This window comes from Leiobunum rupestre, chromosome 4, assembly GCF_980474605.1.
Source record: "Leiobunum rupestre chromosome 4, qqLeiRupe1.1.hap1, whole genome shotgun sequence".
NCBI lineage: Eukaryota > Metazoa > Arthropoda > Arachnida > Opiliones > Sclerosomatidae > Leiobunum > Leiobunum rupestre.
In genome coordinates, this window is record NC_143387.1 from 26,551,738 (window position 1) to 26,773,139 (window position 221,402).

The window sequence follows — 221,402 nt, forward strand, 5'->3', positions numbered from 1 at the left end:
GTTTTTTTTGTTCAAGGCAATCCAAAGACCGAAACAAGAATTTCCAAACAGACTTCCGACTTCCTTTCGACAACTAATCAAATTGATTGTAAATCATTGCCAATCCCACAAAGAAAGGCCTGGGACGTTACCAGATTTCTGAGCAAAATACCACACAAAAACGTCACTCAACCCAACTAGTAATCCATCAAATTTTAGTCAGTGGGCTATAAATCGATTCGGGCTTACCCATTTGACATGGATCGATTAGGTTTACCTGTATATCCTTCAACTGGTAGGTGGTTTTTAAAATACCCTAAAAGCATTAACAGTAGTTTCGAGGGAGTAGTTTAAGCTTAAGCCCCATTTTACATAATGCATTCTTTGGAAAAAAAAAGGATTACAAAATGTTTTAAGTTACAGAGTACTTTCGTTTATCTTTGTGTATATAGGTGGTTTTTCTTCGAGCTAAAGATATTTTTTTGGTATATTTAGATTAAATTAATTTTAATTCCTATGTAATAATTTATACATCAGATGGAATGAAAAAATAGTTATAATTGTTTAATTTTCTGGCCAATTCCGAAATTACTCATTAATTTAAATCAAATAATATTTTGCTTAATTAAGTGAACGAGAACATGGAAAATTATATTTCGAAATTAATTTATCCAATTAACATTCGTTCTTTACAATTAGCAAAATTAATTTTGCTCAATTAACTATTTAGAAGTCACAGGAATTGAAACCGAAAATATAAATTAAAATTAATGTTTCCCCGGATTAAATTACGCGAATTATCTTAATCGCCACATTAAACCATTAAAATCTCCAAGAAAAAGGTCAGAAAGAAATAATTAAACGCGCCGAACCAAGCGAGAAAACATTAAATGTGACTAGAAAGACATTTCTTACGTTTATTCGGGAATATGTAAAAGCGACTCTAGTTTTTTGTCTTCAGTTGGCAAAACGAAATGAAGTTGACAAAATTAATATTTTGAAATATTTTTTTATTAGGCCAAGTTACTTTGAAAAAAAGGGAATTGAGTTGTCATATAAAAAATGATTACCATTTAATAATTCATCAATATCTTTAAATACGGCAGGTGAGTTCGGTAAATGATGGATACCTAAATAAGTAAAAAAAAAAATTATTAATTAATAATCTTAGACACAAATAATTTTCTTATAATTTTAGAATAGTTTTTGTAATTTTCCCAATTACGGTTAGAAAACTGTAGTTAAATTCTCCAACTAGATGGCGATAGCTTCGCGAACGTTACAGCTGTTGAAATGTTGCCGCGTACCTTAAATATCAAACATCGCTAGTCTGTTATAGTACTCCGTTTTGAACGTTTTTTTTGGGGGTTTTTAGATATTCATAATATAATTTTTTAGTGAATTTCATTTTTAATTGAATTAAGCGAGTTAAAATATAAAGTTAAAATAGTTTAAGTGTAGTTTTGTAACTAGATAAAGTTTAAAGCACGGTGAAGTTATAATTAAAATAATATTTAAATAAATAAAATATAAATTTTAATTAAACATTTTACTAAAGATAGATGAAGTTCTGGTAGCTTTTAGGTCGATAGTGAGCAGAATTTACACGCATAAGTGAATAATATTTTCCGTAAGTGTGACAATTTATCTTCTTATGACGTGATATATCTATTGAGGGCATCGTTGGCCAGAGGCGTACCGAAGAGAGTACGTTGGGGGGGGGGGGGAGGTAAGTGAAATTTGCCAAGTAAAAACCAAAGTTTGTCAAGTCGTCTAAGTTTGGATTGTTACGGTAGATTTCAATTTAAATTAGGGTTGGCTGATATCGTAATTTAACCGATTCCGATACCGATACCGATTTCATGTTTCAATGGCGTCTCTTCCTCTCCACCGCCATTTCTCCATGCCGCAACTGAAGTTTGAACTTCAAATGGTCAAGGTTAGTGGCGCCATAAATAATCGGAAAAAAATCGGGTAAAATCGGTATCGGAAGGTTTTTTTTATAATCGGGTAAAATCGGTATTTTAGACGCGAACCGATTAATCGGGAAATCGCGATATCGGTGACCGATACCGATTTCATATCGGTTTGGGCCCAACACTGATTTAAATGTTTCATTAAAATTATAATCGGTGGCGCCATCCGCTGTTAGCGGCGGGAACTATATACCATACAATTGAATTAATGGTACTAATGTACTTTGAAAGTTATAGATGGCGCCACCCTAATAATTATAGAGTTGACGGCTGAGTGCGCCGACTGGAAATTTCAGAATTTGTTTCGCGAAACCACGACTACCGAACGCGCCTATGTCATTCTAGCGGGACTATTCCCAATTCAATAAGCATTTGCGTACTCTCTTTATATATAAAGTGAGATACACGAAGAAGAAAACAGAGATTGAACGATGTTACAGCAATTTAAAAATCCCATCAAACCCGCTTACTATTTTCTCGTCATGTATCCCGCTGTACTAAAAAATAGATACATATCATCCTGACGAATACTAGTTGTTGTTTAACTGAACTGCTTTTGAATAACTGGAATTATTCATACCGAAATATAACATAAACAATTCAAACACTTATTACTGAAATATTAACGTAAGAACAACCGACACTGTATCACACCATATGATCACACGTTATCTTTATCCAACGCAACTTTGGGAATATTGGCTTGTGAAATTTTCACTTTCCTAAAGAATATCACTATAATATTCACGACTTACCTAATTTTCCCTAAGTAAAAAAAACTGTAACATATCCTATAGAAATTAAAACTATTTTTATAAATTTTATACAGATTGCCAAAATTAACGTAGAAAATGAACACTGAAATAATAACGAACAACCGATATTCTCTATCACCTGTCTATCTGCCTTTCAATTTTATTAGGTGCTGTAGGAAAAATGACTATTTAAAAAGCTTTTACCACAAGGCTGAACTAAAGTTCCGACACACTAGCTGCCTAGCGTAGAAATCAGGTCTTGTAAGTTATACATAAGGAGAAGCAACTACATAGAAATCTCAAACATAGTTAATGACTTTAGAGAAGTAAATTGCTGGGATATTCTAAATGATTTGTTTACTATCGATTTAGGAGTTTTTTTAATTAACTAACATGTTTCATAATTTTCATTTTGCCAAGTCCACCTCGATTTGCCAACTCTACAAAACTTTGGGGGGGGGGAGCCCCCCCCGTCCCCCCCTCCAAAGGTACGTCCCTGTCGTTGGCGTTTGTTAGCTCTCGCGTCTCAGATCACGGATGTAACCTTTTCAACCTGATGATTTATGTAATACTATTGCAAACAGCTCCCAGTAAAATATTTCTCAAAGACACACTTACGGAACAAAATAATAATCCAACATCCTAGTAAATGAAGAATCTTCTTCTAGGGATTGTTCCCCTGTAGCAATTCAGGGTCGGGCCGACGTCGACAAAAAGTGTCGAGCCGCATGGTCGGTCGACCGTTGGCCGACCCTCCTTTTTCACGACAGCTATTTAAGGTCGGCGTTCGGACTCTAAATAGTTCCAATGATAAGACTTATTGAGTCTTCAAGTGGTCCAAAATGTTTTGTCGCCATACCAACTTTAACAAGTCGGCCAAGGCCGTAATATTAGTTCCACATGGATGAATGAATTAATTATTCTCTAAGCCTTGGCGCGTGTCAAAAGTTTAAGCATTACGTCAGACGTAAGCTTCTTTATCTGTATTGTAAGTTTGAGCTCCGTATCTCAAATCCACTAGGAACTACGAAGAAAATTCGCATACGCTCACTAACCCTTGGCGCGCGTTAAAAGAGTTAAACATAGGGTCAGACTTCAGCTTCTTAAATGTATAAAAAGTTTGAGCCCCGTATCTCAAATCCAGTCAAGACTGCGTAAAAATGCTAAGCCTTCGTTAATTTAAAATTAAGTCTGGTAAAATATCCGCAATACCTATCCTAATACCTACATCAAGTTTCAAAGTGATATCTCAAATCGCACTCGAATAGCGTTAAAATTAGGCCAAAACAAGCTAAGCCTTGGTTAAATTAAAATTAAGTCTATTAAAATATCCGCAATGACCATCCTAATAACTACATCCAGTTTCAAAGTTATATCTCAAATCGCACCCGAATAGCGTTAAAATTAGGCCAAAACAAGCTAAGCCTTAGTTAAATTAAAATTAAGTCTAGTAAAATATCCGCAATACCCATCCTAATAACTACATCCAGTTTCAAAGTGATATCTCAAATCGCACTCGAATAGCGTTAAAATTAGGCCAAAACAAGCTAAGCCTTGGTTAAATTAAAATTAAGTCTATTAAAATATCCGCAATGACCATCCTAATAACTACATCCAGTTTCAAAGTTATATCTCAAATCGCACCCGAATAGCGTTAAAATTAGTCCAAAACAAGCTAAGCCTTGGTTAAATTAAAATTAAGTCTAGTAAAATATCCGCAATGACCATCCTAATAACTACATCCAGTTTCAAAGTTATATCTCAAATCGCACCCGAATAGCGTTGTCCATACACGGCTCCGTTAAGTAAGTGCCAAACTTATTTGTTATTTGAGGCCATACGCGGCTTCGATAAGTAAGTGTCACACTTATTTGTTACTTGAGGCCATACGTGGCTTCGATAAGTAAGTGTCACACTTATTTGTTACTTGAGGCCATACGCAGCTTCGATAAGTAAGTGTCACACTTATTTGTTACTTGAGGCCATACGCAGCTTCGATAAGTAAGTGTCACACTTATTTGTTACTTGAGGCCATACGCGGCTTCGATAAGCAAGTGTCACACTTATTTCTTACTTCTGGCCATACGCGGCTTCGATACGTAAATCACGCACTCTGCGTAAGGCAAAAACGAACGTCAGCGGGAATGTGGTTTATGCGGCGCCCAAGGGCCCCTAATTTTTCTAGGGCACCGAAACCTGGCAAACCGTTAGAGCTAAAGTAAATACGTAATTTAAAAAAGAAATTAAATTTTTAAGTTACTCAGTTGGGTAATAATCAGCGTGCGTAAATCAACGGCCACAATCGGAAAAGTGGGGCTTTTGCGCCCCCTATTTCCACGAAAGAGCTGAAACGTGCGCACATTGTAGAGGTATAGCGGTTATATAGATTAAAACTTAAACGGAATTTAAAAGTCAATCGTATCCAAAATTACAAGACTGCGTATTTTTAAAATAAGACTGCTAAGGGGGGTCGGATAGAAGGGGCTGGCAAAGCGCCGCTAACTAAATTTAACCCGTGAAACTTGGTTGTGCAGATAGTGGCAGCCATATTAAGCATTCTTAGAAAAAACGGTGGGGTTATGTCACCCCGTTCAAAAGATATGGAAGATGTTGCAAATGTGGACGACGACGACGACGACACTTCACAACATTCTAACGAAATCAATAGTCCCACTCTATATATACATATAGATGTGGAACTAAAAACAACCAAAAACATACTAACGCGGAATTATCTCAAAAACGTTTAAGACTTATTGAGTCGGCAAGTGGTACAAAATGTTGGGTCGCCATACCGACTTTAAAAACGACCTAAAACATACGCGGAATTATCTCAAAAACGTTTAAGACTTATTGAGTCGGCAAGTGGTACAAAATGTTGGGTTGCCATACCGACTTTAAAAGTGATCAAAAACATACTAACGCGTAATTATCTCAAAAACGTTTAAGACTTATTGAGTCGGCAAGTGGTACAAAATGTTGGGTCGCCATACCGACTTTAACAAGATGTCACGGACATTTGAGTACACACAATCCCACTGATGTATTAACTTAATAAACCCAAGAGGAATGTTATCGGAAAAGAATTATTCGAGTTACCTGGTTTTGGAAATAAGGTGGCGGAACGCGAACAAGTTCATTTAAATTAATTTGTATAAAAACCAAGCGTTTCGAGTTAACTGGTTTTGGAAATAAGGTGGCGAAACCCGAACACGTTAATTTAAATTAATTTTTATAAAAAGCAAGTTTTCCAAGTTACCTGGTTTTGGAAATAAGGTGGCGAAACGCGAACACGTTCATTTAAATTTATTTTTATAAAAACCAAGTTTTTCAAGTTACCTGGTTTTGGGAATAAGGTGGCGAAACGCGAACACGTTCATTTAAATTAATTTTTATAAAAACCAAGTTTTCCGAGTTACCTGGTTTTGGAAATAAGGTGGCGAAACGCGAACACGTTCATTTAAATTAATTTGTATAAAAACCAAGCGTTTCGAGTTAACTGGTTTTGGAAATAAGGTGGCGGAATGCGAACAAGTTCATTTAAATTAATTTGTATAAAAACCAAGCGTTTCGAGTTACCTGGTTCTGGAAATAAGGTGGCGAAACGCGAACACGTTCATTTAAATTAATTTTTATAAAAACCAAGTTTTTCGAGTTACCTGGTTTTGGAAATAAGGTAGCGAAACGCGAACGAGTTAGATGACACCTGTATCAATTGGCACGAAATTAAAATATGACAATCGACCAAAAACACTAAAGGGGGCAAATGCCCCACTTCTAGGGCTCCGACTCCAAAAATTACGAAAATCCCGTCCCAGGTTTTTCGAGTTACCTGGTTTTGGAAATAAGGTGGCGAAACGCGAACACGTTCATTTAAATGAATTTGTATAAAAACCAAGCGTTTCGAGTTAACTGGTTTTGGAAATAAGGTGGCGAAACGCGAACGAGTTAGATGACACCTGTATCAATTGGCACGAAATTCAAATATGACAATCGACCAAAAACACTAAAGGGGGCAAATCCCGTCGAGGCTATAATAGTGCCTACCGATTGAGATATCAATCGCCTTTGTACCACTAACGTACCGCGAGCAATCGTGTGTACGGCAGCTGGTCAAAAAAAATATTTAGTGGCACACTTATGCTTAACTTCTGGGCATAACAAATATTTAGGGTCACACTTATATTTTACGCGCCTGTTCATACGTTATTGTTATTGCAGGCAGGCTTTCAATGGAATGCGAATATAGCTTCAGCGCGTAAAGAATTCAGGTATGACGCGAAATGGCTAATTAACTCACTTAAAATTAACTTTTTCCAACGCGGCTGCAACCTAAGCTGGAATAGGCCTAGAAGTAACAAAACTGGTGATTTTTGATCAAATCTTACTTACCTACTTCCTGTCGTACGACGTGCGTAAAAAGGGCGTTAAACGTGCGTAAAACGTTGGGGGTCACACTTATTGTTACTTCTGGGAACACGTTGAAAGCTCGGCGCGAACGGCCTTGAAAAATGCGAGAGGGAAACTGGCGTTTAGAACTCTATAGACACGCGGATTTACCATGTCGGAAGTTGCGGGGGTCCGCATACGCTGTCGAAAAAACCTCACTTAGAATTAAAATTAAGCAACGTAATTGCAAATCTAGGGTTAAGGGAAACCCCAGCTATTCAAAAATATAACTCTCATGAAAATCGGACTTAAATTAAAGAACGTTATGTAGACTTTTAGGCGAAAATATAAAACCGCGAAAATTGGGGTCCCGTAAATTAACCAGGAAACTATACTTAAATTTAATATTTACTGATATAACTGAAGTTGTATATCCGCTGAATCCTAACCTTACCAAAAATATTTTTTTTAACGTTATCGGACTTAATTTTAAATAAAATATCAACCACACAAAGCGAAACCACAAAAAATAGTAAATTGGGCATTTGCCCAACTTCTCGGGCTCCGATCCCAAAATTACGAAAATCCCGTCGAGGCTATAATAGTGCCTATCGATTGAGATATCAATCGCCTTTGTACCACTAACGTACCGCGAGCAATCGTGTGTACGGCAGCGGCGGCGGCGGCGGTTACACAGTACGTGATCGTAATACACACAAATCCCTAAGGATTGTGTGTAAAAACGACCAAAAACATACTAACGCGGAATTATCTAAAAAACGATTAAGACTTATTGAGTCGGCAAGTGGTACAAAATGATGGGTCGCCATACCGACTTTAAAAGTGATCAAAAACATACTAACGCGGAATTATCTCAAAAACGTTTAAGACTTATTGAGTCGGCAAGTGGTACAAAATGTTGGGTCGCCATACCGACTTTAAAAGTGATCAAAAACATACTAACGCGGAATTATCTCAAAAACGTTTAGGATTTTTAGAGTCGGTATTTGGACCAGGACCCAAAAGCGACTCTTTGTGCTACAGGGAAAGTTGGTCGTTGGTCGGGCTATAAATGTGTCATGTCTTTTACAAGTAACGACAACTATTACAATGTAAGGTCGGCGTTCGGATGCTAAATAGTTCCAATGATAAGACTTATTGACTCGATAAGTGGTCCAAAATGTTAGGTCGCCATACCGACTTTAATAGCGACCGAAACCGTACTTACGAAGAATTATCTCAAAAACGTTTAGGACTTTTACAGTCGGTATTTGGACCAGTACCCAAAAGCGACTTTTCGACCAAAGCCCGACCCTAAATCGACTCTTTGTGCTACAGGGGTTTTTATTTTATTATTATTAATTTAAGGTTGTAAAATCGTTGGTTTCATTTCCACCGTCGGCTAAAATAATACTAATAATAATAATAATAATCAGCTAGGCTAATACCCAAGGCACCACCTTAGGCCTAAGTCATCGAGAGACTTTTAAAGCCTTTAATTCAGGTGGCCGGGTTACAATGCGTCGGAAGGTGGTGGCTCAGAATTGAGCTCTACATCACACTTGCTCGCTAGACCTAAATACGTTCTTTCTATAGGTGTCATTTCTGTCGATTCTCCAAAGAGTCCAAAATATATATAAAGGTCTTATTTCTTCTGGCCAAACTGCCATAACTGAGCAGCGCGTTTCCCAGATTATCCGAGAAAATCGGAACTATTGGAAAAAGGGGGCTTAATACCGGGAAAAATCGGCAGGGGGCGTCCGTAACGCTACAATGAGTATGGATCCTTTCTCCCACCTCCGACCCTTCTCTCTAGCTTCGGGGATGCTATTGGCCAGAGGGGGGCGGCCGGATAGCGCGAGGGAGGGGGATCGTAAGAGGCAGGACCCGATTCTGTCTCCGAGAATCCCTCATTTGACTCCCGAGTCTAAGGAGAGGCTGCCGCTCGCGTCACTTTCTCTCGCTGCCCTCGAACTCGGTGGTCTCGTGTTCCTGTCCCGCATTCGGACTTTTATTTCGACGCCTTATTTCTGCACGAAAAGTAGCTACACCTTCATTTTTGACCACCTCTGCAAAATGGATTTAAACACGCTTTAAACGTGAGTGTTTCTTTATTTTCAATGAAAAGTATAGTTTACTAAACTTGCATGTACTATATCAAAATTTAAAAATTCGTAGAGTTTGCTTTTAAATTTACAAATTTCATTTGTATACAGGGTGTTTCAAAAGGTTATGCAAATATTTTAAGGAGTCGTAGGGGCTAAGTTTAGAAGTATGCCCGTTTTTTCCCCATTTTCCTCTGATGAGTTAAAAGAGCGCCAGAGAGCTTCAAAGTGTGGCCTATTAGCCCCTGGAAGTAGGCTGCTACAAGCGCAAAACCAAGCAGCAGGGAAATTTGCGCATTAAGGTTTGGGTTCTTGTGATAGGGTAAAAAAGGACTTTGTAAACAAATCAAGGTAACCAGCGTAAAAAATTAAACTTAAGCAGTATTTAAAGTCCCTGCTGCTTGGTTTAGTGCTTGTTGCAGCCTATTTCCAGGGGCTAGTAGGCCACACTTTGAAGCTCAGGCATACTTCTCAACTCACCCTTTACAATCACCTTTTACAACTCCTTAACATATTTCCATAACCTTTTGAAACACAATGTATATCGGCTAGAACATAAGTTAGTATTTTTTATTTTAAGCTGTATACAATGCATAAAGGATAATTTGAAAATTTTCAATTCCGATCAATGCATTTAAAAAAAGACATTTTTAATAAATACGAAATCAGTACATCAATTTGACAATTTAAAATCAACGATTTTTATTTCGCAGATTCTGCATTAAAATGGTTCAAAACTGACTAGAGTTTCGATTTATTCAGACAATATTCAACGCAATAAATATCGTTATTTAATTTTAAACTGTCGATTTAAAATTCACTCTCAATGGCAAATTAGATTTACACGTGGCTTAAGGACTGTCAAAACGATTTTTAGCAAACCGAAAATTACTATTCAAATGAAAATTGGATTAGGCCTAGTGTTTATTTAAGAAAGCGTACGATTTTATATGAGACTCAATATTGAAAATGAATAGAATTAATTCTATGATGCTTTGACGCCAGTTGCGATTGCTAAGGTTCTTTGTAGTGCCTTAGGGAACACCGCGCAGTTAGAAAGTTTGGATCTAAAAGGAATTAGGTCCAAATTAATATCATTAGATCATGAAATATTTCAGTCATTAAGAAAACATTGGGCTCTTTCAATCTGAATAGGTTTCCTTAATTTTACCTTAATAATATTTATATTTGCTACTTTAGTGGTGCCAATGCTAGTATTCAATTAAACTATTCAGAACAAACCTCAAAGCATGATGGCAGTCCAATTAACTTTTCATAATTAAAATGAAGAGGGAATTGATAATATTTTGGGAATTTGAATGTCAATAATTTATGCGTAAAGCCATACTGGTTATTTAACATTATTTTGCGGTATTACCAGCCGAAATTGGATTGAAACCTTTTGAAAGAGCTGCATCTTAATAAATGGCATTTGGTTCACAAAAGCGTCCGTTATATAAATTCTTATATTTAAATAAATTTATTATGTAAATAAGGAAATATTTTCGAAAAAACTAAAAAACAGACATTTGAGTCTACCCAATCCCTCTGGTGTGTTAAGTAGATCATAACTTGCATATTATAAAGTTAAATTTGGATTTTTTTTCGATGAACCTGTACACTACACAACAGTTATTTTGCAATAAAGGTTATCTATTTCAACCACGCTGTCGTACTGCCTATTAACAAACTTCGGGATTTAGTAGACCTTCATGTAACTTGAAAATTCCCCCAAGGAAACCGTTTTGCCATGGCCTTCGAAATTGTTTTGGACAACTCAATTTTCTTTACGGGATTAACATGGGAAAATCACGGGATAAAACATGGGAAAATCACGGTTTTAAGCGTCCCTCCTGTAAATTTTTTTAAAAATTTGGTTTTTACAATAAATCATTAAAATGTACTAAATTATGAATTATGGGTCAAATTTGGGTCACTTTGGGTAAAGTATTTTTGAATAAATATTAAATACGACTACCATTGAGTAAAAACGAAAATGTTAAGGAAAGTTTTGATAAATGTGATGCATACTAATAAAATAAGGCCAGGAAAAATGTATTTGGAAAATTTTGGTGTAATTAAAAAATTGGGCTAATTGAAACGAAATTGGGTAAATGTAAAAAGTAATTGGGTGAATGTAGGGAAGTTTTAGTAAATACAATTAAAATTGACTAAATGCGAATAGAATTGTGTAAATGCGAATAAATTTGGGTAAATGTAGGGGAATTTGAGCTAAGTGCGATAGAATTGGTAAGTTTAGCGAATAATTTGGGAAATGCGAATAAATTTGGGAAAATTAGAATAAATTTTAGTAAATTCGAATAAATTTTAGTAAATTCGAATAAATTTTAGTAAATTCGAATAAATTTTAGTAAATTCGAATAAATTTTAGTAAATTCGAATAAATTTTAGTAAATTCGAATAAATTTTAGTAAATTCGAATAAATTTTAGTAAATTCGAATAAATTTTAGTAAATTCGAATAAATTTGGGAAAATGAGAATAAATTTTAGTAATTTCGAATACATTTAAGAAATTGCGAATAAATTTGGGAAAATTGTAATACATTTTAGTAATTTCGAATATATTTAAGAAAATGCGAATAAATTTGGGTAAATGCAAATAAATTTTTGAAATGCGAAAAAAATTGAGTAAATTCGAATACATTTTAGTAAATTTGAATAAAGTTTAGTAAATTCGAATAAATTTGGGAAAATAAGAATAATTTTTAGTAAATTCCAATAAATTTTAGTAAATTCGAATAAATTTTAGTAAATTCGAATAAATTTGGGAAAATTCGAATAAATTTGGGAAAATGAGAATAAATTTTAGTAAATTCGAATAAATTTTAGTAAATTCGAATAAATTTTAGTAAATTCGAATAAATTTTAGTAAATTCGAATAAATTTTAGTAAATTCGAATAAATTTTAGTAAATTCGAATAAATTTTAGTAAATTCGAATAAATTTTAGTAAATTCGAATAAATTTTAGTAAATTCGAATAAATTTGGGAAAATGAGAATAAATTTTAGTAATTTCGAATACATTTAAGAAATTGCGAATAAATTTGGGAAAATTGTAATACATTTTAGTAATTTCGAATATATTTAAGAAAATGCGAATAAATTTGGGTAAATGCAAATAAATTTTTGAAATGCGAAAAAAATTGAGTAAATTCGAATACATTTTAGTAAATTTGAATAAAGTTTAGTAAATTCGAATAAATTTGGGAAAATAAGAATAATTTTTAGTAAATTCCAATAAATTTTAGTAAATTCGAATAAATTTTAGTAAATTCGAATAAATTTGGGAAAATTCGAATAAATTTGGGAAAATGAGAATAAATTTTAGTAAATTCGAATAAATTTTAGTAAATTCGAATAAATTTCAGTAAATTCGAATAAATTTTAGTAAATTCGAATAAATTTTAGTAAATTCGAATAAATTTGGGAAAATGAGAATAAATTTTAGTAATTTCGAATACATTTAAGAAATTGCGAATAAATTTGGGAAAATGAGAATACATTTTAGTAATTTCGAATACATTTAAGAAATTGCGAATAAATTTGGGTAAATGCGAATAAATTTGGGTAAATGCGAATAAATTTGGGAAAATGAAAATAAATTTTAGTAAATTCGATTACAATTAAGCCAACTGCCTACTTTTAATGCCATTAATTAAGGTGGCCGGGTTAAATTTCGTTGGAGGATGCCACGCGAGCCAACAGCTCCCGATACTTTCTTCTTTAACTTCTAAAAGGTTTAATAGAAAGGGGTAATGGAAGAACTCGTAGGGGGGGGGCTTTTTAACGAGTAAGGAGATAACTCAACACAAAAGGAGTTAGTCCAAGTTCTCCCCCAGTGCCACAAGTGAACCCAGCCTCTCTTATCCTATTTGATTCTTTGGCTCGAGGTAAACTATTGGACGAGTTTAACTGTACATGGCGGACTCAAATTCTGGATTTGAATAACAAAAGAGTGGAAATTAAAATTTGTTTTAAAACGAAGAAATTTTGGAGCTTTGTTAGGAAGAAAGAGTTCCTAAGTTCATGGTGCTGTTTATCACATCCTCTTATTACAAAAACATTCCAAAAACCTCATTACCAATATACTAAAAATTTAGGTTTCATCTGGTCGGACCTTCGACGTTTCAACTGGAACATTTACGCTTTCATAGTGCTCTTGCAGACAATTCCTTGAGCTAACTTTGTATTCTGAAGTTCACGTTTCAAACAAAGACTCTAAATAGAACTGCTAAATGATTTAATACAATAATGACCTCAAATAAATTTCTAAAAATTGTAATTTAATTTAATTTGCTTGGGCCTAATTTACTTAAATATAGTGTGTTTTAAATTGTAAATTTTCCATTTTTATAAATAAGTATAACCTAGAACAGTGGTTTTCAACCTACGTACCGCGGAAAAATTTCAAAAAAATATATAAAAAATTTAAAATAAATAAAAAATTATGATCTAGCTAATCTAGTCTATTCTACTTCATAAATCGATGTTTTGATTAATAAATTGATAATTATACAGTTTTGTTTATAAATAATTATAAATATTATTATTATTATTATTATAAATAATAACTTATTTCTTTATATTAAAAGAAATCATATGATTGAAATCTGGGGTTCTTTGGATTTCAAAAATTGTTTTTTTAAACGTGGGAGTTTTTCCCTCTGACCCCCGGGATATTATTGAATTCCTAAAATTTCAAGGGTTCCGCTCATTTTGATTCTGATAGCGAAGGCTTCCGCGGAAAATAAAGGCTGAAAACCATTGACGATTTTACATAATACCATATCTCTATAATATTTTTCCATAAGTTTGTCACTTTGGAATATTTTACTGAGAGCTATTAACGAAGTGACGTCATCACAAGAAGAAAATCTCCCCCTACCGAGGTTCTATCAAAGGCTAAGCAGGCGCGAAACGGCGACGAAGCCTGTAATGCAGTCTGTCTTGTGAATAGCTCTCAGTAAAACCTTTGCATGTGAAGAATAAGAAGTTTCACACTTATGTAACAATATTATACACTTATGATGATACATTACGTTTGTTTTTAGTAAGAATTTATTTATTTAGACTTTTATGATGAGACAATCCCCGGGCATCGTGGCAGGGCCGTTTTAACCTTTCCGCATGCCTTAGGCCAAAATCTCTCATTCACCGACTTTTCGGACCTTCGTAGGCACTAATGTCTCCTAAAATTTTCGTAGGCCCTAGGCACTTTGCCTAGTCTGCCTTATGGATAAGGCGGCCCTGTATTTTAGTGGGTAGTCCTGCCGTATTGGGTAGTTCTAAAATTCAGAACTACCAAAAACGTTTCATTCGTGAAGTCATTAATTTGGTAGTTCCAAAAATTAAGTTTTGAAAATTAAGTTATTGTTCTAAAAAACTCTCTCTGACAACCCAAAGTTTAACTCTCGCTACAGCCCTATCGTAGCTGTAAAAGGTAATAATGAAATTAGCTCGTATCTTCAGTGACCTGTGTCGATTTGCTAGTGTACCTCCGTCCCAACAGAGTAGTTTTCCCTACAGTAGCGCCATCTGTAGAGGTCGGGGACGGTTAATCATTATCCATGTTTAAATTGATTTTTTTCGGGAAAAAAATGTAAACAAAGAAATTTACCGGAAAACGATTAAAAAACATGTATTATTCGTCAAATTTGAGCTTTTTATCGAAAAAAACGTCGTTTTCCGTTTAATTTTACAAATTTATTTAAAAATTAATCGGATATTACAGAAATATAAATTACTTGATCAAAACGTTTTACGAATAATTTTGGGAGCTTTATCTATTGAATAAAAGTTAACCATCCCCGACCTCTAGAAACCGGCGCGTAGGAACGTTTTGGATTAAGGGGATACATCTTGGATTTTGAATTTGGCGCCTTCATCTTCAACAGACTTTCGGACCAATTTAACAACCTTTCCAATTTTAAGGGGGGAGGGGGGGGACATTGTACCCATGTACCACCCTGTTCCTACGCCACTGACAAGAAGACATCCCGAAGTGTAACCTACCGATTTTGTCTAAACTCGGTGGATTTTATTCCATGGGCAACCGTTTTACCATGGCAACGTACAATATTTTTGACAACAAAAATAAAAATTTACCCATTGAAAATAACATCGGATTCTGACCGATAGTCACCGATTCCTAGGGCCACCCCTATGAAAAATTTGAAGAAATTTGAAAATTTGAAAATGCCAAAATAGAAAAACATTTTTTTTCAAAATTTATAAAATTGAATAAATTTATACCAATTTGATCAAAAGCAGTAGTTTCGATCAAAAATGAAAAAGCACAATATATTTATATATATTGAAAAAAATTATTTATTTTGATCAATTTGGTCAATAAAATATTTTATTTAAATCTATAATGAGATTTTTTGTAAAATTTGGTCATTGCCTTTTAAAAATTAAAATTTTACCCATTTTTATCTATTAATTTTAGCCATTTTGGTTCATTTTCGCCCATTTTTATCAAATATATCAAAAGTTGATCAATTTAGATTTTCCTAGGGGGAGGGGGCTAGTAATCGTTCAGAATCCTATGTTATTTTCAATGGGTAAAATTTAATTTTTTGTTGTCAAAAACATTTTTTATTCCCATGGCAAAACGGCTGCCCATGGAATAAATTCCCCTTAGGATTTTTCAAGTTACACGAAGGTCTACCAATCCCCCGAGTTTGAACAAAATCGGTAGGTTACACTTCGGGTTGTCTCCTTGTGAGTAGAAATAAATCCCCACTTGTATATACTACAGGTACGCATCGGGAGCAAATCCTATAGAGCCTATACATTTTTAAAAACAACCCAAAACAATAATATTCTTTCTAAATTATCTAAACCAAAACACTGAACTAATATATCAACAGTCATTCCATTTAATCCCTTATAATGGCACCCAAAAATACTACAAAAAAGCGCGCGTATCCATTCTCGAGTCTTGACAAGTCCCGCGCCTGGTATTTGCGAGGCCATGTTTTCCCGCAGCCAAATTCTGGCCGGTGCGACATCAAAGCTCAAGAGAAGCTGCCACCCTTCTCTCCGGCTCTTTCCACGCTTGTATTCTTCTTAATTACGGAGTTTATCTCGGGTTAAACGTGTCATTTGCGCGGAGCTGGCGACATTTTTGGCAAGAGCTCATCCCGTCTGTTATTTCAGAATGATTAACAAGTTTTTAAAGCCGCTTGTTTGTCTTTTATTTGAGAGCAAACCCGGGATGATAAAAAGGAGAGCTTATTTCCTTTGAGTTACACCATAAGTGTATAACATTGTTTTGTAAGTGTGACACTTCCTATTCTTCACACGCAAAAATTTTACTGAGAGCTATTCGCAAGACAGATTGCATTACGGGCTTCGTCGCAGTTTTGCGTCCGCTTGCGAACGCGTCACGAGTAGCCTTTGACATCGCCTCGCTAGGGGGATATTTTCTTCTGGTTATGACGTCACTTCATTACTAGCTCTCACAAAGGGGAGTACTGGAGGTGTTTATTGCCGATTTTGTTCAAAGTCGGGCGTAATGTAGACCTATATGAGATATGAAATTTCCCAAAAGGAGACGTTGCACTACCCATTCGATTTGCCATGGCAACCGAAAATGTTTTTGACTACTTAAAACAAAAATAAGATTTATTCCTTATTTTACCTAAACATTGTTACAATTTTACCCCAAAAATGTTCCAATTTACGCAAACTTGATGAAATTTACCTAAATGTGGTCCAAATTACCCATTTCGTGATTTTAAATTTTGTAAAACAATTTCATAGCCGAGAAAATCCCGTGCTTTTTTAAATGGAGATTTTTTGGTTTTAGGTGGTCGAAAACATTTTCGGTTGCCATGACAAATCGAATGGGTAATGCAACGTCTACTTTTGGGAAATTTCATATCCCATATAGGTCTACATTACGCCCGACTTTGAACATAATCGGCAATAAACACCTCCAGTACTCTCCTTGTCAGTAGAATATTCCCCAAAGTGACAGACTTATGGAACAATATTATAAACTTATGGTTACACCTATATTCTGATGTATCTTTTCACACTCTGATGTTCTTACTGGCTGTATAATTAATGAAGCCGTGGGGAAAATTTAAAGTGTTGACGTTGTGTAAAAGTCAACAAAACGAATTATTTTAGTTGTTCAAAAACAATTTCACGCCATTTTAACACTTCTTTAGTTACAAAATAATTTACGCAACAGGAAAGTTATTTGTTGCGGTTTTAACCCATTTATACTACTTACAGTGTTTCACGGATAACGTTTTTTGACAAAATATTTATGCTGCGTAGTCACGCAAGTTTTTAACTGGTGTTCGATAACCCTTAGTAATGTTAGCACGTGGGAAAAATTAGTTTTAGGGTCCAAAACGTTCAACACAAAAAATTAGTGGATATCCAGAATTTTTTGAACATTTACTAGAAATAATTCCTGTAAGTCCATTTAAAACTTCCCTTCGCAACTCGAGTTTTAAAATTAAAACATTAGCTCTTTGAAACACGGTGCTACGATTTATATAATAGTGCACACTTAAACACGCTATCATATCTTAGTAAATAATAACAATTATCTTTAGCCTTAAAACCCACTTTAAGTCAGTTTGATTGCGAGTTGGGACCAATGAAATTTAGAGAAACTTGCCATGGAATCTACAATTACGAAAATCACTTGATAAAATTTTGGAGATTGGATCAAGCCATATAAAATATTTTTGGATAAAATAATTTTGATCAAGATTGGATCAAATCATATCCAGAAAGGATAAAATAATTTTGATCAAGATTGGATCAAATCATATCCAGAAAGGATAAAAAATTATGATCAAAGAAGACATGAACATTTTTTATTACATTATTTATTTTTAATTATAAATACACTTAAGTTAATAAGGATTTTACGAACTTTCGATACAAAATATTTAATTTCAATTAAATCCTAATGAACAAAAAAATTTCAATAATTTTTGAATAAAACCTGGCGTGGCTCAATATTAAATTTATTAATAAAGTAATTATAATCCTAGGCCTTAATATACGTACTTTTGTTCTACTTATTTTTTATTAGAGTTTTCATAATTTGTCCTTGTTGGATCAAAACCTAATCAAAACTTTATCCTTCTCCTGAAACTTATTTAAAACACTGCCAATTTTACAAGAATCCACGAAATACTCCCAACTTTTTTATCATTCGATTAGAAGTTTCATTTAAACCAAGGAATACCTCCGCGTATGGTTACATACCAGTGTGACTGAGAATAATCATATCACCATTGGGGCTATTCAATAACACAAAACAAATTTTCAATTTCGAATATTTGTCAGATAATGAAAAAAAAAAGTTTTTGTAAAATTAAGAATTTTGCCTTAATTTGGCTTGTTTGATATAATTTCCACCAATTTATCAAAATTGGATCAAAGTTTGATCCTTATTTGATCCAATTAGCGGAAGTTGAGTTGTAAATCATACACCTAATCTTGATAATTCAGATTCAAATAAATTCAAAAATCTTATTAATAGTGATTTCTGTAAGCAATACCCGTGACAAAGGTTAACGTGCGAATCAGTTAAAGATTGTTTCTAAACTTAAAAATTATAAAATTAATATAACCAGCCTTTTACCTTATCAATGCCTTGGATTTACTATTCCATAATTTCAGTTCATCTTACGTATTTTTATTACTTTACTCAAATGTTTATAGACATTGGATTAAAACTTGATCAAGTGATTACTGGATCCCTATTTCATCCATTGTGGATCAAATAATTTACATCAACATGGGATCAAAACTTAATCAAGTTAATATTGGATCCCTATTTCATCCATTGTGGATCAAATAATTTACATCAACATGGGATCAAAACTTGATCAAGTGATTACTGGATCCCTATTTCATCCATTGTGGATCAAATATTTTACATCAACATGGGATCAAAACTTTATCAAGTGATTACTGGATCCCTATTTCATCCATTGTGGATCAAATAATTTACATCAACATTGGATCAAAACTTGATTAAGTGATTACTGGATCCCTATTTCATCCATTGTGGATCAAATAATTTACATCAACATTGGATCAAAACTTGATCAAGTGATTACTGGATCCCTATTTCATCCATTGTGGATCAAATAATTTACATCAACATGGGATCAAAACTTAATCAAGTTAATATTGGATCCCTATTTCATCCATTGTGGATCAAATAATTTACATCAACATGGGATCAAAACTTGATCAAGTGATTACTGGATCCCTATTTCATCCATTGTGGATCAAATATTTTACATCAACATGGGATCAAAACTTTATCAAGTGATTACTGGATCCCTATTTCATCCATTGTGGATCAAATAATTTACATCAACATTGGATCAAAACTTGATTAAGTGATTACTGGATCCCTATTTCATCCATTGTGGATCAAATAATTTACATCAACATTGGATCAAAACTTGATCAAGTGATTACTGGATCCCTATTTCATCCATTGTGGATCAAATAATTTACATCAACATGGGATCAAAACTTAATCAAGTTAATATTGGATCCCTATTTCATCCATTGTGGATCAAATAATTTACATCAACATTGGATCAAAACTTGATCAAGTGATTACTGGATCCCTATTTCATCCATTGTGGATCAAATATTTTACATCAACATGGGATCAAAACTTTATCAAGTGATTACTGGATCCCTATTTCATCCATTGTGGATCAAATATTTTACATCAACATGGGATCAAAACTTTATCAAGTGATTACTGGATCCCTATTTCATCCATTGTGGATCAAATAATTTACATCAACATTGGATCAAAACTTGATCAAGTGATTACTGGATCCCTATTTCATCCATTGTGGATCAAATAATTTACATCAACATTGGATCAAAACTTGATCAAGTGATTACTGGATCCCTATTTCATCCATTGTGGACCAAATAATTTACATCAACATGGGATCAAAACTTAATCAAGTTAATATTGGATCCCTATTTCATCAATTGTGGATCAAATAATTTACATCAACATTGGATCAAAACTTGATCAAGTGATTACTGGATCCCTATTTCATCAATTGTGGATCAAATAATTTACATCAACATGGGATCAAAACTTAATCAAGTTAATATTGGATCCCTATTTCATCCATTGTGGATCAAATAATTTACATCAACAAGGGATCAAAACTTGATCAAGTGATTACTGGATCCCTATTTCATCCATTGTGGATCAAATTATTTACATCAACATTGGATCAAAACTTGATCAAGTGATTACTGGATCCCTATTTCATCCATTGTGGATCAAATAATTTACATCAACATGGGATAAAAACTTGATCAAGTGATTACTGGATCTCTATTTCATCCAATGTGGATCAAATAATATATTTCAACATTGGATCAAGTAATAATATGATCCCCGTAGGGCCCGTTAAATCAAATGTAGCTCAAATAATTTATATCAACATTGGATCCAATTTGGATCAAATCATAATTGGAGCTCCGTTTGATTTGTAAAACTTTTTATCCAATTTCTCTCAATTAAGATATATCAACATTTGATACAAATTTTGATACCACATTTTCGTTAAGGTAGTTTAACTTTAGTTCCCTTTGACATGGCGCTGTAACCCAAAAGAAAAGTGGAGAACGGTGAAAAATCTATTCTCGACCGAAACGAGTCTAGGTGGCGCTGCGGCGCCAGGTTCGGCCGATGTAGCGTCTGCTATTGTCAAATAGAGAAAAATACTTAACTCTGAACGTCATAATAGTTCTGTGTAACCCAGGAAGAAACGAAAAACTCTAAAAATATAGCTTCTAATGCATCCATCATAACCGGCTAACACGTGTAATTATGTACCATAAAAGCTACTTATTGAATTTTCGACCAAAAGAGGGCGGAGCGATAGGTTTCGGTCGTGAATTAGACCGTAAAATCAAACCAAAACGAACACACTACCCCAATCTGTTAAATTTACATAAACCAAACAAATTAAAATTAAAAATATTATCATTAACTACAGAGAAGAACTCCAATAATTGATTTTCATTTCATTATTTAAATTAAGGATTTTTTTAGAAGGCTTAAAGGTCTAGGTTTTCTTCTGCCTGTCCCCCTTTAAATTAGGCCAACATGTTCAGCGGTTGGCCTACCACCAGGGTATTTGTGCTCCACCGAGTTAATTTAAAGGGGGACAGGCAGAAAAAAACCTAGACCTTTAAAATGACTTGAATCAAATTGATCAAATCAGCCAATCTTGCTACTTATTAAAATATTATTAAATTTGATTTGAGATCAAATCTGTTACTTTGGCTTTCATGAAGATTAAAAATGATAAAATCGTGAATAAAGATTAAAAGTGATTAAATCACGATTAAATATTGAAAATGATAAAATCACGATTAAAGATTAAAAAGGATTACATCACGATTAAAGATTAAAAATGATTAAATCACGATTAAAGATAAAAATTATTACATCCAGATTAAAGATTAAAAATGATTAAACCACGATAACCGATTAAAAATAATTAAATCACGATTACCGATTAAAAAGGATTAAATCACGATTAACGATTAAAAATGATTAAACCATGATTAAATTTTCAATCTTTCTAATTAGGACATCCTCTAACAGTGTTTATTATTAAGTTAAAACACTAATCTTGACCGAATTAAAATTGTTTAATGAAATTTCACGTTTAAAATAAAAGATGTAAATATTAGTTGGAATAACAATAATCAATAATAATAATCAGCTAGGCTAAAACCCAATGTTTAGGCTTAGTTTTTCTTTTCGGTGCAATCACGGACTGTAAATTTTAGAGGACGAGTAAAGCGTTGCCTTCCCCTGTAGAATTTTGGTTTCCCCGTGCATCAATCACTTCGAAATAGAGAGAGAGAGTCCGTCAAGGTCATTTGTACCAGGCATAGAGCTAGTCCCCCCCCCCCCCCCCGCATGTTATCTGGAAATCTGGCCGACCGAAAGGCAAGCGCTTTAGTTAATGACCTTGAGCAATAGTCGCTAGCCATATTTCCCGCACGGTACTGACGAGTCCCAAATAGGACGAAACCCGTCTACCGTTGGAATTTATGGCTATTTGATTTGATTTAATTCAGTTTTTCACTCTATCTATACGAGCTATTTGTAAGGTTTTAAATTTCTTCAAATTTGTTTAGAGTTTAGCTTTTATATCCCTTTTCATAATGGACTTTTTCGCTAATTTTATCATCCTTTGCAATGCAGTCCATAGCCGTGGTTCCATTTAACTTAATACCCAAGGCACCACCTTAGGCCCAAGTCATCTAGCGACTTTGAATGCCTTTATTAAAGTGGCTAAATTTTATATTGTTTTATATAAAAATAGACAAGAGAGAAAAAGGCTTCTGAAAATGACAATAATAAATAGCTCGGGGGCCATATCCGAAAGAACGCAAACCAGACAGAGCGCATTCGGACGAAAAACGGCGCTTTTCAAAGAACTTGTTTTTTGAGATTTCGGGCCCAAACAGATCAACGAGAGAGCGACCTATGCGAGCGTGCACATCCGTCCCGCTCCGATAAACACACGTTCCCAAATTTTGCGAAAGCTATTTGGGCCCCCTCAACTTAGATAAAAAACCATAAGTCTTTAATATATTATAAAGCCGTCAAAGCAAGAAAATAAAGAGACCGATTTGCCGAGAGAGATTCGAAGTTGAAAAATGAAAACCGATTAAAAAAGTTTCAACGATTTGGCTAACTTACGACCATTGATTTGGGAATAGTATAACTGGCAGTGCTGTATTATCCATAAGGTTGACTAGGCTGAAGCCTAGGGGCCCACCAACCAAAAGCAGGGACCTATGAGTCAAAAGGGGGAGAGGGATGTTGAGAGGCCCAAAAGAAGCTGGAAGCCTCGGGGTCCATCAATTGCAGGGGCCCATTCATCAAAAGGGGGAGGGGATGTCGAGGGGCCCAAAAGAAGCTGGAAGCTTCGGGGTCCATCAATTGCAGGGGCCCATTCATCAAAAGGGGGGGATGTCGAAGGGCCCAAAAGAAGCTGGAAGCTTTGGGGTCCATCAATTGCAGGGGCCCATTCATCAAAAGGGGGAGGGGATGTCGAGGGGCCCAAAAGAAGCTGGAAGCCTCGGGGTCCATCAATTGCAGGGGCCCATTCATCAAAAGGGGGAGGGGATGTCGAGGGGCCCAAAAGAAGCTGGAAGCCTCGGGGTCCATCAATTGCAGGGGCCCATTCATCAAAAGGGGGGGGGATGTCGAGGGGCCCAAAAGAAGCTGGAAGCCTCGGGGTCCATCAATTGCAGGGGCCCATTCATCAAAAGGGGGAGGGGATGTCGAGGGGCCCAAAAGAAGCTAGAAGCCTCGGGGTCCATCAATTGCAGGGGCCCATTCATCAAAAGGGGGAGGGGATGTCGAGGGGCCCAAAAGAAGCTGGAAGCCTCGGGGTCCATCAATTGCAGGGGCCCATTCATCAAAAGGGGGAGGGGATGTCGAGGGGCCCAAAAGAAGCTGGAAGCCTCGGGGTCCATCAATTGCAGGGGCCCATTCATCAAAAGGGGGGGGGGATGTCGAGGGGCCCAAAAGAAGCTGGAAGCTTCGGGGTCCATCAATTGCAGGGGCCCATTCATCAAAAGGGGGGGATGTCGAAGGGCCCAAAAGAAGCTGGAAGCTTTGGGGTCCATCAATTGCAGGGGCCCATTCATCAAAAGGGGGAGGGGATGTCGAGGGGCCCAAAAGAAGCTGGAAGCCTCGGGGTCCATCAATTGCAGGGGCCCATTCATCAAAAGGGGGAGGGGATGTCGAGGGGCCCAAAAGAAGCTGGAAGCCTCGGGGTCCATCAATTGCAGGGGCCCATTCATCAAAAGGGGGGGGATGTCGAGGGGCCCAAAAGAAGCTGGAAGCTTCGGGGTCCATCAATTGCAGGGGCCCATTCATCAAAAGGGGGGGATGTCGAAGGGCTCAAAAGAAGCTGGAAGCTTTGGGGTCCATCAATTGCAGGGGCCCATTCATCAAAAGGGGGAGGGGATGTCGAGGGGCCCAAAAGAAGCTGGAAGCCTCGGGGTCCATCAATTGCAGGGGCCCATTCATCAAAAGGGGGGGGGGGATGTCGAGTGGCCCAAAAGAAGCTGGAAGCCTCGGGGTCCATCAATTGCAGGGGCCCATTCATCAAAAGGGGGAGGGGATGTCGAGGGGCCCAAAAGAAGCTGGAAGCCTCGGGGTCCATCAATTGCAGGGGCCCATTCATCAAAAGGGGGAGGGGATGTCGAGGGGCCCAAAAGAAGCTGGAAGCCTCGGGGTCCATCAATTGCAGGGGCCCATTCATCAAAAGGGGGAGGGGATGTCGAGGGGCCCAAAAGAAGCTGGAAGCCTCGGGGTCCATCAATTGCAGGGGCCCATTCATCAAAAGGGGGGGATGTCGAAGGGCCCAAAAGAAGCTGGAAGCTTTGGGGTCCATCAATTGCAGGGGCCCATTCATCAAAAGGGGGAGGGGATGTCGAGGGGCCCAAAAGAAGCTGGAAGCCTCGGGGTCCATCAATTGCAGGGGCCCATTCATCAAAAGGGGGAGGGGATGTCGAGGGGCCCAAAAGAAGCTGGAAGCCTCGGGGTCCATCAATTGCAGGGGCCCATTCATCAAAAGGGGGGGGGATGTCGAGGGGCCCAAAAGAAGCTGGAAGCTTCGGGGTCCATCAATTGCAGGGGCCCATTCATCAAAAGGGGGGGATGTCGAAGGGCCCAAAAGAAGCTGGAAGCTTTGGGGTCCATCAATTGCAGGGGCCCATTCATCAAAAGGGGGAGGGGATGTCGAGGGGCCCAAAAGAAGCTGGAAGCCTCGGGGTCCATCAATAGCAGGGGCCCATTCATCAAAAGGGGGGGGATGTCGAAGGGCCCAAAAGAAGCTGGAAGCCCTGGGGCCATCAATAGCGGAGGCCCATTCATCTCAAGAGGGAGAGGGATGTCGAAAAGCCCAAAGAAGCTCAAAGCTTAGGGGTTCATCAATTGCAGGGGCCCATTCATCAAAAGGGGGGGGGATGTCGAAGGGCCCAAAAGAAGCTGGAAGCTTTGGGGTCCATCAATTGCAGGGGCCCATTCATCAAAAGGGGGGGATGTCGAAGGGCCCTAAAGATGCTGGAAGCTTTGGGGTCCATCAATTGCAGGGGCCCATTCATCAAAAGGGGGAGGGGATGTAGAGGGGCCCAAAAGAAGCCGTAAGCCCTGGGGCCATCAATAGCGGGGGCCCATTCATCTCAAGAGGGAGAGGGATGTCGAAAAGCCCAAAGAAGCTCAAAGCTTAGGGGTTCATCAATTGCAGGGGCCCATTCATCAAAAGGGGGGGGGGATGTCGAAGGGCCCAAAAGAAGCTGGAAGCTTTGGGGTCCATCAATTGCAGGGGCCCATTCATCAAAAGGGGGGGGATGTCGAAGGGCCCAAAAGAAGCTGGAAGCTTTGGGGTCCATCAATTGCAGGGGCCCATTCATCAAAAGGGGGAGTGGATGTAGAGGGGCCCAAAAGAAGCCGTAAGCCCTGGGGCCATCAATAGCGGGGGCCCATTCATCTCAAGAGGGAGAGGGATGTCGAAAAGCCCAAAGAAGCTCGGAGCTTAGGGGTTCATCAATAGCAGGGGCCCTAATTACCAGGGGAGTGGGATTTCGATAGGCCCAAAGAAGCTGAAATCCTAGATGCCCATCAATGGCAGGGACCTATGCATCTCAAGGGGAAGGGGGATGTCGAGGGGCCAAAGGAAGCTCGAATCCTAGAGATTCTGCTATGGGTCAATAATGCACTAATAACTAAAGGAGTTGATCGAATCTGATGATCGCGGTACAAAAATATTTGCTAAAATCTCGCCTTCCACAGTAAACTCGAAAAAATCTTACCTGGTATCATTACCAAATCCTATATGACTTTGTTATTTCATTAATTTTACACTCATGTAAAAGTTATTTTGATAATAGCTGTGGTACGGTTCTTCACGCGTTCGGTGTTTATCAAATCATAGAGTAGGAATTATATTTAAAAACAAATCAGAACACGGACCACGTGGAACTGCCGTAATAATATAAATAGATGGCGCCACTGTCTAATGATAAAAGTTACGAATAGTTGATTTTATAAAATAAAAAGTGGTCTTGCCCAACTTGTTAAAATGTTGCTCTTACGTCACAAGACGCGGCTTTATTAGTGTATTCCTCGCACGAGCGATTTGCACGCGCTCTAGAAAAAGCTATATTCCTCGCGACTGTAGCGCGCGCTCGTAGGCTTGTCAAAGTAAGAGACTGTGACGTAAGAGCAACATTTCAACAAGAAGGCCACGTTAGTTTATAAAAAGAACTATTCGTTCCGTCAAACCTCGGTCTCCATACCCCGACATGTAACTCTATATAGTTCTACTATTCCCAAATCAATGCTTACGTCCAAGCATAAATTGTTTTGGTCTTAGCTAACTTGATAAAATGTTCCAGGAAATTCATCATTGATCAAGACGTTCAATATACTAACACGTACCTTTTTTGTCTTGAAAAAATAGCTTTTGGCCCAAAAAGTTGAAACGAAAAATAACGCCAGGTGTTTGGGTTTGAATTTTCGCCGCCATCTTAGGGGCTGCCACCAGCGCCCCTAACCCCGTACGAGCGATTTGCGAACTATCCTAACTTTTAAAATCGCGCAATTTAGGCTTAGGTCTCATATAACTGGAACGCGCCACGCGTTCAAAACAATTTTTTTGCGTCTTCAGCAGCGCTCGTTTTTACGTTGTTTTTCTGTCTCACCGACTTCTCACCAGGTGTCACGGCGGACGCGCGCTTTTCGATTTCCCGAAATTTCTTTATTTTATTAAAAATTAACCACTTAGTATTTTTTGAAGCGGTTTTCGCCATTAATTTTAGTTTTTAATGGGCTATAAGGCTATCTAACTGGTTAAAGCTTGACCGTTTCCCTTTAAAAACATGTTTTAGTCTAAGTATTTCATTTTGTTATCATTTTCTAGTCAAAGACTTAATAGAATAACGTTAAAAATTAATAATAATAATAATAATAATAATAAATCGGTTAGCAGGTGAAAAATAGGAAATACCATACTTTAAATTATAGACTTTTGACAGTACGTACTTTCGCGGATCGTATAAGCTACTTTGAATTCTGACCCATTGATATTAAAAATTTTCTTACGTAGAATACCCGCTTACATTGCTTATATTGATTCGGCAATTTTTTTTCGAGAATCTGTTATACAAAGACATTGTTTTACGGTAGAGATATTTTGAAAGCGTTCTTAGCTGCAGGGGTGGGTGAAAGGAAGGCATTGTAAAATCTGAGAGGCAGAAATTCGCAAACAACAGGGGCCGGCCGAACTTAGGCTATGTCAACCCAGTTTTGTTTGACGAAAAAAAAACCTATAGTCAACATCGCTGTCAGAAATAAAAGCGGGAAATCGTACATACCTGCGGCGTTGACATTCCCAGAGACACCCACGAGTGAGAAGGAAAAAAACGTGGTTAGTTGGGCTCTAATTTTAGCAACGAGTCATTAACCTAGCGCTTTTTTCAAAAAGGAAGACATTGTCTTCGCCAAGAGTTCATCTTCAGACAAACGCCGCTTTGAGATTGTAGCGTTTTAAATCGGAGTGAAACTAGGGTTCTTTCGGCGCTGGCGTAACTTTATCGCCGAGTCTTCGGGATTGGCGAATCTAAGAAAAAGCTGAATTGACAAATAGACGGAATCTCTATTGGAACGTAGCTTGGAAATAGTCCAAGTGACACGAGCTCTTCTCGCGAGCGTGATAGACTCGGCACGCAAAATGTAGACCAGCCGGATCACGTTACTTTCGATGTCTTTATTAGAAGACAGTCGCCGACGTCTCGAATAAGTAGCTTCATCCGTATCAATGGCGTACGAAGAGAGAGAATATTCGGAAGACTAGGAAATAGATTCGGAAGAGGTCTAGTTAGTTTTATCGGGATGCAAACACCAGGAGTCTTTCCTTTTGCTCCGAAGAAGTGCTAGCTGTCGGCATTAACCAGAATCACGAGACGTTACTTCCAAAATAGAGACTTTAGATTGATTAAGCCAGCCAAAAACGCTTACATGGACGGTGCCCGATAAAGGGATCAAGTCTACCCGAAATATTTATAGAGAGAAAGTATACTTTTTATACGGGACATACGAGGCTACGTCTACACAGTGCACATTCTTCTTTTAGATTTTAAGGGCCTGCTTAATAATCTAATTCCACCTAAAGATATACAATGTATACATTTATCCTTAAAGGAGAACTGTCACCACCCTAAAATTGGTTAAAAACCATTTAAATGGATAGAGGACGTCCGAAAATGGTTATACAAAAAAATTTCATGTTAATATTTCCAGTATTTGATTTATTATAAGCAACCAAATTTCGTGTTTTATCCCCCCCCCCCCTCCCGACTCGAGAATCTCAGAACCGCTTTGGTTGAACCTACCTGCAGCGCCATCTCGTGAACGAAATATTTTTTCCCCGGTTTTATCGTTTTTTGGCCGGAACTGTCGTCTGCTACGACATTCTCCTTGGCTTTTTAACCGAGTTATATTCGTAGATTTTAGTTTATCGTGTTTTTAATATGCCTTACACGCCGCCCTTTCTGAAATTTTTACCGCTTCATTCTTTTGGCGCTGCAAGTAGGTTCAACCGTGATTTCTGAAATTTTTGGAGCCGTTTGATGTAGGTTGCGGAAAAAGTAGCGTAACTTTTTAAATACTTTCCAATAATTATAAAATTTTAGGAACATAATTATTAATATATTTTCTATCTTTCTGTAAAAAAACCTCGTAAATCTTGGTTTTGGTGACAGTTCTCCTTTAAACTAAATATTATCAATGCTTTAAGAAAACTTAAATATTTTTTGGGTCGAAACGTATTTCTAAATTTAACGCCTACTTATCTCTAAGAGTTACATTATGACGTATTAATAATAAATAATCAGCTAGGCTACTCACCCAAGGCACCACCTAAAGCCCCATTTTCATGCTCGCTGGTAGCGGGTAAAAATCGTCAAAATCCGCTTCAGCTATACACTTTTTCACTTTCCGCGTCGATCTGTTTCAAACAGATATTTTAGCTTTATTTTCACGCTTGCGAGTGGCGGATGCGAATTTTGACGATTTTTATCCGCTACCAGCGAGCATGAAAATGGGGCTTTAGGCCTAAGTCACCAATTCAGGTGGCCGGGTTACAATGCGTAGGAGGGTGGTGGAAAGCCCTTCAAGCCACGCGAGCCAACAGCTCCCTACACTAACTATTACCGTTAACCTCAACAAGTTTTTATGGAAGGGGAAACCGAAGAGCTCGAGGGAAAACCCCTTAAACCAGCGGAGAGAGAACTTGCCAACTCAACGCGGAAGGAGTTGTTCCGCGTTTACACTCATGTCTTTAGTTATTTGAAGTATTTGGTAATTATAATTATAATAATAATTCCCTAATGATGAAAATTTTTCAAAAACGTATAATTAGACAACATTTGTTTATTTAGAGTACCGCACGAAAAATCCAAAGAAAAAAGAACCAAGAAGGAACAATCGAATCTTAAAAAGCCAAGATATATATCCAGTTTAAAAACAAATTCGGGATAATAAAAATTCAAGAATAAAAATCATTATTAAAATTTCAAGTTTATTAATCATAAAAATATACACGTTAAAAAGATTAATTATTTGGTTTATCGTAGTCTAATTGAGTAAGAAATAGCTTTTAAGAATATAATAATAAATAAAGGCATTAGGTTTTTTGTAGGTCTACTAACGTCATAAAGTAAATAATAATAGTTTTTACAGTGGATTTTTGGGAGTGGATTTTAAATAAAAAAGTTGATTTTTCTTCTAGGCTTTTTTAATTACGAATTTTTTATTTGGAAATTTGGTTAAATTCTGTATTGAGCCCGTTATCGAAAATAATTGATCATCCTTAATCCCATTAAAAAATATTACAGGTCTGGGATTTATTTGAAATTGCGATTTCCTTGACTTCTGGTTTCTTCGGCTGGATCAAGAACGTTTTTAGATTTATTGAGCACATGTGAAACATACGTTTTTAAAAATTGGAATGAGTTTAATACTTAAATTAAAGATTACGGATAAGCTATCGCTATCTATTTTGTCAATTTCGAATTAAGTAATAAAATAGTACAAAAACATCCCGTAGCGAGGCGCTAACAAAGTTTAATAATAGCGTAAAAAGCGCACCCTGGGGAGCCGGTGTCCACTGTCCAGACAAAGCGTCAATGAAATATTTCCATGATAATATTTTAAAAATGCCATATCTAAAGCTCTATTCGACGGCATTTTCGCAGCTGAAAAATAAAATCTCATTATCTTGAGCCTGCTTTTCTTCTCACAATTCTTTAATTTACTCTAAAGTATATAGTTACACGTGGCAACGGGTTTATTTGAACCGGTGATTAACCTCTGCGGAGACCAAGCCTCTGCCTCTCTCCTTTCTTGGTCTGTTTGCCAGATGAAGAAAAAAAACTCGAAAAAGGCAAACTATCTTTTCGAGATAGAGGCTTCCTTTCAAATAAAAGCCCCTGTATTGGTTTCTTTACCGCAAAAGTCCAAGCGCCTGTACAATCGGCTTTTGGAAAAGTCGTTGGTCCCCGTTGTATACGATAGATAGATATTTTTATTCTTATTTATAGTGTCAATAGGCTTTCAACTCTCGTTTCCGCCGCGGTAACCTTGAAACGAAATGGCTCCGAGTTGCGCGCCATCTACGCCATAACCTTTCAATATATAACTCGCGAGGCGCACTCTGTAGCCAAGTTACGGCGTACGTAAAGGTCACTGCGTCGAAGATTCCGAGAAAAGGGTTTCCTGAAAGATGAAAAATATATTTTAAGGATCAGTACCGCCATGAATCTATTTAACCCATGAATATTCAACTGGAGTACCCTACGTCAGGTCACCTATTTATAAGTAGTCGGAAATATGGTTTCCTTTTTGCAGTATATCATGAATCTATTTAACCCATGAATATTCAACTGGAGTACCCTACGTCAGGTCACCTATTTATAAGTAGTCGGAAATATGGTTTCCTTTTTGCAGTATATCATGAATCTATTTAACCCATGAATATTCAACTGGAGTACCCTACGTCAGGTCACCTATTTATAAGTAGTCGGAAATATGGTTTCCTTTTTGCAGTATATCATGAATCTATTTAATTCAATAGATTCATGTATTTATTTAATATTATTATTAGAATAGTTATTATTATAACAGAGCATTTATTATTTAATAATAATAATATGGCAAACAGTGACTCAGGTTTTCTTCCAAAGTATAACCGAGGCTTAGCCAGTACCGGATTTCCTGAAGGTGGGGCCCTAGGCAGATTTTGGTGGGGGCCTATCTATGGAAAGCGTAAAAACTCAAAACTCAACAAAATGATTTTTCAAATAATAAAGCAAGCAACAAGCCTGATATGTTTTTATCTTAAACCGAATCAGTGAAAATTCCAATGATTTCATCAGTGGTGGGAGCCTTCTGTTGGTGGGGGCCCATAGGCCTGTGCCTAGTAGGCCTAGTCCTTAATCCGGCACTGATAGTTTTTATGTTGAAATTGTTAAAAACCTCACAGGCACTCGATAGAATCGCTTTCAGAAGATCAGAGTTACATTCCTTCATTTTTTATTTTAATTCTAGAAATATTTACAACTGTAAACCTTATTTTTAACCAAATAACGCGAACCATCCGTGATAAATCATTTCGCGGTAATTCTGCTCTCGTAAACTATCTTTCCCTAAATTGACATCATTTTCGAATTCGTTCTTATTGGCTTAAAACAGTAAATAACTTGTAAGGCGCGAATATAGATAGAGTGGAATATTCATGGATAAATAAATTCATGGTACCGCGTGACCTCCACTCTAGAGTTTGAATTTATATCCATTTGGATTCACTTTGAGAATTTATGGAAATATGCAAGGTGAGTTATAACATCCAAGGCTTAGCTATGGTATGGACCAGAGGTACCCCAATGATTCTTATTTGGTAAATTTCGATTGAAAATGGTGGTCTCTATACCTCCAAAATGTTTGTTCCAAAAATGTACAAAAATTTTATAATAAAAAATAATTACAATTTACTAGGTATTTGATTTTTTAAATACTTTACAAGAAGTGTGAGATTTTTTTCCTCAAAGAAAATATATTTTAATATTTCTCAATATGACAAAGGTCTTCACACCATACACTCCAAGGTACATTGGCAACAGAACAGTCTTAAAAACAAAATTCAAGATTCAAAAACACAAATCAAGTCAGCGCCTGATCACCGAAAACAAAACAAAGCAAGTAAATGAGTATCGTAGTACTTGATGGGAAAGTTAAGTTAGAAAAGCTTGACCGCACGGATAATATCACAAACATCGGATGTAATTGGCATGTCTACCTCGATGCCATCTGCCCGTAACTATATAAAGAATCAATGAGCCTTGGTCTAACCATAGATATAATAGATCCACAATTCTACGATACGGAAGCGACGTGTAGCAGATAACGTGTATTTTTCATTTTGCTGGATGCGCTAAGTTCAATAAAATATGGGTCTTCTGCTAGCAGTCTCTTCCGTGTTATTCCTACGGGCCCATGAGAGCAGCAGTGGCGTAGACAAGGGGGGTTCCGGGTCCAGACCCACCCCCTTGGGCCTACCTTTGACTATTCTAAATATCCACCCCTTCTCAACCCCCCTCTTAACATTCACGTACTTCGAACCCCCCTTGACGAATTTCTGGTTACGCCACTGATGAGCAGCGTAAGGTATCTATGCTATTTCATATATCTATGGGTCTAGCACGTTGGCCACTATCACAAAAGAACATGAGACCATACCATTTTAGAGGTACAACTGGTACAAATATTAGATTGTCTCAAATTTATATGAAATAGTCTTTCATTTGTAAGTACGCTATCACAGTTGAGGCTGGCTATGAGAGTCCTTCCAACGAGGAAGCTTTGAAGTGGGTAATACTTCGCTTGTGGGATCTGATTTATAATATCCCAGATCTCTTTTTTTACACGAACATTCGCCACTCATATATCCAGATGGCGCTACGCAACACTGGGTGCTTTCTCGAGGCCATTATTAAAGCATTGAGTTGGGAATATTAATCTAGAGGTCCAATCCAAACGTTGGATTTCAGTATTTCGCGAAACAAGTTTTTTTAAAATAAGAATACTGCCGTCTGCTCCCAAATGACGAGAAAACTTTATCATTCTACCCGTGGCGCCGTCTATCTCTCAATGGTTCGTTCAAAGAAGACGCGTTTTCCGATCAAAATATTTTTTTTCAAAAATAATGGATGGCGCCACGGGTCACATGATAACGTTTTCTCGTCATTTTAGAGGAGACGGCACATTCGTAATTTTCAAAAACTACGTATGTTTGTACGCGCGAGCTAACGCCATCATGTCCTTTAGGAAATCTTTTGTCGGTCCATGCATGGGCCAATGGTCCATGTAGCGACTAAAAGAGGGGGGGTGGCATATCACGTCTAAGACCAGTTCTCGCCACTCTTTCTGACCTGACGAATCTGTAACTTTTAAAATACTAATATCAAGGGGCAGGTCACTTCCATTTTGGGTGCGTCTTAATCATAGTAAAATGATTAAATCAGGGTAATCAAGATTAAAAAATCTAATCGAGATTAGAAAATTTAATCAAGATTAGAAAATCTAATCAAGATTAGAAAAATCTAATCAAGATTAGAAAATCTAATCAAGATTAGAAAATCTAATCAAGATTAGAAAATCTAATCAAGATTAGAAAATCTAATCACGATTTAAACGAGATTTAATCATTATAATCACGATCTAATCTTTTTAATCAGGATTTAATCATTGTAATCAAATTTAATCATTTAAATCAGATTTAATTATTTTAATCAGATTTAATCATTTTAATTATATTTAATCATTTTAATCACGATGTAATCAATATAATCGGTCGAATAGAGACTTTATAATTAAAATCATCCGCTAGTTCTAATCACGCACAATTATAATCATTCCAATCACAAATATAATCATTCTGATTCTCGTTCTAATTTTTAATTGTGATTTAATCATACTTATCACTATTTAATCGTTTCAATCAGGATTTAATTATTTTAATCATTTAATCATTATTAAATAAGATTTAAACATTCTAATCATGATTAAACGTGATTTTATCAACATAATCGTGATTAAATTGAATATAATCAAAATAATCACGATTAAATCAGATTAAATATTTCGAGGGGTGCGTCGTTAATCAAGGAAGTGACCTGCCCCTCGACTAATATTAGATCGTGACGGATTTGATGGGTATCAGCAAACCTATGTGGGTCAATACAATTTATAGAAGTAAGAACTAAATAAATGGTAACCCATTTTAGATCGACGTAAGAAAGTTCTCCGATTGCCGTCAAAGTAATACTAAGCCTCGTCCACGAACGAAATCTGAAGAACGCAATTTTTCTCTTCTATTTTTGGCAGGTCTCGTTCTTCGTGCCAATCTGACACCTCCCGTAAGTGTTTTCTCCGTAAGAAGCGGAAATCAGCCAAGAAAGAACTCCGATTCCAATATCGTACTTCCGGTCATTCCCAAGATGGTGCTCTTAACATCCTGCTGTTGTTGGAAATCGGTTCGCAACGGAAGCTTAGCCTGCGGTATCTACGCCTTGGTAAGTGTGTCTATCTAACATTTTCTACGCCTCTCCTCGACACCGAATACCAGGTCGCGCGAGGCAAACCTTACCTAGCACTTAGCTTCGGATACCGAGGTCGGATATAAGACTAGGTTTGCTTTTAGTTGCCTTTTATTATATCGGCGGGCGATCTCACCTCTTCGTCGGCGCGTCCAAAGATAAGGTCGCCAACAGCCCGGAAATGCATCCAGCGGCGCGGTTCTGTATAAGCCTTCTTTTCCTTCCATTATCTCTAGTTGTTCGTCTTCGTAATGAAATTTGTGACAGATTACGCATTCGGGTTATTTAAAGAGCAAAAAGTGAAGGGGTTGATTTAAAACAATGAGGAAGACAGTGTATTTCCAAGGAAGGGAGCGGATTTTAAAATGGGGCTTGGAGAAGAGAAAATATCGCGCTCTGTTCTTAGGCTAAGAGGAAAGCTAGATCATATTTTAATAAACGGAAGGTCAAGGCGTTCAGCCGATTCCCGCGTGTTCGAGAGCTTCAATTAATTAAGACGTCCCGTCATGGATTAACAATAACTCACAGGGATAGTTATCCTACATAGAACTATCATTGCCAGCCAAAAATACGTTTGCTACAAACTCTTCCCCCTTACAATCCTACACTCCCCACTTTACGCCCCCAAAAACGATTCAAATCCGGAAATAGTAACGCCATCTCGTGTCTGAAATCTACACTATGGGTTTTTAATATGGTTTTTAAAAATGGCGATTGTCAGTGAAATTGGTCCGCAGATTATTTTATTCAGAATTTAATAGGATTTGTCATTGTTTATTGTTTAAGCCATAATTTTATTTAATATCACATAGGTAAATAGCAATTAGCTTTACGTCAATAAAAATTTAATAGTTATTGGATTCTATTATTATTATTATTATTATTATTATTATATAAAAAAATTTACCCGATGAAAACATTTTACTAAAAACAGAAACTCGATGCAAAAAATTCATTAGATTTCGCCGCGCCAAAATAACTGCCCGTCTGCTCGCCGATTTGAATCGTTTCCGCTTAGGCCTAGTTCTGATTTCACCCGCTAGGACCGATGGCGTTTGAATTAAACTTATTTTCGAAGAGAACTATCCCTGTGAGTTATCGTTAATCCATGGTCCCGTTTACCAAAATAACTACTCAAACTATAGACGATGTGTTCGTGACTAAATATTTAATTTTGGATAGGATAAATTATTTTTGGAACAGTCGGGGTACCGTCGAAAGTTGAAATCATTTGAGCCGTTCTGAAATTCTCGTAAATAATTTCTTCAGTCACATTTTAATCCGCGCTTCAATAAAAGACCGTGAATGAAGTATTTCCGGTTGGTCGGTTACCAGATTCTGCTGGCTAGCTAAAAAGCCAATTTCAATCCATACTCAAACCAAAGCAAGTCAATAGGCTCTTTAATAAATCATCCTCCCAAGAAATCGCCAAGAAGTAATATTTCCGAGAGCCAGGACCCGCAAGATATTGTTTATATAATGCTTGTTGAAATAATGAAAACTTTTCACAGAACGTCGTGTTTTTTCCAAGCCTTAATATGTCAAAAAAGCTACCTGGTTAAAAGGGAACGCTTGTTGCTGCGGTAAAGGTGAACAATTTCCATTATTTTAACAAGTACTATATAAACAGTGCCTTGCAGGTCCTGGCTCTCGGAAATATTAATTCTTGGCGATTTCCTGGAAGGATGATTTATTGAAGCGTCTATTAGGTTGGACTTTATAAACACAATTATTTTTACTTAATGCTGTTTTTAATTTTTCAAAATTCAAAAACGGTGAGCGTTGGCATAAAAACATGTTTAGGCCTAAAATAATTTTTCACATCGACGCAAAAATATCCGTTAGGCCACAGGTCTTTCACGTCGATACTCTTATTACACTACTTACAATGACCATATAAATAGTAGCTTGCACGTCCAGATTCAATATCTGAACGGGTTTTATTGAAGCGTCTATAGGAACTATTTCGCGGAGTATCCTTCGCGGCCATGGTCAAGAGCGACTGAAAGGTACGTTAGCAAGCCAGTATTTTCATCAACACCCGGAAAGCCAAGGGGTGAAACATTGGTTAATTAATTAGGTAATTAATCAAACCGTGGCGGAAGTTTACCTGAACGTAGAAGCAACGCCTCGTGGGAAAGGTAATGACTAGTCACTACCAACTGCCCTTGGCGTCGAGTAAGTGCGTTACATCTCTGGCAACTTACTCGAGAAAATCTTTCCCCCAAAGTTTCTCGTATTGAAAAAGTAAATTATTTTTCGAAAATAAAAAGACGAAGTTGGGCTACCTTTTCTAATTAGTTAATAAAAAGCCCATTAGCGTTTTACAAAATCAATTATCACGAAACAAAAGGTTACGCGGAAAGACAAAAAAAATAGAAATAATACGCTAGACAACACGGAACTGCGGGGCGGAAAATATTCCGTCCAATAATTACGAAAATGTTCCGCAAAATGACAGCTCATTGTTTTCCACCGAATATCATAAAGAACGAAAGTTTTAGATTCGCTTTTCGCTCCGAAACTCTGAGCATTTTTCATTGAATGGCGCGTGAAATTTTATACTTATCCCATCGCGCGGCATGTCGCCCGGAATTTAGGCAGTGTACCGGTAACCAACCCTCCGGGTTTCTCGAGTTAACCGGACAGCGCGGCCCAAAGTCGAGATGAGGGTAAAGTGACGCCCGTTGTTCCGCTTCGTTTAGAAGAGGTGGATGGCGGGATTGGCAAGGCGACGAAAGAGGCGAAACAAAAGGGTCGGGCTGGCTCATCAATTAAGCGCTCTTACTAAATGGCTCAGGTTGAAAACCGCGGGACACCGCTGTTCCTGATGCACGAAGGAGGGCTCTTCGGCGAACCTTCACAATGGAAACGAGCTCCTTGTCTCCCGAAATAGGGGACACCCACGCCTACCTTCGTCCGATTAAAGGCCGCTCGGTGGCGCGCGTTTCCTTTCTTAGCACGAGACAATGCCAGATCTCTCTAATTAAGGAAAATGAGGATGAACTGGACCCTTACAAGGTGCCGCGGATAGGAACAACCACGGCTCTCTCTATCATCTTTCAACAGCGCCCGTCTACGCATTGCCATTACAAAACTCGAACTGCTAAAAGGTTTTTTTGTCTCGTTTAGCGACGTGTTTGCTACTTTTCAATTGCCTTCGTTTTTGACGCTCTTTTATTTTCCCTAAAATGGCCGAGGTGAGACGCCAAGTGTCGTGGCTTTTTATAAATAAGCCAATTGTTTCTACTGTCATTGTGGACCAAAGCCCACTACCGCCATCTCTCGAAACGTTGTTGAACCACTAAGAAGCTACGAGGTACTTCTTAAAGTGAATCTAACATTTCAGCTAGGAGCTGTGTTTGTTGCTCCAAGACTTCAGCAGTAATCTTTAAAACAAGCAACTTGGAAATAAACCATTCAGGCCATAGAGTAAGAGGACGGTTGGTTGAAAGTAGAAGGAAAGATTATTTTCATAGGCAAAATCTTACTGGAAGTTTTTACGATACCGCAGTTTGAACTTTTTTTCTTTCCACTCCTTCAATTAATTTCCGTTGGATACACTCTCCCACAACCGTACGACATCTGTCGGCGGCCTTCTAAGCGGGAACCACGCCTGATTTAATCGCTTAGGCAAATAAACAGCCCATCTAGTAAATTATTGAGAATGAAAAAAGGGCCGATATAAAATCTCCATGGAATATTATGGACTGCAAACGACGGCCGCGCCACCTCGTGGAAAAGAGAGAGAGAGAGAGAGGGCAGCAACCCCATTAAGCGAAGCAACTGCACCCTCGTCAACGTCACTCTACTCCGGATATATATCTCCACTGCCCCAAATCAAACTTTCCTTTTTTCTCCAGTCGCTAAGAGAGTGAAATAGTTCCCACGGAAAGGCATTTTTCCACCTGCTAGGAACGGGGAGTCTTTTTAATGGCTCTTGACAGCACCTCCTCCGCCAACCCCAATATACTGTTATGTATATCCGCCGGAGTCGATGAGCTGATCCGAATTTCCTAATAGTCGCAGTCCTAAAAGCTCTTCCCAGTATGTGTTCGAAGGGCATAAAGAGGTTAAGCGCCCCAAGTTTGGAACGGGTAGGTCTAGCTGTCCACTGTGTTTCGAGCGGGTTTCATCGACTTAACTTGGAAGTACTGGCGAGACATTCTGAAATTTCCGGTGAAACTTCTGCAGCGGTCGGAGTAACTCAATTCCGGTCCCGCGCGAGCTTTCTCGAAGGCAAATTGCTATTTCGAGGGAATATTTTTCCAATGGATCCATAATTCTTTATGTTGTTCACGTTGACAGTTTCTGGTTGGGAGATGTCCGGAAGCTTTTAACTTCTAATTATAGTTAGAATGGAATTATTGCGTACCGGAATATTGACGTTGATTTCGCGGAGGTATTTCACCCTGAAATACCCTGATTAACGTACGTCAAGGGGCCCAATAAAGAACTTAAGTAGTTGACGTTTTTAAACGAGAACGTCTAGACGGTTCTGTCGTAATATATAGTGTCCGCGTTGCTTTTACGTTCCTTGTGGACTGTAAATTAATTTCCAACACCTTCTTTGTCTCGGAAGTATTTTTTTTTGTTGCAGAAAAAGTGGCCACGATACCATTGTCAACACTTCGCCAATTAAAACGACATTTCTTAAGCTTTAACAAAAATGAATCTTTTGAAACGTAACAATTAAAAGCGTTTTCAGTCCTTAAATAGGCATACAAGATTAAACTCTGTACACTTATTAAGTCCAAAATTAAATTAAATACGGAACGTTTGGCTATAAGCATAAGTAACATAATAACAATAAGTATGACAATTAACGAGATTTACAACCAAACTGATTTTCATAGTTATTGCGTAATCAAGATGTTTTCTCAGCACAGAGCCCTCTAGTGTCTAAAATACGCGAGACTTCCGCTAAGCCGAAATATCTGGTTTCCGAAAGATAGGCGGAATATTAGGCTAAAATGATAAAAATTAAAAAGTTTTTATCGGCGCCACGAGCTCATGTTTTTTATCACGCGTGATTCGCACGCGGGCTTCGAAACAAAGCCAAAGCCCCTGGCGACTCCAGAACGTGCTCTGCGATATTAGGCTTAAATTTGTATCAAAAAGTAGTCATCCTAAACGGTAAGTCGCGAGTCCAAGTCACAGCTTGAAGAGAGTATCAGTGCCGAAAAAAGGTTCGGTTAGAAAATTAGCATTAAAGCAATAGGAAGTCATAGAGAGAGGGTACATAATAATACGCCTACGCCAGTAGAGGCTTCTGTGGCACCCTCTAAAAAAAACACAGAAAGACATAACACATAATACATATAAGATAAAGAACATGAAAAATTTAGTTAATTGTTCTTGACCCAATCAATTAGCTTAACACGAAAAGAACCCTTTGATTGACTGTCGATGAGGTCTTGAGGCAATAAGTTCCAGTCACTTAGGGCTCGAAAAGTGAAGTGTCATACTTATTGTTATTGTGTTACTTATGTTAGGGTTTATAGAATAAAATGGTTCGTCAGCTTCAACTAATCCAAGGCTTAAAGGAGGCAAACTAGATCATTCCCGCGTTTTTTAAAAAATATTATAATGGTTACCGATGCCAGCCTTCTAAATACTAGACCTGGAAATGCAGACCATGCGGTTTTTTTTTAATGAAATTTTGAATCTGCACCTATTCTCCGTTAGGTGTCTCTCTTGCGGTTTTCCTTGGTGATCACGTGGTTAAAATCATATCGCGCTGTAGTATTTTTGTTGTATAATGTTAAGTTGTGAACAGCAGGATTAGTTATTATTAGCTATCCACTGAAATTTTCTTAAGAATTGCAGTCTAGACAATTTTTTTAATTAAGCATTGGCAGGAATCCATACCTCTACTTGGAAGGCTTATCCTCCCGTATCGCGTTTGGTGAGCTTAATCACTCCGACTGCTTTGTCCCCGCCTACGAGAGAAAAAATCCCTTCTGCGCGCTCCCCTTTCACGTAGTTGTTTGTTAAGTTAACATAGTAACGTCCAAAAAACCGTCAGCCACATCGAGACGAAAATCTGCCGCAATAAGCATTCGAAGTAGATGTATTGATTCCTGGAATTGGCAATAGATGGTATGGATCTAATTCTACTTTGCTGTACACTACCATATCCCTTTACCCAGAAATTTGAAATTTACGCGTTCGTTTACCACAGGAGAGCGACATCTAGGGAATGTTTGTATCTCCAGGCCTATTATTTAGAAGGTAGTGAGCTGGTGAAACAGCCTATTCTATAAACCCTGCTATTATTAAAGCCTTCCATGACTGATTTCAGTTTATAATTGATTTTAATTATGAAATATGGCAACGAGGCAGTGGGGAAACTAGAGCCTTTGCAGCTCAGGACGGTCCATTAGTGTGGGTGACTGCTTTCTACACCTCTTTGTTAGCAATACCACACCCCTCAAAAGTGTCACCCGGGGGTCCCGCCTTCCCCCCTAGCTACGTCACTGCATAAATACTCAATTTCGTGATTGCCCCTCTCGTGAAATTAAAGAGCATTCAATTCAATTTTATTGAACGGTTTTGCAATAAGATGCTATCTCGCCTCGCAAGGACAGCGAGGCAAAGAGCCCCTATTAGGCCTAATGACTTAGTCTGAATCTCACTAAAACCCTCTGGTCGTTCTGGAAATGGCTCTTAGCATAAATGTAACACGAGGAAAGGTAGCCACAATTATAGCTAACACGGACGCCACTAACGAATTCGCCAAAGTATCTAATTCGTTTTACCTTGAGGATTATTGAAAATTAAAACGCTCTCAAATTTAAAAACAATACTTACCTCGGCGAAATGACAAATTTCTGAACAGGAACAAAATAAATTACTATAAACGCTGTCTTTGTTTCTGTAGATATTGTTAAATTTGGGATAAAAAACTAGGGCCAATGTACCCAATGTGGTGCATTGGGGTTCACCTTTTTTGCAGGGGCCCACGAGCTCAAACGTCTCAACTGAGTAAATTGTTAGTGTCGAAGGTACAGAAGGGGCCCATATTCCCATTTTACATTTGGAACCTAATGTTTCCGCTGAGTATTTATCGCCATCCAGTAGTGTCATTGTTCGTCTTCAGCTAGCTCAGCTTGAGCGATTTTCGTCAATTTGAGTGAAATTGAGTGGTAGGTTTTAGTTTCCATTAAGAGCGAAACGAAAATAAGAGGTTCAGATGATTCCGTTGCTCAAAATTAGGATAACCAATCTCGTTTCTCAAACGAGCTCAAAAAGACTGTAGTACCCATTTAGTTTCTCAAATTAAAAACTTGTTGAGGTTAACGGTTAACCCTCCTACGCATTGTAACCCGGCCACCTGTTTAAAGGCATTAAACGTCGCTCGATGACTTGGGCCTAAGGTGGTGCCTTGGGTATTAGCCTAGCTGATTATTAATGAGCTCAAAATGACCGGGGAAGCCATTTCGTTTTTGAAATGAGCTCAAAAAGACCGATGTAGCCATTTTGATTTCGAAATGAACGCCAAAGGATCCGAGTACCCAAATCAGCGCTAGGTGGGCTGAGCATCTCTTTTACAAAAATGTCCATCACAACATCTGACAAAATGCCAGTCGCTCCCCGAAAATTTCAGCCTGGTATTTCAGCTTGGTTGCGTGGCTTCTTTTATCTATTTAAGTCTTGTAAAAGCCATTAGATGTATTTCCAAGTATTTCTTTAAACCGCGTTTGTAAAATGGAAATCCCTTTTGGCTTTTAGAAGTTGTAGGACACGTATTTCGCTGGCTAGCTGTGGCAGGAACAAAACTAACCGTTGCTCGGAACTCGGCTTTATTCTCGTTCGACCCCGAACATGGCCATCTGCGTCCACCAGCGGAGGAAAACCATTAGGAATTCGCGAGGCAGCTCGCCGCGCCACCTCGAGGTCCTGTTAAAAAGCTAAATTAGAATTCAGTCCACGTTGCCTTTTCTCAAATCCCGATGCTACGAAACACAATCACCTCCGCTTTTCTTATTTGTACCGCGTTGGTCTGTTCGCGGACTAGCCGGCATTCAGCCCGAAATACGGGAGTGCTGATCAGTCCGCGTTGGGAGATGCTACTCCGTTTTGATCCGACTGTTTCACTGACAATGGTATCGTTCGTCAACGACCGATCCAATCATTGAGTTAATGCTGGACGTAGCACTTTCACCCCGGTTTCCGTACTCCAATCAGCTTCTACAGAGTTGGATTAAAAAGAAGAATGTTTGGAATTTTTTCCAGAGAATGAATAGAAAAGAAAATATTCTTTAAAATTCCCACTCCGGCAAAATTTGCATTTTCGTGTTTTAGGAAGAAATGATATTTTTTCCCTTTTCTGATTTGTTAGGAGAGATAAATACAAAGTGATTCTTTTTCGAGGAGAATATATATCAAAGGAGTTCTGGTACTTGTAAGAAATGTCGCGTGATGCGCTTATCTCTTTTTATTCCCACATTTTCGTCCCAAAAATGGAGCCGGGGTTTGTTTGAAAAGGTTTTATTAGCTTTTAATTCGTTTGTTTGGAAAGTGAAAAATGAGTGTGGACGACGATTTTTCTGCTCATTTACATATTTTAATGGGAAAATTTCGACTAGAAAGGCCGTTTTAATTACCACTTTTTATACACACACGATATTTTTCCTTCGTTGGTTTTAATATCAACCATTAACGGGCCTTTTAGAAGATTTATAGTAAAACCAAATTGGGTAAAAGAGATATTTTTACAGTTTTTACTTAATGCATTAGGCCATGCTTGAAAAAATATTAATATTTTAAATTTAAATTAATTTTAAGACTTTGTTTTCAAAGCGTGAGATAAACACATTATGCAAATATTGTCGTTAATCAAAATCCAATATTATCATTATACTATAGAATAATATAATGGTATCCAGGAAAATTATTAATTATAGGGAATTTTTCAGTTATATAGGTGACTAGCTTTAATACCCGGCTTCGCCCGGGGTCTTAGTTTTAATGAATTAGATCTGATTTGTACGTAATAAAGGTAAACGCTGTAGCAAAAACGCAACACGCGTAGCAAAAAGTCCCGAACTACTTAAAAATCCCAACTAAACCTCCCCTTCTACGAATTTCACACTAACCCGTTAAAAAAAATTTAAAGGTTGGGACGGGTGCAAGGAACTCAAGAGGAGATAAGGGAAGCAAAGGGTTGGAAGTAAATTAAAATTGAATTATGAGTAAAATTTAATTAGATTAATAACCATGTCAGGTATTTTGAACTTAGATTAGTTGGAAATCAGGCCCTGAACATTGAGTTAAAATTTCAAAGCTCGAGAGCTAACCGTTCTCGAGTTTTTAGGAACATGACATACAAATAAATAAATAAAAGGACCAACTTTAAGACTTATAGTTATAGATTGTATTTGCTTTAGCCTTGCTAAGGCCACAGTATTTTTAAGACTGGCCAGCGACTATAACTTGAAATGGGTTCTGTAACTTCACAGCGTACCACTCAATTTTCTCAGTGATATGCTCTCTATATACCGGAATCCTTTACGAAAATGATAGATCAAATTTGATTCCAAAATTGCATAAAAAATTCTAATCCGATCGACAATTGCAATCTAAAGTCCTATTAACGTGAGCTCACATTTTTAATCACGAAATGTAGAAATTTCGCGCGTTAACTGGCAAAGGAAATTACTCATTATTCTTTAAAATAAAATACCTTTTTGGCAAGTGGAGCTCGATTCCTCAACTGACCGAAAATATTCGCGATGATATCCTGTTACCACGCAAAGAATTTTGTCGCGGTTTTTTAATTTTACGAATAATTTCCAGTACAGCGATTACAAATATAGCGAGTATGTATACCAAAAGAAATCCAATTTTCTGAAATGTGACGCAAGCTCTCCTGATCATATTGAATCTTTTATCTTTCCGTCAAGAGAGACTTTTCGATTGGTTGCGAAAGAGCTCAGAGGGACAAGAAATATTTTCTATTTATAGAACTTAATAATAAAACTTCTGAAAGCGTTATTTAAGCGTCGGAAAGATTGAACTTGATTACCCTAGTTTTAATATTTACGAACTGATGGGTTGTCAAAAATTTCAACCGTAAGCAAATAAAGGCAGAACCCATTTTTGTGTTCGGTTTTTGGAATGCGGGTTTTTTAGATCTTTAACTTATATAAATGATTTTAATGACTTCGTGCTTCGATGGTGGAGAAAAAAAATTAAAAAATTAATGATTAGGCACGTTAGGCCAATTGCAGACTGGATATATTTTTTTCCACCGTTGTTTTTTATCTCGATATTGTTGCCATGACTACCGGTTTGCCATCACCCCAATTATTTCGGTGAACGTACCCAAAAATAATCAAATACGTTCTCTTCTCAAAACACGCCACTCGGAATTTTGGCCAATTAAAAATATCAGACTCGCAAAAATATGGAAATTAAAACAAAGTTTTCTTAGAATTATTAAAAAGGATCGAAGAAAGATTTTTCTGACGAAACCTCTCCAAGCGGCGCCCGAAACCAAAAACCAACTCGTCTGTCGCGAGTTGGTTTAGGGACTCCTTAGCCCGTTACTAAGTCTCGAATAGGGGCAGCGTGTCTATAGCAACCATTTGAATGTAAGGCGCATTTCGCCTTTAGCGGAGCTGCTAGGTTACGGTTGGCGCTCGTTATTGTGAAAGTAATTAGGGGAAACCCCGTCGAAATCACCTTCCCTTATCAAATCTGCGGGGGCTCTAGCCTCATTACTAAGACCAACTAAGTCAAGAAAGTGTAAGACCCGCGCGTTTAAACTAATAGCGTAGTTTTATTCGATCGAGGAAGGTCGCGACCTCAGTTCTATAACAGCGGAATTAAGCCCTTTACGATAATAGGCTGACCATCGATTTTCTCGGTCTATTTCAGAGGCCCCCTATTCCCATTAGCCTAAGCCTTCCAAATTTCAAAATGTTAGAGCGTCTAATTTACTTATAGCATAAGTAACGAACCATTTTATTCTATAAACCCTAACACAAGTAACATAATAACAATAAGTATGACACTTCCTATTGCTTTAATGCTAATTTTTTAACCGAACCTTTTTTCGGCACTGATACTCACTTCAAGCTGTGACTTGGACTCGCGACTTACCGTTTTAGATGATAGTGAGAGCGCATGGTGATAAATTGTTCGAAATTGGTATACAGCTCTGAAAATTAATATACACGTGCCTTGAACTATACTCTCGACTACCTAAATTTTATTTTTCAAAAAAACCGACTGGAAAACTTTTATACGCAAAAAACGCCCTTGTTGAATCATTTTTCAAAGATAATTGTTAATTTTAAGTAGTGTTGTAAGTCGGAAAATTTTCCGGAAAATGACCGGGGCCTTTTTTCCGGAAATTTTCCGTATTTTTCAGAAAAAAAGGAAAAAAGTTTTCACTCCACGATTAGTCTAATATATTATTTGCAAATTTAAAAAAAAGTTGCATTTTCGCCTCATTTTTTCGAATCTATAAGTAAAACTAAACCTATAGACTAGTATAATCTTTAAACTGATTAACAATGTAACACTATTAATGTTTTGTAGTACGTTTACTGATATTAGACAATTTATATCGATAAAAAGTTAAAAAAACATTAAAAACCTTTAAAAAGTAATTTAAGTTTCAATTTTTAATTTTTACGATTTGCGGAAAAGTTTCGGCATTTTATTTTTCCGGAAAATTAGCAACACTAATTTTAAGTTTTAAAGCGATAAAATTGCGAATAAGCTTAAACGTTCGCGCACGGTTTGCGCGCATTCATAATGCATTTCGTGAAATTTATTTCAGAAATGCATAGTTGAGGACGTAGCCACTAGGAGGTGCAGATTTTGAATACCTACCTCTTAATAACGGGTATGTGATCGTCAAAAATTTGGCCTAGACCTTATGATAGGCTTATGTTATTATCTTTCATCTATCAAATTTAAAATAACCGAAATTATTCGAAGCACTTGATAAAGAGTGAAAATTAGCATTCCCACCCTTTAAACGCTCCATTGGAAACATCTCATATTTTAACTTTCCCCACGGCCAACTTTGATCACGCGCTGTTCGCGCTACAGCGGCCAACACATTCGTCGAAATTCCGCGAGCAAGGATTTTCCCCCTATAAACTGTACTATAACGTGTAGGAGTTCAGCGCCACGCTCGGTTGTTATATTGACTTCAATGTAAAAACTATTCTAAAACTAATAATCCGCTAGGGGCGCTCACGTCATACACATCTTTTGCTCATAGGTTAACACAGAAACGTCCACGAATGAGATGGCCGCTGTAGCGCGAGAGATCAAAGTTGGCCGTGCTTTCCCCAAATTTAGCGCGTGTAATCGCGTTATTTTTAACCTTTTGCGACGCGTTCATTAGCCTTAAACGGGTAATCTCGGCTCCTAACATTAAAGATAAGTTAATAACGAACAGTGTAATGATTTTCTTGGAAAGATAATTTTTTTCCAGATGACTTCTTGATAACGGCAATTTGTATGGAGTTCGGCTATTTACGAGAAATGGCGGAGCAAACTTCGCGAGTTCCTTAATTCGGCCAATAAATACGAGGCAAGTCTTCAGTCTCACTTTCTCGCGGGAACGCCCCTAAATGGCGTCATTAAAAATATTAAATTTCAGTGCGCCGTATAAGAAACGTCGCGCGAAACCTATCTTCGTCTCCTCTCTACACTGGCATCCGAACTAAAGAGCGTTGCCGCGCGGTGATGGACGCTGGAGAAGGGGTGGTGGCTGAAAGACCATATTTCACCAAGTCATTACATTTAACGGCGGAGCGTCGTAAAAAGCACGTACTACTTTCTTTTTCTTCTTTTTAACTACTTTCCGCCTCTTTAGGGGTGTTTAAACAAGATGAGCGGCACCCCCATAAAGACGCTCTTCCGTACCATTCATAGATATAGGAAATGTATATAAAGGTCTAGATAAAATATTTCAAAGGGAGTGAATACGGAGGTGACAGCTAGCAGAAACGCGTAATTTCTGCAGGCTATCCTTATAACGCGCTATCTATCGGTAAGAAAGCTCGTGCTATCGTCGCGAGAGCCATTGTATCCGGCTTAAAAACTATACTAAAAGTCACCAACAGAGGGTGTCTAAAGAATACGGCCTGCGGAAAGGTCAAGCGCTTAGTACTAAAATGCTAAGAGAGCTCGCGCTCTTGGTCACTTGCCTTCCTCGGTGTCTGCTAGGTGTCAATTCCGTATTTTATGTTAGGCTTAGACGCCCCGAAATTTATCTAGACCTTTATATACATTTCTTATATCTATGGTACCATTATACAGGGTTGCCACACGTCAGCGAAAACAGGAAAGTCACGGAAAAGTCGGGGAATTTTAAAATGGGGCCTAAAAAGTCAGGAAAAGTCAGGGAATTTTATTTTATTTTGACACTTTGTGAATGTAATTTTACTCTAGATCTACAGGATGTTCACTAAAAAACGAAAAATGATAAATAACTGAAAAACTTTGTTTTTGAAAAATTTCAAATTTCTATGGAACATTCCTCGTGCAGGGGGACATTTACTAGTGTAAAATTGAATGACCTTGAACCATGTCTTCAAGGTCATTCAAAAACTATCTCGAGAACCGTTGGGTTTACGGATTTGGTTCCAATTAGAAAGTTGTTGTTCACCATATTATTAGTTTAAATTACTTGGATTTTATTAAATTTGACGAATCAGGAGCCGATAAATTGAAGTCCATTTAAATTTATTAACTTCTGTAACAATATAAAAAAATTGGCCTGTAAAAGTCAGGGAAAATCTCTTAAAATGGCCAGGGAAAACCGGGAATAGCATTATCATCTTTCCACGTATATGTTTTCCAAACCGATAGAAATATTTTTAGTCCCCCAACTGAAGAGCCCCCAATTAAAAATAATAATAATAATCAGCTAGGCTAATACCCAAGGCACCACCTTAGGCCTAAGTCATCAAGCGGACTTTTAAAGCCATTAACTCGGGTGGGCGGGTTACAATGCGTAGGAGGATGGTGGCATGCGAGCCAATAGCTCCCTACACTAACTATTACCGTTAACCTCATCAAGTTTTTCAAGTCACCTCTCCTCATTTTAGCAGATGCGACAAATCAAATTCTGGAGACTATCGCGGAAAAAATTTACTATAGCATTCAAAGAATAATGTGTCCCCTTTAAGTCAATAAAAACCCATACAAAGAGGGAGCAAACCAAATGACGACGTGAAATCTGCAAATTATTTAGCGTTGTTTGGTTAGCTACTTGCACAAAATTACTAGTTAGACAAGGAATAAAGACAACGACGTTTAAAAGTGCGCAAGAAATGGTTTTATTTAAAAATTAAAATATTAAAACCCGAAACTATAGTCGGGTTTTAATATTTTAATTTGAAAGCTATTCGTTTTTGTTCTTTTCGAAAAACATAAAAAAGTATAAAAAATAATATTCTCAACAAGTCACGTCGTTCCAAAGAAGGGAATACCAACAAACTTGACTAATTGAACCATAATTTAGTGGTGGAGAATAATATGTACGAAATGTTTAGTTAATAAGAACCACCATAAGTGTGTAATATTGTAACATAAGTGTGACACTTCCTATTCTTCACATGCAAAGGTTTTACTGAGAGCTATTCGCAAGACAGACTGCATTACGGGCTTCGTCGCAGTTTTGTGTCCGCTTGCTAACGCGTCACAGAGAGCCTCGCTAGGGGGAGATTTTCTTCTTGTGATGACGTCACTCCATTAATAGCTCTCAGTAAAATATTCCCCAAAGTGACAAACTTATGAACAATATTATAGACTTATGGAACCACCTATGGGCTGCATTGAAAAGAGTGTAAATACGCGAATAGGTAGAAGCAACGGCACCCAATTTTCATAGGTCAAAATTCATCTCGCTAGTCGCTACTAAAAGCAAAAGACAAACGATATTAGTATTATCAGGAAAGTATATAGGTATACACTTGGAATGTCTAAGGAAGACTTTTACGGCCGTGATGAAGCTCGTAGAAACGGGCGTGTCTTAAAGCGGGAAAACTCACGAGAAAAACTCTGGCGCCTCGCTGCCCTCATTCGACGAAAACTCGTCATTAAGCCTAGTCATGGTTATTATATTATTAGCTTACCTGATTAATGATTATCTTTTTTATAACCATACAAATACCCGAAATTAGGTATCACTACACTTCTTTCGCGAAGAACATTATAATTACTTTAAAATATTAAGTACGATAACAAATTGAGGTTTTTAAATCCATCGTTTTAATAAGTCTTTTTTTGCGCGGGAAGATCGGATATTTCTTACCATGACGACGAATTCTTTTGGCGTCAAACCTCGAGCCAATGAATTAGAAATGTCGTGTTACGTCTAATGCTTGTTTTCCACTAGCGCGCGTCATAATGTTATTTTCTTTACGCGCGTAAAAACGTTTGAGCGTTTCAAAGCTGAGAAACGCGTCGTTCCGCGCGATAGTGGAAAACAAGCATTAAGCCCCATTTTCATGCTCGCTGGTAGCGGATAAAAATCGTCAAAATTCGCTTCCGCCACTCGCAGGCGTGAAAATAAAGCTAAAATATCTGTTTGAAACAGATCGACGCGGAAAGTGAAAAAGTGTATAGCTGAAGCGGATTTTGACGACTTTTACCCGCTACCAGCGAGCATGAAAATGGGGCTTTAGTCTTGGTTTCCACTAGCGCGCGTAACGGCACAACACTCAACTTTAGGACGTACACATGTTTTGACGCGCGTAAAGAAAAATGCATTATGACGCGCGCTAATGGAAACCAAGCTTTACACTTGACGTAGTTAAGCCCCGCCTTTTTCTCGACGCGCTTTCGTATCACCGTCCCAATGGAACCTTAGACATTCCAAGTGTATACCTCTATAGTTTCCTGATAATAGTCACAACATACTTTAAAACGCATCTTAACGCTTAGTTTCCTGAATCGCAACTTTGGCACGTACAAGTGTTTTTACACGCGTAAATGTTTCTCAGCATTGATACCAATTTTGTCCGCGTGTGAAAAACTTTTATTTTTTCGGGCGCTAATGGAAAGCTAGGAGCAACAAACACAAGGAGAACGCAGCTAGCCTTTAAACACGCTAACGCAGTGTTGTGTACAAATTTCATTGGACGAACCTTTATGCTGAACGTTTTACGGGCGGGTGGGGAGACAATTTCGGAATTTTCCCCTTCCGACGGCAGCAGGCGCTAAAGCGTCTAACCAATGAAAAATGTACACAAGAAAATGCACGACTTTTGACGGGTTGCGTTCTCCTTGTGTGGGGTGCTGTGTGTGTTGCTCCTAGATGGAAAGTAAGCTTAAAATGGTTTGATTGAAAGTTTTGACCAGTAAAATTGAGATAAACTGTCCATGAAAACTGGTGAACTCAAGTTCACATCCACTTTTGGTAGTATCGTTCGATATTGGAAAGTTTATGTGCTGGAAACGTCTTAGACACAAGAAACGTTTCGTCAAAATAAATTGACATTGTAGTACGGGGCTTTTCTTTCCGCGTCTCGGCTACTAATCGCGCCACCGTATTCCATCCGACAACAATCAGATTGGTCCTGGTCGTCCACCCATCGTGGCTAAGTCGACAGAGATGGATAGTTTCGGTATTGGCGATGAACCAACCGTAGCTGCAGGTAAGGAGAACGCGATGAGGCGTACGGCTGAAATCGTTATGAGGTATGAGGATCTACTGGCCAGTCGATATTGTATGGCGAAGACCAACAGCGGCAGCGAGGGTTGAGACTAAGACGGTGTCCGCCATTAGCCACCCCCCCCCCCCCCCCAAACATCTTAACGCTCTGACGCATCCGAACAAGAAATGGCCGACGTGCGCCCGGGGTGCCAAAAATTATGCCCCCCACCCTCGTTCCTTTATTATATTTTCTCTCTCGGGAGGCAGACCGACCACGGTAAGCGCGTCTGTTCCGTGACAAAACATTATAAACGCCAAAAGCGAAATATTTCAGTTATTTGAGTTTGTTTATGAAATAACAGACAGGCTATGCTAAGAATGGGGAACTTATTTAAGTTGCTGGCTGTACGTTACAAATTTACGTCTACAAGTTCCCTCTACACGTTTTCGGGCGCTGGTTTACCATGTCTATTGCTAGCAGTACACAACAAAGTTACGTCTACACACCTACAAGTTAACTCTACACGTAAATACTATTTGATAAAACTTTATCACGGTGTATAGTAAGATATCTATTTTTCTGGCGTGAAAATTGTATCGTATTACCACAGAAAAAAAACCATTATTAAATTCCAGTAGTAATTACTAAATCTATTACCAAAACCAAAACTTCAATTCCCAAATGATAAAACCAAATAAGTTTAAATAATATATATTATTATTATTTTATATTAAAATAAACCGCTCATCGTTTTGCATTTAGAAGGGTTATATCGTAGGAATGGAATTTTTTAAATGGATTTTTCCGACTACCATATTTTACACGTACAAACATGATACTAAATTTTCAAATATTATTATTATACTTATAACTAAAAGCGTAATTGTTTTTTAAGGTTCATATTTTTCGCAACAAATGTATAATTAGAACTAAACCATGAAATCCGAAAAATGGCGTTTAGTGGGTTTAGCCATTCGGGAAGCTCTCTCACCTCCTTCTCTTCGACGGCGCGACTGCCAGCGAGATTGTGGGAAAATCACTAGAGATAGGAAAGATTCTCTTTTTTACGGCCCTGACCAGTCTCTGATCTCCTTTTTAGGCCACTTCCTCAGCTTCCCCGTGCAGCGAGCCGCGGTCGGTAGCGCTGGTCATTTTCTTCAGTCGGCCAGTGGCCCTCGGGCGAAAATCGACCCCTTCTCTCCATTCTCCTCTCCATCGGCTAAATAGTGGCGCGTGATAAGGGAAGCCCTCCGTTCCGAAATGAGACCTCCCCGCCAAAGGGGAAATCCAAGCTCTCCGCCTGATTTAGAACTTTATTCCAAAGTCTTCCGGGAACTGGGTTGGGAGGATAGCGAATTTTGGAACCCCCCGCCCCCCCCCCTCACACCATCCACTTTTTTCCGCCGCTCTCCATCGTTATTAAAGTTTGCTAAGAAAAATTTGTCCCGTGAAGAAATACTTCGATATGTATTATTGGATTTGTATATAGTATATCTGTCTGTTGGAATCCTTTGACAAGAATGTATTTATAGCATGTATCACTATGTGGAGACTATAGAGTAGTATCACCTCGTATCTTTGGCCATGGCCGCCATTTTAGGCGCGTTTTTTTCTCTGTAGGAAAAAGCATGGGTGACGTTGCGTGATGTAGCACTGATACTACTCTATTTTTAGGGGGTTTTCCTGGAATCCACCTCGCCATCTGTTAGTATCGCTTCACCCCTTCAAAGTCAAGCAAATAGGCGAAACAATAAAGTAAATTTGGTCTTAACCAACTTTTTAAAATGGGAAAACAAAATCTCGTGACTACCATTTCACAGCCAACTTCGATTCGGTATTTCGTGTCAATAGTGTGTATTCTTGTGACGTATTAGTCTAAGCCACGCCTTATACGAATGACGTTTGATGACGATGAACGACCGAATTTTTTTATCGCGAGTTGTGCCGGTGGCCATTTTGTCTAACACAATTTTGGAAGTTTAGCTGTGTTTCTAAGCCTTAGCAGATAACTGTTGAAAATGTCTAAATGTGCAATACAAGGTTGTGGTAATAGAAATATTTTTCGCATATACCTAATTTTATCATTCCCAGAAATGCCTTCGGCATATCCAGCACAAAATTTATCCTTCTCGTTATTTAAATTCATTTTAACATTAATAGCACCACGATTAGCGACAAGGAGATATCACAGACAATATGGCCGCCCGACGTTTTTTTAAAACCGTTCCGATCCGAGATGGCGGTTTGGTCTTTACGCGGGAAATTCGAAATTGGGTCTAAGCCCCACCCCGTGAATACACACTATAGTTGACCGTGGCACGGTAAAGAAAAAAATATTCCTTACATATACTGCAGACAGCAAATTAACTTACACCTTTCTATTACAAATTTTTTCAATTAATAATAATAATTAAATAATTTAGATGAATCGATCAAAATTTAAACCGCCATTAGAAAAATAAAATGAATAATAGTTCGTATTTCTTAGGATAGATGGCGCTGTACTTCTCCACAAAATCACGGGACTATCATCTTTTCAGCCCCCCTGGACTTCATAGTTTCGCCTATTGACACTGTATTCCATTGCCATTGGTTCCGAGGGATCGGACTTTTGCTAATTGGGCGTACGGAATTTTGAATTTCAGAGTTATGACAGAAATCAGAAACGGATTTTGAGATTTCATAGTACGATTTTCGTCTTGATTTCTAGTTTTTACGCACAATAACTAAGGGATTTGTGCCATCGTATTTGACATAACTCTCCAAGACTCATGCTTAGAAGGGCCAATTATTTCTTAATCGAAAGGAAATATCATGCCCTCGGTGGCCCGTTATGAATTTTGGAGATCGGGGGTTCACAATTTGGACATTTGCCCATTTTAGTGCTTTTTAGCGATATTCGACTTTAAATCTACACACTTTTTTAAATGAAGACCGACTTGGTTGAAAATTATATTTTTAGTTGGTACTGATAACTAAGTTTTTGGTCGCCTTAGGAAATTTTTATTTTGAGTGAGATTTTTAGCCAATTCGCGGGACCTCATTACCGGCGTTCGCACTATTGTTATATTTGAATTTCGTGCCGATTGATACAGGCGCCATCTAACTCGTTCGCGCTTCGCTACATTATTAAAAACAGGTAACTCTAAAAATTCGGTTTGTCTAAAAAATAATTTAAAATAACATGTTCGCGTTTCGAAATTTTTTTCCAAAACCGGGTAACTCGAAAAATTCATTTTCCGTCAAATTCATCTTGGATTTATTAAGTTAATGATAATGATTGAAAATTTGTTCAAATAGTAGATTTTATAAAATATCTTTATACTTACCCAACTTGTTGAAATGTTGCCCTGGAATAGTTCAGCCAATGCCTAAGAATGAGTTCATAAGCTCTTTAGTGGGAGAGAAAACGGATCCACAGCTGAAGCGGGGAGGCAACATTTCAACAAGATGGCCAAGGTTATTTTATAAAAAGAACTATTGAAATTTAATATTTAAAATATATTTAATAAATCGGTGAGATTGTGTGTACATAAATGTACGTGACATCTTGTTTTAATTATTTCGATATTTTGGAACTGTCTTTCACCCAAATTTTAGGATTTTCAAGTGGATTTCAAGATTTCTAAAATCATATTTCTCCAGAGTGTACCTAATTTTTACGAATGTCGGACCACTCGTCCGGATGACGTTTTTCTTTGCACCTCTCGTGACGGGTTAAAACTAGACCATTGTATTGTAAATAAATACATTATCGTTATGATTTATCGTTATCGTTCCTATTGTTTTAAATTTGGTTGACAAGGGCTGTCTTTTATACCGTCCGCGTTTTCTCAGAAAGCAAAACAAGTAATGTGAAATGCGATAAAACGCCGAAATTTCCTGGCCACGTCAAGCAGGCTTTAAAGGTTCCGCCCTGTAAGACCCGGGAGAGGGTAATGAGAATTAAAAATCGAGGAGAACATCGCAAAATTCCAATATTCCTTTCGAGTTCCCTCGGCAACCGTGTTTTCATAAGGGAAATGTTTTTCTAACGAGAGGTCACATCCCTCTTATGGTTTAATTAGAATGCCATTCGCGACATTTTTACGTAGATACCCTAATAAGATTTCTTTTTCTACTAAGAAAGAAAAGAACTTGGATATTTCTCGTTACGTTTCTACGTTTGGGACGGACCGCGGTAGATTCGCAATTATGGCGGAAATGTAAAGCAAGTAACGAAAACAAAGAAAGTAGAACGACTCGTGATAGAGTCGTCCGGTAATTGGCTCCGTTGCCATAGTTACGGCGAAGATATTAAATAAAAGTGACACTCCAATTCCCCGCGAGCTCTAGAACTCCGTTATTATTAAGGGGGCAGCGAGACGGACCGCCGGGTTACGGGTCCAGTTTGCCCTTGACTTCACTTTGAGGGCTCGCTACTTGGTCGGCTGATCTGGAGGATCTAGCCGGAGCGTGTCCGAAAATATAGATATAATCCAACCATTACTTCATCGGCGAGAGCCCCCGTGGGCAAGCGCTTGTCAAAATCTCAATGTATACGGTGTATATTTGAAGTTATCGGCGCGCGGATCTAGAGGGAGCTCTGTTTTTGGGAAAAGGAAAAAAGCGTGGAAAGTCTAGAAATCGAGTGAGAGTAGTGCCAAATGAGAGGCGCACCCGCTGCCAGCCTCGACTTCGTTTTGGGGGCGCCGCCACCAGGGGGAGATCTGTCACGGGAGATTGAACGAAGTTCCCCGCTTGACAACTCTCCGATAAAACTTCATCATTCCTATACGCGCAAAGACGTTCCCGCCATTTTCGTTTCGCATTTTAACGTCACTCCTCGCGGTGGCCCCGCGAAAGCTATTACATTCCATTTACGAACCTCGTCGCGAAATGGCACTGTTGATTAATTTGCCGCGTGGTCGTCTCACCTTCACCGCGAATGTAGAGTCGCTTCATGTTCAACCTTTCGCGAGGCAAAATTTTGTCTCTAAGCGTTTCATTTACAAACCTGTGGCTTAATAATCAGTGGTGGGTTAACCGTCAGGCTCAGTAGCCTACGCCATTGAGGCCCGGAACTTCCCAAAAGGAACGGCGTCCGAGACGAGGTTAGAGCGAGGTCAAGGGCCCTAATTAGGCTTAATCCAAGGGACATCGTGGCACACTTGAGGAGAACGCAACCCGTCAAAAGTCGTGGATTTTCTTGTGTACATTTTTCATTGGCTATACGCTTTAGCACCTGCTGCCGTCGGAAGGGGAAAATTCGGAAATTGTCTTCCCCCCGCCCGTAAAACGTTCAGCGTAAAGGCTCGTGACGCTCGTCCAATGAAATTCGTACACAACCCTTAGCGTGTTTAAAGGCTAGCTGCGTTCTCCTTGTGTTTGTTGCTCCTAGCTCCCCACATGCGTAGTTCACCTCTACGGGTGGTAATAATCAGCTAGGCTAATACCCAAGCTACCACCTTAGGCCCAAGTCAGCTAGTGGCATTTAATAACATTAATTTAGGTGGCCGGGTTACAATGCGTAGGAGGGAGGTGGCTAGCCCTTCATTCCAGTTCTTACCGTTAAAGATATTATTCTCAAAGTAGAAATTTAGAAAAAATTGATAACAAGGTATTGTTTATAAATTTTATCATTATTTCTTATACGTAGTCATTATAACAATATTTATATTCTACGGAAAGATGCCACCGAAAGCATCGAAGACCGCGGGCGCCACAGTGTATTGTTCAGTTCCTTTCTGCAGTAATAATAACAACAAAAGTGGCTCATCTTTCCATTATTTTCCATCGAATGAGGGTCTTAAAGCGTGCGAAAGCGGGAAACTCGGATCAAAAGAAAGCGATGGGAGTCAAATTTCCTCCTGTAATCCCCTAAAAATTATATTTCCAGCTCGCTCTAGTAGTAGCCAATAAACATCAACCTATCTATGACGTAGACAGTATGTGATAAAAAAAAGTTACGCTATCTTTCTATTTTAAAATTTGAAATTAATCGTGAATATTTATATTTATACCAAATGTTTTATAACTATATTTTTCTTTAATATATTTTTCAATAGTTGATGAAAAAACTTCATATACGTAGAAAATTCTGACACTATCTCTTTAAACTCAACAAGTTTTCATGAACAAGAGAAACCGAAGAACCCGGGGTTAAAGCTATTTAACCAGTGGGGGAGAGAACTTGCAAACTCTATACGAGGAAATAGTTGTTCAGAGTTTTCACAAGCTGGAATCGAACCAGGCTCCTGTTGAACCACCCCTCAGTACTTTTTCCCACTTTACCTAACAACCTTTTGTATGAACCGTAATCTTCGCAGTACGGTTTGCATTTTACTCGCCTCCACCTTTAGGACATCTCGGCAAAGACGTTCTAATGCTGAGATTTTATTGGTCAGATCGGATTTTCTAACCCGCACCATAGTCACAATGGCTGGTGCTAAGCGTAACTGGATCGGATTTTGCTTTCCGGGGGAATTTAGGAGCTGGTGAAACTGAAAGTAAATTCCGGCCGTATTGTTTCGTTCCTTTTTCTTTAGGACTGCGGGACTCGAAGTCTTCAATTTATTTCTGGCTCCGGGGCGTTTGACGCAAAAACACTTTATAATAAGAGTTTGCCTCCGGCGAATAATGAGGAAATACTCGTTCCTCCTACAACAAGCAAAAACCAGGACTAGGACTCCCTTTTCTTTGGGGGCGCTCGGCTCTAGTTCCTGTCGTCTTTAAAAAAGGAAATTGGTGGACCGCTTTTCTTCTTGGCCAGAAGGGAGTCGTTGTTTACCTGTTTACGCAAATTACATGTCTAAAACGGAAGTTTCCAAACAAATGTCTCTTTGAAATGGAATTCTAATGCTGTTCTTCTCTTACTTCCTAACTTAGTCTTGGCGGAAGTACACGGCGAAACAAGAAGTAGGCCTATAGAGTAATGGCAATGTGATGTCACAAGACGTAAACCCGTGCTTTTTCTTTTAAATAGAAAGTTTGCGACCAAAATGGCGGACAAGGCCAAAGCTATAGAATGCTACTGCTCAATAGGTGAAGTAGACGGCCCGTACTGGCGAACGTGGTCACAGCTATAGAATGCTACTGCTCGATAGGTGAAGTAGACGGCCCGTACTGGCGAACGTGGTCACAGCTATAGAATGCTACTGCTCAATAGGTGAAGTAGACGGCCCGTACTGGCGAACGTGGTCACAGCTATAGAATGCTACTGCTCGATAGGTGAAGTAGACGGTCGGTGAATGTAATTCCGATACACACAAGAGGTCACGGACATTTAAGTACACACAATCTCCCCGATGTTATAACTATATTTTAAATATTTAATTTAAATTTGAACAAATTTTCAATCACTGAATTTTTCGAGTTACCTGGTTTTAGAAATAAGTTAGCGAAACACGAAAACGTACATTTAAATAAATTTTTAGACAAACCGAATATCTAGAGTTACCTGGTTTTAGAAATAAGGTAATGAAACACGAAAACGTTCATTTCAATTAAATTTTAGACAAACCGAGTATTCCGAGTTACCTGGTTTCGGAAATAAGGTTTTGTAAGATGGCTTCTGTATCAATTGGTACGAATTTCAAATATGACAATAGTGCGTACGCGGGCTATGAGGTTCCGCGAATTGGCCAGAAATCTCACTTAAAATTAACATTTATTAATGCGACCGAAAACGTAATTCAGAAATGATCAGTAATAACTAAAAATATAATATTCAACAAAGTCGCTCTTAATTTAAAAAAAAATATGGATTTTGGCATAAAGGTGTGCTCGTTTTTTTTGGCACCCAGAATTGACGGGCCTAAAGCGACGTAGAGAGCGAGGAAGCCGAAAAAAGGGAACGAATATGTACGGTGTAATATAAAGAAGAAGTCAAAAAAACAGCATCGACATTTTTGAAAAGTGACATCTAATGGATGCGCGCAAAAATAAAATATGGCTGACAACGAGGACGTTTTTCCAAATCGATGAGCGAGGGGAATGAGCGTGCACCCTGCCAAACAGGCTGATGACGATTAAAGAAGTCGCTCCAGCACTGCCTCCGCCCCCCTTTTCCCCCCGGCTGCAAAAATTCCCCTTTTTCCACAGTCATCATTCGAAAACCGTATCTTTAACCCTCGCCATTAAAGGCGGTTTTGACGCGTCCTAAGAGCTAATTTAAGATAGATTTCTGCACTTTGATTGACCAAATCGGGAAATGATTGGAGCGTCAATGCGTTTGAAAATGGCGTCGGCGCTGATTGAGGAACGATTCATTTAACGCGGTAAATTGGGGAGTAGAAACCTCCCTTTGGGGTATCGGCCCCGCGTCCATTTATTGGCTAATGTCTGACGCTTAATCTTACGAATTAGGGTTTGGTCTGTGTACAGGGACGTCGCTTTGAGATGATATATTCCCCGTGTGTTTTGGCGGGTTCATTTTCGAATGATTTCACTCGCCAGTTAAACTCGCGATCAGAGCCTGGATTTTTTAATTCGGCCTTGTTTAGCCAATTCCAATTATCGCAGCTTTGAGCGACTGTTTGAATTAGTCATTCGTCTAAAGTCGTATACGCGTATTTCGAGTTGATCTATTTGAATAGAGTTGTACCCTATAGAGGGAATTCGCGTCAACTATTGTAATATCGACCATAATCCATTTACGTCGTGGCACCTATAAATTAACGTTATGGAATTTGACAGGCGCGTCGACTCGGTCCCGGAACATGCAAATTTGGTGACAACGAAACGATAGATCGCGTTACTGTCTAAATATGTCAATAATGCGTTGAATTGGACGCCATAGCAGACACGGCGGCTGCAGACATTTTGTTGTGGCAAGAAACCTTTACGATAAAAATTAAGTCATTGAGTTATCGGTGGGGATCTAAGAGTTCATAATCTTCTTGGCTTATCAAAATTAATTAAAAGAAATTATCTTTTTCTGAAATTGTGCTTACTGATAAACGAGTATCAATACTAGGTTGTAAGGACGTTTGCTAAAATTAAATCAAAGATTAAAAAAATATGTTCATTGTTTCGAAAGATTTTCCTTAAACGTAATAAATGGTGTTTGATATTCCATCTGAAATATCTCTGTCCACAGCTCATAAATACGACTTTCTATCCCAATTGAGATTTGTGTGTATTAGTTTCACGTATTGTGTAGGCGATGCCGCCGCCGTTGTGGTAAAATGGTAATTGATATTTCAATCGACAGCCAGAATCACACCCTGGGTGGCCCATAGGAAATCTTCGAAATTGGAGCGCAAGTATTCGTCCATTTTAGTGCTTTTTAAGCGATTCACGTTTGAAATCTACATACATATAACAAAAGTAGCGTAAGACCCAAAAGTGTGTCAGCTGTACCTTCGCGCCTATTAAAATTTCTAGTGAGACCTAGTCACACTATAGACTACATAACCTACTAGTTGGAATAGTACTAGCAAAAGTCACATAATTACCAAAAGTGTGACAATCCCTGTACTTTCGTATGCTAAAGGTTTAATGAATGCTCGACTCGAGATCGACCACATAAAAGACTATTTATTGTCGCCTTTCTGGATCTTTTTTAAGTCTATGGTATTATATCTTAGGTAGATGGCGATAGCATCTCCATAGAACGACGAAAAATAACAAAATACACTAACTTTGCCCAGTGCTATTTAGTTCCTCCGTTGAAGGAGGCGTTATTTGTTGGTTTTAACTTCCTTCCCTCCCCAAGGCATACTTTCCCTTCTCCCCTCCCAACTTGTATTTCGCTGGTAACATTCATTCAGAAATAGGTCCGATTGACACACTTTTGGTAATTATGTAACTTTTGGTACTATAGCAACATTATATTTAGTCTATAGTCTGGCTCGATTATCTCTCTTCGATTTACTCGCCCGTTGACATACGTTCTAAAACGCCTCACTCGGCGGCGCTGGAGTACCTCGATATTGATGACGTATTTTCCGACCCCCCTCGTTTCCCCTTTTTACTTTGCGACAAACGCTCATTAACCACTATACCGTTCTGACACACTTTTGGTTCTTATGCTACTTTTGATATAAGGATAGGAGGAAAAAGATGCATCAATTAAGGTGATATCGTGCCCTCACTGTCTCTGTCTCAATTTTAGGTGTTGGGGCCCAATATTGGGCATGAGCTGTAATTTGCATCTTTTGAGGTTGGCCATTTGCCATGTGCATTATTTTATAGATATTCCCAACACATTAGGGGATTAATCAGATACTTATACATATATATTGTGCCGGAATATAATATATATATATATATATGTGTGTGTGTGTTTATATAATTACCTCATTAATATGGCTACAGGCTACCAAGGGCCTGTTATAAAAAAGTTGACTTTAAATGCTACGGCACCGTCAACAACGGGTTAAATGTAACCCGTCAATAATGTGAACCCGATCGAGTTATTCATAAATTGGGTGTCCGAGGCCAGATTATTCGTGGCCTCGGTAGTCCAATGGTAGTGGCGTTGGGACGGTAACCCAAATGTTGGAGGTTCAAGTCCTGCCCGAAGTTATATGATTTTTCTCAGTCACTCTGGTATGGAATCATGCGCTGAAGTATTCCTGGGTTTAAAAGAAACTTCAACAATTAAATTATGGGATTTTGTGAACCCAAATGTCCCTGACGTTGGTCAAAGTGCTTAACCACGACTTGGTAATCCGACATTCTTCAAGATGTGCCAAATTTCGAATACACATAATATTACGTAACACATGATTTTTAATATCTCACATCATGAGTCAAATACCAAAACCCGAGATTCGTCACAAAAAGTAGAACTAGTTAAGAAAAGCGTTCTTAAAACAATTGTCATTTTCGATTAGGCCTATATGTTATTTAAAAATAAATAAATAAAATTAATCTTTTGAAAGGTTTTCATGTATTTCATTCGAGAAATAATAATAATAATAATAATAATCAGCTAGGCTAACACCCAAGGCATCACCTTAGGCCTAAGTCATCAAGCTACTTTTGAAGAATTTAATTCAGGTGGCCGGGTTACAATGCGTAGGAGGGTGGTGGCAGGCCCTGCATGTCACGCGAGCCAACAGCTCCCTACACTAACTATTACCGTTAACCTCATCATGTCAAATAGAGTCATTGCTAGCAGATTCTTTTAACCTTAAATCTGTGAGCTTCGTTAACACTCGGACTAACTGGTTATCCATAAAGGGTTAAATCTCTGTACCGGTAGCCGTTAAAAAGGGTTTAATGTCAAACCCTTAATTAGTAGATAGGAACTATAAACGTAGTGTTATTACGCACCAACTGTTTTCCTTAGACGTTCTTTTTTCGCTTTTCTCAGTTAGGACTTAACTTGTCTATTGTCTCAATAAAAATACGTTAAACGTATTTCCTATAAATAAAAAAAAATAATACCGTTACAACAACAGGTGATCACCTTTCTCTGGAAATCAGGATGGTCCCAGTGACTCTTCTTACAGTTTGTAACAACCCCCGAAAGACTCCATTTCAAATACGCAATTCCCTACTTACGTGCGGAACCGATACTCTTAAATAATAGCGGTATTTTCCCAAAAGACGTAAAATCAAGTCCCGGTTCTCCCTTCAAATAGGTTTTCTCCGCGGTGCCCAATCGTGTATATAAAATAAAATTCCTCTATTCTTTATCGTTTCAAGTACTCTTTCTTGAAATTGTATTATCCCAAAACCAATAATGTTCTTTTTCTTCCGTGGCTTCAGCCGTGAGTTTCGGAATTTCGTCAACAAAAGAAAAAAATACTTATAAACTTCTATCCAATTCTATCTTTCGTAGAAAAAAAACCTCGTTTTTATTTAACTTCGTGCTCCGGAATTTAAAGCAACGAAAATATGGAAAACAAAAATCTTTACGTGTACGCACGTATTTCTTACTTTGGGGCATCTCTCGCTCTCCGATGCCTAGTCTTTGTTCTTTCCGGTTTATTTTTTATCCGGAGCGCGTTACGTTGTTGTTTTGGAGAAACAAATCGGGACCAACGAAAAAAGCAATCGTTTCGCGAAAACAGTGATAAAATATGGTATCTCTGATTTTTGAAAAACTCATATCGGCACGACGATTCTGCGTTTAATCGAGGTGTTAAACGATTAGCTTTTTCGTACAAATATTACTTAATTGGTGAACGCCTACAGTGATTACTGTTCGATTACAGTGATTTTTAAAATAATTATGGATCGATTACTGTGATTAAAAATGACTACGAAGTGATTACACGTTGATTACAAAATTATGACAGTGATTACGGAGTAATTACAGAATGATTACGGAGAAATTACAGAATGATTACGGAGTAATTACAGAATGATTACGGAGTAATTACAGAATGATTACGGATCGAATACCGTGATTACAAAATGATTAAGGAGTAATTATACGGGGTAATGACAGGGTGAAAACTAAGTGATTACACGTTGATTACAAAATGATTACGGTTTAACTACAAGGTGATTACGGTATGATTACAGACTGACGTCGTGAGTACTGTAATCATTTCAGTGATATAGTTCACCAATTAAGGCCCTGGATTGGTATTAATGAAGACCTACCTAGCAGTATAGTCGACTCTGAGACTAAACAGTCATGTTTCACTATCACTACCTATTAGAAATAACGTGGTACAGTCATAATATTAGTTTCACATTAAATGTGTTCGAGCAGCTACCCTAAATCGTCGTTGGTAACCCGGAACCAAGAAAAACGGACTTAAGAGCAAACTACTAAAGAGCAGGCCCAACAAGAGAGGGGGAAAGCCGGTACAAATTACCGGGGCCCGTTCAGTCTAGGGGCCCGTGCGTGTTTGAGCGAACGAGGTATTCTTCTCCCGGGTTTCAAATCTCCTAAAAAGTATAGTAATGGCTCTCTTGGGGCCCTAAACTTATATTTTAGTGGGGCCCGGGCCCGCTCACGGCCTCCCTGCTTAAGAGAAAACCACCCTAACAATCTCGGATATGTCAAATGTCCAAATTCGTATTGCGGCTTTAAGGGCATGATATTTCTTTTCTTTTGGTGTATTTTTAAATTTCTTGCCGTTACGATATCACAGATGTCAAGTGAACAATTTCTATGTTACCGATTTCTCACATATTGATATTGCAACCACGACGGCTTGATATTTCCAATCGATTTATGTATCATTTAGATTTCCTAACATAAGAAGTAGCAAGTGCCCAATTTCGGGGCCCACAATGTACCACTGCAGCCCGGGCCACGGTAAAATATAAATCCCGGGCACCAAAGAGACACATTAATACTAGATATAAATATATTTTTTGGGAGAGTAACCCGCGATAAGTATAACTCGTTGGTTTAAACCTGGTCCCTGTAACCGACTGATACCAACCATTACAACAGAATGAAGCATCTTATCCAAAGTTTAAGCGAACAGGATTTAGTGCTGTAACTTATGCGGTAGCAAAAATAGAGACAATAATTCACCTTTCATAGAAAAACAGGTACCAAAATCCTCCAGCCAGAAGATAAACCATTTCTTAACGCAATTTCACGGAGTCACATACGTAGAGGTGACAACAACGACGACGGCATACAACTAGGCTTCGGGTAAAACAGTGTTACGCTCGCAATATTATTCCATTTGAAACTAAAAACCAGCGCAAAATTATATTCATTTTAAGTTTCTATATTCTCGCTTTTAAAGTGACTGTTTGAGATTCAAGATATTTGATATTTTCGCAAATAACTTTTCTTTTTAGTAAAACCAAGAATGTATTTATTTATACTCAGGGAGAATGAATATGTCGAAATTATTTTTAGCGTTTCTCCAATTCCACCCGTTGGAGCCCCCGTTATGCTCCTCCGCTTTAATAAAATCAAATAATACTGCAATCTCATTGGTTCTTAAAAATTACGTTTTTCAACGCGATTAACGCAAAAAATAAGACCGCCTCCTTCTTCGTAAAACATTGCCACTGAAACCTACCATCTTTTGCATGCTCGTTTGAGTTTCAATCTGTGGTTTTTCTATTTTTTTTTTATTAATAAAAGCCATTTGTAACGACGAGTTAAAATCATAAAACCCAAACACTGATCTTGCAGTATATGTAGATTGTTTAAAGTATTATGTTTAAAATAGATTTTTCGGAAAACTGATATATTTAACTTAGCATATTTTTGCACCGAATCTGGTATTTATTCCCGGCTTTAGAAGGAGGGGTGGGGGGACCTCACGGTTTTATAGATAGTGTTTTTCTTCATTTCTTCCAGTAGATTACTCTCTATGTAGCTACCTACACACTTTCCTAATAACTTCGACAGAAATAAAAGCTTTCCATAGTGCACTTACCTTTCTTTTCTGTTAGAATAAACTGTCTGCCTCCCCCCACCAATCTTTCAGTGTATATCATATATACACATAAACATATATACCTGAGGTTATATTCCCTTTAATCAACCGCTGCAAAGTACGGGTACTAGTCAAGTACAAATCACCCAGAGCCTATGCGGCTCAAACTAATTTTATCAACCTTTGGGTGGTTCCAAAGATGTAGCAAAATTAATAATAACCTACATCGTTGTAAGTGACCAAAATTTCTACTCTCTAGTTTTGGTTTTTGTATTTTATCTTTAATTTTTTTTTTGGAATTGTGTAATTTCGCCGCCAATAAAGGCCCTTTAAAAAACAAAGCTCTCAATAAATTTGGAGGACTGGCTGCATTTAAGTTGAAATAATAATAATAATAATAGTGTTGTAAGTCGGAAAATTTTCCGCGGAAAATTTTCCGGAAAATTACCGAGGCCTTTTTTCCGGAAACTTTTCTAGAAATTTTTCCGCATTTTATTTTTCCGGAAAATTAACAACCCTAAATAATAATAATAATAATAATAATAATCAGCTAGACTAACACCCAAGGCACCACCATAAGCCCAAGTCATCTAGCGACTTTTAATGCCTTTAATTCGGGAGAAAACCCCTTTAACCAGTGGAAAGAGAACTTGCAAACTCAACACAGTAGGAGTGATTCGAGTTTTCACCCAGTGCCACAAGCTGGGATCGGACCCGGCTTAAAAGATTAGTGGTTTCCGGAAAATTACCGATGCCTTTATTTTCCGGTAAATTTCCGTATTTTTCCTAAAAAAAGAAAAAACGTTTTAATTCCATGATTAGCCTACTATTATTCGCAAATTTAAATTTGGCGGCAGCGTCGCCTCATTGTGCCGAATTCAAAAGTAAAAATAAACCTCTAGACTAATCTAGAATGAAATCCCTTAAAATATAGTATATTTTTAAATTTTTTATTTTTCTAATTTGCGGAAACTTTACCGTATTTAATTTTTCCAGAAATTTTTAATTTAATATCCATTTTGTTCCGTTACCATAGATCCCTACATAGCAGTCTTTTATAATCAGACTATAGGAATATTATCTTCAAATTTATATTTGAAGTTACAAAAAAAGTTATTTGGTTTATTTTAAAACCAAATAGATCTTAAAAGAAATTGATTTGAAAATCTTCATCGGTTCATTGTGTAAATTGGCGCGTGCTTGCTCGGAAGGGATAATCTTATTGGCTAAGACAAATGCGGATAAATATTGCTAAGCCCACGTGATTCTATTTTATTATCAGAATAAATAATTACACGTGCGACGAAAAAATGGGCGATATCATCGAGATTCACGCGTTTTTAATTTAAAAACCCTTCCTTTTGACGGTTTTTATTTTGGAGCGAATAATTTCTTTTAGCGTCTATTCTGAAACTTTCCGCATATGTAATTTATCGATATATACGGTTCCATTTCACGCTTCGGCCTTTGGGTATTTTTACGTATAGTTTGATTATCAAAAAAGCTTTTGGAAAACTGTGCATTCAGCGGAATGTAAAACGGTGTTTCAGCCCAATGTTTTGGTTTTGCTTACTTCTTTTCAAAACGCGTTCGTTCGCTTTGATTATGCGGGTATAAGCAGACGTTATCGTAAACGAAGTTTAACAACGCTGATGGTATCTGCTGCAAGGTGATTTAGCCGAAGCTATCTTCTAACAGGGGCCGTTCACAGGACCTCTTTCATTTGTAATAGCACTATCAATCTGAACATTAAAAAATTATACTCATAACTAAGCCTATTAATTGTTTTCACTGTAGACTTTTTCCCTCTTTATAAAGTTGAGTTGTAAATATGTTTTATGTAAATATGTAGTTAATTGAAAATTATATTTGTAGCTCACGAACTTTCCTCCCTGATTTAAAAGGGATTCTTGTGAGAGTTAATGAAAGTTCATTAATTCATACTATAATCAAAACTAACGAAATTCTCGTAATTTTGTTATTATGCTGTTTACTTTCCGTAATCATGTGTCAAAGTTAATTATTCACGTGATGGTGCGTCGCCATATTAGGGTAAAAAACCACGCTAGCCCTCATATTGTAGCGGTAGTAATTTTCAAATGGGTCAATTTGTGTAGCTTATAGACTAGATACTGTCTATGTAAGTGATTACACCTTTAGCATTACCAAAATCTGTAGAGTCGATACACGGGCTTAGTGGAAGTGTATGTTTAGGCTCTCGGCTTTAGTAGAGCGTCACGAAATTTGTGATAGGTCCCTTACCGCGTCGATACCAGTTTCGAGTAAGATTGTACACGACAATAGAGAGGCTAAGCCAGCACCAGAGAATGTCCAGGAAACGTGTAGAGGGAACTTATAGGTGGTGCAGGCTGCGCACACACAGGTACGTCTACAATGCTACAAGTTTCCCCTACAGGTTTTCGGGCGGTGGCTTAACCTGCCTAATAACGGATCGCGAGTATAGGCTTAAAATCGGGGGCGTGGCACTTTGACCTGTGGCTGGAAACTGAGGCAAGTTTTGAAAGATAACTTGAGGGTGTTTTTACCTTTCTCGCGTTGAGTTAAAAGGAGCACGCAATATCGCGAGCACCACCAGGGATCTTACGTTTTTGAACGTTCATCGGTGGCGTGTACAGCAGGTACTTGTTGAGTAATGGGACACTACATACGAAAGAATTTGAGTAACTCTCTGCAATTTAATCAATTTTAAAATTCCGTCGAGTTTTTTGTTGTAAAAAACACGAAAGTTTGGCTGGTTTACGATGTTTAATATCTTGATAGTTTGATGTACTCCGTTCACGCGATAAATAGATTATCGGTTTTTGGCTATACTACAAAATCAGACTATGAGTGTTCAGTAAATATCGAGTGGTCCGGAATTTGCCAATTTGGTGGACAGGATTTTGAATCTCAAAGTTAATTCAGAAATCAGAAACTGATTTTGAGATTAGAAAGCGCAATTTTCGTGTTGATTTCTGGTTTTTTAGTCCGATTTTCGCTCAGATTTCGGGATTTTCAAGCTGATTTCGAGATTTTTGAATGTCGGATCCCTCGGTAAATATATCTAAATAACTTTCAGATACATCTTTTTATATAATCGAAAATGTATTAAATTGTAGTAAAAAAATAGTGTATAAAAACTCAAACAGGTTTTAAACAAATTCGAGGGAGTAGCATTGTTTAAATATTAAGTTGAAATAATGAAGTTTTTTTATTTTTTTTTTTTTTGGTTTTTGTTACTTTTGTTCCATTTTTATTAAAAATATTTAAGTACCTACTTAATCCGGGCTTAACGTTTTCGAATATTTTGCATAACACTGGTAAATAACGGTATTTCGGTAAATAATGGTATTCGCCGCCTTTTTAAGCGTTGTGTTTTCTATTGGAAAAAGCATGGGTGGCGTTACTATAATGTTTAAAGTTATTTACACTAGAAATACAGTACGTGATGCCACATGAGTAGCTAATATTAACGAATTAAATTCTAGCTCTATCCAATTAAGAATCTAACTTTGTATTTAATTTTATATTATATATTTTTCAAAAATACAATTATAACAAGTACCGCCATCTATTATTTAATGTTAATATTGAAAAATTTAAATGATTTAAATTAAATTTTCTCTTGCCCCGGTAAATTAGAATACATAAACGGTGGGGTGGCGAAGTGGTTAGCACTTTCGCCTCGCAGCAAGAGGAGCCGGGTTCGATCCCAGCCTGTGTTACTGGGTGAAAACTCGGAGCAACTCCTTCCGCGTTGAGTTTGTAAGTTCGTTCCCCAGTTGTTTAAGGGGTTTTCCCCCGAGCTCTTCGGTTTCCTCTTCCATCAAAAACTTGTTGAGGTTAACGGTAATAGTTAGTGTAGGGAGCTGTTGGCTCGCTAGGCATTTCGGCTGCCCCATGGCAAAACCTTCTAACCAACAAATTTGTGAAAAATTAGATTTTTACGCATCAGTATTACTAAGGCATGTACAAAAGTACTGTACAAGTTTCAGGTAAAAGTCATAAATATTTAACTATTTATGACTTAAAAAATGGTTTTGGATTTTATAATTGTCGCATTAAAAACCACGTTAAAATCTTATAACTTAGGTTTTGAAAAAGTCAAATATCTCAATTTTACGATCGTGTTAGTTAAAAGGTTTTGCCATGGGACAGCCGATTTAGGGCCTGGCCACCACCCTCGATAATAATCAGCTAGGCTAATACCCAAGGCACCACCTTAGGCCTAAGTCATCAAGCGACTTTTGAAGTCATTAATACAGGTGGCCGGGTTACAATGCGTAGGAGGGTGGTGGCAAGCCCCGCATGCCACGCGAGCCAACAGCTCCCTACACTCACTATTACCGTTAACCTCAACAAGTTTTTATGGAAGGGGAAACTGAAGAGCTCGGGGGAACACCCCTTAACCAGTGGGGAGAGAACTTGCAAACTCAACGCAGAAGGAGTTGTTCCGAGTTTTCACCCAGTGTAGTGCTCCGCACGGCTCCGGCTCCGATCAAAACGGCTCCGGCTCCGGCTCCCTTAGTTTTAGACCGGCTCCAGGAGCCGGCTCAATTTCTATAGAGCCGGCTTTTTCCCTTTTTGCATCAAATAGTGGAAATGTTTTGTAGTAGTCGTCTACTATTAGCGGTATGCTTTCACAATTATTGTATACCAAACTGACGTTCATTTGTCTAAAATTTCAGTATGGACTGGTAAACGGTTTCAATCTCAAATTTCTGTAGTGTGTTCCTATTTGGTTTATATTTACTACATTTAGTCAGGACATGAAATAAGTACAGGACACTGGACATTGTCCGATAAATTTTGCATATGTTCGATAATTTTTCAAAATCTTAGGGGGGTCATTGGACATTTGTCCGACAACTTTTTCAATAAACTTGGAATGTTCTTTTCTACAAAATAAAAATATAAACAATTTTGCCAAAAATATGAGGCAGTACCGAGTTACTGAAGTTGATACTTGATGGTCTATTATGTAACTGTGAATCTGTGCTGTGGCTGTGCTAAAGAGAGAGGGATGGCCGCCTGGTGGGTAGTGGCGATCCGGGGACGCTGTGTTGGAGCCTCAAGTGCAGAAGCAGAAAGAGGCTTCAGTATTATGAATAATATAAAAACCAATAAGCGCGCTATAGTATTTAAGTATTTTGCATGGTCCTTCCATGACAGATTTTCAGTCAGAAAAACCTATTACACAGTGTTACAAAGAAAAGGGAAGATGACTTGCCTGTAAAAATTAGTTCCTATAGTTATAGAAACTAACTTTGCATAGATCTCATTTTAAATTGATCAAAAGTTAATCAATTTTGATGTTTTTTTGTATACTTTTATCTATTTTTGGCATTTTCGAAATTTTTAAATTTGTTAAAAAAAATTCACAGTGGGGGAAGGGAGGGGGGGGGGGACTAGGAATCGGTCAGAATGTTATTTTCAATGGGAATATTTCAATTTGTTGTTGTCAAAAACATTTTTCGTTGCCATGGGAAAACGGTTGCCCATTGAATAAAATCCCTACCAATCCGCCGAGTTTGAACAAAATCGGTGGGTTACACTTCGGGATGTCTCCTGTCAGTGACTGCATCCAATTTATAACTGATTTAACCAACTTCGGATTATTATGGAGCGCGATAGGTCGGTCATTAATATTGATATTGATAACGAATTAAAGACGAAGAAAATGATAATGGCACGTCTTCCTCCGATCAAAAGCAAGCGCAGTGTAGAGTTTAAAAAGTTTGTTATGGAAAGTTGAAAAGACAAAATGTTTGGTGTTTCTGCGTAATTTCATTTTTAAAAATGAGTTTTGTATTTCCTTATATTAAAATACCCATAATAAAATGTTTATGGAGTATTCGTTCATTTGTTAATTTATTGTTTCAATTGTTTTTTTAAGAGAATAGAGCCGGCTCCTGAGCCGGCTCTTCGGCTCCGGCTCCGGCTGATACGGTTGGCTCCGGCTCCGGCTCCTTAAAAATCTGGGAGCCGACGTTTGGCTCCGGCTCCGGCTCTGGGTTTTTTAGGAGCCAACGTCGGCTCAAGAGCCAGAGCCGGCTCGGCTCTTTCCAAAGAGCCGGATCTGCGGAGCACTAACCCAGTGCCACAAGCTGGGATCGAACCCGACTCCTCTTGCCGCGAGATACTTCGTTTATATACTTACCAAAGATCTTTATTTTAGGATTAAAAGCTTTGCAGTTTCAAAATTTTCACTATTTATATTTGTAATTTTAAACGAAAATGATTGATCCATGTGGTTATAATTTTCAACTAAAAGAGCAGATGAAAATCACGAAGTTCCAAAAACCCGCGAAATTATTTAAAAAAAAACGAGATGGCGCAACAAAATAATATCCGGTGCCCCTAGGGGAGTTAAGCTCGGGGGGAGGAAACACGTTACGACCGAGCCAACGCGAACTCTGCATTGAAATCTTAGCTCGTGGAACATCCTTTAGTGTTTAACTTAACTGAGGTACACGTTTTATTATTAAACCAAAGGCTCCCTTTTCGGCAATAGGAATAAAAGTGGGCGCATTTCGTATGAATCGCGGAGAAAGAAATATCCCCAATTAGGTAATTGCTCGGAAAGGATTTTTTGACAGCCGCGTCGTCTGGCTATAATTCTGTAGCAGCTCGTGTGAAATGTAGCGGCGGAAATTCGTTCCAAAAGGTATCTTACGCCGATAAATAAAAAACGGGACGGCCAGGGAGTGCCCGGACAAAAATGATATCCGCTTTCTTTCTTTCGTTTTTGTTTCGCCACAAATCTGGGTCATCCTCACTCGCCACTTTCTTCCTTCCCTTTTCACGCTACTTTTTCACACTGCACTGCTACCACTAAAAAATGGTTACGCGGGACAAATCAAAACCCGCTCGTCACATTTCTCACGCCTATATTTGGGAAGCTCTATTTTTGAATGCAAAGAATCGATCGAAGATTTATTTCGAATCTATAAATATTTGAAGTTGTGTCGGCGTCAACTTTGCTTTAAAATTTACTTGTTTCTATTGTCCCCTTATTTGCTTTATAAGAGGATTTATGTTCGATGCTGATACCAAATAAAAAATGCAATAGAGGCCTGTAACGCCACCAAGCGTTCAAAACTGATAGGCCTATATAACCCCCGCATTGAACATAGGGATGTATTAGGATAAATAAAGATACGTAACTATAGAAAATACGATAATACAACGATCGTTGTATTATCGTCAGCTGGTAAGTAAATAAAGTTTTCGCTTTGGTAACTGAGATATTTTATAATTAAGTTATTACGGGAACTCAGATAATTTTAGCTCTGTCATGAATTAAACACTAGCTAGCTTCCTAAGGCAAAGTCCTCGTTAGCTAGGTGTTATTTTTTGTTTTCACAGGATATGAGTTTGTACCGCCATCTGTTATTTTTTGGAACTTTTATACCGTGATTTTTAGAATTCGTCTGCAATTTTTTCCATACCATTAATTATTTAAAAGCACGTGGGTTGGTTTGCCCTTGGATAGAGCGGGGAAAAAATAAATTTCCGGTGTTTCGGACTCACTCCGCTAGGTGGGGACGTGACAGGGCATTTGTGTGTTTTTTCGCCCGTGGAAAATCCTTTAGTGTTTAATCGTTCGTCGTTCGCATGAAGATATTGACCGAGATGGTTATTTAAGGTACAAATATTTGAGATAGCATAAAGCTTAGTATTCATTAGACGTGACTCATTGCAAAGTGTTAAGGCTGGTTTTCACTAGGGTAGAAACGAAGCGACGGCGAGCATCGACGCAAAAAAAGGCCTAACACTTAATTTCCATTAGCGCGCGTAATAAAAAAAGGTTTGTACGTGCCAAAGTTGAGTGAGGTGCCGTTGTGCGCGGTAGTAGAAACTAAGCGAGGGAACGGTTTTTGCGTCGCCGCTCACAGTCGTGACGTTTTTCCACTGATGCGCCTCATAATGTATTTTTCTTTACGCACCTAAAATCGTTGGTACTTGCCAAAGCTGATATTCACGGCGTCACGAGTTTTTTTGGGTTGGGCCCACCCAGCGGGAGGAAAACACTTAAAACGACTACAGCATTACTTTTAGATTTGAAATTCCCGCCAAACTAGCTAAAAACGTCATAAATAGGAGGTGCAATAATTTTGCGAAGAATTCAATAATTTTTTATCGTCGATACCATAATTTCCGTTTTAAAATCTGACAGCGCTGGGCCCACCTTAAAAAACCCACAATAAAGCCCACTTTAAAAGGTTCAAACATGACGAAAAAAGTGTAAATTTATAGTTTAATAATTAAACTATATTAAAGAATTTGAAGAATTACACTTTAATTCTTTAATATTACAAAAATATGGCTTTTTAATAAAACGTAAAATACATTAACAGTGTTTTGGTAAACACTAACCTAACAGTAACAAGTTAACAGTGCTAACTAAACAGTAAGTCTTAAACTTCTGCAACTTTCAATCAATATTTAGCAGAACATGGAGCAGACGTTTCTTTACGTCTACGAAAGATAAAGAATAAGGGCGAGAAATAAGTAGTGTTAAATTGAAAATAAAAAATAAAAATGAAGTAAATCATCGATTTAGGGTATCATTATAGGTTAAAAAAAAACAATAAAACCCAAAAAATCAAAAAAACGCAATAAAACCCAAAAAAGCCCCATGGGGTGGGTTGCCAACACCCTTCTAAGCGTAACCCAGCCACTGGTAATTACCTTCACAAGTCACTATAGTTGACTTAAGCCTATGTGGTTTCTTGGCTGATTATTATTATAATTATTATTATTTTTATTAATAAAACGCGTATTTATATTTTAATAAAAATGGTAGAGTTTGTTTGTGATTGGATAAATTTAGTTTTATCTCCGCCGGATGGTTGGAAGAATAAGCGCGAGCGCCATCTTTTGACAAAACCGAGAAAGTTTTGAACGTGACAAAAACCTTCGCCTATTCATCATCCGTTAATACGAGCACGCGCCCCCGAGTCGACAGTGCTTCGGAAGGCGCCATCTATTGTCGGAAGCGGCCCCAATGAGCGCGCCTTGCTCAACGCCGTCAAATAAAGTTAGCCCGCTTGTCTAATAATCGTCCCAATTTTATTCCTTTATCCGTCCTCCACTACGCAACCCTGGAGATAAAAAAATGTCTTTGATGCTCCATAAAGGGTCATCCCGTTTTCTTCGTCTCTTTTTTCCCTGGCCCATTGTGTAAGTCTGTCTTGCGGCGTTGTTCCATTTGTCTGTCAAATTGCTTAAGTATGAATATCGAGCTTAGTGACGGTGGCCCTGTCCGTTGTAAGTTTAAAGAATGCTCGCTAGACCATGCTTGTGATAGATAAGGCGTCGTCGAGGTGTTGTTGTGAAAGTGACGGAAAGTGTATCGCTGGTAGCAGGAATCCATACCTCTACTTGGAATGCTAATCCTGCTGTATCGGGTATAGTAAGATTACTCTGACGGCTTTGGCCCCGCCTCCGAGACAAAAAATCCCCTTTGCAAGCGCTCCTCTCTCGCGTTGTTGTTTGTTACGTTAACATAGTGACGTCAAAAAAACCGTCAGCCACATCGAGACGAAAATCTGCCGCGATAAGCATTCCAAGTAGAGGTATGGATTCCTGTGGTAGTACTATGTTCGCCTTGTGAATCAAATAAAATTAAATGGCCGTTAGGTTAGGTTAGGTTGCGATTTTCTTGTATATTATTGTACTATTAACTTAATTTAATTTTTCATATAATGGCTTATGGGAAAACCGCCGGTCGAATGGGACTGTTCGGTCGAATAGACTACAATCCCTGAATACATCCTTGGTCTCGTTCTCAATGAATGTCCGCCGTTAGAATTATTAGATAGGTTTTATTTCGTTTTAGTATATAAAAATGGGGCTAAGAAGTCGACTTTCAGCGTCTCATAAAGGCGACTTCGGTCTGGGGAGCGTCTCCTGGCGACAGACGATTTCGCTTAAGATCGGCCCTCGCCAAACCGTATAAAATAATCATGGCTCAAAGCCAACCGTGTCGGTCGAAAAGGGAAAAGGCATCAGCCCTTCCACATACAGACAATCACGTCGCGTTAAACCTACAAAGACGTAAATTACGCTGTTTACACATAATCACGACGAAGATTCTACACGTAAATTACGTTCAGTTAAGCAGTGTTCCGAAGTGGAGAAATCCAGGTGGCTAATAGTGTGGAAAAATTCCAGCCTGGACAAAGTTAATTTAGCGGCTAATTTGGTCAAAAGTGGCCAATATTTTCTTTCCATAGATTCTGATTAGTCTGTTAGATGAGAAGTGTGTGGTCTATATATTTAATTGCAGTTGTAAAAACCCATATATTGTTGAAAAGAAACGCCCCTAAACAAACATATTTACGAACATAAGAATTGTATAAAAATGGGTAACCCTAAAAATGGTATGGCAGATCATATTTGGAAATCTGGAAAAAATGAGCACCACACGATCAATTTTAATGAACCAAAAATTTTATATAGGGAATCTAATTATTTAAAAGAAAATTTATTGAAGGTGTTTACATAAACGATATTGGTAGACTTAATCTAGATGAGGGGAGTATAACAGCGAAACTGTGGGGGGTGTTTGATAAAAAATCTTGTATCCGACCTGTAGAAATTAATTTGTTGTATTTGTTTTAATTTTTTAACTTGTATGTGTTTATTTTGTTTCGAAACGTTACATATATTAGTAACGTTGCATTGTTTTATTTAGTTTGACAAAGACCAGCGGGTCGAAAGCTCACGATAGTTTTAATTAAACTGCTAATTTTTAATATCCATGTGTTTCCTCCGTAAAAATTTTTAGTCTGTTTTTTCTTTGGAAAATATAAATACTAACCCAAAAAGTGTTACCATTTTACCCAAAATATGTTCCAATTTACCTAAATGTGGTCCAAATGACCCATTTCATTATTTTCAAATTTGAAAACGAGAAAATCCCATGCTCTTTTAAATAGAGATTTTTTTGTTGTAAGTGGTCAAAAACATTTTCAGTTGCCATGCGAATGGGTAGTGCAACCCTGGGCAAACTACTACAGGACTCGTAATGTAAGCCTATAAAACTTTGTCTTCCAAATGTCGCGTTGAAATTTTACGTGACGGGCAGTGCCACCTAATGAAGGTCTTCGAATTTAAAAAATTGGGACAAGATGGCAGCGTTCATGGTGTTGGAGATTAGATATTGAAAGGTAAAATTAACGCCGAATTTTCATGTTAAGTTATACTAATCTATTTTATTAACTAATATTATACGTATTTTTGAATATCAGATATTCTTGAGAATAGATTTCAATCTATTCTTTGCGAAACGGTAGAAAAACTAGAGGATGCGCAAAATAGCCCTCGAAATGGATTTTTCCAAAAGGCTGTTAAATTACATAATATCGAATGGATATTCAATAGAAATAGAACAGCTCAAGACGTAATTTTAACTTCATTAATTACTGGTAAAGCTAAATTTTCTATGAAAAAGGGCATTATTCTTCAAAATCATAATCTTCAAATAACATTTTTTCGGAGCCATAGCTAAAAAATTATTTATTAACTCGTAAATCAGGTTAGGGAGATACTCGCCATTTTGTACCAGATTTTTAACTCTCGCGAATTACGCACGGTAGCGCTATAGTCGAATAGCGCGACAGTTCGAAGATAAATACTCTATAGGAGCTTAGTATAGAATTGCGAGTCCTGTAGTAGTTTGCCCATGGTGCAACTACTCCTTTTCGGAAATTTAATTTCTAATATAGGTCTACATTACGCCCGACTTTGAACAAAATCGGAAGTAAACAACTCAGGTACTCTCCTTGTAAGTTATATTAAAATTTTCCATTAGCCACAATTTGCCATTGGCCTGGACTTTTCTATATAAAAAAGTGTTGTTTAGAAACACTGTAGATCTATCTCCCATATCACTAAAGTTGCGTGCTGCTTTATCATTTATAAAAATTCGTTTCGAGAAATAAATATAGCGATTTCCAAAATATATTCCTCCCAAACCATTTACAGCGTGGAAAACTTGTATTTGACTCGGCGAAATCGAAATTTCAACGACTTTTTTGTCCGTCGTTTCCACCAGTACCGTTTCGCTTGAGTTTTTAACCCTGAAAAGCTTTCTTGGGTTTAGAACTCCAAATAGTTCTATCAGCTTCACTTTCATGATTTATTATTAAAAAATTACCCAAACCTGTATAATTTTTATGTTACATCGTCGATCCGAATAATTCTTCTCTCTATATCGTCTTATATCAGTCGCTACTTGATCGTAAAAGTCAATCAAGTCTAGAAACCAGGCCAGTAGAGTCTAGGTAGTTTAATTAAAAAACTGGCCACTGGCCACTTACCATTTTTAACCTTCAAAATAGACCCGACCCGAACAAGCCTATACTGAGAGAGAGAGATTTTTTATATTTCTTTTTGCTAACTGCTAAATTCGCTTCTTCTATACTGTGTGTAGAGTGTAGAGTAGACAGACCCACGACACCCAGTCACCCACCCATACACGCAATTGACACAAGGCCAAGCACACAGCATAGAAACAAAGACCAAACAATTTTAGGGATTAATATATAATTTTTTTAATGAACTAAAATCTTGAAGGCAAAAAACTTTGAATTAATTAAGTGCTCACCAGGGCCACTAACACCCCAAGCATTTAATTTTTAAACTGGCGATGGGCTTGTGATAGTGCCTTATTTCTCACACTGCTAGAAACCCCATTACACAAACTACTTTATTGTTTTATATTTTAATCACTTCTTTAAATTCTGAACACCGGAACAGAGAGTACGGCGTTTGTAAGTACAGAGTACGCGTACTCTTTTTGTACAGTCAAAGCTACAGGGTTGTATTTAGAATATTTGCAATGATAATCTAATAATTCATATATACTAAAAAAAGGTTAAAACAAACGCGCAAATTAAAGCAATGAGTCAGCCATATGTAGAAAAACTTGAGGATTATTATCTCAAATTTCTTTCAAAAATCACGTATCTCGACTTGCTTGACTTTTGCTCTCAGGTATTAACAGCCGGTATCCAATTGTATTTAAATTCACAAGATAAAAACTGGTAACATATTATACTGGCGCTATATTTTAGCAAGCAGGTGACAGTCAGTTTTGCTTGCTTGGAAATATTAGTGGTTAAATGCTTAGGTATTCCATCTGTTTAGATAATTTATAATTTGATAAGAATTAAGAACCAACGACCAAGTGTATTATTGGGAAACTAAATCATATAAGATTTGATAATATTTTCCTTAATTCAATAGAAGAAATTTGTAACGCACCTTAATTTCAAAATATTGAATTATCGCGGAAATTTATTTCATAAAGTAGTAAATTAGTATTTGTCTGGTATTTGAATAAATGCGTGTGAAGATTAATGTAGTTACCAACAATTCAGCAGAGCGCAAAGCTATTAGAGAATCGATTGTTCTCGTTACGTTTTTGCCAAAGCTAAATTCCCCGTTTCATTGATAATTTCGAAGGCGCAATATGTCTTATACGCAACCAATTGGTCCGGCGACACAACGGCATTCATTGACGGGGCGCGTGCTTCGCGGTAATCCATATACGATAATCAGCGTTGCGAATCCGAGCATCAAGAGGACACGACACTCCCGAGACAACGGTGAAAATAATCATCTAATGACGTAATTTGATTTGAGACGAACGACTACTAAATGGGAGGTCCGGAGTCCGCGACATCTTGTCGCTGGCGTGGGCGAGATATTGGGCTCCTTAGCTATCCAACATTTTTGGCCCATTGCCCCTTCAACCCCTCCCCCCCCCCCCCGCGAGGCTCTCTACTCTATATGCGCGTGTCCCGATAGTAATAGTAGTTCGTCCCAGTCATCCATCACTCTATTGCTAGCTACCGGTTTGCCGAATAAAAAGCCCCAGCCGTATAAGTAGTAGTCGTGATAAAGAAAATTTATTCAAAATGGAGATTGCCCTAAAACATTATTGATTCCACCCCTTCTACGACCCCCCTTACCCCCTGACCCCCGCAGCGCCGTTCCCTGGTGTCTCGTTCGAGCAATGACTCCATTGAATCTTCTCCATTCTCTTCGTTTTCCTCTTCACCGATTTCGCTCTTTTTTAAATCGTTACATCGCCCATCGATTTCCCCAAGAATTTTCCCAATGTTTCTTCCTCCGTTCCCCTCTTCAAATCAAAACGAGCATCCCGTCCACCGCCTCCTCCGGACTTTGGGAGTTGATTTTCAGTTGCCTCCTACCAAATATTTCCGCCTTCTTTATTGGGTATCGCGATTCCTAGTTTAGGCGGATATCTGCTCCCTGGAGAATTTTGAGGAAAATTGTTTTCGCTTTTATCATTGATTTGGCATAAAAATCAATATTTATTGGTTAATAATGTTTCGATTTATCTTCCCGAAAACGGTTTAAAATTTATCCGATTACTTTTTATTTATTTTGTATCGGATATTTTTCGCTATTAGAGAGGTGAAGTTATATAAGTCCCTTAGAAACTCCGGAATGCTTTGAAAGCGTTACCAATTTAACTTGACGAAAGGTTCACGAAGAAACTGTTTCGCCGTGGACGTTCCCGTTAGCAACGTCGGGTGCTTACACTCTCTATTAAATTGAAAATCTGGCGTGACCAAACTGGCGATTGGAATTTCATATCGTTCAATATCACACGACCTGTTGTTTCCATTGAAACGGCGTTGCTCTAAAGATGGATTTCATTGCGTTTTCATTTTATTGACCTTTTTGTTTTAAAGGTAACCGCGCGTACCTTCGAATAACGGATCTATGACTCGGAGTGTATTAGCTTCCATATAAATTTCATTTCCTATTGAAGAATCGGTTAATTTAATCTCGGGAGTTATAAAGCGAATTCGATAACTTTATTCGGAAATTCGAGGAAAAAACTAAAAGTTCCAAAACATGTCAGCCATAAAAATAGAAAAGTTTTAAATTGATTTCGACAACTTAAATCTTTTCGGTGACCATCCCCGAGAGAGTATAAGGATAAGAAGTTTTACGTTGTGATTCTATTGGAGGAAAAAATTATCAATTAAGTAGATATAATTTAATTCAGTATCTTACTTTCGCACCTAAATCAATTTACTAACTGTATCTGACAAAGGAGACTACCCGAGGTGGTTATCTCCGATTAGGTTCAAACTCGGGTGGTAAGTAGACCTTCATGTAACTTGAAAATCCCTAAAAGGGTGGACAGGAATGGGCTTTCGTTTTGCCATGGCAACCAAAAAGGTTTTTCGCAACTTAAAAACTGATTTTCTCTATGAAAATTAACAAGGGAAAATCGAAGATTTTAAGGGTCCCCCCTAACAATATTTTTCTAAAAATTAAAAAAGGTTCATCAATTCGATGCATAATTCAGATCATGGCTAAATCTGGTACCTTTGGACCAATATACGTCAATTTTGGTAAATATGAGAAAATATACATATATACACATATTTTAAGTTGTGAAAAACATTTATGGTTGTCATGGCAAAACGAAAGCCCATTCTTGTCCACCATTTTAGGGATTTGCAAGTTACATGAAGGTCTACTTACCACCCGAGTTTGAACCAAATCGGAGATAACCACCTCGGGTAGTCTCCTTGTGAGTGCAGTGAGTCCCAAACTTGTGATTTTTTTATTTGTATTGAAACTAAAACGTAGAATTTGCGTGAATAATGCTTCCATACACTTTTAAATGATGATTTCACAACGACTCAACTATACTTCATATACTCCCAAACAAAGATCTTAGTGAGACCAAAATCCAACTGGTACATTTGAGTAGTTACGTATGGTTCTATTTTAAGGAAAGCGATTAAGGTCAACCGTCATCCCAGTATGGATTGGGTCATTTAGACATCATATTTTTCCCGCTAAATCGAATGCGGAAACGTAAAGTTTAGATCAAGCAACGCTTTATTTCGAATAAAATATTGGTAACAATTGAAAACTAGCCAATAATTTCTTTTTTTTTTGTGTGTGTCCAGGTTTTCTACATGGTCCTTCTAACAGCGAGTTCCGTTCACATCCAAACGATCTACCAGGATCCCATCATGCTCCTGTTCACCGTCCTAATGGTCGTGTTCTCCAGCTCTTGCGTCGTCTCTTCCGTCATTCTCATCATCGGAATCTGCTCCGTAAGCGCTTCCTTCGCATTTGCATTGAAAATTCTCATTTTCTGATAGAAATTACACTTTCCTCCAGTGTGTTAACTAGGAGCAACAAACGCAAGGAAAACGCAGCTAGCCTTTAAACACGCTAACGTAGTGTTGCGTACAAATTCCATTGGTCTAGCCTTTACGCTGATCGTTTTACAGAAAGGTGGAAGACATAATTTCAGAATTTCCCCCCTTCCTTACAATGAAAAATGTATGCAAGAAAATGCACCTCTTTTGACGGGTTGCGTTTTCCTTGTGTGGGGTGCTGTGTTTGTTGCTCCTAGGTTTAAAATAGTTTAGATAATTTTAAATTGAGTAACTAATTACAAAACGAATCACCCGGATCAAACCAAACCTTAAACGACTCTAAATTACCGAAACTGTTTTAAGCTCTAGAGGATAAATATAAGTTTCCAAAAGCTCTTAAAATAAGGAAAATAGCGCAGTTATCTCGGCGATCACATCAAGCCCAAATTTTCACCAATTTTGAAACGACTTTTTCAAATCTAGATTAGGTTTGATCTCGAAAATCTTTTTGGGAGTAAATTGAAGGTCTGAGATATTGGAGCTAGAACGTATTCATTTTTTGATAGATCTTAACAGCCCTTATGTCACTCACTAAAGTGACCAAAAGGACTTTTATAAAACGACGTTTTCACTGGCACATAATAAACTGTCTCCCGTCCAATCGCCATAGACACTCACTATATCCACCATTATCACTCACCTAGCAGTGGAAATTCTACGAAAGGGCGAAATGAACCAATTTTAAATATGCAGATACCAGAATTTCCCGAAACTGTATTCATTTAACGGTTTCATTTTTAAATAACTCATTGTATTTAGTGAAATAACGATATCTCATTAATTACGTTAATATTAACTTAACAATATTACTCTATTTCGAAAAATATTATATTAATTTAGTGCACCTTAGCTATTCAGGCTGGCTGTTTAGAAAATACCGAATTATCAAAATAACGACGTCCGCATTTTGTTCCTTAATAATGTTTATTCACTAGTGGGATTCGTATTTCGAGAATCTAAAAATAACAAGACGTTGAACGCTGGGCGTTTGGAAAAACTAACAAATTATAATGAGAAAGCGCGCGTGCCTAAGGTAACGAAAACAAGATTTTTGGCGGATTTTAGGATAAATATGTATGAAAATGTCCATTCAGGCGCGTGTCTTCGTGACACCGTCCTCTAAGTATGATATCTGGCTTTTATGGCCTAATAAAATCCCTTAGAACACTTCACATTATTTAGCTACAGATTCGAGGGGATAATATTTTCTTTTTTTCGAGGTGTTCCGTATCAAAGCATCTGCCGATTTAATTAAGAGGCCGGTCGAAATGAAAATATTGCCGCCCCTTTCGGGATGATTAAAAAGCCTTCGCCACACGCATTATTCACCAGATGCCCCGAACAAAGGAGCCGAGCGACGCCGGGATAAAAACGCTTAATTAATATGGCGTAATTGACGGCTCATTAAACCCACCCGTTGATTAGTTTTTGAGCCCTTTTGACCGCTATACCTCTCGCAAAGACGCTCGGCTTAGCTCGCCGTGTTGCCCATGAAAGTATTATAAGCAGACGCTTTTGTCTTATTCTGACAATTGTTTTTGCAGAATAATCGTATGTTGCTCATTCCTTGGCTGTGTTCTTTGTCCTTCACGACCATCTTCGATCTGCTCTTGTCCTTATTTCTCATTTTCGACGGGGTAAGTACACGAATGCCATTACCGTAACGACCAGCGGAAGTACATAAGAGTTCTTTTAGGAGACGTATCCGTACTACCATAAGTAACGTAATAAAAATAAGTATGCCAATTAAAAAAATTATCACCGAACTGATTTTCAGAGCTATTGCTCAAACCTGGGGTGGCGGAGTGGTTAGCACTTTCGCCTCGCAGCAAGAGGAGATGGGTTCGATCCTAGCTTGGGACACTGTGTGAAAACTCGGAACAACTCCTTTCACGTTGAGTTTGCAAGTTCTCTCCCCACTGGTTTAAGGGGTTTTCCCCCGAGCTCTTCGGTTTCCCCTTCTATAAAAACTTGTTGAGGTTAACGGTAATAGTTAGTATAAGTATAGGGAGCTATAGGTTCGTGTGGCATGCAGGGCTTGCCACCACCCTCTTACGCATTGTAACCCGGCCACCTGAATTAATAGCTTTAAAAGTCGCTGGATGACTTAGGCCTAAGATGGTGCCTTGGGTATTAGCCTAAATGATTATTATTCTCAGCACAGCGCCCCCAAGTGTCTAAATATGCTTAAGGCGAAATATACTACTAGCAAGAAAAATAACACCCTACTAAGTACAAGTCCAAGTGTCAGTGTCGAAAAAGGGTTTTTTCAGAAAATTAGCATTAAAAAAAATAGTGTCATACTTATTTTATTATGTTACTTATGGTACTACTAATTCAATTTACTTAAATCGTTCTTCTTAATTGCGGCGGTTTTTTAAAATTGTGCTTTTTTCAAATTCTAGTTGGTTATATTTATTAATTTATTTTTTATTAATTTATATCAAGAATGTATTTATTTATACTCAGGGAGAATGAACATGTCGAGATTATTTTTAGCGTTTCTCCAATTCCACCCGTTGGGCCCCCCCGGTATGCTCCTCCGCTTTAATAAAATCAAATAATACTGCAATCTCATTGGTTCTTAAAAATTACGTTTTTCGACGCGATTAACGCTCCAGCGAGGACGCAAAAAATAAGACCGCCTCCTTTTTCCTTCCCCCCCCCCTTAGCTTGACGGGGTTAGGGGCTCAACGTGTCCGTCGATAGTCTCGACATATTCATTCTCCCTGAGTATAAATAAATACATTCTTGTTTATATTAATACATATTATATTAAAATATTCATAATCAGGTTTGCGAAATAAAATGCGGTTTCAAGCTCTTTTAAGAGTCATATTTTAGTTTACGCATTTGATGGATACTTCTCTACTAGGATCTTTATTATACACTTCTGCCGCTACTTATAGCTACTATTTTCCGTTTTGTTTGTTTCTCATTTGGCTATTTGTGTTTTAATGTTATAGGATTACGACGAATTCGTTATTATAATATTTATCGTTGATTTGCTGATATGCGCCCTTAACGTAAGTTGTAATTTTTATTTTTTCAGTGTTTGGTCATTTTGGTGGTAGTAAAATCTTAAGGATTTCGATACAAATTGCGGAGTGTAACTTTCGATGGACACTATCCATTATTATTGTTCATATTTCGAGTTTCTAATGCTGCTAGTATGAATAGGAAATTTTACCACTTTTCTACAAAGGTTACCATTGATTATGACAACGTGAATGAATTATTGTAAAGGTGGTTCATATTTTAATGAAATTTACACTTAGTTTCTTATAGTGCACTTATTAATTAAATGTACTGGGTATAGTGCACTTATTAATTAAATGTACTGGGTATAGTGCACTTATTAATTAAATGTACTGGGTATAGTGCACTTATTAATTAAATGTACTGGGCATAGTGCACTTATTATTTAAATGTACTGGGTATAGTGCACTTATTAATTAAATGTACTGGGTATAGTGCACTTATTAATTAAATTTACTGGGTATAGTGCACTTATTAATTAAATGTTCTGTGTGATTGAAATATTATTCATAATTAATAGACAGGGTGATGAATAAAGCGTGGTCATGGAATTTTCTTTAAGTTAAAATTACTCCTTGGTTGTTAATGCTTAATGCTTTAGTTATGTTAAACGACAGGGTGATTGAAATCATGTTTTTAATCAACAAGATGGATGAGAAAACGCTCATTTTCAACAAAATTCCCCGGGGTTATTATAGTACATTTATTTAGTCAATGTACAAGATGATTGAAAATTGTTTCAAATATAAATTTAATATTCAAAATATATTTCATGTATCGGGGGGATTGTGTGTGTACTCAAATGTCCGTGACATCTTGTTAGCTCTGCTCCCAATTTCCCTCATGCTCCAGTTTAAGCCCCTTCCCCCCTAAAAAATCAAAAACGACCTATCATTGGTTCTCTAAACCGAGTGAAGTGCACGCTGGTGACGTTTTTACTTCCCCCCTCAATGTTTCGCCTCTCTACCATTGCCATAAGCCCGAGTCAAGTTAAGTATTTGGCATTCGGACGAAGATTCGGTCGTGGAAATTATTATTCCTTTAATCGCTGGAAGATGAGATAGAAGGTAATACAGGAAAAGTAATTATAATTTGTGTCAATTTAAAATATGTTCCAATTATATATTTATTGGCATTTTGTATCGAATGTCTCGAGTACAAGTATCTTAATTTGAAACGAGTGGAGGCTCTAGTGTAAGTACTTGGATGGCTTCTTAGATGTCATTGTCTGCATTGACTTCAACCTCGAGTATTATCCGCGATTATTTGAGATTTCCAAAGCTTACGGAAAGACACTAAATAACCGGCGTATATGTCTCGCGTAGTCGTTTCTAAGTTGTAGACTACTGCTCTCATATTTAACACGTTCAGCCTCTTATGATCGAGGCGTAGCTATTTAAACCTTTCTTTTCGTAAACTAATCCGCTTTTCAGCTAGTTGGGGAAGAAATATTTAAATTCAAACAAGATTAAGCTCAAATATGCTATACATGTGCAAAAAATTAGTCACACTTGACAAATTATCTCATAAGATTCGGAACGGTGTGTCGACGTAGGTTTTAGATGTTATAACACAACATCACAGCTTAATTCAATTTCAATTTCAATTTCAATATCAATTTCAATTTCAATTTTATTTATATGCAAAAGGGTTTTTTTAATTAATTGCAATGCTTTTAAATAATTAATTAAAATAAAATTAAACAAATCATGAGTTTTACGTAAATTTATTTAAGCCTGTAACAACTATTAGTGTGCCTAATAAAATAATTACAAATAGTGCACCAAATATAAGTAAACATTTATTAACAATTAGGATTGTAGGTTCAACTAAAGATCAATGATTTTTACAGTTAGAAAATATTGTTTTTGGTGTCGATGACTGCATTTATAGATGATAATTTTCTAAATCTGATTAAAATGTACTTACATAAAAAACATAGTTTCCAAATAATGATTAAAAATGAGTCAAGTGCGAATAAACATCAATTTCCTTTATAACGACCAAAAATATTAAACAAAAACATTTATCATTTTTAAAAGATTGTATTCACGGAATAACACTCGGCAACAGGGATTTCAACCTTTAACATTATGAATTCCAATAACGCACTCTACGATTACCATCTGTGGAGGATGGAGCGATTTTTATCGCTTATTGGTTGATTTCCGGAGAAGCGGGATTATTTAAGTAATTAAATTAAATTAAGATTAGCTTAAGTTTTACTGTGTTTAGCTTAGCGATAATGAAAAAGAATCAATAAAATAAACACGAAAAACTATTAAAAGCCTAAATGTAAAATAAAACAACGTAAATAGAGTTTTTAATTTTCCGGAAAATTTAAATGCGGAAAATTTTCCACAAATCGTAAAAAATAAAATTACTTTTTAAGGGTTTTTATTCTATAGACTAGTCTAAAGGTTTAGTTTTACCTTTGGATGCGTAAAACAATGTGCCGAAAATTCCGCGAAATTTACATTTGCGAACAATATTAGGCTATTATTGGAATAAAAACCTTTTTTTCGGAAAAATACGGGACATTTTCCAATTAAATGCAAAATTTAGGTTCTTAGAATATTTTAAAATTTCAACCCTGTTAATTATGACTTTAATCGACTAAAAAGGTAAATTTTCAAAATAATTTTTAGTTTACAAATCGATAGACAGTAAAGTTAATTTTTCCTTTAAAATATCACTTTTGCAAACGACGTGGAATTCTTCATTTCAATTCGAGAGTCACTTTAGAAATATACAAACTCAATTTTGAGTGATTCCGGCATGACCTAATCAAAATCTAACCTGATTCGCTTAGTAGTCCAAAATAGATCAAAACGCCTGTAGAAGTGTTCCACACGCATTACGCTCGTGTACAGGGTGAAGATATCTACCAGGAAGTTACGCTTTACAAAGGCTATATCGTTTGTAGGTAATTTTCGGCATCGGCAATTAAGCTCTTTCCAGTAAATTATAATACGTTAATTCGAGCCATTAGAAGCGTCTCGGCCACTTCACTTTTAAGTGGAATTAATGCGCGAGCGGATTATACGAGCAGGCTTCGATCAACCTTCGCGGGCGTTCCTAAAACACGAAACCAGTATGTACTAACTTTCTAAGTTTATATTAACATCGAGGATCTTTTATTAAGCCTGGCTATAACGGGCCAGCAGCGTCGTCCGATCGAAAATTCGATACCAGAATCGATTAGAAATCGATACTGTAAAGCGAAGCTCGAGCGCGTAATCTTGTTTTCGGTGGAATTTAATGTGATTAGTAAATAAAGCTCCTCATCGCGGCTCGCCATTTTCCTTGTCATGTTCGCTCTCCCCCTTATCGCCACTCCACAGCGTCACACGCGCTGCGCCTGGAATTACACCCAAGCTCGACTTACCACTATAAAAAGGTTTCCCCGGAAAATTGTCAGACGTGTCTCGAAGGCTGATGGGGTACAGTTAGGATCAAGCTAGTCTTTCGCTATAGCGATGTTGACGTCATTTGAAACCTTTCTACGGGATAGGATGTAAATAACTAACCCTCTAGCAGCGTCAGATTTAATGTCAGAATAGCGGTCTCGATAACCAAAATGGATTTAGTCTGATCCAATCAATATTTTCCGCGTACGCGAGAGGACGGAGCAAAATACAAAGGCTTCCCTTAACGATGGTCTAAAGAATTATAATTTTGATAGGAGTTTGAAACCCTCATCAACTCTTTGAGTATACCAATACTCACGGTAATGTTCCTTACAGATAAACCACAGCTGGAACACATTTTGCAGAAGGGATGTCACTCTATAGACTCTTTTATGGCGCCTTTCCTCGCCCTTCTTGTTGGACCCCATTACCTCGTTCCCTCGACGGAGGCTATCGAGAATGGCCAGTTAAACGGCGAAAACTAAACATGGAGCTAAATTTCCCATAATTTCTTTCGGTAACTGCCCAACTGGAAGTTGTGTCAAGAAATTATTTATGTTAACTGAGCGCTTGGTAACAAACGGATGAGATTAAATGCCCTTTTAGCATCATATGCTTCCCTGCAACACGCGGTTTTATTGTAAGTTTTGGGTATAATTTAATATGCCAAACGAATTAGAAGCTCTTTAGGAGGATAAATATTTAGACGCCTAGAATGGGAGGACTGATACGTGGAGCCAGTGGCTAGGTTTAGCCCTTCTTTCGTTTTCCCAAAACTTTTAATACAACCGAGTGCTGCAGGGAAGAGGCACAAAGTATCTGGTCATTGTCGAACTTTACTTTGAAAATATTGGTCATACAAAGATATAATAATAAGGGAAATAAGACAGCAAACCCAACACAATATAGGAAATAATGCTAAATTATGAAATTGTAATTGAATATTTATGCTAAACTTAGTTCTTTTTATAAAATAACCTTGGCCACTTTGTTGAAATGTTGCCTCCCCGCTTCAGCTGTGAATCCGTTTTCTCACCCACTAAAGAGTTTATGAACTATCCCAGGGTAACATTTCCACAAGTTGGGCAATCGTAAAGACATTTTATAAAATCAACAATTAAAGCCTATATAATAGGCCTATGATGTGGCCTTTCTCCAATGCACTGTCCAAAATCAAATTCCAGCATATAGGTACTAAGATCTCAAAATTACGATTTCCGCAACTGAACTTATTGATTCTTCCGATTTCAACCAGGCTTCAAAGTAAATTTTCAGTTTGTCTAGTAAATTTCCAAAGTTCGTTTGATTAAATAAGCGCTGATATATCGGGCATATGGACCGCTCCAAACACGACGGCGCACCTCCCTCTCTTTGTTTGGACCTCCGGAATCGATAAACTTCGGTACTAGGGAAGTCCAGAGGTAAAGGCGCGCGAAATACGTCTAGATAACGCGCGGAGAATTTCGGTCTTTCCAGAGCATTCCCCAGCCCTAACTCGCGTTTAGATAGAAATGGTTAGTCTTAGGAGGACCCTCGAACAAGCCTTATATCCTCGACGTTCTCCTAGACGCTCTAGCTATCTCTAATATATAGTAAACGGGGCCAAAATCCGCGAGAGCGTTCAAAATTTATTACCCGAACGTCCCGAATTTAAATTGCGATAAACAGAGTTAGCAAAGCTCTTTCCGATTGTTGTATACTGCCATTGTTTCAAAAAGAAACGATTAAACCCTTAAGATGAATGGATTTACAGTCTTTGCTACGAAGTTCTCTTCGCGCGCTAGAAGTGTCCGCTCGTCTCTCTCTCTGTTAGAGAGGACATTCGCGCCCAATTGAACTAAAGTTTTAATTAGTTTTGTCTGTATTTTCTGGAAATTTCTGGTAAGATCCATATTTATGAGGTTTGCCCTACACCAAAAGCGACATGAGACCTCAAAGTGTGACAACTCTACCTCCGAGCTAGTCTCACAATAGACTACATAGAGTACTGGTTGGAATATTACTAGCAAATATACAATTTCTCGGCTTCTGATTTGTTAATTTTTTCAAATCAAAAGCAACAACTTTTTAATTTAAACCAAATCCGTAAACCCAACTGTTCTCGGGATATTTCTGAATGACCTTTAAGACATTGTTCAAGGTCATTCAATTTTACAACTATAAATGTCCCCCTGCACGACGAATGTTCCATAGAAATTTGAAATTAAAAAAAAACGTTTTTCAGTTATTTATCATTTTTCGTTTTTTATTGGACAGCCTGTATATTTTCTTTCTTCGACTTACTCGCCCATAGACATACGTTCTAAAACGCCTCACACGATGGCGCTGGGGTGTAGAAAATTTCTAATTTTGAGGACGTATTTTTAACCCCCTCTCCCACTCGCGACAAGCTCTAATTAAACATTTTTCCGCACTGACAGAATTTTGGCTAACACTGCTAGAGCAAGGTTTCCCATTTAACCCTTCTCAGCCTATATTAAATATTAATATCAGACTACTTTATCACTCTTCAGATATAAAGGGAAGAGTAAACACACCGCTGAAAATATTTACAATTTTTACAAGTGCCCCAATTTTCCCCAGAAACGAGCTTTTCCCATTATTAAATATAATAATAATTATTATTATTATTATAGTGAGAGCGCATGGTGATAAATTATTCGAAGTTGGTATACAGCTCTGAAAATTAATATTCACGTGCCTTGAACTATACTCTCGACTACCTAAATTTTATTTTTCAAAAAAACCGAATGGAAAAACTTTTATAAGCAAAAAACGCCCTTGTTGCCGAGGACGCGCGCATCTTAGTTTACGCGTGTTTTTAAAATATATTGGTTTTAAGTAGTACTGTGTCACGTATCACCATAAAAAATTTCATAACTTTTCCACCTTTACCACCCAAGATACACGCGATTTACCATTTTTCCCTATGGAGAAAAATGAAAAATGGTAAAAAACGTCAAGTAAAAAAAATACCTCGATGTGGTTCCATATCAGGTTTTAAGTAGCACTGTGACACGTATTACCATAAAAAAATTCATAACTTTACCACCTTTACCACGCGAGCTACAAAATTATTTATTCCTAAAGTTGTGGAGATGCGGTGTACCTTAGAACAAATAATTGTAAAACATTTATAAACTAAGATCCGTGCGTCCTCGGCAACAAGGGCGTTTTTGCTTATAAAAGTTTTTCCAGTCGGTTTTTTTGAAAAATAAAATTTAGGTAGTCGAGAGTATAGCTCAAGGCACGTGTATATCAATTTTCAGAGCTGTATACCAATTTCGAACAATTCGGGTATATTTTGTAACCATGCGCTCTCACTATTATAATAATTTGAGATATTTCCACATATGTTTAAATTTAACGTAGTTTTCAATATATTTGAAAGGTTAAAGGGAAATAACCCTAGGTATTTAGTGTGCAACACCAACGTTTGCAGCTATGGCCGCTCTTGGCGCCACTGTATAGGCTAATTTGAAAAATTGAAGAGGTCTTCCGTAAAGATTGCTTTGCGGGTTATATCTACGTTATTCAGAGTCGTAACCTGATAATCTAAATTCTTTATTGTCATGTTCAAAATCAATATTATAAAAGGTTATCTCACTGACGTCAACATTTAGCTCAATTAACGAAATAAAGGATAAATAAGGATTCGTCTATTTTCACTGAATTTTCTTTACGTGGAATTTATTTTATTTAAGAAAGATTTTCAATTTGCAAATTGAATGGGAATTTCGTTGATTTCCCCCATGGATCAGAGAGAAAATATGGAAAAGGAATAGCAACTTAATATTCTATCTAGAGAGAAAATATAGAAGGGGAATAGCAACTTAATATTCTATCAGAGATTTTTTACCTTTATATACATTTAAGCATATTTGTTAAGACAAAGTAATTACTTTTTTAGCGTTATTTTATTTATGAATAACCCCTGTAGGGTAGGGCTGTGCGAGTACTCAACTCGACCTCAATTAAGTACTTGGAAAATACTCGTCTATTACCGAGTACCGAAACATTGCATATTCGGGGACTCGATTACTCGAAAAAGCTTCTCTCTAAACTCGTCGAACATTGGTTTTGTTTTTCTATCCTCGTTGCTTCAAAGTTCAAAGAGGGGTTTTTACAACTTTTTTTTTGGGGGGGGGGGGGCAATAAACGGTACCTACAAAGTTGTAGAAAATGTTTTTCATTTAAATTACAAAATGAAAAAAAGGGGGGAGTATCATGTCTTTAAAACATGCTAAACATTACAAAAGTTAACAATTATTTAATTAAAAATTTAAAAATTTTAGACATGCTAAACATTACAAAAGTTAACAATTATTTAATTAAAAATTTAAAAATTTTAAACATGCTATTAAGGATAATATACAAATTTTTATTATGGAAAAGTGCCGGTTATACCGAGTTCGTGTAAAAAAGGGGACGGATTTGGGGCACGTTCGCGATAAACGTTAACACGGCCGATTACAATATGCTTAAGTTTTTGGAAAATTTTGGTAATTTCAGTAGTGGGAGGAAACTTTACAATATTTGTCAAGTTACATTAGATATAAAAATTGATGAGAGAAAGTTACCCCTTAATCAAATACTCGATTACTCGACTCAACTTCAATATTACTCGAGGTTTTTTTTAAGTTACTCGACTCGAATAAGATAAAGTTTCCCCTTAATCAAGTACTCGATTACTCGACTCGAATATTCAATGAAAAAAAATTGATACTCGATAACTGACTCGATTGCCTAAAACCACTAATCGCACACTGCACGCACAGCCCTACTTTAAGGGCAACGTTTCTAACTTGGTATTTTTTAGATGATTGTTTATTAATTATTATAACTCGAGTTTTGGGTTTTATTTCTCAACGGACTACATAAAGCTTTAATTAAAGGAATGAAAAAAAATATCCTATATTTGAGGTAAATATTTCTTAAGAATGAATCCGGGAACACTTAATTACAAAAGGAATAATTACTTTCAAAGGTCAAACTGAAATTCCTTCGTGTTATAGTTTGATTTTGCGGAATGTTTTCCCTTTAACTAACAAGGAGACCTACCCGAGATGTAACTCACCGATTTGGTTTAAACTCTGGAGTTAAGTAGACCTTTATGTAACTTAAAAAACTCTAAAGGGAAAAGGGTTGGTTGGCTAAGAGTCCAAGTCGGATTATGCGCGTTGTTTCCCATTTTCCGCGCGCAGCTGGGCCGACGATATTTTAAGCGGCTGTATGCAATTTTTATAAATTGTAAATTTTCTAGCAGTTAGCGAACTTTATATTTTTAACTGTACTTCAATTTTCTAAGATTCGTCGGCCCAACAAAACTCGTAGTTGGGCCATCTACGATTGAGGTTGGCTCTACCAGTCTCTGACTGATATACCCCAGTAGCAAACATTGTTCGGGCCGTCGTCGTCAAGAATGAGTCGGCCGACTCGGGCGGGTTGTAGTCGGCAAACTATCTGAGTCGGCCGTGAGTCGCAATGTTGATGCCTGCCCGACTAATTGTGGAACTGATCTTCCACCCCATACAAATGCTTTCCTGTCAACACTTGGATTCCGGCTTCTTGTAGGCGGCCCTACCGTTATGTAGCCCCTTTCTCGCCCAATAAATAGTTGTCTTACCGACTAAAAATATTCGCCATTCCGACCGATGCCACGCTGACCTATATATAGTTGCATTACCGACAGATATATAGTCACCATGCCGACCCATAAATAACCCGGCAACGTAAAATCGTCGGGAATATGACCCATTAGGAGGGTGAGTTACGCCTCGGGTAGTCCGACTTAGTTCCTTAAGATGGTTATTTATTAATTATTATAAGTCCAGGATTTATCTTCCTAATTACTACGTTTCCTCGAGGAACTATGAATATTTAAAAAATGCATAAATAAGAACTCGTAGCTGCTTTGGGGTAAAATTCCGCCTTAAATTTCAACCGAAATACCTAATTAGAAATGAAATAATTACTCGCGAAAGTTAATCTGAATCCTTTTAAATTACAGTATCCTTCAGTGACGGAGGAATAAATATTTTCCAAAGTTAATCCGAAATCCTTTTACATTTAGAGTTTCAGCTTTTAGAGGTTTTTCTAAAATTTATATGTATATTTCTATAGGGCTTAAAATAAATGATCCAATTCCACCAACGCCCGTAAATTTCGCCAAGTAATTTCATTTAAAAATGCTCCATCCGAGAGAGCTACGCGGCGTTTCGTCGTAGCGCCACCAGCCCACAATCCGTTTTGCCGGCCTTAGAAGCTTAAATATACATACGCGGACCTCTCGGGCTAGACTACCCCGCTGCCGTGTTGATATAATCTCTCGATGCTACGCTTACAAAAATAATATCCCCCCGTTCTAATTAAATAAAAATAAGGCCCTTTACCTTTTGGAGTAGGCCCTAGACTTCACTTTGGACTTCTTCATCAGGGCTGCCCTTAGGGCGCTTGTCAATATCGACTTCGGTAATACGTAGGCCGACCGAACTCAACGAAAATAAGTCTTCGGAAAATATCTAGCTTTCTTCCTACGAGTCGTATCGAATAAATTGCCTAATTAATTTACTGACCCAAATAAACAGCCCCACTCTGGCGTTTACGAGAGCCGAACGAGCGTAGTTATCGCATCGCGCGACGAAAATGATATCTAAGCCTAATGTAACCCTCGGCTAATTAGTACTTTCTGGGGGACTTTCGTACGAGTTGATTTCGCAATCTTCCGTCGCTGACCCTTGGCAATCTCAGCTGGTTGGGCGGTTTATAAAGACAACAGCTGTCGCTACTTGTTACGTAAGTGAGGCTTATTGTAAATCTTTAACTCGACTTTGGCTAATCCACCGTGAAACGAATGCATTTGTGGCTTTCCCACATTTACTAGCTTGCGCCGCGCCGTAGCCCGCAATTATTCCGCTAACACCGGGTGCCATCAGACTTTGAACGAACGTGTTTGCACGAGATTAATCAAATATTTAGTAGCGCTCCTGCTAACACTGCCTTTTTTATACCTTGGTAGAAATTAAGACGTCTGGCAACCACTCGTCCTAATGAATATCTCTAGTTTCTCGATCAGGTCCTTTTTCACAAAACTATTTTTCCATCAAAATAAGTGGCCCGAATTATTTAACGCTCTTTTATTTGTCCAAACATCACTCGGCGGTTTCACAAAATTCGGTGTTTGATAATTCACATCCAGAAAAACCAATTTAATTAAAGTGTATTAGAATTCTTGGAGCACCAGAAACATTAAACAAAGAACTTAATTTAAGCCTTAAAAAGGGCCGAAACCTTTAAAAGATTAATTTCGGAGCGAAGACTTTCAAATGAATATTTTTCCTTATTAGTATAGGCATAAGCCTATAATATTATTCCATAAGTTTGTCACTTTGGGGAATATTCTACTGAGAGCTAGTAACGGAGTGACGTCATCACAAGAAGAAAATCACCCCCTAGCGAGGCGCTGTCAATGGCTTCGTGTGACGCGTTAGCAAGCGGACGCAAAACTGCGACGAAGCCCGTAATGCGGTCTGTCTTGTGACTAGCTCTTAGTAAAACTTTTTCGTGTGAAGAATAGGAAGTGTCACACTTATAAATTAATTTTATATACTTATGGTATAGGTAATATGAATGATGTTTAACTTTAAAATGAACCTCAAAGTCAATATTAGCCTCAACTCGGGGTCTCGGCAAAAATTCCGAAGAGAGCTCCTTCTGCTATTTACATTAGTCACATTTAGCTGAGTTCTCTTACCGGATGAATGTCGGCATGACATAAAAGGGGAAATAAGACAGTACGGCAAATATTTTGTGAAGTATAAATTCGGCTTAGTTTTGTTTCGCCTTTCAATAGTTATTTTTCAATAATTGGAGCCCTCGAACCCCACTTTTTCATAAACCAGGTTGGGCTAACTGAAATCGAACCTAGTGACATCGTACCTACTACGCCAATTTTGGGGCACAAAACTACTTCAATTTTGTTATTCGCTAGCGAAACGGCTATAGGCAGCGCCACTGCAGCTTGGTTTGTCTGCGTACTTTGTTGATCAAAACAAACAATTAATATGGCGGATTGTAGGCGCAGAGGTGGCATAAATTGCCTTTTTGTAGTAATACTGCCGTAAAAATATTACAATTCGAGTAAATGGTGAGAAAAGAACGTTGGAGTTATCGTTTCACAATTTTCCGAAATGCAAAAATCTTTTTAATGTGTGGTTAACTAATATAAAATCAGGGAAGATGCCTAGTTAGTGGGCACAAATTTGCAGCGCCCATTTTAAAGATAAAGACTTTTTAGAAAGAGATGGTGAGACACAAATTTTACTTGTTATTACTGATTTTAAAGTTAATATTATTAAATATATATCATAATAACTGTCATTTAGATGAAGATAATTCAAGAGACGCATGAAATGCAGTGCCATTCCAAGCAATAATTTACCATGTAGACTTATTACAAATCCACTGTAAATAAATGAAAAGAGAGGACCCTACGTTTTGTGAATCGTTTTAAAGGTGATCTGTTTTATTATATACTGCAAAATAAGGAAATGCTAATGAATTAAATTAATTTTAGGTCAAGCCGTTCGATTGTCATTATCGCTGGAAAATATTACATTGAGGCCCACAAAATTATGCGTTAAAAGGGCAAATTTTTCTATTTTGTATTGGACGCCAATTTTCCTATCTTTGCCACCCTGATGGTTCGGTATGAGTTTTCGAGTTGATTAATAACATTTCGAGCTATTGCCGCAGATCCCAATATGATTAAAAATAATACTGTAAATTCAAATGGTTTTATTTTTAATACTTATTTGCATATCTTAACATTTTCTAATTAAGTGGTTTCTTCAATGAATTTAATTGCATTTAACTTTGAATTCATTCTATAATACATTTGTTTTTGCCTTTTTAGTTAACATGGCTTTGAGTAGAAAATTCATAACATAAATAGTTGAGTTCATTTGTTATCTACAAATACTAATTGACCAAAATTTAAAATAGGAATTAATTTAACATATTAAAAATATAACTTTCCTTGACTAGAAGTGAAAATTTAATTATAACTTTTCTTTAACTAAAACTAAAATAAAAATTATATATTTGGACAACGTTTTTCTTCAAATATTGTCAGTCTCTCTTAGGGTACGTTCAGTAACGCGAATCTGGGAAAAATTGGTTTTTACTTGATGTTTGCCTGATGACCGCTCATCGTCATAGTGACGTAGGAAGTTACTGAACGGTGTTATTTTAGTCAGCGCTGTTTTTAAAGATGGCGGCTATAAATGTTAACACCGACGCGTTTGACGTCAAGTCATCAAAAAAACCTTCTCGCCGAGATGGTTTTTTTGATGAGCATCGGATGCCTATCGTGACGTCAAATCGGAAACGTGAAAATTCGTACAGTAACAAAATGTTGGCATCGATTACTCAGCGATGTTTTTGATGAGCGTTACTGAACGTACCCTTAATATCAATTAAAAATAGCCCTTGAGAGAATAGACAAAAAAATGAAAAGGCCTAGCTGAATTTTTCCATAGTAGCCTCTACAGTCGTTAGCCAGTAGATTCCTTCCTTTCCAACTTAGTTATTTTGTGCCACTGCCTCTTCAATTGATATTATCTTCGCTACAAATGGACTCTCCACAAATATTTCATCCCGACTAAAAGCTAGAAATAAATTTTTGAGACTAAGTAAGTGACCAAATAAGAGTACATAAACCTTTTTGAGCCAGGCAAATTTGACCCTCGCAACTCTAACCATTTTATTACCGTACAATACCGAAGGCACAGTTAGTTCTTTTCCTTCATTTTACCCCACTTCTAATGTCAGAAAGTTGGGATAGCTCTCAGTATTTTTATATATAAAATAGACCAGCAATTTACTGCATGTTTGCAAAAGCCTGAATTTCTAGAAAAATAAGTAAAACAGGTTACATTAAAGAATTGGGTTTTAATAAAAAATATATTTACCCACTATTGCATGAACAATGGACACTTTCAATGCTGTGTTTTCCATCACCAATTTCAAATTTTAACTTTTGTTTTAAGCATCCTCACACCTTATTCTATGGACCCGTGAGGACCCGTGTATGAATTCTCCAAGGCCTACTCATAGTGTTATTAAACTCGAATATTTATACTTATATTTACGAATTCAATACCTATTGACAGTTCAAAATTAATAAATAAATGTCGTAAATACACCCTTGTTAATACAAAACACGCTTTAAAAAATATGCTAATATCGTTAGTAAAATGTTTTAATTGATGTTATAAAACGCGCATTTTCGCATTACCCGTATCACCCAAATATAGTTCTAGGCAGTGTGACTAGGTGGCGCAGCTGTAGTTTTCGGTGGCGAATAGAAAAATGATTATAGGCAGAACATTTTAGTAAATTGTTTAACAACTTTCTCTCAAAGTACGTATCACCATAAGTGTATAATATTCTTAAGTAGGTTTGGCACCTCCTATTCTTCACATGCCAAAACTTTACTGAGAGCTATTCACAAGACAGTCTGCATTACGGGCTTCGTCGCCGTTTGGCGTCCGCTTGCTAACGCGTCACACGTAGGCTCTGACAGTGGCTCGCTAGGGGGAGATTTTCTTCATGTGACGACGTCACTCCGTTACTAGCTCTCAGTAAAATATTCCGCAAAGTGACAAACGTATGGAACAATATTATAGACTTATGGTATCACTCAATCTGGAGTTCAAAAAATCATATTTAAATTTACATAGAGAATTCCATTGTATTCAATCAAATTTAAATGTCGGTGTTATACATACTGATGAGTGATGAAAAGTATTTTCAATCTAAATCGACGCTTCAATAAAACGCATTCAGCGATTCGCCAGGAAGTAATAATACGTAGAGCCTGGATGTGAAAGCTACCTTTTATATGGTCCTTGTAAGGGCGGGTTTTCAAAAGGGCAAAAATGCTGCAATGGTAAGATACTCAAAATACTTGTGTTAAGCCTAACGGAGATTTTTTGCGTTGGCAAGAAAGATATTTTAGACCATACTGATATTTTTGGCTACGGCGCAAAGCCGTAACTATATAGGCAGGGCGGTCATTTTCTAGTATTATTCTTTTATATTGGGGGCGCCAAATTTTAACTCGTCCCTGGTGCAATTTTTTCTAGCTACGGCCGTGCTACGACAAAAGAAAATTGGCCTAAGCGGGATATTTTGCGTTGACAAGAAAAGTTTTTTAGACCTAACTGATATTTTTTGCTATGACGATAAAAAAAATTAGGCCTAAACGGGATTTTGGGCGTCGACAAGAAAGGTTTCTTAGGCCCATCTGATATATTTTGCTAAGACGATAAAAAAAGAAATTTTAGGCCTAACCGAGATTTTTGCCTACGACATTATTTATAGTCAAATTTACGAATAACGATAAGGAAAAACTAATATTGTCTGCTTTCTAGGTTTCAATGGTGAACCAAAGGAGGCGTAGCGATAGTTTTCGGTCGCGAATAAAGTCATTAAAGTAAAAATCGAAACTAGTTGACTTTGTTTGCAGGCACGGTTCTAGGGGGTGGCGCAATGGGCCCGTGCCCACCCAAAAATTTAATAAACTTCCCTTTGATTCCCTCCCCCAAACCCTATTATTTCCTGAAGTAGGGGCCACCTAAGAATAATTTTCTAGAACGTTTGACTTTAGTATGGATTGTAGTTGTCTTCTTTGGCTAACCAGGCGAATCCAGTAGCCGACCTGGTGAATCTGGTAACCGACCAACCGTAAATATGTCACTCGCCTATCCGCTTTTCGTCATATCCATAGAAATAAGAAATGCATGTACGATTTACGAACCTTGTAAGAAATGTATATAAAGGTCTAGATAAATTATGGGGCGTCAGCCTAACATAAAATACGGAATTGACACCTAGCAGACACCGAGGAAGGCACGTGACCAAGAGCGCGAGCTCTCTTAGCATTTTAGTACTAAGTGCTTGACCTTTCCGCAGGCCGTAGTCTTTAGACACCCTCTGTTGGTGACTTTTAGTATAATTTTTAAGCAGGAGACAATGGCTCTCGCGACGATAGCGCGAGCTTTCTTACCGATAGATAGCGCCTTATAAGGATAGCCTGCAGAAATTACGCGTTTCTGCTAGCTGTCACCTCCGTATTCACTCCCTTTGAAATCTTTTATCTAGACCTTTATATACGTTTCCTATATCTATCGTCATATCGGTTAGAAATAGTAAAAAGATAGGGTCTTTTATTGAAGGGCCTATTATGCCTATAGCTACTTCCTAAATACTCTTAACCGAAAATGGGAGTTGCTTCAAATGGTTTCCAAACAAATTGAGTTCATTTTTCAAATTTGGAAACCGTAAAGCACCCATAAGTCTATTTAATTATTAGATCTGGTTCCAGATAGTCTGAAATTTGCTTACATAAAATAAAATAAAGTAAAATAAAATATAACCACAAACGTAGAAATTTAAAAGTCTTTCAATTAGAGTGAATTGACAGATTATTTGCAAAGATTTTTAATGGCTCAAAATACACTTACGGGTGTTCCCGTTTCACTAACTCCATTTAGGAGATTTCATTTTCACGAATCGCCGATTTCCTACATCAAATATTGACGTCCTACCCATAACATTTTGTTTTCGAAATCTGGATGTCAGTCGTCAAATATTCTAAACACGCTGCATTATTTTTCTTTTAAGTTAATTTACAACATTACGTTGAAATCTGTCTTCGATACTTTTAGATTTAAACCTTTGCAAAGTTTGCGTAAGAGATTTTAAAAATCAAAGTTATTTCGAAAACCAGAAACTGATTTTGGATAATTCAGAGCGCAATTTTCGTTTTGATCTCTAATTTTGTTGGCTGATTTCGGGATTTTGAAACAGATTTTCGCCCAAATTTCGAGATTTTCAAATTAATTTCAAGATTTCTAAAATCATTTTTCTCTAGAGTGAACGGGTTTGTACGAATGTCGGACCAATCGACTCAAACTCATTAAATTTCATTTGTACACGTATTTTTTCCAAAGCTCGCAATATCAATTATACCGCAAAAATCCTGATTGCTTTAACCGTCAAAGCGAAAAACCAGCTGATTGTTTATAAGTTTATCTCCTGCGTAGTTCAAACAGTTTTCAAATCAATAGATTTAGAATAAGGTCACTAGTGCTGCTGTTAAAGGGGAACGGTCAAGCTTTAACCAGTTAGATAGCCCTATAGCCCATTAAAAAAAACCGCATAAAAAATATTGAGTGGTTAATTTTTAATAAAATAAAAAAATTTCGGAAAATTGAAAAGTGCGCATCCGTCGCGACCCCTGGTGAGAAGTCGGTGAGTCAGAAAAACAACGTAAAAGCACGCGCTGCTGAAGACGCAAAAAAATTGTTTCGCACGCGCGTCGCCTTCCAGTTATAAGAGACCTAAGCCTAAATTGCGCGATTTTAAAAGTTAGGATAGTTCGAAAATCGCTCATACGGGGTTAGGGGCGCTGGCGGCAGCCCCTAAGATGGCGGCGAAAATTCAAACTCAAACACCTGGCGTTATTTTTCGTTTCATTTTTTTGGGCCAAAAGCTATTTTTTCAAGACAAAAAAAGGTACGTGTTAGTATATTGAACGTCTTGTTAATCTTTTGATACGGAAATAAGGCCATATTCGGAAAAGCTTGGCTAAGGTGTAAAGCCTTTTTAACGCATCACCGTGACGCTATCATAAGAATGAAAGTTGACAAAAAAGCGGTGTAAGCTTTACGATTCCAGTTGGGGAATTGATAGCTTTGACGTCATCACATGCCAAAAGTGAAACGTTGTCGACCCCTATTTTCACACTGGTATCATGATGACGCTTTAAAATTGTTGTACAAAACGTTTCCTAATTTTTTCTCCACGATTAGAAGTAGAAAAATAGAGGTTAAACCAGGTCAACAATCGCGAGGAGTTAACGCGTAGAGCAGTCACAGAATCTCATTCTTCTACACAATTGGTTTTTTTATGATTATTTAAATTATTTGACCGAAATTTTACGTTTTTACGTTATATTGAATGTGCCAGGAATCCATACCTCTACTTGGAATGTTTATCCTGCCGTATCGCGTATGGTAAGATCACTCTGACGGCTTTGGCCCCGCCTACGAGAGAAAAAATCCTCTCTGCGCGCGCTCCCCTCTCACGTAGTGGTTTGTTAAGTTAATATAGTGACGTCAAAAAAACCGTCAGCCACATCGAGACGAAAATCTGCCGCGATAAGCATTCCAAGTAGAGCAAGGACAGTAGATACAGGGACGAGAAAGCAGGGAAAAAAATTCCGATTTTAAACGTCTTCATATTCACGGGGAGTTAGATGTAAACAAACCGCGGCCATTGTTAAGACGTGGTTCACCATGGACAGTATTATTGTAATTAGTTTTTACAATTTGGATGTTAAATTAAAAATAAAACTACGAGCGTAAATAAAAAAATGTCCATTTGTTTTGAACACTTAAGCCTCGTCACGAACCGCTAAAATTAGGTGACCGACATTTTTTTTGTTTACAACTAACTCTCCTCGCGTTTAGGTCGTTTTAGGTGATATATTCCAACAGAGGCCGCCAATACACTTTCTCGTCCCTGTATCTACTGTCCTTGAGTAGAGGTATGGATTCCTGTATGTGCTGATAAGAAATATAAGATGAAATGCGTAAATTTCACTACCCGAATGAATTCCACTCATCATTAAATGATTAAAAACTGAAATGTTACGCTCTGTACCCGTTCAAAAAAGCTTTGTTCTAAGAAATGCGAGGAAAGGAATCACCCTTAGATCCGGCTTCGCATCGGAGGTCAGCATTCCCCTTTAAATACGACCGAAGAGTCGTATAAACAGAAAAATAAGCTCTGAATTGGGAAATATGAGCGAATAGAATCGGAGGAAAATTGTTATTTACGGGCGTATGAATGTAAAGAAATCGAAATAAAAACTGCTCGGTGAGGTTTGTATTTCTCCGAGTCGTCATTTCCGCTTCTTTCTTTGTTTTATTTTCATTACTATTACTTTTTCTGTCTCCGTAAAGATGGCCTTTTCGCGTTTCACGTCAAATTGCCTTGTTGTGTTTCCCCGAGGAAGGTTTTTTGCCAAAAATGCTACGTTTTTCTGAGCGTTATTTCAAAGGCATTTGGTCTTACGTACCTCGACGTACCCATCCCATATTTATTTATATTATAGAAATTTACTATTATTTCGGGCTATTTCGCTGATATTTATTTACGTATACATAAATTTCGAACGAAAAATGTCTCCTTCATAAATCAAATCCATTCGTTCTAAATATAAAATAAGGGTTAAATCGTGTATTTCAAAATATTTCAATAAGTTTTTGTAATAAATCCAATATTTGTTCTGGCCCCTTAAATTCTTCGAAGATAAAATACTTTTCGACCTATAAATTGAGTCATTTGAGTTTGAAACGATATTCCTAAATAAAATGTAAAGCGTATCAACAAAAAATATTAATATAATAATGTTTAGCTTACAAATTTTGAGCACTAATGTAAATAATATCGTATGTATTACAGAGTTTATAAGTTCTAGAAAACTGATTAAGAAAATTTATAAATTGAATGGATTTTAAAATTCACATTGTTAGGTCCAATAGACGATAACTGAATTGTCCGGAATTGAAAACTGATCCACACATTCTTGAACTTTTAAGTACTAGAGACGTTTAATTCATTAAACTTATTTTTGTAAGGATCTAGAAAGTACTAGAATCAACAGAAAATTTAAATGATAATTATTATGTAATAATAGCGTATCTCCTTATGAATTTGCTGAAAACAAAACGCTAAACCTATATACGGAATTCCCTGATTAAAATGGAAATATATCTGTGGATATATCTATGATTTAAATGTAAATACATCAAGGGGCAAGTCACTACCTTGATTAACGACGCACCCCCAAAGATTAAATCCGATTTAATCGTGATTATTTTGATAAAATTTAATTTAATCACGATTATGTTGATTAAATCGCGTTGAATCATGATTAGAATGTTTAAATCTGATTTAATCATGATTAGAATGTTTAAATCTGATTTAATCATGATTTAACGATTAAATCTAATTAAAATGATTAAATCTAATTAAAATGATTAAATCTAATTAAAATGATTTAATCTAATTAAAATGATTTAATCTAATTAAAATGATTAAATCTAATTAAAATGATTAAATATAATTAAAATGATTAAATCCTGATTAAAAAGATTAAGTTATGATTATAATGATTAAATGTCATTTAAATCGTGATTTGATTGATAAAATCGTGATTAGATAGATTAAATCATGATTAGATAGATTAAATCATGATTAGATTTTTTAATCTTGATTACCCTGATTTAATCACGATTACCCTGATTTAATCATTTTACTATGATTAAGACGCACCCAAAATGGAAGTGACCTGCCCCCTGGAAATACATACATGAATTTTATACGTGTTCACGAAGTAAAAATTACCAGCGTTTTATGGGATACTAAGCTTTATTAGGGAAATTAAAATATTTTAATTAAAATTAATGTTTTTTGCTGTGTAAGACATGTTTTGTATATTTTGCTTACCTACAGTTCAAACCTTTTATATGACACTTTTCATTTTACGCTCGGCTGTCCCATGGAAAAGACCTAAATGCTAAATTACCGTCAATTGCACTACCAAGAATGAATTCAAGTTAATAAAAAACTAAAATAATAAAATCAGTTAGGCTAATACCCAATTATGAAATATGGCAACGAGGCAGTGGAGAAACTAGAGTCTTTGCAGCTCAGGGCGGTCCATGAGTTTTGGTGACTGCTTTCTACACCGGGCCCTAAATGGGTTAGAGTGTGCAATAACTGGTGGCTTTACGGGGAGTCGTGGTCCGGCTCTTGTAACCCATAAGGGCGGTGGCGCACTTGGAGATGTTAGCTCTGATCAAATGGTCCTATCTCCACCTCCGACTTCCGTCAGGTATGGGCTGGAAACTGGGCTTCGGCTCAGGGTAACGGAGATAGTCCGGGCATACTGGCCACCTCGGCGGATTGGGTAGCCTACTGTGGGGTGGCGGGTCTCCGTAGGAGGCGCAGTGGTCCTGTTTCCCAGCCTATTGGAGCCCACCAGGATCTCCGGTGCCAGTTGTGCCGGGTTATGTGGACCGCTGCGTGCCCGTCATTCCCATTTAGGAGCTCTCTCCAAAGGGTTTGACTCTTTACCTACGTAGGTAGGGTGTCGGCTGGAGTTGCTATAGCATCCGCTCTTATTCCCACTGCTGTGTGCGAAGTGGGAAATGGGCTACCCATTGCTGTACCTTCTGCTGGGTTGAGTGGCTTGCGTCAAAGGTGCGACCATCAGTAGTAGGGCACCACCTGAGGCCCAAGTCATCTAGCGACTTTTAATGGCCGGGTTACAATGCGTAGGAGGGTGGTGGCAAGCCCTTAATGCCACGCGAGCCAACAGCTCCCTACACTAACTAACCGAGAATGCGCCGGCCAAATGATCCCCCGGAGGAAAAACCACGCCCCATCTGTTTTAATCTTTGTCCTTTCTACGGAAAAGGGGAAGACACAGGCTCTATCTCCGTGTAGGCGGAGAATATCTTCCGGAAATCATGAAAACAGAGGCTATAGTTGAGGCGTCGTATTATCACAAGTTTATAACATATCTCACGTGAGAAAAGTATTTATCAAGGCCTTAAAAATGAAACACGTAAGATATGGAGCTAAATACTTCCCTCGTAAGAGATATATTATACGCTTCTGGTATTGGTTATTAATCCTTGTAAGTTTCTCTAATTTCATGTAAATTTGATTTCCAGCGAAATGGGACAGCCGCTCTTTGTTCGGTGTTAAGCTATTTAACATAAATCAATATATCACCCAATTGAATACGATTATTTATTCCGTTGCAGGTGTATTGCGTATTTTGCGTATACTCTCTCTACCAAACGTACTGCAGCGCAGCTAACCAGAATATAGACACGACACAGCAGGTAAGCACCAAATAAAAATATATTATTTGCCACAAAACAAACGGAAAGTTTCAAAAGAAACGCGATACATTTATATCGCGGAAACGAAATATTTCACACGAAAACCCAACTAGCTTGTACGTTCTTCGCGAACGTTTGTAGGCCACGAGAAAGTTAAAAACAAAGACGCGGTTTATCATAGAATGGATCCTCTCTTAAGGAAAAAGCTCGCGCCCGATAGAAAAGCAATCTCCTTGCTCAATTTTACACTTTTTTACTTTTTCCCTCGTTTTTTCAGTCGATACCTATAGATATTTGGCCGAGGCTTAGCGAAACAAAGCCTCTATGGAAGCCGGGAACGCGGTTAAGTCTGCCGTAAACGGGGTCTGACTGATCCTCCGTACGGATATATATAGTTTCTATATCGCTTCTTCGATCCAGCTGTGAAGGCTATGTAGCCCTCGCTTTTTGCCATTTCATTTCTCGAGGAGGCGAAAAAAACGAGTGTGAAATAGAGCTAAAGAAAATAGATAAAAGAGAAAATATAATAGTGAGGGCTTTAAGCCTGCCGTACCTGGCTATTGTCTCTTATGATGAAAAAATAATCCCTCTTTTTGGGATTTTCGAAATATACACCTGGGAATCGCGGGCTATGATTAATATTTTCGCGGAAATAGTGCCTTTTCCGACCGGTCCCAGCCCAGGAGGAAAGACAGTAAAAGGGGGTTAACACCCTGCCGATTGGGGAAGATAGTAAAAGGGGAGTTGACACTGCCGATAAGGGGGAAGATTCTAAAAGGGGGGTTGACACTGCCGATTAGGGGGAATATAGTAGAAAAGGGGCTGACACTGCCGATTAGGGGGAAGATAGTAGAAGAGGGGCTGACACTGCCGATTAGAGGAAGATAGTAGAAGGGGGGTTGCACTGCCGATTAGGGGGAAGATAGTAAAAGGGGGGTTAACACTGCCAATTAGGGGGAAGATAGTAGAAGGGGGTTGACACTGCCGATTAGGGGGAAGATAGTAGAAGAGGGGCTGACACTGCCGATTAGGGGGAAGATAGTAGAAGAGGGGCTGACACTGCCGATTAGGGGGAAGATGGTAGAAGGGGGGTTGACACTGTCAATTAGGGGGAAGATAGTAGAAGGGGGTTGACACTGCCGATTAGGGGGAAGTTAGTAAAAGGGGGGTTGACACTGCCGATTAGGGGGAAGATAGTAGAAGGGGGTTGACACTGCCGATTAGGGGGAAGATAGTAGAAGGGGGGTTGACACTGCCGATTAGGGGGAAGATAGTAGAAGAGGGGCTGACACTGCTGATTAGGGGGAAGATGGTAGAAGGGGGGTTGACACTGCCGATTAGGGGGAATATAGTAGAAGGGGGTTGACACTGCCGATTAGGGGGAAGCTGGTAAAAGGGGGACTGACACTGCCGATTAGAGGAAGATAGTAGAAGGGGGGTTGCACTGCCGATTAGGGGGAAGATAGTAAAAGGGGGGTTGACACTGCCAATTAGGGGGAAGATAGTAGAAGGGGGTTGACACTGCCGATTAGGGGGAAGATAGTAGAAGGGGGTTGACACTGCCGATTAGGGGGAAGATAGTAGAAGAGGGGCTGACACTGCCGATTAGGGGGAAGATGGTAGAAGGGGGGTTGACACTGTCAATTAGGGGGAAGATAGTAGAAGGGGGTTGACACTGCCGATTAGGGGGAAGTTAGTAAAAGGGGGGTTGACACTGCCGATTAGGGGGAAGATAGTAGAAGGGGGTTGACACTGCCGATTAGGGGGAAGATAGTAGAAGGGGGGTTGACACTGCCGATTAGGGGGAAGATAGTAGAAGAGGGGCTGACACTGCTGATTAGGGGGAAGATAGTAAAAGGGGGGTTGACACTGCCGATTAGGGGGAATATAGTAGAAGGGGGTTGACACTGCCGATTAGGGGGAAGCTGGTAAAAGGGGGACTGACACTGCCGATTAGGGGGAAGCTGGTAAAAGGGGGACTGACACTGCCGATTAGGGGGAAGATAGTAGAAGAGGGGCTGACACTGCCGATTAGGGGGAAGATAGTAGAAGGGGGGTTGACACTGCCGATTAGGGGGGAAGATAGTAGAAAAGGGGCTGACACTGCCGATTAGGGGAAGATAGTAGAAGGGGGACTGACACTGCCGATTAGGGGGAAGATAGTAGAAGGGGGGTTGACACTGCCGATTAGGGGGAAGCTGGTAAAAGGGGGACTGACACTGCCGATTAGGGGGAAGCTCTAAAAAGGGGGACTGACACTGCTGATTAGGGGGAAGCTGGTAAAAGGGGGACTGACACTGCCGATTAGGGGGAAGATAGTAGAAAGGGGGACTGACACTGCCGATTAGGGGGAAGATAGTAGAAAGGGGGCTGACAATGCCGATTAGGGGAAGATAGTAGAAAGGGGGCTGACAATGCCGATTAGGGGAAGATAATAAAAGGGGGTTGACACTACCGATTAAAGGACTCTTTTTTATCGTCTACCCTAGACGGATAGAACTAGAAGATTATTCATGTACCTCTGGTAGAACAAAACTTTAAAGAAGGCTTCGTTTATTTCATCTCAGTTTCTTTTCTTTCTATGGTTAGGATGGAAGGGTCAGTTAAGTTGATCGCCCTCTAAGGCGATTTGGGAAATTCGTTTCGCATTTTATTCTATTACCCACTTTTGTTGGGGAGGGAGGGGGGTGGAGATTCCTTTGAGAAATATTCCTTCTCACAATGCTTCAGTTTTTAATCTGAACTTTTTTTGCGGGATCGTAATTCTTTTAAATTGAAATTTAATCCGTTCTTTAAAACCGCGAGATTGATCAAAGCTTTTTTGATGGTTTGTTTTAGACTTTTTAAATTCTATTCTAGTGTACGATTTAATTTCTGAAATGCTCTTTTGATATGAAATTTCTCGCATTATTGAAAACTAATACGCGTTCTCTGACAATGTCTCTTACGTTACGAACATTTTCAAAGAAAATGCTAATGAAAATATGTCTATATTATCATTTTCAATTTCATTATAAAATATTTTCTTTCATCTAACAAGGTGAAATCTTGAATTTAAAATATTTATTTTAACACAGGTTTTCCCCGTCTAGTTCTCGCTAAAAGCCCTTTTCCTATTAGTCCCGTTCATTTAAAATTTAATAGCTAGAATACTTCATACGCTAGCTAGTCAATTTAATAATAATCACGGGTAAATTAGTATTAGCGTATGCCTCTAAGACTCGATACTAAGACCAATTTGGCGGTAGCATTTGAATAACTAGAACGTGTTTAGGATTACTGCCAACTTTGGACTCAACCTTTTAGCCCTACATTATAAGTATAAGTAAACGCCCTTTATTAGTATTAGTAGTAAGAACATTTATTTCAATCTGCTTCTACTGTTGGCCGACTATTATTTAGTTAATGCAATTTTAATTAAAGCTGCATTTAACTATTTGAATATGGTATTAATCGTAATTAGATAAATAGTGTGTAGCGTCTCAGTTAATTTAATTATATATTATTAAGAGTATAAGCGTTTTCAAAAGCAATTTTAACATTCCCATAGATTACGATATTAATACTGATATTAATATGGTTTAGTATTTATGATGTTAATAGCTTCTGACTCAAACAAGGAGAGTAGCCGAGGTGTTTATTGCCGATTTTGTTCAAAGTCGGCCGTAATGTAGACCTATATGAAATATGAAATTTCCCAAACGGAGACGTTGCACTACCCATTCGATTTGCCATGGAAACCGAAAATGTTTTAGACCACTTAAAACAAAAAAAAATCTCCTTTAAAAAAGCATGGGATTTTTTTAACTAAGAAATTTTTTTAAATTTGAAAATCACGAAATGGCTAATTTGGACCACATTTATTTAACTTTCATCAAGTTTGGGTAAATTGGAACATTTTGGGGTAGAATTGTAACAATCTTTAGGTACAATAAGGAAAAAATATTAATTTTGTGTTAAGTGGTCAAAAACATTTTCGGTTGCCATGGCAAATCGAATGGGTAGTGCAGCGTCTCCTTTTGGGAATTTTATATTTCATATAGGTCTACATTACGCCCGACGTTGAACAAAATCGTCCATAAACATCTCGGGTACTCTCCTTGTAAGTTATATAATATCGAAGTTACGCCATCGACCCATCGTTGTTGTCTTTGACCTACGATATCAATAATACTTAACTAAGATGAAGGGTTAAAAGGGGCGTTGTCGGATTTAGCTAAGGGCGGAGGGATATATATTTTGTCGTGTTTATATTGTATAGTGCAGTTGCCATGACGACGAGTATAGGTCCTACAATCAGATTTTCCGCGTATATGAAAATCCCATTTCCTTCTAAAACTTTCTAAAGGGGATTCCGAACAAAATCCGCGAAATTAGGTTTAAAAAATGCGCCGGCGCTAGTAGGAGGTCAGAGTTTTTTGGCCGAAAAGTTAAGTACTCCATTAGTATTCGTCTTTGGAAAGTTGAATCTTCTTTTTTGTGCCGCGCAAATCCCCCTTCATAAAACTTGGAACTACTTTCATAAGAACGCGTCGGCTATGCTTGGAAAAAGTTGAATTCGCCATATACGAAGCTCTGTTTAATTTATTGGCCTGTATTTCAGGGTGGCTGCATCGGCAAAGGCTGCCATATGCCGTGGACCAATCACAGCGGGGCAGTATCTTCGACATTCGGTCCTGCCTTATAGATTCCCTGTTTTTCTTTTTATTTGCATATACATCGAGTTTGTGCGTGTCAATCTATTGGCCAGAAAGTATGTTTTATATTTTCTTTCTTTCATTTGATTTTTTTGTTTATTTTTTGTTTTAGTTTTATATATTTTTTTGTTTCTTTTATATTGTTTTATATTTTGTTTCTTTTTATTGTTCTAAAACCTTATTTTTTTAATATTTTTAAATGGGGTTCCAATCTTTGAGTTGCTAGGAGCTAGGAGTAGTAAAAACATCCCCCCTAAATCGAACTATTTCCTAGTTCTAGTAGACATAGTTGTAAGTGTTATAATGTGAACCCACGTCTTAGAACGTCAGTGAAGCCCAATATGCCACTTTAGTATTTATTGCAACGTCACCTACGGAAGTTTTTCGAAAATAGATGCTATTTAAGTTTTATAGAAACGGGGTAATAGCAAATTACATACTCAGCGTTTCTTTTTTCTGACAGTAGATGGCGCAGTAGTATTTACGCTTGCGCAGATTGTATTACTGAAGTGGTGTATTAAGCTATACTTATTTTCGGAAATTAATTTCTACCAATAGAGTAGTAGCACTCCGTAGCTTGGGCCATGGCCGCCATTTTGGTCGCAAATTTTTTATCTATAGGAAAGAGCATGGGTGACGTACTAGGACGTCACAGTGCCATTACTCTCTAGGTGTATTAATGAAGTTGGTTGCTTTGAGCTAAGATAATATAGATTCGAATTCAGATCGCTTTCCGATTTACGGTTTTGTAACGAAGATATATTACCCAAAAATCTGCTTCCATCAGCTGCTGTAGGGGGCACTCTCTATAGTTCGTTACCATGGTAATTATGGAGCAAATTATTTCGGAGTTCCGGCAGGAAGTGGATAAACTCTATTGACCACGCGCGACGCAGTGATTTCGAAGTTAGGGCACGAGATATATATTATCTTTGCTTTGACAGTGTGATCAGAAACCAGTTACCTAACACTTTCCAACCGTCTCTTTCCTAATTAAATGTTCACACTGCTTGGACTAAAATTCAAAACCTGGCGATTAAAACGCTTTTGAGAACCATAAGAATTTTTCAAGGTTAACAGTAATAGTGTTGGCTCGCGTGGCATGAAGGGCTTGCCACCACCCTCGTACGCGTTGTAACCCGGCCACATGAACAAAAGACATTAATAGTCACTAGCTGACTTCTAGGCGATTGGCTAACCACTCTTAGAAAATCTGTACACCGGATTACGCTTAGATTACCACTGCTAAAGGCAGGGACTTCAAAGATTACGCGTAATCCCATTAGTACAGTCAAAGGTACGGCTCTGTACACCGATTACGCGGAGTGATCAGCCCCTCGCTTCCAGGGTCTAATTCGGTGCCTTGTGTAATCGGGAAGTCTAGCTGAATATTTAGCAGAACCTTTCAAGAGATACACTGGCTATTGAAAACATACCAACGCTATAGCGGATGCTTAATTTTTCCAGCCCTATTTCCGGAACTCGCGCGAGAAAATTCAAACTCTGAAACGTTTTTTCAATACTGTCAATTTTGAGATCTACGGGTAGTGAAATTGTACGTAAATTCGAGTAATTGAGCGTAAGTAGAGTCGCGGTATTAAATTGGATTTCGGTCCTCGGCTGATCTGGGGTTCGGCCCGTCGAATCCGTTCAGACCTTTAAACGAGCTGAGCCCCAAAAAGCCCTCCGTACCACGTCGGTGGCTTTAAGTAATTCAGAATTTTATCAAATCTGGAGACTTCGTCAGGGCCACGGTCGGTGCGTAACAAGAGAGGACCTGCCTTTACAGCGAGAACTGTGGACATCCTCCGAGTACAGCAACAGCCTCAAGTGACTACTTTATTCTTCTTATATAAAAAATCAATGTCGGCTCGAGCCACGAAATGGCTCGTCCGTCTTTTACGCTGTTAGGATATATTGACGTCAATGTAGTTACCGAACGAAGGGTTCTCTTCGCTCAACGTGAAAGCTGGAGTTCGGCTTTAAATGACTTTGGAACTCTACTAACCGGCGAAAGGGAAGGTGAAACTGAATTTTTGAGAGCTTGCCGAGCCGGAAGAGGAAGCCTAACCCAATCAGGGCGCTTTTCCCGGGATATCGCGTTAGCTTCCTCTTCGCTCACGTAGTCCCCCTTTTAGCTGGTAGCGCCACGGACTAACGTTCCGGATAAGCGTAGCTCTTAATATACTGTCAAATAAACGTCGGTTTAAATTTCAACGCCAGTTTGGTATCACCTGAGAGTCGAAAAAAGTTAGTTCTTAGTTAAAAAATCAAAGTTCACCTATTGTGACGAACTGTCCGGTGACGTGGTTGCACTAACCGTGGCTGGCTCGACGTTTTACGTATTGATTTTAAGCTAAGAAAATTGAACGATTTTTTCTAACTCTTTCTGGGGGTTTTTTTTGGTGGGAGTGAGGTTTTAAAACTAAGATATGATAAGGAATAAGTTCTGTATTTGGTCGTGTAACTACGTCTTTTTTATTTTCAAATTTAGTCGTCCCAGATTTTTCCTCACCCTTTTTTTTGGCTATCTTTATCCCTCTTTTCTTCAAATTTAGTCCCGAAAAAAGCGAGAAGGATCGTGCGCTGGTTTTTATTTGATTTCGCGTTTCTTCTGTTTATTTAAAGTAAACGAAATTTAAAATAGTGAATTTACTTCGCGAGTTAGCTGGCCTTAGTAATTCGATTTAAAGGACCTTAATAGTATGCCGTTAGAAAAAAACCTCGCAGCTTCGAAGCGGAAAAATTTTGGTAAATCTTTGAAAAGGGCACCCCGAGGTAGGGCACACCTGAGTTCATTTAATGAAAGGAAACTGCCGCTACAGTCATTAGGCTTCTTTCCCATCCACGTTGGTATTGTCATTCAATTTTACATTGCTTCGTTGTGAATCGGATTGCATTCGGGCTCCAGTGGTTTTTTCAAAAGCATCCATTCTTTTCATAGCTTCGCAGAAACAGATAAACTTTCTCTATGCACGATAATTCAAGTATGAATTGTTGGCTTTACTTACCGACTAGTTACGTAAGGATATGTCCTAAGCAATCTAATCCTTATGATACTTGTGTACGGTTTAAGGTTAATTTTCGCTGTAAACAGAATATTTGTTAGGGCATATTATTAACGTAAGATATTTGTGTCGACTCTAGAATGCACGCTGTTTCTGTATATAAACTCGATGTATTGGAGTCGCGAATATTAAATCTAAAGACGAATGCAGTATCACATTTTAAAGTTCGAAGCTACTTTAGAGTACAAATATTATAGAAGATGAGAACTTTAAATACGTCTAGAAAATACGGTGTTGGTCCATTTGATCGAAAAATATGTGATCGACAGTCGATCATTATACGTTGCAATTGATCGAAATTCCATTTGATCGAATCCCATTTGTCATTTGTTTCATAAGATCGAACCTTCAAATGATCGAATACTATTTGATCGAATTCAAAAGTATTTATAGTACCAGTATGTTTTTATTTTACCGAATGTCAATATGAAGTGCAGAAGGAATAATGATGGATTAATTCATTGCTTAAGTGCAGAAGGAATAACGATGGAATAATTCATTGCTTTAACTGTATTAAGCCACAAAGATGAAGAGATTTTTACTTTATACACTATATGATGGAATTTTTTATGACATCGACGATAACGGCCCGTTGTTTTTTATATATATAAATAGGGTCAGGTTAGGTTAGGTTAGGTTAGATTGATGTACGCGTGCCGTAGGCGCGTATGCACCGTTGTATACGAGGGGTCTGACCACGTTCACGGCCCTTCTATTGCTAAAAATTAGGTACAGAGTTCGTTTTTTTAATAGGTCTTTCTATTAATTATGTCCGAGAGAATATTTTGTTTTCTACGTCACTGCGCTCATTTTTTTTTCTCTATATTATTTTTTGAAGTACTATGGTTATTTTTCTTTAGTACAGTTTAAAGAAATAATTATTATTCATAGAGTCTACTGTCTCTCATTCTGACTAGATGTTGCCTTTTCGATTTACTCCCAAAAACTAGTAGTTTTACCCTATACTAGCTTTCGATCAAATTTCGTTCGATCAAATGCCATTCGATCAAATGGAAATTCGATCAAATGGGACCCGTTCGATCAAATGGGACCCGTTCGATCATTTGGGAATCGATCAAATAGACTCAAACCGAAAATACATTGAGGATAACAGAACAGCTTTGAAAATAATTATTATTCCACTGTGATGGGATTTTGAGGGCCAACTCCGCGGCGTCAACTTTATGGCGGTATTTCATTTTATTTGATGGTATTTAATTTCATTGTGATGATTTGCAATGCCAATAGCGCTGTGTATTCTTAATGGACCCCATTCTTCAATCGCTATCCTACCGAGAAATTCACGAAACATTTGTAAACCAAGCACGTGCATAAAAATGTCGAGCTCAATATTTAAAGCTTTTTTGCGTGTTTAGTATTTGGGTAGATTTCTTCCCAATATCAAACACCATGGCGCTACAAGCGGATTTTTGTTATAAAGAACCGAACGCGCAATCTAGATTCTGGTCCAGTAGTTTATTTGTCCAATATTTATTACTTCGCTGCGCCCGAACATTATACCTCATTAGACTATCATATATTTGAATCCTATCCTCATGTAGAATACGATCCTTGGAGCCTTGTCTCAATTAGGAAAATTTTTAATTTTGTCCCGGTAAACTTTCCAAATGGCGGAAATATTTTAAATTGTTTCCGTTCGTGAGTCAAATTCCGCCAAACCGTACGGTATAGCGTATCGAATATCAATAAACAGCCAGACGAAGTATGACCTATTTCGGTAAATAACTTTAGCAAATTTCCCGCCTCGAAAGCAGTCGTTTATATTCCTTCTGTTTGGCCAATCAGCAGCGAGAGGGGAGGGGCGTTTAATTAATCTTCCCCGAGGAAAACGAGGCGACAATTATTTGTCAAATCGTTGCTTTATTATAATCTCTTTCAACCGCGCTTTTCCTGAGCACTAAATTTTCCTACGAGATGTTACGCGTTGTATACCTCCGCCGTAGGCTATAAATGGCACTTTAATGACGGTGTGTTAATCTTTGTTTTTTTGGGTCCTTTTCTGCAGGTTCATTTCGCTCAGAACCCCGGTGGAGTGACCAACGGCAAAAATTCTTCGTATTTGTCAGTGCCAAAATTCTCGACCCAAGTGACCGATGAGGGCATGTCCACCGCCGTCTCATCCCTTCCTTCCTACCAACAGAGGCTGTCGGTCAGTCGCTCAGGTACGTCCCGTCTAACGCTCAGACGAGGTCTTGGCGCCGTCATTTGAGGATTCGGCCGACTTGGTCTTAATCAGTTATTCCGGTTAATTAGGTGAAATCGCTTTCCGATAATGAAGCGACTTTAACCTTTATTTGATTGTGCTGGCCTATTATACATGTAGATGAATGTCTGAAGTAGGCTCGGCTTTTGTGACGGCTTTTGAAGGGCGTATTACAATAGCTGTCCGCGATTCAACCGCAGTTTCGGTCCAAAGAGGTTGGCAGTTTTTAGCCGTGGGCGAATAGTGTCTTCCCTTTATATTCGTTGTAAGAGAACAATACTCTAAACATATCGAAGAAAACTTCGTACTTAGCGTTACAATACTACCATTAAATGTTGTACGTTATAACATAAGTAACATAATAAGAATAAGTATGACAATTAACGATATTTACAACCAAACTGATTTTCATAGTTATTGCTGAATCAAGATGTTTTCTCAGCGCAGAGCCCTCTAGTGTCTGAAATACGCGAGACTTCCGCTAAACCGAAATATCTGGTTTCCGATAATAGGCGGAATATTAAGCTAGAATGATAAAAATTAAAAAGTTTTTATCGGCGCCACGAGCTCATGTTTTTTATCACGCGTGATTCGCACGCGGGCTTCGAAACAAAGCCAAAGCCCCTGGCGACTCCAGAACGTGCTCTCCGATATTAGGCTTAAATTTTAATCAAAAAGTAGTCATCCAAATCGGTAAGTCGCGAGTCCAAGTCACAGCTTGAAGAGAGTATTAGTTCGGTTAGAAAATTAGCATTAAAGCAATAGGAAGTGTCATACTTATTGTTATTATGTTACTTATGGTTATAATAATAACGGACTGCGCTTTGTAGATTTTCCCAGACTTGTGGGCAATAGCCCCAAACGTGTTTAGGAAACAACTACGCTACATCCAGTAATATAGCGCCATAATAAGGTATTACATTTTGCATTGTTTTCGATGAAACGAGTTACAACGCTTTTGCACGCAATCGCTTGGAATCGAACTTGTGAACCATTTGAAAAGCGCCATTGATCATAACATTATCATCAATCGATAAGGAGGCTTAATCTTTCCCCACTTTAAACTATTTGATTAAGTTTAAATTTAAATAAGAACTTAGTTTAAAGTTTGAAGATGACTTTACCTCTTTCCGTTGGTTATTTAGGTATTTTCATTTCATTTTTGTTTTTCAACGCGCTAGTTCGAATTTTCACCGCCGCGCCTCGTGGAGGGGTCGGACACTTGCCATTATTTTGTACGGGATTTCGGGATTTCGTAAAGATTTTGGCGATTTTATCATTACTTTTTGAAGTGATTTTGGGATTTCAATGTTAATTTAACATAGAGAGAGTTAAAAGATTTTGCGATTTTGGACAATGAGTACGGGATTTTGGTAAATGTCCGACCTCTCGGCATGAAGTGTATTACAATCTTCTCGTAATTAGTCTCAAATGTCTAAGAATCCTGATAGGTGGCGATACAATAGACGTTAATATCATGTAAAATGACAATATCCGTTAGGTGTCTCTGTTACAACCTAAAAGGTGTATTATTGTACGGTGTTTTTTCGTATCGCGGTGGAATACAAAAGTAGTTCCCGCTATATGTTTCAGGTGTTTACCCCGAATTAGGAACCATCAACGAAGAGAGCCGCCACCTGAATGGATACAGCGACGTGACGCTGTTGCCGGTGGACAGTCGCAGCGTCAGCCCCACCTTGGACTCGCACGCCACCACCGGCCCCGAAATACAAATCACTCCCGACGCCGAATCCAAACTCTGCCCCGGAATGGACGACGAAGTCCACATCGTCGACGAGGTTCGAGGATCGGTCAGCGTCAAGGACACCCAACCCTTGCTGGCCCTCAGCATAGAAGAGGACAAAGGTTAAGACTCTTTTTTACTAATATCACGTTGTATTTCGCGTCATTTGTTACCAGAAGTAAATCATATAATTCATACTAGGCCCTCAAGGGGTCGGAGTGTGCAATAACTGGTGGCTGTACCGGGGAGTCGGGGTCCGGCTCTTGTAACCCGTAAGGGCGGTGGCGCACTGGGAGATGTTAGCTCCGTCCAAAGGGTCCTATCTCCAACCTCCGACTTCGGTCAGGTGTGGGCTGGATACTGGGCTTCGGCCCAGGCTAATGGAGAGGGGCCGGGCGAACTGGCCGCCTCGGCGGATTGGGTTGCCTGCTGTGGGGCTGCGGGACTCCGTATGAGGGCGCGGCGGACCCATCTCCCGGCCTTTTGGATCACACCGGGATCTCCGGTGCCAGCTGTGCCGGGTTATGCGGGCTGCTGCGTGCCTGCCGTTCCCCTTTAGGCGCTCTCTCCAAAGGGCTCGGCTCCCTGCCTTTGTAGGTGGGGTGTCGGCCGGAGTTGCTAGAGCATCCGTTCTCTATCCCACTGCTGTGTGCGAAGTGGCGGGCTGGTCGTCCCATTGTTGCACCTTCTGCTGGGTTGCGCGGCTTGCGTCGAGGGTGCGACCATCAGTAGTGGGGTTCTGCTACCCATGCTGGTTCTGTCACCTGTCCGGGCTTGTGGACGCTGGCGTAGGGCATTCTGATGATAGGCCTCCGCTGGTGTGGTTTCTTGATTTTACCGGTACAGCGGGCTATAAATTCTGACAACATATAATTCGTACTAGAGAAGTACGGTTCCCATCAAGGACATAAAAATGAAATTTCGCGGGATTTAGGCAGCTTTCGATAGACGCGAATCATCACGACGCACAGTGGGGCAAACTGAGCCCAAACCTGGTCAAAATTAATATCTCAAAAACTTTGGAAATTAACTATGCAAAAACTACTACTTAAAATTTCTAAAAAATCTACTACTTCTAAGGAGCCTGGTGGAAAATAAAATGTAACAGTCAAAAATCAAACACCGGTAAATTGTGCGGCTGTTTATTAACAAATATTATAAATTAAAATAAAATTCATTCGCGCGATTTATTTTTTTGACTTTTGGCCAGGTTTGGGCTCAGTTTTCCCCACTGTGCGACAGCTCAAAGTTTATTAATATTACATTACATTACATTAGATTACATTAAAATAAATTAATTAAGTTTTAATTATATTAATCCACCTTACGTTGTAAATGTAAAAATTATTTTTCAAAAGCTATATTTTTCTTATTTAATAATTGTAGAAATATAATATAAATTAATTATGCAATATTAAATATAATGCAGTATATTTATTTTACCGGAACGTCTTTTGAATAATCAGACAGTCGCTGTAAATTCAAGCGAATTATATAATGATTTGGTTATTGCAACAGTAGACGTTCTTGAACTTAACTTCTTTTGTCGAACGCGGGGTCAGGGCCAGATTAACTAAAAAAAATGAAAAAAACATTTATTTCGAAGACGGGGCCCCATCGCCTAGTTATTAGTTAATGCATTTTGACACTTATTTTTATCTAGCTTTTATTTTATTTTATTAAATGAAATATTCGTTATTTTAGAGCAAAACACAAATGAGTAGAGAGATACATAACTTGTGAAAGAAATTTTAAATAAGAACTTTGAAAAGTTTTTATATCATTTTTAATATATTGGTAAACCTTTTTTAGTTTCTATATTTTAAAAACTCGTTTTTTTTAAATAGGGTTAATAGTATCCTTGACATAGTATCTCGAGAAGCGTACTATTAGCGTTTGAGTCATTTTTATAAATGGTTTTAGCGCAAAACGTTGATATATCAAAAATAAGTCGATTTTATTTGAAAATTTGTTTGAGATAAAACCTTTTGCTCTTAAGCCGTCAAGTAAATAAAAAAATAAAGACTAATATAAAACGTCCTTCATTGCAGAATCAAATCCTATATAAAGAAAAAAAAAATAAAAAATATATTTCCAAAAACAATCAGAACAAAAACAAATATTTTTGAAATCCAAATTGAAAAAAAAAGAGATTCGAAGTTGATCTTCGACCAATAAAAAGAAAACTCAATAAAGTGGAGAAGAAGGAGTTGACGCCATTTACATAAATTGGAATTCATTGGATTCTTTTGAGGAATTGTCCCGCTCTCTTTTCCATCGAAGATTTCAGTCAAATAACGGCCGCCTTATTACACCACAAATTGCTACAGCTGATCTTTTACTACGTATACAAGATATAGAAGCGTTTCTCCTCCGTACAAAAGATGGCGCCACGCGTCCTTAGGGAAACGTGACGCTTTTGTTTTGAAACTTACCGTCGTCCACGCGCCCAGGAACGCGGGAGATCCCCTTACGTTGGGTGGCGCCATCTTTTGACGAGAGTCCTCAGTGAAGTTCACTATTTTGTACATCAAATGAAAACAAAATATTTGTATATAACGATGTTAATCAAAGTTCCGGATTATAAATTATAATCTGGAGAAAGTGCGATTTTTACCGATGGTTTTAAAATGGACTTTGAATGTATAGTTTGGGTTCGAAAGATTCGGGGTGGAAATTTTCGCGCCAAAAATTGACAAATTTCAGTTTATTCTTCACCTGAAACTCTCGCGGAAGTTAGCTCAGGCTGTAACCGGAAGTAGGTATTCCCCAAATTGTTCAATTTTTAAGGCGAATGTTTTTACTACTCTCCTTTTGTACCTACTAATTATAAAGTTAAAACTTACGAAATTATATTTATAGTAGGTCATGCTTTAATATTAACGTAAAAATATTAGCGTCATTAGTACACGCTTTCATTTGACATCAGAGCTTCGAAAATTTGACCAAAGCTTCTTACTTTAAGAACAAGTTCTTGAAAAAGTAATTAAGGTGAAAAATCAATGAATTTGAAAATGCGTGGTACGTCTTACATTAGACGATATTGAGAATGAAGACATTCCTAGTGTATAAGTTTGTAATTTCCCTCTTATCATAATGTCCATCGGACGAAACCCGAATAAGAGCTTGCCGTTTCGGCCTGGAGATGGCTCTGATGCCAATGAAACGCTCGTGTATGATATTTTCGTTATTCAATACTGGATCCCTATTTCAAATGTCGTGATACAAGGGCGTAGACGGCGGATTTAAGGAGATTTATGCCGTACCAAAAATGTGAACGAAGAACTCTTACTATGTTTAATAATCTGTACAAAGCAAAAATATATTAATATTAATTTACGTTATTTCTAATTAAGCCGGTAAATTTTGTTTTCTTCACGGTAAATAATTGTGTTTTTATTCAATTGAAATAGTTGTGTTTTTATTCAATTGAAATAGTTGTGTTTTTATTCAATTGAAGTAGTTGTGTTTTTATTCCCGGGAACTTGGAAAGTAATTGTGTTTTTCACTCAGTAAATAACGGTTTTTATGGCCGGTAAATTATTGTGTTTTTACTCCCGGGAAGTTATTGTGTTTTACGTTCCCCGTAAATAATTCTGTTTTTTAATTCCCAGTAAATAATTCTGTTTTTTAATTCCCAGTAAATAATTCTGTTTTTTAATTCCCAGTAATTAATTCTGTTTTTTAATTCCCAGTAAATTATTCTGTTTTTTTAATTCAAAAATAAATAATTCGTTTTTTTTTAAATTCCCAATAAATAATTCGTTTTTTTTTAAATTCCCAATAAATAATTCTATTTTTATTTCCCAGTAAATAGTTGGTTTTTATTTTCGGGTAAATAATTTTATTTATTCCCGAAAAGTAATTGTTTTTTTTTAATTCCCAGCAAATAATTGTTTTTTAATTACCAGTAAATAATTCTGTTTTTTTAATTGCCAGTAAATAGTTTTTTTTTAATTCCTAGTAAATAATTCGGTTTATTAATTTCCAGTAAATAGTGTTTTTAATTCCCAGTAAATAATTAAGTTTTTAAATCCCAGTTAATAATTGGTTTTTTTAATTCCCGGGAAGTAATTCTATTTTTTAATTCCCAATGAGTTATTATGTTTTTTAATTTCCGGGAAGTAATTTTTATTTTTATTCCCGGTAAATAAAATCAACTGAATATTATTTATGCGCTTCGTGGACCGCATTGGGTATAATTTAATTTAAAGATACACGAAACAATCTTTTTCTTCAATTCCTTAGTCTTATTTTTCAGAGCTCTAATTAATTCTTAATGTTCATAAATTCCGAGATTTTAACAATTCAGTTAGTAACAGCTACCGATATGCCTCGCGAAGTGATGTCACTGTGACTCAGGTTTCTGCTGTCGTAGTGACTGACCTTTGATGTTGTGTCTTACTGTAGCACGAATGATTCCAATACTTCTAACTATTACACTAACCAGAGAACCGCCATAAAAATTGAAAATGGGACCAGTAGAAAATAATTAGAGCAAAGGCCATTGAGGTCCTAAAGTCTAGTTTAATAATTGGATAAATGAATGGTTAGAAAAAAATATCCGAGGTTCTTCGTGCACGTTTGCTTGGTACGGGATTAATTTCTCTGTGGACAGGAAAAAATAACCCGGAAATAAGGTTCGTCCTCCACAGCCTTATCACGATACAATAATACTCGATTTCTGTTAATATTGTGTATCTGTAATTGCGCAAACTGCCTCGTTTCAATCCATTATTTCATTTTCCATTCAGTCGTGCTCTACAATAATCGATAAATATTTGGTGGAGGGATACGAAAAAAGTAGTCCTATGTAAAGTTGCACTGACAGGAAATGTTGTCAATTATAATCATCAACATCTCCCCTGTATTATTTATATAATATTACCGTAACAATAAATACCACTATTGTATAGCGTTAATTCCTGATTTCAAATAATATGTAAAACAATATCCGCTGTATATGAAATGTTGGGATTAAAATAATAAAATTGTTCTTTTTTTTTGTTCGTGCTTTGTATAAATTTATTTTCTTTAAAACGTCAGTGAAGCTGAAAGTAAATTAAGATAAATTTGAGCCTCGTTTTTTTCCACCATGGTTTATTTCCGCCACGATCCACAGACCAGCAAATAATAGTTTTAATACTTTGTATCGAACACCAGGGTTCGGGGTGTTTTGTCCGCCATTGTAACCCCCATTTTTGCTTTGTTCTAGCGGAGGAGGGGAAAGGGGGTAGAGCTTAAGCCAGGTATAGGATTTGTGGCCATCAACTTTAATCCAGGAGGGATCAAATTGTCTCTCGTGCCAATTGATTTGAAGAGAAAGCGAGCTGTCCGATATATCAACTTTATTTTTATTGCGAATCGAAATTGTTTCTGTTTTAACGAGGAGCGCCGAGGCGGTTTCGAATCGCGTAATATATTGCCATTGTTGGAAGACATTTTTCGAAGATTAAAACCACGCTGAATGTTGGTGTGGGAATCGTTGGCCTGCGGGGACTTATACGCGCTATTAGGAACGTCCTATGGTAAGCTGTGGGAAAACGTTAGGGGCCGGCTTGATCCCGCTTTTTACACACCATCCCTAGGGGACTTGTGTGTATTAGTTTCACGATTTCTCGCGGTACGTTAGGGGTACGAAGACCCATGATACGTCAATCGATTGGAAATATTATGCCCTCGCCGGCATTGTTAACAGTTGTGAGATCGAGCCCCCGGAAGTGGGGCATTTACCCATTTTAGTGATTTTTGGCGATTTTTGAATTTAAATGTACATAATTTTTTTTACATTAAGACCGACTTGGTTGAAAATTATATTCTTAGTTGGTGCTGATCATTTCTGAACTACATTTTCGGTTGCATTAGAAAACTTTAATTTGAAGTGAGATTTCTCGCCAATTCGCGGGACCCTACAACCCGCGTACGCACTATTGTCATATTTGAATTTCGTGCCAATTGATACAGGCGCCATCTAACTCGTTCACGTTTCATTACCTTATTTCCAAAACCAGGTATCTCGAAAAATTATTTTCCGATAAAATTCCTCTTGGGTTTATTAATTTAATGTACAAGATGATTGGAAATTTGTTCAAATTTAAATTTTATATTTAAAATATAGTTAATAGAGGAGGGGGATTGCGGGTACTTAAATGTCCGTGACGTCTTGTTTAAAACGTCGAAGACGAGATGTTTTCCCTTTCGCCAACCTACAAGCAAGTTGCGGAGGAAAGGGAGGAGCCGAAGCGATTTGGCTCTTACGTCCGGCAGATCAGAAGGTAAAGTATAATACTATATAATAATTGGTATTATGTAGCTTTGAAATAAGCGACCCAATCATGTTTCAGTACAATGTGTTTGGCGCATGCGAGGCGAACGAAAGGATTACATATTTTAATGTTACCAAATAGGCGATATAATAAAGTAACGTGGCCTTCTTGTTTTGATGGGAAAGGCCACCTTCCACTATGCTTCCATTAGCCTTCCCACCAAAGAGCCTATGAATTCATCCGTAGGCTTTAACTGTACTATTTCGTTATCCCATTTTAACAAGTTGAGCAAGCATATCTGACTTCATAATATCGCCTATTACCTCTACGTGGAAATGAATATCCAAAATTTATTTTACAAGAAAATAAAGTAAATATTGAATCTTAATGAAAACACGAAATTTGTTATTAATTTCGGCAATTTTATTTAATTTTGCACCTACATCCATTTTGTTAGTTTAGTTCTACCATAAGTGCATAATATTGTAACATAAGTGTGACAATTCCTATTCTTCACATTTCAAAAGTTGCGTCGGCTCGCTCCCGCGTCACACGTAGCCTTTGACATCGCCTCGCTAGGGGGAGATTTTCTTCTAGTGATGACGTCACTCCGTTACTAGCTCTCAGTAAAATATTCCCCAAAGTGACAAACTAATGGAACAATATTATAGACTTATGGTTCTACTAACCCCGAAGTAATGGAGAACAACTCAATATAAAATATAATAACTCCAAAATATTCATTTTGGGAAAATGCGTTTTAAAGGTTTTTTTGTATTGGGAAAGAAGATTTTGAACAATTTTTCATAAAAAATATCAATAACCAGGTACGACGCTAAGCTTAGGTCATATCCTACTTATATTATAATGAGGCCATAATATATTTCTATTAAAAGAACCAACGAATTTATTAATTTTCAATTACCTATTTTAATATTCTTCACAAAATAAAAATGCTAATGCGGGTTATAAACTTTTAACCCGCTTTAAAAGCTTAGCACCGCTTACGTAAACAACAGCTACAAAATTATAAGGTATCCTTCGCGTGTTTACTTACGTTCCGTTCAATTTGAATTTAATATCGAAGATTCAGGGTCCCATGAAATTGATTTAGTGTAGTCGAAAAAAGCGAATCATTTTCGATTCAATTTGCAACGATCGAGTTTATCCCCCCGGGCTAACAATTTTGCATCATCATATTGGCCTGGCCCATGATTGATTTAAAAAAAAACTGTTGGCCTAACAGGGTCGTTTCGGAATGTACTCTTCTCGTGTCGAACCACCCTGGATAAAGATGAAATATTTATGTCCATACGCTTTCGTTCTATGTTTTTCTGGATACCACCGAAGTCGATTATACTTTATAATCGTAAGACCCCGGAAAAGGTTGCACCCTTGGCTGACTGTATGTTTGGTCTTGGGCGCGTATAGAGTGGAGTCTTTATCTCTCAAACTGCCGAGCGCTTAGACCTCGCTGCGTGAAATAGGCTAAAATGAAAAACATAAGAATGGACGGAAGCCTGGGTTAGTTCGAGTTGGCGTGCGTACACAAAATATTCCAATTGAAACATTGCCAACTTCACTTCTAGGGGGGCGGAGGGGGGGGGGCTATAGGAGCGCCACTATTGTTAAAATTCCGAATTGAGTGGACAGGAGGGAAACCCGGGGGCTACATCAAAACACGAACTCCTTTATTCGTTCGTCTCTTCCCTTTTGTTTGTGTTTCTCCGCAGTGCATCCCGTTCCATTTTTATTCAAAAATGCGACTCCGACGAAATAGAGAGTAGACTATATGAGATTTAAGTTGTCCATCGCGAAATTCGGGTCAAACAGAATGAAAATTGTTAAAAGGTGACGTTCCGTCATTAAAGGCCGACTACATAAATCTTCGGTTTACTCTGCTTTTCACTGGAAGTAGGCTAACTGCAATACACGTATGCCTGGCAGTCAGCCTACTTCCAATGAAAGACAGAGTAAATCGAAGATTTTCACTGGAAGTAGGCTTACTGCAATACGCGTGTGCCATGCAGTCAGCCTACTTCCAGTGAAAGACAGAGTAAACCGAAGATTTATGTCGTCGGCCTTTAAAGGGAATATAACCTCAGGTATTTGCTGTGGAACACCAACTTTTGTAGCTCCGTCCGCTCTTGCCTTTGGCTTTAAAAAGGTTTGGCGCCACTGAACAGGGAAATTTGAAAAATTGAAGGGGTCTTCCATAAAGATTGCTTTGCAGGTTATATTCCCTTTAAGACAATGCCCGTTAAAGGAAATGAAATCGTAAAGGTCGTTTCCACCCGGTCCTTACTGACACCAAGAATGTTTTTATATACGCTTAGAAATAACTATGTTGAGAGGTTACTGAAAAACGTTTCTTTTTTAAAATCTCAAGTTTTCAACCATGTCTTCAAGGTCATTCAAAAACTATCTCAAGAACCGTTCGATTTACGGATTTGGTTCCTATTAGAAAGTGGTTGTTCGCCATATTATTATTTGACAAAATTTGACAAATTAGAAGCCGATGTAATGAAGGTTAATGAATTCAGTGTTTTATAATAAAATAATCTGATTAGTTTTGTATGACCAAGAATGTATTTATTTATATTTAAAAAGAATGATTATGTTGCGACAATCGCCGGGCACGTTGAACGCCTTTCCCCCGTCTCGCGCGGGGGGAAAGACAAAACGTCACCGGCGTTTGATTACCATCGCGTTAGGTGACGTAAATTTTAAGCAGCCAATGAAATACCGGGACTATCCGTTTTATTTTAAACGGAGGAGCGTACTGGGGGGACCAACGGGTGGATTGAGATAAAGGCTAAAAACCGTCTCGACATAAACATTCTCCCTAGGTATAAATAAATACATTCTTGGTATGACTAAGTCAAGTAAATAACGAATAGTTTACAACTGTTCAATTATGCCTCCGTCAGCTACGATACACGCTTGAGCTCGTTTAACGACGGAGTTCATAGTGTTGGTCAACATTTCATTTGAAATGTCACGGAAGGCATTAATTATTATTTATCGCAAAACTTCAATTAGTCGGCTTCCGATTGGTCAAATTTGGTCAAAGCCAAGTTATGTAAACTAATAATATGGTGAGCAACAACTTTCTATTTGGAGCCAAATCCGTAAACCTAACGGTTCTCGAGATAGGTTTTGAATGACCTTGAAAACATGGTTCAAGGTCATTCAATGTGCCCCTGCACGAGGAATGTTCCATAGAAATTTGAGATTTAAAATAAAAAGTTTTTCAGTTATGTATCATTTTTCGTCTTTTGTACGCCGAATCAAACATTTACGAAAAATCGCCGGAAAATTTTGGTTTAATGTAAACAAGTACAGTCTACGCTCTAATTATCTTTAGTTGAAATAAAGTGGATTTCATAAGAAACAACAGTTAAAAAATATGAAAACCAAATTATTAGGTTTAATCATTTCCGAGAAATAAATTCTTAAAGTCACTCAATGAGTGAACGTGCTTCTAATGCTTCTGATTTTTGAATAAACAATAAACTCCCAAAATACTATTAATAAAAAAACTTTCCTTCCTGAGACCATGAGAATCTATTCCTATGAGGTGTGGAATTTATGTTCGGAAAGCCAGTCAATGCAATCGCTCCCCAAAGGTTGCAACTTTCACTTAAAAAAGGTACTCGAGAAAGAATAACTCTCCAACTAGATAAAATAGCTTCCAATGTTAATAGAGGCCATCCACTGTATATATTCCCAAAGGCCGCGTAGACACTTCAATAAAACCTATTCAGCAATTCTCTAGGAAGTATTAATACACAAGGACTGGACGTGTAACCAACTCTTTATAAATAAAGTCTTCTTTTTAAACGAACAGAAATGAAGTGAAGGTCGATTCCCAAAAACTGTTTTAGGCCTAACGGAGATTTTTGCGTCTTGTAAAACGTCCAGCCTAGTTAATTGACAAAGGGGACTACGCGATGTATTTTATCTCCGATTTCGATCAAACACGGGTTGTAAGTAGCTGATTATATATTTCTCCAAAATTTAAAAGTTTAATTAATTAGTAACTGCATGAATTCAGAACATGTTTAAATTGGGTAAATTTGGGCAAATACAAATTGAATGGGCAATTTCAGTGTTATTTGTTTATCTAACTTTCTTTTCTTATCCCAATAAAATGTTTAATTTAAATTTTTAAATTTTACTTTATCAATTTTGTACTTCCCTCATTTTATATATATCCAAGTTTACTTGCATTTATCCATATTTAAACAACCTTACCCATATAAGAGGGTTAATTAAACTAAAGAAAGTTTAATTAACAAACGACACCTGTGTATGATGTAAGATAAAAAAGAGTAAAACTACTTTAGTTACACAGTAAAAACTTTTAATAAAATTTTTAAAATTTTATTAAAAGTTTTTACTGTGTAACTAAAGTAGTTTTACTCTTTTTTATCCTAACCTTACCCATATTTAAACCACCTTACCCAAATTTAAACAACCTTACCCATATTTAAACCACCTTACCCATATTTAAACAACCTTACCCCTATTTAAACCACCTTACCCATATTTAAACAACCTTACCCATATTTAAACCACCTTACCCAAATTTAAACAACCTTACCCATATTTAAACCACCTTACCCATATTTAAACAACCTTACCCCTATTTAAACCACCTTACCCATATTTAAACAACCTTACCCATATTTAAACCACCTTACCCATATTTAAACAATCTTACCCATATTTAAACAAACTTACCCATATTTCAACAAATTTACCCAAACTTACCCAATTTACGTATATTTACCAAGTTTTACCAATTTACGTATATTTACCAAGTTTTACCAATTTAGGTAAATTTCCAAAAATTTACCCATTTATTGTGTATTTACCCAAAATTTACCCAATTTATACATGTTCTGAATTACGTTTCTACTTAATTAAACTTTTAAATTTTAGAGAAATATTGAAAATATTTCTTCCATTTTACCATGTTAATTTCCGTAGAGAATATCCGGTTTTAAGTAGTCAAAAACATTTTAGGTTGCCATGGCAAAACGAAAGCCCATTCTTGTACACCTTTTTAGGAATTTTTAAGTTTCACAAAGGTCTACTTACCACCGGAGTTTGAAAGAAATCGATGATAAACACCTCGAGTAGTCTACTTTGTTAGTTTCACTCAAGTAAGTTGGTTTCCTTGGCTAACCAATCCCGACTTTGTTACGATGGGGCCAGATTTTGTTTGCGGCCCCATCATTATTCCGGGAAAATACAGACATAATCCTTGTCATATTTCCGGGAAAAAACCCTTATTCATAATTAGCTAATCTCGGATTAAACGTACGTAAGTTAGATCCATAAGCTCCGGAGAAAAGACGCAATAATCGCTCTCTTCGTAAATTCTTTCCGCTTGATGAAGCCGGGTTATAAAGGCTTAATACGCTATTTTAGCACTCTTCTTTCTTTCGGTCTATATCTCTTTTATATTCTTCGTTTCAACGTTTCCCTCGCTGTTCTAATCCTTCTTAAATTGAGGAGCCCGCTTCGAGGAAGCTGATACTGAGGCCGAATTATTAATTAAATCCGAATTAGTTTCTGATCCGCTTGTATGAGCCGCGATACGAAGATGTGGACTGGGAGAGCACTAATCCGACTTTCGTATGCCAAAACCTAGTATAAGCTATTTTTGTAAATTTTGACTAAGATTTGGTACTAATAGGGCCGGATTAAGACCTAGGCCCAAGCTAATTTTGGGGCCCCTTTCAGTGGCGGGCGAAGCGATCTAAGCGCCCCCGCAATTTATAATTGACCAATGGATGGAAAATACAATTTCAATGTAGACTTTGCGGATATTTTAGTGATATCTTTACATGGTATCGAAAAATGTGAACGTATTTACTAAAATTACTCGGGAAAAAAAATTGTGAAAACTAAATTATAAAAAGTTTGCACTTTTAATTTTTTCGAAACTTCCTGGTGCCCCTTGTAGACTTGGTGCCCTAGGCCCATACGTAGTCGGCCTATTGGGTAATCCAACCCTGTGTACTAATTATACGTGTTCTCTAACATATCAGTTAAAGTTTAGATATAAATATAATAAGATTTCACATTTACTCTCAAGCGTAATTTTATATAATATTTTAATTATTTTATAATGTGGTTTTTTCTTTTGGAATACCAATGTAGTTTCCACTTAATTGGTTTAACCCTGAGAATATTGGGTTTTTGTTTTGTGATTTATAATTATATTATAACACCAAGGTTATTTTATAACATTCATTTTTTTATAATACCAAGGTAATTTCCACTTAATAAGCGAGTTTTAATAACGCCACCGCCATCTATCGACTTTAAAAATAACTATTAAGATTATACTTGTCACAACAAAGGGAAGCCTAAGCTGACGTCATAGGTCACCGAGGTCATGCTGAGGTATAACATCAAAGTATCATCCTTGTCTACTTTTTCGTCTTACTGCGCAAGTATCCGATATTATGGAAACCATAGATATATGAAATAGTATAGATCCACAATTCTACGAGGGAATGATACGGAAGTGACAGCTAGCAGACAACGCGTGTTTTCTGGATGCGCTACGTTATAGCGCCATCTTTCCACCATAAGCAAAAAAATGACGCTTGACTTCAACTCCACGTTACTTTTGGGCTATCAACATTATTAGACCTAATCTACCACGTTCTTTTTTCCAAATACTAATTTTGGTCTACGATAGATGACACTATTACGTAGCTCATCCACAAAATGTTTTCCAAATACTAATTTTGGTCACTGATAAATGGCACTATTACGTAGCTCATCCACAAAATGTTTTGCAAATACTAATTTTGGTCACCGATAGATGGCACTGTTACGTAGCTCATCCACAAAATGTTTTGCAAATACTAATTTTGGTCACCGATAGATGGCACTGTTACGTAGCTCATCCACAAAATGTTTTGCAAATACTAATTTTGGTCACTGATAAATGGCACTATTACGTAGCTCATCCACAAAATGTTTTAAAAATACTAATTTTGGTCACCGATAGATGGCACTGTTACGTAGCTCATCCACAAAATGTTTTGCAAATACTAATTTTGGTCACCGATAGATGGCACTGTTACGTAGCTCATCCACAAAATGTTTTGCAAATACTAATTTTGGTCACTGATAAATGGCACTATTACGTAGCGCATCCACAAAATGTTTTAAAAATACTAATTTTGGTCACCGATAGATGGCACTGTTACGTAGCACATCCACAAAATATTTTAAAAATACTAATTTTGGTCAGCGATGGCAGTATTACATAGCTCATCCACAAAATGTTTTCCAAATACTAATTTTGGTCACTGATAAATGGCACTATTACGTAGCTCATCCACAAAATGTTTTCCAAATACTAATTTTGGTCACCGATAGATTGCACTGTTACGTAGCGCATCCACAAAATATTTTCCAAATACTAATTTTGGTCTACGATAGATGGCCCTATTACATAGCTCATCCACAAAATGTTTTCCAAATACTAATTTTGTTCACTGATAGATGGCACTATTACGTAGCGCATCCACAAAATGTTTTAAAAATACTAATTTTGGTCACCGATAGATGGCACTGTTACGTAGCACATCCACAAAATATTTTAAAAATACTAATTTTGGTCAGCGATAGATGGCACTATTACATAGCTCATCCACAAAATGTTTTCCAAATACTAATTTTGGTCACCGATAGATGGCCCTATTACGTAGCGCATCCACAAAATATGGGTCTTCTGCTATCAGTATGCAGTGTACGTTATCTTTGCTATTTCATATATCTATGATTGAAACCACCTAAAATTAAAACAAACATCGCAAAACCAAAAATGCCATATTTTTGGTTTTGCGATGTTTGTTTTAATTTTAGGTGGTTTCTTTTCGCCTGTTCTCGGATTAAAAGTGTACTCTTTTAAACCTAAAACGTTTTATTCGCCTGTTCCGGGGATGAGAATTACTCCGCCCCATAAACTATTCGCTTGTTGTTTACTCCTTCTGAAAAGGAGATGTATAGAGAGTAAATCGGATTTTGTCATCTGCTAGCCAGAATTTATCCGCTAAAAAGGCCACAGGCCGCCATTTTGGAAAAATGTTTAATCTATTCGCCATCACAGAATCAGAGTAAAATGACGTCATAGCGTTACTCTTCTTACCCTACTCCGAGACCCCGGAACAAGCGAAAAGAAACCACCTTTTGTTGTGACTTTGGCAAAACAAATTTCCAGAAAAATATTAATAAATAATACATTATTAATTAATTAATTACAATATATGATAATTAATAGGGTCATTTTCTTTTATTCAATATTACAAATATTTACCGGTAGAAGTAGAAGTTTCATTATTTTATGCAATAAAGATTATCTTACATCTAATTTTTCCATTTTGTCGCTTATAACGTTTTTGCCGTGTCACAGACGGGGGGGGGGATCCGAATCTATATAGGATTAGGCTAGTATACTTTTCCTTGGTAATTAATCACTGATCTTTCTCGCTCGAATACTTCGTGTTGGGGCGCAGCGCGGCGGCTGGGGCGCAGGCCAGTTCGAGGCTGAATAACGGAGACGAGCCAGATCCGACGAAACTCCATTTTTCTCCGCCATTCGCGCCTAATTTGGCACCTAAATTTTAAGCATTTGTATTAGTTTTGAACTCGAGCACGCGTAGAGATGCTTGATTAATATTCGTATTAAATGGGATTCGCGTATCTTAGTTACATCCTGGAGATTTATATCTTTTTACATTTTGTATCGCCTTCCTCTCTGTGCTTAGCTTCGACCGGCGGAAAATGTGTTGATTAACGACCAATTTACCGTGCTAATTTCAGCCTACTTGGACTTTCAAATGAAGCGACTGAAGTTCACATTTATTTTATCCCGATTTCGTATCGGCTGATTGGTCTTTTTACTCGACAACGATAAGGAAAATACGGTAGATCAATAATAGGTCGAACACCCGTAGTGTTCAACGGGCAATGAATGAATGAATTAATTAATTAATATTTATTTGTCAAATTCCTTCTAACAGGAAGGAGCAAAGCTCTCAGTCTATATTTGCATATATAATTTAATTTTAATAATTCGTACCTTGCTCGTTGCCGTGGTTACGCGTTTACGCCGTCCATGACATTAAGACGCCAATGGCAATCACGTGATTATTTCGCTGGAGCAAATGGCGTTTAAACTCGTGATCAGCGACCTAATATCTATAGAAATTAAACTGGGTCATCAAGTATTTCTCAGGCTTTTTATTTTTCTACTTTTGTATTAAGTAAGGAATAAGCGCCAGTGAAGGAACTTCGACACATTCTAACCGAAAATAGAACGATGCAATAAGTGTCTCCACGCATGGCACCGTACCCAATATAAACAAATGGTTAATAACAATATTAACCAATTATACGTTGACTACATAACAATTCGCCCTTTATTATACGGCCTAATGTCTGTAGAAGAAGGCTTTTAAAAAAAAAACAATAATTTAATCTTTTTTTGTGTGCATGCCTAAAGAACTAAGAAACTCTGTCTTTTGTCTAAGATCAAAGTGTAGTATCTTGTATATAACGGATATACCTAATTATTAAATTAATTAAATTAATTAAAGTTGTTTTCCGTAGCCATCGAAAACCACAGTCAGGATACCATGAGATAGTATACCAAATGTGGTCGACCTAAGTTGAAAAATGTAGATTCCTATAGCGGACAAACATATATATACAAACACTCATCTTTATATATTAGATATATATTTGATATATATTTTAATTAATATATAAACAAAAGAAAGAGAAAAGGACAACTATGTAAAAATTAATACACGTCGCATGATGACTTAGACCTAAGGTGGTGCCTTGGGTATTAGCCTAGCTGATTATTATTATTATTATTATTATTACATATGACTTCGCACGTATTACGTCAGGTCCTTCAGGAGGTGTTTCATATTTTCGATTTGATGTTCGAGCGCTGGCCAATCTCGGACGACATGGCGTAGACCTTCGTTGGGTTTCCCACATACGCTCATCTTCGAATATTTCTTGGAGTCGTTTCACAGTTGGTAGGGCTGCGCAGTGCGCTTGCAAAACTCCATTCGAGTAGAACTTTTCTGCCGCTGGGGCTTCCTTGTGGGAATTCATTTTACGCCGGTGTACAGTATGAAGAGGTCTAACAGGGGAAAACCAGGAAAATTGATCTGGGCTTTACTTTAGAATTTTTTTGTATTTTTATTGGTCAGAGAACTTTTAAATTTTTTAATTTTAGAAAACTCGGAAAACATTTCGTAGTTTAAATTTTATTTTCGCGGTTAATTAGGTGGTAGACAAAATTTTTAACATTAGAGAAATGAAATACCCTGTATATTTTTAATAAATTGTATTTGAATTTTTTAAACATTTAATGATTTTTTCCGAATAAGTTATTGATTATTTTGCTTGTAATACCAGTATCATGAACTGAACTAAAAATTCAAATACTGATTGTAATTTTATTTGCTTCGAATTTTCAGAATTTTTATTGCTGTTGAAATTACCGCGTATTTATTCATAGAATAATATTTTATTAATTTTAATCATTATTTTTCAAATCAAAAGATGAATTAAATCAAACAGTGCTGAGAGCGTAACCTAAGTCAACATCATTTTATAAAAAATAGCTATTATGAGTAGTTTTTGGCGAAACAAACCATCTAGAATAAAGTACTATAGTAAAATGTTTAAGGAAGTAAAATGTTTCATGAATTTTTTATTTTTCAAATTTCAAAAATAAAGAAAGTTTCAAACTCCAGATCTATAGCGGATCACCTAATTTCACCAGTTTTTTTCATCGTCAGGTACCCTAGTGACTAAGAAAGCTAGTATCCAACTGCTCGTAACCGAATTAGGCTTACAAAGAGGTACTTAGAAATCCGTTTGATCGAACGATGACGGAAATCACTTTAGACCTAATATAGTTATTGGGTTTTAACTGTCCGGTAGGCGTTGCTTTAAATTTATTCATTCTCTTACGATGAGTGAAAAGAGCCCCAGAGAGCTTCAAAGTGTGGCCTACTAACTCCTGGAGTAGGCTGTGACAAGCGCAAAACCAAGCAGCATCCTTGCCGTCTCAAAATGGTTGTTATGGCAACCTTTTAAACTAAATGGCTATACCCGTTTTCTATTAGTAATACCGCTGATTTGAATATTTCAAAAGGGAACTCTTAAATAAATTAGTCTAGCGTGGAAATTTCGCTTAAATTTGTCTTCCATTTGGACATACATAAATATCAATTCGAATCAAAGGGATTTAAACGAGAGAGTAAGTGTAAGGAAATTATTCTTCAAAATTCTGAGAAAACGTCGCGATTATTTACTTTGTTATAAAAAAAGCGTAAAAATATACATGTAAATTGTAAATTTGGCTATGAATAAAATAACATCAATTTCCAAGACTTTATCTAAATCGTAGTTTTGTTTTAAGAGAGCTAGAGTCAGATGATTGCATTATACATTCACCGCGTTAGTTTTACATATAATAGAGAGGTTAAGCGAAATAGCTTCGGAATGCTTCGACAATACTGCCAAGTTCGTTTGACGAATCGTCTAGAAAGCAACGTCCAAGCCCAAACTCAATCCGATTTTTCGAAAGTGCTTTGTCAATCGTCGCGCGCTAAATTCCGATGTTGATCAAAAATGCTGCTCCCAGAGAATCCGTATACAGTTATTAGGAAGCTCTAACGCGTAATCCCCATTGATTAGGGGCATTTCCGGGTAACTCGTTAGAGGAGAAGCTGAATCTGTCTTCTTATTCCTGGAGCGGGGCTTCACACGTTGTACGAATCTTTGCTTTGATTCGAATCATCGGGAATTCCGCAGAAATGCTGGTGGCGCGATCAGTCCCTTTGTAAGCCCATTGTCGTGCAAATCTATCGAAGATGCTGACTATATTTCCGTATCGCGATATAAATAAACTATCGTGAAATACTATTTAACATTGAGAGGCTTGTCTTTGAATAGAATTAATTTCGAAGAGAAAGAGTACAATGCTCGGACCTAAAATGTTCTCTCGCGGGATATTTTGGAACCAATTGAAATGAACGCGCGAGCCAACAATTTAGTCCACCTTTGTTCATCAACACAATTTTCGATCAAGTTCGTACAAGTGGCGTTATCCATTACATATGTTTACCAGAATTAAGTACATAAGTATATAGAGTGTTGTCGTCTGATACGATTTTGAAAACTTGTAACGTCACAGCTGTAGTGTTAATAGTGGCCGCCATGACAGTTACCGTTTTTTATCATTAGGCAAATTACAATGGTGACGTCGCAGGGTTTCAGACGACAACACTATATAATTATCCATCTAGCCATAATACTAACGTTATTTTCTGGAGAAGTGTACTTTCTCAGGCTCCCGCTAAATTCTTAAAATATGTTTTGAATGAAAAAATAGGGCGAAACTTTTTTTTTTGACATCCACACATCGGTGTCGACCCAAGGCCTTAGACACCAGTACACACAATACCTGATTAATCAGGGCGAGATATGTGTAACGGCCACGCCAACGGGGGATACGTGGGGACAGGGGTGGGGACACCCATGGCGGAAGTATGCCGACCACCCGTTGGGGGATTGGTGGTCGTCCTCACACGGCCATCCACAAACTCTGCTTCCCGGACGCCTGGGATTACAGGAGTGAGCCACTACTCCCGGCAATAGTGCGAAACTAAATACATAAAATTGTCAGGGTTGTTCATAATGCATTTTGAAAATGCAAAATGCAAAATATTAAATTGAGTTAGAAAAAGTATTTTGCATTTTACATTTGGCATTTTGAGTTTCTAGGAAACTATTTTGTATATTACATTTTGCATTTTGTTGGTTTGGGTTTGATATGTGGAAAACATTTTCAAAAATTATTGTTTCGTATTTATTTACTCTGGTCACGGTTTATAGAATCTACACAGGTTGGAGCTGCTTGTACCTTCGTACATGCTAGCGATTAGGTCCCCTTATTTTCTACTGCCTGCCAACCCTGTTCCAGACTTGGCTATCTATGCGCCACCTGTATGTTATAAAGAGTACTAATGTACTTTATATACAATTTGTTAAAAATTATTTCGAAATATAAATACCACAAAAGCTTCACCTGTTTTTTTATATAATTTATATATTTTAAAATTTTAATTTAAAACCAAGATTATACAGAAAAAAATCCACGTGTCTATCTACGCTAAGGCCTAATAATAATATCATATTTTTAACAGGAAGCTTAAAACACATTCCAAAATACAATTTTGAAAATTATAAGGTGTTTTAGGATTAAATAATATGAAAAATAAAGAATTAGTATAAACAATATATTTACCTTAGTTAAATATGAAATTCAGAAAACCTTCCATGAGTTGGAGTCCCGAAGCATCCAGTAAAATTAAAACACTGGTTTTCACCAGATGACGCTTTCGGCACCTTAGTTATGCCGTTGCCTTTTATATCGAAATAGAAGGGAGATAAATAATATCTTACAAAGGTCACTACTAGAATTATGTTTGATTACGTATTTACATCTACAACAATTCTATAAACCGTGCTCTGGTACTATCATCGCAGCTCTTGTAGAGAAAGTTCGTCTGCTATTTACTTCCAACTAAACATAGATGGCGATACTCAGTTACTCACTTATTCAGAAGCAGACGAACATAGTGAGTGTAGGGAGCAGCCTTGGAAATAACGGTGGTCAGGTGGTCAAAGACCAGTAAATTAATTGCTCAGACCAGTTTATTTATTCAAAATTTGGGGGGTCACTGGTCACCGTGTCCAGTTTATTAACTCGAAATAATAACAAAAAAACAGAAGGTGACCAGTTTAATAATTCCAAATAATGGGAGATGCCCTATTAATCCAAGGTTTATATCAATTTTGATTTCCCTATTGACTGGATTTCTATGTATAGCGACTCCACTTACTACCGCCGCGGCCGCACGTCGAGGTTTTATGTAGAGTCCCTTCGATCTCATCCCTCGAACGAGTCGAACTGTCTAACCCCCCTCTGGCCTCAAACCCTCAATCATGGACTCTAAATTTAATGCCTCAATCCTCTAGTACGGTAGGCTACCTGGCTACGCGGTAACGGACCGGGGACTCTGGAGTTACGGCGCCTAGAGAAAGAGAGATAATACGATAAACTACGAGGGTCTTCTAGGCTATGGTAGTCGTCTTAGGTGAGATAGTACTATATTGTACTATTCTTGTGGTACTCATAAAATAAAGTTAACTATTTTGAATACGTGTAAAGTTATGTTACCAACATAATCTAACTTCAAAACATGTAGCATAGGTTTTTTTAAGCTTATAAATTACATTGGAACATTTTATATAAGACCAGTTTAATAATTTATAAGCTAGGGGGTCACTGGTCATAAGGACCAGTTTAATAATTCATATGCTAGGGGGTCACTAGTCATAAGGACCAGTTTAAAACAAAAAACCTTATTTCCAAGGCTGGTAGGGAGCTGTTGGCTCGCGTGGCATGACGGGCTTGCCACCAGCCTACTACGCATTGTAACCCGAATTAATGGAAGGATCCTATATGTATATAGGATCCTTGATTAATGGCTTTAAAAGTCGCTTGATGACTTAGGCCTAAGGTGTGCCTTGGGTATTAGCCTAGCTGATTATTATTATTATTTATTTCTTACGCTATCTGCGAGGATGGTTTTGAATCTCTACGTAATTATTATTTATTACTAGTTAATAATAATTAATTAGTAATTAATTATTAATCATTAAAATATATATAATTGAAAGTAAATAGAGTGCATTTGTTAAAACATTTTGCATTTTTATTTGGAGCTTCAAAAACCCTTTTACATTTTACATTTAGAAAAACCAATTGTCAAAATGAATTTTGAATTGGGAGTTATTTACATTTAACATTTTGCGATACTCCCTAAAATGCATAGGTGGCATAGTTGGCATAGTTCCGGCATAGGTCGATTTCCTACCGTAAACATTGCTACTATAGCAAGTAAACCAAGGAGCGGAATCACTATTTATAAGGCATTGTTGTTTTGTATTAGGCATAGCTCTTTTTGCAGATCGGCATTGCTCTGACATAACTTTTCGTATTATAAATCTTCATATATGTTTTCTCTGGCATAGCTCCTTAAAATCGACAGACGCGACATCGGCCCACGAGAAACGTGGCGGTTTGGATTCTCCGGACTTAGCGTGCGATTTCGAAGGGGGATCGAAGTCTTCGCCGAGTAATGTCGCCTAACGGCGACGCGCACTCACTTCGCACGCGGCGCCCCCGAACCCCATACTAAAAATTGCTATGGGCCATCTATAACGCAACCTAGAGGACAGCACCAAGCCTTACGCACCAGGTTAAGTCGGGCGTGGAATGTATTCTATCCCTGCGAATCTCGACAAAAAGAGCTATGCCTGATAAAAAACAACAATGCCTTATAAATTCCGCTCCTTGGTTTACTTGCTATAGTAGCAACGTTTACGGTAGGAAATTGACCTATGCCGGAACTATGCCAACTATGCCACCTATGCATTTTAGGGAGTAGGACATTTTGCATTTTAAGTTATGGAGAAAGTATTTTGCGTTTTCCATTTTCCATTTTGAGTTATGGAGAAAGCAATTGGTATTTTCCATTTTGAGTTATGGAGAAAACAATTGTTATTTTCCATTTTGAGTTATGGAGAGAGCAATTGTTATTTTCCATTTTGTATTTTAAATATCCAAAAGAACAGTATTATGTTACAATTTTCATCATTACGCGGAGTAATACACGGTAAAGTTTGCGTCGTGCTGCTGTGTACTCATCCGCGATTTGGCGCAAGGGAACAATAAAAAGCTTTCGGTCCCACAAAACGTATACCTCCACTTTGCGTGTTAAAAAATGCCTTTAGTTTTTTAGCCCGTTAAGAAAATTACTCGAAAAGATAGCCTTTTCTCGTCAAAATACTTATATTCCGCATTGGGAAACAAAGAGTTGTCAAACATTATATGTCATCGAATATTTAAAAGTTTAATCCTGAGATAAGCTCTACAGTGAGCCTTCCGTTCGAACACAATACAACGACACTAAAAACGTTTAGTTTATCGACACTCCACCTACTAAAAACTGCGATTTTTCGTAGGACCTTATCTAGCGACTTTTATTGCCTTTTTAATTCAGAAAAACCATTAAATTTGTAATAGCGTAAGTAACGTAATAAATATTAGTAAGACATTTAGCACAACATTTTTTCTGAACTGATTTCTAATAATAATAATCAGTTAGGCCCAAGTCATCTAGCGACTTCTAATATACAGGGTGTTTGCATTTGATCGGCCCAGGAATTTTTCTCAAAAACTATACCTTCTAGCATATGTAACATAAGTACTCATAAGTATGCCACTAGAGCTATTTCTTCACTAACGGTTTGTTTCACAGATATTGCGTCATCCGTACCCTACGTAATATTTGACCTAATATTTGATGTCATATTTGACGCCATCGAATCTCAAATGCCGATAATGCCGTCGCCCAATTAGCTCTACGTCTGATAAACCGATGGCCATTATTTTAGTAAACCAACCGGTTTGAACAACCAAGGCTTAGGAGCTAAAATGAACTACAATATAGTGTCAAGTTCTGTTAATGTAATTAATTTGCAAATTAATGAAGTTCTCGGAGACTCACGTTCTAAAATAAATTTGCATTGTCAAATAAAAGAAGCAGGTTTATTGGAAAAATAGTTGAAATTCAGGTTGAGCTTTTCTGGCGCATCTACAAGGTTGGAGTCTTTGCAGATTCTTTTGAGCCTAGGCCTAACTCTTCTAGGCTTGATATGGGTTTTAATAACGCTGGTTGAATATCCCACTTCGACGATTTTTTCCATTTTCGAAAAGTGATCACTTATTGATCATTTTCCCCAACCTTTTATTTTTCTAAATTACTCATTATTTAACTTCATCCGCACAAACCGACCGAGTTTATAAATTTCAATAAAGCTACATTGGGCTGACTAAAATTCCGACGCAAAAATTACTTCTCAATTTAGAGGTTTTCCATTGGCTTAAATAAATATGCTAGTAGCCAATAGTGTGGCCCACGAGGGGTCGGAGTGTGCAATAACTGGTGGCTTTACCGGGGAGTCGGGGTCCGGCTCTTGTAACCCAGCACGGGCGGTGGCGCACTGGGAGATGTTAGCTCCGTCCAAATGGTCCTATCTCCACCTCCGACTTCGGTCCGGTGTGGGCTGGTAACTGGGCTTCGGCCCAGACTAACGGAGAGGGGCCGGGCAAACTGGCCATCTCGGCGGATTGAGTTGCCTGCTGTGGGGCTGCGGTCCTCTGTATGAGGGCACGGCGCCCATCTCCTGGCCTTTTGGGGTTCCACCGGGATATCCGGTGCCAGCTGTGCCGGGTTATGCGGTCTGCTGTGTGCCGCCGTTCCCCTTTAAGCGCTCCCTCCAAAGGGCTTGGCTCTCTACCTTTCAAGTTTGGGTGTCGGCTGGCGTTGCCAGAGCATCCGCTCTTATTCCCACTGTTGTGTGCGAAGTGGCGAGCTGGTCGACCCATTGCTGCACCTTCTGCTGGGTTGAGCGGCTTGCGTCGAAGGTGCGACCATCAGTAGTAGGGTTCTGCTACCCATGCTGGTTTTGTCACCTGTCCGGGCGTGTGGACGCTGGCGTAGGGCATTTGATGATGGACCTCCGGTGGTGTGGTTTCAATCTTACCGGTACACCAGGCTATAAGTCTGATGCATGTCCAGCCAATAGTGTGACTCCCAAAATGACTAGGATGAATAAAAAGGTTAAAATCTAACATAGTCCACCTTTTTACTGGTTCGTGGTGAAACAAACCGTTAGTGAAGATTTTTGATTGGAATAAAGGTACAGTGGCATACTTATGAGTAATTAGTTACATATGCTTCTAGAAATGTGAAATTTTCAGTATTTACTCTCTCGAGGGAGATCGTTGTTATTTGTGAATTTCAGAAAAATCGTGAAATTTGTCACGGTTTTAGAATTTGTAGTTTTTGAACGCTAGGTGGTAGTATGCTCTACAACTTACTCATTGAAACGTTTCGTCTACCACGTAGCGTTCAAAAACTAACACTTCTAAAACGGTGACAAATTTCACAATTTTTCTGAAATTCACAAATAACAACGATCTCCCCCGAGAGAGTACATTCCGAAAATTTCACTCTAGAAGGTATAGTTTTTGAGAAAAATGCCTGGGCCGATCAAATGAAGACACCCTGTATAATTTGTAGATAAGTAAATATTCCTACATAGTTAGCAATAAAAGGCTAATACCCAAGGCACCACCTTAGGCCTAAGTCATCAAGTGACTTTTAATGCCATTAACTCAGATGGCCGGGTTACAATGCGTAGGAGGGGGGAGGCAAGCCCTTATTGCCACGCGAGCCAACAGCTCTCTACACTAACTATTACCGTTAACCTCTACAAGTTTTTATGGAAGGGGAAACCGAAGAACTCGGGGGAAAACCCCTTAAACCAGTGGGGAGAGAACTTGCAAACTCAACGCGGAAGGAGTTGTTCCGAGTTTTCACCCAGTGCCACAAGCTGGGATCGAACCTGGCTCCTCTCGCTGCGAGACGAAAGTGCCTTTAGGAAAGGCAAATCTTTAGGCTAGCGTAGGGAATCAATGAGCTTTATCTGGCGGCGAAACTTCAAGGTCTCGAGTTATTGGGGCCTGACGAACAACAAAAATAATCTTTTCCTGGGCCTTGCTGTTGGACTATTGAACTTTTATCTCTCATCTAAGAAGCTCGAGAAAGGAACGTGGATCTTTCTCTCTCTTTTCAGTAGCAACGCCTTCGATACACACGATGCATTATGTACGATCTCTTTGTTTCACTCCAAGAAGAACAAGTATACAGCCGGGCTTTGTTCCAATAAACTCAACGGCTCCTTTCAATGGGATCCTTCGCTAACGTCGACTAAAAGGAAGTTTTAGACGAATCGGTGGCGAAACACTGAGGAATGGGCTTATTTTCACTCGTGCCTCGGACGAAACGCTATTCATGATCTTATAACTCACGAGTGTGGAATTTTGCCTACTCTCGATGGTCCACTCTTCGTCGAAAGACTCGAAAACGTTGTGGTGGGAATGCTTTCTTGCGCGTGTACCAGGAATGCGTTTCACCCATTTGGTTCTGCCTGGAATCTTAACCGGATTCGAATTAATTAACTGCACTTGTTCAGTGCTCTCAGTTACATTCCAATTACTAGAGCGCTGTATAGAGAGTTTTGGCCAACATCATTTCGTATTACCATAAGTGTATAATATTATTACATAAGTGTGACGTTTCCTATTCTTCACAGCGAAAGTTTTACTGAGAGCTATTCACAAGACAGACTATATTACAGGCTTCGTCGCCATTTTGTGCTCCCGCGTCACACGTAGCCTTTGACAGCGCCTCGCTAGGGGGAGATTTTCTTCTTGTGATGACGTCACTCCGTTACTAGCTCTCACAAAGGAGAATACCCGAGGTGTTTATTGCCGATTTTGTTCAAAGTTGGGCGTAATGTAGACCTATATGAGATATGAAATTTCCTAAAAGTAGACGTTGCACTACCCATTCGATTTGCCATGGCAACCGAAAATGTTTTTGACCACTTAAAACAAAAATAAGACTTTTTCCTTATTTTACCCAAACATTGTTACAATTTTACCCCTAAAATGTTCCAATTTATCCAAACTTGATGAAATTTAAATAAATGTGGTCCTAATTACCCATTTCGTGATTGTCAAATTTTTAAAAAATCATAAACTTAGAAAATCCCATGCTTTTTTAAATGGAGATTTTTTTGTTTTAAGTAGTCAAAAACATTTTCGGTTGCCATGGCAAAACGAAAGGGTAGTGCAACGTCTCGTTTTGGAAAATTTGTAATATATGTCTACATTACGCCCGACTTTGAACAAAATCGGTAGTAAACACCTACGGTACTCTCCTTGTCAGTAGAATATTCCCCAAAGTGACAAACTTATGGAACAATATTATAGACTTATATAAATATTATGTATTTATTCCGTTTTAATGTCTCGTTATTGTCTTGTCTGTGCTTTGTTTCTTAGATAACCATCATAGCTATACTTTAAAAAATAAACATTGAAATTTTAACATTAACAATAAATAATTTTAAAATAAAATTAATAAAAAGAAGAAATATGAAATGTTGCTCATGCTTAAGTATAGGTGGTATTCACGTGAAAATGGAGGCCATTGCTCTAAGGTGAATAATTATGGGGGAAAGGGGTATGACAATAGCCTTCCACTACAGCGATGATGACGTCACGAGAATACACCCTATATTCCCGAATAACTTTTCTTATACACTGAAACGTTTCAAAACTTGACCTTTTTTAAATTATATTTCGTAAGGAAGATTTCTAGTTGGACTACGTTGTAGATGGCGCTACACAACATTAACACGTGACCCCGAGCGTTTCATCGCGCGCCGTTATTAAATAGAAGCGGAAAAGCCCTTAATTTTGTGGAGCGCCATCTACAGATTAGTCCGAATAAAAATTCCCTCATACTCATCCCTGATCCATGAAATTGAAACATAAATAATAAATAAATAAATAACGTATATTAGAGTAAAATCAATATTTTAATGATTTTATTTATACGAGATGGCGCTAATTTCAACTTTGTACATTTAATTTACTACTTACAAAAAATAACAACTTCAAACGCAATTTTGTTGCGATGTTTTATATAAAAGCTGTAAAAGAAAGTTCGAGAATATTAAATAATATAATATTTTGAATTTTGAAATAAAATGATGTTATTGGATAATTTAAAATTTCTAAAATCGTCCACTAATTTCGTTACCCTGTGAAAGGACCTTTTCCCTTGGTGATTGTGCATCGAACTATTAGAATTGTAAGATCAAAGCCCCAGATGAGTCAAGAAATATTTCATTTTATTTAATTCCTAAACCAATAAACTTTCTATCCCTCAAACGGGAAACCGGTTTTCTCCGATATTGCGATTTCTCCGATCTAAACCCAATATCTATATTTCACATTAGCCGCGTTCACACTAGACACTTTGGAACCGTTTTCAAATGGTTTCTAAAAATAAAATTTAACATTTACGGTGTCGAGTGTATAGCCATACGATAAATACATTCGACAGAAAAATTTTAGATCTTTCGAAACCGTTTTAAAACGGTTCCAAAGTGTCTAGTGTGAACGCTGCTAATTACGGTTTTTCCGATATAGAACTAATACCGATATTTCAAATGAAAATTGGCCTTGTAAATAAATGTTCGCCAAATATCGGTGACTTGTCTCAAAATTCTGAGACCAATATTATTTGAAATCCGATATCAATTAATATCGGTAATTTTTATCGATTAATATAGGATATTTATATTGATTAATATCGGTCAATATCGGTAATTGATATCGGTTAATATCGAAAATTGACATTGGTTAATATCGGTTATTATCGGTCAATAACGGGAATTGATATTGGTAATTGATATATTTTAATATCGGTAATTGTATTGGGCTAGTATCGGTAATTGTATGGGGTTAGTATCGGTAATTTACATAGGTTAATATTGGTAATTGTTATCGATTAATATAGGTTAAAATCGGATATTGTTATCGGTTAACATCGGTAAATATCTAAAATTGAGATCGGTTATTATCGGAAAGAGACATCGGTTAATATTGGTTAATATCAGGAATTGATATCGGTTAATATCGGTTATTATCGGAAATAGACATCGGTTAATATCGGTTAATATCGGTCGATGTCAGGAATTGATATCGGTAATTGATATATTTTATTATCGTTAATTGATATCTTTTAACATCGGTAATTGATATATTATAATATCGGTAATTGATATCTTTTAATATCGGTAATTGATGTCTTTTCATATCAGTAATTGATATCTTTTAATATCGGTAATTGATATCTTTTAATATCGGTAATTGATGTCTTTTCATATCGGTAATTGATATCTTTTAATATCGGTAATTGATGTCTTTTCATATCGGTAATTGATATCTTTTAATATCGGTAATTGATGTCTTTTCATATCGGTAATTGATATCTTTTAATATCGGTAATTGATGTCTTTTCATGTCGGTAATTTAATTGGGTTTATATAGGTAATTGCCATCGGTTAAAATCGGTAATTGCCATCGGTTAAAATAGGTAATTGTTAACGGTTAATATCGGTTGAACTCGGTAATTGTTATCGGTTAATATCGGTCAATATCGGAAATTGAGTTCGGTTAATATCGGTAATTGATAACGGTTAATATCCTTCATTTTACTCCCAAACTGATCCATATAAGATATCATGGTCACCAGCAATCTTAGTCTGCCACAATTGAGTCGAGGCTTTGATGGTTGAAGTCGTTTCTAGGCGCCGAACACCCGGATCAACAAAACTCTTTTTCTTACCGTTTTGCCGAGCTCGCCACGTAACTTCGTTAATCGGTACACCATCGTACATGATATAGATAGCTTCGCTCGTACCATTCATTCTAGAAAGGGGACATTCCCCTTTCTGAGGACCCCCTCCGCGCGCCGCTTCGATATTGAATTACCCCGGGCTAAAAAATCTGTCAAAAACACTTTTTCGATTTCCAGCCAAAAATGTATTGACTCGGAATCGGGTTGCGTCTTCGGCCGTCAGTGGCGTGTCGCTCTTTAGCGACCCGCTCGGACCCGCATCCCGATGGACAGGATAAATTAGCGACGCCGTATAGGAACGGAGAATTCTCATCGCCTGGAGTGTCCGCCTTGTTCGCGGCCAGGCTCGTCATCCGTTGCCAACTTAGTTTGTCCCGGCTCGGGTCTTCCCGCGATGAAAGACGACAACTTATCCCCGCAAACGGGCCAACGCGCTGACAGACAACGGAATCAATCCAACTTGAGGTCGTTTCCGTATCGCCACCCTACGCGTCTCATCTACAAACATTAAAAAACTTTAGAACTTTTCCAGCCTCTATTTTTCCCGTTTTTCACTCAAATTAAAGTTGATTATTCCCTCAAGAGGGAGTCCGGTTATTTTCCAAGTGCAGGCCGTATTCTTGGTCCTTTGATCTGGTGGATCTCAGTCTGTTGTTGGGGCTACCTAGGAGCAACACACAACACCCCACACAAGGAGAACGCAACCCGTCAAAAGTCGTGGATTTTCTTGCGTACATTTTTCATTGGTTAGACGCTTTAGCGCCTGCTGCCGTCGGAAGGGGCAAATTCGGAAATTGTCGTCCCCACCGCCCCTAAAACGTTCAGCGTAAAGGCTCGTGACCCTCGTCCAATGAAATTCGTACACAACCCTTCGTTAGCGTGTTTAAAGGCTAGCTGCGTTTTCCTTGTGTTTGTTGCTCCTAGGTGCTACTGTCTAAAACAATTGGAATACTTCGTTAAGTAGACTATTACCAGGAAAATATATAGGTATACACTTGGAATGTCTAAGGAAGATTTTTACGGCTGTGATGAAGCTCGTAGAAATGGGCGTGTCTTAAAGCGGGAAAACTCACTAGAAAAACTCTCGCGCCCAGTGGCGTAAATAGCCCCCCCCCCCCCCCCCCAAGGTTTATGATTAAAATCGGTGCTATTTAAAAGGGCTCCGAGTCGTTTTTCGCGGGGTGGCCCGGAGTTCCTAGTTACGCCACTGCTCGCGCCTCTCTATCTAATTCGACGAAAACTAGTCATGGTTATTATATTATTAGCTTACCTTATTATATCTTTTATAACCATACAAATACCTGAAATTAGGTATCACTACACTTCTTTCGCGAAGAACATTATAATTACTTCAAAATATTAAGTACGATAAAAAATTGAGGTTTTTAAATCCATTGTTTTATAAGCCTTTTTTGCGCGGGAAGATGGCCTATTTGTTACCATGACGACGCATTATCTTCGCTTCAAACCTCGAGCCAATGAATTAGTAATGTCGTGTTACGTCTTACACTTGACGTAGTTAAGCCCCACCTTTTTCTCGGCGGGCTTTCGTATCACCGTCCCAATGGAACCTTAGACATTCCAAGTATACACCTCTATAGTTACCTGGTACTACTCATGAAGTGAATTTTTAGCCATTGGCCACACAAGACAACATTTTCGCCAATCGTAGTTGGTCAACACCAATCGCCAACCAAGCTGCTCCACGTGAATCACGCAATCGCTTTAGTTGACTAAGTTTTGAAGTACGGCCGATTTTTTGACGGAGGCTTCGTTCCAAATATTATATTCTAAAAATTTTCGTTCGATTAAACAAAACTAAATGATAATATGAATATAAAATACCGTTACCGATGTATATTATTATATTTTGTAGTAGAAAACGTATTTCTTTTACGAATTATGCCTGTTAGTGCACAATTATTATACATAAATATATATATATACAAATTTACAAGCGTGTTCTTTGGGTAACAAGGAGTGAAAAAGGTCCTAAGAAACGTTTTCCTATATTGAACCGTATCCGAGTAATTGGCCGTCAAAAATCGGCCTCCAAAAAGTCGAAAAACGCGCAAATGTGCAGTTCCTAATATTCCTTGGACCCATTTGTTTCCTTTTACTAAGCATTTGGTTTTTTATCGAAAAAGATAAAAAAACCATCACTTATATCATAAGTCCGTTATTCATTAAAAGAAGTATTCTACGTGTAGAAATGAACAATAACAAGGTGTTTCCTAGTGACCATGTCAATTGAAAGAAAATTACTTATTTAATTTCGTTTTTTTTTTCTTTAAATGCCGTAAGTACAAATTTAACTGAATTACAAAAAAATTACATAATGATCACCTGGGGCACACGCAAATCATTCTTGAACCCGATCGAAGATTCGAGGCGTGTTACGAATTCGCGACCGAAAACTATGGTTGCGCTCCCTAACGGTGGCGGGTGGAACTACTCGTTGGAGGTAAAATTTAATGCACTGAGGAAACTAACAAGTTAGAAACTTAAGCAGACGCTTGACGTAATTAGACCCCTTATATGGTTTGACACCGTCGCGTCCTCCAGACCCGTTTCGGTAGCGAATAGTTTCACAGCGATCAATAATGCGATGTCGTAGGTCGTCAATGTTGCGGACTTTAGTCTTGCGTACCAATTTTTCTAGATGTCCCCAGAACCAAAAGTTGGCTATTCGTGTTCTTTGAGTAATAACGTCTTATGAGACAAGTGAATAAAATTTCTACTAGCAAAAGCTTATTAAGCGTTCGCATCTAGAAGTATGCTATCGTTACGATTTAAAATAATGACACGGTGATTTAAATTACCAAGAGACAGTAAAAAAATGCATTTCTTTGTTTTATGGTTACCTAACAACATTACATTGATCATTGTATTTCCAAAAGTTGTTCGAAATGGCCCCCATTGGAGTGTAGGCAAGCTTGAACGCGTCTTCGGAAAGATTCTCGAACACGACGAAAGGTTGCTGGCGTGTTTCGATTGTGTCGCAGCCGTCAATTACGCGTTGACGTAGGTTTTCAACGTCTCGAACTTCAGTCTTGTATACTTGAAACAAATTATGGCCCCAAAGAGAGAAATCACATGGGTTCAAATCAGGAGATCTGGCTGGCCATGCAACAGTTCCCCCTTGACCTATCCACCTCTGAGGAAACTCGGCATCAAGATGAGCTCTAACCCAAAGGCTAAAATGAGTAGCTCCGGTAAAGTGTCTTGTACGACTCACCAGTTAGTCTTGGTGGTAGAAAATTAGGCCCAATTACATGGCCGCCAACAATTCCGCATCAGACGTTGAGTCTTAACTGCACTTGATGTGACCTAACGGAAGTCACGTGCGGATTTTCTTGCTGCCACTCAATTGAATATGTAAATTGAATATTCCATCAAGAGAAAAATTAGTCTCGTCAGAAACTAGGAGCGTACTTAACCAATTAACGTCGTTACTCTTCTCCTGAAACCACTGACAAAATTCGACTCGTCTTGGATAATCGGTTTCATTTAAAAATTGAACCTTTTAATAATAATAATAATAATCAGCTAGGCTAATACCCCAGGCACCACCCTAGGCCTTAGTCATCGAGCGACTTTTAAAGCCTTTAATTCAGCCTTTAATGGTATGGGTGGTACTGGTGTCCTCGAAGGATACGCCGGACAAGTACATTGACGTCCAACTGGCCTCGTACTTGTCGTAGGATCATCGTTGAATATAGTAAGTACTTGTTCCTCCACGTCTACTGGAACGTCTCCTTCTATAGTAGCATGTCCCGTTGGTTGTACTTTTCCAGTTTCTCTTAAACGTCTGTCAACCGCCGTGAACGTTTGTCGATTTGGAAGCTGTCTTTGAGGAAAGTGCTCGTGATACAAGCGCCGCGCTCCCACCGCATTTCCCTGAGCGAGTCCTTACATAAGATGCATATCGGCATATTTTGCATTCGTAATGTACGCCATAGCATAACAGGTTTAAGATACGAAAAAAACTATTGGAACATGTGTTGTAGACTATTAAATGAGACCATTAATTACACAAGCCAACTACATTTGGGGGAAAACGCGGAAATGAGCTAGATACGTTCGAAAACGCCTCACAAGGTGTTAAATTTGTACTTACTTATGGCATTAGAAGAATAAACAAGACGTACGACGGTCAGAATACCCACAATCCTTCTAATGTGTTAAGTTTGTTTGAGCTATTGTATTTACACTTATTTGTTACTTCTAGTCATACTTTGAAAGCATCGAAGATTCTTTCGATCAGTGTCACTCTTATTTTTTACTTCTGATCACACCTATTTGTTACTTCTGGTCAGACGTTGAGTGTCACACTTATTTCTTCTGGTTATACGACAAAGACTAGTTCGATCAGTGTCATACTTAATTGTTACTTTTCATCATATAATTGTTACTTCTGATTACACCCAATTGTTACTTCTGATCACACCTATTTAGGATTGTGTGTAAAAAGCGATATTCAATCATTCCCTTTTTTAATAGGCTTAATCACTTAGAAACACCTTGTTATTGTTAGAACGTATTTCTACACGTAGCGTATTTCTTTCATCTTAATAACGCACTTTTGATACTAGTTTTGTTTTTATCGAAAAAGATCAGAAACCAATGCTTAGTGAACGGAAACAATTGGGTCCAAGGAATAATAGAAACTGCACATTTGCGCTTTTTGCGACGTTTTGGAGGTTCAATTTGGGAAAACGATTCATAGGACCTTTTTTACTCCTTGTTACCCAAAGAACACGCCTGTAAATTTGTATATTCTAGACGTATTCCTAGACATATTTTCAATCCTTAACTTCTGTAATAAAATAAAAAATAAACTAATTTTTCCAAGCCCCCACCAAAACATATGGAATATCATTTATTTTATCCGCGCCTTGACCCTTGCCACTATAATTAATATTTGAAAGTACCACTGTGGTTTCCGGTTTCCCCCTGATTGACCGCGGAGTTCATTACCATAAATATGTGGCGCTTTTTCCCCAAAGTAGTTAGGCATAACAATGAAGCCGTAGCTGCTACGTTCACACCAAGCTTCGGGTTTCGTACTTTCCTCTTAATAGTTTCTTTTTCGTTGGTAATTTTATTTTATTTTTTTAACAAATATTAAATGGGAACGGTAAAGCTTTAACCAGTTAGATAGATAGAGGTCGGGGATGGTTAACTTTTATTCAATAGATAAAGCTCTCAAAATTATTCGTAAAACGTTTTGATCAAGTAATTTATATTTCTGTATTATACGATTAATTTTTTGATAAATTTGTAAAATTAAACGGAAAAACGACGTTTTTTTCGATAAAAAGCTCAAATTTTACGAATAATACATGTTTTTTAATCATTTTCCGAAATATTAACCGGTAAATTTCTTTGTTTACATTTTTTCCCCGAAAAAATCAATTTAATCATGGATAATGATTAACCGTCACCGACCTCTAGCCCTATAGCCCATTAAAAACTAAAATTTATGGCGAAAACCGCATCAAAAAATATTGAGTGGTTAATTTTTAATAAAATAAAGAAACTTCGGGAAATCGAAAGTGCGCTTCCGCCGCGACACCCGGTGAGAAATCGGTGAGACGGAAAAACAACGTAAAAGCGCGCTCTGCTAAAGACGCAAAAAATATGTTTTGCACTCGCGGCGCGTTCCAGTTATAAGAGACCTAAGCCTAAATTGCGCGATTTTAAAAGTTAGGATAGTTCGCAAATCGCTCGTACGGGGTTAGGGGCGCTGGCGGCAGCCCCTAAGATGGCGGTGAAAATTGAAATCCAAACACCTGGCGTTATTTTTCGTATCAACTTTTTGGGCCAAAAACTATTTTTTCAAGACAAAAAAGGTACGTGTTGGTATATTGAACGTCTTGTTAATCTTTTGATACGAAAATAAGGCCATATTTGGAAAAGCTTGGCCGTTCCCCTTTAAAACTAAAATAAATAAAGTTTCTTTAACATTTTTCCACATTAACAAACAAATATACACTGGCAGGACAACGTCTGCCGGGTTCAGCTAGTATATCATGATTTGTTATATACGACTTGAAAATAAAATGTTAGTTTGTTATTGTTATTGGTTATTGCGGTAGTTTTCATCTGACCTCTCCCTACCTTATAATTGTAACGCAGATTCAGCTACATCCTAAAAAATATATACTTCGGTGGTTTATACAAGATATAATTTTAACTAGAAATATGGCTAAAGATTCTCTGTAAATCTTCTTAGTTCTTATTTCCGCTTTTTGGGAGCTAGGCATTGTTCTTCGAAACAGCGATTTAATGTGAGGCCCGGCGGGGGGGTGCTGTAGAGAATCGGTGTTTCAAATGACCGCCGCGAACTTCAGTGTCCTTTAAATGAGCCGTGTTTCCGGCTAATCGGTTCGTGCGAAAGAAGACGGGACAAAATTCTGGGGAAAAAATATCGAGATACCCAGTTTTGGGATTGGAGCTAACTTTACCGCTTTTGTTACCATTTAGAGATAAAATTTACTTTCTTAAAAATGAAAAATGACAATTATCCATTTTCTCCAATAATTAATGCAATAAGCTCGTGAATTCAATTTATGATATAACCTAATTTAATTTACGTTATAATCTAATTCAATTTCCGATATAGCCTAATTCAATTTATGATATAACTTAATTTAATTTACGTTATAACCTTATTTAATTTACGTTATAACCTAATTTAATTTACGTTATAATCTAATTCAATTTCCGATATAGCCTAATTCAATTTATGATATAACTTAATTTAATTTACGTTATAACCTTATTTAATTTACGTTATAACCTAATTTTATTTACGTTATAATCTAATTCAATTTCCGATATAGCCTAATTCAATTTATGATATAACTTAATTTAATTTACGTTATAACCTTATTTAATTTACGTTATAACCTAATTTTATTTACGTTATAATCTAATTCAATTTACGTTATAACCTAATTTAATTTACGTTATAATCTAATTCAATTTCCGATAGAGCCTAATTCAATTTATGATATAACTTAATTTAATTTACGTTATAACCTTATTTAATTTACGTTATAACCTTATTTAATTTACGTTATAACTTAATTTAAATTACGTTATAACTTAATTTAATTTACGTTATAACCTTATTTAATTTACGTTATAACGTAATTTAATTTATGACATAACCTGTTTTAATTAATATTATTTTTATTTCAATGGATAGTGTATGGTACATGAGCGTACACTAGCTAATTCTACAGATTTTCAGTCGATCATATACGTGTAGTCTACTCGAGGGAAATAGACAAATTGCTTACAGAGAAGCAAACATTTATAGCGAAGCCTTTAGAAATTTCCTTTTAATGGTTTTATTTATACTAGATTTCACTAACTTTAACTTTTGATTTTCATTAATTTAAAAAACGATTTTAAATGCAATTTCAGGCGATTTTTACCTCTCCGAGGGGACAAAGTCCCCTAGGAGGGGTTATACAACGACCGTGTCTGTCTGTGGGTCTGTCTGTCTGTCAGGCTTGCGAACGCGTTCGCATTTTCGGTGCAAAGTGTAATCACTGCGTACGCAGTTTCTCGAGATCTCTGCGTTCGCAGTTGCTAGTAATTAGGGAACAAAGTCGAAAAACCGAGTTTGCAAAACCACCGTGGGACGGTGAGCGTTAACGGATTAATTTGCAGTCGGGGTTGGCTTGGTGGTTTTTTTTCGTCAACGCTCGCCGTCACGACAGGCTTAATTCAGTGGTTTGGATATTTCGCTATTGTAATGTTTATGTGTAGGGTGGTAATGTTGTGTTATTGTTATGACGTTTGTGGGTGTTGAGTTTGTGGTGTGTATGTACGGGTGGTAACTCTCCAACTCTTTCTTATTGACTTTTGGGACGGACCGAGTGCTGAGTGTAATGCTACCTCTCAACATCCAATGGCAGGGTTTCCACCAATTGTTCACGGTATTCGTCTTAGTATCAATTTGCGATCGCATCGGGCGGGTTTCGAACCCGAGACCGCCTGTTTGACAGGCGGACGTTCTACCACAGAACCACCGACACTTATTACGTTTCATTGAAAATTAGACCTTCAGCTTTATCAAAAGCGTATTTAATAGAGCATGAAATTTTGGTTTAATTGAAATAGAGCAAAATTTCGTGAAAGATTTAAATTATTGCATCGAAGAAATTCTAATTTAGCGATTTCTCATTTGATTTAAAACAAATGCGTCACCCAGGTTTCGAACCCGGGCCGTTCAGTTAGGCAGTCGAGCGCTCTACCACAGAACCAACGATAACTTTAAGCTATATTGCAAATAAGACACTCATTGTAAGCATAAGAGTTAACAAAGTCTTGAATTTTTTTACGAATGAAATTGTGAAGGCCTAATGTGGTTTTTTTACGAAAAAATTATAAAGACTTAATCTTGTTTAATATAATAAGTTGCTTTATTTCAATTTGATACTTTTGTTTAGTGTTTTTTTAATGAATGGAGTTAAAGATTTTTTTCTTCTATTATTTGACGTTTTATTTTAATGAATGGAGTTTAAGATTGTTTCTTCTATTATTTGACGTTTTATTTTTGCGGTTGTATATTTGTTTTATCTTTTATTCTTTTAAAATTATTTACTTCTTCCGCAAAATGGTTCATTTTTTGGAGGAACCTTTTTACTTATTTTTTGTGTATTAATGTTTTGAGAACCTTTACGTTTGGGAAAGGATAATTTTTGACGGAACCTTCAAAGTGTATACGTCGCATTTTCAAAAAATTTAATGGTCAAATCTTGTTTTAGCGCAGTCAGCAGATAAGATAAAGGGTAGAACCCGTTAGTTTTTTGTAATTTATTTAGTTTTTTCAGTCGTATATTCTTATCTATTAGGTTTAGCGTATTGGTTTTCAAGCTTAATAATTCATTTATTAACAACATATCGAGTTGGTCTGGTTTTCAACTCGGTCGTAATTTATTTTAAACGTTTTCTCGACTGATTAAGATGTTTAATGCAGTTCATCAATTGGGTTCGTTTGTGTTTATTTATAAAGAACCCTAACTATTCCCTCTACGGTCATTTATTGATATACGTTTAGTCAAGTGGCTTTCTGTGCTTTGTGAATGGTAAGTTTTTCGCTTCTTGTTAATAAGTTTTTTGGTGGTGTGGATATTTGGATATCTAAGATTCCTAATGCAGTCATTGATATCCTGGGTGTGCGAGTCATTATATGATATTGGAAATTGGACGGTTTTGGTCTTTTTCATGCGGTATGTGTCCCAACGTCAACAGGATGGTTCCGACAGTCTACGAGTCGTCCACTACCAGATATCTACGGTATCTTGATCGGGCGAACGTTGAAATAAAATGAGCGTTAACTATGCGGCAAGTATTTCGTAAGCGACAAAAATACAAATACCCTCTGTAGATATTTCTTTCATTAAAATTGGCTTCGTATTATATTTAACTGCTAAACTTGTACCGTAAATAGGGTTAAAGTCAATTGTGCGTTGTTTTAGTACGTCTAACTCACTGTTGTAACTACTTAATTTATAATATTCTGAATAAATTAATCTCGGTTGTTTCGTCTCAATTATTTTAATTCAAATTAAAATCTTATACCGGGCGGGATTGAACCGGGATTACGTTATTAGTAAATAACTCTGAATTGGGGAGATATAACTTTGAGGGTCATCTCGAGAAATTAATACCGCTAGTTGTATTTTAATTTTGATTGTGTTGAGCTTTTGGGCGGTATTGTTGGCTTTAATTATCATTTTTTCGTGTGAAGTGGTTTAAAGAAGGTTTTCTGTGTTGTTATATCGTAAGCGATAAAAATACAAATACCCTCTGTAGATATTTCTTTTATTAAAGTTTGCTTCGTATTACATTTAACTGATAAAAATTTTCTGTAAATAGGGTTAAATTCAATTGTGCGTTGTTCTAGTTCGTCTAACTCACTGTTGTAACTACTTAATTTATAATATTCTGAACAAATTAATCTCGGTTGTTTCGTTTCAATTATTATAATTCAAATTAAAATTTAATAGCGGGTGGGATTGAACCAGGATTACGTTATTAGTAAATAATTCTGAATTGGGGAGATATAACATAGAGGGTCATCTCGAGAAATTAATACCACTAGGGACAATGCTTCCGAGGATAGGTATATTTTGGCTTGCCAACTTGTTTTGTATAAAAACTAGAAACGAAAGCTCGACTCTGGGAAAATTCAGGATAAAATGAGGTTATTGGATAATTTAAAATTTCTAAAATCGCCCTCTAATCTCGTTACTCCTGTGAAAAGATCTTCTCCTTTGATAATTGTGTACCGCGTTCTTAGAAATTTCAGATCAAAAGCAACAGATAAGTTATAATTTTTACAGCGTTGTATAGCCTTTGAAATTTTTCATAAAAATAAACCTAAATAAAGAATGACACCCTGAACAGAAAATAGGTGACACTTGTCTCTCTAATTCTGACTTAAAAGTGTATTTTTTTTATAAGTTTGGTTCAATAAAAAGTAAATAATAGAAGCAGTATATTCTTCTATTCTATTCACTCTTCTTCTGGCCTTTTTTCATTTCTCCTATTTGCAATGACCAAATTAGTCACTTAATAGATATATCAATGATTAATTGAGCATGAAAAGAGTGTTTTCCATTTTTTTTCGGTTTTTACCACAGGTTCCGGCAAAAACCTGTTTTCGTGTTTCAGACGACTTGTATCGAAATAGCAGATTTTTATTGGTCTTTCATATAAATTCAAATTTTGCTTGGTGGGTCAGCATTTTTATCCACCCTTTAATATAGGCGTATTGAACATATTTTCTGTTTCTACACCTATTGAACATATTTTCTTGAGTTGTAAGTCAGAAAACCTTCAATGGAAGATTTCCCTCTCTGAAAATTTTCCGGAATAATACCGCGGCCTTTTTCTCGGAACTTTTTTTCCGAAAAAAAGAGAAAAAAAGGTTTTAATTCCATGATTAGCATAATATTGCTAACAAATTTGAATTTCGCAGCATTTTCGCCTCGTTTTGTCGAGTCCAAAAGTAAAATTAAATCTCTAGAATGGTCTACAATAAAAACCCTTAAAAAATGGTTTCAATTTTTAACTTTTCCGCATTCAATTTTTCCTGAAAATTAAAAACTCTAATATTTTCTGTTTCTATATCATAACTATCGTTAAAATAATTTAGCATGTGTAAGAAGAATATTTGACATATACTTTTTGTTTTTGGGCACAATCCCAATATGTTAATTTAGTCTGAAATGGTCGTGGACTTGGGTTTGAACAGTAAATCACAGCTTTATCAATCTACCAAAATAAAATTAATTTTACTTAAATTACTTTCAGAAACTGTTTCGGTGGTTCGACTATTAATTGACCTGTCAATGGGTGTAGCCTTATAAACGTGTGTACTATTTGGATAATTATGCGAACTAAAAAATGTACTGACACATCGTTACAAGATGAATTTTATATGAAAGTATACGGGTACTTTGCTAAATACCTATAATGGGGGTTAACGAACGTTGTCGGTTGATTTTAGGCAAGTCGGACACACCCAATATCTACGCACGCCTCGTCCTATTTTTTCGCTGAGCTTTGATACCCGCGGCAGTATATTACGGGGTGAACTTTGTTTGATTTTGGCGGTGCCTGCCGCGGCAATTAGAGTGGACGGCTAGAGTCCTTCTAAAAGCTTCCCGAACGACAAATTCTGTCCGGTCAATCTCTTTTACGGCACGCGTTGACCCGTCGACCCTCCCGCCCGTCGACCTCGGGCCCTTCTCCGGTGACCGCTCTTCTCTCCGCTTCAGTTGTTGACTTTTTGAGGCGCTGCCAAACGCCCACTAGATTAGATGTCTTTTTAATTTCATTTCCGTTTTCTCGGCCACCACTTCGAAACAAAAAAAGATGGACGCATTTTTCGAAACTTTGTCTTTAAGGGCCGCACCGTATAGGGTGCAATTGTACCATCATGTAATACGACCCTTTTTGAACTAAATATCTTCTAATAAAGGGTCCAAGAACTAAATTGAAAAATCGACGTCCATCACCCCTACTCGAAATAATCTCTTAACGCATGAAATTCAACCACTTAACACACGAAATATAACTCCTTACTACACGCCAAATACCAGTTTAATACCGTATGACTTAATGTAATTTAAACTTAATAAGCTAATTTTATAATCGGTAAGTACGCATAATTTTACACTTAAAAATACCTGGTGAAAGTTAAGAGGGGATAAGGAAGGTGATAGAAAAAATTTTAAACCTCAATTACCAATCTACTGATATATTTTGCAAATTTATCCGGTATAGCAGGAGCACGTGTAAATTAGGCTCGTGCTACCTGAGTAGCTACTGTAAATTACAACGTCCATCACTCCTCGCTACTGTAAATTGCAACGTCCATCACCCCTAGCTACTGTAAATTACAACGTCCATCACTCCTAACTTCTGTAAATTACAACGTCCATCACCCCTAGCTACTGTAAATTACAACGTCCATCACTCCTAACTACTGTAAATTACAACGTCCATCACCCCTAGCTACTGTAAATTACAACGTCCATCACTTCTAGCTACTGTAAATTACAACGTCCATCACTCCTAGCTACTGTAAATTACAACGTCCATCACCCCTACACTGTTAAAAATAAAGGTCTTATTTTAGACCTCTAAAGTGCTTAAAACATTTTCCAATATTTAAGATCATTCAGGGTTTTATCATAGAACATATTTAAACCTTCTGCTCCCCAAATTCAGTCCTTTTGTGGAGTGTTTAAGTACTTATTTAACACTCTTTTATCTATTTTACTTCATAAACAGTAAGAAGTTAATCCTTTTTAACTTTATTTTCAGTCCTTTATAGGCCCTTATTAATTTTTTTTATTATTATTCAATACGACTCAATAGATTAACCATTAACATGTCCAGATTAAGCTAGTTTTCGCTAGGGGGAAATAGTCGTTGAATGAAGGGAGTTGATCACGTGAAGTACCATTTTATACTTTCAGTTTTTGATATACACATAGCAGGAATTCATTGGTGCCGATATTTGGGTTATAATAGTTTGACGCCATATTCAATATCCCCTATATTTAAATCTGTTATCAAATTTTTAAAGACTTAACCTTAGTTAAATATTCCTGGTGATTGGAATTTCTTCGCATTATGTTATTTTAAAGAAAATATTAAAAAAGAAATAACGTAGTATTCAAATACTAGTCTCGAAATTGGTCTGTATCATTTTTTTCTTCGTTTAAGGGAATTAAATGGGTAGTCAAAAGGATTAAATGTTAGAACATAACTTTTTTATACCTTTACCACCAGGACTGGAAAAGGTTTACTCTTATGGCTCGTTTCCTTTCAATACCCCAAAAGGTATTGTATTAAACATGAAAGAGTAAAATTGGTCTAAAATAATTGATTAGACCGTTTTCAGTAACCAAATGGTTTGAAATAAATTAAAAGTCCAATTTTGGTCGTTTTATAAACCTTTATTTTTAACAGTGTAGCTACTGTAAATTACAACGTCCATCACCCCTAGCTACTGTAAATTACAACGTCCATCACCCCTAGCTACTGTAAATTACAACGTCCATCACTCCTAGCTACTGTAAATTACAACGTCCATCACTCCTAGCTACTGTAAATTACAACGTCCATCACCCCTAGCTACTATAAATTACAACGTCCATCACTCCTAACTACTGTAAATTACAACGTCCATCACTCCTAGCTACTGTAAATTACAACGTCCATCACTCCTAGCTACTGTAAATTACAACGTCCATCACCCCTAGCTACTATAAATTACAACGTCCATCACCCCTAGCTACTGTAAATTACAACGTCCATCACCCCTAGCTACTGTAAATTACAACGTCCATCACCCCTAGCTACTGTAAATTACAACGTCCATCACCCCTAGCTACTGTAAATTACAACGTCCATCACCCCTAGCTACTGTAAATTACAACGTCCATCACCCCTAGCTACTGTAAATTACAACGTCCATCACCCCTAGCTACTGTAAATTACAACGTCCATCACCCCTAGCTACTGTAAATTACAACGTCCATCACCCCTAGCTACTGTAAATTACAACGTCCATCACCCCTAGCTACTGTAAAATACAACATCCATCACCCCTAGCTACTGTAAATTACAACGTCCATCACTCCTAACTACTGTAAATTACAACGTCCATCACCCCTAGCTACTGTAAATTACAACGTCCATCACCCCTAGCTACTGTAAATTACAACGTCCATCACCCCTAGCTACTGTAAATTACAACGTCCATCACTCCTAGCTACTGTAAATTACAACGTCCATCACCCCTAGCTACTGTAAATTACATCGTCCATCACCCCTAGCTACTGTAAATTACAACGTCCATCACCCCTAGCTACTGTAAATTACAACGTCCATCACCCCTAGCTACTGTAAATTACAACGTCCATCACCCCTAGCTACTGTAAATTACAACGTCCATCACCCCTAGCTACTGTAAATTACAACGTCCATCACCCCTAGCTACTGTAAATTACAACGTCCATCACTCCTAGCTACTGTAAATTACAACGTCCATCACCCCTAGCTACTGTAAATTACAACGTCCATCACCCCTAGCTACTGTAAATTACAACGTCCATCACCCCTAGCTACTGTAAATTACAACGTCCATCACTCCTAGCTACTGTAAATTACAACGTCCATCACTCCTAGCTACTGTAAATTACAACGTCCATCACCCCTAGCTACTATAAATTACAACGTCCATCACTCCTAACTACTGTAAATTACAACGTCCATCACTCCTAGCTACTGTAAATTACAACGTCCATCACTCCTAGCTACTGTAAATTACAACGTCCATCACCCCTAGCTACTATAAATTACAACGTCCATCACCCCTAGCTACTGTAAATTACAACGTCCATCACCCCTAGCTACTGTAAATTACAACGTCCATCACCCCTAGCTACTGTAAATTACAACGTCCATCACCCCTAGCTACTGTAAATTACAACGTCCATCACCCCTAGCTACTGTAAATTACAACGTCCATCACCCCTAGCTACTGTAAATTACAACGTCCATCACCCCTAGCTACTGTAAATTACAACGTCCATCACCCCTAGCTACTGTAAATTACAACGTCCATCACCCCTAGCTACTGTAAATTACAACGTCCATCACCCCTAGCTACTGTAAAATACAACATCCATCACCCCTAGCTACTGTAAATTACAACGTCCATCACTCCTAACTACTGTAAATTACAACGTCCATCACCCCTAGCTACTGTAAATTACAACGTCCATCACCCCTAGCTACTGTAAATTACAACGTCCATCACCCCTAGCTACTGTAAATTACAACGTCCATCACTCCTAGCTACTGTAAATTACAACGTCCATCACCCCTAGCTACTGTAAATTACATCGTCCATCACCCCTAGCTACTGTAAATTACAACGTCCATCACCCCTAGCTACTGTAAATTACAACGTCCATCACCCCTAGCTACTGTAAATTACAACGTCCATCACCCCTAGCTACTGTAAATTACAACGTCCATCACCCCTAGCTACTGTAAATTACAACGTCCATCACCCCTAGCTACTGTAAATTACAACGTCCATCACTCCTAGCTACTGTAAATTACAACGTCCATCACCCCTAGCTACTGTAAATTACAACGTCCATCACCCCTAGCTACTGTAAATTACAACGTCCATCACCCCTAGCTACTGTAAATTACAACGTCCATCACCCCTAGCTACTGTAAATTACAACGTCCATCACCCCTAGCTACTGTAAATTACAACGTCCATCACCCCTAGCTACTTAAATTACAACGTCCATCACCCCTAGCTACTGTAAATTACAACGTCCATCACCCCTAGCTACTGTAAATTACAACGTCCATCACCCCTAGCTACTGTAAATTACAACGTCCATCACCCCTAGCTACTGTAAATTACAACGTCCATCACCCCTAGCTACTGTAAATTACAACGTCCATCACCCCTAGCTACTGTAAATTACAACGTCCATCACCCCTAGCTACTGTAAATTACAACGTCCATCACTCCTAACTACTGTAAATTACAACGTCCATCACCCCTAGCTACTGTAAATTACAACGTCCATCACCCCTAGCTACTGTAAATTACAACGTCCATCACCCCTAGCTACTGTAAATTACAACGTCCATCACTCCTAGCTACTGTAAATTACAACGTCCATCACCCCTAGCTACTGTAAATTACAACGTCCATCACCCCTAGCTACTGTAAATTACAACGTCCATCACCCCTAGCTACTGTAAATTACAACGTCCATCAACCCTAGCTACTGTAAATTACAACGTCCATCAACCCTAGCTACTGTAAATTACAACGTCCATCACCCCTAGCTACTGTAAATTACAACGTCCATCACCCCTAGCTACTGTAAATTACAACGTCCATCACTCCTAGCTACTGTAAATTACAACGTCCATCACCCCTAGCTACTGTAAATTACAACGTCCATCACCCCTAGCTACTGTAAATTACAACGTCCATCACCCCTAGCTACTGTAAATTACAACGTCCATCACTCCTAGCTACTGTAAATTACAACGTCCATCACCCCTAGCTACTGTAAATTACAACGTCCATCACCCCTAGCTACTGTAAATTACAACGTCCATCACCCCTAGCTACTGTAAATTACAACGTCCATCACCCCTAGCTACTGTAAATTACAACGTCCATCACCCCTAGCTACTGTAAATTACAACGTCCATCACCCCTAGCTACTGTAAATTACAACGTCCATCACCCCTAGCTACTGTAAATTACAACGTCCATCACCCCTAGCTACTGTAAATTACAACGTCCATCACCCCTAGCTACTGTAAATTACAACGTCCATCACTCCTAGCTACTGTAAATTACAACGTCCATCACCCCTAGCTACTGTAAATTACAAAGTCCATCACCCCTAGCTACTGTAAATTACAACGTCCATCACCCCTAGCTACTGTAAATTACAACGTCCATCACCCCTAGCTACTGTAAATTACAACGTCCATCACCCCTAGCTACTGTAAATTACAACGTCCATCACTCCTAGCTACTGCAAATTACAACGTCCATCACCCCTAGCTACTGTAAATTACAACGACCATCACCCCTAGCTACTGTAAATTACAACGTCCATCACCCCTAGCTACTGTAAATTACAACGTCCATCACCCCTAGCTACTGTAAATTACAACGTTCATCACTCCTAACTACTGTAAATTACAACGTCCATCACCCCTAGCTACTGTAAATTACAACGTCCATCACCCCTAGCTACTGTAAATTACAACGTCCATCACCCCTAGCTACTGTAAATTACAACGTCCATCACCCCTAGCTACTGTAAATTACAACGTCCATCACCCCTAGCTACTGTAAATTACAACGTCCATCACCCCTAGCTACTGTAAATTACAACGTCCATCACTCCTAGCTACTGTAAATTACAACGTCCATCACCCCTAGCTACTGTAAATTACAACGTCCATCACCCCTAGCTACTGTAAATTACAACGTCCATCACCCCTAGCTACTGTAAATTACAACGTCCATCACTCCTAGCTACTGTAAATTACAACGTCCATCACCCCTAGCTACTGTAAATTACAACGTCCATCACCCCTAGCTACTGTAAATTACAACGTCCATCACCCCTAGCTACTGTAAATTACAACGTCCATCACCCCTAGCTACTGTAAATTACAACGTCCATCACCCCTAGCTACTGTAAATTACAACGTCCATCACCCCTAGCTACTGTAAATTACAACGTCCATCACCCCTAGCTACTGTAAATTACAACGCCCATCACCCCTAGCTACTGTAAATTACAACGTCCATCACCCCTAGCTACTGTAAATTACAACGTCCATCACCCCTAGCTACTGTAAAATACAACGTCCATCACCCCTAGCTACTGTAAATTACAACGTCCATCACCCCTAGCTACTGTAAATTACAACGTCCATCACTCCTAACTACTGTAAATTACAACGTCCATCACCCCTAGCTACTGTAAATTACAACGTCCATCACTCCTAGCTACTGTAAATTACAACGTACATCACCCCTAGCTACTGTAAATTACAACGTCCATCACCCCTAGCTACTGTAAATTACAACGTCCATCACCCCTAGCTACTGTAAATTACAACGTCCATCACTTCTAGCTACTGTAAAATACAACGTCCATCACCCCTAGCTACTGTAAATTACAACGTCCATCACCCCTAGCTACTGTAAATTGCAACGTCCATCACCCCTAGCTACTGTAAATTACAACGTCCATCACCCCTAGCTACTGTAAATTACAACGTCCATCACCCCTAGCTACTGTAAATTACAACGTCCATCACCCCTAGCTACTGTAAATTACAACGTCCATCACCCCTAGCTACTGTAAATTACAACGTCCATCACCCCTAGCTACTGTAAATTACAACGTCCCTCACCCCTAGCTACTGTAAATTACAACGTCCATCACTCCTAACTACTGTAAATTACAACGTCCATCACCCCTAGCTACTGTAAATTACTACGTCCATCACCCCTAGCTACTGTAAATTACAACGTCCATCACCCCTAGCTACTGTAAATTACAACGTCCATCACCCCTAGCTACTGTAAATTACAACGTCCATCACCCCTAGCTACTGTAAATTACAACGTCCATCACTCCTAGCTACTGTAAATTACAACGTCCATCACCCCTAGCTACTGTAAATTACAACGTCCATCACTCCTAACTACTATAAATTACATCGTCCATCGCCCCTAGCTACTGTAAATTACAACGTCCATCACCCCTAGCTACTGTAAATTACAACGTCCATCACCCCTAGCTACTCTAAATTACAACGTCCATCACCCCTAGCTACTGTAAATTACAACGTCCATCACCCCTAGCTACTGTAAATTACAACGTCCATCACTCCTAGCTACTGTAAATTACAACGTCCATCACCCCTAGCTACTGTAAATTACAACGTCCATCACCCCTAGCTACTGTAAATTACAACGTCCATCACCCCTAGCTACTGTAAATTACAACGTCCATCACTCCTAGCTACTGTAAATTACAACGTCCATCACCCCTAGCTACTGTAAATTACAACGTCCATCACCCCTAGCTACTGTAAATTACAACGTCCATCACCCCTAGCTACTGTAAATTACAACGTCCATCACCCCTAGCTACTGTAAATTACAACGTCCATCACCCCTAGCTACTGTAAATTACAACGTCCATCACCCCTAGCTACTGTAAATTACAACGTCCATCACCCCTAGCTACTGTAAATTACAACGTCCATCACCCCTAGCTACTGTAAATTACAACGTCCATCACTCCTAGCTACTGTAAATTACAACGTCCATCACCCCTAGCTACTGTAAATTACAACGTCCATCACCCCTAGCTACTGTAAATTACAACGTCCATCACCCCTAGCTACTGTAAATTGCAACGTCCATCACCCCTAGCTACTGTAAATTGCAACGTCCATCACCCCTAGCTACTGTAAATTACAACGTCCATCACCCCTAGCTACTGTAAATTACAACGTCCATCACCCCTAGCTACTGTAAATTACAACGTCCATCACCCCTAGCTACTGTAAATTACAACGTCCATCACCCCTAGCTACTGTAAATTACAACGTCCATCACCCCTAGCTACTGTAAATTACAACGTCCATCACCCCTAGCTACTGTAAATTACAACGTCCATCACTCCTAACTACTGTAAATTACAACGTCCATCACCCCTAGCTACTGTAAATTACAACGTCCATCACCCCTAGCTACTGTAAATTACAACGTCCATCACCCCTAGCTACTGTAAATTACAACGTCCATCACCCCTAGCTACTGTAAATTACAACGTCCATCACCCCTAGCTACTGTAAATTACAACGTCCATCACCCCTAGCTACTGTAAATTACAACGTCCATCACCCCTAGCTACTGTAAATTACAACGTCCATCACCCCTAGCTACTGTAAATTACAACGTCCATCACCCCTAGCTACTGTAAATTACAACGTCCATCACCCCTAGCTACTGTAAATTACAACGTCCATCACCCCTAGCTACTGTAAATTACAACGTCCATCACCCCTAGCTACTGTAAATTACAACGTCCATCACTCCTAACTACTGTAAATTACAACGTCCATCACCCCTAGCTACTGTAAATTACAACGTCCATCACCCCTAGCTACTGTAAGTTACAACGTCCATCACCCCTAGCTACTGTAAATTACAACGTCCATCACCCCTAGCTACTGTAAATTACAACGTCCATCACCCCTAGCTACTGTAAATTACAACGTCCATCACTCCTAACTACTGTAAATTACAACGTCCATCACCCCTAGCTACTGTAAATTACAACGTCCATCACCCCTAGCTACTGTAAATTACAACGTCCATCACTCCTAACTACTGTAAATTACAACGTCCATCACCCCTAGCTACTGTAAATTACAACGTCCATCACCCCTAGCTACTGTAAATTACAACGTCCATCACCCCTAGCTACTGTAAATTACAACGTCCATCACCCCTAGCTACTGTAAATTACAACGTCCATCACCCCTAGCTACTGTAAATTACAACGTCCATCACTCCTAGCTACTGTAAATTACAACGTCCATCACCCCTAGCTACTGTAAATTACAACGTCCATCACTCCTAGCTACTGTAAATTACAACGTCCATCACCCCTAGCTACTGTAAATTACAACGTCCATCACCCCTAGCTACTGTAAATTACAACGTCCATCACCCCTAGCTACTGTAAATTACAACGTCCATCACCCCTAGCTACTGTAAATTACAACGTCCATCACCCCTAGCTACTGTAAATTACAACGTCCATCACCCCTAGCTACTGTAAATTACAACGTCCATCACCCCTAGCTACTGTAAATTACAACGTCCATCACCCCTAGCTACTGTAAATTACAACGTCCATCACCCCTAGCTACTGTAAATTACAACGTCCATCACTCCTAACTACTGTAAATTACAACGTCCATCACCCCTAGCTACTGTAAATTACAACGTCCATCACCCCTAGCTACTGTAAATTACAACGTCCATCACCCCTAGCTACTGTAAATTACAACGTCCATCAACCCTAGCTACTGTAAATTACAACGTCCATCAACCCTAGCTACTGTAAATTACAACGTCCATCACCCCTAGCTATTGTAAATTACAACGTCCATCACCCCTAGCTACTGTAAATTACAACGTCCATCACCCCTAGCTACTGTAAATTACAACGTCCATCACCCCTAGCTACTGTAAATTACAGCGTCCATCACCCCTAGCTACTGTAAATTACAACGTCCATCACCCCTAGCTACTGTAAATTACAACGTCCATCACCCCTAGCTACTGTAAATTACAACGTCCATCACCCCTAGCTACTGTAAATTACAACGTCCATCACCCCTAGCTACTGTAAATTACAACGTCCATCACCCCTAGCTACTGTAAATTACAACGTCCATCACCCCTAGCTACTGTAAATTACAACGTCCATCACCCCTAGCTACTGTAAATTACAACGTCCATCACCCCTAGCTACTGTAAATTACAACGTCCATCACCCCTAGCTACTGTAAATTACAACGTCCATCACCCCTAGCTACTGTAAATTACAACGTCCATCACCCCTAGCTACTGTAAATTACAACGTCCATCACCCCTAGCTACTGTAAATTACAACGTCCATCACCCCTAGCTACTGTAAATTACAACGTCCATCACTCCTAACTACTGTAAATTACAACGTCCATCACCCCTAGCTACTGTAAATTACAACGTCCATCACCCCTAGCTACTGTAAATTACAACGTCCATCACTCCTAGCTACTGTAAATTACAACGTCCATCACCCCTAGCTACTGTAAATTACAACGTCCATCACCCCTAGCTACTGTAAATTACAACGTCCATCACCCCTAGCTACTGTAAATTACAACGTCCATCAACCCTAGCTACTGTAAATTACAACGTCCATCACCCCTAGCTACTGTAAATTACAAGGTCCATCACCCCTAGCTACTGTAAATTACAACGTCCATCACCCCTAGCTACTGTAAATTACAACGTCCATCACTCCTAGCTACTGTAAATTACAACGTCCATCACCCCTAGCTACTGTAAATTACAACGTCCATCACCCCTAGCTACTGTAAATTACAACGTCCATCACCCCTAGCTACTGTAAATTACAACGTCCATCACCCCTAGCTACTGTAAATTACAACGTCCATCATCCCTAGCTACTGTAAATTACAACGTCCATCACCCCTAGCTACTGTAAATTACAACGTCCATCACCCCTAGCTACTGTAAATTACAACGTCCATCACCCCTAGCTACTGTAAATTACAACGTCCATCACTCCTAGCTACTGTAAATTACAACGTCCATCACCCCTAGCTACTGTAAATTACAACGTCCATCACTCCTAGCTACTGTAAATTACAACGTCCATCACCCCTAGCTACTGTAAATTACAACGTCCATCACCCCTAGCTACTGTAAATTACAACGTCCATCACCCCTAGCTACTGTAAACGGCATAAAAACCCTTCAAAACAAATAATTCGTTCAATTATACAAGGTGGGAAGGAGGATAAGTTCGGATAAAACACAATATTGTAAAGCTATAAGAACCAATTAAAAATCTCGAATTACCGTTTCCTATTCGCTTTATAGCGGTTATTCGTTTAAATAATAAGTATAATCGTTTTTAAACCGGTTACCGCATTTATTTATTCGAATTACCGTTTTAAAATTCGGTTAATCGTTTTTTTTATTTAATATTCGGCATTTGATTCGATTATATAGTTTAAAAAATATCAATTAATATTAGAAAATTATTATTCGCACAACCCTACTTCAAAGCCTACTTGATCCACGGATCGTTAGTCAAAACCTCCTTTAAAAAGTAGATGACATTTTCGATACCATCTGACGCACTTTTCTTTTCTAAATTGTCCCAAATAAAGACGTTATTTCTATTGCAAAATATAACGTCGAAATGGAATGGAAAATTCCTTGGATTATTTGATCGGGAGATGCTATTGAAGGACGATCAAATACTTTTAGAAACGGTAATATCCGAAAAGAAAATTAATATCGGTTCATTCCTAATATCGAAATATTCCGCTAGGGAGGCGCGCGAGAATTGCCACTAGGGAGCGCCTCCCGCGGCGATATTTGCGCGCGGGATTATTGCTCCGACAATTCATTCAAAATGGCCGCATTTATCCGCTTTGAAATTCCCTGGCGGCTGCGGTCTTATGGCTTCATTACTGAGGTTTTCTTCGCCTCGATCTTAACGATTTCCTTTTGTCCATTTTTCTTTTTTAATATCGACGGGATTACTACGGAGAGAATTGGCCGTGAAATAAAAAACCCATAGCCAGGGCCGCTGGGAATTGGGCTTTTCACTAAAAAGCAGAAGATTACACTTTTAGGGGAAGCGAGGATTTTCTAACTAGAGGTTTTTCTTGTAACATCTTTCTGACGAGGGTGTGACGATCGGACAGGCAGAACTAACTACGTGTTCAAGGTCAACATAGACTCTTACACCCTTAGTCAGTCCATTATCGTGAAGTGCTTTCTTTAGTCATTACCGTGAAAATAGTATTAGGAAATAGATATGGGACGGTCTTTGTCTCGCATTATTGTTTCTTCCCAAAATCTTGTTGGGAACATCAACCTGAGCCTGCGTTGGTACATGCAAGGCTCCCAGTGATCCTATAATTCCAATATTTTCCTATAATTTTGAATAAGTCCTAAAAAATCCAACAATTTCATTTTCTATCCTATATTTTCTGCATATTCAGTTAATACCTAACTGATAAAATTTAAAAAAATTGTACACCAATAAGAAGTATATTTAATTCCAAATTTTTCTCGTAAGCTGATCTGTCTTACTCGTTTTAAATGACCACTTTAAAACCTGCGTATTCCTATATTTGAACCCTATAAAACTACTTTAAATTGGTAGTATAGTCCTATAAATATTATATTATTTTTAAAATTTTTGCCTATAATTCCGACATATTTTTGAGTAGTATAGACGCATTCACATATTGCCTACAGGGAAATATGCAAAAAGGGGCGAAATCCACCCGAGGAACCTTCCTATTTAATAATGTTTGAGGTAGATGGCGAAACTATAAAGTTTATGAAAAATAAAAAAAATTTAAAAAGTTATTTATTAATTACTAAATTATAGTACTTTAAATTCTTATTAAAAATATATAATTTTTGTATTTTAAATTAACAATTAATTTTAACAGTAGTTAACACTTTCTGCCATAGATGGCACTATAATACAATTTTAAACTATCCAATCATGGAAGATAATTTTGTATTTTAAATCCCGACAAAACCGTTCTCCACTAATAACTGAAAACTTTCAACCAATCGTTGAAAATCAAAATTATGACGTCATGTTGCTATCAGAGCGCCATCTACTAACAAATAACGCCATCACCACGTTACCTCGGATGAATTTTACCCCTTTAAAGTGGTCTCTGCCCCAAAAGTCACTTGATGACTTAGGCCAAAGGTGGTGCCTAGGGTATTAGCCTAGCTGATTATTTATTTATTTATAAAAATTGTAAATCGATCTATTGTCTAGGAGCCCTCGGCATATTTCAAACGAATTACCTTAGCAAGGTATGTAAATGAATATTTTTCTCCTAAGAGATATTTTATATAATTCTGGTTAAAGTAATTTTAAATTAAATATTTAATTAAAGACAACGGTAATTAAACCAACCCCTAGCACGATACTAGACTAAATCGTGACATTGTTGCTTATTAATTATATGCACTTTAAAAATACCGAAATTATCTCAAGTTCTTTATGTTACACTTTGATTTTGTTAAAGAAACTAAGTGTTTCGGCTACTTTAAAAAAAAAGTCACGATGTGAAGTTTTTAAAGTAATGCTTTTAGACTCAACGAAGTCACCGCTTCAGAACTTTTTGAAATGTAGTTAAAAGGTTGGGCATGTCCTTATGGGATATGCCTTTTAAAAAAAAGCTAAGAACATCGCCTTTAAACCTCTTTACTTTCATCTAAGTCTTAGATAAAAAAGCAGTTCAATTCTACGATGGGCCATGCAACTGCTTGTTAATTGGTAGGGAAGGAAGACTGCGTGATATCGGCAAATCTCTTAAAGGCTTTAATTAACTTTTGCCTTCGACGGAGCGAAATCGATGGCGCACGCTTGATTTTATTTTACCGCGAAAAAAAGCAATCATCTGGGACTAAAATGAAGATTATTAATTATTCATTTATGTAAATTTAAATTTGATTTACCTTCTTACCAAAGTTTCTGTTTCCTCGTAATTGATACGGTTGCCATGACAACCGCTTCTCAATTGATGTGGAGACACGTTTCCAATAAGCGACACTCGAGGGCTCGTCTCCCCAAAATTGGACCCCACCTCCCGCCCTTCGGTGACACTTGATTTGCTACACTTTGATAGATCTCTGTACTTTTGGGGCGGCCTAGAACCGTGTACAATTTCTCGATATTATCTATTTTCCTTCCGCTTAGTATTTGAATTTTGCCCTATTTTTGGCATATCAGTTTTGTTTTAATATTATCCCTAGTAAAGTTTATTTTAGTGCGCGTTCATCAAAAGGTAGTGCTCATATTATAGCGTAAATTTCTTATTTATATTTTAAAACCTTGTATCACGTTTCTACGACAATGACTTAAGAAATGACTTCGGGCTAGCGTACTTACCAAACCGGGACTAATACTATTTGTTGGAAAAAGGAAATCCTATTGTGGTTTGCTACTCTGTAGTATTATCACATAATAATAATAATAATATTTATTTCGCAAAGAAAATAAAACCCTACAGCCAACCTGGGAGGCATGGCCTATACGTGGTGGTTACCAGGACAATACAAACAAAGAAAATAAATTCAAGGAGTTATTTGAAAGCACGACAAAAATTATTAAATCGATATGAAAAATTTACGATATGATTAAAAACACAAAAGTTAAGAATGATTAGAAAGCCAAATTTTATCTCGTATGTCCGTGGCCAGCGTGTTCCAGGTTCTAGCGCTACGGATGAAAAATGAGTGCTCCAAAGCCAAACATCGCGCAAACTTGATATAGTACGTAGGGCAAGACTGCCGAGTACTAACGGTCAAATAATCGCTAAGGTTGAACGTCTCCGATCTGGTCAATTTCAAGAGCGTAACCGTATCACAAACGTCCCTGCGAACAGATAGTGGGAAAAGAGGAATGTACGCCAGTCGTTGATCATATGCGACATGCAGGGCCGGATTAACCAATAGGCCGAATAGGCCTGGGCCTAGGGCACCAAGCCTACAAAGGGCACCAAGAGGGTTCGAAAAAAATAAAAGTACAAAACTTTAATCATTTGCTTTTCACAAAATATTTTCTAGAGTAATTTTAGTAAATGCGTCCACCCCTATGAACCAAAAACGTTTGATTGTCACATTCTCTTCAGGACGGACTGCCGTATAGCCCCTGACGTCTGACGACATACTAAATATGGCACTGGCAGCAAAATGAATTTTCCTTCCATTTCTCAATTATAAATTGAGGAAGCGCCTAGCTCACTTCGCTCGCTATTGAAAGGGGGGCACCAAAATTAACTTGGGCCTAGGGCCCCATAAAGTCTTAATCCGGCCCTGGGGACATGGCCGGGTAAGTTTGCGCGCGGTGATTTCAGGTAAAATCTAGTGAACGAACGCTGATCACGTTCCAACGCAGCAACGACCTTTTTGAGATAAGGATTCCAAACTGGTGAGGCATAGTCCAGGACAGGTAAACACATCGAACGAAAAAGCGTGACGGACGCGCGAGTAAAACCAGTAGTTCGACGAATAAGACCACTTAAACGACGGGCTCGATTACAAGCGTGGTTGACGTGAGACGCCCATTTAAGGTCCCTCGAGACGAAAATGCCGAGGATCTTCGTAGTATAAACACGAGTAAAAGCCACGCCATTGATCTCATAGGAGACGCCTTCGTGAGATTTCCTTCTCGTAATTACCACGAAGTTGCATTTCTTGATGTTCCGGGAAATGCTATTGGCAACTCCGCATTCGGAGACATGAGAGACATTATCTTGCAACGACAAACGGTCAGCCGCTGAACGCGTCGCTAGAGAAATATAGCTGTCATCAGCGTATTGGTAAAGAGAGCAATCGTTAGGCAGAACCGACGGAAGATCGGAGACGAAAACGTTGAATAGGAACCGTAAAAGTATGGACCCCTGAGGCACCACAGAAAGGACCGGTCGATAGGTGCTGAATTCGCCGCGATACACAACGCGTTGTAACCGCTCGGTTGTAACATAATTAATCACTAGTATGCCATAAAAGTATTTATGTTTTTCACATGATATGATGTAAATTACGTAATTTTCAAGCGATCACGATATTTGGTTTCCATGGTAACATTTCCAATAACACAATGATTGTAAGAATTTTCCATTTTTGGGGTCTACTTAGTCGTATGTTCCGTGTGAAACCAAGAGTTGATTGAAATTATTGGTATGGAAATGTTACACAGAAACATTTTAACTTTTGAACCATCGATGGTTATAAATTACGAAGTTGACATCCAGCCCTTTCGTTTACTTGGTGAAATGGCACTAATGAATGATGGGTATTAAATTGTTCATTGCCTGAAAATCCGATAGATATAAAACGTAATGAATATTGATGTCATTTTAAGAAATAAAAGTATTTTTTTAAATGTGTCATTTTTGTTTTATAATTAATAATCAACTTTTTGTGGTATCTGGTGCTTCAACTAATATATAACTATAATAAAAAGCAATAAAAATGGGTTTCTATTTATAGTTTGGAGCTTTTTCTCTTAAGGTTCCTCGGCTTGCTCTCAACAAGGTTTCTGCTGTTTCCCGCGACTACGGCCCTTGCCATCCACCCAAAAACGTCTGCCGCTGAGAATCATTCTGTATTCTTGATGTATTACCAGAGCGTTGGATAGAGAGACTCGTATTCGAAAGCACAACCACCTACTTCAACTTGACCAAGACAAGAGCAATATTTTTAATAAAACTCCCTGCTTTTGCTGCCGTCGCGATAGCAATTCTATTTCCTTTACCAGTTCCTTTGCGGGTCACAAAACTAAGGGGCTGTTCACAAATTACGTAACGCAGAAAAACCACTTTTTGGACTCCCCCCTCCCCCTCGTAACAAAGAGTAACAAATGGAAAGACCCCTCTTCTTAAATTACGTAGCAAATATCGAACCCCCCCCTTAAATTATTATAGTACGTAACAACTAATATGCTGGTAATAAAGTACAATAAGATCAGGTACTACATTTTAGTGTTTGTAATTTACTTTTGAAATTACAACTGTATTTTTACGCAACACTTTATACCCATGGGTATGAAATTCTTTTAAACGTGAGTAAACCAATGAAAATGTTTTTAATAATTGCGACTGTTTCTGAAAGTGATGAAAATTTTATTCTACGATATTAAAAATAAGATTAAAATAACATTTTAGTGAACCCTCCCGAAATTATAAAAATGACACCGCCGTCAAAATGAAATAGATGCCTATTGGTGTAAATAGGTCTAGAAAATCATCTTTTTCGTAGCTGCACCGGTGACAAAAATGCAATAGATATTTGAACCAGGCACTGCGCCAGTTTCATGTTTCAAACTGAGTTGCGAAAAATTAGACGTTCGTTTAAATAGCGGGTTTGTTGTGTCATGGATTAGTCACTAAGTGTTTAATCCATGGTTGTGTTATAAACCGAGAAAACTCTAACCATTGAGTTGGGAATATATAACTAGAGATACATATACGGTTTCAGAAATCGGGGTTTCGTGGGACAAATTCTTAACTGATTGTAATCTTTATCATTTGGGGGTGGCGCCTTCTATCTTTTCCAAAAACTATATTTTTGCAAATATCGTCTGCTTATATACTTTTTTTCACGGGTTTACGTATATCTTAGTCGTAATAAGTTGTATTTAGATATTTGAATTACTGGGAAGAAACTCAAATTAACGTTTAATATTCTGATTATAATAAAAATATTATTCTAACATAGCTCCAAACTGGCAGAATGAAAATAACTATCTATTGGCTTTTGAACAATATCCATTTAGTATTTTTCTAATGCATTCCCTTTTCACCTTCTATATTCTTCGCTATTTTACTGACAAGGAGACTACCTGAGGTGTTACACAGCGATTTTGTTGAAACTCGGGGATTGGTAGACCTTCATGTAACTTGAAAAATCCTAAAGGGATTTTATTCAATGGGCATCGGGTTTGCCATGGCAACGAAAAATGTTTTTGACAACATAAAATAACATGGGATTTTGACCGATTTCCCTGTGAAAATTTTTTTTTTAAAATTGATCAAAATGTGAGCAATTTTGATTTTTTTCGTCAATTTTTATCAATTTTTTTATAGTTTTGGTATTTTCAGTTTTTTCCAATTTTGTAAAATGTTTCACAGGGGGGATAGGGACCCTTGGAATCGGTCAAAATGCCATGTTATTTTCAATGGGAAAATTTCCATTTTATGTTGTCAAAAGTATTTTTCGTTGCCATGGCAAAACCGTTGCCCATTGAATAAAATCCCTTTAGGATTTTTCAAGGTACATGAAGGTCTACCAATTCTCCGAGTTTGAACAAAATCGGTGCGTAACACCTCGGGTAGTCTCCTTGTGAGTCGTAAGTCGGTGTAAAAGTTAATTACTTTAGAAATTTAAATGATATAGCTCAAACCAACCTCTTGGTAAACCATGTGATCATTCAAATCTGGGTGAAGTGTTTCATCATGGTTGAGGCACCTTCGAAAAGTAACTCAAAGGTACCCGTACAAAAATATGTCTATAGAAAACCCACGTTTTATCTTTATAGCTTTTCCTTGGTTTTTCAATGGGTTTTCTTTAGAAATTTGGGTCAATTTTCTGTAAAAAAACCCTTTTAAAGTTTTCTCTATAGAATTATCTGATTGGTTTTTGAGGAAACAAACACTTTTGCACTGGTAAATATAGTTAAATTTCTATAGAAGCTACCGAATGTTTTTTGTTTGAAAATAGAAATTTTTGCGCTTAGAATCTGATAAATTTCAACTAGCCCAAAATCAGTTTACAAAACCTACCACTAAACTTAATAAACTTCCACACCCGCCGGGAGTAGTGGCTCACTCCTGTAATCCCAGGCGTCCGGGAGGCAGAGTTTGTGGAAGGCCGTGTGAGGACGACTACCAATCCCCCAACGGGTGGTCGGGATACTTCCGCCACGGGTGTCCCCACCCCTGTCCCCACGTATCCCCCCGTTGGCGTGGCCGTTACTCGTATCTCACCCTGATTAATCAGTTATTGTGTGTGTGCTGGTGTCTAAGGGTCGACACCGATGTTTTTGTATCTCAAAAAAAAAAAAACTTCCACACCCAGCCCGTTTAATTTTTTTTAATAATCAGTCTACTAAGACCCGTCATTGACAATATTTGCCTCTTACACAATTGTTTTCTTAATAACTTAATTCTCAATATCACTGATTATTTAACCTTAAGTGACGGGTTTATATTTTAATTGTATTTGTCGATTCCTTTGCCCGTGCTTTACTTTTTTTTTAAATCTATTGCATTTTTTTTACAATTTTCATGACATATCAATATTACTTTTCTTTCAGTTTGATCTCATTTATGAATGTATTATTATGTTTTATCTTTTTAGTATATCTGTACCCAGGCCGGGAAAGTCTTAACAGACGAATAACTATTCATTAAATAAATAAAATTGCAAAGTTGGCAATGTATTTTACCTGAGAGTACTCTGATTTTCGCGTTTTCACAATAAGCAGACTGATCAAAATGATCCCCACAAATCTCGTCTTTCTGTTGTGTGAAATCAAGTTGCCTTATAGCCTCAACCCATTTCTTTACAAAATTCGGTCTTTTACTGGGAATCTAAATCATAAACCCTATCCTTTCCTATATTCCTTATCTATTTATTTATTTATCAACTGCTCAACAAAGCCTCTAAAAATGAGGAAGGGGTTTTGGTCGATACATGCAAGTTGAGTTAGAGACGCGAAACCAGTAACAAAATACAAATTTACGCGAAAACAGTAACAAAATACAAATTTATCCTTTTTTTTTTACTATTTTGAGGGGAATCTATGTCTATACATGGCGGTGGTGATTGGAAATAGAAATAATTGATTAGGGAAGAGACCATTGATGACATTTGTCGAAAGTTTGAGAGAATGACCTCTAGTTTGGGTGAAATTGAGAGAAAATAAATCATCGTAATTTAGAGATAGATTGTTATAAAAAAAAAGTCATGGAGTAAACAAAGGTCATGAACATGGTGACGCAGATGGACAGGGTCAATACGAACCAAACGCAGACGAGAAGGGGCTGGAAGAATAGAAACTTTGTGGGGAAGCTTCGCAAAACATTCTGAGCTTTTTGAATGCGAGGAGGTCCGATTGAAGGTGGTTCCGCCAGCTAGGGAACAAAAATCAAAATGATGGAGAACCAATTAGTTATAAAGAGTTGGGATAAGCTTGGGAGAACGAAAAAAGAGATTGCGACGAACAACACCGGTAATAGAGCGAACGTTTTTCGATATTTTGTTAACATGACTAGAAAATTTTAAGCAAGGATACACAATTGCTCCCAAGTCCCACTCAGATAGAGTAGTTTGAATGGGGACCCTTGGTTTTATATACATGATTGGGGTTATTCCTGCCAAGGTGTAGAACGGAACATTTATCGATGTTGAAAGATAGCCCCTTCGAGTCAGCCCAATCAATAACAGAATCGAGATCAGATTGAAGACACAGACAGTGGGACATGGACTTGATACAATTTAAATAACTTAGTGTCAGCGGCAAAAAGGGCAACGAACGCATAGAACAACATCAGGGAGGGAGTAAATTAACACATTAAACAAAAGGGGGCCAAGAACAGAACCGGGGGGGGGGACACCACATTGGACATCGGCCCAATCAGAAGCTTCACCGTGGACCACAACACACTGTTTGCGAAAATGAAGGACAGGTAATCCTTTACTATTATACACTTACTTATGCATTGGACATTTTTGTTTCTACCGGTTTTAACACAACCATTAACTGAAACTTTTCGGCCCAAACAATTACAATAGCTTATTAAAAATAATCTTTTTACATTTACTTTGTCTAATCACTGTAACTTCAGTTTACTAAGACTTATTCTACGTCAATTTCGCGCGAAACAACGTCGCCTGAAAGTAGAATCCACGTAACTAAATATACAAATATAAAAGATATACGTGGATTTTGCTGTCAGGCTTTAAAGATTAACAAGACTTGAGATAGATGGACACATCGTCGAGTGATAACGTTTCAGATTTGAAGGGAAAAAATTTTCCCGCGACTATCAGATTTCAATTGCACCTCTATAATATTCCCAACTAAATGGTTCTAACTAAAAGTGTAACCTCATTGCTAGATATCTCGATATTTTCGATTCAATTAAGATTCCAGGTAGGCAAGGAACTATTACTAATCTACTTTTCAAAATACAAAAGCTGCCATGCATGTACTTATATTAATTATATTTAGAAGTTAATATTGTTTAAAATTAATATCAAAAGCAAATCTATTCAAAATAATGTAAGATTTATTTCCCATTTTCGGCCTAAATCCGTTCTTCTATCGGAAAGTTTGGTGAAGTGAAGTAAGTCATACATCGCGAAAATGACGGCTTTGCTGAAGACCATACTACATCAAACTCAGTCTGTAATAACCTGTACAGTACTTGGTGGGACGGTACGGTCAGCGAAGAACAACACCAATCTCTTCATCCACACTAACAACATAAGTAAGGTCCAGTGTACCACGAATTTGTTAACTATACGTCTATAAATTCCCAAAACCTGATTTCCACCATTATTTCTAGAGCTTATAATTACTAATTAATCGCTTTTTATTAAATTTGAAATCCGTTTTTTTAACGAAATAAAATAGGACAGAGCTCGTTAAAATCATTGCTAACTTTTATAAAGTAACCCACGATCACTTGAAACCGAGGGGTCGGACATTTGTACAAAATCCCGTACACTTCAGAAGAAATCTCCGACGAAATCGCGAAATCCCTGACGAAATCGCAAAATCTCTGACCAAATTTAAATTAAAAGTCGTCTGCTATTTCTTCATATATTTAGTTCACCGATATTCAGGCAGATGGCGCTATATTTCCTAAGCTCGAAGTCTGTTATTGAAGCGCCTATTTCCTGGAGTGCTACAGAATCTAAATATAATGAAAAGGGGCTGGAAAGTGGGGTTTTGAAAAACGTCATCCGTGACGTCATTAACGAAATTTGGCGCGTAGAACTACTTTTTCTCAAGTTCGCGAAGACGTAAACAGGCACCGCTGTGTTGAGATTTTTGTATGACGAAATCCAGCGTGGTCTTGGTTAGTGTTATAGCTGAGCTCGTAGGAAGTCTAGGAAGTTTTCAAATTTCATTAATCTTTATTGAGATTTAGTTTAGTGAACAACAAATGTTTAACGAAAAATTCATTTGAGTGATAAGGTCTTTTGGTAGTAGTGTGTTCGTAATTTTTTAAATTATTATTTACGAGTTTCATCGAATTTTGTAAAAAAACGCTAGATGAATCGAAGCCAATTTTTTAGGGCCTTAGTTTCACTGGAGCATTTTGATAAACCTTAGTACTACACCACAGTTTTTTGCCTTTTCCCACTTATCAAATTCACCAACAAGAGATATTTTCGTATCATCACGTTTCCGTTTTTTATTTGAATTAAACTCGTTCATTAACATCATTATAATTAAATAAATATTAAAATACTAGAACCAAAACCACGTCCACGAAGGCCCGAATATCTTAGTTCGCGTATGAATACCTGTCACTAGTCTCTCTCGGGTCGCTCCTCACCATGGACTAATTAATGTCTTTTGGTCTGGAGAAATTGAGAATAACGTCTCGAATGTATGGGCCGAAAAATTAATATCAATCAATTTAAATGTTAATATAAATGAATTCATTTACCAAACGCACGTGGAGCTTACAACATCGCCGGCAAGGCGACTGCTTTTTTTTGTACCCTTAAACCTTTCCTCCCGTTTCCATCCCCCTTGACTCAGTTTGTCGTTAGTTCGCACAATCGCCGCTCGAGGGCACATTTAGCAATCGCTAGCCGCTAAATTTCCTATGCGGACCGTCCCTGTGTATACATTAATTAGTCCATGTCCTCACTATTTTCAAAACATCTCCGTCAGAGCTAAATTCCTCAAGCGGGGAAAAAAGGAAATAAAGCAGGGTCCGGATTTTTTTTGGAGATACCACCTCACTAGACGATTTCAAAACCCCACTTTCCAGCCCCTTTCATTCTGCCCTGCACAGCCAGTCAAAAACACGCTGCAAAGAAAAAGGTGTAATCAGATATTTCCGTGGGGGGAGGAGCTAGTGTTAAATGCAAACTTCTGATCATAAGTATTTTATTCTTAGCTACTTCGAAAGGCATATTTTTATTCACCGTAGGCTCTACAAGTTGGTACTTAGATCGTTAGATCTCCAAGGCACGTATTTAGTTCGACTAACAAAGGAGTAAAAGCGAGCCAAATTCAGTGTTGGTTTACAGTTGGCTCGGGACCAAAAAGTTCAGTTTTCACCCCCTCGCCCGCCTACTAATCCACTATCGGGCTATTAGTGAGCTTTATCTACAGAATCAAGCTCGAAAGCCTATTGGAAATTGCCTAATTCAATTAAGCACTTTTAATTTTCGTTTCTCTCTCTCCCTCTCGACCTTTCTCTGGCGCGTAGATCAATTGTAGCGGCGGCCGCCCTCTGGCGGTAGTGGCAGGCGAGACGAGTGGGCGGAGGCTGTTATCGGAGCCGCTCGCGACTCTTCGGAACGTAGAAGGATCAATTAGTATTTTATCCTCATTTCTTAAAGTACGAGGGAGCCCTGGAAGGTATTCCGTTTCATTCTACTGGTGGGAACGTTATTTTTATTCTTCTTACGCACTACTTTTGATCTCAATTCTCTTTTCGGCGGAGGGAGACAATAGTCCCGAGAAAAATAGTCCCTCTTTTCCTAAGAACGTTTTTTTCTCGGATTTATCATTTGGTAAAGTGCATTCTTAGCCGCATTTTTATTTTATTTGGGGGGGGGGTCTTCTTTGTTTGCCAAAAGCGTTACTATGCCTACTTTAAATGAAATGAAAATCATGAGATTTTTTACCGCCGCCCCTTTGCCCCGAAGTTTCGAGAGAAGATTCTATTTTTAATCGAATTAAGCCTAAATGCTCCGATTTTCTCCGAAGAAGTCCTCTTCCAAATGACCCTCGATTTCCTCGAGGATTAAAAGTCGTTGTTGGAACTGAACTACCGTATTTGTTCTTTATAAATGGAGATTTTTTGGAACATCGATAATCATTTTGTAGTTATAGAAGGCAACTTTTCTTGACTTTTTAGTGCGATAGACCGAAACGGATGTGACGAGGGAGAAAATCCTTTCACATTGGTAACGCCATTAGAGGGCGATTTTTAAATACCCAAAGTCTTACCAGATGGCAACGGGAGTCTGAAAAGGAAGAATTTTTCACTTATCCAAAATCAGCGAAAAATAATAATTTTTTAGTGTTTCATTTTATGCTCGATTTTTCCTGGAATAAAGCTTACAATTATATTAAATACCTAGTGCCAGAAGTTGTTTTTAATTATTTCCTTCCCACCAAGTATGAATAATAATAGCAAGAACCAATTTACTCAAGGAAGAACTAGATTTATTTTATTTAATTTGAATATACTTAGTTGCAGGTAAAGAAAAGTAAAATATCTAGTACATTTGGCGGAAAGATAATAGCACGACTTTCCGGTAAATCGTCGGCGGGAATTTCGAATTTCACCTACTGTCTGTTGATTTCCTAAAGGTTCCTGCGCGTGTTATATCAATCCATTTTAGAAATGTCTATTTCGTAAATTTCAAAGTGATCAATAAATATTTAATGTAGATTATTATTTTTAAACTTCGTTATATCGTATTTTTAGTATTATGCTCCTAAACAATAGTCAAATGTACGTCAACGTGGGAATCTCGGCATTACCCGTTCTATACTTACCCTGGACTCGCCAAACGAAATTGGTTTAGGTATGCCTCACTTGTAGTACTAGAAATAAATTATTACAACTGTATTTAAATCTTATCTGTGTTAATTAATAATTGATAACTTTGAAATATAACGCAATAGTCGGTATTTTACAAAATTATAAATAACGCGCGCCGTACTTACAAGGAGAGTACCCGAGGTGTTTATTGCCGATTTTGTTCAAAGTCGGGCGTAATGTAGACCTATATGAGATATGAAATTTCCCAAAAGGAGACGTTGCACTACCCATTCGTTTTGCTATAGCAACCGAAAATGTTTACTTATTTACGCTGGTTGTCATGTCCCAGGATAGGTAAATATTGAAAGGAACACGAAGCGTAATTGAAGGTTGTTAGATAATATTCTTTATTTAACAGTCCTTTCCGTTATAAATCCAAAACTAAAAAATACTCATTTTAAAACCCTTTTTTTACTTTCAAAACCAAGCGCGCTCTCCCGCGCGGACCAACGTCATATTGCTCGCGACTTTTAATTTGGCTCTTTTTAAAATTCGAATATATTTTATGTAGGATATCACACTGGTTACCCAAATCGTCCGCGTTTCCCTGCTGCTTGGTTTCGCGCTTGTTGCAGTTTACTTCCAGAGGCTAGTAGACCACACTTTGAAGTTCTCTGGCGCTTTTTTAACTCATCGTGTCTAAATGAGAAAAAAACAGGCATACTTTTCAACTCACCCCCTACCACTCCTTAAAATATTTGCATAACCTTTTGCAACACAATAAAAATTAATAATTAAAGTTCTTTTACAAAAAATCAGGTTTTAGAATTAGAAAAGGTGTTTACATTTCGTCGCCGTTAAAACAAAACCACGTATCTTTTCGGTGGCCTTTTTGAGAAAAATTTATTTTTTAATTTTGCAGGGACTTGTGAAATCGCATGTTAGGTTTTTACATGCGAGTTAATTTTATAGTTAAATAATTTAGTTTCAATATTGAATTTATGAGGATTTTAATTTAAAAATTTTTTGCTAAAGGGAAATTTTTGGAGATACGTGGTTTTGTGATATAGGAGCTGAAAATAAGATTATAAGCAAGATACGTGCTTTTGCGTGAAATAAGTTGTGAATATCAAAGATACGTTTAAATGTTTTCTCGATTTAAAAAAATAAATCCAATTGCAACCTATTAATGTTTTTAATGTTATATACGTAAATTGGGGTGTAGAATCTAAATATGTCAATTTTGACAAAACCACGTATCTCAAGTTACGTTATTTTGTTTTAACGGCAACGATTTACGAAATGACAAAAGAGGTGAACTGAATCTGCTCAACTCCGATTTCCTATTTAATGATGCGAAAATCTACACCATTTCGTTCAATAATAAAAGGTACGCTATACTTGAAATAACCTTTACCTGTTAGCACTCTTAAAAGCTAGAGTACTGTCCCATTTAATTGCACTCAGTGGCCATCAAAATTAACAATAGTTGCTACGGTACAAGCCAGGTGCGCTTTGTCCATTAGGCTTTAGCTTGCTCATATGGTTGCCAATTTTAGAACCCCAAAACAAGTCGTCGCACTGGGACCATTTCAACAAACGTGTCTGGAGGTAATTTATAACTACCATGTAGTTGAATCGCAAATAGTTATGGCGAGGTCAGTGGATGCAGTTTTTTTAGATGAAAACTACGCTAGTTATCCCTATAATAACCGAAATTTCACCGGCAATGCACCGATTGATACCATATTTAAAGCGTTTTGTTCGGAAACTATGTTGAAAATTTCGAAGGTTTCTGCGAGGGGCAGGTCACTTCCTTGATTAACGACGCACCCCTCAAAAGACTAAATCCGATTTAATCGTGATTATTTTGATTAAATTCAAGTTAATCACGATTATGTTGACTAAATCACGTTTAATCATGATTAGAATGTTTAAATCTGATTTAATCATTATTAAATGATTAAATATGATTAAAATGATTAAATCTGTTTAAAAAAATTATATCGTGATTAGTATGATTAAATCGTACTTTAGTTTTGATTTTAATGATAAATTATCTATTCGACCGAATATATTGATTAAATCGTGATTAAAATGATTAAATCTAATTAAAATGATTAAATCTAATTAAAATGATTAAATCTAATTAAAATGATTAAATCTAATTAAAATGATTAAATCTAATTAAAATGATTAAATCTAATTAAAATGATTAAATCTAATTAAAATGATTAAATCTAATTAAAATGATTAAATCTAATTAAAATGATTAAATCTAATTAAAATGATTAAATCTAATTAAAATGATTAAATCTAATTAAAATGATTAAATCTAATTAAAATGATTAAATCTAATTAAAATGATTAAATATAATTAAAATGATTAAATCTAATTAAAAAGATTAAATCTAATTAAAAAGATTAAATCTAATTAAAAAGATTAAATCTAATTAAAAAGATTAAATCTAATTAAAAAGATTAAATCTAATTAAAATGATTAAATCTAATTAAAAAGATTAAATCTAATTAAAATGATTAAATCTAATTAAACAGATTAAATCTAATTAAAATGATTAAATCTAATTAAAAAGATTAAATCTAATTAAAAAGATTATATCATGATTAGAATGATTAAATCTCGTTTAAATCGTGATTAGATTTTCTAATCTTGATTAGATTTTTTAATCTTGATTACCCTGATTTAATCATTTTACTATGATTAAGACGCACCCAAAATGGAAGTGACCTGCCCCTCGGGTTTCTGTGTAAAACTACAGTAATCTCGATACTCTAAACCCGGATGGTCAATTGTCACGAGGGAAATGGGATAAGTCATTTTATTGTAGTATCTTATTTGGCTACACACAACAACATTCTCCTGGGTGCCAAGTAAAGTTTAACGCTCATATCAGTGGAACCTATAGGAGCAACAAACACATGGAGAACGCAGCTAGCCTTTTAACACGGTAACGCAGTGTTGCGTACAAATTTCATAGGACGAGCCTAGTCGCTGAACGTTTTACGGGCGGGGGGAAGACAATTTCTGAATTTTCCCCTTCCGTCGGTAGCAGGCGCTAAAGCGTCTAACCAATGAAAAATGTACGCGTGATAATGCACTACTTTTGACGGGTGCGTTCTCCTTGTGATACCATTGACGTCATCAGCCTGTCACAGGGGCAGGTCTTCACGATCCGCGCCCTGTCTTGGTCACTATTGCATAGCGACCCTAGAATAGCCAATGACAACTCGACCGAGCTGCGGGTAAAGACCACCTATGATGACCCATTCCTCATTACAGGGCGCCTTTCAAAGCGTCATAAAAATCGATAAACTTAGTCCTGCCCCTATAACAGCCACATCTACGTGTCTTCTATATTCGTAGGTGTATATAATTAAATTCACGGTGGAATATAATCCTATCCGGTTTCAACCTTCGACCTTTGGCTAAAAAAGTAAAATGGAGCTTCTCGCGAAACGAAGAATCTGAGAATAAATAATCCTATAGATTTTCGTAGATGTAGGGCACAATTAATGCGCAAAGCACTTTATTTAAAATTAATGAATGCAACTGTCTACATAAGTCAGAATTATCAATGCTCAAGCCAAAAATATATTTTACAGCGGAATTGAGCTTAAATTGAGACACGTTACCGTAGATTTCTAGGCGAAAATCGATAAATCACAATTTTTCCTATTGGTTGGAAAGTTATGTATAAAATGTGGCACTGCCCAAGTTCGGGGCCCCGGTTTGGTACTTGGTTTACGTGGTTTAATTTCATTCGGAACAGCTAACCTATGGTTAGAATGCTCCTATTGGTTTTGTAATGTTTAATACGTAAATGTAAAAATGTAAAATGGAAATTATAAAATAAACAATATACTCTTCTGTATTCTTTGTTTAATATCATTTAAGAGAAGTGTACCTGTAAGGGTACCAAAATTTATATTTAAAATGTTCACCAATAGTTGTAAAGCCGGTACAAAATTATCGGGGCCGATGCATCCTACGGTCTGGTTTGAACCTTTCTTTTAAGTTTTTCTCCGTAATAGTTATCTCCAATAAAAACGGCTCTCTTGGTCCCAGAATTCTTGTTTTACCGGGGCATGAGCCCACTCTCGACATCCCAGCTAAAGCGGAATGTCTCCAACCCCCGTGACCTATTTATCCGTATAACCCCGAAAATGGCGTCCAGTTTTGCGTCTACTCGGAAGACAGTAGCTCAATAATGATTTCTAAGAAAAATAAAAGCTAGACTCGATTACCCGTCGGTCTTAGGAAAACAATGTAACCCCCCAATTTCTACAATATAATCGAGGGCCACCTTCGTCCGAGGTCGATGTTTCCTCCGGATCCCGCGGAGATATTTGACCCCGAGGGAGGTGTGTTGGGAACAAGCCATTAGCCGCCCCCTTCTACCCCCCTTCTCTCCCTTTCGGCATTCTGACATAACAATATAGGAAAGGATAACTGATTATGCCCACCTAACCTTCCTGACCCGCATTCGGACCCTTTTTCTTTTGTTTTCGTCGTTCTGCTCATGCCCAAATCGCTCCCTCCGACGCTCAATTATTACGGGACAAAACCCAGAGTAGAAGATTCCGTCGAGCTGCCGTGACCTTTAACAGAGGGGACATCCCCGTCATCTCCCGAAAGCTCTCTTGAAATTTTTATATTGATTCATCGTAGAAATTCGAACGTAGCTTTGGCTGTACTAATTCCCCCCTGTCAACATAAAAGTATTTTTCTTAAATAAACCTTGTTCAAGGGTAAATAATATCACAATTAACAAAATATGGAAATAGCTACCAGGATCATCTTTGCAGGACTATTTGTAAAATATTCCGTAATTTTTGTTTTGTTTTTGATATTACCGTATATGCTTTTTGTAGCTACTTCGTTAACTATGTATCACTATCTCTTATATATCCTTTGAGGCCAAGGCTTAGCGTATTTTAAAACTGTTTTATCAACCCTTATTTTGAATAAAATAGTCCTTATTTATCAACAGTTGTTTGTCAATAATACTTGATTTGTTTCAAAATGTCAACATTAACCAAAATTTTCCGAGTTTAATCGGATTGGCTGAATAGGCAATTGGGTGCTTGCTCGTAGCGAAGTAGGCATACGCCATAAATAAATAAATAAATAAAATAATCAGCTAGGCTAATACCCAAGGCACCACCTTAGGCCTAAGTCATCAAGCGACTTTTGAAGCCCTTAATTCAGGTGGCCGGGTTACAATGCGTAGGAGGGTGGTGGCAAGCCCTGCATCATAGATCGAGCCAACAGCTCCCTACACTAACTATTACCGTTAACCTAGACAAGTTTTTATGGAAGGGGAAACCGAAGAACTCGGGGAAAACCCCTTAAACCAGTGGGGAGAGAACTTGCAAACTCAACGCGGAAGGAGTTGTTCCGCGTTTTCACTTATGTCTATAGTGCCACAAGTTGGGATCGAACCCGGTTCCTCTTGCTGCGAGGCGAAAGTGCTTAGCCTCACCTTGAAACGGCGGCCATGGGCGCGTCAAAATTCTAAGAATTCTTGCCTTGAATTCTCACTTCTCAAAGTTTTGACGGTCCTTCTCACAGGAGGTGACGCAATCGCTTCTCACGAGTTATCTTGGTCAAAAAGGGGGGGATCATAGGGGGGATATTATAAATAAAAATGGCAGCTAATATTCTATTCAGTTTACTTGATGCTGAAGAAAATAAACAATATGATATATTTGTGGACAAAAATGAATTTCAGAGAATATAGAAGGGTTAGTTAATTTCCGATTAAACATTTCCTTTTAAATTATAAATAAAATGTTTTCTTCCTTCATTTATTGTCGTGAAATCGTGTGAAAATAATATTTATTGTCAAAGGCTTAGTTTACAACGTTCGTGGCATTCTCGTAAGCCGCCATCTTTAGAAGATTCTTTTTACATTTGACGCATTTTAGCGAGTTTTCATGGGGTGCAAAATTCTCACGAAGAACTCTTCTCAAGAGAAGAATCCTTCTCAGAATTGCCCTATGACATTAATTTCACGTCACAGATCATGAGGCAAAGGCGAAATAATCACGCGTTACCATGGCAAGGAACACAAAATGTTAAGGTACCACCTATGGACACAAAACAGTGTAAAATTATAATATAGCAAATATTAACCATTTATAGGTTCTTTTTCATCTATCATATCCCTATAAATACGCTACTGGCTGCCAAACGCTAACCGCGTTTACTAAATTAAATAAGCTATCTAATTTTCGTCGTCAACCAAAATACGGTTAGCAAGTTTTACTCGATTTTCACTAACGCGAGAACAGAAAATTGATTTTTCTTTGTGAATATGAGCCCAAAATCCGTCAGTTTGCGAGATAGTAGATTTTTAAAATAGCGCCGCTAAAACAACGCCAGAAGACTAACGCCATCTACTGATCAGTTGATGAAGTTCACGGATAAAGTAACTCGATTGTATAAATGTTAATTACCGATCACTTTAGTAGTCAAAGGTAACATTAATTTGAGAAAATTTAAGTTACCTTTGACTACTACGCTTTTTTTTCTTGCATATTTAAAAAGCACTTTAAAGCTAGGAGGAGGGTACGGCTAGACTTCATATTCCTAGTTTAAAGTGCTGCTTCCCAGTGGTGATGTATAGGCTTCGAGCTTAGGAAATATAGCGCCATCTGCCTTAATAACCGTCAACTAAATATGTGAAGAAGTAGCAGACGACTTTTGAATTTCTAGGTTTTGCGGTTGAACTTTCAGCTGTTGCGCAGATATAATTTTGAACGAGCAGACAGCTTTCATATTTAAAACTCGGTCGGTATGACCAAAATTTAAACAACTCACGAATCCTATAGAGTGCTAGCAGTTGATGCGTTTTTAAAAGTTAGTGACGTCACAGCCGTAGCTTCCGTAGTGGTTGTCATGAAAACTCAGTTTTTTTCTCAATAGAGTGTTGTCGTCTGATACGATTTTGAAAACTTGTAACGTCACAGCTGTAGTGTTAATAGTGGCCGCCATGACAGTTACCGTTTTTTATCAATAGACAAATTACAATGGTGACGTCGCAGGGTTTCAGACGACAACACTCTATAGACATCTAACATTGGTGACGTCGCAGGGTTTCAAGCTGCTGGCACTCTATACCAGTGGTTCCCAAAATGTGTTCCGCGGAACCCTGGGGTTCCGTAAAAGGGTCACAGGGTTTCCGAGAATTCGCAGCGTGGCCATCTTTTTTTGTGTCAAGAGTTTAAGATGAGTAAATAAAATGAGTTGGGGTTCCGCCAGAATTCGGTGGATAATTTAGGGTTCCAAAGCAAAATTAAATTGGGAACCGCTGCTTTATACTATTCCTTCTCTGTTACGAGTTTTCATAAACTTTAATTTAAAAATAGAAACTTTGTACTATGACGCCATAGGTACGTCACCTTGCTTTTTTTTTCTATAGCAAAACATAACACAAACACGGCCGTCATTGGAATTTGGAAGTGTTATTGACGGATTTTGAAATGACGTTTTAGCGCGCGACACTACAGGTACATGTCTTCGGCACACAGCCTTCTTTGCGTGCTTTTTTGACCATAACATGTAGAGGTATTTTAACGCGCAAAATGAATTTTAAAAGCCGTCAATTACTCATTTTTGTCCGTTTGACCTTTAGTCACCGGCAGCCTGATTTAACGTTCCAGAAGGAAAAGAAGTAAACTTTTTCTTTAATTTTTTATTGGGTTAGAGAACTTCAATCGAGAAATAATTAATGTACAGATACGATAAAAGAATTTTATTAGACAAAAAAATATATATATAATTTAAAAACAATTCGCGGAGTACACCATTGTTATTGATTAATAGACGAGTTGTCTCATTGAGGTTTGTAAGGCGTTCGCAATTGACATGTTTGTAATTTCGAAGGGGAACATCCAATGGGCGTCTTTTGCTCTCCAACGGACGGATGTACTCACCTATTTCACGAATTAACGTTAGCATAAACAACGAAATCAATCCTCGTAATTAAGAAACTCACCTCTTCCAAGTTCCCGTTTTTCTTTACTTTGAATTTCTTGTATTGGAATCCGATCGGCATGGACTTATTAATTGACAAGTCGCTTATGAGGGTGCTGCCGAAACTAGCTTTGAAGTAAAAATAAGAAGAGTACACGACATCCGTTACGATGTACAAGTACTTGTATCCACCCAGCGGCATATACTGGCTCTCCACTAAGATGTTCTCGCCCTCTAAATAACCGTCTTTGACCCCTACGTGGTAACCACCGTCAATTTGAATTTCGTACTGAGTATACATCTGATGACCCTTGGACGACACCAAGTGTTTATAGCGAGAAAGCAGCTATGGCCGTCACAAATTTAGTACAAAAAGGAGTTTTTTGGTAACAATATCCATAGAGAAAACATTTAACCGGGACAGCTATTCCGTACCTTTCTCCGTACTAAAATCGAGGGGTTGATCACACCGCGTAATCGGTGTACAGAGCCGTACCTTTGACTGTACTAATGGGATTACGCGTAATTTTTAAGTCCCTGCCTTTGGCAGTACTAATCTAAGCGTAATCCGGTGTACAGACTTTCTAAGAGTGGTTAGCCCCTCGACTAAAATTGGCGTCTCCTCAACGTAGCCCTTCACTTAGGGTTGGCGAGGGGGAGGAAGCGGAATTGGGTACTATATCCGGCTTGTTTCTCCATTCTGAAAGGTCTGTGACTTAAGTTGTACCCAATTCTGCGTTTGCAGCATTTTTCAAAAGGTAGCGCTAGTTGGCGAGGGTTACGTTGAGAAGACTCGATTTGGAGAGGATAGCTGACCTGGATAATCTTTCGTTGGCTATGAAGCATCTTACTTCACGATTGTAGAATCTTTTCATAGGTTCAGTAAAGCCGTCTTCCCACTTCACTAGTTTTCCGGTTAATCTTTGAAGCGTTCCCAGATATTGAAAAGTTGGTTTCGCGAAATGTAGTGTCGTTTTGAGCTAAAATTACATACTTAGCCGCGTATAAACGTCAATGGGATTAAATAGTTATGTTTATTACCTTTTTGACCTTCGTGAAAACGCACAGTAAGTCGCATTTGGAAGCGATTCCGAGTTTCGGCACGGCTACTGTCCCTTGTCCAAGAATCTTTTCTATAACAGGCCCGCAAACTTGTGACCAGTGTTCATCAGGATCCAATCGTTCGTTCCCTCTATTCGAGATAGTCGAGCCCAAAGCTATTCTCGGGAATCTCGACATTTTCTGCGCTGAGTTGAGCAGTTTTAGTTTATTTTATATCATATTTATGATTTCAAATATAAACAAGAGCCTTTATATGTCTTCTCTTTATCGACAAAAAAATAATCTCGGCCAATTTTTTGTTTGTTGTCATTAAGATTTGAAACTTTGTTCTCTAGTTTCGCGCGCTAGAATTTTTCGATCTCGGGATTTTACGGTAGAAGCGCCATCTATGAAATAAAAGTTATGTAGCTTCGTTTCTTTATAAACTACTTTATTTATGGCACATATGTATAAAATTGGTGTTTAAAAAATTTAATTTTTTCTGTGAAAAAAATTTGGTTTTATTCATATATTTTAACAAGTTTGTCATTACTTCCATCTGTGAGAATAATAATTGTCATTTGTATGTTATTAAATTCTATAAATAAGAAATAACGATAAAATTAATTCGTTTATAATATATTTATTTCAAAATTATAAGCTATTGTGAGTTATGTTAATTATTTATTCTGAATAGCTTTTAATATTCAAAATAGTCATTTAATAACTTTCATAAGAGGAAATATCTAATTTATAATAAAATTTTGAAGTGTGGTTAACTTTCTTGAAAATAAAACTACTTTTTTAGGATTTCTAGATAACGAACACTTCGAAATATTTTCAAAATATTAATTATGACGTCATACTTTTCTGGCAAACTGCCCCGTAAAGTGCTGCCCCCTGTGCCTCGAAGTAACACCCCTGCAATCTGGCGTCACCTATGAGCGGGAAAGACAACTGGAAATTTTGAAAAGACTTGCATTAGCAAGCTTAATGGCGGCTAAGTTTCAGCTAGGCGATCCCGTTTGGTAAGAAATTACTTATAAAAGCTTTTAAAAAAGAGAGTTAATTATTAAATTATATATCAACTTAAAGATGGGTTTCTAATCTATGTGTTAACAATAATGTTTTTCAGGGCAAAGATGAAGGGTTTTTCCCCATGGCCCGCAAAAGTAAGTAAACTGACTCTTCTGCACTTCTATGTCTCTTGACGCTAAGCCTAACGTAAACGTTGAAAAGGCGGGATGCCGTCCCTCGATCTTTTCAAAAAATGCACTGTTTTGAATCGAGATATGAAGGGGGCGGCCATAAAGCGTATATTTCAAATTTGTTTTACATTTTGGGGTTAATTTGGCTACAATTGTCCTATTTTGTCTAACAAATCTGAAGTTAGTTAACATTAAATGAAGAGTAATACTGAACATTAAAATTTCAGATTGTGGAGCCAACGAAAGAAGTGAAAAGGCCATCAATGAAGAAGAACATGTATTGTGTTTTCTTTTTCGGTACAGACAACTAGTAAGTATTAGTCCTTAAATTTCGTTGTACATATATGTGAATATTATTAGGGTGAGATTTATCTTCTTTTTTTTTCCCTATCTCTTCTCAGCGCATGGGTTCAGGAAGATCTAATATTCCCTTATGAAGAATACAAAGACCAGTACATGAAATCAAGCAAGAAATCTGGATCTTTTAAGGAAGCAGTGGAGGCTATTATTGACTACCTTGAAGGAGGACCAAAGGTTAGTATGACTTTTTCACATATTGGTTTCCATTATGTTGGTTCTTTGGTTTTTTGTTTTGCAACTGCCTCTTATGTGCACCGCTTATTGGCTTGCATTCTAGTCTTAAAATGGTGTTATAATTGGAAAACATTTGAAAAGTAATTGAAACCCTGTAGGTAGTGGTGAACCAGTGAAACTTGTAGATTAGCCTAGGTGTTTAGACATAACCCTTAAAAGCAAAGAAACTTGGGAGTTTTTTTTAATGAGGATGGTATTAGAATTGAATGGAAATAGAACTGTGGCAAACTAACCCCTTTTTGTGGGAGACGCAACGCCTAATTATCACAAAATACTACAAATGACTCTAATATGCAGCTTATGCACATACAATTATGAATGTGTATAATACCAATTACCAACTTTTCCAATATGTTAAAATGCACTGTTTGCTAGCATTTGCACTAGCATAGGCTCATTTACGTGCATTTTAATCCTTGATATGGTAGTTGTATTTTCCTCTCAGTGCTGTAACTAATACATTCAAATCCTCTGAAAACAGAATTTTAATGCCCTTTTATATTTGACTACTTTTTAAACATTAATCTCTTGTCCCCCCCCCCCCCCCTGACTACACTGGCCCTCTTATTTATTGGAAATTTAAATTTGAAGCAAACCTGTTGACAAATAGAGAAATAATTATGAATAACTTCTTATTAAGTGGTTGTCATTCTCCAAGCCCTAATTTAATGCGATCTCGCGAACATTTTATACTTTTATGAGTAGCTTCTTGGTATTTGATAATAAATTTCTTGGGAAACTTGTTTAATCCGCAAAAAATATCAAGGTTGATTTCAAAACAGCCTTATTTTAACAAATACTAGTTAACATTATATCAAAATTCAGCTTATTGAACATAATCCATTTAGTTCATGTGTTCAACATGAAATGTGACTTCAGTTAGTTTACTTCCAAATAGCAAGGATGTTATACTTCATAGCTAGTTTAAGCGTAAATTGTTTAAAAGAAAAATCAAGCTCCTCCTCTGATTAACTCACTAATGAAACTCACTGATTTTTTTCTTCTTCCATACTATGTTTGGGGGTCCCCCTTACAAACACTACCAATACTAAATTGACTTGTCTCATATCAACAGTGTTCCTAAAATGTCACTTTTTTAGAATAAATGTTGTGTCAGCTGTAAATAATGACAATGGCAAATTTGACATATAGTGGCAAATAGGAAAAATATTTTATTTTGGTAGTATTACATGGTAATTGCTATAACTTTTAGCGAGGAATATAGCACAAAAATATTTTATTGTTTTACAAATTGTTTCAAACTTTCAATCATCTGACCGAAGTGCAAAAAAAATAAAATAGCCAAATATTTCATATATTTGCAGGAAAAAAAAATAATAAAATAGCCCAATTCTTGGCAACCCTGCTTTGGATAATTACAGAAATAGCCAAAAATTGTTTTTACAGTATTTCTTTTGAAAAATGTATTATATTTATTACATTTTCTTATATTTGACACTATTTGTCAATTTGCCACTAAAAATCATTATTTTCCATGACACTTTTTACCACAATAAATATCAGGTGGTATTTAGCACCTGGAACACTGTGTATCAAGACTTGGCAACCAACACATTAACCTTGAGCTTAGCTAATATTAGTATTAAATAATGGGTTATTCTACTAAAAATTTTGTTACTGTTAAATTTAAATTCAATTATGTCATTAACTAAAATAGAATGATTTTGAGGGCCAGTGTAAAGTAGTTTATTTAGTCCCTGAATATTTAAAAATACATAGTTTTCACGTAGCTAATTAGTTTCACATGAACATTTATGCCAGATTTCATTTGTCTGTTATAAGATTTGGCACAGACAAGTTGGGTTCACAGTGAAATGGATTTAGCCTATTATTTGAAACTATGTATAAAATTAGTTGCCCATATATTCAGAGTCAGAAGTGTGACCTTTTGCTTTAAATTGTATTTTCATCACTGCATTAAATAGTTTTCTGTTTGCACATAATTAATGTTCATGATTCGTGTTGTTTATTAATAACTTTTTTTTTATCTTACGTAATATTTGGTACATGTGATATTTTTTACTATGCCCTACAAGCTTTAAACCCAATATCACTTTCCCTAAAACCACTTCTCTGAGCCATTGGGAAAATTTCCACTTCCCACAAAACTATTATATAAAATGAGCAGCCCAGAACAAGGTTTTAAAGGATTTTATGTTGTCAAATGTAGAATAAAAAGGCCTGTAGTTAGCATATTAAAAAATATTTGACTACTAACTTTTTTTGTTTTATATGAATACATGCAGAATCGTAATATGTTTGAAAGATCATGGTTTATTTTGCGTAAATTAGAACTAAATTTTGTAATTATATAAAATTAGGCCATTTCGTTTGGCGCTATCTGATTTTTTTTTTGAGTTTTTAGTCTAATTTAGTTGGGTTGGGTCTAGTGGTCAGTCGTCAATCCTTTAACGCCTTGTCTATGTTCGGCAGGCCAAAAGCGGTGATTTACCTTCAATAGAAGAAGAACTGGCCAGCATGTTTCCCATCGGCTCAGAGAAGCGACGCAGTAAAAAAATAACTACCCAAAAAGAAAATTCTCGTTTACCAAATACCTCCCTTTCATCTCGGAAGGTAAGCTTTACCTATTTATGGTCCATAAATTAAGCTGTTTGAGCGCCTAATTACATTAACCCTACCCCAGTAGTGCTGCAAAATAGTGTCATGGTTGATTCAAATCTGTAGTGTAGCTTATAAACATTCTGCTTTGAAAAGACTCACAATCAACCATATCAGCTATCATGATTATAAAACACATGTTGGCTCTACTGGGCTTACAGTATCAAGCACAACCAAGACGTTTTGTTTGCTACTGTAGTGCTTTATTTAACCTAATCATTAACGTATGTTATATAAGGTTGGTTAGGCATACTCCCTGGCTCACTCTTCTTGAAGAACCCCTCTCCTTAAAAACGTACTCCACTGTTAAATAGTTACAAAGAAATCCTCAGTTTACTATTTTTTGGCTTTCTTTAACTTTCAAATGCCAAAATTAATCATTTTTAATTATTACTAATAATAATAAAAATTATTAATTAATCATATACAAAAAACCTCATTAGAATATATAATATTTCGTTCATTTTGGTATTTCACTGTATTGCTTATTAATTACATTCTTATTCAATTTCTTACATTTTGTTTCATTATAAATAGGTGGATTCTCCTTTGCCAAATTCACCTGAACCTCCCCAGAGTGATGAAGGTTCAATAAACACAGAAGCAGTGAAACCTGAACGCAAACGAATTCCAAAACCCAAAAAAGTAAGTAAACGCAGTAACTATAAGCTTTTTTATTCATTTAATACTCCCTATATTCTAAAGCCTCCTTAGTAGGAAATTTTTATGTATTACACTTGAAATCTCTAAGGCCATAATATGACCTGGAGAATTGGTGGAGCTACGTTGAATGTGAGAGTTAATACTTATTTTCAAATTTATTGTCTGAACATTTAAAAAACTATAGATGCTATTCAGTTGGAAAACATACCGGAAAAGGAATTTAGATAAACTTCTAGGATAATTTATTATTTTCTTTGCAAAATTGGTTTAGTTACGCATAAATTTAGTATCTAGATCTTGAAATTAAACAAATGAGGTATGGTGAATTCTTATTCACACCAAGGCTTAATCTTGAATCAGCTGCTGAACTTACAATAAACTTATTGTCTAATTTATAAGATCCATTCGTCATCATGGTCAGTCACTCTGTGACACCAGTCTCTATTAGTCATTCCAAGTGTATAGATATGATTTCCTGGTAGTATGTATTATTTTTGTAAAACTTCCTACTGGTAAGTAAAAATTTTAACAAAGTTACAGTTCCCAGCTAAGAATTACTGCAAAGAATAGTAGAACCCCCTCACCTCATCTAATAGACCAAGTAAGAAACTAGGCTGACAACATTTCACAAAGATCTCTGAAATATATAATTGCATAATTCTCACCATGGTCAAATGGTGGAATAAAAAGCTTTGCATTCAGAGTCTGGGATTCCGAAGTTCCCAATGATTGTTGTTAAATGAATATATATACGCTTTTATTTAAAGGAGCCTAGCAAATAACTGATCACCCTTTTTATACATCCCCTAAGTCTTCCCACGAACTGTTCTGATAAAATTTTAAATCATTTTATAATCGTCATAGACTGCCAACAAAAGAACGTTGTCTGATAGCAGTAGCACAAGTTCGATGCCTGGGACAAAAAAGCAACGGATGGACAAACACAATGAAAAGAATTCAACTTTCAATTCTGTTGGTTCACCCGATGAAGGAACTGACGGAGCCGCAGCATCACAATCTCCTGATCACGGAGGCACTGGAGATGGTCCTCCAAATGATGCTGTAGCTGCTTCTCCTTCCTCTTCTCACAATTCTGTCTCTGTCACTCGCCGTTCAGCTTCTCCAGGTGTTTTAGGAAGTCACTTTAATTCTTCATTGTCCACACCTAACAAATCGACCAGTGGACTACTTTCCAGACCCACATATGTGACTAGACCTGTAAATTCATCTTGGTTTTTTATCTTATTATCATTATTTTCATTTTTAAGCCTACACATACTTTTATGCCCGAGTGGATCATATAAAAAGTTAAAACTTATTGGAAAAGCAAAACCTTTGCCCAGGGTAATTCCCTAATTTTGGTTTCTCAAATCAGCTAACACAACTGAGTAAAACCTTCTGTGCGCATCAGCTAACACAACTGAGACTAAATTTTACACAAATCATTTAGCACAACTTAGTAAAAAGAACTATCTGACTTTCAGAACAAACGTATATAATATAAGTCTAATGTTATTTCATGTACCTTCAATGGCTCAAGCTGTTTTTCGAAATACATTCCGTAAAGAGAAATAGTGTGGTGGAGGGGGGATACATTAAACGCTTTTTACATTTAAGGTAGTGTGGCAAAGTTGTTGGCACTGGGTCAAAACCTTAAAACCACTTCTGGGTTTACTTTTGGTTTCATACACACCTGAAAAATCAGGAAATTATTTTTTTGACTGAAAAATCCCAGGGAATTTTCGGGGGAACTTGAAATTAGAACATATTGCTAATGAATGAGTATAGTAGAAATCCTACCAGGGCCACTCATCTAATTGACTTAAGAACATTAAATAAATAAATTCCTGGTTAAAAATTTTTACTGCAGAAGCACTTAAACATTAGGTGCCATTTTTTGTATGTAACCTTACTGAGTACTTCCGTTTTAGAAACTTCGCAGAAGTCTTAAAGGGAGATTATATCATTTGACAAATAGGGTTAGCTAGTCCCCTTCTGTACCTTGCCCTATTTCTGAAATTCAAATGATTCTGTGGCATTTTAAAGCAAGAGTCAATGTTAGCTGTGGCTGGGCTAGCCACACAGTTTAAAACTCCTCTATCTTTGTTAATGTTAACCTCTGGCAAATTAAATAATATTCACCATAAATATCGAGATATGGTTTGCAGTTTTGCGAGAAATTCTCACTCCTGTTAAGGTACATGTTTAATTTATTGGGCTTAGATGAATACTTCTCTCGTAAGTTATATAGTTCTGTTATCATTAAAAAAAATTAAAATGGTTAGTTTTCTCTTCAACAAATAACAGTATCACTACTAGAAAGAAATCCATTATCTGAAACATCATAACCTGGCTTTGTGCCCAGTTATGATTAAATCTAATTGTACCAAAAGAGCCATAAAAATTAGTATTATTAAAAGGTTCAGAATGATCTAATCAATAATCACTTCTAAAAAAAATTGTATATAATCGTAAATAACGGATATTTTGCGCTAATTAACCATTATTTCAAGTCTGTGTAAATATCCTATAATTCGTGAAAATATTTAAACTCAGGAGATTAGTGGTTATGAAGACCATTGTAAATCTTGTAATTGTTTTTTAACATTCTAAATTTATTTTAAAATTTAACAATTTGAGCACCCTTGATAAAAAAATTTAAGAGGTTGAAGAAAGTTTCTATTAATGATCAAGGCAATAAATTTTTTATAAAAAAAAACAATTTGGATGGAACTAAAAGTAAAACACAATTTGAGGCAAAAAAATTAAACAGGTTTTAGGTCAGATTGAAATAGAACGTTTTTCACGTTGAAAATTTAGTTTTGGTCACTTAATTTACGCAAGTGTTTTCTGCGAACTTAATAGTGAAAATTTAATAGATAGTAAAAATGCAAGCTCGGTAATTGCCAAAAAAATGAGCTTTTTAAATTGAAAATACAATATCTGGCTTTTTTCTATAGCACATTAGAAGTTTTTCAGATGTTAACTTAGCTATATTTCTTTGCATTTTCCTTGACACCAATCCACAATTGTCTTAGAAAAAAAAGCGTAAATAGTTTTTATATTAGTCAATTTTAGTTTAGAAAGCTTGACTTCCCAACTGAAACTGATAGTGAAAAATGATAAAAAGGAATCTTTTAAAATTAAGTTTGTTTACTGCAGTTTTCTAATAGATCTTTCTATAAAATAGTGCTTCTGTGTTAGCAATCTCTACTTTACTAAGCATAGCTATTAAAAAATAAATAAAAATTTCAGAGAAAAAATATATATTTTGCTACCCAAAAAAAACATTGATTTCTTTATAAGGATATATTTTAGCATTAGTAGTGAAAAAAATTCCCTTGTAAAAGTTTCAAATCCATTACATTATTAGTTAATATTTTTTCTTGAAAGTATTTTGCCAATACCCTGTTATTAAATAAATATTATTCTAAATATTACTTTGATACAAAATTTTTCTCTGTTCATCAATTAGGTAACGCCTCCGTTAGATGTTGAGAGGGTATCTGAGGTATTAAAGCAGAAGAAAGTGGTGGCCTCTGATTTGAAATTTGGTTTCTTGGGTCTCGGAATCATGGGTCAAGGAATTGTCAAGAACTTGCTCAATTCTGGACACCAGGTCATAGTTTGGAATAGGACACCATCTAAGGTCAGCTTTTTTTAACTTAACTAGTTTTCTAGGCCCATATTATTTACATAAGCATATACCGCGTCCTAGTGGAATATCCAATGTGTGCAAGTTTTACAAACAAAGAATTGGTATTTTTTATCAAGTAGCTTCACACAAAAGGTTAACCATTAAAAAATAAAAAAAAATTTAAACCAAGCTATTTTCTTTTGGACATAATGCTTAAAGAAAACTGCTTACAGATATTATTGGAACAGCCCCCTTTTAGTAGATACAATCCCGTGTACTATAAATATTATAATTAAAGGATAAAATGGTAAAAAAGGCTGTATTTTAAAGACTGTACTTAGGCAAAATATGCCTTCATGGTTAAGAGATCTTTTACTGAAGTATTGTAATTTCGATTTCAATATACCGCAAGTAATTGAATTGCAATTTTGGTCTGCAATGTCAATGGTGAAAAAGAACCCTATTAAAGTAGATTTGGAGTCAATTTCCCAATTGAGAAACAGGCCAACAATGGGAATACATCCATGAATTTCAACAGTAGAGGGATAATTGAGCTAATGGCTATAGTAGTTCAGTACCATCAAATCGAAGAACATTGTTTCTTTTGCACTGCCAGATGCTACTTCTACCAAAGATCCTTTCAGTCTTGGTTTACCATAGGTGCACAAAAACATTGTGAAAAGCTAAACATATGTAAAAAGTATGCTATCAGTAATACCACTCCGAAGCTTTAACCATGGCCATCATTTTGAGGGAAAATTTTTTCTCACCCCACATAAGCAGAGTTGAGTTAGACTTTTTAGCACTTTCTGAAGACATTGGCCACTGCTTAAAGTGATTTTACGATGGGGAGGAGGGCACAGCGTTCCACTACTGATGGCTGCTGCAGATGGCAAGGGTGCTTGAAAAATGTCTCTGAATAGTCTAGTAAAATAACTTGCCAAAACTAAATAGTGGTGCTAAGAATTGTTTTCATGTTAGATAGAAAATTTAAAACTAGCCATCAAATTTGTAACGAATTTTTGGCCAGAAGATATACTATTTACATAATTGGTGTCTGAGGGTACATCTACTGCGTTTTTGCCATTTTGGGAGCACCAACATAAATTTCCATTAAATGACTAATGACATATTGGTGTCAAAGATACATAAAAACAAATGATTTGAATTCCTTTATTTACCTAAAACGCAAGTTAATTATATACACAATTGAAACACTCAAAACAATGAAAATTCCAACAAGCTTTCATTTTATTCCTCATTCAGTCTATTTAAATTACGGGATAAATTCTCAGCCAAAATAATGTGACAAAATTACACATACTAAAAAGGAAAAAATGTACCATTATTGAGACTAGCCTTATGGACTCGTTATTTAAGTAGTTTTTTTTTTCCGAAAATTTTACCCTAGATCTAATTTACAGGCAATCATAGAGATACGATACGCTTTAACTGATAAAGTCGAGAGCACTTCTTCCCCCCTTTTTTATAAGATTTTCAATTAACATTGAAAGGAAATGGTGCAGCAAATATTTTATAAGATGGATTATAGTTGGGTCTAACCATGCCGTACAAAGCCATCTTATTACAATAAAAAAGCGGCTTTTTACTGTAATCCATTTGAAATTTGCAGGGTATTTGCAAATTACAAAGTTTCTCTATATTGCCTTCAAAAACCATTTAATTGCAAAATTTGCGTAAAATCGAAAGGGCTAAGATTGATATCTGATTCTGCCTGCAGTTCCAGATTTACTTTATCACATTCTTATCATTATTAACCCAATAAGGTTTAGTTTTTTTTTTTGAAAATTTAGATTTTCTTACAAAAATACTCAGGGTAGGAAGGATTGTGGTATTCTAGTAAATTTTAAGTTAATCATTTCAAGCAAAAATTAATTTTATTTGCTTAATTAGTAAAGATAATCATTAATTGTCTCAAAACTTGAAAGACCTTATTTTTATTATTTTTTACACAATCCTTTTAAAAGTAAAAGTAAAGTTAAATGGAAAATAAACATAAAACACTCATTGTTATGAAAAAGTAGACTTCTTAAGAGTGTTATTAGTAAGGGACCGTTTAATACAGAAATGTAATTGAGTTTGTAACTACCAGTTTATCACATTTAGAGACAATGAAACTTTAGTGAGTTTAAAGTCTTCTAACGCTAGGAAAAAATCGTGCTGGTTTTTGAAGGAAAAAATTATTTTTCCTAGTTAATGGCTATGTTTTCTCCCAACAATTGAAAATCTAAACAATGGTTTCACTCGCCTCATCCCCCACATCCAATTTAAAGGTAGAATCAGTCAATGTGACACATTGAATATCCGTTGGTTCTTGATGGTCAGTGCACAAACTGCTATCATCACTGCTACTTTGGTCAATACTTAATTTGTGGACGATAATAACCGGGGTGAGGTAAAGATCAGAGGTTGAAACTCCAATATCCCTCTTGGCTGGTTTCTGGTGTAAGGCCGTCAATGGTTGCATTATTAGATTTTTCTCTTCCAAGTCATCCCATACCACTCCATACTGGTCAGGTTTATCGAAGTTAATGGCAGATATTTCGGAAGAGCTGTCTTCTGGTGTGTAATAAGCTGATATCTGACTCTCTGTATCTAAACGGTCCCTCAGCAAAGGGACGGCTGAAGAAGACGAACAAGGCAAAGATTGTATTTCTCCATTTGATTTAGTTGGTATAGAGCAAGGTTTACTACCAAGATCCACCCCCGATAGTATATCCAACGGGGGCAAGTTGAAAACTGAGTCAACTCCCAACATTTCAGGTTCAAATACTATTGAATCTGTTCTGGCGCAAGTTGTTTTGCAGCTTTCAAGGTTCAAGGTTTCCAGGATTTTATTTAGATGTTGTTGTTGGAGTTTGTAATTCTCTCTGAGTTTGATGAACTGATGGGCACTGTATTTACGAACTCTGTTTCTTTGAAATACGTAATTTTCCCTCAAACGGTCAATTTGAGAAGTGCTGTAATCTCTGACAATTTGTACTTTCATGTAGTAGTTATCTCGAATCCGATCTATTTGCAAGGTTCCGTAATCTCTGATATCTCTGAGTTTTTCTACTTGAGAAGAGTAACTCTCTCTGAGCTTTTCCATTTGTTGCATGCAGTTATCTTTAATCCTTTGAACTTGAGATGTGTAATTGTCTCTCAACCAAAGTAATTGCTGGCTTTTATAGCTTTCCATTGAATCCATAAGATTCTTAATTTGTTTAGCTCTTGGAGACATTGAGCAACATGGACAGGACCAACCGCAGTAGTCCATAATCATGTCAATCATGATGCCAATGAGAGTAAAAAGCAAGAAAGCAAAACTTGTAGCTAATCCTACTAGAATGCTCATGATTTGGATGTGGAACCTATAGTTTGCATCTATTTGTAATTGAATAATGGCAGTGGCATTGCTCAGTGCGTTGGAAACTGTGCAGTAATATAAGCCAGCATCTGATCTCTTGATATTATGGACTTGAAGGCTTCCATTTTTCAGTAAAGAAAATCGCTTCAGCTGAGAGGAGTCTAAAGGCTGATGATCATATTGGTGGGCTAAAGGATGGTTATCTGTACCATTAATGAAGGATTCAAGATCAGGAGGCTCAGTTTGATTCAAAAGCGATTTATTCCAATGAAAGAGTAGATCCCCTGGTGTAATCCACGTTAGAGTTGGTTCTGGAAACCCTCGAATATTGCAAGTCAAAGTGGCAGAGGAACCAAGTTTGTAAGTGCTCTCTGGATTATGTTTCGTGGTGACGTTTGCATTAAGGCACACCATATGATGGTCTAAAGCATCCAAGATTGGTGTTCCCATAATGTTTGAGGGACTTTGGCAAGTAGTATCAATTGGCGAGGACATGTGACTCTGGTGATCCCCTAACCAGATAAGTAGCCAATATAAGTGGCAGTTGCATTCCCAGGGATTTCCTTTAAGAATGATCCACTCTCCATGACCAAGAGGATCAAAAGTCCCTCTAAATAAACCCTTCAGTTTGTTATTTTGTAAGTTGAGAACTCTGATGTTGTGTAGGTCTTTAAAAGCGGTGGCGTCGATACTACTCAAGTTAGAATCTACCAGATTCAAATGTTTCAAACCAGTTAGGCCTCTGAGACTATCGCTGCTTAGCCATGTCAGTTGATACATATTGTACATGTAAAGTTCCTGGAGTTGGCTGGAAGACGAGAACAGCCCATCGAAAACCATCAAGGGGTTGTTGCTAAGATCCACGTTCCTTAACTTATCCATTGGTTTGAAGGTCCCCTCTTGTAGTAAGGTGAAATTGTTGCTGCTCAAATCCAGCGTGGTGACTTGGCTCAAACCTTTGAAGCTGAGGTATCCGATGGTAGTTATATTGTTGGCACTGATGTCTAAGAGGACTAAACCACTCAAGGAGAAGAAGACAGTGTTGCTGATTCTCTTGATTCTATTATTGGTTATACGAAGGACCTTCAAATTTTGTAGGTTCTGAAACCATTCATGTTCGATGGTATTCAGCCGGTTGCTAGACACATCCAGAACTTCCAGAGACCACAGGTCAAGGAAAGCTTCTCGGTCAATGCCAGCAATATTATTGGCTGACAGATCCAATTTTCGAAGGTCCTTGAGGCCAGAAAATTGGTTAACTGAGATATGCGTAAAGTCATTTCTAGTCAGATTTAAACTTTCTAAGAAAACCAACGTTTTAAAAACTTCAACAGGGGTGTTGGAGTTTAGTTTATTCCCACTAAGATCCAAATCCTTAAGGGTTGAAAGGTCCTGAAAGGTATTTGCATTCAATTTGTACAAGTTGTTATTGGCCACATTTAGACTTTCCAACGTTTCTAAGCCCTCCAAGTCTGAATAACTCAGACTGATCAAACTGTTAGTGTTTAAAATTAAATTCAATGTGGTTTTTGGAATGTTGCCAGGCACAATATTTAGATCTCGGTTCCCGCAGTCCACAGTAAATGTTTGACCTCTTGTTAATGTTAACGAGCAGTCGCATTTCTGAGGACATAAATCGACTACCTTGGGAAGACTTTTCTGGCGAGAGGGCTCAGCACGGCCACTAACAACCGCTGTTGATTGACTGACCAATAGTTGTAGCGTTATGATAATCAGGCACTGACGGATTAGGCTGAATTGTGACATGGTTCTAATTTATCGTGAAAGGATATTTTGTTGTATAAATAGATAGTTCAATTAGGAATGGTTTGGACGAAGTTCCTTAACTCTCAGCTCTTGAATGACCCCTTCTTCTTTCCCCTTTTGCGACTGAAAATTAACAAAAGAACAAATAAAACTTATGTTAAAGTATAGTATATATTATAGGCCTCTGTGATACGCTCTCTCTCAATTATTATATTAATCGTAGATAAATTCTAATAATTCCTAAAAATCCATTTAAATATTTTTAAATACATTTTTCAATAAATAATTTATGCAAATGTTTTCATAATTGGCGATATATTTTCATTATTAACCGTAGAGCGAAATAAACGTGAGATTTTGGTCTAGTGCCAAAAATAGAATATTGATTGGGCCTACCAGAGTAAAAAGTCTCGGAGGTTCGAGTACAAATACCATCGCGGTTAGGCTTAGGTTATTACGTAATTGGTTCAAAGAGAGCGCCGGTGTCTTTTTTATTTTTAATAAAAGGTATGCCTTTACTTACCCAATGGAAGAATTTCCCAACTTCAACGATCCCGGGGTAGGATAATTTATAGAAATGCTATGATGAGCATCGTGTCTTGTATTCGAATTTGTCAACATTTCCACCAAGCGAAACAAGGTTAAAAATCGCTCTCTCTTATATTATTCATAGTAAAATTCGGTACGCGCTAACCTCGCGACTATGTCGATTTATATTCGTTAAAATAAAAAATATTATTTTGGGATTTAGGGTATCCGGTGAGACCTAATTTATTTAAACGTTTGAAGCCCGCTTTCACTGAGACTCCGCTCGAGAGACCCGAAAGCTTGTTTAGAAAGCATAAGAGGTTTTTCGTCGGGGGCCTAATTTTAATAAAAATGAAGGGAATAATCGTGGACGCGAACTCTCGGTAGTGAATCCGCCGAAAATCGCTTCGCAGTTCTTTGGACCCGATAAAGTTAGCGAATCCTGTACGTTTTCGCCCCCTTCCCGCCTCGCGCGCCACCCTCCCTACAGACGCTTTTATTCCGACCAGTCCCATTTTGATTCGAGGGGGTGCGACGTGAATCGCCTTCTATCGCTACCTCGCCCGCCATCTCTCTCTCTCTCGAGGTACTTCTTTATCAGGAAAATCCGCCTATAAAGCGAGCTTTGATATTTATACCCAGTCTTCTCCGCTACTTATACTCTCGGTATCGATATTTCATATCTTGGCTTTATCCCCTCTCCTTTTATTTACGCTAGGGTTAAAAGGGGTGAAGGTCACCCTCGTAAGGAGGAGACTTGTGCAATGGAGTTCGTGGTTTCTATAACAACCCGGGGGGGAGGGAGTTTCGAAGACCGTGGGTCATTGTAAAGTTGCGTGACTGGCTTATATTGTTTTTCTTTTCCGAAAGAATCTTACAAGTAACAACTACCTTGTACGTCGCGTCGCTCTACTTATCTTTAACTCCGTAAAGTTTCCGAATGTACTGTAAAAGTTAAATATCATGGAAAATTTAGTTATATCAGTTGTCCGTTGAAATTTGTAAGAAAAAAATTATGGCGAAACCTGTACCTATTTTATAAATATTAAAACTTTTAGCCATGGTTTATTATAAATTGTTAAATTTTAAAAAAGCTGCTACTTCATGACTTAGTTTTTTTCTAAGTCATGAAGTAGCAGCTTTTTTAAAATTTAACAATCTGTACCTATTTTCATGCCAAACTACCTTTTTTTTCCTGCCAAGTAGCTTTAGTTTTTTTCGTTCACCGTTTTCTCTTCATTGCTTGTTTTTTACGACGAGTTGAGGAAAAATGAGAAATACGAAGTAATTTTCATCATCATCATCGTTCTTTTGTTGTTCAATTCGTTGGCTGTCTTATCGCTGGAGACTAGTGGAGGAAGAAACGTGAATTTCGGCACGTGCGCTTCCCCTCACGCTCCATGTGGAAAACCCCGGATTTTGAGTTGAGAGACCCAGTTTCCCCTTCGACCGCAGTGTTGTTCCTTTTTTCAGAGTTTACATCGCATCGTGTAGACCTAGAATCTGAGATTTACTGTCGTACTCTACCCCAAAAAAAACTCCATTTGGGGGAGATATAGAGGTCATTCACTTCTATCGCGAAAAACTGGAAGAAGGAACACTTTTTCTACAAATTTCATCTAATCATTATCCCAATTAGAATTGAATCTTTTTTAATCGGTTTTTAAAGTTTGTGGTATTATTGGTATTAGCTTTCTTTTTCCCCTTCCTTAGTAACTGACATCCTTCAGTGTTACCCGTGATAATAACCATAATTTGTATTAACTACTGCAATCGTGATTCCCCTTGAATAAAGCTGAACCATTCTTTTTGATCACCCAGATCACTCCTTATCAACAGTCGTTTTGCGTATTTCAGTTTCACGATAATAAATATCGCTACTCTAGAATCTTAAGACTGCGATTTTTAATGTACAGGTAAACGCTTCTCTATTGACTGTTAAGCGTTTAAATCTTCTTCAATTTATTTCCTTCACCCTTAATCGTTAGATAAACCTATTGTCTCTGAGCTCTCCATATGGATGGAACGGATATGTTAGGGGGGGATGGGGGCACACAAACATTAGCTTGGTCTTTTTCGCGCCTTCTTAGCCACCAAGGGGTGCTTTCTCAAATTAAATATTGTAGGCCCATTTCCTAAAACTTGAGGGAACCACTGCACCCTAAAATAAATGTTTTTTCAGAAATGTTTCAGTTTCGTACTTATTGAATGACTCTTGTTACGTCTTCTGTTGCCTTATTTACGCCTTTAGTTTTTACGTTTTAAAAAACCGGTTTTAACAATGGATATTTCTTAGTAGTCTGAATTGTTCTGGCCAACCCGGGTCAAAACGCGGATGTGAATTCTTTTTAGGTGGCACCCTACACCAAAATTTCGGTATGTGTCTCCTCTAAATGTTGCTTGGTTCATAAGCTCCCTAAAGTGTATCATTGAGTAACGGATAAAGCCTCTTTTTAGACTCTTTTATTCCCGAAATAAACTCAACTTTCCCAAAATAACTCGGCGAACTTGCACCCATCTTTACAAACAAATCTTCTTTTCCTCGTCGCCTAAGATACACGTATTGGGGTGATAATACGGGTAAACTGGAATTCCAACACTTAAAATAATAAACGCGTGTATTTCGTCGATTTAATGCGTTAAAAACACTTTAGCAATTGTTTTTCTGGCCATCAAGGCGACGGATGCAGCTGCAGCTGCGGATAAAATTTGGCAAGAGGTATCCCTTTATAATCGCCCGTAAATTCATTCTTGGCAAGTAGTAAAATGACGCTAATTTGCGTTTGGTGGCACGGTTGTTGTAGCAAATGCCAAAACACCATCGAGAGACTAGTTTTATTCAGTATCCATTGATGAGTTTATTTTCTAGCACTCTTTCTCGTTTTAAAACAGAAGCTCTATTGTTATTCTTCGACGCTTATCGCGCGATACACTGACTTTCGCATTGTCGTTTTTTTTGTTCGAGGATAGGGAAGCGTTGTTTAGCCTTAATTCCGAGCTGATGAGATTAGCAGCGAGTGCTGAAAAAGCGAATTTAGATATGTTTTGAATTTTCTAGCTTGTTTGGTGTTTCGCTCTCGGCCACTGTGTACAGCGCATGGGCGCGAAATCGATCAATAAGGAGGCGTTTTGCGCGGGATTTATGGGTCTAGCGCGTTTTTCTTTCAATATGGCCTTGATTTCAATTGACATCGAGAGTTGTTTATATCGTTTATTCCCTCGTATTGTATAAATTATCCTACAATGTTTTATTTGCTTGTACAATTTTATCCAGGCATATTTATTTTATTACCACTGATAAACTGCTCAAAAAGCTTTCGAAGAGTGGGCTTATGGAAAAGCAACAGTACAAAACGTAAAACGTAGATTGTGGTCAGCTTTAAAAAAAACAATGGGACTGATAAAGATATTGATGTACGGAGCGCGCGTTCCTGCGTGGTAAGAGATTCTCGTCTTTCGAATCCGAGTTCGAATCTCTCAAGGAAAAATTCCAGTTCAGCCCAACAAGGAGTCTTGACCTTGTAGGCCACGAAAATCTTTCTAGAATCTATCGCCTTTTGCCCGACCCAATCGCCGCCATTTTTATGTCTGTTTTTCTGTACTACAGGGACCTTTTTATGAAAAACTTATATTAAAAGACGATATCACCCAGCGTCTTGTTGCGCCCTCCGCGGCTTAGACACTGTCAAAAGCTCCCCATACAGGGTCGTAACCCGATTCGTCCCCGATATTTGCAACTTCATTACGCTGCCAATTTTTTTAAATTTAAGAAAATAAATTTAAATCGCAACTTTAGTTGGAGTTAACTCAACACGATTAACAATCTCCGTTAATTTCTCCTATTTAAGTTAGTAATTGCGTTAATAGAAGATACTTTAATATAGGTCTCCAACGATTCTTCAAATTCGAAAAAGCGAGCTTCTGCTAATGCATGTGGGTAGCAGCTAATAACAACAAACACAAGGATAACGCAGCTAGCCTTTAAACACGGCAACGCAGTGTTGTGTACAAATTTCATTGGACGAGCCTTTACGCTGAACGTTTTACGGGATTAAAGACAATTTCCGAGTTTTCCCCTTCCGACGGAAGCAGGCACTAAAGCGTCTAACCAATGAAAAATGTACACAAGAAAATAAGCGACTTTTTACGGGTTGTGTTCTCCTTGTGTGGGGCGCTGTGTTTGTTGCTCCTAGGTGGTAATGCTTCCACTTTGAGGGATTTTCCGACATAAAAGGGATTTTATTTTGGAAGAGAGGGAAAATAAAGGGTTTTTTGAAAATTAAGGATTTTGGGGATTTTCCAAAATTTCGCCACGAGTAAAATTAACTGAAATTTCGGAGGCGTACTAGCACTTGCTCTCCGAGCGCGCCATTCTGCCAGTGTTAGTGTGTCTCAGATTTTAAAATATTTTTAAGTAAAAAGTTTTTATTTGTATAAAAGTTATAAATCTTATTGTTTTAATCAAAAAAAATATTTAAGTGGGAGAAAAAATTGATTTTTCTTTGTGGAAGGGAAAAAGGGATTTATTAGAACCGACAGAGGGAGAAATGAGATTGTCCAAGTATAAGAACTGGTAGGTGGTGCTATACAATACCTCCATAGACGAAGTTCGGAGAACCGGCTAAGCTTGGCTTTTTGCACTTTTGAAGCGCCTTTGGAAACCAAACTTTAAAGCGTATATAACCTGTGATATTTCAATCGCCTCCCAAAGGGTTTCAATATTGTCCGCTCCCTCCGATGACTCTTGACATTTTCGACGCTGCTTTGGTGTTTGTCGCGGACGTAATTCCACAAATGGTTGGAATTAGGGTTGTTAATTTTCCGGAAAAATAAAATGCGGAAAAATTGCCAGAAAATTTTCCGAATTGCGGAAAATTTTCCGCAAATCGGAAAAATAAAAAATTTAAACATAAATTACTTTTCAAGGGTTTTTAATGTTTTAAACTTTTTATCGATTTAAAATGACTAATATCAGTAAACATACTACAAAACATTAATAGTGTTACATTTCAACCAGTTTAAACTAGTCTATAGGTTTAGTTTTACTTTTAGATTAGAAAAAATGAGGTGAAAATGCCGCTTTATTTAAATTTGCAAACAATATATTAGACAATTCATGGAATGAAAACGTTTTTAATATTTTTCGGAAAAATACGGAAAATTTTCCGGAAAAAAGGCCTCGGTAATTTTCCGGAAAATTTTCCGAGCGGGAAATTTTCCGACTTACAACACTAGTTGGGATTATGTAACTTATGTTATATTCCCTTTAAGGCTCATTCAATGTGAAATTAATCAAATAACCTAAATTAGTTTGATGTTGATTGTTAAGCAACTAAATAATTGTAATCAGTTGGGTCCGCTCTACGCTATCCGCGTCTTAAGACCCGTTCAAACTAGTCAAAATATTTGCCCAACTTTGTTTTTGAGCGCAGTTTCATACTCAAGTTCTAGAAGAAAGGTCAACAATATTAATTTTTTAATTGAAATTTATACGAAAATTATTTGATAAGTATTTGTAACTAAGCCCCGGTCATGAAAACTTACATAACAAAAGAGTTTGTGTGTCCAAGAGTCATTCTGGAAATATTTTCTCCGTTCACTAGGTTTTACGAGTCGTGGTAATCAATGTTGACTCTTGCGAATAGGCCTTGAATGTATGGGGTTTATGTAGATAGGACAAGTTTACAGCCTTGCTTATAAAGTTTGTAGAATTTAACGCGCGTCCATTAGGGGGACATGTGTTGGTTTTATAAGCGGGAAAAATGCGTATATGTAGATTTCACTTGATAAGTTGTGTTTTTCCGAGTTTCTTAACATAATTATCTTTTTTATACGGGATAAATAGTTAAAGAATATTGAAAATAGTCCTATTGAATAAATGACACTGTTTACGTTTTAACGGTAATTTCCGAATGCTTTGGCGATATTGCGAAGCTAGCTTAGTAGACGATTATCACGTTGGTGCTCTGTTTAATACAGGAAAGCCAATTTCGCATTCCCGCGGCCCAGGGTACTTAAACGTATACGTTACAAATCATTCGTAATTAACACTAATGCCTTTTTTGGGACCAAAATTTATTGCAGTGCCGAGAGTTCGTTAAGGCAGGAGCGACAAAAGGTCAAACACCCGCTGACGTGGTCCAAGCGGCCGACATCACATTCTGTTGCGTGTCCGACCCGCTGGCGGCCAAAGAGGTGACGTTGTTATTACTTATATTGACCGTTGAAATGGCCCCCTCCGAGGAGAGGCGGTTTTACGGAGCCGTACTAATCGCGTCTTCTCTCTTTCCTGGCGCTGAAAATAGATGGTCTTTGGAAATTGCGGCGTCCTACAAGAGATCGGGAACAACAAAGGATACGTTGAAATGACATCAATTGACCCCGAAACATCCGCCGACATCGCGGAAGTACGTTTACTCTTGCCAAACAAACCAATATTCCGTTGTCACTCGTCAAAGGCTTCCTCCGTCGCCTTTCTAAATTACCTCCAGCGGTGTCATATATTAGGGTTTAGTATAATAGGATCTCAGCTATCTAGATAGTTACGTCGTAATGACAGCGTATTCTAAATAAGCGTTTGATATTCCCCATTCTCGAACTGCAGTTAGGGTATTCATATTTGGTCCCGGAAATATTTTGATCCTTTTACGTAACTTTTAGCCTCTGTTATCTTATGTTACATTATTGGCGCAGGGTTGCCACGGTACCTGGAAATCCTGGAAAATTCAGGAAATTGGAAAATGGGTTTAAAATTCAGGGAATTTTAAAAAATTAGTCTAAAAATCAGGGAATTATAAAACCTAATTCAAAATGTCAGGGAATTTGAATATGGGTCTAAAACTTAGGGAAAAGATAGGGAATTTTAAAAAATTAATCTAAAAGTCAGGGAATTTTACAAAAATAGTCTATAAATCAGAGAAATGTCAAGGAATTCAAGCTCGGTTGCAAATAGGAAACCTTTACTAAAATCTAAGATTAAAAAATACAAAATTATGACACAATATAAGTCAAGAAAAAATCTCCGGAGATGGTCAGGGAAAAGTCGGGGAATTTGAATATGAAAAAACTGTGGCAACCCATTAGAATATGTGGCTGCAACAATAGTCTCTTTTCGGGAATCCCGGGCGATATTCTCCGCCTACTCGCGATCCTACCAGTAATATTCCCCCTTCCCCGGAAAAGTGGAAGGGCTGAGGGGCGTGGTTTTTCTTCCAGGAATCACGAATTGAAAAGGGTGCCACCCACATGTTCTTTGTTAACCTGAATACGTTCTTGATTATACTTAGGAAGAATAACTTATGTTGAGACTATCCGAGGGTATAGAGTAGTATCGCTCGGTAGCTTTGGGCTATGGCCGCCATTTTGAGGGCAGTTTTTTATCTATAGGAAAAAGCATGGGTGACGTCGACATACGTCACGCCGATATTACTCTATTCTCGTCTAGTGTTCCCATGACACGTGAGGGGGGGAGGAAAAACGCGAGAGCCAGTTCACCAGGACACAATCGTATGATTAAATCTTATTAAAATAAAATTGGTAGCTTTGGCGGTATAAACATTAATCTTGATTTATTAGGACACCCTGTAACAGAGTGATCTGCCCCTCCGAAAAAAGCCACCTGTGTGTATTTCAGTCGTGTCATAAGTCTTGGAGAACCAATAAAGTTTCGGGCTGATTTGATTGACTCCTAAAGGGAGGGTGGATTGCCAGATACACTAAAAATCGTCCCAACATGGTCATTCTCTCTATTAATAAATACGTTCTTGTTATAAACAACTCAGAAATATGCCAAAGCCGAAAAAACATTTATTTCACCAAGATTATTTCTTTTTCTTAAAGATTTGACGGAATTTACGTCATTTAACGTCTTGATCACGACCATTTATAATTATTTCTATTTTGAGATAATTGTTAATGTTGATACGATTTTATCCCGGTATCTCATTGGTCTAGCCATTGAAGCGCACGCCGGTGACGTTTTTCCTCTCGTCACGGGGGGGGGGGGGGAATCGAATCGTCCCACTTCAGTCATTATGCCTAAGTATAAATAAATACATTCTTGATGACGTTTTTTTTTAACATTTCGTACACTTTCATAAATTTATTAACATTCAATTTAATTTAAATTAAAAACCTGAAAATATCAGGAAATTAGATTTTCCACAGAAAAGTCAGGGAAATTCCCATTTCATAAAAATCAGGGAAATATATAAGAGCTCAAAAAATTTTCCCTAAATAAAATAAATTTATTTATATCAATCCAATATGGAACCAATTTAGTTTACATGTCAATCATGAAATGAGTAACTCTGTACCTTTTAGTTTTAATTGTGGTTATCACGGAAATTGGTTAATTGGCTTGCGAATAGTTGTATAAAAATGTCTCTCATTAAGGCTATCCTAGCGAGGAACGGACGCTACTTGGAAGCTCCCGTGTCGGGGTCTAAAAAGCCAGCCGAAGACGGAATGCTAATCATTTTGGCCGCTGGAGACCGCTCCTTATTCACCGAATGTACCACGTGTTTTCAAGCTATGGGCAAACACGCCTTCTACCTTGGTATGTACTCCGACGAATCCCCGACATGGTGTGCAAAACGTATATTAACCCTTGTTTTTGTGGTGGGTTGACTTAATCAGGTGACGTCGGAAACGGATCGAAGATGAATCTAATACTAAACATGTTACTGGGTACCACGTTGGCATCTCTAGCGGAAGCCATGGCGCTGGCCGACAGAGCCGGACTGGCCCAACGCGATCTGATGGAGATTCTGGAATTAGGAGACATGAACTGTCCCGCGATTGTGGACAAGGGCCAAGGTAATTTGCTGGTTTTTACGCCCGTTTCATTTAGGGAAAGAATATTGACCCGAAGTAAGCATACCTAAGCGAATGTCGCGACAATTCGAAAAATCAAAAAACTAATTTAAAAAAAATAGGCTTAACAAGTGGTTTCAATGTTTGCCTTCGCGCGCTACTCAGTTGCGTTTTGTCCCTTACACGATTCAATTTTGTTTCTCTTGCATGTGCGGCGTATGTGTGTTCTGCCCCTTTTCGAACAATAAAATCAATCGTTAAGCTATAAGTGAGCCGGCTAGAAAGACGTTGAATTCAACATTTTTCGAACGCAATTTGGTCGATATGTCCGGACTAACCGTGCGTCAATTTTACGACAAGTACGAAGTGAAAATAATGGTGCGAGAAAGGGCCAGAAACGAAGAGAGATCGCGCGTCTTTAAGAAACCGTACGGCGTGGTTAAGCCAAGCTACAATCGCGTATCCACCACGATCAACGACGTCGTCGTTACCACCGCCAAGAAACCTCGCAAAACGAGCGCCTTCAAGATTGCTAAGATTGCCCCCGTTTCGGCGAGCACCCTTCTCCAATTATCCGCCAACCTATCGGCTTCCATCGACAGGGTGGCCAGAAACGTCACCGAGGACGATGACGTTCAATCGTTAGATAGCAACGGACCCCAACTTAACGTTAAGGTTCCTAAAAGTCCCAAAAAAGAGAAGAAACCGAAAAGCATCGATAAAGTTAGCGCGAGAGGCACCAATTACGAGAAGACTATTAATAGCGTCATCGAATTGTACTCTCTAACGACGGACCCAGAGTCCGAAACGGACGAGACCCGACACAGCGTCGAAACCCGCATCGCCAATAGAGAGAGCTTGCCAAAACCGAGTATTCCTAATCAACAACAACACGTACGCGTCAACTTTCCTAAATCGAATCTGAACGAACGAATGTTTTTCGCGATGGAAAATGGTGGGCGAGCGCCCAATCTCAACGACCTGAAGGGAAACATTCCGGAGAAGAGGACCATTTTAGTCAGACAGACCTTCGAAAAGTCGGATGTCACAAGGGCTCCTCGAGCGACTGACGCCGTGACCGTGGAGGTTTTGATGCGTCAAATGGAGGGACACGTCACCAGGAGGCGCCTGAAAGAAGAACTGGCCAAACCCACTCGTTTCGTCAAAGAAGGGAAAAACACCAACGCGTTCAGGGAACCAATCGCGAAACCGAAAGCCAGGTTCGACAAGGCGCTACACGCTGCTACTACTTCGTCAAAAACGCCATTGAAAAGTCTCGCTACCTTATCCACTCCATCGACTTCTGGCGCTAAACAAATTCAATCTTTGAAAATCACAACACCCGGTAAAAACTCTCTCGTCAAAAAAGCGGCGAATGAACCTAACAATTATCGTTATAACCTGGACCGTCATTCTAGTACCGAACCTGTAGCTGATACTGAAAATCGCGAAATCGGTACATCTCCGGCTGAAGTTTCAAAATTTGGTTCTATAACCGAACCTAAAACTACGAAAACTGCCAGAAAAAGTACCGCAAACTCTACTATTTCGCCGGCGAAGGTGTCTAATAAAACCAATGATCCTAGACAGAAAATGGCCAACTTATCGCGAGAATCGGAAACTAGCGATAAAACTGAAATCGCGACTACGAGCGGAGTAGCGTTGGTTCGTACAGTAGCTACCGTCGAAGAAATAGCGAAAACTACCGACCAAATTTTAAAACGTCTTCCTAGAGCCCGAAAATCTACCAATATTTCGAGTCTCGTGAAATTTAGCCCCCGATCCCCAAATCTACCCGTGATCGTCAACGTGCAAGCTATCCCGATGGGCTTGTACGAAAACCAGACCCCTCTTCAAACACCCGCCAGCAAGCGACAAGTGGACGAAGATAGCGACGTGGAAATTCTCGGACAGTATCCGAGCACATATCGCTGCCAAGGGCCGCCGCGATGGTCGAGCAAACGGAACCAGAACTCGATAGAAATGATAAATTTGGAATCCGATTACGAAAGCGAGGTCGAATCAGTTGGCGGAGATACGTTAAGTATGTCCGATAGTTTGGTGATAGAGGACGAAGACGTCGCGGAGGAAGTCGACAGCCCATCCAGTGAGACGACCACCAACCGTTTTGGCGTCCAATCGCGCCCCGTCGATTATAGCAAAGTGTATTATCGAATGGACAGCGCGTTGGGCCGCTTGAGAATGACAGTCAAAGATTACCTTAAAATTAAAGGAATTACGCTCAAAGAATTTTCCGTTCCTGTTCGCGATTTTTCCCACCTTTAGAAAAAAACAATTCGAACGGTATTAAGAAAGAAGTACAAAAATATTAGTTACTTCCTTTTAAACAGTCATTTAATAATTAATTATAGAGATACAATTTTTTATACCGAATTGTAATAGCTTTACAATTGTATTATGGAATTAAATAAAAAAAACATTTTCATTTTCCTAAATTCTAAAGTCGTCGTTCTTTCCGCGCATTTTATACGTAACCTAGCGAAACGCTCTTAGCTGTCCCTTTAACGTTTGTTAGGTAAATGTAGAAAATGACATTGAAATGTTTTCTCCCTTTTTTCAGCAATTATTGAGGGCACTTTTCCGACCAGCATGCCTTTACAGCATATGCAGAAAGATTTGAGGTTAGCTCTCGGCATCGGAGACCAGTTAGAACAGCCGCTCCCGTTGGCCGCGTCCGCCTCTGAGGTCAGATCTCTCTTTCGAATCATGGTGGTATTGCTGGACCCGGATAATCTCCTCTCTACCCGTAACGCTCGACTCGATTTTGATTCGAGAGATCTCGTTCTTTAACGATCTCTTGGCACAAGTCTATCAGAAATATTCCACGAGTATGTATCTTTAGCTGAGATCTATAGTTGCCAAGCAATGGCAATTATTTTTGCAACGCGATACTAGGAGACGAAGCTTGAGTTCTGAGTCTCGACAATTAAAGGGAGTATAAACTAAATCCAAAATTTATTATTATTATTACCTGGTGGCAGAAATGTTTAATTCGTTGATCCACTATGTAAGCATGGAAGTTTTTATACGCCCTTTAGCAAATGAAGGAATAAGAAATTTCATACTTGTGGAAATTGCGATTGTGCTAATGGAATTGTTCCAGAATCGAGTATTTATTGCGGAACACGACTGTTTTGGGTAGAACGCGTCAGTCAGCTCTTGCGTGATTTCGCGTGTGACATTGCTGTCCTGCTGAGTCGCATGACCATTTAAAATTCGGATTTCGTTTCACATCTTATTATTTAATTAATATTTAAATTAGTATCGTCGCCTTAACAAGTTGGTATATCGCATTGTATGTAAAAACCAGAAATAGGGTGGTTTGTGCGTAGATTGAATAACCTTACCTGGCTGGTGTAACGTAGCCCCCAAAATAAAATAGGTTATAGGTAGGTTTGAGTTGATCGCGTGAATTGTTTCCTGGCAATTTCAAAAAGTCTTACGCGTGTTGCCAAGTCACCTTTACCGTCAGCTACTATATAGTTTCCCACTATTCTCTGACGTCACTTTATTAGTAGTTTATTTAATTATCGACCTTTTCTCTATGGTAGGAATAAAAGTAGTTTTCGCTATGCCACACAAGCCAAGAGCTGGTTGACGCCGAGGTTGAAGAACCAGTTTAATTACTTGAAATAGTTGAATATTCATACGTACACCGTTAATTTTACAGGTTTTTAAACACGCTAAAAGAATGGGCTACAGTGAACATGACGTATCGGCAGTGTACATAAGAGCCCGATTTTAAATATAAAAACAAAGACATTAACTTCATGTGCATAGATTAAATAAACCATCATCATCTTTCTGAAGAAAACTTCTTTGTTTCATTGTTTATCTTCGGCCTGATAATTTCACGCGTTCTCCCAATTCCCAGTTGGTCATATACATTTTTCGGAGAAAGAAAAACTACGTAATTTTGACGGAATCGCGTCTTAAGTCCAATTAAATAAAAATCATTGTTGGGTGATTAACTTGCGTCTTTCGGATGTATTAAGAAAACCAAAACAATTAAATTGTTTTATCCGATATATCTTCCGTTTGTTTTCTGCTCTCGGTAAATGCGGAATACCTGATTTGTTTTGTTTTTCCAACTTTGTTATTGTACGCTTATTGGGCGCCTCTCGGGTGCTAATTTACCTTTATATCTTAACACGATAAAATTAATTTTTGAGCGAAAACCTTTTTTATTTTTCAAAAAACAACTTTTATAGGCTGTAGTATCATTTGTATTTGAATTGTCATTCAATGGACCAGTGCCCGCAGCGCTGTTGTTGATAAATAAAGACCAATTGTACATGATTGATTTATTCCCTGGATTTTTCTTACAAAAGATGTAGTCTTGTCTAATAATAGACAAGTCTTCCCTACTCTTCGTTACGACTCCTCAGCTAGTCTTCTGAAACGTTGTGGAATCCTTGTATCGCGTGTCGGCGGGCGGCAGTTTGACCTCCGGACAAGGTAATCTCGTTCAGGCATATGTAACTGAATGTAAGTATTTCTACTTGGGGAGAATGACTGTTTCCACCAATCGACCTTATGGTTTAACAGTAAGCCCCTTCCCCTTCATAAAATAAAATCAGTCAATATCTCATTGGTTTTCTAAAATCTACGTCTTCTGACGAGATTGAAGCGCTTGCTGGTGACGTTTCCTCGCCCACATTACGTACCAGGTAGGAGCAACAAACACATAGAGAACGCAGCTAGCCTTTAAACACACTAACGCCGTGTTGTGTACAAATTTCATTGGACGAGCCATTACGCTAAACATTTTACGGGCGGGGGGAAGACAATTTCCGAATTTTCGCCTTCCGAAGGCAGCAGGCGCTAAAGCGTCTAACCAATGAAAAATGTACACAAGAAAATCCACGACTTTTGACGGGTTGCGTTCTCCTTGTGTGGGGCGCTATGTTTGTTTCTCCTATAAATTCTGACACACTGCTGTGTTTATTGCTTCTAGGTGCCAGGGTGGGGGGGGGGACTAGACCATGACGCCCTCGGATTGTTTCAAAATAGTCATTCCCTAAGAATAAATAAATGCACTATTGGTCATAATATCTAATTTTAATTTAGACCTTGAGTTTTAAATTAAATGTTTTCAATAAAGTACTTATTGATAATTAATTTTCTTCAAATAAATATTTGACGCCTAAAATGTTAGGATTTTACTTCTAATTGTATTTAATTTATCAAATTGGATAATTTTCGCCATGAATTGTTATATTTTGTTCGAAAATAATTAAATTATCCTTTTCATTCACTAGTGAAGTTGAATAGAGACACTCGAAGCAATTTTTTTGCCGGATCTTGAAATTTTTACCATCTAGCGGTTTTAATTCATTAACTTAACAATTCTTAACTCGGCGGGCTCGCCCTTAGTAACGTGTACCCCATTTATCCCAATAAAATTTATCTCTTAAGTGTTTTTAATACCTCTTCAAATAACAGAAAATTATTACGTAACGGTTGCGCGACATTAAATATGCCATTTTTGATCGTGATGAAACCTTATCAGCTTAGCATCGTGTTCCGTTTTTGTGGAGGCAAGGAAGTGTCAAAATATATACTAAAACGATCTTTGTACATTCGTAACATTATTTATTTACGGGGAATTCCTACCGCTTATATTCGGTGCGCACGTATTGCAATTTCAATATGGACTTGGCAGCATGACGTCACGGCGTACCTTTGGCTATGGTTATCTTTTTTTTTTCAATTGGAAAAAGCATGGGTGACGTATTATATATGTCCTTCTTCTTCCTTGTCCCTATTAGAAATGAAACGCGAAGCGTACTCCGAGAGCGGTAAAAGTTACTCGCCACTAGTTCCAGTGGATACAAGTGTCATAATGGTGACTTTTAT

At 37.5% G+C, this 221,402-nt stretch overlaps 4 protein-coding genes and 1 long non-coding RNA gene across 7 annotated transcripts; 3 read left to right on the top strand and 2 right to left on the bottom strand.

Annotated features, from left to right (window-relative positions):
• Positions 1-9,090: 9,090 nt before the first annotated feature.
• LOC149947309 (uncharacterized) lies at positions 9,091-121,696 on the top strand. Its single transcript, XM_090170874.1, has 9 exons — positions 9,091-9,198; positions 34,740-34,927; positions 81,857-82,006; positions 83,659-83,751; positions 85,081-85,140; positions 106,470-106,550; positions 116,342-116,498; positions 118,133-118,405; positions 120,335-121,696. The coding sequence occupies exons 2-9, from the start codon at positions 34,853-34,855 to the stop codon at positions 120,349-120,351; spliced, it is 906 nt and encodes a 301-aa protein (XP_090027000.1). The 5' UTR covers positions 9,091-9,198; positions 34,740-34,852; the 3' UTR covers positions 120,352-121,696.
• Positions 96,698-97,229, top strand: LOC149947310 (uncharacterized). The gene is made up of 3 exons (XR_016480281.1): positions 96,698-96,868; positions 96,948-97,077; positions 97,139-97,229. It is a non-coding gene; the product is annotated as an uncharacterized LOC149947310 (long non-coding RNA).
• A 69,328-nt stretch (positions 121,697-191,024) lies between the features above and the next one.
• On the bottom strand, positions 191,025-192,594 carry LOC149947311 (uncharacterized). Its single transcript, XM_090171759.1, has 4 exons — positions 192,302-192,594; positions 192,112-192,240; positions 191,283-191,606; positions 191,025-191,220 (listed from the first exon to the last, which is right to left on the bottom strand). The coding sequence occupies exons 1-4, from the start codon at positions 192,497-192,499 to the stop codon at positions 191,104-191,106; spliced, it is 768 nt and encodes a 255-aa protein (XP_090027885.1). The 5' UTR covers positions 192,500-192,594; the 3' UTR covers positions 191,025-191,103.
• Positions 192,595-193,167: 573 nt separating this feature from the next.
• On the top strand, positions 193,168-219,836 carry Ndf (Nucleosome-destabilizing factor). 3 transcript variants are annotated; one of them, XM_090171310.1, is made up of 14 exons: positions 193,187-193,329; positions 193,437-193,473; positions 193,737-193,819; positions 193,911-194,043; positions 196,558-196,698; positions 197,281-197,388; positions 198,271-198,624; positions 200,882-201,055; positions 212,793-212,903; positions 213,014-213,115; positions 215,103-215,265; positions 215,346-215,525; positions 218,104-218,228; positions 219,214-219,836. In XM_090171310.1, exons 1-14 carry the CDS (start codon positions 193,295-193,297, stop codon positions 219,286-219,288), a joined length of 1,821 nt encoding a protein of 606 aa, XP_090027436.1. In that variant the 5' UTR covers positions 193,187-193,294; the 3' UTR covers positions 219,289-219,836. The 3 variants fall into 3 exon arrangements, with proteins under 3 accessions (XP_090027434.1, XP_090027435.1, XP_090027436.1); XM_090171308.1 differs by lacking the exons at positions 218,104-218,228; positions 219,214-219,836 and adding an exon at positions 215,785-217,917 and having other exon boundaries at positions 193,168-193,329; XM_090171309.1 differs by lacking the exons at positions 196,558-196,698; positions 218,104-218,228; positions 219,214-219,836 and adding an exon at positions 215,785-217,917 and having other exon boundaries at positions 193,170-193,329.
• Positions 202,215-207,126, bottom strand: LOC149947313 (uncharacterized). Its single transcript, XM_090171233.1, has 2 exons — positions 206,704-207,126; positions 202,215-206,303 (listed from the first exon to the last, which is right to left on the bottom strand). Exon 2 carries the CDS (start codon positions 206,178-206,180, stop codon positions 203,292-203,294), a length of 2,889 nt encoding a protein of 962 aa, XP_090027359.1. The 5' UTR covers positions 206,181-206,303; positions 206,704-207,126; the 3' UTR covers positions 202,215-203,291.
• Positions 219,837-221,402: the final 1,566 nt, after the last annotated feature.

What these genes read in the sequence shown, in the direction of transcription:
- LOC149947311 (XM_090171759.1), bottom strand. Translation starts at nt 192,499, where the DNA reads ATGTCGAGATTCCCGAGAATAGCTTTGGGCTCGACTATCTCGAATAGA. An exon ending in AAAGATTCTACAATCGTGAA is followed by an intron (nt 191,607 to 192,111) that starts GTAAGATGCTTC and finishes TGACGGCCATAG; the next exon opens with CTGCTTTCTCGCTATAAACA. An exon ending in AAAACGGGAACTTGGAAGAG is followed by an intron (nt 191,221 to 191,282) that starts GTGAGTTTCTTA and finishes TTCGTGAAATAG; the next exon opens with GTGAGTACATCCGTCCGTTG.
- LOC149947313 (XM_090171233.1), bottom strand. Translation starts at nt 206,180, where the DNA reads ATGTCACAATTCAGCCTAATCCGTCAGTGCCTGATTATCATAACGCTA.
- LOC149947309 (XM_090170874.1), top strand. Translation starts at nt 34,853, where the DNA reads ATGGTGCTCTTAACATCCTGCTGTTGTTGGAAATCGGTTCGCAACGGA. An exon ending in CCTGCGGTATCTACGCCTTG is followed by an intron (nt 34,928 to 81,856) that starts GTAAGTGTGTCT and finishes GTGTGTGTCCAG; the next exon opens with GTTTTCTACATGGTCCTTCT. An exon ending in GCTGTCGGTCAGTCGCTCAG is followed by an intron (nt 116,499 to 118,132) that starts GTACGTCCCGTC and finishes TATATGTTTCAG; the next exon opens with GTGTTTACCCCGAATTAGGA.
- Ndf (XM_090171308.1), top strand. Translation starts at nt 193,295, where the DNA reads ATGGCGGCTAAGTTTCAGCTAGGCGATCCCGTTTG. An exon ending in TTTCCCCATGGCCCGCAAAA is followed by an intron (nt 193,474 to 193,736) that starts GTAAGTAAACTG and finishes TTAAAATTTCAG; the next exon opens with ATTGTGGAGCCAACGAAAGA. An exon ending in ACCCGCTGGCGGCCAAAGAG is followed by an intron (nt 212,904 to 213,013) that starts GTGACGTTGTTA and finishes CGCTGAAAATAG; the next exon opens with ATGGTCTTTGGAAATTGCGG.